This window comes from Hyperoodon ampullatus (genome assembly GCF_949752795.1).
Source record: "Hyperoodon ampullatus genome assembly, chromosome: 16".
Lineage (NCBI taxonomy): Eukaryota > Metazoa > Chordata > Mammalia > Artiodactyla > Ziphiidae > Hyperoodon > Hyperoodon ampullatus.
In genome coordinates this window covers 2,639,833-2,926,956 of record NC_136929.1, presented here as the reverse complement: position 1 = coordinate 2,926,956, position 287,124 = coordinate 2,639,833, and the positions used below count along the sequence as shown (strand labels likewise).

The following is a 287,124-nucleotide window of genomic DNA, read 5'->3' as shown; positions in this document are numbered from 1 at the left end:
TGAACCACGCTGTTCCACGTGTGGCCTGGTCTCAGACACTCTTCAAGGGAAGCCATCAGCCTTCAATGAACACGTGTTGAGTAAATAACGAATCTAAGAACTGACATAGAAAAACAAGACATTTTCTTCTCTAAGTTCTAAATGTTCTATAATCACACCTAAAATGGAATTTCAGTTGGTTTGTGTGAAGGAAGGATTTTTAGGACAAATGTATAAGCCACTAGAAATGCAATGTTTCTAAATGATTGATATTTGAGAAATTGAATTTGGTTAGATTTTGATAACTTAATGCACTGAATACTTTCTATTATAAAATTTCATAAAAACAAATGTCAATAATTGTTCATAGGGTTTATTAGCAATTTATCCATTTACAAAGATGCTTAGAAATGGTTTGCTGTCTCCCAAATTTTATTTTATTTATCAAGCAACAAATTGCTTGATAAATACTTAAATTTCCTCTGTGATTGTATTTAAGTGTCTTTTGGTTGCCAGTAGCAGTAAGTGACTATGCCTTAAGCAAAGACGGAAGAGAGAAGGGACGGCTCAGAAAATCCAGGAGCCAGAGCAGCAATGAGGGCAGGCAGCATGGCTTTCTCTCTGCAACACACATGTGACTTGAGAAACAGTTTGGCCCAGGTAGAGACAGATCCACTTGGCATCAACTATGGCCAACGGGGCAGATGGTGTGCTAGACTGGGAGCTACTGCAAGTCTGGCTCTGACATTCAGGTACTATGTTTAGAGTAAACCTTCCCTTTTTAAAATTCTTCTTGCCCTGATGGATGCCATGTTTAAAGTGGATAATTATACTGCCACCATGGCAACCAGAGTGGATCTGGCTTCATTCTTTCCCCGATAGTTGGGACATGCTCAGCGAATGGAAATTATCATTTGTATCTTAAGGTAAGTAAAAATTAGGTGGTGGTGAGGGTTATAATTATTCCATGGTCAATATACACAATTTTCAAAATATTTTTGGTTCCTTGAATCATAGATCTACTCCATAAACATGAAAAATCCAAAGTTGACTAACAGTGAAATAATTTCAGGGCACAAAGATCTGCCCTAAAATATCGGTCAGCTGAAGGTAGGGATACGCCAGGATGAACTTCACCGCTCCTCATTCAATGAGAAAGGCTAGTAATGAGCATTTCACTTTGCAAATTTTGAGGCCTTATTTCTAGACTCAAGAACATTAAGAAAAGTGAAAACTAGATTGAGCTGCACAAGGGAAGGATAAGAAAAGAATGTGTGAGGACAACTGTGAAATAGTTGGGGGGTTATTCCATATTACACTATAGTTCAAAAATGATCTTTGGGGCTTCCCTCGTGGCGCAGTGGTTGAGAGTCCGCCTGCCGATGCAGGGGACGCAGGTTCGTGCCCCAGTCCGGGAAGATCCCACATGCCGCGGAGCGGCTGGGCCCGTGAGCCATGGCCGCTGAGCCTGCGCGTCTGGAGCCTGTGCTCCGCAGCGGGGGAGGCCACAACAGTGAGAGGCCCGCGTACCGCAAAAAAAAAAAAAGATCTTTAAGGTCAATGTAAAGATAGGACACTATTGTCATTTTTTTAAGCCCTAACACGACGTATGGCTGTGAAGCAAATCTTCGGTGACGTTATCATTCCTGCCTCTGAGCTTGCAGTGCAACGTAATTTTTGGAAAATATGACAACTGAATAGACCACAGAAGAACAAACTTGATAATCCTAGCAAAAACCTAAAGTGACAGCGTTATTGTAGTTCCTGGGGCTACTGCCTTGAGGAAGCAAAACATACGGACAGATTTACTCACCTTATTTCCTCTTTTATTCCTGTGAGGTTCCTTGGTAGTCTGACTCTTAATGTCAATTTTTAAAAATATTTTCTAATATCCGGCACAGGAAAGAAGCTAGTGAAGGATACTTCTGGCCTTACTGGTAAAGTCACAGCGCTGAAGCGTGCGTGCATGGGATAGAAGACTGTTGCATCACCAAGGGTGGACGTTCCCCTCGTTGGTGGGGCGACTTGGAATTTTTGACAATTGAAGGTGTCAGGCCAACATTCCTTAAGTGCAGAAAAAGCAGAAGGTCAGCCCGAGAAATAAAAGTGTGGACGATAAAAATCAGATATCTATGGGAGCCATGAAGAGCTTCTGATCAATATGATGAAACACTAAAAAAACTGCAGGAAATGTGCAGGAGGGAAAAAGGGTTATTACATCCTTAAGAGCAAACACAAGAAAGGAAATTCCCCACGTGCCAAAGCAAAGGAAGTCAGAGTCAGAACAGTAAGCAGCTGCTGAATAGGTGGGCAGGTGACAGAGGCCTGGCCAGTTGAAATGCCCTACCTGCTGGCCGTAGTGATGGAGGTAAGAAAGGGCAGGTACCCCGAGCCTATCACTCCGCATCTTTCCTGGAACTTTCTTCTGGAGCTACCAGCACAATTACTTTTTCTCCTTCCATTGGAGCAGCTAACCTGTGAGGATTTAGGTCTGGGGCTTCCAAGGTGGCCTTGCCCATCACATGGAGAAAGTCTGCCTGGAAAATGAGAGAAATATAGTGCCCTGATGGCAGCATTTCAACCTCTGAAGCCACACAAACCCCTGGGACGGCCAGTTACGTGAGTCAATAAAATCCTTTTCTTCTTAAGCCGGTTCAAGATGGGTTTTATACTAACCAAATCTACTACGGCCTCCACTTCCCAATCTACTGACCTCCCCAGGGTAACAGCTGTCAACTGTTGGTGTACCTATCTTTACAGATCTTTTTCTTAGAAATTATACACACTCCTCTACAGTGGTTTTAACACCACAAATTTCACACTCCTCCCATCAAAGATGCGGTCTGGTTTCCCTTCCCTGGTCTCGGGATGAGCCTTCCCATCTGCCTTCACGGAGAGAGTGAAACAGACATGGTGCCGTGAGAATTTCAAGGCTGGGAGGGACCAGCAGACCAGCTTCTGACGAATCCCTCCTCTCCACGGATGCTTCACCTTGAGACAGGTGTTCCAGCTGTATCTTCAGCTGAGCCCCAGCTGGTAGCCAGTGCAACCACCAGGCGTGTGAGCGAGAACCTGCAGACAATTCCAGCCCAGCCCCCCACCCCATGCCAAGTGAGCAGAGATGAGCTGTCCCCACCAACCCTGCCCAAGTCACAGATTCCTGAGCAAATACATTTAGGGGTGGATTGTTACATAGCAGTAGGTAGGCAGAACAATGCCTAGGCAAAGGTACAGTTTTGCTTTGCTTTGTTTTTTACATAAATGGGATCATATCATATGTATTGATCTTCAAATAGCTAATTTTCTTCCTATGTAACACTTTGCCCTGGAGATCTTTCCCAGTCAACACATGGAGATTAATTCAGTATAATTAACTATTGCAAATAATGATGTCCTATGGATATGCCATAATTTAAACATTCCTCTAAAGATCAGCATTTAGATTGTTTCAACTCTTTTTTTTGAAAATCATGCTAAGATGAATGTGTTGATCTTGTCATGCACATACATGTGTATTTCTCTATGAGAGATACATAGAAATGAGATTTTTAGCAGAGAAGATTTTACACTTTATCTTTCTACTGAATTGTAAAAAAAAAAAAAAAAAAAAAAAAAGCTGTGCCCTTTTATATCTCCGCCAGCAGTGTAAGAGAATACTTACTTCCTTTTGCCTTTAGTGCCGTTGGACAGTAACCAAATAAAGGTTTCCCATTTTGAGAAAAAAAATATAGTTATACATGGTTATATCTGAAATACTTAAAATATTACATATTTTATACCTATTATATAATACATACATTTTATATACATGTATTTAAATATAATTTGCACCTTCTTGGTTTCTAGTTATTTTCTGCAACTCTTCAGGTGTATATTGGCCATTTGTACTTATTTGAAGATTATTCATTTTCCTATTGCTTTGTTATGTACAGATATTTTCTCCCATTCTGTTATTGTTGTTTTATCTTTGTTTATGTCGTCTTCTGTCGTAGGAACCTTTACATTTTGAGATCACCTCTGAACTTTCATCTTTATAGGGTTACATTTTCCTTAAGAAAGTCTTTTCCACCCTAAGATTATAAAATGTTCTCCTATATTCTTTACATTTAAAACAATGTCTGCTTTATCCATCTGGAATTTATTGTGGTGTTTAGGGTAGGGAGTTAATTGAAATTCCATATGGTGTGGGAGAATACAGGCCCTGAGGCAGAAGGACCTGACCTTGGGCTCTGGTACTTAGGAGCTGTGAGACCTGCGGGCGCTTTCTTCGTCTCTCTGAGGCTCAATTTCTTTCATTTGTAAAATGAGTAATAATACGCATCCCTCAAAGTGATAATATGAAGTTCAAATGAGATGACATATAAAAGTGCCTAGAACTTAAACTTAATGTGTATATTAACTCTCACCAAATATTTCCCCAAATGGATGGTCAATTGTCCCAACCCAATATTGGATAATCTGTTACCTTCTCACTCATATGGAATGTCAACTCTATTATATACTCATTTTTTATATATACATGGATGTCTCCATTACTTTCCACTGATTCATTTATTTATTCCTGCAAAAACAGGCAAACAAAAACTTCACTTTTTGGTATTTTTTTTATATTTAATAGGACAAACGTTCTATTTGTTTCCATTTACTATTATAGATTGATTTGGAGAATACCTATGTATTTGCTATTTGAATCTTCTTGTGCAGGTATATGGTATATTTCCATTTACTCATGAGATCTATCATAGCCTTCTGTGAAGTTTTCCCATTTTCTTCATAGTTCTTATTGGTATTTTGTATTTTAGTTTCTACCTTACATGGACCAATTTTTCATGACTTTGCTGTATTGGCCATTATTTGTGGTTAATTTTTGTATGTTGATCCTTCATCTGGCCACCTCGCCTGCTGACATTTCTCTTTCAGTGAAAGAGAAATTCATTTCTCAGGTGTCAGTTGGCTGAGATTTTCTAGCTGTGCCTGGAGCACCTCTGTGCTGGCGGCTGCATTCCTGCTCAGAGCCTGCCTTTCTTTCCTTCACCAGAGTCCTGATCTGGTTCTCGCGGAAATGCTTAGAGCGTTTCACCATTATTCTGATGTTGACAGAGATTCCCAGTGAACACCGTTTGTCAGATATTCTGACAAGTTACTCCCATGATTTCTATTTCCAGAAATTAGTGTTGAATTTTGTTAGATTTTTTTTTTTCAGTGAGGTTGGGGGTGGGAGCAGCTACATGTGGGTCTTCTCCTTTTTAAAAAATTTAGTAAATTTTCTAATTTTGAAAAATCTTGGCATTGTTGGAATAAACTCTTCATAGACATGACAGATTGATCCTTTTAATGCACTTCTGTGTTTGATTTGATAATATTTTAGTATTTTTATGTCTCTGAGATGAAGCTTTTTATTTAAGCTGTCCCATTTTGTTTTGATGTTAGGATTGCATTAGCCTTACAGAATGAGTTTAGAAGGTTTACCTCTTTTTTTATGCTCTGGAAGCATTTCTATATCACAGGAACTATTTGTTCCTTGAAGGTTTGCTAGGAATAACTGGGCAAACCATCATCTTAACGGTCCTTTCCAGTCCCTTCTAATCAGGATCTCTGCTTCTTCTTGACTCCATTTTACCATTTCATATTTTCTATATTTTATATTGCATTTTTCATTAAAATAATTATTTCATCTAGGTTTTCAAGTTTATGACATACAGTTGAAGATATTACTTGTTATCTCCTTGATGACTATGGTATGGAACCCTCTCCTTTCTAGTGTTATTTATTGTATATTGTCTCTTGTTTCTTAAATTGGGTTGTCAAATACTAGTCTATTTAATTGGTCTTTTTAAAATGCATGTGTCTGGTTTTATTGATCAAATCTGTTATTATTTTCATTTTATTGATTTCTTCCGTTATCAGTATAACTTTCTTCTTTCTTTGAGTCCATTGTGTTGTTTTTTTCACATTATTTATTTATTTTCCCTCCTGCCTTATGGAGGCTTATAAATGACAAATAAGGGCTTCCCTGGTGGCGCAGTGGTTAAGAGTCCGCCTGCCGATGCAGGGGACAAGGGTTCGTGCCCCGGTCTGGGAAGATCCCACATGCTGCAGAGCGGCTAGGCCCGTGAGCCATGGCGCTGAGCCTGCGCATCTGGAGCCTGTGCTCCGCAAGGGGAGAGGCCACAACAGTGAGAGGCCCGCCTACCGCAAAAAAAAAAAAAAAAAAAAAAAAAAGACAAATAAAATTGTATGTGTTTTAAAGTGTACAACCTGACTGTTTGGCATATTCATACCACAATCAGGCTAACTAACACCTCCATCACCTCACATTGTTTCCCTTGTGTGTGGTAAGAATGCTCAATACCTACTGTCTAAGCAAACACAACACTGTTAATCAACTATACTCCAACATAAAATAAAAATTTTAAAATAATAAAATAAAATAAAATATTAAAAAATCTGCTAAGCAATTTCAAGGATACAATACAGTATGAACTGTAATCACTGTGCTGTCATTAGATCCCCAGAACTTATTCATCTTATAACTGAAGGCTTGTACCCTTTGACCAGCATCTGCCCACCTCCCCAACTCCCAACTCCTGGTACCCATCATTCTACTCTCTGTTTCTATGAGTTCAACTTTTCTTTTCAGTTTTAGATTCCATGTGTAAGTAAGATCATACAGTATTTGTCTTTCTCTGTCTGTCTTCTTTCACTCAGCACAATGTTCTCTAGGGTCATCCCTGTTGTTGCTAATGTCAGGATCTGCTTTTTTGTCACGGCTGAATAATATTTCATTACATTACATCTGACATCTTCTTTATCCATTCATATGACGGCAGGCACTTAGGTTGTTTCCATATCTTGACTACTGTGAATAAAGCTGCAATGAACATGGAGGTGCAGATATCTTTTTGAGATACTGGCTTCATTTCCTTCACATATATGCCCAGGAGTGGAATTGCTGGATCATATGGTAGTTCTATTTTTTAATTTTCTGAGGAAACTCCATATTGTTTTCCATAAGGGCTGTACCAATTTACATTCCCACCAACAGTACACAAGGATTCCCTTTACTCCACACCCAGGCTACCATTTATCATTTGTATTTTTGAGAATAGCCATCCTAACAGGTGTGAGGTCGTATCTCATTGTGGTTTTAATTTGCATTTCCTGGATGATTAGTGATGTCGAGCACCTTTTCCCGGATGACTTCCCAGATGATTAATGATGTCAATGTACCTGTTGGACATTTCTGTGTCTTCATTGGGAAAATGCCCAGTTGAGGTCCTTTGCCCGTTTTAAAATTAGGTTATTTGTCTTTTGTTATTGAGTTGTAGGATTTCCTTACATATTTCCTTATCATATATATGGTTTGCAAATATTTTCTCCCATTCTTTAGATTGCCTTTTCATTTTGTTGTTTATTTCCTTTGCTGTGCCAGAACTTTTTAGTTTGGTGTAGTCCCATTTGTTTATTTCTACTTTTGTTTCCTGTGATTTTGGTGTCATATCTAAAAAATTATTACCCAGACCAATGTCAAGGAGTTATACACTCTCTGTGTTCTTTTAGTAGTTACTCTAGACTTTTCACCTACGTAGGTAGCAAGTCCTGAAATTAATTAACTTTTTTGCCCTCCTCCCCAACAATATAAAGACCAATTTATATACATTGTTGTCCAGTATTTCAGTATTATTTTTCCTCACAAGTCAGACATTACCATTATTGTTTTATAGAGCCAGTATTTGTTTACTGTCTTTGCTTACCACACTCCTGCATCTCAGATGTCCTCTTTGGGATTTTTTTTTTCTTCCTTAAATTCTGACTTTAGGGGTTTCCTTTAATGAAAATATGTAAGTGGTCTGCTCTTTCCAATTGAGTCTAAGAATACTGAAAGTACATTTGACTCTCAATTTTATAAGGCAGTTACTCAGGGCAAAGAGTTCTCAAGTGGCAGGTTTTGCTCTCGACTCTTGGAGAGAGGCTTCCTGACTTTTGACTTCTCTTGCTGTTACACAGACATCAACCCTGCATCTAACTGCCCTTCCTTTGTGGTGATCTAGCTTTTCCTTCTGGCAGCTTTTAAGTCTTTTTTTCTTTTGAATTCTGCAATTTTATTTTTGTCTGTCCAGTTTTGTTTTCTAATTTTTCTTAGGATCCACCTAGCTTCATTGATCTGAAGATTGGCAGCTTTGAACAGAATTAAAAATAGTTAATATCTATTATCGTTTCTAATTTATCTCATCCCCGTTCTCCTTGTTATAGCCATCTGGAACTCCAATTACATACACATCATAATTCTCATTCTATTCTTCATTCTCTTAATCTCACTGTTAAGTATATTTTCTCCCTTTGTCTCTACACGTCACACTCTTTGGCTCTATCTTCCAAGTAATGAATTCTCTCTACAGTAATATCTAATCTATTTATTCTGTACATTAATTTCTAATTTCAATAATATTTTTCACTTCTAAAACTTCTACTTGGTTATTTAAAATTTTTCCTTGTTCTTTGATCCTATTATTGAGATTCTTTTATTTTCAAATTATTTTAAACAATTATTTTATAATGTTTGTGTGATATTTCTAATTTCTGAAGTCTTTGAGGGTTTTATTTTGCTGTCTGTAATTCTCAGTTCTGGTATCTTGTTTCCTTGTCATTTTCTTTCTTTCTTTATTTACTTCCTTACTCACTTCTTTTTACTGTGGAACAGCTAATCTCTTTGGAATTTTACCTGTAGAAATTCTTGAGGCCTCAGTGGAAGGTGAGTTCCTCAATTGAGGAGTTGCTTTTTCTTCTGCCAACAGATTAACAACCCGGAAACCAAGTAAAATTAAAATCCCAGCTTGTGGGTTTTCAAACCATACAACTAGGAGAAATTCACACCACAAACACACATGACAGCTGGCTTGTGTTTTCAAATCTCCCCCCTTCACACAGCACCAAGGTGGAGAAAGACAACTTTCCCTGTTGTCCTGTTCTGCAGGGCAAATTGATTTCTCATTCTAGCTTTTTGAGAACGGACTACGCTGGCTTTCCCACTGGGCTGGGTTCTGGGCCAGAGCGAGACCTAAGAAAGGTCAGGGAGTTCTGCCCCAGAATGTGTTCCCCCTGCACCTTGATTCCCACACAGCCCTGGACTTTGCACCTTGGGTCCCACACAGTCCTCTGGGAAGAAACCAGGACTCCAGGGTTTGGCCTAAGGAGAAAGACATTTTTGTCACTAACAAGGATTTCTGCTTTCCTTTAGGTTTTGGCCTCTGTGGATTTGTTTTTTTTTCAATCTCATGCCATCTCAGCAATGCATTTAAAAATATTTTTAAAACATATGAATCACTTCAATCTGAGGGTGTTCGGGATATCTAGCCTGCCGTATTGCTGGTGATAGAAGCCTTTTATCAAATCCCTTCTGCCCAGTAAACAGTGAGTTACAGGAGACCAGGAACCTTGACTGATGCCAAAGCCAGTCATTTCAAGTTCAAGTAATTGGCTTGAAATTCTAAGTACCATCAAGGCAGTTTTTCTCCTGAAAACTTTTTTTTTTTTTTCGGCCATGGCTCGTGGCTTTTGGGATCTTAGTTCCCCGACCAGGGATCAAACCTGGGTCCCCTGCAGTGAAAGCGCCGAGTCCTAACCACTGGGCCACCAGGGAACTCCCCCTGAAAACTCTTAAGGCTGTAATTAAACACCACAATATGGATTAGAGAATTCCTTGGGAAGTTGGCTATCCACATGAATGTTCTCTTTTCATCAAATTAACTGGGAAGTTGCCCAATTGTATTTTAATTTGAGTCACATGAATTCGATACAATAGGCCAGCAGAGGTGTCTGTGTTGCAGACAAATTGCACAATTATGGGGATCAAGTTGCAAAGGTTTAGAAAAATATTTTCAGCATAAAATTGTTGCAGCTTCTGCCGCTTTCCGATGACGTTTCACATTCCCTCACTGGGATTGACGTTTGCCAAGATCCCTGGATTATCTCACTGCCCCCTCCTTCCTCACTCAGGATGCATCTCCTCAGTCAGCTTCTTGGGGTGCGTGATCCATGCACGGTGGTGAACACAGGCTGCAAAGAAGGCGTGTTCCTGCCTCTGTGTCCTCGCAGTCAGAGACTCACGCTAATCACTGCAATGGAGTAAGAGATAAACCACAACAGAAGCAGCATCGGGCAGGCAGTAGCACAGAGAGTGAGGCACTGTTTTGGAGCAGCTGGGACGGTTTTCCTGGAGAGGAGGCTGCTGGGTGGAGAACAGGATGGAGGAGAAGGTAAGGGGTGTGGGTCAGGGGCAGGAAGCAGTATGTGGCCCTGTCGCCCGGGGTCCGAGTCCCAGGCTGCCCTCCTGTTATGGGCAAAGTTTCATAAAGCCCCTGCGGGCTCAGATTTTAATGCCTCCACCTACCTCACCCAAGACTCTCAAGGTTTATTGCTCCCGGCACTGTGCTCACTGACCCTTCCAAGGTGACCCCTGACAAGATGGCCTTGCACCCTGTCCCCACTCCTCCGAGGTGACTTACACGTGTGCAAGTGCTGCTGCCCCCAATGCCCTTGCCTCACCTCTCCCTCCCTCCCTCTCTTTCTTTCTTAATATTCTGCAGGATTTTCATTTGTTCTTTACTATAGCTCTCTTCCTATAGGAACTAAATTGGAATTTAACTTTTTTTTTTGCCGTGCTGCGTAGCTTGCAGGATCTTAGTTCCCTGACCTGGGATAGAACCTGTGCCCCCTGCAGTGGAAGCATGGAGTCCTAACCACTGGACCGCCAGGGAAGTCCCTGAAATTTAACATTTTAACTAAATGCAAACTTGAAGTGCCATGGTCTCTATTTAGAAATGTGAGTGATAACATTTAATACAAACCAAGGGAAAACACAAACAAAATACTAGAACATATCCCCTGTCCCTCACGAGCACGCTTCTCATGTGGTTATTTATCCATCCTTTTTCTTCAACTGGCATTTCTTGTATTCTGAATTGAAATACAGGCTGAATATATTTTTTTATTAATTCCTTTAGTAGTTCAGTCAACTCCAAAGTGCATTGTGACCCCCAGGAGCTGCCCAAAATTGTAGCATACTTATAATTTATTTTATGTTATCCTTTAAGATTTTCTAGTTTTAGGGAATTCCCTGGCGGTCCAGTGGTCAGGACTCTGCACTTTCACTGCCGAGGGCCCAGATTCAATCCCTGGTTGGGGAACTAAGATCCCGCGAGCTGCATGGCTCAGCCACAAAAAAAAAAAAAAAAAAAAAATTCTATTTTTTGGGGCTTCCCTGGTGGCACAGTGGTTGAGAGTCCGCTTGCCGATGCAGGGGACACGGGTTCGTGCCCCAGTCCGGGAAGATCCCACATGCCGCGGAGCCGCTGGGCCCGTGAGCCATGGCCGCTGAGCCTGTGCGTCCGGAGCCTGTGCTCCGCAACGGGAGAGGCCACAACAGTGAGAGGCCCAAATACCGCAAAAAAAAAAAAATTCTCTTTTTATGTTTTATAATATATATTAGCATGTTTCCCGTAACTTATAGATATGCATAGACTGGGGTGCATGCTCCAGCATCATTTGTTAATGGGGTGAACAATGAAGACAGTTTGGAGAACAGTGGTTCGTTTAATGCTTTTCTCAAGCAAAATGCTTCTGGTTTTAAAGCATATTCTAACAGGCTTCCTAATCTACTGCCAGTTCTGCTAACATAAGATTTAAAGAGTGGAACATCTAAATCATAAACACAGTCTTATCTTGCTAATGTTTTGTTCAGTGATAAGAGTCTTGCTGTCTTTCTGAATTTGTTTTCCATCGCCAAGAACTTCTGAGCTGCTTTGTAAAGATGGAGGTTCCTGGCAGGTGGCGAGGGAGGTACCCCAAGAAAAGTATGAATTGGCAGCTCCTCCCTCAAATCACATCAGAGAAGCTCAGACTGGGGTGGGCTCCAAGGGGCCCTCCTGCCTCCCAGACCTTAGGGCTGAAGATTCTCTGTTTTGCTGCTTGGTTCTGCCTCATTTGAAAACCTCATAAATGCCTATACTATCGGTTCATAGACTCAGAGGTTTTAAAATCCCACCTCTACTTAAAAAAAAAAAAAAGAAAAAAGAAATTCTGTTCTTCTTTGCCAGTTCAGTGAGAAATACACTACCACATTTTACAAGTTTGATTTCAAGCTTGATTTCTTCTTTTGTTGTTTTTTAAAATTTAAATTAATTGTTTTCTTTTTAAAAAACTTTGTTTTGTGTCTTTTAAGCTTGATTTCTTTATTTTGCATACTTGCTTCATTATTCAAAATTAATATCATGGCCCCTGCTATTATATTCTAGGCTTGGTAATCTAGGTTTTTCATTCTATTTAAAGAGTAATGTGATTGGGTGCGATAAAGTATCTTCTCAAGTTCCGGAAAGGGTTAATGAAACTCTCCTCATCATTTTAAAATGTACTTAAAACTGAGATGTCTGCTTAAGGCCGTCTCCCTGCTGTTCCATGGGAAAGACATTTTGGAATCTAGACCCTTTGATAATTTATGGTTTAAAATTTGTATCAAATGAAGAAAATGTAGCTCCTTAGTCCAGGTGTTTTTCTAACACAAGTCATTCCTAAGTAAGTTTTTTGGTCTTTCAAACATAGCTTGAATGTTGCCAGGTTTTATCTGACAAGTAAGCAAGTGTGGCCCTGAAGGCACTGGGCATAGACCCTAAGGCACGTGTGACCCCTCGGGGCCCCTGCCTCCTTGCCCCGCCTCTCCTGGTCCCCACCCAACGCCTTGCAGACATCTAGGGGGACCAGCACGCCTCTGGGAATCTCTCCTCCTACCGTCTTGCTGGCTCCTTCTTCAGTGAAGTTGGTGCAGTTTTCAGTCAACCAACAGGTGCTCATCAGACCCAGACATAGGGGCCCAACCCTTGGGTAGGAGTGAGTTCTCTGACAGTGGGGCTCCAGCCACGGAAAAGCTGGCTCAGCAGCAGCAAAACTGGCCAGACTGTGAGTCCTCCAGCAGATCCACCAGGTGGTGGGCTTCCGGGCAGTCGCCTTTCTGCAAAGAATCGCAGCATGGTGTCTGAAACAGCCCGGCAGGGTTCCTCACCAAAGACTTGGTGTTTTCATCTGGAAGTGGGGACAGTGGATAATATCACCTGCCACGCTTAATCTAATGGGGTTATTGTGAAAACCAAATACAAAAATGGGGACGAATACCTGCACTTTGTAAGTTACAAAGCTTATCCACTCAAGTTATTGCTCGAGTCTAGGAGGACTCCTCTCCCAGCCCTTCTCTGTCAACCCAATGCTGGCTGGCTTGGGTGGCGCCTCATCTTGGGTGTTTATGAAGCCGAGCTACCCAGGGCTCCCACCTCCTTACTCTCTCCTAGCTCTTCCCGGAGCCCCGAGCAGGGACCTTCAGGTTCCTGGTCACCATGGTGGCTTCCACCCACACCTCCCACCAGTGTGCTCCCTCGACCCTCCCAGCCCTCCCCTTTCTCCCCCATGAAAAAACTCATCATTCTCAATATCTTTTCCTTATGGTCTTACTTTCAGATTTTTCATCCAAAGAGCTCATTTAGATGCAATGGATTTCTAGATCAGTGAGGAGACACCTTTGAACTTGGGGGAAAGGATCTGACCGTTCACTGACCTCCAGATGACCCGGCATCAGCTGCATTAGCCCTTGGATTTCAAGCGCTCAGTGTCCCCTGGATCCATAGTTAGCAAAATCCTATGTAGCCAGAATCCTATTTAGGATTTAGTTTGCTAAATCCTAGTTAGCTAAATCCTTTGCTAGAATTCTATGTTAACAAGCTCAGAGAAACTTCCCAGGTACTTCTCTGAAGGCACCCTCCTCTGAGGGGGGTGGGAGGTGGTAAGGGGTGTACTCGGCAGCCAGGGCAAGTGCCTTGTGAGACCTGTGGGGTGTGCTTCCGGACTGTCCCGCAGCATCACTTCCAAGCACAGTCTCAAGGAAATACTCAGACATGTCTGGAAAAATTGACATAGGAAGATACACATGGCAGTTTTAGTTATAATTTATGTTACTATTTATAATTATTTAGAGAAAAGTTATAAAGAACCGAATTATTTAGTAATAGGAAAATGAAGTAAATATGTATGCTTGGCTGGATAGTGGGAATACAGTGCAGCCACTGAGAATTTCTGTTTGGAGAACACGTAAAGGATGAAGAAGTCTATGTACTCTGGGACTTTAAAAAAATGACAAAACATTATATAAACATTTTTGTTCCAAGATGAAACTTTCTGTGTGTGTGTCTATCTCTCCCTTCTCCTGAAGACCAGTTTAAATGACCAAAGAAACATGAAAATAAAATTTTAGCTATCGTACGTACAAGTGACCCTAAAGCAAAAAACGTGTCAGGGCTTAACCTCCCCCCTCCCACCTCGAGGGTGGACAGGACTTAGACACTTGCTTCCACACAACAGAGTCTGGAAACGGGACAAAGGTAACTTCACAGTGAAGACGTCCTGTACCCCAGTATGACGTGGGGAGAAAGAAGGCACCTTCCATATTCTTCCAGAAAACCCATAACCCTTGTCTAAACACCATGAAAACAGAGAAACCCACGCTAAGGGACACTCTACAAATTCCTGAGCATCGCTCACCAAACTGTCAAGATCACAAGGGACAAAGGAAGACTGCAGACCTGCACAGACCAGAGGACACCGAGGGGCTATGGTGACCAGACGCAGCGTGGGGTCCTGGACCGGATCCTGACACAGAAAAAGGATGTTCACAGAAAAACTGGTGAGATCCAAATAAAACCTAGAACTTAGTTAACAGTAAGGTACCAATGTTAAGCTCCTAATTTTGACAAATGTACCATAGTTACGTTAGAGAAACTGGGGGAGGGGTATATAGGACTCGCCTATCTTTGCAACTCTTTCTGTGAATCTAAAATTATTCCAGGAGTTCCCTGGTGGTGCAGTGGTTAAGAATCCGTCTGCCAACGCAGGGGTCATGGGTTCGAGCCCTGGTCCGGGAAGATCCCACATGCCGCGGAGCAACTAAGCTCGTGTGCCACAGCTACTGAGCCTGCGCTCTAGAGCCTGCGAGCCACAACCACTGAGCCCATGTGCCGCAACTACTGAAGCCCGTGCATCTAGAGCCTGTGCTCCATAACAAGGAAGCCATCGCAATGAGAAGCCCACGCACCACAATGAAGAGTAGCCCCTGCTCTCCACAACTAGAGAAAGCCTGCATGCAGCAGTGAAGACCCAATGCAGCCCCCAAAATTAATTAATTAATTAATTAAAAATAAATTATTCCAAAATAATAAATTGCTTAAAAATGTAAATCTTAATTTAAGACAACATTGAATTCATTTTATTTATTTATTTATTGTTTTTAAATTTTTTTTGGCCAAACCGCAGCTTGTGGGATCTTACTTCCCCAACCACGGATCGAACCTGGGTCGCCTGCAGTGAAAGTGCTGAGTCCTAACTTCTGGACCACCAGGGCATTCCCAAACATTGAATTCAGAATAAAAAGAATTACACAAGTTAAAGTGTGGTGCATTATAATTATAATGGGAGCAATATCTGATGAAGATATAACAGTTGCCAATAAAGCAAAAACATAGCATCTCCCTTCCCCTTCTCCTGGGTCAGTGGCAAGGATCGCCTGGTGTGACTAGTGCATTTGGTGGGGCCGGGGGCTGAGAATTCAGTGGCTCAACCGGCAAGTTTGTCAGGGCTGGGCTGGGGAGGGCGTCTGTGTGGTTGGCCCAGCAGTCTTGATGCCAAATAGGTGGTCTGAATGGCCAGGAGGTTTGCCTTATAGGCAACTGAGCAAATAAGTAAATGCATGTGGATAAGCAGAGCCATGTTCCAAACACTTGGAAGATTACAGATATGGAAAGGGGGAAGCTTAAATGATCTCTGTTGTATTGAATTAGAGTTAGTCATGTCCATAGGAACTCATGGCCTTTAATATGTATAGACAGGGAAATCGATACAGATGTGCGTGTGCATGCATATATGCTTCCTAATTCTGCACACTAAAGGGCTTAGAAGCAATGGCAGTCCAGTGGCAATGAGCACACATAGCACCCAGATCTTGGTTTCTAATACCATTGTCCACTGAAAGGAACTGGGGCTTCCAGAAAAATGGCTGATTCCAGCCTGCACAGGGAAAATACAGCTGAGCCTGGAATGCCGTGGGTCAGAAAGTAAGAAAGTACCAAAGATGTTGGGAATGTGTCAGAACAACACAGGAGCCATCCTGAAGGAGCTTCTGTGGGCCAAGTCCGAGCATCAAAATAAATAAGGATCATAAGAGATTATGACCCGTTGAATAGTAAGAATCCATGGATCTCTTCTGACATAAATAAATAAATGAATAAGTATATAAATAAATGTCAACCAGTAGAAGTAGAATGAGTGGTGGAATTAGAAAATCAACATTTGGCTTCATCGTGGTGATACTTCAGGAAGATTCATCACTGACGTGGAAGATGATACATCATTTCAGAGTATCTACCGCCAAGCTGTTACCTTCACAGTGGAGCAGCCTGGCAACCTCTTAACCAAGGGATGAAAGTTAATTTCACTAGCAATGAGACAGATTGGCACAGGCAATCCTGAAGAGCAGCATTAGTGCAGTAGGTCTAATTGATGTATATCAAACTGTGCATCTTGAAACAGAATACACCTTCCTTTTTAGTGTCTACCGAAGAGTCACAAAATTTGCTTGTGTTATATATTAGTCCACAAAGAAAACCCCAGTAGAATAAGTATAGTTGATGATGGTTTATTTCTGTGAGCAGATGCAGTTTTGAGTAAATGGGCTTTAATATCAGTTCTATCAACCAATTTGGGCCCCTTAAGCTGGTGGGCTACAAGCATTTTTTAGCTTTAGAGTATTTTGTCTCTGAAATAATGCAGAGATGGGCAGCCCTGTGTTTATCCCAAAGCCACTTTATTTCAAGTGATGTTCAGAGGTCCAGGGGTGCACAGTGTCAGATTGCTCGCAGAAAATGCCTCATTACATTCTATGCCCTTGTGCTGGCTAAGTGGAGGGTCATTAGTTTTCATCTTCATTTGTGTGCTGGTGTTCCTTTTGTGAATGTCATGAGTGTTTTAAAAGTGTATTTGCTGATTCTTTCTTCTTAACATTTAAAAAATACAGTGTTTATAATATTTTTATAAAAGGAAAACGTCTACTTTGTCATTTTCTATTTTTAGTTGCCTACAAAATATTACTAATTAATATATATGTTACTTTTATCATGAGAAACAATAATTATATTTTTAAGTCATTTTCTTAACCTTCTGTAAGTTCGTCCGTTACAAGGTGAGTCTGCAGGAACCTTGGGGGATGGGGCTTGGGATGAGTTGAACAGTAAGTTCAGTGAGTGAGAGGGTTTTTCTTGTCGATGGTAGAGGGAGGAGCCGTGTTTTCGACCCTTAGAGGCCAGACTCCCCCGCAGCCGTGGTCCTCGTGGTTCCTGAGGACGTGTTGCTTGCTCTCCTCCGGGCGGGATGCTGTCAGGTGAGTCTGGGAGCCGGCGGGAGGCCTCAGATCTGTGATCGAATATGGTCTGTCCCAGGCTTTCAAAATGGGTTAAGAATCAATTGAGAGTTACTCTTATGGGAAAAGGTTAATAGAAATTTTAATGAAAAATTTGACTTTGACGGGATTGGAACTCAGTGGCTTTGAAGTTTGAAACAAAGCCTTTTCCCGTAAGACTGTGGAGTCTCAGGTCAGTTGCTGTCCAAACTGTCACGTGGGAAAGCGCCCCAGGGGGCACCAGGTTGGTCCCTGGATGCCGGCAAACATACTGAGCACGACGGGGTTGGGGGGGAGCAGGGAATTAAGGGCTGTGTGCCCTGGAACCCAGAGGACACTTCGTACACGGTCACATCCGGGGACTACCATGTGGTACATGGGCCTTCCCATAGGAGAATTTCCCAAACGCTGGACTCAGCATCTCAGCCCCGCCGGGCTCCACGCCTCTGCATCAATGTCCTTCCTTCCGGAAGTGCTCTTTTCTGCTCACATCTCCCTGCCTGGGGGCCTGGGGGCCTGGACAGCAGCCCAGAGCCCCGTGGGGACAGCACAGCCTCCTCCGGCCGCTGGGGCCTCGTCAGCCCCACGCGCCCGCCCGCCGAGCCGGGGCTCGGCCACCCCCTGGTGGGCCTCCCATTGCTGGAGAGAAGCACACAGCTGACTCCTTTTTTGCCTGACCCCAGTTTCAGCATCCCCCGGCCACTTTGCAGTTGCCTCCCTGTAGGATGTACTGGGAGACAGGAGGGCTCTCACCCCACCTGAGTCAGCACCGTCGGCCGCAGCTGCCTCTGCTGTGCCGTCCACACGCCGCGCCCCCACCCGACGGGCCCGCGCCCCCCTGCGCAGCTCACCCCGCCTCAGCATCTGGTCTCACCCTCCCCTGCGTGGGCCCTCTACCCCACACCTTGCTGACGCGTCCTGAATTACAGGCTGCAGAACTTGGGGGCTTGTCGCTTTAGAGAACCAGGCGGTGATGCCGGCGGCCGCACAGGAGGGTCCACGTCTGCTCTGGGCGGGTCAGCCTCCCGGGCTTGGCCTGTGTCAGGGAAGCAAGCTGCCTGGAGGGAACCAGGAGTCTTGGTTGACCTGAGGGCTCAGAGGGGTTCAGGGGCTTAGAGCAGGAGCAAGGAAAGGTGAGAGGCCCTAAGGACAAAGGTACAGGGGCCCAGCCGGGGCCTTCGGTGCTGGGGCCTCGGCAGAGCACAGAACACTGACGTCTGCTTGGACGGTAACTCCCCGGGGTGCACAGGAAGTGAGGTGCTGGTGAGACGGAGAGGCTCGGGGAGAGGCAGCTCGTGGAAGCCGCTTGAGCCTGGCCTGCCCACACCAGTGTGGCGGGGAAACGAGAGGTGTGGACGGTGCTATGTTGCCCCTGGACCTGCAGCCACTGCTGGGGGTGGGTCCTTTTCCCCGGGCACTGGGTTAGTTGCAGACACTTGGGGAGGAGCCACGGAGGGGATTCAGGGGGAGTGGGACTTTTTTTTTCTTTTTAACTTTTTAAAAAAAATTATTTTCATTTATTTTTGGCTGTGCTGGGTCTTCGTTGCTGCATTTTCTCTAGTTGCAGCGAGCAGGGGCTACTCTTCATTGCAGTGCGCAGGCTTCTCATTGTGGTGGTTTCTCTTGTTGCAGAGCACAGGCTCTAGGTGCGCGGGCTTCAGTAGTTGTGGCTCACGGGCTCAGTAGTTGTGGTGCACGGGCTTAGTTGCTCCGCGGCATGTGGGATCTTCCAGGACCAGGGATCGAACCCGTGTCCCCTGCATTGGCAGGCGGATTCTCAACCATTGCGCCACCAGGGAAGCCCCGAGAGGGGCTTTAGACTCTCGTTCCCGTTTGCATTTTAAGGCCAGGCAATCCTGAGTCCGTCTGGTGTCCTTTTTCTTTCCAGTTTCCGCAAACGCACCTGCCTGTGAGGCCCTGGCTTGTTCTGCGTGTGCACTGTGCCTCCTTGGGCTTCCTGCGATGGGCCTCTCGGCCTTGACCTCGAGAACGCACTTCACAGACAAGAGCGCTTTGCCAATTTACACTGTGCTTTTGGATACACCTCTAATCACCAGGGTGAGCAGTCAGTGCAGCTAGTGGACCCTGGATGTCCAGAGTGAGGCCAGAGAAGTCCTTCCAAACATTCGAACCTGTGTCTGTAGTTAAAGGCCTGCAATCTTGCATCTTTGACCAATCGGGGCTTGAGGAAGGACAGTGGGAATGGCCTGCAAGCCTCTCCCCTGTGGTTTTAGCCCGCAGGCCTCGGGGGTGTTCTGGTTTCCTGAAGGTCCTCATGAACACTGGCCCATTGGGCACTTTCAAACCACAGAGTGCGGTCTCCAGGGCCCACCAGAGGATGGACACGGTGATATAGATCACGGAGCCCAGGAGAATATGCCCTGAGGATCTTTCTGAATTGATTGTTAAATTCTTCGCTTTTCTTTTTTGTTTGTTTTTGTGGTACATGGGCCTCTCACTGCTCTGGCCTCTCCCCTTGCGGAGCACAGGCTCAGCGGCCATGGCTCACGGGCCCAGCCGCTCCATGGCACGTGGGATCTTCCCAGACTGGGGCACGAACCCGTGTCCCCTGCATTGGTAGGCGGACTCCCAACCACTGTGCCACCAGGGAAGCCCGGCAAGTTTTTAAAGATTAGAATATTCAGCACTCAGATAAAGAGGCCCTTTCCAAAAAAGGTAAGTTGGTTTAAACTTTTCCCTAGGAAAACTTAGGTATACATTTCAAAAGCCAAAAACTACCCTCATCACTTGACTCAGCAGCTCCGTATCAGACATTTACCTCAATAATAATAACAGCCAATGTTTATGGAGGCCTGTGAGCGCTGTTGTGATTGCTTTACGTGTATTTGTTAATTTAATTGAAAAGAAACATCATGAGGTAGAAATCTTTATTAACCCCATTTCCTGGTGAGGAAACGGAAGCCCGGAGCAGCGGGGCACTGGAACGAAGCAATTGGTCAGGGTGCCCGGACATGACGGAGCGGGAAAGTGGGAAACTTCTGAGGCTCCAGCGTCGCGTGTCTGTGGGTGGGACCGCGGTGAGTGGGGGGTCACTTCCTCCTGGCTGTGCGCCAGCGCCTGGCGGGTGGGCACGTGAGCAGAAGCTGTGGCCGGCCCAGCCGTGTGTCCTTGGCCTGTAATGAAATGCTGACTCCCTGTCAGACGTGGTCCATGAAGTGCTTTCTGGTCCTCGTGGTTGAATCAGAGACAACATTTATACACTGAAGATTTTCCCTAGGGGATTCGTTAATTCAGTTGTCACCGAATGGGGATGTTCTTTTGTTTTTGTTTGCTTTTCATTTAAAACCTTGCTCCGAAGTGTTCGTTTTCTGCCGCCAGCTCTAATTTTACAAAAAAGATGTACTGGTTTGCAGCAAAAGGGATCTTCTGTTAACTGACTGGCCCAAGGCCGCCAGTTCCTAGCAGAGGCTGAGGAATAGACATCTGGGATCTGATTCTGATTGTCATGCTTTATTCACTGAGGAGTGAGCTCTATCTTAAAAAGGTGTTTTCCTTTAATAACACTTTAAAGTGCATATTTGCTGTGGGGACAGCAGAGGGCTAAAGCTTAATGAGCCATTCGGCTCCAGCAAAATAACGGGGAGAATTTCAGAAAGAAACCAGCCGTCATGCATGTTCTGGGTTTGTTTCCGCCTCCTTTGTTAGACTCTGAGGATAGTGTCTGCCTTCTGCTCCCAGATTCCTCAGCTCAGGGCACCTGTCAGTGTCAAGTGGTGACACTTCAAGGTGCCCCTTGGCCCATAGAAATACCTGGCAATCCTGTTTGTTAAGTGGTAGCGTCCAAACAAGTACTTGTATCCTCACAAGCAGGTAATTGTTTGAAAAAATAATACACATGCATCAAAATGAAAAACAATATTTCAGTCATCCTTATATAAGAACAATTTCCAGCTAATGGGTGAGCACACCTAGTTGTTACCCCTCAGCTTCTCCGTCCTTGGCACTTGGGGAACCACCACCCTCATTATCGTGGGGCACTGCCACCCCCATTTCCTGGTCCACGTTGATTTTTGCCTGGTTCCTGCTTCTTAGCACAGCAGCTGAAGGAAACCCAGCTCCACAAAGGCATGGAGCTGCTATCTGATGTGAAGTTGTGGACTCCTTCAAGCTCGTCGTTCCCTGGAATATTATTGAGTATCCTTGGAAGTATAAAGCATCCCGTGGCACACTGGGGAGTGTGGTGCCCCCCAGGGTTCCTTGGCACACAGTCTGGGAACCACTGGCATAAGCTCAGTTTCAAATTTGCAGCCACTGATTTAGGAAATGTACAGGCGTGAAATCGGCCCCAGGAAGTCTCCTTGTCCGATATTCTGTGACTGTAAAAAATTTGTACATTTGTTGAAAACACTTCTCAGTGGCAACAGAGGTCAATCAAAATTCTTCACACCTTCCTTTGTATGAGCGCACATAATATGAGTTCATTGTCCAGGCCTTCCTTTTGGGTGAAGAGGGCCAAGTAAGAGTGAAAACAATGTTCTGAGCTGCTTCTTCCTTTTTCTTCTTTTTTGGCTGCACTGCACGGCTTGTGGGATCTTAGTTCCCCAACCAGGGATTGAACCTGGGCCACAGCAGTGAAAGAGCCAAGTCCTAACCACTGGACTGTGAGGGAATTCCCTATTCTGAGCTTCTTAGCTGCATTTTCCTGTGTTTGGCTGGTCCTGAAAATCGTGCTCCAGTTTTCTTCCTTTTCTGAAGGCGGCTCAGGCCCAGCGACTGGACCTGACAGCTAAACCCTGACAGTGAGAACTGGACAAGACAGGAGGAGTCTAGGACCCTAGGCTGGACAGTGAGCATGAGAGTGTCCCCTACACTAATGACAGGTCCGTCTTCACCGAGTTCTCAAGCACCATGACCAAGTTCCTATGCCTATTGACATGGCGGGAAATTATCAAGCAGTAAAGGAAATTGACTCTATGGAAAGCCTCATTCATATTTTTCTTGACTGAAAACGCAAATGGGCCCCTGACAGACTAAAGTTCCTGGAGCTGCAAAGATATGATCATGTGTAGAAGACGGTCTATGTGAAAAAAAATACCTGAATTCCTCGCCTGGGTTTTATAAAAGGAGATTCGGACAGACGAGGCTCCCTCTCTCATATTCTCACTTGGGGAAAGAATTGATATTATAATTAAGCCTCAACTGGGTATAAGTCTCTCTTAATCCACGTCCTTAATTTGAACTTTGTATCATTCACCAGTTTTTTTAGCCTTTTTCAATTTTAGAAACCCTTCCTCTAATGCCCCAGTGCTCCGTGATCTTGTATAAGTGTTTCTGCCCCCTTCCCCCGAGCTGGGAATTCAGAGCTCACCAGTGTGAGCGAGGAGGAGATGAATCTTTACGTAGATGTGTGGAACATCCCTTCTGCAAGGCACATATTCATGGTGGTGCCCAAATGTGAGATGACGAATGCATTTCCATGAAATCCCATTTAGTACGTGACCCATGATGTTGGCAAAGATGGAGAGAGAAGAAAACATCTCAAGTTAAACCCAAAGGAAATGGCCAATTATATACAAAGGGATCCTCTTTAACCTGTTCTTAAAATGAACTTTTTTTTTTTTTTTTTTTTTTTTTTGCGGTACGTGGGCCTCTCACTGCTGTGGCCTCCCCCGTTGCGGAGCACAGGCTCCGGACGCGCAGGCTCAGCGGCCATGGCTCACGGGCCCAGCCGCTCCGCGGCATATGGGATCCTCCTGGACCGGGGCACGAACCCGTGTCCCCTGCATCGGCAGGCGGACTCTCAACCACTGCGCCACCAGGGAAGCCCTGCATAGTATTTTTGTATGTAACGCACCACAACTTACTGATCCATTTACTCCTGGTGGATCGATGCCCAGCTCTTCCCTCCCACCCACAGTTGGTATTGCCTGGCTTCTAATTATGAAGTGGTAGCTCATCTGGTTTTAAATTCTCTCGATTGCTAATGAGGTTGAGACCTTCACATACGTTTATGGGCCATTTGTGATTCCATCTCTGCAAACTGTCTGATAGTGTTTTTTGAATATTTTCCTATTAGGTTATTTGTGTTTTTCTTGTGTGTGTATGTGAATTCTATGCATATTCTGGATATTAACTGTTTGTGCGTTACATGTGTCGCCAGCATCTTTTCCTAATCCTGGCTTGTTTTTTTATCTTTTTTTTTTTTGTTCAAACAAAAATTTTTTTTTATTGTGGTAAGAACTACCCTCTTAACAAATTTAAAGTGTGCAATACAGTACTGGCAACTATGGGCATAATTTTGTAGAGCAGATGTCTAGCGCTTAATCATCTTGTTTTTTAATCTCTTGATGGTATCTTTTGAGGAGTAGAAGTTTTTAATTTTAACGTAGTTCAACTTATCAGTTTTGTTCATGATTGTGTGTGTGTGTGTGCGTGTGTGTGTGTGTCTTCAGATCCAAATGCACCCCATGGTTATACAGAGAGTCTTTTTATTATCTTGTAAAAGTTTTACAGTTCTTTTTCGTATTTAAGTCTTTAATCCACGTGGAATTGATTTTTAATATGGTGTGAAATAGGGATATAACATCATTTTCCTCTGTGTTTAATGTATTGCCAGGGTACCACTCATTAAATGGTACTTACTCTTTATCAAACAGGGAGCACCTGCTCCAACACAAATCTGTTTCAGGTATAAAGGGGCTTGGTTCTTGACTCCCTGTGCTGTCCTGCTGTCTGTCTGTGTGTCCTCTTGCCCACCCCATGCTGTACTAGCCACTCAGCTCTCTGAGTTGTCCTCCTCCTGGGAGGGTACCTGCCCCAACCTTGCTTTTCTTCCACACAGTCTCAGCTACACTGGGTCCTTCATTTTTCCATATAAATTTGAGAATCAGCTTTTCAAGTTCCATAAGAAATAAAGCTCGTTGTGATTTAAGTGAAATTCTATTGAATCTACAAGTCTGTTTTTACTTTTTTTTTTTTTTTTTGCGGTACGTGGGCCTCTCACTGTTGTGGCCTCTCTCGTTGTGGAGCACAGGCTCCGGACACGCAGGCTCAGCGGCCATGGCTCACGGGCCCAGCCGCTCTGCGGCATGTGGGACCTTCCTGGACCGGGGCACGAACCTGTGTACCCTGCATCGGCAGGCGGATTCTCAACCACTGCGCCACCAGGGGAGCCCAGCACTGCTACCATTTTAATATGTCATTTTGTCATCTTTTTATATATAGTCTATTATATACAAAATACCTATTGAATACATGTATACATATACAGAACATATATAAATATAACACATATCTATATATGCAGAATATTTATATATGCAGCAGACCACATGTTATCAACCCCACATGCCCACTTTTTTCTCTTCTCTGGACTCGGGACGCTCTGTCTAGTCGCCCGGGGCCAAGCAGACATCTTGGCCCTGTGTCGTGGCCTCTCCTGCACAGGACCTTGCAGGCAGAAGCACTGCAGAGGCAGGGCTGGAATGCCTGTCATTCCACAGACGCTGCTTCCCTGCGCTGCTGCCCTGGTGGGAGTGTCCTGAGGAGCCTGACGTGTGCACCCCGGGGTGGGATGTGGTTTGGAAGATAGACTCTGAACTTGACAAAAGGCAAAGGAATCTTAACCACTTGGTTTTGCCTTATTTCCCTACTTAGGTATCCAAAGAAGTGATATTTGATAAAAACCCATGTCTAAATAAGACAAAAATAGCTCTTTTGACAAGTACAAAATGAAACTTCTAAATGTTGATACAGCATGCTTTTTCATTGAATTGTGAACACTTTTTCCCCTCTTAACTGGCCATAGAATGATGGGATGTACCATGTAGACCGTGGATGGGCTGGTGCAATCCACCGGCATTAGCGCTAGGGTCAGTTCCTGGGGGGCGTGATCCATCTGCCCAGTCGGCTGGCTCACAGCAGGTGGACAGCTGGAAACCCCGTCCTCCCTCCCACAACTGGGAATCAGCTGTGCTTCTGTTTTGACTCTGGCATGAGTTATCAGTGACTCCCCCTAATTATCACGCCCAGACTGAGGCTTGGTGTTGTGTTTTAAGTACCGTGTGTTATCAAAGATGCACCCTGAACTCCCCTTACCTTCTTTGGGATGGGAGTTCAGTGGACATCACCCGGTGGCCGGGAAGGTGATATGGAGGGTGCTGCTGCCCCCTGCTGGTGGAGATGGACATTGTCAACCATCAAAGCAAAGGCAACCAGAGTTTCCCATCCCAGGGTTATCTTTTTCCCACAAGCCACACAGCTAATTTGATGCAGAATCTGGGATTTTCCTGTAACACTGAAGTGAAAACCACCTGGGTACACAACTCCAAAGCAATGGTGGCATTGCTACTAGAGTTAAGCTAGTCTCAAGCAGAATTTATTTTTTTCCTACCGCTCACCAGGTATTAAATATTTTTGGTGAAATTTTGCTTTTCCTGGACACTGGACATTGTAACTGTTTCAAATGTATTATTTTGTTATATACTGTGTATTCACTTTTATTAGAGTATTTTTTAACATGTACTATGGCTACCTTTTTAAAGAATCATTTAAGGTTTTTTTTAGTCTGCCTTACATTTTGTACCAATTTTTAGTAGTACATTTTGCTCTGTCGATAGGAATTTTATATACATTTATTCTAATTTGTTTCACGTTGTGGCTTGCTTTTTATTTATTGGTATTTCATGAAATACAATTCCCGTGATGGCTTTTAATGGTACGTGAAGCATTTGTCAATTTACTAGTACATTTGTTGTGTTTACTTGTGCCCTATTTAACAAGATTTCCAACACAATATATTTATGTTTGGCTCTATGGCTTTCCATTTCTCTTTTTCCGGTTTAAATCACCGTGACTTAAAAGGTATCATCCCAACTGGACTCTAATGCCCAGTATAACTTTATGTAGGTTTGCTTCTGTCATAACCCTTGAAAATAGCGTTCCATACATAAATGATAAAAAAAATGCTTAAGATATTGTTTTTCAAAAATGTCCTTGTTGGGTTAGGAGCCCATATTCTGGGTATGGGTGGACGGGCCTGTGTCTCCCTCCGCCTGCTGCCCCGTGGGGTTACGATGGGGAGGTGATGCGTCGCCTGAGTATGGGGCTGTAAATGACCTTTGCGGATCAAGGGCTTTGGGGGCTGCCTCTCTGCAGCAGATGGCCACTTCCTGCCACTTTCCCTAGGGAAATCCTCAGAAATAAGGAATTATTGTCTCCAAGAGTTTGTTCAATTCAGAGATAAGTACATACTGGACTGGGAATACAGGCGTGCAAAGGGCCTGCACATCGCAGGGACCTGCTCTGGTTTCTCTGACGTGTGAGGTGTGCAGACCCGTGGGAGCGGCTTTCTGGCTCAGAGCTCCCGCTGCTGTTCTAGCCACTTCCCACCTGCAGGGGACGGCACGGGTGGACCCTGCTGGGGACTGGAACAGGGCTTGCACCTTGCCCTCCAAGCTGTGGTTGAACCGGTTCGTGTAAATCAGAGACCAGTGAAAAGCCAGTTTGGGGAGAGATGGAGAATCCAGCAAATGGGGAGAGCGGTGGAGACCGAACACTGAACTCGGAGAAACAGTTGCCTTCTCAGCAGTCTCTGGTTCCAGGCGCTTCCGAGGCTCCGGTGCGCCCCAGCGTTTGTGTCACCAGCCAGCCCTGTACGAAACGTCATTGCTGCCTCGTCTTGCTTCTGGGGGTCTGAGCTTGCTTCCAGGGGCCTGAGCTTGCTTCCAGTTCTGACAACCCAAGTACACGAATGGATACAGTGACTGATGCTTGTCTGTTTGACGCTAAAGAAACATGCCTTGTGCAAGAAATCAGGTCATTTAAACATCGTCAACTGCCATTATTAGATATCAAAGGTTATTTTCATAATGGATGATCATTTATTATAATTTGAAAAACTAAACATCAAACCCCCAATGAATTGACTCTAATATTAATGCAGTAGCATCATTGGGTGGGGAATATTCTGGAACCCTGGGCTGTTTGCTTTTTGTTTAACACAAGAGAGCCGGCTTTAAAGCAGCTGAAGGACTACGGTCTTATTCGGAAGATGGGCCGGCCAGCAAAGGGAGCAGAAACAAGGAGGTTCGGGGTCCCTCCAGTGCGTCCTGCACAGGTTCCCTCGGCGTGATCCCCCTCCTCTGGACAGGCTCCCCTGACAACCCCACCGCCCGTCCTAGGGGAGCTCATCCCCCGTGGACCCTGTACTCCCCCCTCGTGGCACAGAATCATGATTCCCTGTTTACTCGTGTGTCCCAGAAGCAGGGTGAGCGGCCGGAGGTTAGGGGACACTGTGCGCCCTTTGCCCCGCCAGCCCGCACCCGTGAGGGCTGAGAGCAGAAGGAAGCCTGGCTTTGGTGCAGCCCTCCGTCCTGGCCCAGTTTCACCCCCTCATCAGCCAGCACCGGCAATGCCCCCCACCCACTGGCTGCACTGACGCCCCCATCCGGAGCATGTCCCTCCTCCCCCGAGGGTTTGCTGCCTGGATCACCCTGGCCTTTCACTCCGCTTGGGCCGTTTCACTGCTCACGGTGACTGTACCGTCTTGTCCCCGCGGTGCCTGACTAGCCGACACCATCACCTCCATCAGAACTCTCCCCGCCACCACCGGCCTCCCCTCCTCAGCTTAAATCGCAGCCACTCCAACCGCTGCTTCGTCCAGCTGGCTCAGCTGAACCGTAACGCGGTTCAGCCCAGTCAACTCGGCCCTTCTGCCCAGGATCACCGATGGCTGCAGCCACAGGTTGGGATGCCCGTGTCTCGTGGAAACCACCTGCCCAAGCTGGGGGCTCACAATTCACCAGGAACAGGAGCCATCAGGGGACCCACCCCTTCTCACGTGCTCACCTGGGCCTCCAGCCTTCCCTCCTGTATCTTCCATCTTCAAACTCTCTCTTGATGTCACGTCGGCTTCTCCCTACAGCCTACTTCCTGGCTCCTCTTTTCAGGAAGACTCTTCAGAAAGGTTTCAACATTTCTGTCTCCAATTAGTCTTCCTCCGTTCTCTGTTGCTCTCAGTTGAAAAAATTCAATCTACAGAAAGGCCTAAAGAGCCATTCAAAGAACCCTGTCTAGATCCCAGCATTTATCCCTCAGTTGCTGAGGTCTCATCGGCCCAAACGCTAACAGCACAGTTGATCCAGCAGTTCTCAAACTGGGATGAGCAGACTCCCCGGGACCCTGGGACCATTTCAGGGACCCAAAAGGTCACGGCTATGTTATCAAGATGTGAGTTGCTTTCTCCTGTGTTGACATTTGCACTGTGGCTCAAAAGCAATGGTGAAAGCCTTAGCAACGACTGTCCTGATTACCATTATGTTCTTCACTGGTGTGCAGTTAAAAAAGGCCAATTTCACTTAAAAATGTCCTTGATGAAGCAAAAAATACATATTACATCTCAACCACTGAGTACATGTCTTGTGTGATGAAATGGAAAGCATGTGGAACCAAGTACAATATTGCCTCCAGGAAAAGCACTTGCCTGGCTGGTTGTGTTACAACGTAACCAGTTGCTTTCTTTCTAGAAACATCATTTTTATTTGAAAAATAACTGACAATGGTTATTAAGACTTTAATGACTTTTTATGTTTGGCAGATGTGATTTAAAAAAAGATTAACCAAGTGAGCCTGCCACTTCAAGGAAAATAAATGACAGTATATGTGACGAATGATGAAGTCAGCTTCTGACTTCTACAGTTAGTGATATTAATGAGTTTTTCTAAATATTAAATGAAATGTTTCAACATCTGGAAGATCTTCAGACCTCAGTTAAAGAATATTTTCCAGGAATTCCCTGGCAGTCCAGTGGTTAGGACTCCATGCTTCCACTGCAGGGGGCATGGGTTCCATCCCTGGTCGGGGAACTAAGATCCCACTAGCTGTTCAGTGCAGCCAAAAAAAAAAAAAAAAAAAAAAAGGAAGATTTTAAAAAAAGAATATTTTCCAAATAGGTAAGGCATGATGTTATAAAATCATGCATGGATTAGCTGCCATTCAAAGTACAAGATAAACAGGTTTAATGTAATTGAGTACAAGAAATTCATCCATACGGTTTCTGATTCAACATTGCAGCAAACCTTTATGAAACCATTGCTGTAGAAACCACCTCTGTAGAGTTTTGATTTTGTATCCAATACCCATGATCAACTGCAAAGGCTATTAAAATACCTCTCCTTTCTCAATTACTGCATACTTCCACACAAACATTTACAGAGACCTTTCTCTCACAAGTGTTTTATATTATAGTTTCCAGTGTAGAGGTCTAGAACACCTTTTAAGACATGCTCCTAGGTATTTTATGGTTTTGATGTTACTGTAAGTGGACCTATTTCTTTCACTTTCCAACTGCTTTGCCACTAGTATTTAATACAAGCACCTAAAAGGCTCTTCAGGCCAAATGTGAAGAACCAGTGAACTACTGTGAGAGTTCAGCACGAACTGAATTTTGGTGAGTTGAGCACAGCAAAATTTGAGTGTATTCTTGGTCAATGTGAAAATGATGTCTGCAATGTTTTAAAGTATTAGAACATCTGTTTTCTTCTTAAAGTCCTAATTTAAAAAATTATTCCCCAATTATATATGAAGTAGACAGAATAACGAACCTTCATGCACCCAATGTTGATATCAGCTCAGCCCAGATCTTGTTTGAGTTTTGTCCCATTCACTCTCCAGTCCTACATTATTCTGAAGCAAATTCCAGGCAAGGTAGAATTCCAGCATAACAATCTTCTTATGTATTTCTAAGCACTTTATGTCAGTGACTTTGAACCACAATGTATCACCCACCCACTGAAGTGTGGAGGTTGCCCAAGTATAGATTCCATGCAATATTCTTATCCCCAAGAAGCAGTCATATTCTCCCCAATTCCATGGCTAACCAAATGTTCTGATCTTTAGCGTATTTTAAGAGATTCATTTAATGTTTTCCAGCAAATATTAGTTCACCATGAAGTCTCTGAGATACTTTCAAATATAGTCCACGCAGGGAATGAGGGAACGGCATTAGGTTTCCTCTGTCTTGAAACTCGGCCACTTGGGTGGCTTCGTGATCAGTCCCTTAAAAAGGCTTCCGAGGTCACCTGTGTCCAGGCGTGATGACTGACCCTGCAGGGGAGAAGGCGGAGGTGACACGGCAGATGTTCTGACTTCTGCTCTCAGCACAGAGTAATTTTTGTGACACTTCCAAAGGCTCGTGCTCCTTCACTTGGTCTAGTAGGTTTTTCCATAATGTACAAAAAAAAAAAAAAAAACGTTTTAAATAACATACTAGGCATGACAGAATGGCTATTCTGTTGCCGTTATTAACTATAATTTATATACTTAAAAGGCTTACATTTATTAATACATACCGGCCCAAAGAAGTTTAGGAAACTATGGTTGTGGTCTTTTATGAAAATAAGCATGCAGGGACAATACTGTTAGCTGACAGCAATTTATACCTCCCCCTACCCCCAAGAGAGATCCAGTGAAACAACGTGTTCATAAAATTAGAGCATGTGAACCAAAAGCAGTGAAAAGGACTACATGGGAGGGTCAGAAGAGTAAATGGAATCTTACAAGCAAAATGAAAGGCAGCAGTAAAAGTCTACCGCTCCAGTTCCTCCCACGGACCACCCTCACGCAGGGAAGCATACCCAGAGACACATCGGGTGTGAGCTTTTTTTTATTCCATGTGTAAAGGACAATTTAAAAACAAAATGTTAGTAACACTCTGAGAACATTGGTTTTGTTCATCTGACACATCCTCTATCTTCACCAATTTTTATTACAAAAATCAGAAAAGTAAAAATTCATGACAATATTTGCACAGTGTAACCACTAGTTGCCTAAACAAAAGCTAATTTCTATAAAACCATAAACTTAATGCAGCTTTATTAAGAGAGATTCAAAATTCCCTCAGTTAACTGGATATATATAGTGGTATATATTTTAAAGCAGAAAACCCCAAAAAACAAAAACAAGGAAAAAAGAAAATATAAGTCAAAAGAGTCAGTTAAATATTTTGACCTGACACTCCCCAACAAAGAGGAACTTCCACTACATATAAGGGAAACCATTATCTGTGGTAAAAATCCTAGAGTCCAAGTAGGAAATGTGGAATAAAAACACATCAAATCAGAAGTCAGTCCCAGGCTGCAGGTGCTTTCAGTGAAATCCAGGGCAGTGAGCTACACCATTAAAGAAGGGACCACTCATGTCCCCAAACCAATACGTGTGCCTACAAGTAAGACCTTCACCACACAGCCCGTAGCAAAGTTCCAATGAAAAGACTTTGAAAAAGGCAAACGTTCTTTTCTTCATACAAATCACTGCAAGAAATCTTTGTAAGGCTGTACCTTGCATAGGGAAAGAGTTGTCTTCTGTCAAAAATTCTACTGGAGAGAGTAAAAGCAAGCTCTTCAAAATGATGCCCATGTGCAAAGGGGTAAATTACCAGGCACCTCACTTACTGTCTGCAATTTATCCTGATCAGATACAATTTGACGGAAGGAAAAATGGCAATTTATGGTGATAGTATTCAAAAGAAAATATTGAGATTGGCAGCAGAAAAATTAAATTTCAGAAGTGCATCCTGAAAGAGGCCCACTATCCCACGGAGAGACACCTGTGCGCTAAATAAGCCTACTTGTACTCAAGCTCGGACTCAACGAGAGCCTGCCAAATAAGAGTGCACTTTTTCAGAAAGCTGAAGTATAAAAACATAGTACAAGTTGTGGCATTCCTTCAGGTTGATGCTACACTAGTATTCGGAGTTGGTTAGCAGGAGGCCTGATGTGTCCAAGAGGCGGCCTCGGCCCTAAGAGCCGTGGAACAGGTGCATGGTGCCCAGGACGGCGCCGTCGTGCCCCTCCCCTGGCTTCACCGAGTTGGAGCGCTCTATCACACCGCTCAGCTCTGGGATGCTTTCGGCCGTGTCCCCAAACCCGTGGTAGTGTCCGTAGTGCAGGTTCTCCCCGATATCTTCCACCCAGGAAGGCCTGCTGGCTACGCAGCTGCTTGGACTCCCGTTCAGGTGCAGAGAGCCGCACATCTCGGGGTTAACGCTCGTGCCCTTTTCTGGCTCTTCAGTCCCATGAACACAGGGAGAACCCTGGCTACTCGGAAACGGCGGTCCTGGAACTAGTCCACCGCCAATTCCATTAAGTCCTGTTAAGCACTGGTCACTCCTGCTCTCCATCCCACTGAGCTGTGTCATGGAGGGGAAGTCCAAATGTCCATTGATGAGACATCCATTTGTCAGTGTATTCGATACGGAGCTACTGTTTTTCGTATCTGCATTAAGAAATACACCTGTCACCAAAATTCAGAACCAGAGGGGAGGAGACAGTATAAAATGCTTCATTCCTGCTACTGTTTTAAAGGATTTATTTAGTTTCCTTTCTTAAACAAACCAGTTCCTCTTGCAAGGCAAAAAACGGTGCATAAGTGATTTAAAAGTAAAACACAACAGAAGCATTTGCCTGGTAAGATAGGAAACATTTATAGATTTCATTAGTGTTGGGGAACCAAATGAAAGAGCTTCAGCTGACAAACATACTGCATGAAAAATACCAGCAGCACGGAACTGTTCTCAGTTTAAGAATACTTTGGAGAGAGCAGTTTTAAAAATCATCACCTGTGAAAAAGTCCATCAGAACTGAACGTGTTCCCACAAAGGGTTAAAATAAACCAAAAACTTCTCCAGCTTTTAAGAAATGAAAAAAAAAAAAAAAAAAAAAAGAAAGGCAGTTGATGAAGCATGTGAATTAAGGAGGCTCCCGGGACAAAGTCTGACAGCGTCACAGGAGGCTCCTCAGAGTGCTTCCTCCGAGCCAGGGACGCGCACACAGGAATAGGAACAGGGAGCGCTTTCCTCAGCAATGCTCGAATCACACGGCACTTCTGCAAAATGCCACAGAGCAGCACTGGCAGACTGCAGGAAGAACCATGAATCCTAATGATTCCATGCATACAGTCTTGGGCCAAGAGCACAGTTCTGAAGAGTTTCTTCTGAGTTCAGCAATTACAGTGGCTATGATCTCCAAGGTTCCACTTTCAAAAACCATCATCTGCACATATAGACATCTGTTAAGAGGGAGATGTCTTATGGGAAAAAAATGTCAATCACAAAACGTTTGGACACATGGGAATAGGCAATTACAAGGTACTTTCTGTATAGTGAAACTCAAGGGTTAATATTCACGTTCACAGGAATTCACAGAACAGTACAGAGAGTGATCTAAAACTATGACTTGCTTAATGATGTTAAAATTTACCTCATGTTCTGCACTATTCAGGGAAAGTGTGACACTAAACACAGAAGCACTGACTCTGGAACCTCTAGAATGAGGAACACAGCTGTGTGTCCCATGACCCTAACACCCCGCACACTATGACCCCCGACTGGCACCCAGGCATGGGTTTCTGTGTGTCCTGAAAATCTTTCCGATGACAAAAAAATCACATCTTGTTCAATGAACAAAAACATCTTCTAAACATTCTATTTATCATCAATTTTCTGGCAGTTTAAGTGACACAGTTTAACAGCCGCTATAAATTCTTCAGCAGATTATGGATTATTTCTTTTCAAATTGAACGACAGATTTTCTATTTAGTTAAACTTAAGGCTGGAGAACAAGTGTTTCAAGAACTAAACATGAGGTAAAATTAAAAGTAAAACAAGTTATTCCCAGGGAAATATTTATTTTTTTCCCCCCAAAATAAACAGCTTTTCCTGGGTAATAAAACTCATGAGTAGGATGTTGACCTTCATAGTTATTAAGACAACTATACTACTACTAACAAAGATAGAGATTATATTTTTAGGTGACTGGGCCTCAGAAATCCGAGTTAACTAGACTGATTTTTTTTTTTTTTTTTTTTTTTTTTTTTTTTGCGGTACGTGGGCCTCTCACTGCTGTGGCCTCTCCCGTTGCGGAGCACAGGCTCCGGACGCGCAGGCTCAGCGGCCATTGCTCACGGGCCCGGCCGCTCCGCGGCATGTGGGATCTTCCCGGACCGGGGCACGAACCCGTGTCCCCTGCATCGGCAGGCGGACTCTCAACCACTGCGCCACCAGGGAAGCCCATAGACTGATGTTTTTTTGTTTAATGTTCACTGCATGTGTATCATTCTTCTCTGGTGCCCAGCTAAAGTAAGTTAGCTCCATTAAGCATTCTCAAAATCAAGGCTAGTTGTAACCCCATGTCATTATGAAACATCTAGTAAAACTGAGCATGAGAGCAGCAAACCTCCCAGAGACTGGCTGAGACCTAGGGCTGCTTGGTCAGACGCGCACCTGCCGACGGTCTGCACGACGGCCCAGGGCCGCCCGTACACTCTGTCCAACGGGCCTTCCTGGACTCGCCTCTTCCACCCCAGCCCCTCGTCCACCTACTGCAAGTGACCTCTAGCAATTCCATACCTTTTGTTTATTCAGTCAGAGAGTGTTATAAACGAAGTGACGAAAAACATGGGGAATGCTTACTTGGCACCTATCGTATGGGATGAGTTGAGTTTAAATAATGGCCTTTTCAATGTTAGGTTCAAGAGCGGCATTAAATTTAACCTGAAAACCGAGGGAGTTACTGTTTGAAGATTAAAGAGTGATTACTTCTGCCTTTTTAAAAGCATGTAGCAATGCCATTTTAAAAAAAGCTGGCTTTGAGTTCTGTTATCTTTAGCCAAGATCTTTAAATGTATTATCCAATCAGAATTTCCCTTGGAAAATCTACGCATTTCATTTAAGTATTTGGCAAAATGGTGACTCCATCTGTAACAATTCTGTAGCTTCTACAAAGATGTACACATTTTCTTTTCATCTTAGTGAACAAAAATGATTTTTTTTTTTTTTTTTTTTTTGCGGTACGCGGGCCTCTCACTGCTGTGGCCTCTCCCGCTGCGAAGCACAGGCTCCGGACGCGCAGCCTCAGCGGCCATGGCTCACGGGCCCAGCCGCTCCGCGGCATGTGGGATCCTCCCAGATTGGGGCACGAACCCGTGTCCCCTGCATCGACAGGCGGACTTCTCAACCACTGTGCCACCAGGGAAGCCCTATATATAATCTTTTATCCCCAGTAAAGAATTTAGCATACAGATATAATAATAAAACTTTTTAAAAACCAGTATCTATTTCCAAATATATTAACACATTAAGAGAATGGCTAAAACGTTTTCATGGTCACCTAGATAAAAGAATGGTAGAAAAAAGCATTAGCTAAATGGCTAAATCTTTACTCTAAATAGTAACAGAAACAAAGCCCTTACCTTTTAAAAACCAAAAATGACTATCAACTGTTTTAATATACTAAAAATTTTAGTGAAAAAATGTGTTTTGTGAGACACAGTGCTCAGCATCTTAGTAGATTCAGAGTGAGCCCCACACAAACCAAAGCAACCAGGAATGCTGAGTTAGAGATTTCACAGTGGCCTGACTGGTTACAAGTCAAAACCACAACATCTACTAGTTCTCAGTGTTTACAGCCAGACATTCCTTTTGCTGTTCATCGCTTTGAAATTACTAGCAATAGATGTTTGTTTGGTATAGTCACCCCAAGGTCGTATGTCAGAAAATGAAAAATGTGAAAGAAACCTCATTAAAATTAAAGGCACATTAAGCAAAAGCCTCAAATCAAAATAGGAAGATTGCACTTATATTTTTCATATCCATAAAATGCACCAAAACACTTCTCCTTATAGCTACAAGCTTGTCCAAGATATGCAAATTATAGCATAACATTCTTTAAAACACTGGACAAAGTGCAAAGACTGCTTGAGCGAACGCATGTTAGAAATAACACGCATACTGGTTCTTGCAGCGGCAGGGGGTCTGCATTGCTGAAACAGTATAGATTTCTATTTCTTTCGGTCCAACGGAACCACCCTCCTGCTGTTTGGTGTCTTCGACCATTGGACCGCTGCTGTGGCTAACAGGAAACTGTCCACTCCCACCTGTTACAAACTCTCTATCGACGTGCATGCTGTCAGCATCGTCTTCCGCCTCGCCATTCAGGAGCGGCATGGGGTCATCCGAGCTTTGAGCTGCACAGAAAACAAAGGTAATTTTAGGTTCCCGACACCGCAGCAGAGGACTTTGACACAGACACTTCTTAGTCCTTGTCGTCAGAGCACTGGAGGCTCTCAGTCTGTCAGATAACTGTACAACCTACGGATTATTAATGGACTTGGCACGCTACCGAGAAACTGACTTTCCCCAATAGAAAACAATTCCTCAAATGTGCAGTTTCGATGAAAAGTCATGGCATTTCACATACCTACTTGAGATTTACTTGTCGGCATAAATTTTCATTTAGGGCTGTTATTTGGACAATGTAAAGCAGTTATACAACTCACAGACATTTCTAAATAGTTTTAAAGATTCAGGACACTCTATGCTATGTCCCCAAATGTACCTTCAGTTGTTTTTCATAAAGAAATGACAATTCTTGAACAACATAAAAACCACTAAAACGGTCCTCAAATTTTAAAAAAAGTTAACTTACTTCATTAACAGAAAATAAAGTAAAAGCCAAGATCCAGACAGGTTTGTCCAGTACCGCCTGAGAGCAGCTCTGGCCCTCTGCACCGAGATGCAATGCAGCTGGAAACACCCACTAAACGTCTGGGTTCCAAGACATTTGGAAAGGACGCTACGGACGCACCTTTCTTATGAGACTCCCACTCCCGCACCTTGGAGAACAGCTCATGTGCACACCTGGCCACTCCTTCAGGGGTCACATACTCTGTGCAGCAATACCTCCTGCAGCCCCGGGCAGCCTACTTCTCGGGAGCAGCCATTCTCACGCAGCGTATGGCTCACCAGTCTTAAGCAGCACGCATTTTTTACAAAATTGAATCCAAAGATCACTTTCATGCCTCGCCTTTATTCATTTACCATGGCATGAATGCATCCCATCAACTAAACTCAAAAGGATCTTTCAAGTTGAATAATAGCCCACTGTATGGCTGGATTACAGTTCACCCACCACCCAGCTCCCCACTGTGGTGTGGGTGGCTCCTTTTCTTTCCTATCATGAATATACCATAACTAACATCCCTATAAATGCACCTTTGCGTACACTTCTGGTTCTTTCCCAAGATAAACCAGAATGATTTCTGGGTCAGAGGGTATATACAACAAATAAGTAACAACTTTCAGTGTAATTTCTTTCAAATAAACATTTAAAAACAGAGAGACCTGAACTGGGCAGCTTCAATTACTTCTAATTTTAGACACACACGAGTCATTTTCAATATAGGAATGAGCATATCAGTTCCAGAGTATTCTCCAAACTGTTGAAACAGTTTTAAATGAAAAAAAGTCTGAATAAAAGAGAAACACAAATTCCCAATGATCAGTATATGGAAGAAACAGAAACAGAGCCGTGTGATTTGTGCAGTTGAGAAAAAATCTGCACAGGTATGAAGCCAAAAGCACCCTACAAATAGAGGTGATTTAAAGCCACAGGCAACAAACTGAGGACTTCAGTCTTTTGTGAAGCTTTCCTTAATCCTCCTCAGGCCCCAAATCAGTGATAGGCTAGGCTCCATCTTCGCTATGAAACAAGGTACTTTCAAAACGTCAGTGGTAAATAGGACATCTTAGAAAATGGGGGGGGGGGGGCTTGGAGAGGGACGTTCCAGGTACCAGTTGACAAAAGCCTCACAACCTTCAGGAGTTCTCGGTCAGTCACTGCAGAGATGAGGGGCCTACATTAGCAAGGCCCACGTTTGATGAGCCAGATCAGGCAGTTTACTGAGAACCAGTGCAGGTTATCGGGGCAAAGCCACAAACGTCCTATCATACAAAAGGTCAGACTTCACTGGGGATACAGTGCAGATAGCTTTATGTAGCCATACTCTTAATGTCTGGTTTTGTTCTGGAATTCAGGGCCAGCATTCCTTGGGGAAAGTGACGTCTAGGTTACAGTGGCAAAAGCAGGTTTTAAAAAGCAAGCTGACAGGTGAGGCACGAGGACCCCCCTCCTCCCCCAAAAGTGCAACAAGAAAACAGCTTCATGAAGGCAGGGAATGTGTCTCTTCACTCGCCAAGCCCAGTGCCTGGCAGTGTTCCATCGATGAATGATGCCCAGGCTCCAGCCAGAAAAGGCACACACACAGAAAGCAAGCAAAACTCTTAAGAGTAACTAGAGGAGTCATCTCAGGTCAGACTAGCTATAAAATGAAAAAGGACAGGAGGGCAGACCTGCCACTAGGGGGCCAGACGAGCTGGTGGCAAAGGGAGGGATTTTCAAAATAAAAGCGGGTATAGAGGAGAAGGCACAATACCACCTTAAAGCAGAGACTGATCCCTTAACCAGAGGCCTATGCAGTGCACTAGGGACGCTATCCTTTTACACGTGTCTTTTGTTCATGCAGGTAGTTGCTCACCAATAGAGTGGGACAACAACGCAACAGACCAAAGCTTTCAGATTCTAGTAAAGAAAACTCTTGAACTTGAACGTGGGAGGCATATGTTAATACAGACAGCCTAGAATTTACTTACTCTCTCCGTAGATAAGCAATCTTTGCAAGGCGTTTTTCCCATACAGGAGCCATCTGCCAGGATGTGCAGCCACCTGGCTGCTAACCTAGATGCCCAGAACCCTGGGTGATGTATTTTATACCGACGCCTTCATGTCTTTATTTCTAGCACCTGGAAACAGGAAGGGCTCAAGCAGCTCAATGGGAGCACTGAGGTTGTCATCATTTACCTTTTAAAACTGAACTATAAGCCATGAAACTAAAATTGGCCTTTCAGAATTTTGAAGGACACTGCATCCGGACTCGACTCCTTTCCCCACAGCCACGGAGCACGTCACCTGCGGCATTTTCTCTCAACACACGTATCGCCATTGCCAAAGGAACTACCGAAATATTCCACGCCGCATCTGAGAAAAGTGGCTTGTAGACATTTCAGAAAAAAAAAATTTCTTCCAAAAGTATCCATTTTGATTCTATTTGTTTTAGAAAAGAAGCACTTTCCCTTCCCGTCTTCCTATTCCAGTTAAAAGGAAAAATTACCGAACATTTGTAAAAAGCGTCCTTATCTTCTACGTTGACTGCCAAAGCAGGTATTTGTTGACTAGACATGACTTCAATACACGTTAGACAATGCGTATTTATGACAGAAAATCACCTAGGATTGGCTCAAAATAAACCCTCCCCGTTTTCTTCCCCCAGAGGTGGAGTCCTGACCAGGTGTGACCACTGCCTAAGAAGCCCCTCATCCTTGACCTTGGAGCCAGTAAAGATGCTCCATTCGGGAAGGTGCCCAGGGCAACACAGAAATCCGCATCTGAATTTTCATCTAAGACTTGAGAGTTGAAAAAAACTCCTAAAGCCAGATACCAGTGAGATTCTAAAACTATATAAACTATTTCTGATCAAGAAGTTTTAAAACAGAGGAAAAGCCTTCCTTAACTTTTAAAGACAGGGAGGGGTCTGCAGCATTACAGAAACTGCCATCAAGGAAGCTTATTTTCGTGCTGGCTAGGTCTCCTTAGGAAGATGTGCCTTTACTGCACAAGTGGCACCCCACTCATCCCAAGATGTAGAACATGCACACAACAGGATTTTGATTGCCAGGCACATTTACAATGCACATCTAGGGCTCATGAGAAATGCCTCATCAGACTTAACTTTTAAGGAAAGGAAATCTCTTACTAGGCAAAAACCAGTCTACACAGTCCTGTGCTTTAAAACGTGGACACTTAGTTCGGTAACAGGGCACCACTACCTAGACACAACCCACACGCTGACACCATGCGATGTGCGGACAGTCAAGCCCTTTCACTCAGTGTGTCGAGTGCAGCCTAGGGCCAGGGGACCGACTGGTGGTTCAGTCCTCTGCGCCTCTTGAGGGGGCCAGGGTGGGAAATCCTAGGTGCTGACCCACGACCAAGGTTACCTCACACCCCTCTGGCCTTCCCACTGAACTGGGAGCTCTGACCATTGGGGAACCCTATTCCCCATGAAACGAACCAGGAAGGAAATGTTCCCTTAGTGGTTTCCCCGCATTACTAATTACAACTGTTCTCTTCTACTACACAGTACATTTTACCCAAATAACTACCTTTGCAAAGAAAGGTCCTGTTAAAATCACAACGGCACATAAAGCCAGTAGGAAGGTGGTTCTACCACACGGTGACCTTTCCTGGGACTCCTGCCATGGCCCCAACTGCAGCAGACTGGGGGTGGGGAAATTCAAGAGGGCAGGTTAGTGAATATGCCAAGGACACGGAGAAGCAGTGACAGTTGTGGAAACACTAACGAGGGATCTGGGGTTCTGTTAAAAGAACACGGAAGGGAAGGTGCATGTGACACAAACCACCCGGAACAAAGCGTGCCAGGACCTGGCCCTGGCTGATTCCCGCTGCAGCTGCCACAATGTGCAGAGGAAGAGGTGCATGAGGTTTGCTGAGCTCAAGACTAAAACAGAAAATCACTTGGTTGTTAAATGTCATTCATTCAGATTGTATTTATAAAATGCTGTGTCTTTGGGGACTGAGATAAAACAATCATTTGTTATTGCAACACAATTAGGAATGTTCTCTGGTCAAATTTTTAAAAGCAAATACAGCCATTTACTGCAAGTTTGAGAACACTAAAGATACACCAGAAGTTACTAAAGTCTTTTGTGTATGTCACATACATGGAACTACATTACCAATTTGATTTCTATCATCTGAAGTTTTAAGTCATTAGCTAACCTGTTATCACTTAACAAGCTCGTTAAGCCACACCCATCCTCCTTTCTCCTTGTCTTTTTAAGCCTGGTCAAAACGAACAATTCAGAGCAGAAAGTGGAGGGAGATTCTCTATGTTAAATTCATCCTGGGGATCATCTGCTGAGCAACTTCCTACTGCTGACTTGAAGCTAATTCATGATGTATTTTTCCTAAACGGTGTTTTACATTAAATACCTAACACGTGACATATGAGATGCTAAGCTCAGTAATACATCTATTTGACTAAAACAAAACCGTGAAGTCAACTTAACACGTGAGGTCTGGTACCACCACAGCCTCCTACTGATGGCAACTGTTAACCCAAAATAAAACTGTAGGTCCCTGGGTCAGTTTGTAACTCACACTGCCTCTCCCCAGTGAACACTCTGGAGCTGCACCCCAACAATTATGGATTTCATTAACAAGATGAAAAGTTTCTCTCATGGATGAGAGTGGCATTCTTCTCTATCCTGGATCATTGATAATTTGGACAAGTTTTCCAGGAGTACATTTGTGAGTAATTGCAGTTACTCCTGAAGATTAACTAGAATGCTAACAGACCTAACACAAATTTTACTGAGCAGCTGAAGTCCCGAGGTCCACCTGTCATTCCATCCTGAGCAAATGGTTGGTAAACAGGGAGGAAAAGAAAACCCAACCAACCCAAAACCTAGTTATATACTGATACTTCCTTGCACCATCCTAAATGAACAAAATCCATACTGGGGAAAATATTACCCCGAAGTACTTTTCATTTATATCAACCACCCACATAGCTTTGGATTTTATTTCACCTTCGAGAGGTTGTGGCCACAACTATCACATCTGTGTACTGACCAGAGTGCATTCTGATACTGGTGTGAATGACCACATGAAAGGCATTTAAAGTATGAATGTCTGTAGTACAACTTGCTTCCAAGGACAGTCTGTTATTTGAGCAGAACAATTTATCACTGCATTGCGTTCTCTTACATCAATAAGGTTTCCATGGGAAAAATTACTCCGATTACCTTAAAATATCTGAAAACAGTTTATTAAGAGAGAGATCCTACTCTCTATGGAGAGGATCACATTCGTGATTCCAAACTTAAGAAAAAAGTTAGAGTCAAATTTACAGGACACATACATCTTTAAGAGTTGGCTTAGCCAGAAAAATTTCTGGAAGTGATTGCTTTTGTGAATATATATTCCACACTAAAAACATCAATATGTGTAGTTATTAAATTCTAGTAAGACAGAACAGACTAAGTTTATTGATAAGGTCCACGCTATGCATTTATGTAGCCAAGATATTATTCCAGGCATCTATTTTTAAAACGGCAAATGTAACTGCCCCCCAAAAAGATTTAAAATTTCTCTAAATACTTTTACATGTGAAGTTATTCAAAAATGTATTTTATATGCATATGTTACACAAGGGGGTAAACACATTTTTTTACTCTGGCATGAGAACTAAAAACTTACCTACAAAATGAGCAATTCAGAATGAACAAAACCTCAAGCTCATACATTTATATAGCAAATCAAAACAAGATGTCAGAAATTAAATGAAAATGAACTAAAGCAACATACAAAAAAATAAAACCCTCACACACACAAAAAAAAACCCCAGTCACAGAATGTAAATAACTATACAGCTATTGAAGCCAACTATTATTTCACTTAGAAAGTTCAGGCAGTTGGGAAGAAAAACCTTGTTTCAGTCACTGAGAATTACTGCCCCAATACCCCATTCACGGTGAGTATGTTATGGTAAAAAGAAAAAAGAGAAAAGAAAAAGGAGTGCAGGGGCAAGGGTGGGACGAAGGCCCATCTGTCCTGCATGCACATTCACACACATGCACAATCTTGAGTGACATGTGGGATGAACCTCAGGGGCCAGTAGCCAAGCGAGGGCCCGGAAACAGGAGCTGAGAAGTCAGGTGCATGTGCTGAGGGTGAGAAGACCCCGCCTCTCCACGTGCACTGGAGCAGCACTCAGGCAAACTCAAACGCCAGCCTCCAACCCCATTTTCTTCTCAACTGGCATCCTCGACCTGAGCACTAGAAATGGGCACTTTGGGAAAGCTGCACTGTTGAGTTTAATGTGCAAAACACCAATCTCTAACCCAGTCAACCAAGATGAATCCCTGTCTAGAGGAGGAAAATAAAATCTCCCAAATACCTGCATGATTATTCAAACCCAATTTGTGCACCCCCGGGGGCTAGGAAACAAGTTCTTAAGTTTTAGGGATCCTTGGAAAGGCTTGAAAGAGATACTTCAATAAGAAGATACTGGCCAATTCAACCGAACTTAAAACCTGATGAGACTAGTTTAAAACTCTTTACGTACATTTGAGTCTTCTTAGAATGTTAAGTGACATCTTTTTTAAAAAACTAAACAGAATTTAAGATTTATCCTATACACTAACATGATATGGACACCCGCCCAATTCTTGCATGAGGTCATAGAGTGAAGCTAACAATACCATCCCAAAATTATTAACCAGGCATTAAACAAAACAAGGAATATTTTTTGAAGTTTAGACATACCTTCAGGTTGTGCATGTGATTTTTATACCTTTCTAAAAACTATTAGGCCCGTAACTTACAAAAGCTATGAATTTGAGAAACTATTAAGTTCATACATTCATTTCTATAGAAAAGTCACATAATCCCAAGTTTTTATACGGACCAACATTTTAAAAGTTGTGAAGGAGATGATGCAGTTTTATTGACTCTGTAGGAAAGATGTTTTTGTTTGAACAGACTCCAGTTACACAAAAGAGGCAGCGCCCTGGAAAGAGGATAAAGCTGACACATTAAAGTCAACTGAAACCAGCCACTCAGGTTTTTCTCAGACTATACATGTACAGTTGTTTTTTTTTTTAAAGCCAAAGGGCACAACTTTGTATTTATCTTCAGCAAAACTTATCTGAGCGCATAATTTCACCATGATTACTTTTCACCATCATCTCTAAATTACCCTTTCCATGTAAGCTTGCTAAATATTCCTGCCATGCTAGTAATTCTTATTTTTTTTCCCCCTAAATGAAAGGGAGATTTTTTTCCCTCAACCGTAAAGAGTGACTAACTGACTCTGCTTATTTACAAACCCCGAAACTATCCAAAGATAAAAAGGTGGAAGAACACTTAAAACTAAAATAACTTACCTTAGAGACTTAAGTCCTCCATGTCAAAGTGGCACACCGGGCCTTGCTGTGACAAACACACACCACACTGTGTCCAATGCAAACATCTACCTTCCCAGATGTGAAATTATATTTTACTATCAGACTAACAATTGTTGTTAAGCCCAGGAAAATTCACAGGAAAAAAAAAATGAGGCACGGGGCAGATTTTTTTTTAATAGTTGTATTTCAAACAGGTACAACAAATGAGAAAAATCTAATTCATGGCAGGTAAACCTGGGTGTGCAGAAAGTTATATACACACATTTACACTTCAGCTGTCAACACTGCCCTCTCATATCCTCCCCTTTCGTTAAATGGCCAATCTTCAAAGTGGCAACACAGGAAAAACTCCTCCATCACTGCACCAGAGTCCTCCGGGCACAGTACCCCTTACGTGAAGGAGTCATCTCGAAGGCGCTTTCAGCCATAAAAAAGAAAACACGTTAAAGAAAGGAAACAAGTTTGCTCTCTCCCACCCACAAAGTGGTCTCACCTGTGGTTCGAGCTTTCTTTACTCCAAAGGGTTCCGAATCTTCCAAGCATCTCTTGCGATTTGTTCCCACACTAATGTGATTAGGAAATACATTCGGATGGCCCCCATTTAAGGGGCCACTGTTATAGAAAGGATTCAGATGACAATTCTGGAGGTTCAAGAGAAACTGGGTACACTCTTGGAAACCCTGGGTTTGAGCAATGTCTGCTGCCGTCAGGCCACTGGCATTTCTCAGGCTGTACGACACAAAAACACTGAATTACATCCCATTACCATTTTCATCGGGTCTCTGTTCCTGCTGAACTGACTAACTATCTGCAGGTGATATGAAAGAGCATACAGATTTACAGCAAGTCTGAATTAAAGAAGGAGTTACTCATCCTAGCTCTGTAACTAACTTCTCTCTTATGCACATTTGATTACTAAGCAAGATTTGGGAGATAGTAATTTAAAAATCAATATACTAAAGTTTAAAAAAAAGGCATCTTCCTATTTAACTTCTCAAAATCATTTTTTATGTAAGTCTGAAGAATGTAAATTTATGCTAACTTCAGACTTAACCTGAAACTGAATTCTATATTATCTGCACTTAATTTTAATAATCCATTCCTTTAGCTCGAGTAAAATCATAACAAACAAACATGTACTGAATTGTCCATGGCATTTATAACAGCTGGCTTCCTAAAAACAAAGGCAACTGGCTTAACAACAAGCCAGAATTTGTGCTAACATGTGACACTATAAGTGGAAGTTTAGAAGGATGTCCTGAGACTAATTTATCATCAGACTGGAGATCTGAAAAGCTGAGTTTTTTGTGTTTTGTTTTTTGGCCTTAGGAAAACTTGCAGAAGTTCAGAGCATTTGAGTGGGTGTTTCCTTCTAATACTGTCCTAGGAACTCATCTCCCTAGGCTGAGTCCTACCATCAAAAAGAATCAACAGCATCCTACGTGGCTAATAACATTAACAAGTAAAGGTCCGATGTCCTCTGCATTAGCTAAGAGTCAGACTAAATCAGAAGTGGTGGCAGAATATAAATGAAAGTTCCAAATAAGATGAATACGAAAGAACCAGTTGAAATTGTGAATCTTAACTAGGAAACAATAAAAACTGAGCGAACAAAAGCAACTCCACATTGAAGTTCCCCTGGAAGGCAAGAAAATACACTGCTCTGTGAAATAAGTCTGTAAAAAAGCAAGACAGCTTGTCAGCTGCACGCTGACCCACTGAAACTGGAGAAGCACTGAAGGGCCGAGGCAGTACCACACCTCCCAGCGAGCTCTGCCACACACAATGCAGCTGTGACCAAACACAGGCTCGTCTTGTTCCCTAAAGAACAGGGCACAACCCTGGATGCTTTTTCCCTAGATTAACGTGAATGAAAAAAAAAAGCCATTTCAGGGAGAAAACTACAGAATCAGGGACAAATAAGGATTTTTCATTTTAAAGATAATGATAACCCCGGTATTCCTATTTCCAGCCATCATACTCAGAAGGTTCCAAACTCAGAAATGAAAAATCTATATACTTTTGGACAATCACTAAATATGTTTCCACTTTTAAAAGCATGAGATAAAGAAATGTATCACACATTCTGAAGAAAGGCAAAAGCCCAAACTCAATCTGATCAAATATAAAAGAGACAAGACTTGAAAATCCCCAAAACCAACAATATTTTCTTAAAAATGTAAGGCAGCTGTGTGCAGGGCTACTGGGAACTAAAACTGACATTTTATTTGATTTATGGCTATGATTTCTGATAAACATTATTCTAAAATTTCATAATATTTTGATATATGAATTAAATAGAGAGGAAATATCAAAGTTTGGGTAGAGTGAATTACATTAGTTATGTGTACAGAAAATGATCACATACTTGATTTCTAATATCAACATATTATAGAAATTTAACATTCAAGCAAGTGTAAAACTGGATAATTTTTTTAAATGGTGTATTTCATTTTCAGAAGACATCATGAGTGAATGGTCCAAAAAGGTCTACTCTATCAAGAATGTGAACAGAATAAGTAGCCGCAATAAAATTTAAAAAAAAAATTTAACTCTACACAATTTGAAAAGACAAAGACCCAGAACATATAAGCAAAGTTTAAAAAATGATCATTTCTATAGATAAATATGAACTTGCTCTCCAAAAATTAAAGAATACAGAAATGAGAAGCTGCTGCTTAAAATCAGGACAAATAACGCTGACAATAAAGATTACTCCTCAGTGGATGAGAAAATAAAGAACAGCACACAGATTTTTTAAAAAGGCATTTACCACCCTGAATGCCAGTTCACTGAAGAAAGCTGAGATGCTCAGGGAGCACGCCAACTTTTCTAAGTCACTGAAAACAAGAACATCCAAACTACACTCAATTCCTTTACTCTCAATTCAGAAACTGAACAGCAGACTGAATCTGAGTTAGAATAGCAAGTTTACTGTTCTTCCAAGGAAATATAGCCTTAAAGAAAAAGAGCAAGTGCGTGCCAATATCCGGAGACCACGGAGACTGTAAATGTCTGAGTGGGAGCACCTGCCTGCACCTGAGAGAACAGGCAGCGTCTCCTGCCCTGTCTCCCACTACCACGAGTGGTCCCAACACTTGCACATCACTCGGCTTGGACGAAGCCAGTCAGATTTCCAGGTGGTGTGAAGTATTATCTTCAAAACTCGAAAGAACAGTCACTAGAGTCAACTCATGCTATGTACTCCTCATGTGTGGACCAAGCAAGTAAGAACAATCACAAGCCGAACTGAACTTCAACTGGTTCCTCATATAACTCTGAGGGATCTAAAGAGTGATCCAAAGGAGAGTTCAAAACATTCCAGAAAATGTAGGGACAGATATCAGAATCTGGGACGTAAGGTAACTGGAAAAATTAACTGGGAGATTATAATCTTGGCACTATCCCTACAGTAGTAGTATTAGAAACAGGGACATGCAGTATCCCTTCTCCACTTCTGGTGAAACTGCAGAAGTCTTCAACTATATTATTTCTCAGTTACTAAGGACTGAATGTAACCTTCAGTTTAATAGTGTTTACGTTCCTCTAAAGCAGAAAGATCCGTTAATACCTGACTCTGGTACAGGACAGCAGAACCTCCCACTTCCCTCTCCCACCTCCAAATGCTTTCCTTCCCATCTCCTTTCCTACGTACCCCCATTCATTCCTCCTTTCTTTACCCGAAGTTTAACATGCTAATTCTGCTCTGCTCGTATTTAAAAACTTGCAAGTGGCTCTGCAAGCGTAGGGTGCACAAAAACTGGGTGGCAAGGAATGACTGGGATCACCAATCCGGGGCAGGCACTTTTTCTGTAAAGGGCTGGACCGCAAGGACTTTAAGCTCTACAGGCCACAGTCTCCATTCTCTCGTTGTAGCCTGAAAGCAGCCTTAGATGATGTGTGAACACAGCACTGGCTATGTTCTAATAAACCTTTAGTTACTGGCACTGAAATCTGAATTTCATATATTTTTACATGTCATGAAATATTATCCTTTTGATTTTTGTTCAACCCTTTAAAAACATAAAAATCGTTCTTAGTTCATGGGCCATACAAAAACAAACAATGGGCTGGACCAACTGAGTAACATTTGACCAACAGATGATACTGGTAACTAGTCCTGTACTCTTTTACAAAATTTTATTTTATAGAAGTATGTTGATTCACAATGTTAATTTCTGCTGTACAGCAAAGTGATTCAGTTATACATATATATATACACACATACAGACACACACATTCTTTTTTATATTCTTTTCCGTTATGTTTCATCACAGGGTGTTGCATACGATTCCCTGTGCTGTACGGTAGGACCCTGTCGCTTATCCATTCTATACGTAACAGTTTCCACTGCTGACCCCGAACTCCCAGTCCTTCTCTCCCGTTCCCCCTCGCTCTTGGCAACCCCAAGTCTGATCTCTGTGTCTGTGGGTCTGTTCCTGTTCCGTACAAGTTCATTTGTGTCATACTTTAGATTCCACGTATAAGTGGTAACACATGGTGTTTGTCTTTCTTTTTCTGACTAGTCCCCTACTCTAAATAACAGATGCCTATGGGTTCCTGAAAACTGTCTCTCTGGAAATTTTATGCACTATTCAATTCAAACAAAAAAATAACTTTTTAAAAGTTGCCAAATCTGTTAAATCACAAAATGTTAAATATCAAGAGAATATTTAAAGGTAAACTTTAGAAGAATGTAAAATAAAAGACCTTGAGAGAGCATGCAGAAGAAATAATCATTCCTACTCCATCTGAGTGTTTTCTGTTAAAAGTTCTAAGTGTCTTAGGACTGAATTGGGCGACGTGCTTAATATAAATGGGGCGGAAACTGTCTTTACAGGTCTGAATTCCTCAAGTCACTTCTTAATACTTAATAAGTAGAAAGGGTTTTCAAACGTATTTCACAGAGGCTGAAAATCACGTGCGTTTCTAGGTGAAGAGCAGCATAAAGAATAACTAAGCGGTATAGTTCTTAAAACACTTTAACAAAAGAGGCTCAGGTCTTTAAATGCATTTTTTAATATATGCTCTCCTATTTGTTAAGCATATTTCAATTTTAACGTTTTAAGAGTTGAAACAGTTATCCTGGTTAAAATGTATCATCAATTTATTAAGCCTTCAGCTCTATTTAGTGTTACAAGTTTAAGCAGATATTAAACCTAAGCAACCCTCCATGATGTTCCTAAAATCCAATGGGAGCTGGGTACATGAATGTGATTTAGGATTTACAGGTTCTATGATAATTTCACATTTGAATTTGGTCTTTTCTTCTGTTACAGTACTTTTTAAAGAGTCAAGCCTTCACTCTTCAATCCCGAGATATTCACTGCGGGTGTGATATGGCCACACTGCACTCACTGCTGGCTACTCCTAGCAACCCCAAGTGAGGGGCTGCTAAAGACAAAGTTAATCTGAACTGTGGTCTTCACACACTAGTCCAAATGGAAATTTTCAGTATCTGGAAGATACTGTTCAAAATTACTCTCAAAAACTGTATTTTGCATGAAAATTGGGGTACTAATGAAAGTGTACACAATATTTTTAGACTAAATCTTTAAAAAACACACACGTGAATTTCCTGCCTTTGGTTTACTGCACTTGGGCAGATGACGCCTGATCTAAAATGTACCTCTGTCTATTTCGCACAGCAAAAAGCCCCATGGGGGACGTGCTGTGAGCTAAAAGCTCCAGTTCACCTTTCTGGTCCCCTCTGGTATCCGTTTGAAAAATCTTTGAAAATGGGCAGAGATTTTAAAAAATCAGACACCAGTCAACTGGATGTCCAAATTGGGTCTAGTCTGTTGAAGTTTTAAAGCTGACTTTCTTCAAAAGTTGACACGATCAGGTTCTTAGACTAGTAAAAATCAACTTGCTACAGTTTGTCACGGAAGCTATGACAACCTTCCCCGAGACTATGAAAAGTCACTTTGGGCAGGCTACCCATTTTCTCCCAGGAGTTCCTAGTGTTCTTTCAAAATTGCAATATGAAAACATGGGAAGACATAGATTAATATTTACTGTGAATTATTTATTCTGCTGAATAACTGGCAAAATAAACTTTTTAAAAACTTTACTAAAGTTAAAACATAAAGGCTCATATACTATATTTTCTGTAATAAAATTCTGAATAGAATGTTAAGCCTTATTATACCTAAGAATGTCTCCCCAAAGAACTTTAAAACAAAACTCCACTCTGCTGCCAGCTAATCCCCCATCTATTTTCCACTTATAGTGTCACAACATCAGAATATGAGAAGCCATTCTAATAAGTTTTTCTTTTTTTTTTTTAATTTGCAAAACCACGGATCAGGAAGTATCTGAAATATACTTTTCAGAATCTGAGTTGTCACATCACCTTCAGGATGTTTTCTTTTTTGTTAATGCCATGTGACAATAAAAGATAACCACAGTTTTTATATAAATAATATTTCTGTTAAAATTCTGATCTCAACTTAACTATTGTTAGTTTACAAGTAAATAGGTAGATATCATAAATTAGGGTAAGCAAAGCATGCAAATCTAAAGAATCTATATCTGAACTCCTAGATTAGCATTAAAACCAATCACCGCAACAAATACCTCAACAGTATGCCTCGAGTGGAGAAAGGAAGCCATACTGAACATTCAATGCCACAACTGTAAGGTTTTCGGAGAAGCACCTGTGGCAGTTTCAGCAGTTTCTATATGGAATGCTCCCCCTTTCTAGGATTACTTGAAAAAATCAAGTCAATTCGAATTACGTAGCTGTAAAACATTGACATGTGTAGTTTTTACAGATTCAGAATCTTCTGTGTGATTTAAAACGGGCAATGGTTCATAAAACAGGAAACTTAAATAATAAGGGATCACATATTTGCAGGCAACATTTTGATTAAAAATACATATACATACATGAGGTGCAGAAGCACATTTACTGAGCGTAAGCCATTGTCATGTGACCACCTTGACCAAGAGCTATTGCTCTAAAACACTGCCTTTTCAATTACTTCCAGTAATTTTTAGCATGAAGCCAATTTAATTATGTCAGTTATTTCAACAAAAGTTTAACAGTATGGACTAAAAACCATTAACTCACGATTCTGGTTACTTTAAAATTTGGTATGCTGTATCTCAAATACATTAGTAACTATTCCTAGATGGAAATAAGCAAATACATGGAATCATTAAAAAAAAAAGATAAAAAAACATTACTAAATGTCCATTTGTACAGACAAAACATTACAAACATCTAAAATTTCTTCAGTAAAAGGAAAACGTGTATTTTTAACCCTTTGGTATCCAAACTCTTTAAATACGTAATTATGAAGACTTTCTTAAATATATTCTTCAGGTAACAATAGGAAGAAACGATTTTTTAAAGTTTCTACTTGAATAAATTTGGTGCCAAGTTTTCAATTCAAGTTCAACATGACTGAGAATAGTTTTATGTTGCAACTGAACTCCAGCTATGTTTGCATACATTAAAATATAACAGCATCATTCAAAGAGTCTGATGAAATATTTAACCTGCTCCCACTATAATTTAGCAAAGGAAAAGACATCTGAATTTGGAAATCATTGGTTTTACTTGAAAGCACTATATAACAGCAGTGCTTAAACAAATATTACAACCTATATATTATTCAAGCTGTTATGAAAAACAATCAAAATTCTAAACTGAATTTGTCAACAACTCTAGAATACTGTCAGCCTGCCATCTCTCTGCTCCTTTCCAGCAGGCAGAACTTCATCAGCTATCTCAGGAAGTAATTCCTCCACCTTGCCTGCAACAGTTTAATAAAAGGAAAAAAGAGCCAGGAAATTGCAAGATCAGACAAGACTGTGTAGTGACAAGTAGGTCAGGGAGGGAACACTAGGTCAGGACTGGAATGCACACGATCCAAGATCAGAAACCACTAATTCAGAGTTACACTGCTAATAAATTTCATGGTTGGACTATTATTCTGAAGGGCAAATAGGTGAACAAATGAAAAGAAACCACAAACTTCAAACATGAATAAATGTCTAATGAAGTCTGCCAAGGGCAAAAGCTGCAAAACAACTTCCGACACTAATATTAAATATGCTCATCACACGATTTGCCCTAATGAAAATTTTGCTTCTAGACAGAGCTCTACGGGTAAGCAAATAAAGGTGGGTCATAAACATGGACCCAACTAAACCAATTCCATTTCAATTAAGAATTTTTAAAAGTTAAGCAAAATACTTTTTTCTGCAACATTCAAAAAAGTCTATTATGATCACATTTTAAGACTTCTGTTACTAAAGCCAACTGTGTCTATTTTCTAAATTAGGCAAGAAAGACTTTTTCAGAGTGAATCACTGAACTTGCTTATATAAGGTCATAGACGCTTCTCCAGCTATCTGATGATCATAGTTAAGTTCCTCTTGGGATGAAAATAGTTAAGTTAAAATATATGTAACCCATTGGAAGATCTGGTTACCACAGAATCAATGGCTTCTACAGAAATGTTCTCCTACAAAAAGCTATGGGACTTTGCCACAACATAATTAAACACTGGCACCTGGTATAATGTGGTATTAAAATGGACTAGCAAATTGGCCTTAGATGCAAGCAATTCTGAATCTCTAAATCCCACTAAATCCCTTTATTTCTACTCTGAGCCATCAAAAAAAAAAATCTACTTTTATATCTGGTTGATATGGAAACATTCTCCACTACATCTCTCAAGAAAATAAAGACAAAAATAACCAAAATCAGTCAGTGCCAAAATACTAAAAGGAAAGATAATTCAAGGCTAGAAATGTGTACTTTACAAAAGTTGTTTGTAAAAGATCTTTTTAAAAAAATTTATTTATATATATATATATATATATATATATATATATATATATATATATATAAATTTTTCTTTTGTAAAAGTAAATGCAACACATAAACATTCAGGATTGATGCCAATCTTTTGGAGTCAGGGAGGAAATGTTTGATTGAATCACCACGCAGGCTACATTCATCTTCCACTGGCATGACTAGAGCCCCCAAGTCACCTGAACAGAACAGTGCCCAGCTGGCCTGTGGGAACACAAATAGGCTCTCTTGCTTCTCTTCACTGGCCACAAAAAAGGTGGTCTTAATTATCAGCAGACAGCAAATTTTCAAGAGTCCTTCTCTGAAATCACATTAAAACTTAGTTTTATATTGTCACTTATTTGATCATCCAAAAGAAAAATAAGGCAACAACTTTTCCGTGTTACTGTATGTCCTTCTTCCAATCAAACACCCTTTGTGTGTAGCAAGTAGCATTCAAATCCTGGCTGCAATGAAGAACTGAACTGCCATATAAGCAAAGTTAAGGATGATGACAGTTTAACTTACTTAATGAAAACTCCCTACTTGAGAAAAAATGAGAGTGAGAAGCATCTGTAGAGGTTTAGATCATTTAAAGTATACAAACATTTAGTCTGGTCACAGAACTTACACTTAATCCTGTGTGTTTTTATTTTTAGATGTAAACAGTGGCAAGTAACAATGACAATCATTTAAGGAGAAACAAAACCTCACATGAAAAAGAAAACTTGGCACCAAAACTCAAGATGTAAAATAAGAGAAGAAAAAGAAACTCCATCAACATACTCACGTGTGGTGCTAGAAAATGTGCTACGATGCACAGCAGCTGACATGCGTTATCTTACGGATGCAGCCTACATTGACAAGTAGGTTATGTAACAAACGATTCTAGCCACAGATGCCTGGTACACTTGCCCTCACCATTATCTACCCCATGACCAAGAAAGCAGCAACTTCAGATTTTGGCCACTTTACGTAGCAAATATATAAAAAGCAAAGTAGGAATTAACAACAAAATTATTAATTACCACCAAGTGTGATAAAATACTGATACAAGACAGCTTTTAATCTGGTCACGGAAAAAGGAAAAATTTCCACCAACTCCTAAACACTATAGCATGTAATATTAAAATTAATAATCTGGCTCACTTTGAACTGGAAACAAAATAAGTTAACTTCAAGTAAGTAAATTAATTCTGTGCCCCTTGATGACCTTAAAAGAAAAAGGCATTTTATTTGCTAGGACTACACTTTACCATATGAGCAACATAACAGGAAACAAATAGAAGAGATCTAAGTACCATAATTTGGGGGAATCAAACTATTATTTGTTGGTAGACTAAAAGTGTTAAACTATAAAAATGTGCAGAATAGATATTAAAAAGCAATGTACAATTTAGCTTACTGGCGAAACTGACATTTTATCTAGATGTTAAAACTAAATAACCACATATACAATAGCAATAAATAATGATTACTTGTGCTCTATCTCCGGGCCAAAGACATATAATTTTAAAAATTGCTTTTGGCTAGGTGGCTCAGGCTAAATATTTCTTCTAAAAAATATCTGAAAGTTCAGTCAAGGGAAATCACCATATGCAGGGTCTTGAGGGAGTGGCTCTTATACTGAGAAGGAAAAACAAACTGGCACTCGAGGCCATGCTCAGTCACACTTGGTGGGAAAGAGACACTCGAGGGTCCTGTAACAAGGACAGAATTGTAAATAAAATGATCTCATTTTAAAAAGACACCTATTAAAAAAAGGACATAGTGCAAGAAAGATATTTATTGGTTCAAAGGATTAAGCTATCCATTAAAATGAATAAAACTAACATCTTAGTAATAAAATGCTCAGGACCAATTAGAGTACTGTTTAGAAAAATAAGTCACTGAAAAGATCAACTTCTAATTATTCATTATTTCAATAAATGACAATTAAGGAATTTAATCAATTATTTTACGACTCTGTATTTTATAATCAAAGCTTCTGTTATTAAAATTAAAGATTTAAGTTTTAAATCTAAAAAACAGCTAAGAAAACTGCATCTACAACTTTGCTTTAAAGCAATGCAATGAGAATCATCTTGATGTTTTCTAAACTGTGTAATATATATTCATATTATCAATTGTTTTTACATTACCTTAAATTATAACTACATATGAAGTCACAAGGTTCCCTGCAATGTAACAGTTAACACAGGTCATATTTGTAACACTAAATGGCTACATAGTAAATGATCCAAGCCCAAATTAATGTCTAATCTTAATAATAATACTTAATGAAACAGAAGCTAAGATACTAAGAGCCTAATGATAGCCCTTGGTGTCAGACAGGCCTTTCATTAACCTATATGGTTCTGCTGTCCAGGATCTGTTTTCAATATTTATTATAATACAGAGTCAAAACAATGAAGTGGAAACCAAAGGGTTAAACTAAGTCAGTTTTGTGGGTTTTATTTCTCCCAAAGTCTAAATTTTCACATTTCCAATCAGAATAAAGTGGTTTGTAATTAATTTTTATGAAATATTCAAGACACTCAAGGTAAAACAAAAAAGCTGATATTATCATAGTTATTTTGGTTATTACAGCTCTATAGCTTACACTCAATATTTAAGGGTGAAAACCGCATCCATTTTGTTAATGCTGTGAACTGCAGAAGAAAAATTTTTACAATGAATCTTTAAGAAAAAGTTAATACAAATGAATTAAATACTGAAATAAATGTATAATGCCATGGCTAGCTAATGATTTGCATACAAGATCACATTTTAAAATTAATACACTTAAATGTTAATACTGTTCTCTCAAGCTAGAAATAAGCCAGTTGATGTAAACTGGGCTAAAACAAGGATATTCTAAAATAATGCCATCAGTATCAAAAACTCAGAGTGAGTTTTTAAGTCTTTAATGTGTACAGTTCCATTTTACAAGGAATTATAAAATCATTAAAGAATCATAATAGGTTTTAAAACATAAGATGTTCTCATATCTGCTAAAAGGTGAGGAAACCATCTTTTTAGCAAAATTAAGAAAAGCTAGCTGTCTGCAAGAATTTTTTTGAGCCAGAGAGGCCTGAAAAGATATTCTAATCCAATTCGAGGCACTCATTCTGAAATTAAAACTTGGCAAAGTTTGTAGACTTGCCCACAGGGACACAACTAGTCAATGGTACAGTCAACAATGCCAGGCTCCAAATTTAATGAGTTAACTGTTCCTTCCACCCTAATGTGCTCTCTCTCTCACGGCAAGAACGCTGAGGCTGCTGGGATTCAGCCCCTTCTGCCAGTGGTCAACTCAACTCACACAACACCTTGCTCACTGACGCCAACTGATCTAAAAAGCAAAACTCTTGAGAACAAAGCTCAGAACTTTTGCTTGCTCTAAATCCTGTCTCTAAACACGACACCCTTGACCACATCTCTGGTTGGCAAGAATAAATGAAGATGCTTACTCGGCATGAGCCCCGTTAGCCACCAGGGCATTAATGCAGTCCAGGCTCCCAGAGCGAGCCGCCTTGTGAATAGGAGTCTCGCCCTCACAGTCCTGAAACAACAAGAAGGAAAGCATTCAGATCCATACAAGACTTCCACATTCTAAAGTAATTAACGAAGGCCACGTACCGTCTCATTCCTCTGAAATAGAATAAGGTGAGTCGAATCCGAAGCAGAACACAAAGAAGTGTAGACGTGAAGAGAAAATCAAAGCAGACCAAGGAAGGAGCACGTTCCCCTGAATTCTTAGGTCAAGAACAAAAAAATCATGGGGCCTCTCCAACCATGACAGCACGTACACTCTAGGTGGCAATTTTGAAATAATTTTTATGATGGATCACAGCACAGATGCATGTAACACCCAAAATTATTATCCTCAGACCAAAAAATAGTAATCAAGGCCTAACAGCTAACGTCTGGTCTGGTCCACCCACAGGAGAGCCTGAGTCGAGACACACCAGTGCCTCCCCTGGACTATTTTATCTCGAGCCTGAATTAGGACTACACTTTAGACAAGACAGCTAAGGTTAAAGGGTCAAGAAAAAAATGGGAAAGGAGAACATAGGGTCAAACACAGGCGGCTCTGTATACAACTCAGGCTGTCTGTGATGGGGGACTTTGTTCAAGGACTTTTAGAAAGGATGCATTAGAACCTGACTGACCCTTCAGGAAACAATGTTGAAGGAAGCATAGGAAATGAGCAGACTTGGGGAAATGACTCTGAAGACTCATACAGGAATCAGAAAAAAAAAAAAAAAAAAAAAAGAATTACTTTACACTGTATGGATGGACCAAAAAAAATTGTGAAACACCATTTCATTCACAGGCTCTCAGGTAAAAAAAAAAAAAAAAAAAGGTAAAGAAAGATACAGCGATTAAGAGAAGGAAGTCGTTTCCATCAGAAAAACTGATTTAGGACTTTCTGCCTCAGAAATGCCAACTGACTAAGCAGCAACAGTTCCTGAATCACTCACATCCCATCATCACTGAATACGAACTTGGCAGCAGAAAACTACACATAATTAAGGGATAAAGACATAAAGCAGGAGTGGGGCAATGGTGCACAGTGCATGGCACTTGGAAATATTAACTCACGGGGGGAAAACTGAGGTGAGGACTAAACTAGAAAGAAGCAGCGGTAGAGCATTTCACAGAAAAATATAGTATGAAAGACTCAACCGCTTACTGGAGGGAAAAGTTATGCATAAGCTCAAAAGTGATGTAAAGTTCCAAAGAGAATAGTCCCAATTTTGAAGAAAGAAACAAAATCATGATGCTATACGGGGAACTAGCTAGTGAAATCAGACTTAAAAAACACAAGAAAAACCTACCCTATTGTCTGAAAAGGGGAGGGAAGGGAGAGAGGAGGTACACAATGAGGACAAATAAACATTACGTACACGCATTGCCAGGGAAAGTAGAGCTAAGGTTTAGGTGAGATTTCGCCAAACACCACAAAAACTCAAGGAAACTAAAAAGGATTTTAAAAGCTATCTTTGGTACAAGAAGGAAAAGGTTTTCTATACTATTTCGAGAACAGGGTGGGATAGCAATAGATGCCAGAGAAAAAAGCACAACTACCCTGTTCCTGTTTTGTGTTATACGAGACTATTGAAGCTGGGAAGGGCAGAATAAACACGATTTAAAGAAAACTGCAACCAAGAGAATGAGAGTAAAGAGCCATTTTAAGGTTACTCACATCTCAAGTTCAGACCAGTCATCTTTCAAAAATACCAAATAGTCTGTAATATGATTCTAGAACTATTGCTGGCAAACTCTGAGTCATAAAGGACAGTGGGAGAGGTGCCAGAAATCCGAAGACGGACAAGTCACCTTGAATTTTAATTAAAAAAATCTTACTTCTAATCTAGTTACAAGAAACTAAAGGCAATATCAAATGCCAGCACCATTCTAGAAGGGGTATTAAAGAGATGACTTACAAAAAGTGACACCCATGGGTAGCCACTATGGACTTACAAAAATAAACCACTTAAAAACTAACTTCACTTCCTCTTTGGGTAAACTTAGAACACTGAGCCTCCAGACAGCACATGTGAGCTTCAGTAACCCCTCATGCCAACCTTAGATATGGCAGAGAAAGTCTCTATTAAACGTGAGGAAAAGGAACTTAGAATGGTAAGAAACTAACATGCCAAAAGGAGGAAAAGGTACGCTAAGGTTCAAAAAATTATAGGCACGCAAAGAATAAGAAAAACCTGCATCTAGCTGCATAAGTTTATGTGGGAAATGAGAAAAACTGTCTACCTTGAGATGAGCCAACAGAAAGCCTACTGGGGCCTCAGGGTCACTGGGTGCCTGTCGCAGCAGTGCAAACCGACAGCCGAGATTCGGACGGGCCGAAGCTCCGCACTTGAGCCCACAGCCAACCAAGGCCCTTCCGGGAGCGGTGCCAAGACACTTAAGAAACCCAAGCGATACCCTCGTACATGAGAGGACGCGGGGATGCCGAGCCTGGTGGGCTGTTTCAACACAAGAGGAGAGCTGTAAGGAGAAGGATCTGGGGACTCTTGCCCTGGGGGCAGAGTTGAGGAGGGATTTCCACGTGGTGCTGTCGAGAGCGGCTGGGGAAGGAGAGTCTCAAACCTGTCACCTGTGGGAAATACGAGCTGCTAGAAATCATTACATGAAAAGGGGGCTCCTGGGTTTAAAAAGATTTGAAAAGCAGCGTTAGACAATTTCTTTAGATCTCTCTAAATGTTACGTAACAATTTAATGAAAATCATCATATAGAAAATTTATACTTAAAACTCCACATGAATACTGAATATTAACTACTGCTACTCACGGGCTATCCGTACTTTACGGACAGGGAGACTGAGTTACAACCAGCAAACCACTTGTCCAAGGCCAGACAGACGAGGAAGCAGCCGTGCCCCTTCTACCAGGAGAAAAGAGGGGGCGGCGGGGAGAATCCCCGAGCAGGAAGGGGACTAGTGGGGACGGGCGACGCCTAGCACCACAGTGGTACAGAGTCGCCCACTTGTAACTCCTGAGTTCACGGACCAAAGCAACAGATCAGTGGAGGAGCACGCGTGAAAGAAGGAAGAGTGGAGGGACCCAAAGAGCCGTCCCACATCCAGCTGGCAGCTTAGTAACAGGAACAGGCCTAAAATCCAGGGTCCTCCTCCCGCGCCCTTCCCACCCAGTCTCTTAAAGAGAACAAACTGCCCCCTTATCCCTCATTCCCCGCCTTCTCACTGACCCTGGTTTTAAACCACTGCTGAAACACCTTTCCTCAATTTGGTGTCCAGGAGTCACTTCCTACAGGACACCTGGCTGCTTCTCTGCGTCTGGTCATCAATCCCAACCCGCACCTGAAGCGACAACTCGTGCTGGTCAACCTGCTGATGCTACCTGAACCACACAGATGACTGCAGATGACGAAACTGCCATTCTCTTGCTGGAACACATGTGTTCTCACAGTTATCTGTGGAAACGGAGCTAAGGCAGCTGTGAGCACAGGGGCCGGGAAACCGAGGCTCAAGGCCAGGCTCCTTCAATCGCCAGCTGTGACCTTGGGCAACTCACTGTGGGGCACAGTAAGTCACGTAACAGGCGAAGGCACTCTGAACACAAGGCATTGCTATGTGACAGGCCGATTACCCACAAAGAACTTCATAAACGTAAGTTCCAGTTGGCCCACAGGTAAAGATATCAAACTCTAATTAACGCCTCAATTGAAAACTCAACACCGTGTAATTAGAACTGGAAGAAGAAAACAAACACCAGCCCCGGCCATCACGGGCACTCCCTTACCGGTTTGTTAATGCTGGCTCCTGCTTGGATCAACCAGACGAGGCACTGAGGATGTCCCCCGAAAGCGGCGATGTGGGCTGGGGTCTGTGCGTAACGGGAGGTGGAGACATCCAGCGTGGCGCCGGCTCCCACCAACTGTACTAAGCACTCCAACTTGGAGAGCAGCGGGGGGGGAGGAAAGAGGCATGAGCGTCAGTACAGCGTCGAACGTTACACAGATGAGCGACATTCTGTGATGGAGGCCAGTGGCATCTTTTGTGAAACTGTGTTTTCTGTTTAAGAAAACAGACTTAAGTCATTCCTTCCCAGTATCATACAAAAGTTAAAAGGCTTATTTAAAAGAGCATTTTCCCTCGTCCTTGTAAAAGAAAGCTGGTACACAGGAAGAGAAAGTCGAAACAACTGACACTATACAAGTTTCAATATTTTGTTTTTCCTACAACTGAAAAAGCCCAAATCAATATAATATTGTAAATCAACTCTACCCCAGTGTTTAAAAAAGCCAAAGTCAGAAAAGACTAGATTGCACATTCACAGACTTTTGTCAGAATTAAGCTTTGCCACTTGCACGCGCTATTCTAAAGAAGAAAGGTGTTGAAGTGATGGGTCGGTAAACCCTTCTCGGTCAAAGACGACTCTCCGCAGCCTGCACTGGCCGCACTGGCTGAATACTCGATGGAGGCCCAGCTCCAGATGAGCTCCTTAGGGAAAAGATGTGTGGAGCGCGTGAGAGGGCAGCGCTTCGTCTTGTCACACTGTTTGCACAGAACCCGTCCCCTGCCCCAGCGAAGAGAAAAAGGCCTAGAGCGCAGCTGAGCTCTGCCCTAGCAGGTGACTAAACCGCGAAGGCACAGGAGTCAGGACGAGACTTTGCAGCCAGGCGTCGGTACCATACTAGCTTCTGGAAGAAGGACCAGCGCACTCAACAAATACTTAGCAAGCGCCTCCCGTGTGCCAAGCGCGGCGGGAGAAGGCCTGCTGTCCTCACAGGTGTACACTGCTCCGCCCAGCGTGTCCTCGGGTCCCAGCGTGTCCTCGGGTCCCGCCTCCCTCCCGAAGCACAGCGCAGCTAGCGAGCAAGCTCTCACTGCCAGCAGTTCTCCTCCTGAGAACAGACCTCGAGCGAAGAGCAGCTACACTCGGGTCTCACCCCACGTCTCTTATCCTCTTCCAGCCATTTAAGCCTTTCCCTGTAAAGGACGCATCGCTGCCATCAACGTTGTGAGACGAATGCTCACCGTTGGCGGCACACTGATTTTTAAAACGCGACCTGTCCTCCAGGAGTCTGAATCTGAGGGTAATGGCTGATAAAGAGGTACCACTTCGGTATATTTTTATCTATCGCCTTCATCCATGTACTGAGCGAAACGTGACGGCCCATGCTAGTGATAAGATGAGCAGGGCTCACGCCCAACAGAAACGAACCAAGGATGAAAATCGCCTGGTGCGCCAGACGCGGTTAGTCTTCACATCAGCTGAGAGCTCCCTGGACTTAACGCTCGTTACCTGTGGGCTGGATGTGGAAAACCCGGTTTGGAATTTTGTAAAGATACCGTTCAAGGCGACAGCTTGTAAAGGCATGGCGTCACCAGAGTTCCTGAATGACGTCAGTCCTCTGGGAGCGAACAAGCCTCATAAGGAGGTTAGGACCCTTGTGCACAGCTGGCACGTCTCTAGGAACGCGGCCCGAGGGCTGGGAGGGGTTCACGGCGCGCGGAACGCTCGCTCGGCTGGCTCCGCACGGGCCGAGCACAGCGAACGCGTCCAGGCCCGCAGGCGGACGGAAGCTGTGGGCAGGGCGCAGGGGCACAGGACCGGGAGCCTCCGGGCAGGAGTGCGGCCCCAACAGCCTTTTCGCACAGACTGGACGATACTTTCTGCGGCCCCTTCGGTATCCCAGACTCTGCGCTCACCGTGATTAAAGCCGACTGCACGCCCTGAAGGAAATGCCTCTGGCTGCAGCTTCCGGTCTCCGGGGTTCACCTACCGCTCGCGTCCTACGGCAGCAGAGACCCCGTGCATTCTTACCGTAAAATACGCAGGCGTGAAATCGACCGCTCTAAGCGCTCTGGGCTACTGTTACTCCCCAGAGATGCCCGAAGCAGCCTCGGCCCGGGAGACAGCCTAAGTAACCACCTGTCACGAGGCCGACGTACCGGATGGTCCTACTGGGCGTCCTTCTCAACCAGGGCTGGGAGGATCGGAATCCCGAGGGGAGCCGTCTCCCAGAAAGCGGTGCCTCTTACAAGGGCGCCTGTCCCCAAAACACAAAGGCGCAAGCGGTGCTGGGAAGCAACGCTTTGAGCGTCACCTACAGCTTCCTGTAAAAGTGCACGCGGCGCCCTCGGCGGGGAGATCACCCCTCAGCCTGGAAGCCTGCGTTCAAGGGCAGAGGGCGAAGGGCGGCAAGGAGGGCGCCTTCCGTTTTGGGCGTCGAGGCTGCTTCCCCAAGGGCGCTCGCTCTCGGCGCCGGGCCCCCGAGGGCGCAGGCGGCCGGCCTCTCACCCCTGCCGTCCCGACTCCCTCTCACTCCCTTCGCCAACGTAAACCTGGCTTCACTTTGCGAGCGCGCTCGGCCCCCGCGTCCCCGAAGTTCTCCCTGTACTGTGAACGCAGCACCTCGAGCAAAGCGAAGCGGCCGCGTCAGGTGCGAAAAGGTAACTAACCACAACACAACCATCTCACCCCAAGACGGGAACACGTTTCACCATCATCCTGCCTGGGTCTCCGCAAAAGCGGTTCCTGACTTCAACCCAACCCCACCCTGTCAGGGCGAAAACGCCGTCAGAAGGCCCCGAACGAGGGTCTCCACGTCTTCGTCACGAAAGCCACTCTGGACAACAGCACGTGCACCCCGCCTCTGCGGCCACCTCTCCCAGCGAATAACCTCCTTCACCGCACGGATGAGGAAAACGCTGCCGCAGCTCGTCAGCAATCAGGGCAGCACGGTGCCCTTCCAATCTCGTGACACTTCCAACAGCACAGGTTCGCCTAAGCCGGGCGAGCCGAGTCCCCGGCGCACGGACGACATTCCACACGGAAGCCCCCAGCAGCTCGGTCCGAGCGTCACCTTCCCCCGACCCAGCCGTCGGGGGGCGCCGACGGGCTGACCACGGAAACCCTCTAACGCGACCTTCGGGCCGCGGCGGCCTCCCGCCCGGGCGTCCCCGTCGGAGGAGCGTCAGGAGGCCCCGCGGCCTTCCTCACAGAGGTTTTCCTCAGAGAGGCTCCGGACTCTCGCGCGCCGCCCCGCAGACCGCGTCTCCGCACTTCGACCCGAGCCGGCCGCCGCGGGAGGCCCGGCCCTCAGCACCGCCGGCGGCGAGGAGCCCTCACCCGCCCGGGCGGCGCCTCCGGGAAGCCACCCGCGTTCGAAGCTTGCGCCGCCGCACATGCGCCCCGGGCCCCTCCGGGTGCCGGGGCCGCCGCCGCCGCCGCCGCCGCAGGGCCCGCTTCCGCCCGCGCTCCCGGCACTCCCCGCGCGCCCCTCGGGGCCCAGACGGTCCGCGCCGCCGCACATGCGCCCCGGCCCCTCGGGGCGCCTTGGCGGCCGACCCAGCTGGCGCCCCGCGTTCCCGACACGCCCCGCGCCCCCCACGCCTCGGCCCCCGCCTTCTCCGACACCCCAGGGCAAAACCGCGGAAGATGGCGCCTTAAAGCGCCCGCGCCCACCTTGCCGAAGTGCGCGGCCCAGTGCACGGGCGTCCAGCCGTAGAAGGAGTCCTCGGCGGCCAGGTGGGCACGCGGCGTGTGCTGCAGCAGCGAGCAGAGCGCGGCCAGGTCCCCGTCGCGGCAGGCGCGGTGCAGCGGGAAACGGAGCGACAGCAGCTCCTCGCTGGAGAAGCCCGCCTCCACGCCCGCGCCCGCTCCCGCCGCCGACATGGTCCGTCACCGGAGAGCGCGGGCTGGCGAGCAGAGAAGACGCGCCAGTCAGGACCCGAGAGGTCGCCGCCGCCGTCCGAGCACAAAGGAGCGAGGGCAGCACCACCGCCGCGTCCCGCCGGCTGCCGAGCTGAGCGCGCACAGGGGCGGGGCGGGGCGGGGCCTGCGGCTCCAGGACTGGAGCTGGCGCCGGGAGACGCCGGGCCAGGAGGCGGGGCCTGGGCCGTCGGGGGCGGAGACCGTGGGCCGTGGGGCGGGGCCTACTCCTGGAGCGGCGGGGAGGGGAGGGGGGCCGGGCCAGGAGCAGGGGGCGGGGCAGGGCGGGGTGTAGGGCAGGGGACTGTGCCAGGCCGCTCCCGGTGCCCTGCAGGCGGCGTGGGCTCTGCGCCGCGCCTCCTGTCCAGACCCCAGGCCCGACAGTGTCCCGACCCCCTTTTGATAAAAAGCTCCGGGAGGCGCAGGTTTGGGGTTTGGGCCCGGCCCTCTGAGGTTTTGGCGGCGCAGCTCTAATTCGCTCAATTAATCAGGCGGGGCGTCTGCGGGGACCTGAGGGCAGTTCCCGCGCTTTCTGTCCTGCTTGTCTGGCGAGGTGCGCTGCACGTTTTCGAGAACCCATGGCAAAAACACTGAGAAACATGACAGCATGCAAGGAAATACTAAATTCTCTTTCAATGATCGAGGATCACAGATTTTTTTAAGATATTCTTTTCTGATTATGAGTAATACGTCAAAATCATCAATAGTTTCACTGTCAAGGGATAACCACTATTAACGTTTATGGCTATTTCCTTACAGTACTTTTGTAACCTTATGGTCTGTTTCACTTGTATATATTCGTTTTCCTTGTGTATATTGCTTTCCTTTTTTCTTCTGCAAAATTCGAAATCACTGTAATTCAGCTCTAAGTAGGTAACCAGATGTCTGGGAAGATATTGATGCATACGGTAGCACATTGCAGCACTAGTTAATAAAACAAGAAATTAGAAACCTAACGCCTAGCAAAGGGAAATTGTTAATTTATGGTATAAATATGCAACACGGTCATCTACTCATCACACAACAAACGTGGGTTGAATACAATAGTGGATGAAATACTGGGAAATGCTTCAGACACAGCAAAGGAGAAAACGTAGGGGGTATCTCACCTTAGTGAGCAAGTACTCATGGATGGGAAGTGCGAAGGAGACTTAGAATCTGTCTCCCATCAGTTAGATGAGGCAAAAAAGGAAATTTCAGTAATTCGAGCAATACTTTTTTGTTTGGACCAAAAAGGTAGAAGTATGCTATAAATCCATTTCGAGCTTGGTCCACTCCAGAATTCAATTATTTTTCTTTGTAAAAACCATGATGCTTTTAATCTAATTATCTCTTTAAGAGGTATACCTGGGACGTCCCTGTTGGCGCAGTGGTTAAGAATCCGCCTGCCAATGTGGGGGACACGGGCCCGAGCCCTGGTTGGGGAAGATCCCACATGCCGCAGAGCAACTAAGCCCGTGCACCACAATTACTGATGCCTGCGCACCCTAGAGCCCGTGCGCCGCAACTACTGAGCCCGCGTACTGCAACTACTGAAGCCTGCGCACCTAGAGCCCATGCTTGGCAAGGAGAAGGCACCGCAGTGAGAAGCCTGCACACTGCAACGAAGAGTAGCCCCTGCTCGCCAAAACTATAGAGAAAGCCCATGCACAGCAACGAAGACCCAAAGCAGCCAAAAAAAATTTCTTTCAAATAATTAAAAAATAAATAAATAAAATTTAAAAATTAAAAAAAAAAGATATATACCTGGGCGATGACTTCCACCCTTCCTCGGAAAGAGGCAGCCCATTTTGCAGAAGGACATAAGCACACCTTGTCATCCATAATAATGAGAGGGGATAATATTCCTTACCCTACCTTCTGCGAATGATGAATCCGAGGCAGAGATAGGCCGAGGAACTTGCTCAGGGACAAGCTGCCTGCCTGTGGCAGAGCTTAGAATAATATCCAGACCAGTTTTCAACCCACAGTTAGACTTTTTTTAACCTTGAGATTTATTTTGCATAAAGAGTCCTAAGGCCTCGGAAAACAAAGCAGGTTACAGTGATAGGGTGCTTGGAGTTCGTCCTTCCTCAGCCAAGATGACTTTCCAGTTTCTCGGGGCTACTCGGACCATATACATATTGAAGTAGCTGTCTAGAAATAGATGAATATGATGATGGACCCCTAAAATATGCTGCATGGTAATTGTGGGTATGAGAATGATAAAGGACAGTCTAGGGAGTACTGCTAAAGTCAACAGTCCAATTGCTTGGTCCCAGGTTTTGCCCAACTCTTATAATGATTACTAATTACAGATTTTCTTTAGGACTGTTGTTTTGAAAGAGCTCTAGGGAAAAGGAGTGCCTTCATGACTCACGTCCTTTGTTTTTTATTCGATAAAGCAACCACAAATAAATGACAAAGATTCTCTCCTTGACCGAACTCTACTCAGGATCCCCTGAGTTTCAATGAGGCCTCACCTTTGGGACTTGAGTGTTCATCTCAGCATTGTCCAATTCTAGCAAGAATCCTGCCAAGTTGGTTTGGCTAGAATCCCCTGGCCCCATCTCTGCTAACCCTCCAAATCTAACTGGGTTCTTCGCCCTCCCACCACCCACCGACGACCGCTCACCCTGGCTTGCCTTCAGCAAGAGTCCTCTTAGGTCGGTTTAGCCAGAACCCCGGATGTTTAGTTGACCCTGATGGCTCCTCTTAGGAACTCTCCATCCACTGACACCCACCCTGCTCCTTGGCTCTGAGTTCCCGCTTGCCCATGTGGCATTCAGGGTTCAGACTGAGCTCTTTCCTCGACTGCAAGAAAAAAACAAGGTCTCAGCCATCCCCTTGCAGGGGTCCCTACACCCATATGAAGGCCCCCTCTTGGATCAAGTCTGCCTTTCCATGCTTTAACAAGTGTCTTTGAATAAGGTCTTCTTTAACAGCTTGAAATAATTTTTTTTCTTTAACATAAGCAAACTTGGGTATTTGAAGATATGATTCAAATACATGATGGAAAAGAGAAAGATTCAAAACTCAATATATGTATTAGAAACAAAACCTAAATCAAGCCTGCCTTTATGTATGGCATTGTGGGACTTCCCTGGTGGCGCAGTGGTTGAGAATCCGCCTGCCGATGCAGGGGACGCGGGTTCGTGCCCCGGTCCGGGAAGATCCCCCGTGCCACGGAGCGGCTGGGCCCGTGAGCCACGGCCACTGAGCCTGCGCGTCTGGAGCCTGTGCTCCGCAACGGGAGAGGCCAGGGCAGTGAGAGGCCCGCGTACCGCAAAAAAAAAAAAAAAAAAAAAAAAAAAAAAAAAAAAAAAAAAAAGATGGGCATTGTGTTTTCCAAAAAAGGATTGTGTGGTGAGGAATTGCTCACATGGGCAGCCCTCAGTGGAAGGAAGCTCCTGTGAGAAATGCACAGAGGGGTCCACACACTTGGTAGATGGCGGCGGGACTCTTCTGAGCGCTGTTGTCACCCTAGGAACTGGTCACGGTGAGCAGTGTGTCACGGGAGAAGAGAATGGAGAGCGAGGCAGGCCCGCGCTGTCCGCCACACCTGGAGCTTCCGTAATTCCGGGAAGTGCCAGCCAGTGAGGGCTGTGCTGTGCTGGGTGGGGGAGGGGCTGGGTGCAGAGGGAGAACCAGGGGGTGGGAGTGCAGCTCGCTGGGGCGGGGCGGAGGGTCCACGCTGATGGTGCCCTCAGCCTGGCCGAAAAGCGGGACCAGAGCCCAACTGCTCTGTTCTCTCTGCTGCTCCTTCTCCCCGCCCCTCCATCTCCCACCACGCTGCCGGATCCATCTGTGAAGAAGGCAAATCTGCTTCAAATTGGACGTAAGGGTCTGGGTCCACTCGGGCTACCATCAAAAGTACTGCAGACCGGATGGCTCAAACAACAGAAACGTGTTTCTCGCAGCTCTGGAGGTCCGTGATCAGGGGGCCAGCTCTGTGGGTTCTGGGGAGGCCTGTCCTCCTGTTTCACAGTTGCCTTCTCTTGTCCTCACGCTGTGGACAGGGGGCCCCGTTAAACCCTCAGTACAAATTTGCTGAGTGATGATGTGAAATGCAGGCTAGACTCAGATCCGTTGGCCAATGCTTTTCAGAAAGAGAGACACGCCCTGGACCAGGGATCTCGGCTATAACCAACTGTAAGGTTCTGGAATCTTACTGCTTGTCCTGTCTTACTTATATCTTGTTAGAAAAGTGATTAGCACAAACGTTCTTAAAATGAAATAGAAACAGAAGGTCTGCGCTCCCTTCAGAAGCAGACTGAAAGCAGAACCGTGGGGACGGAGGGTGAAGGTTTGCAGAAGGGAAAGGAAACAGCGGGCTGGCCGGCCGGCGCCCAGAGACGGGGGCAGCCGGGTTGGGCTGCTCCTGAGCAGGGTCCCGCTGGCCACTGAGGATGACCGCACGCGCCTCCTGACCCCTTGACCTTTAACTTGGCAACCACACAGTCTGTTAAAATGTTTTAGCTGATTCCTTAATTTCCCAGTGTTTTCACTGGAGAGAAAAGCCCCAGCGAGTCATGGCTAGTATTGAACGTGCCCGGCTGTCCCCGTGGGCGGGGTTGGTGGCCCCTCCGTGGAGCAGGTTGGGAAGTCCCTGCGTGGCCACCCTGAGGCCGGCCTCCCAGGCAGAACCACAGTCTTCGGGCGGAAGCTGCTGACAGCTGCTCGCTGGACCAGACCCAGGCACCTGGTGTGATGAGTGTTTGTCACGTCTTCCTCACCCACCCTGACACTCCCACTGTTGAATTTATTCTTTAAGAATGTTCCAGAAACAAGAACATGTAGCCAGACAGGAATCTCTGTTACTGAGGAGAGTATAATCCTAGCCCCCTGAGGAAACAACAGGAGTTAGGTTGTCAAATTAAAAGTACTCTGCCCAGGAGGCCAGGTGGGAGCAAAAAGCTCTGGTCACTTGGTCCCAAGGTGGTCTCTACCTGCAAGACCAACACGTGGGTGCCTCTTTCATCCCGCTTGCTTGGAGCCCTGCACCCCATTCCTGGGAGCATGGGGTGGAGGGGGAGGGAGGCCCAAGCAGCGGTGGCCCAGGGCACTGTGGCTGGTACTCCAGCCCTGCGCCCTTTCTCTGTGTCTGTGGGCAAGGATGTGTGAAGAAAGTATATTAACGGGTCTCCTTGCTGGGGGAGCATTTCTCAGCCTGTTGGCTTAATCTCCTCATTCATTAAAGAAGATAAACGTTACCCTAGCATGGCAAAAGGGTCTTTGTCGGGATCAGTGGAGGTTGTGGATGTGAAAGTGTTTTCAGATTGAGAAGATCTAGGTTACTAACTCTTCTCCAAAGTACCTTTATTATTTTCCCCACTGCCAGCAATTTATAAACATTTCAGTTACCAAGTCTTCCTGGTATGAGGTATTACCTACTGCTAGATGTTTTGTTTCTCTTGAAGACTAAATTACAGTGTCCAGGCCCCCAGGGGTCTTGTTGTCAGAAACTGGAGCCACTCAGAACGTGTGCCAGCTGCCCTGAGTGTCCCCTCAGAGCTTGCCTGGCTCCCGGGCACTGCTGTCCTAGGGCTGCTGGTGTGACAGCACACTGACCTGTGGCTGAGGGACACTGCCCTTCCCTGGCCCCTTCATCCCAAATGTAGGGTGGACCCTTGCTCTCAGATCCCCAAAGCACAGCAGAGAGCAGGCTGTCGCTGTGAGCAGCACTTGCCGAAGGTTTGGGGACACCAGCAAGTGCTTGCTGCCCTCCTGAGAACAGCTGGAGACCAAGGACTGTTGTCGCTGTTGTTCATGTGACTGGCCCCGCTCCACTGCCTGCCTGCCTCAGTGGATGAGGGGCGAGAAGAGAGGGGAATCAAAGAGCTCATACCGCGCTCAAAAATCTAGTTCCTGTGGATTAGACAGAAATGCGAAAGCAAAAGTGAAAATGGCTCAGAAGGAAACAGCAGACCATCTTTATGGCGTTAGAGTAGTGAAGGATTTCTTAACAAGACTCATGAAGCAACCCATAAAAAGAAAAGGACAGCTCTGACTATATTATAATTGCTCACTTCATTTCGACAAAAGGCACCAGAAACAAAGTGAAAGATAAGTGGCAGATGGAAGGAAATAGTTTGCAAGTCTTTCAACAAATAAAGCATTCGAATTCAGCATAAACAGTCTACAAATAAACAAGAAAAGGTGAACAACAAAGGAAAGCAGGCAAAGGGCGTGAAAAGGCAGTTCACTGAAAGGAGGTGTACATGTCCAATAAGCAAGTGATCAGGGGTTTCTCCTGCGCTGCTGCATGGATCAGACCGTCAACAGGTGAGCTGGCTCAGGAACGCTAGCGTGATGCTCTGCCTTGGGACAACAGCTCTCTTTCCCACGCGTACCTTTTCAGCCACTGCTCGTCCCTCTGTTTCCTTTCATAACCTAACTTCAAAGCATTTGCATAGTTATTGCTTCATGTTCCCTCCTCAGCCCCTTCCAGCTGGGTGTCAGCCCCCAGGACCCCCTGGAATAGCCCTGGTCAAGCTCAGCACACACCTTCCTGTTGGCCAAGCCTGTCATCAATCCTCCATCCTAATCTTACCTACTTGGACGCTCAGCGGGTTGGCCCTCAGCGCCTTTTCCAATCACCCTGATCTCCTGGCTTCCGTGACTCTCCAGATCTTCTGTTCCACCTCCAGATATTCAACAACCCCAGGCCTGGGTCCTAGACCTTTTGTTCCTCTCCATACTTCCTTCCTAGGCAATGTCGTCCCCTCCTATGCCTTCCTATACTGTTTGTGTGCTGATGATCCCTAAGTTCACATCTTCAGCCCTGACCTCTCCCTCAGCCCTGTCTTATAAATTCAGTTCCCATCTGCATTTGGATCTCTGCTAGGCGTCTCCACGGATGCCCCAGATGAGATGCCCGGGTCGCCCCAGACCTGCTACCCCCACTCACCCCCACTCACCCCCACTGGGTTCTCTGCAGCGGCTCACGTCCAGCACCCGGGTTAACACTCTCCACTCCCACACACGCCCTCACGCGGGTCCTGGTGGCCCTGCCTCCAGGGGACTCCCTTCCTTCCTCTTCCCCTCCTACCACCCAAGCCACACTCTCTCACTTAAATCAGCGTGACAGCCTCTCCGCTTTTCCTGCCCAGCAGCCAGAGGATCTTTTCAAGATGTAAATCTAACAACAGCACTGCCTTAAAACCGGCCAATACCTTTTCCTTGAATTTAAAATCCAAATGGCACAGACTTGGAATGTTAAATTGTATTTAATTTATTTAAATTTGAAATCTTAAACTTGATTCAGTTATTGGGAAAACGCTGGGTATTTTTAAACAACCTGAAAACAACTTGGTTACGGGTAGCTTCTCTTTTGACTACAACTATCCTGAAATCTAAATGCAGATCAGATATTCCCAGTGAAAATCGAATTCTACAACTGAGATGTGCTGCAAATGCAAAGTGCACCCTGAACTGTAAAAACTTAGTAAAAGAATATAAAATATCTCACTAATAACTTTTAATATTGGGTACATATTAAAGTTATACTATTTTGGATACATCAGGTTAAATAAAATAGATTATTCAAGCTGGTTTCACCTGTTTATTTTAGTGTGGCTAGTGGAAAATTTTAAACTACATATATGTACCCTGTATTTCATGTCTGTTGGTCAGCTCTGGCAGGTTGGAAGCTAATACATCATCTAGCAATAAATCAACGGAACTAGTTGAGGATATTTTTCTACTGAGGGAAGACTACCGGTTCCTTTGGTTGAGCACCAGTCTTGACCGAAGGCCCATTTTCTTCTTTGGAAAACTGTCTATTCAGAGCCTTTGCCCATTTTTACTGGGTTATTTGTCTTTCTATTATTGAGCTGTAATAGATCTTTTTATTTATTTATTTTTAAATTTTTTATTTTATATGGAGTATAGTTGATAACAATATTGTGTTAGTTTCAGGTGTACAGCAAAGTGATTCAGTTATACATATACAAGTATCTATTCTTTTTCAAATTCCTTTCCCATTTAGGTTATTACAGAATACTGAGCAGAGTTCCTTGTGCTATACAGTAGGTCCCTGTTGGTTATCTATTTTAAATATAGCAGTGTGTATGTGTTAAGCCCAATCTTCCAATTTATCCCTCCCTCCAATAGATCTTTTTATATTCTAGATACAAGTCCCTTATCAGATATATATTACAACAGATTTCTCCTATTCTGTGGGTTCTCTTATTTTCTTCATGATGTAGCTGTAGATTTACATTCTAAGGTATTCTTTTTTTTTATTGTGGTTAGAAAAACCATAACACTGAATTTACATCTTAACCGTTTTTAAGTGTACATCTCCGTAGTGTTAAGCATATTTACACTGTTGGACAGCAGATCTCCAGAGAACAGGAGCTCAGCTCTCTGCCGGGGACCCAATGCACTGACTCAGCTGTTTTGAATGCTGTCAGTTAGATTGGGGACATTTTTGTGTGGTCAAAATATTAAATCATTACACTTTCAGGATTTGGAAACTGCTGTACTTAGAGGAGTTATAAGGTTCAGAGGTGGACCAGGGGAAGGTCAAAGTCAAGCATCTCATTAACCTACAGAAGGTCATGAAAAGGACTTGTAATATCTCGTCTTACCTGGGGACAGCAATGCTGTGTAAATTGATTACATCTATACATCCTGATGGGCAACGAGCGGTGGTCATGATTTTAGAACATTTAGTGAGAAGACCCTGGCCTCTGGATTAGAAGGCCTGCCAGGGTATTGGGTCCACCACAGGCCACGTGATGGTGTGACAACGAGAAAGTCACTTAATGTCTCTAAGTGGAGGTGACACCTCCCTCTCAAGCACTGTGGTGAGGGTTCAATGGCATTGTGTGCATGGAAACAATTCACAAATCACAAAATACTCTAAAAATGTTGGCGAGGCATTCTGGGCAGAACGCTGTCCCCTTGAAATTCACATGTTGAAGCCCTACCACTCAGGAGCTCAGAATGTGGCTATATCCGAAGATGGGCTCTTAAAAGGATGAGTAAGTTAAAAATGAGGCCATTAGGGTGGGCCCTAATCCATTCTGACTGCTGTCCTCTAAGAAGAGATTTGGACACACACAGAGGAAACACCTTGTGAGGACACAGGGAGAAGACGGCTGTCTGCACGCCAAGGAGAGAGGCCTCAGGAGGAACCAACGCTGCCCTTGATCTTGGACTTCCAGACTGCAGGCTGGGAGACAATACATTTCTGCAGTTTAAGCCACCCCATCAGTGGTACATTGTTATGGCAGCCCAAGCAAACTAATACTAGAGTCAAGCAGGAAAAAAAACCGGAAGTAACGACTCTGAAACCTCCATTTATTGATAGGGAGCTGCAGAATGAAGCCGCAGAAATAGGAGAGGCTGGAAATCAGAGCTATTTGCTTCCTGCTTGGCCACCGAGTTACTTGGTGACGCGCGAGTCTTAGGACCTCTCTGTGCCTCAGCTTCCTCGTCTGGGGTCTCAGTGTTGGATTAAAGGCCTCATTCTCTGATTCCAAAACCCCAGTCCTCTATTTTACAGTCATATCGATGACATCAGGGAACGAGGGGAGAAGGGTTTTGTCTGTCCTGAGAAGAGTACACAGCTGGCAATTACAAATAAGATGGTTTAGTTTGATCCAATCTCCAGGTGCCTTTATAAGTGGGGTTTTAGAACAAACACCAATCCATTGCCAAGTCTGCACCTCAGAACAGAAGTTCTCTCTCCTTGGTTGTTTCTAAGGCAGGATTCACGACCTTCTCCAGACCCACCTCTCTGGAGGAATGGGGGCAATCTCACATTTTAACCCAAATATCACTTTCCAGCCTGCTCACCTCAATGTGCTGAGCTCATCCACAACCAGAGCCAGTTTGGATAAGAAGCTGTGGAAGACACTCTGACAGTTGCTGAACGAAATTTTTCATCTTCTCCCAGAAAACGCTGGTGGGCCAAATCCTCTGCAGCTAAAACACTGATGGTGCAAAGTCGGGGCCAGCTCCTAGAGCATGTCCATCTCTCTGTGCCGCAGCCAACGTCATTCTGATAACCCAGAATTCCAGTGCAGTGAAAATTACTTGAAAATGGGTCATTCCTGGGGATTGGAAAACTTTCTTCTCTGTAGAGATCTTGGTTTCGCTCAGGGATCAGATGCAAAATACTTAAGCACCCTCGGGGTCGGCCAGTGGCCGCGTGGCCCCGGGGAGGTAAGATGTCAGCCCCCCCTCTGTGAGGGTCAAACCACGTGGGTCCCTGGAAAGCTGGTTCAGCTCCTCAAGACAGAAACCCAGTGTGTGCTTTCTGAGCCTTCACAAAGCAATGGAACATACTCTGTGTGTCTGCAGACTTTGTACATGTGCTTGTGCACCTTGCACGAGGCTGCAGCAGGAGTGGGGCACGGAAGGGATGGCTGGCAGGACTTCATAGGCCCTGGTTCTTCACAGACAGATTGGACAGATGTGATGGTTAATTTTATGTCTCTTTAGGTCCAGCTTGACTGGACCATGGGGTCCCCAGATACTTGGTCAAACATTATTCTGGGTGTTTCTATGAGGTTGTTTCTGGATGAGATTCACATTTAAATCAGTGGACTGAGTAAAGCAGATTGCCCTCCCCAATGTAGGTGGGCCTGATCTGAGCAGTTGAAGGCCTGAACAGAACAAAAGTCTGACCCGTCCCCGAGTAAGAGGGAATTCCTCTTGCCAGATGGCCTTCCAACTGGGACATCCACCTTTTCCTGCCTTTGGACTTGAACTGAAACATCAGCTCTTTCTGGGTCTCCAGACTGTCAGGCTTCAGACTCAGACTGGAACTACACCATCTGTTCTCTTGGGTCCAGCTGGCCAACTGCAGCTCTCAAGACTGGTGAGCCTCCATAATCACGTGATGCAATTCTTCACAATTATTGTACAATCACTCTTTCTATATTTATATGCACTTCCTGTTGGTTCTGTTTCTCTAGAGGACACTGACGACTGCACAGCCTCTGAGGTTATGTTTTTTCTCAGAGCTCATCCTGGTAGACAATAGAAGCTTGGACACTTATTTTTCAGGCTCAATTAGATTTTCATTTCTTTTTTTGTTTAAGGAAAAAAAACCACACTGCCTCTAACTTAATACTTAAATAGGTTCATTTTATTTGGCACTCCTTGAATAAAATGATTCTCCTTTACACAGAATGGTTAGTAATTCTATTTTGTTTTTCTGCCTAGAGGCGGGGCGTGAGTGAGCAGTCCTGGTTTCTCAGGCTAGGTTCTGCGTCCCCTTGTGGTTTTTGCCTCCCTTGAACAAACGTTTATACTTCTTTCTTCTTTGCTGGAGAGAATTTCCTGTTTGGAAAGAGGAGATTTTCTTGAGAAATTCTAGGTGTCCCTATGAGCCTGCATTGCAGACCCTCCCACGGTTTACTCACCACTGTGAGCCCCAGTGAGGCTGGGGAGTGAGGGACCAGGGGCAGCACTGGATCCCCTTTTGTGGTCCTTGACTCAGAACAAATGCCTTCCTGGGGTCGCTTGAGGTGCGGCCCTCCCACAGGTCCGGGTGGGCGTGTATGTGTGCAGACTGAGGGCTCAGCACTCAGCAAACATCACCTTGTTCAATCCCCTGCACCCCAATGAGACGGGTGCTCTGAATACCTCACTTTGAGGACGAAGATGCTGAGCCTTAGGATGTGCTGTCACTTGCCCAAGGTTACCCCAAGGTCACACAACTCACTGGGGGCCCGATGGGGATTTGAACCCAGCTTGGGGCGCTCTAAATCCTGCACTCTCAACTGTTACCTAGCCCCACCAGCTGGGAGTCAGAACAGCACCTCAGTGAGTCTTCTCAGTTTCCCCAGAAGAGCCAGGGGACTGGAAGGACACGGGGGAGGTGAGCATCCAGTGGGGGACGGAGGCCAGCTGGGGCGTTCTGAGCTTAAGGTGCTGGGCGTCACCCCGGTAGGCTCAGAGGATGTTAAAGACACAGGACAGAGCCGCAGGCGACCCAGGCGTGTTTGCACGGAGGGAAGTGGGGAGCGTGGGCTGAGGGGAGACACTCAGTGAGCCAGGAGGGGAGAGAGCCGGCAGCTCTGGGGGAAGAAGAGTCCTCGGCCAAGGTCAGGGGGGAGCCCCGGACCAGCTCTGGCTGCAAAGTCCAAGGCGGGGAGGCCCCACTTCAGAGCAGCTGGGCCTGTGCCTGGCGACACCTTGAGCCCCTGGGAGGTCCCAGCGCCGAGCCTGGAACCCCGCCCTCAGGGGCGTTGAACCCAGGACAGGATGGAGGCCCTGCCGTCTGAGGATGATGGGGGCCTGGGGGAGCAGCCGATAGGAAGCGCCGGGACCCAGAGGCTCCCACAGGCTGGGCCGCCGAGGCCCCTGAGCCTCCCCCACGCCCTAGGACGTGAGCTCGGCGAGGGCGGGGCCCTGGGTCGGGCTTGGAGGTGGTGAATGCCGGGACCTGAGACAGTGCCTGGCGTGAGGCAGGTGCTCGTGGCTCGTCAGGTGAGGCCGGTCGTGGGTGACAGGTGCGCTCGAGGAGTGGCCTGGAGCCTTCACGCGGCTGCCAAGTCTACCTCGGAGAGGCCGGGAGGACAGGAGGCCAGCCTAGGGAAGAGGCTCAGAGGAAGGCTCCGGTGACAAGCGCGGGCCCAGGGCAGGAGGCGCGGGGCAGTGCGGGGACCGACTTCAGCGGTGAGGGGGTCGTAGCTGGAGAGGCCTGTGGGGGGAAGCGGGGTCCCAGGCGCGGTGGGGGGCGCCTGCAGAGGAGGGCGCATCCGACAGGCCACGCGGGGCCTCCCTGGGCTCGGTCACGGGGGCAGGAGACCGCCGCACGTGGCTGTGTCACGGGGCCCCGCATCGCACTTGTTCCTGGGAAAGAGGCACGGCCTCGCTCGGCTCAGCGGGAAGGGAGGCGACGCCCGCAGGTGGCCCGGGACTCCTGCAACGCGCACGTGGTGGGCCAGGAGACCCCTGCGCGCCCACGCTGGTGCCCCCCAGAGGGCGCCACCTGCTCCTCCAGAGCTGCTCTCAGGGCACGCGGGGCCCTCGAGTGGACGCCTTACGTCCCTTCTCACCAGGGAAGAGAATCCCAGCACAAGGACCCATCCTCCACACTTAATCGATCGCCGGGTGGCCCCCAGTTCCCTTTATCTAAAGCTTTCAGAAGACTTTCAGTGATTTTTTCCAGAGCTGCTAGGCTTTTAATCTGATAAAGTATTTCTTGGTCCTCTTCTGTAGGAAAGCTTAAGCACAATGATCAAGATCAAGAATGACACACAATTGTGGTGTAATTCCAAACTTGTGTTTTTCCTCTCTCCAGGCCGTCTGGTGCTCCACCCAGGTTCTCAGTCTCTGCACTGTCTCCAGAGGCCCCATGTCCCACCATAAGCCCTTCCCCCTTGCCAATGGTTCAGAAAGGTGCCAGGAGCATCAGCTGGTCTTCCTTTGTCAGCACAAACTCTGTCTGTTCATCAACAGTTCCCACCCCCTTTTCTTCTCTTCCACCCCCAGGCCATGTGACATCCATCAGAGTAAGACAGGTATCATTAAGAAACCAAATATAAAACACTATGTTAAAAAAAGATCAAATGCCAGGAAAAGGAATAATTTCACTGTAAATTCCACCACGCCCCTTAGCGGTGAGGAACCTCTTCCAGCCCCGGAAGGGGAGTGAGCGCAGCTCCCCTGCGGCGGAGCCTGGAGTCCACGTCAGAGCGTCATCCCTGGGAGCCCTCCTTTAGAACCTCTTTGCCTCGTGACTCCGAGGTCTGGCTCATGAGGACGATGTTACGAAGCCTGTACGTTTGTGTCTCTGGGGGGGTCAGTGGTGGGTTCACTACAAGATGCAAAAGCAAAACAGGTGTATTTTGATGTTAGTAATACGTGGGGCCCCCTGAAGCAGGGAGCTGGGTCTGAGGGTGCTGCTGGTCCCGGGCTGGCAGAGGGCCTTGGCTCCGCTCCTGGACCGTGAGATGGATTCTGGATGCTCAGGCTGAGCTCAAGGTGTAGCCAACGGGCCACTGGGGTTGGTTCGTTTCCTCAGAAAGCATGGGTGGCTGTGCATTGCAAAGCACCTGTGAAATGTGGGCAGAGAACCTGAGAAAGTCAGCCCCACCCAAGTCCATCTGCCCAAATGGCTGAGGTCCATTCCTTTGAAAGATTTTCCTAGTCAAGATTTCCCTGCTAGGAAGGCAATACCCACCAGCAGAACAGCACTTCAGCCGTAGCCCTCTGATGTATCAGGGGTTGATGGGCAGCGGTCCCAGGCCCAGGAAGTGGGACCCACCACTGACCTAAGGACATAGACTCGAGCCTGCTCTGTGTATCCTTCCTCCCTGGGATGAAGCCACTTGAATATTTAACTGTCTAAATGAGGTTGTTGGTTGGAAGAGAAAATGGAAAAAGGAGGAATCCAAGGAAAGGATGGAACACACATGAAAATGGACTTTAAAGCCATTGTTAAAGTTATCCTAGAGCCAAGGGTAGATTTTGGGAGGTGGGCGCGCCAGAGAGCCTGCAGCCGGAGCCTGAACAAAGGCTCTCACCAGTTCCACCTCCATCTACCCCTTAATGTCCAGGAGCCAAACTAGGTTGGGGGCGTCTAACACTTCAGCCAGCTTTTCCTAAATTAAAAAGCTGATTCGGGGGCTTCCTGGTGGCTCAGTGGTTGAGAGTCTGCCTGCTGATGCAGGGGACATGGGTTCGTGCCCAGGTCCGGGAAGATCCCACATGCTGCGGATCGGCTGGGCCCGTGAGCCATGGCCGCTGAGCCTGCGCGTCCGGAGCCTGTGCTCCGCAACGGGAGAGGCCACAACAGTGAGAGGCCCGCGTACCGCAAAAAAAAAAAAAAAAGCTGACTCGGGCTGTGGGAGGAAGTAGGAGGTGGTCAAGCAGTAACTGCAGGTAAAAGGTCCCCAGGGGAGGTCACACTATGTAGCTCAGGCTCCATTTTGTTAGCACTTTCTCATGGGTGGAAGGTCTGCATTTCATGAAACTTTAAAAAAGCCCGAGTGGGAATTAGGTGTCCTCTTGGTGCTCTAAGTCCTATGTAAGGTCTGTGTCATCTCTCCCAACGATCACAACCGAAACCTCTGCAGAGTTCACATAGGAACGACCTGAGGCTTCGGAGAAGAGAGCAGGTGTGGAAACATTACCCATGAGGGGATGAATTTCATGTGTCTGTGTTTATTTCTCTCCTGGCTTTGCCCCAAGGCTCAGCCTCAGTGGTGGTGAGATGCTGTGTCATGAGAACCAAAACTCAGATAGAAATCCATCTTCCTGGCCGTAGGAAACAGGCTAGGAGTCCCTGGGAGCAGAGAGTGCCTGAGGGAATTCAGGAGGGGAGAACTCAGGAAAAGTGGATTTCCTAATTCTATGTATGGAACCCTGCAAGTCCCAGCCTCACCCTGGAACTTGTATATACACAAGACACTCAAACCAGCAGAGCAAACACTTTGAGAAGTGAAAGATTTGTGGGACTTCCCTGGTGGTCCAATGGTTAAGACTCTGAGCTTCCACTGCAGGGAGCACGGGTTCAATCCCTGGTTGGGGAACTAAGATCCCACATGCTATGCGGCCAAAAAAATAAAAAAGTGACAGATTGAACCACCACCCACGCATGGCAAGACAAAATATACCATGTGATCCTAATCAGGCAGAATGATGGCTAAAATAACAACATCAATGGTTCTCCAGAGGATTAAATCAAAACAACATAATATTTACAATGTCTAGGATTTGATACCCAGCATATAGGGAACCAGGAAAATATCACCTTGTTATCACAAACAGCACATTGTTAGGATGGGAACAATGTTCTTGGTAGCTTCCTGTAACCTAAAAGTAAGAAACAGTTCTGAAGCATGCTCATTCCACACTGTGAAGTTGTTCCATTATCTGAGTTTCCTTCTAAACCTGCTATTTTTATTCTCCCCCGTGGTGCACTACCTCTTTACATGTTTTGTATGTGAATTATAAGCTTATCTCTGGCAGTGCTTTTGGCTGAGGAAATCATGTGGAGCTTGGTTGAGGCTGTTTCTTCAAAGTAGTTTTGCATTTGTTTCTACCAAGTGTCTCAGCAGTGTCACTGCCAGGGCTCTAAAGCTATGTTTCCCAGCTTGACCAGAACATGCTGAAAGGACCAATTCAAACCATAACCCCCCCACCCTGCCACAAGCCTGTGTTTATAAACTTTCAGGCAACATCAAAAGACAATTGACCAACTGGGAGAAAATATTTGCAACGTACATCACAGACAGAGACCAATATCCCTCACGTATAAAGAATTCTTAAAAATGAAGGTATAGAAGTATGAAAAAAAGATGTCAACGGATAATTCACAAAAATATATAAAAACGACCCATGACCACGAGGTGTTCCAACTCATTTATACGTAGAGAAATGTGAATTTAAACAACTCCGAAGTACCATTTCTCACCTGTCAGGTTGGCAAAGATGGAAATGTCTGATGATTTACTCTGCAGCCCAGGCTGTGGGGAAATAGGTTCTCGCATATGTTGCTGGTGGGGACACAAACCGGCACAGCCTCCTGTGGGCTGTTTGGTGGTTCAGACACAACCACACGCGTACTACACTCATCTTTTGACTCGGCGATCCACTGTAGCTATCTATCCTGAAGATACCATTCCAACAAAATGAAAACACACACGCTTAAGTTATCCATCTCGGCACTGTTTGCAAAATATTGGAAATAAGCTGAAAGCCCATGCATAGTGGGGTGGTTGAATAAACTATATTACGTCCCCACAGTGGAGAACTATGCAACTGTAAAAAAAAATAATGAGGACGCTTTCTACAAACTAACATGGAGTGCTTTACAGTATATATTGTTAGGTTAAAAGAAGGAAAGTACAAAGTATCTACAGTGTGCTGCTGCCTTTCGTGTGAGAACGGAGAGGTTATGAGAAAACATACACGATCACAGCGTGATAAAGTGGCTTAAAAAGCACTGGATAAGAAGATATACACTATGATGGTATTATGCTAAGTGAAATAAGTCAGACTGAGAAAGACAAGTACTGTATGATCTCATTTATATGCCGAATCTAAAAAACAAAACAAACAAACATAACAAAATGAAAATAGACTCATAGATACAGAGGACAAACGGGGGGCTGCCATAGGAGAGGGATGTGGAAGATGGCAAAATAGGGGATTAAGAGGGACAAACCTCTCGTTATAAAATAAATAAGCCACAGGGCTGTAATATACAGCATAAGGAATATGGTCAATAATACTGTAATAACTGTTTAGGGACAGATGGTTAATAGACTTAGCCTGATGATTGTTTCATAATGTATTCAAATGTCAAATCACTATGTAGTACACTTGAAACTAACGTAATATTGTGTGTCAACTATATTTCAATTAAAAAAGAAAACATACAATATAAAACAGTAAACGGAATAATCTTGTACCCAAAAAGGAGCATGTGCATGTACCTGCTCATTTGTGTCCAAGGCGATACAGGAAGGCCAAGCCAGGAAGAAGTGAGGCTGCTTAACCACAGGAGCAGGGGGTGGGGTGGAGTGAGACTTCCCAGTGTACCATGTTTTCTGTTAGAACCAGGGTCACGTTTCACACACTCCAGAATAAATAAGTGAGATCAACCATGATGGAGAGGGACCCAAAATGGAATACAACCCCCAGATGGAACATTATAGGTAAATAAGAGAACCCCATGGAAGGGGATGGGAAGAAAGGAACCAGTAAGGCACTTTGGAAAGCAGTACACGACGGTATACTGTAAGGCCGAGAACAAAAGTCTGTACACAGCTCTTGTCTGATAGCAAATTTGTTTTCCACAGGGGTGGGTATACGCTAGGAAGTCAGCACCTATTTCCCGTGATTCTAGGACTGAGCAAGGGGGCCAGCTCTTGTGACGTCTGAGAGCCAGGTTTCTCACCCTTAAAAGGAGAGGAGGAAGCTCAGAATGGCCCGGTGGTCCAGGCCTGGGGTCAGCGGGCTCATCTGAACAGACAGATGTAGAGTAGATGGATCTGTACGCACACATATCTTCCTGGCTCTGTCCGTGGGAAGGGCCTGGAAACAAGGACACGCCAGGAGCAGTGAACACTCCCAGCCCCAGATGTTGACTTCTAACTACCATTCTCCAATACAAGAGACCAGGGTTCTTTGGAGACATGGCTGGTCCCAGGGCTGGGCCAGGGAAAGTGAGGGAGGGGCCTGGAGTTTCTTGTGTTGCCAGAAAGCTAGAAAGTACTCAGAAGCGATGGCAGCATGCCAAGCCCCCAAGAACCAAATCTGAGAGTCTGAGAGACTAAGTATTAGTGGTTTGTTGCCCACTATCAGTATCAACTATGAGTAAGTTCACGCTGATGTAAACACATAATGGAATAAACAAGTAAATAAAGGGCGGAGAAAAAACAGTTCTTCCTTACAGTAGAATTCTAACCAACAAATGTAGAAGGAGAGATGGCGATAGAAAATCACCTTCTGGCAAATACTACAGTGATAATTTTTGCAGGTAAGAAGCAAAGGATGCTAAATAGGTGAAAATAGGATGAGAAATAAGATATTTTCACAGTCTGAAAGTATCTCGCCACAAGATACTAATTATTTACAAACGCAAAAAGTATTAATTTCATTATGGAGAAACGTGGTATTCGCCACCTTAAACAAGTGATGAGGTAAACATCCCTGGTAATGAGATATGTCTGCATCACATCTTTAACATTCTTGACGAAAATGCGTAACCTGGATCTAGTCATGGGGAAATTTCAGACAGACTCAAATTGAAAGAGATTCTATGAAAGAACTAGCCAGTTCTCTTCAAGGTCAGGAAGGACAAAGATAGACTGGGGAACTTCCCAGTTTGGAGGAGGCTAAAGGGACATGAGAGGTAAATGCAATGTGGAATCCTGGATGGATCCTGGAGCAGTTAAAAAAAATAAAATAAAATAAATTTAGTAAGATAATTGGCAAAATTTGAATCAGGTCTGTAGGTTATTTGATAGTATCACATTGATGGTAATGTCCTGGTTTTCGTGATTGTATTTGAGTTGCTTAAGATGTTCACAGCAGGGGAATGCCATGTAAAGGGAGCACAGGAAGCTCTTTGCACGCATTTGCAGGTTTTTTATGTCTAAAATGATTTCACAATGGAAACTGTTTTAAATGCTCACATTGTCCTTGTTCTACCCGTGCTATTGTTCCCCAGACACGCTGCTGCTCATGCCTGTACACTCGGGATTACGGGCGCACACACAGCAGCAACCCACTTCCATTTATAAATAGCCGGAGACAATCTGCCTATCGCCGAGAGCATTCTGCAAATAAATATCTTTGTTCAGATGCACCATCATAATCTCTGCTGAGGGTGACAGCCCTCCATCCTGCTCAGCAATCTCCTTCTGTTTCCGCTCCAGCCAGGGGGCTCTTCCATGAGCCTCGGAGACCTCACCTGCACCCAAGGGTCACCCACACCCCCTGCCCAGGGTCACCCCGCCCTTCTTGGAGCTCTCCAACCAGGCTTCTATTGTGACCAAACTAAAATGCTAAAAAGGCTTTTATCTCCTCTTGCAAACCTCCAACTACCTCTTTGCACCATCTCCCGTCCTGCCTGGGGGCCAGTTCCCCGTCTACCTATACCCGCTATGGATACAGGGTAATCCCTCACCGAGCAGTGCCTCCTCTTCCCCACCTGAAAAATTCAGGATACAGCTGAATAATTTTATTCTCTAGCTGGGAGAGGCACAGGCTACTTTCACCACACCCAAGCTCTTGCTAATGTAGGAGACCTTCACTAGGTGAATCGCGTTTAAAATAGCCTAAAAGATTAAGATGAAAATGACACCATGAACACAACGTCCGGGCAACCTTGGTGCTTCCTCTGATCTGCCCTCCACCAATGCAGGACTTTGCTCTCGTGACACCTTTCCTCACGTCCTGCAGCTTTGGGCAGGGGGGCAGGACATGGCTTACAAAGAGGAGGGGCGGTGGATAAGAGACGGGTCTGCCTGCATGACGGGGAATCACTGTACTGCCTGTGTGCTTCTAAATCCATCACCTGCACCTTGCAAGTGGCCACTACACGCATGCACTGTTTGCTCACTCCAAGAAAGCCCTCATGATGCAGACACGGGTCCTTTGAGGAGCACAAGCTACAAGCTTTTCCAAAGACCAAGGGATGGACCCCTTCGCCGTCCAGTCCAAGCAGAAGCATTTCCAATGTGCAAGGAGAGGCAGGCTGTTGACCCCGAGGTGCCAGGCTTGCGGTCCCCTGGCCCGAGCATTCTTTTAGGAGCCAGAACAACAGCGGTCTAGGGACCCAGCCTTGTAACATGAGGAGGCTGTTCAAAGCCAGCGTCTCAGAACCAGACACGCCACGGCAGCTCTGCTGGTGACAACCTCACTCCCTGGAACCGGGCAGAGGGACACGGTGTGGCGGGAGTGGGGCGCTGGGTCCGGCCCCCTTCCATTTGTCGTACATGGCTGTCTGTCTCACGTACACGTCACGGCTGGCCCGGGCTTGTGCCAGGGAGCAGTCCCTGACTCTCACGGGACAGTGGCCATTTGTCAAGAAGCTTGTGGACCCAACAGATCAGTGGGCCACCAGCTGCCCCTGCTCACGGGGAAACACCTGGAGGGCAGCTTCAGTGTCTTTGCGCAGCAAGCACAGTAAGCAGCCCTGAAGGCGCCACTCTCAGAGCTGCTGCTGGGATGGATGGCCGCCCCCCGTGGTGTCCCGGGCCCTGGTTCCATCGGGGGTCACATGCCAGGACACAGTGGAGCGGCTTCTTCACAGTGTCGGCCCAGGGCCCTGCTCTCTGTGCCCACATTCCCTCCTAGGCCGGCCTTTGCCTGCCCTGCCCCAAGCTCATAACTTACCTCCGTCTTCTCTCGGTCACGCTTGGCGGTTAGGAGCAAAACAATTCCATTAACAGATCCGCTGGCGGTAAAGCCTGGCACCCGCCTCAGGGTCTGGATGAATCTACTGTGGTCCCAGCAGCTCAAGGAGCTGCACAGCGGGGAGGGCCCCCCCGGCCCTCAGGTCGGTCTCAGGACTGAGGGGCGAGCAGGGACGAACACAGCGGGGGTGTGAACACAGCGGGGGTGCGGTCCCCTCCGCAGCTGTCCGCGCCGCACGACGGCTTTGGGAGCCTCATGGTCCCTCTGAGGACACCGGTGGGCCGCCGCTTCCTCCGATGCAGGCTCCCCGCACCCCGGCCTCTCTCCCCCACTCCTGAGCCCCGACTCACCCCCTCCCTGTGACTTGCTCTCAGCCTGTCCCGGGACCTTAGGGCCGTCCTCACTCCCTTCCCTTCTTCAATGAATTCGATGCGTGTGATGCAGAGACGCTGCGTCCCCAGGCCAGTCCAGCTCGCGGCCGGACCTGACTCACCCTGTAACCTCTCCCGGTGTGGGCCCACCACCAAAGACATCCAGCTACATTTAATTTATAACCATCAGGCTCTTTGCAGAAGTCACGGCGCGGGACGCATCCAGAGGTGTTAGGAATAGTAGCCGGAACTGGAACCCTATTCCTGCTCAGTCTTCCAAACACCAGAGGCTGGCTCACTGGAGAGGCTGGGGAACAGACTGAAATGCAGGCTCCCGGGCCCTGCCTACGGAGAAGCTCAGGGGGGGCCCGGGAGTGAGAATCTGAGCCAGCTCCCCTCCCCCGTGACCTGGTCTCGCCTCTAGGGCCCAGCTTGGGTCCCGGCCGGGAGCCCCGGGAGCTGTGCCGTGCCCCCTTTCCTGAGCTTGGTCTTCAGGGCAAAGGGAAGCTCCGTTATCCCGCAGGATGCTGGTTCTGCAGCCTCAGAGCCTTGGCTCCCTGGTCTTTATTCCAGCAAGTTCATTGGTTGGGGAGACGCTTTTCCCATTCCTTGGGGGCACCCCTGGGGGACACTCTGGGCTCTCCCTGTCCCGCCCGCTCCAGGGAGGAGCAATGACCTGAGTAAAAGTCTGGGGAGGAATGTTCAGAACCACAGCGCCCTCCTCGGCTGGGGCGTCCACCTGCTTGCGGGACAGTATCTCTGTCCAGTGGTCCTGGGTCAGACCCACAGGCGGCAGGTGGAGGCTTGGGTCCCTGAGCCCCGACAGAGGCGGGAAATCTGCCCGACCCGGGGGAAGCAAGCTCCCTCTCCAACCACATGTTCATCCCCAGTGAGGGAGGCGTCTCTGCCTGCATCCTCCTGTCTTCCCACCTCATCTGAGCTGGGGGTGGGGGGACCTGCCAGGCTGCATTTACCATTAAAGAAGAGTTCATTTTCTTTCCTGGCAGAGAATTGATCTTCATGTTGCATCGTCTTAGTGTCAGTCTGATAATTCATTTTAATACGGGCTTCTTTGATGAAGAGCATGGAAAAAAAATGAGGGAAAACATAAATGTACACTCCCATGAGCGTTCTGACCCGTACTGTACTTTAAAACATTAGCTTGGGATGCTAACATAGTTTTCAACTTCTACTGAAAACGTGCTCTGGCAACTTAGTAGGTAAACAGTCAGGCATCATCTGACCTCCTGAACCCAGCTGTTTGGCAGATGTTCCATGAGCTATTGGAACTTACATCTGGATGCAAAATTTCAAGAAAATGCTGAACTTCCCTGCTGCTGAATGCATTTTCACACGCTGCGTGTAGATTTCTGCCATGCTGCTTTCTCCTTAGCAAGGGTCAAATGTTCCGTCTTGGGTCTCAGGGTGCTATTTTACTTATCTGTATGCATTTGGACCACATGCAGCTGCACTTTGGGAAAGCACATGGTTTTGTTCACTACTAGCTCTGGGGCCTTGGGCCAGTCCTCCTCCAGACCTTAGTTTTATCCCCTGTCGGATGGGGTCGTAGTCACTGCCCTGCTCTCAGAAGGTTTAGGTGAGCATCAAGTGTGCTGGGTGGTCGAAAGCTCCTACTTCTGTGCGCCCCGGGTTCCTGCAGTGGCTAAACCCCACCTGCATCCCAAGCACAAGGCCCTTCTTGCACGTGCACCCAGAGACCAGCCAGGATAAAGGAACTTGTCTCTGCCTGTCTAGGTGTGACCTCCCCAATCTTGGGAAGAGTATAGGAAGTGTTTGGGACTACTGTTTCATCCACATCTCCATCTGCTTTTGCCCCACAAGTAGCTGGCCTCAAAGAATGCGACCATGATGGGATTGTGCCTATACACCACAGACCTCTAGGAACACATGCAATTAGGCTTTAAAAAATGTGTACTTGCTTTTTTTCTTTGTCGGAGTCTTTGTTGATGTTGGTGGTAGTCTTTGTGTTTCAAGAAATGATGAATTATTTGGCTCCAACATCTCTTGGACCAGAATTTCATCTTGGAAAAAGCATACAAGGACAGTTAAACCAGCAATGCAAGACCTTACATCCTTCTGCTCTATGCAGACCTAAGGCAGGCGGTGAATGCTGGACTGGACACAGGGACTCAAGGAGCTCCGTGGAGATGGACCTGGTTTCTAAAGAACCTTGTTTTGGGGGGAAGACCACCGCCTCCCTAAATAACTTCTGAAAACCTGAGATCATCCAGGTACCCTGGACAAGAAACATGGCCCCGGAGATACGATGCTGGAAACCCGGCCCGGGCGTCGTCGTAATACTCCTTCCTGCCCCGGCTGCCGTTCTGTCTGCTCTCTGAGACTTCTCCCTCTAGCTGTCCCCCGGCAGGCAGGCACAAGCACCTTTCCTGATTTCTACCTAATGCGGCAGGGTTTCCTTCCTGTACATCCTCTGACCTCTGCCAGGGAGCTTCTAACACAGGCGTCCTGGACTGTGTGTCGGGCAGCCCCGGACCACACTCTGGTTCTGCTCTCACTGGCTGTGCTCTTACACGTTTCTCTTGAAACTTGGGTTTTCACGTCTGTAAAATGGGGTCTGTGCTTATCTCATCGGGATTTTTACGAGGTTCAAATGAGGCAGGGCATGTAGGGAGCACTTGACACAGACTGGGATGGGGCTGAGGCTAAATGAATACACGGCAGCGCTGAGCCCCAGCTGTGAGCCCGGTGGTCATGTGACCGGCCATCCACGCGCTGGGTTTGTATTGACTGGAGCCCTGATTTTCCTGGTTCAGCATGAAAGTCCCAAGTCCCGGGAGCCCCTCGGTCCCAGGGAAGTTGAAGCTGTCGGCTGGTGCCCCGGTTCCAGCTCACGTAGAGACACACGGAAAGGGGAGAAGCCCGCAAGCACCACGGGCAGCAGAGACTTCGCCCCACACACGGGGCCAGGCTCTCCCAGTTCTGTGGCTCCCTCCCCCCAGAGCCTGAGCCTGGCCAGGGCCTGGCTGTGTGCACCCAGGGGCGCTCTGAGACCCCTGCAGCCGGGGTGGGGGTACAGGACGTGCGGAGCGTCTGGACCTGCAGCGCTGCTTCTTTCTGATGACCTGGCGGCGGCCCTGACGTCTAGAGCTGTGGACGCCCCCCGGGGCCCCGGGGCACAAGCTGGAGGGCCGGCCAGGGTGACCTCAGGGGCGCGGCCTCCTGGTGGGGCTGCTGGGGACACAGGACAGGACCCCGCGGGGCAGGGCTGCCCCCCCGCCGGCTCGGCTCGCGCGGCCTCTGCAGCGGCTCCGCAGCACCTCCCCCACCTCGAGCCGGCCTCGGCCCCTTTGCTGGCGGCTACTGTGCAGAAGGACCACCGCTAAGTCCCGAAAACGTCGTGGCGTCAGGCTAGACTGGGGGTCACGGGGAAGAGTGGACACTCATGGGAACCACAAGCATTTACTGAGCACCTACTGAGTACCAGACGCGGTCCGGGTGCTGAAGGGTCAGGGCCCAGCCCTGGTCCCTGGTCTCTGTCGTGAGGCATCCAGCCGTGTGTGAGGGCAGGACGAGGCGTGCACAGCCCTCCGGCTGTCACAGGGCCCCTACCCGGGGCTGGCGTGGCAGCCAGGCAGGGGATACGGCTCGGCCGACCAGCGCAGAGAAGCGAGGCCTCCTGGGGTCAGTGTGACGCGCAGGACGCTGGGGTGGCCTCCGGGGACCCCCCGCGCCATGACCCGCAGACATCCTGACAGGTCCCCGGAGCGGGTGGTGACAGCCCAGCTGCAGCAGGACACACTCCCTGCTGGCGGGCAGGGACAACCTCGGGTGAGAGGGACCGAAGTCACCCTCGGGGCTGGGGGCTGGGGACGCCCCAAAGGTGGGCAAACCAAAACCAAAAGCTGCCGGAAACTTCCACACCTCTGTATGTTGTGCGTATAATCGTGGCTGGAAAAACCCTCAGGTAAACATGAGCCGACCAGGTGTGCAAGGTGAGAAAGCTCTGTGTTTTTAAACCTTGTCCTTTTTCTACTTAAAATTTTCCTTTTTGAGAAATGAGATATTGAACGTGCAAATGGACAATGACCCACATAACATAGAAAACACTCTGACCCACTGTGTGAGCGCCCTGCAGGGCAGCGAGCTGGCCACCCAGACATCACAGGAAGCTGACGCCGGAGGCCAAACACCCGCCCGCAGGGATCGATGCCCCCCTGACGGCCGGGCCTGATCAGTGACTGGTGGCTTCCCGTGCTCCTCCCTGCTTCCAACTCAGGACGCGAGAGAGTCAGACGTGCTCCCCTAACCCATCACACGGACCCGCTTCTGGTCAGCCCCTCCCCCAGGACACCCCTGAGCTGTCCCCCCAGCACCTCCCCCAGGACACCCCTGAACCCCTTTTCCCACCATGAGCTCTCCCCTCCCCACCTGCCTGAGACTCTGCCACACGCCAGTGACGGTGGCTGACGCTGCACAGCAAGCTCTGAATCAGCACCTCTGCTGTTCTCATGTGGGTCACCTTGGCTTATTTCCAGACACAAGGATTTTTCACTTCTAAGGCTCTCCACTTTCTAGCTGGGAGGTGAGGGCAGGGCAGGGGCTGCAGTTCCCCTGCAGGGTTACCTTGTTGAGCCCAGAAAATCATCAGAAATCCCGGTGACTCCATTGTTTCTGACCTTTTCCCAAAGGTTGTCTGGGGCTCTGGGTGGTGGGCCGCCCGGACGGAGCGGGTGCTGGTGTCGGGACTATAATTCTTCTCCGCTACAGTAACTGTCACAGGCAAGTGTGAGACCTCGTCCCAGCCACTCCCTGACCTGGTGGCGCCGGATTCTCCCCGAGCGCTCAGCTGACCACCGGCCGGCCCCAGAGCGGCGCGTCCTAACCAGCAGCATCCTGAAGGGGGTCTCACTCCCCGCAGCTCAGGCCTGCGCGGGCCGTGGGAACGTGACCCTAGCCTCAGACCAAGTCACCTCCCTCCACCTTGTGCGGCTGCCCCAGCTTATCTGGGACACACCCACCCCCTCCAGGCGTGGACAAGATGTGTGATAACAGGAGGCTGCTTACCAGATACTCCGGGTATTTCCTCCTGACTTTTTGAAGTGGTTCGCACTTCAGCGGTTGGACCTGGAGGGGAGATAAAAACCCCAATAGTTTAACAACGTTCCCTGAATTTGCACCGACTTGTCCGTCGGCAGACTGGCTTTTGCGGGGCCGACCACCTGCTCGAGGGGGAGGGGCCCTGCACGGGGCTCCTGGGACTCGGGGCCCGTCGGCAGGGAGGGGTGAGGACGGGCGGCGCGCCGGGCGCTGGAGCTGACACCCGCGCTCCCGGGCAGCGCTCACTGGCGCCGCCCCTCGGGGGGGAAGGAGCGCCGGGCGGGTGAAGAGGGACCCGCACGTCTTCCGTAAAACGCCCACGCTGCTCCCGTATGGCCGGCGGGCTGAGGATGTGACGTGCAGGAAGGGACACCGTCACGGCCACCTGCCCTGTGCCTCTCTGGGTGGTGGTGGCAGAGACACTGGCCCTGCCGGCTCCTCTTCCGTAAGCGAGCGATTCCGGGTGGCCCGAGTCCCCTGGGGGAGCTGACCGCCGGAAGCCAGTCCTCCGTGGGGCCCCTGGGCTCCTGGCCGCCGGCCTCCCCGGCCTGGCCGACCTGAAGCAGCCTCGCGGGCCGGGCAGTGGGCGGGGACTCTGAGTGTCGGCCCCCCCTGGCAGCACCACCCAGGGCCCCTCCCCCTCCTCTTAGAGCTGGGTGTCCGGCTCCACGTCCTCCATTCAAGGTCAGGGTCAGCCTCTTCCTCCAGCCTCTGGGGAGAGCAGAGAGCAGAGAGCCGCCCCCAGGGGCCGGCCGGGCAGGGCCACCTTCCCCTCGGGACACACAGAGCGCTCAGGTGGCGCCTGCAGACGCTCAAGTTCCAGCACGAAAGCAGTGACGACGCTGATTTTCAAACAGTTTTAATGATGGACAATCTGCATACCAATCGGCTCATCTGCGCGCCCGCGGCTTAGAACAATACAGGAAACCGGCATAAAGCGGGCCGTGCTGTGATGACAATGGCTTCCCAGTGTGCTGACCTCCGTAAACGCAGCGAACAAAAGTACAGTCCTCTTTGGAGGCGACACTAACGAGTCATTACGAACGAGTACAGCTGCTCGTGCAAGCACTTTGTTAAAAATATTCTTCTCATTTTGTGTCTGTCCCCAATTATAATGCAGCCATTGTGCCAGCCAGCCAGTGAGCGCATGCAGAAGAATATTTACGTTCTGTGGTCTCGGCCGGTTTGCGGAGTGCACTGTCAAGTGTAGCCGCCTCGCCGTGTTTTGCCTGTTGACGCCTCCCTCCTTCTCTCCCTGACATTCTCAGTTTTCCACCCGCCCTGTGCCCGCGTTAGGATAACCGAGCTGGCAAGCCCTTGACGGTCACCTGCGGACGTCTCTGTCTGCACGAGGACACGGCCCGACTTGGGGCTGCGTCAGGAGCGCTTGGGTCAAGCCTGTGTGGGAGCAGCTCCCGGGGCACCGGGGGCCCGACAGTCGTGAAAGGAACGGGCAGCCAGGGCAACCCAGCTGTGTGGGGTGACCGCACGTCCCCACCTGTCACAGACCCTTCGACACCCCAGCACCCAGAGGATGCCGTCCTTGGTAGGCGCCTCAAAACTCAAAGCTTCTTGCAGGAAAGCAGCTGGAAACAGTAGCTTCTTCGTGACGAGGTCAGGCAGGGTGACCTCCAGAGCCAGGCTGGGCTGGGCCGACCCCCCGGTAACTCTGGGCCCGGCCTGGGCCACGTCCTGCTCTCAGGGGAGCCGCATGGGCCCTGTGCTGACTCTCCAGGGCCTGCTCGTCCGGCCTGGGAGCTGGGCCGGGAGCCTGTCGGGGCCCCTTTCCTCGAGCTCGCCCTTGGTGACCTCTGGGGGGACAGGAAGGGGAGGGGGAGCAGGGGGCCTGGGCTTGCAGCCTCCTGCCAGGAAGAGGGGGTCGGGGGGCCCCTCCCCTGTCTGCACCTTCGGCCTCCTCGGCCAGCGAGCCACATCCCAGCAAGGGGGGCGCGTCCACTGTCCCCTTCCTCAACTCAGAGGTCAGGACACAACAGCCGGAGCCAAGTGGGGCCTGCTTGGGTGGGATTCGAACCAGCCGCCTGTAAAGGACATTCTGAGACCTGGGGGGAGGCTGGAGTGTGGGCCGGTACTAGCCCTGCACGGGATTTTTGTTAATTTTGTTAGTGTTTCAACGACACTGTAGGTGTGTACGAGAAAAATGCCTTTATCTTAGCAAGAAGGCGTTTGCGACATCTTGGACGATGCTGAAATGCTCCAGTACCAACTAAAGTGTGTGTGTGTGTGTGTGTGTGTGTGTGTGTGTGTAAAACAAGATGGCAAAACGTATACTATTGAAACCGGGTGATGGAGTTTCCATGATTCCCCCACTTTTGGGTAAGCTAGAAATTTTCCATAATTAAAAGTTAAAATATATAATGTATACTACTCTCCCATGGAGTATTGGATCTGAAAAAACTTCAAATATAGAACAAGGCTTCAACCTGCTCCATTCACCCGGGAATAAGTGGTAAATCTGGGGAGGCATGAAGGAGAGGGAGCTCTAGGAGAAGGCCACGGCCCGCCTGACCCAGCCCGGGGAGGCGCCCGTTTTCTCCCGGCCACAGCAATGCCCCGTGACCGTACCTGTAAACATCCTTATCGGCCAGAGCTCAGCTCCCTGACTGCAGTAAAGCAGCAGGACGAAGACGGCCACTCCGGTATTAGCTGCCATGTCCCTCCAGCTGCGGAAGGAGGACTCTCTCCTGGGGTCCCCTCAGATTCTCCCGCCTTGGTCTCCAGGACACTGGAATGTCCAGGGTGTGTGACATCACGGCAGGAAGCAGCCTGGTCCTGCCCTGTGTGTATGGGGTGACAGAGAGTTGTGCTCAGGGTCTGTAACTGGGAAGGAGATAGAAGGCCGGCTGGGGCCTTGATCTAGTGGGTATCGCCTCTACTCACGCCTGTTTCCTGTTCTGGTTCCTTCTTCAGTCCTGGAGATCCTTTGGCTATTTCCACAGCTCACCTAGAAGCTTGTTAGAAATGCAGAGCCTGGGACCCAGCTCAGATCTCCTGAATCAGAACCTGCATCTTCACCAGAGCCCTGGAAGATACATGTGCACAGTGAAATTCTGACTACAGGGCATCTTTTTTAGTGGCTACTATGGCTCTTGTGGGCGAGGAAAAAGGTTTCTTCCACCCCCTTAAGTCTGAAAGTTAAACTGACAAAGAGATTAATGAGACAAGCATACACATTTATTAAATATATTTTACATGAAATGGAAACCTTCGTAAGGAAATGAAAACCTTCGTAAGGAAATGAAGATCCGAAGAAACAGCTGGACCTGAGTGTTTTCATGCTGTGATTGATGAAGGATGGAGAGTGGTGGAGGAATGTGGAAGGTCAAGGGCTAGGAGGTGGGTGTCATGAACAGGGAAACTCAGCAACGCCTGTCCGTTGGGATTCTTCTTGGGATCCATTTGTCTTCCTAGATGAGGATGCTCCTTTCTTCTAGGTATGGGGGGGGGCCCTGTTTCAGGGAGGGGGGGTAGAGAGAAGCTCTGAAGACCTCCCCGCTTCTGCCTTTTCCTCAAATTCCTCAGCTTAAGACATGCAAAACGCCATGGTGCCATGTTTTAGAGTAGCATGTCCTGAACCCCATCATTCTCCCATCTGAAACTTTCCCAAGAAGACTCATAGTCCAGAACAGATTGTCCCCTACACAATGACCCAGTCTCTCAGCCCTGCGCATGTCTGTGGAAACAAAACAAACCGAGAAAGGCTAACGGTTAGAACAAGCTTTAAATTCGGGTCCAGAGGACAGTCACTGGAGAAGATTTCTAGATGTCGGGCTCCAAGCAGCTTCAGATGGAGGGAAGGCAGGCAGCCCTGACAGGTTTTCCTGGTTTGCGGTGTGAATGTCTCTGATGATGTCATCAGATACTCTGGCGAACTTGAACTGAGTGGCCCACACAGAAACAGGCATGGAGGTTGTCCACACATGAGCTGCTGTGGTGAATTCTCTGAAGTTTTTATTAAATTGTCCAGCTTCAGCCGGCAGAGCTTTAGGAAAAGGGCCGTTTTTATTTTAGTGATTCAAGTTTGAGGGATGGGAAAAAATTGGAAACATTAGTTTGGAAAGTTGTAGCCAGATATTGGAGGAAATGAGAGGAATTTGGGATTCAGTCCAGTTTTTATTTTTTCCAGCTCTGTTGAGATATAACTGACATAAAGCGTTGTATAAGTTTAAGGTGTACAGCATAGTGATTGTATATATGTGTTTAGTCCAGTTTATAGGTAGGTAACAAAACCTTAAAGACAGTAAAGGAATACCCACAGGGGTGTGCTATAGTTTTCCATTGAAACATAATTTTTCTTTCTATAATCACCCCCGTTTCTATCAAAGAAAATCAAAGTAAGACTAATTTGTTTGCAAGATAAGACTAGTCTCATTAAAATTGGCCTGATTACTTGCAGAAATGCAGCAAGAATAGGGATTTTGAGTTTACTTCACTGGAACTTTTCACAAGGGATCTCCGATTGGACTGTTAAAAGCCTCTTGAGGCTAGTAAGCCAAGCCCAGGGTCGCCATCCGATTTTGCCTGCAATACCTATAATTTGGGTGAATCCTTTCTTCTAGATGTCCTCCAAACCTTCTAAGTTTCCTGGGCCTGTGAGGAAGTGACTCACCTGGTAAAGTTGCTGGAAACCCAGTAAGAAACTCACAAGGCTTGTTTTCCAAGGATCTGTATTGGCTCCATAAAATAAGCCTTAGTTCCTTAGAGCCGTCTGGCTATATCTGATTGCATGTATATTTTGCATCAGTCTCAGTTTACTGAAAGTGATGCTCTTGGCTAGAAGTGCCTGGGGCACTCACCTGAGCCCATATTACCTGTGGCAAGGCCCCACAGATGGTTCCCCGACTGGAACCAATGTTGTAGCTGGACCGGCCCTGTGGTTCTTATTATGATTGCAAGATGCACTTCAGCAAAATCCATCAAGGAAAAGACGAAGTTTATTACTCGCAGGTCCTGGTGGGTACATGGCCACACGTGGTTCCCCTAGGATCACGCAGTGAGGTTGTGGGTAGAAAGGGAGAGAGATTGAGCACATGTGAACCTGGGGCTCTGCCTTTATTAGGGTCCAGGGGTGGAGTGCTTGGGGTTTCATGAGTTCACTCTTTTTTGGTGAATTGAAACATAAGAGTGGGAATCAGGGCACGGGACGAGAGAAGCAGGTCACTCAAATGGTCAGCTATCCAGGTTACCCAGGACTTTTTAGTAGGGAAACTTGATGGGCGGGATGGCCTGGCCCCTTATCTAGTTGTTTAGCTAGTGACTGTGTCATATGGCTGGTAATATGTTTATTTGAGATGAATGTCTTTGAAGTGGATGCCTTGGCAATCAAAATCTCAGTGTCATGCACTTACATTACAACCAAAAAAGCTTAATATCTGTCACTTACACTACAGTGTACATTCTCAAATACCACATCCAGTCAACGCTTTGTAATATAACCAGTAATTCCTATTGTGTCTTGTTACAAGGAGAACAGATTCTTTCTTTCTTAATTAAAAAAAAATTTTTGGCCACGCCATGCAGCATGTGGGATCTTAGTTTCCCCAACCAGGGATGGAACCCGTACCCCCTGCATTGGAAGCTCAGAGTCTTAACCACTGGACCGCCAGGGAAGTCCCAGGAGAACACATTCTTACTGACCTTATGCAAATAACCAGATTGCCATGAAAATAAGAGCACCCATGAAGAGTTTCAAATTCTGGAGAGATCAGGTAGAAAGAAAAGATAAATGATTCAACTCTCTTTACAAAGGTATACTTCATCAAATTGCTGTAAGTTATAGATAGCTTAAGAGAAAAGAGGAAAAGCTTTCCTTAAATCTGGAAAAACAAAACATTAAAGAACCTGCAGTTTCAAACAAAAAAAGCCATAACAATCATAACCACTGTTCATCAATTCATTTAGTCCCATGTAATTGATTCTTGTTCTGCTTGATCTTGGGTTAGCAGTTTTATGAATCTATCAGATTCTCCATTAATTCTGAAAATTTTTACCCAGTCCAATGGTATGATCTTAAAGTTATTTAAGCAAAGGTCACTAGGAGCCTGTACTCCCAGAGAACCTGTCCTTTCCACAAGTCTAAAGGATGGTGCTTTTTTGTTCAAGATGAAGAACTTTGGCCTGTAGTTGATTGCAAGAGCATTTGGGAAAATATCAGAGTAAAAAATAGCTGTCTGTGAATGACAAATGGCTTAAAATGACCATAGTTAAAGATCTGATGAGAGTTTGCAATTGACAAGGCAATTTGGTTGTTCCTGTGGCATACAACATGTTAAGATAACTGGAATGATTGATAACATTATATTAGGACATACCATGGAAAGCAAGGATATTGACAAATTTCTAGGAACTTCACACAATTTCTGAAAAAAACTTTTATCCATATAAATATAACCGAAAGAAGATTAAGCATCATTTTTTTTTTCCTTTTTTGCGGTACGCGGGCCTCTCACTGTTGTGGCCTCTCTCGTTGCGGAGCACAGGCTCCGGACGCGCAGGCTCAGCGGCCATGGCTCACGGGCCCAGCCGCTCTGCGGCATGTGGGATCTTCCCGGACTGGGGCACGAACCCGTGTCCCCTGCATCGGCAGGCGGACTCTCAACCACTGCGCCACCAGGGAATCCCCAAATAATTCCATTTTAATAGACCTTGTCATTAATGTCTGCTCATAAAAGTAGCTTCATTACATTAGTGGCCTGAAGCGGGAATGCAGAGTTGTCCCGCAGTCTCCAAGTGGTCCAGAGGGTCAATGCAAAGTTGCTTTGCACAAAGCGAGCTGCAAAAATAATTCTGGACTTTTAGTTTTGATTTCCTTTCTATTGATTTGCACTCGGTACATCTAATTCCAAATCTTATTGATGGCCGAGTCATTCAGCTGAAGTTTTGCAGTGAAGGAGCCATTAAGAAAGTGGAGAGGGAAGGTCATACAATTTCCACCTGGATGAGGAATCGAGGGATAATTTTATTCTGAGATCAAATTCATGCCGAACGCTTAGCAGAGCATTGGTCAATGCCATCGTTTAAGTATAAAGAAACTGAAGTATTAAGCAGGAGAAGAAAGATGCTGAAAGGGTCCAGAATTTGCCACCCCCAAATATGCCACTTTGGCATAACAATTATTTCAATTAGAGGCAATTGAGAATCCTCATACACAGGAAAATTTCTCTGCCCTCCCGTTCTCTGCCTAAAAGCAGGGCATAAGTCTCCCTTTGTGAAGGTGGCATAACTCCCCTCCCCATCGTGAACCAGGACAGAGGGAAGCAGCCCTGTCACCAGAGACAGAGAGCCACCGTGAGACGAGTCTGCACAAACAGGTCTTGCTAAAGTAACCCCTGTCTTCCATTAGTTCCCCATATACCTCCTGGTCACTTTTTCACAATTTATCACTCTTTGTTCAAAAGATATAGAAGCTCCCAACTCTAACCACTTCTGTGATTTTTTTTAACTTCCTTTTTGCAAAGCCCTCGTGCATGTTAACTTAAAAATATTAGTAGAATTTGTATGTCTTTTCTCTGGTTAACCTGTCTTTTGTCAGTTTTATCTGCCGGCCCCAAGCCCTGAACCTGAGAGAGTTCCTAGAGACGCAAACCATCAAACTGACTCATGGGAAATAGAAAATCTAAATAGACCTATAACAAGTAAAGAGAATAAATGAGTGCTCTGAAAACCTTTCCAGTAAAGAAAAGCCTGGGCCAGATGGCTTCACTGGCGGATGTGACCGGAGTGGGGCCGGGGCCGTGTCTGCCCCTGTCTGCCCGGCGGGGCTCCTGGACCTGCTTCTCTGGCCTGCCGTCCACTCCTCCCCAGTGACTTCCCTGCGTGCAGCTCCTGTTGGTCTTTGTCGGCGGCTCTGCAGAGCTCACTTCCTGTGTAACGTGGCTTCATCCTGTGCTCCTTCCGGGAAGCTCTTTCAAACGCCATGTTTACCTGGTTCCCGGGAGGCTTTTCTCTTCCCCCCCCCTGCTGCAGAGCGACGCTCAGTGTCCCACCTTGGCTGCCTCTGGGTTTGACTGACTTGCAACCCAAGGATGAGTTTTCAGTCCTTTTATCTGAAAGAAAAACTTCCAGGTGGCCTCTGAGCTTTGCTATTTCTGTGGCGTCATTAAAACTGCCTCTGGGTCCATCAGTTGGGATTTTACTTTTAATTGTTAAAAAGATATGATCCTTTAGTCCAGTGGTGCCGGGACTGGCGTGCAGCTTTTACTTTATCTTGTATTGGGATGAAATGCAAAGGCAGGCAAGAAGAGACCCCTGTAAGAATTCACAGATGTCCTGAACGACTAGTGTAGAAAGTGCTTGCAATGTTTGGGAAGAAGTTTCCAGATATTTTAGGAAGGAAAAGCAATATTATATAAGAAAGCTATATTTTCTATCAGTTGTTATTAAATACCCAGAGAAGCCATATCCTAATGCTTCTTTGTGGCTAACAGGGCTTCTAGCCCCATAAACTGACGGAGGTAAACAAGTCTGCGTATTGTGGGTGAGAACAGGTGGTCTCAGTGTTAAGTGGATGGGAGGGTGGAGAGGTTTTTGGATAAACTTGCGTGAGCTATAAAGGATCTGAGCTTCACACAGGGGCAAAGAGAAGGGCAAAGTTAGGATAAGCATGCCTGCTTTCCAATTAGAAAATTCTCACTTGCTTCAAATGTTTACTGAAATGCTCTAATGATGCTCTCAAATCTGCGTCCTTGGATCGGAAGGTCAGTGCACTAACTAGAGAGAATGCAGGGGCTGCTTTTTGGACTATCTCTGTGGATGCCTTCAGCACTCTCCTTATTTTGTTCCTCTTACACTTTTGCTAGGAATTATTGGATTTAAAGGTTGACCATGTACCTATCTTACACTTTGGCACTTTCACGCCCACCCCTGAAAGCTGTCGTCTGCCAGTCTGCCTGGTCAGCTCCCTCTGGCCTTCCCCTGGTCCAGAGCCTCCAGCTTCTCTCCGCTTGGCCAGAGGTGGGTCTCTTGGTGGCGGCCTGCCTGTTGACCCGTTGAAGTTGGGGTCCTTTGTGATCTGAATGAATGGATCTGGTCTTAGAAAATAAGTCGCTTGCTGAGGAAATTACCCTCTTCATTTCTGTTCTTAGCAGGAAGGCCTTGGTGTTTGTCCAGCACTTCATGAGAAATCATGGTTCAATTATGCTTTATATTTTCCCTCACTTCTTTCTGTGTTTGACATAGTGGTGAAAATTAAAGAACCTTAAGTGGAAAGTGCATCAGTAAAATAAAAGCATAGGGCTTCCCTGGTGACGCAGTGGTTGAGAGTCCCCCTGCCGATGCAGGGGACACGGGTTCGTGCCCCGGTCCAGGAAGATCCCACATGGCGTGGAGCGGCTGGGCCCGTGAGCCATGGCCGCTGAGGCTACGCGTCCGGAGCCTGTGCTCCGCAACGGGAGAGGCCACAACAGTGAGAGGCCCACATACCGCAAAAAAAAAAAAAAAAAAAAAATTAAAATAGGATGTTTTCCCACCAGTTGCTTTGCTGTTTTGCTAATTCTTATAGAACTTAAGAGCAAAAAGGAAAAATCTGTTGGTTAGTTCTTTTCCATGAAATTACTGTTGTGAATTTGCATTTGTGGTAATGGGCATCTCTTCCCCATGGGGCTGCCCTTGACTGGGTGAACTCTGGTTCCAGGAACAACCGCTAGGGTGGGTGTTGGTGGAAATAACCCCGGAGGGGGTTAAAGGCGGGGCGGTTGTGTGGGCAGTTCCTTCCTGGACCTGAGATGGGCGTGTGTCCCCTGCGTCTCTCCAGGGCATCGTGCAGCAGTTCCTGGTGTTGCTGACGACCAGCCCCGATGAGAGCCTGCGCTTCCTGAGCTTCAGGCTGGATTTCAACGAGCATTACCGTGCCCGGGAGCCGCGGCTCCGCGTGTCCCTGGGCGCCAGGGGCCGGCGCAGCTCCCACACGTGAGGCCCCGGCTGCAGGGCGGCAGGTAACGCTGGAGGCGTCGTCATGGAAACGCTGGCATAGCATCCTCGGGGACCGCCTGCTGCCCTCGATCCCGGCAACCTCGACAGCCCGGCGTCGGGCGGCAGGGTCGTGCTTTCCTAGGTTGGAGTTGAATATATTTGTAATTTCACTACGTTAAAGAGGCTGGCTTGCACTATTCAAATTTATTTTTCAAAGTCTTCATATTTAAAAGATACCACATTTTGTTGAGGCTTTTAAGCTCTCCGTGATATAGTTCATATTTGTCACTTTTTGAAAAAACCCCCAGTTTCTTTTAGAGAAAATTAGGGTGATGGATATTCATCAGTTAGGATGGTAACATCGTTGCTGTTTTCTTGGCATCCTCTTCAGAAGGCTTTTTTGGTAATATAAAATTAAACTGAAATACATAGAAAAATAGAGAGCATTTTATCATCTTGGTAGTCAATTTTATCAACTGTTACCTGTGTGAGAACCTTGTAGCTTAATGCACCAACTTTACATAATTTATTCTTTTTTCTCTTCTTTCAAGGTCTACACTTTCACAATTAACTGTTTTAGATAACTTCAAAACTGGTGTAGAAAAAGAGCAGGAGTGATACAGAACAAAACATCCTTAAGCCTAAATTTCTTGAACCATCAGCTGAATCAACATGTAAATACGGATGACTAAGAAAGGTAATGAAGTATTTTATTTTCAAGATTCTGATAAGCATTGGAAAGAAATTGTCTTGAACAATGAAGAGTTCATTTTTCCTTGCCTGTTTTTTCATTGTAAATATTTATATACTACTGCCCAGATGCTGGGGGGACATTTTTTGTAAAAATGTCATATCGAGTCACATCTGCCTTTATCATGTTGCGTAAGTGAAAACTTAGAAAATTAAAAGCAATTATCTTTCAGATGTGTTGGTTCTTTCTTGATTGTCTATGAAGAGACATAGTTCACTTGCCAGGTTCGGGGGCTGGGGGTTGGCAGAGTTTGTGCTTCAGTATATGAATTATTGAATCAGTGAAACCAAGAAATCAGACCGTGTGCAACTTCCAGTGCCGATCCAGAGGGAACGCCCCCCTTGCTGCTTGCGTGATGCATCCTTTCAGTTTTTACCCACATGCGATTTCTTTGGGTGCAGAGTCCCTTTAGAAGAAAAGGGGCATCAGGGGTGCTGGCTGTGCAGAGATGGACCCAGGGCGAAGGTCAGAACTTCTTAGGATATACGTTTAATTTCAGTTTAAAAATTCATACAGTCAGAAATTTGAAGCAGGTTTCTCTACTGCAGAGCTTCCCAGAAATGATGATGTATTGTGTATCTCCCGGAGAATCTGCCCGAAGCTTTTTGACCTTGGACACTGCTTTTAATTTATCTGAAGCATTTCTCCAGAGATGACTCCTCAGTAGAAGCCACTCTAGAAAACGCCACTCTAGATTTGGGGACAGAAATGCCCTCTGACTTAGGAGCCGTCAGGTAATCAGGCTGAGTCGTGGGTTGTGGAGTCGCTCCGACAGGAGCCCGGGCCGGGCCGGGTCCAGGGGCTCACTCAGGAGGGGCTGCGGGCCTGGAAGACGGAGGCGCTGACTGCAGAGGGTCAGGCAGCCTGTCAGCCCCGAGCAGGGTCTCACCAACCAGAGTCGGCAGCGGCTTTGGGGAGCGGGGGGCTCCGTGCTGGGGTGGGGAGGGGAGAGCCCACTGCAGGCTGAGCCATCTCTGGAGGCAGGTGCCCCGCGCAGCCCTGGGAGGACAGGGCCGTCGTTTCACCCAGAAGATGAAGATAATACAACACATGACTCCATATTTGCCAGTGAATGGATGGATGGCTTAGCCAGGATGACAGTTCATGTGTAGGAAGATAGTCTCTGTTTCCCTTGCCTTGACGAATGGGGTTGTTAACTGTCCGGACGTAGGGCTGACACTGGGACCAGGACCATTCTGGAAATCACTGTCTGTCTCTGCCCTGAAGTGAGCTTCCAGGGGAGGCTGGAGAGATGGGGCCCAGGTGTGGAGGCCCAGGGGCTTCAGGGCAGTCCCCTCACTGCTCCTCTCTCTTTTCTTGTAAAGGTGCTTGATCTGCACTGAAGGCACCTTCTTCCTTTTCCATAGCGATGGGCAGCTAACCCGAGCCCTGGCCTCCTCCTGACCAACTGGGGCCTTTATTAGGGTTCTCAGCAAGGACCCACCTGGAACAGAGCGTCAGACCATCTTAGAAGGAAAGCCAGGGAGTGGTCCCTGCCCCAGGGGAGAAATGACACAGCTCTGTGAGAGAGCGGAGAGGCGGGGACACGCCCCGAGCACCTGGGACCAGGGTCCAGCCACCCATCAGCCTGCCCTGCCCATGGAATCACAGGGGAGCCCAGTGTTCCCCCAGGAACCCCTTTCTGCTTCTGCTGGTTGGGGATGGCTGGACATCACGAGCAGGATGTCTGGCAGATACGGCTCTGGCGTCACTGAGATTTTGGGAAGGAGCAGCGCCTCACGTAAGCGAACGGGCTCATTGTGGACCCCCGGGAAGACCCATCGGTGTCGCAGCGGGAGCCTGCGCTCAGGCTCTCCCGGGCATTTCACCACTAAAGCTGAGGCAGAGGAGAGCTGGGTGGCAGTCTGGGGTTAAAGGATTGGACGGGGCCATGAGCTGCCCCCTGCTTTGGAGAGGTCACTGCGGCCGGGAGCAGGGTCAGGACGAGGCCGTCACTCCTGCGCTCCCTGGGGACCCCGAGGGGAGTTACGCCAGTGACCCTCTGGGGGAGTCAGTTTCCATCACAGATCTGCACGTGGTGCTGGCCTCTTTTCCCTTCCTATAGAAAACAGATACAATATAAAAATATAGGGAAAGTTCAAAGGTAAACATTTCCAGGTAAAAGTCCCATAATATGGAATGGATTCCAAAGTCCATCTCTGGCCTGGATTTTTTTTTTTTTTTTTTTTTTTTTTTTGCAGTACGCGGGCCTCTCACTGTTGTGGCCTCTCCCGTTGTGGAGCACAGGCTCCGGATGCGCAGGCTCAGCGGCCATGGCTCATGGGCCCAGCCGCTCTGCCGCATGTGGGATCTTCCCAGACCGGGGCATCGGCAGGCGGACTCTCAACCACTGCGCCACCAGGGAAGCCCTGGCCTGGATTTTTGACTCTCTTGTACCTTTCCAAATATGATCCTCTGCACATGTACACACACACACACACACAGAGGCTTCCCCACTGTGGGTGACTTCAGAGTTTCATAGGAAGGGAGCACACCTATTCATGTCAGAAGAATTCAGGTGACATTCATTTTCTTTCTGTTGTGTTGGTGTCTGAGGTCTGGTCTCTACCCCGTCAATCTGTTGGTTTCCAATCTTCTTCCCTTCAAGGCGTGTCATTGTCCACCCTTGGACCACAGATGCTGCTTACAAGAGAAAAACGCAAACACCGGTTCTGCTGCATTAAATATGAGACCGGGGGATAATAATCCCAGACGTTCCCCGCGTAGTTGCTTCCTGATAGCTGGACTTGACCGTGGATCTGGACACATCCTCAGCTGCCCCATCTCTACACTGAACTTCCAGTGTTTCAGACTCTGAAGAACTTGCCAGATATTAAAACTTATTGCTAGATATAAATTTTCTTTGGCTTTCCTCGAAAGTCAAACAGAATTAGACGATAACTTTCATTTTCAGAAGCAACTTTAATCGGCCCCCATCCATCCCTTTGGGTTCTTTTGTTGCTACTTTCAATTTCTCCTCATCTTTCTTGGTGTCATATTTCTTTGGGGGCATAATTCTTCACAATGAATGTATTAAATCCAAGTTTTATTTGTACAGATTTTGACTAATTCAGGGACCAGTAGGTTGTATTTACAAGGATAATTCCTGTCTCGTATTCCAATGCCGTAACTACCGAGTTAGACTGGATTCCTTACACAGAAAGCGTTCCTTCTAATTCATGACAATTTGCTTAACTAATGTTTGAATAATCTGTTTATATTAGAGCCCCATTGAGAATAATCAGTTTATTTTGCACGTGTGACATTGTGACTCTGGAATTCATTAAACAAGCATTGATTCACTCAGCGGCACATGTTGGTGGAAGGCCTACCACGCCCCACACGTTGGTTTAGGCACTTAGTGCAAATGCACACAGTTCCATTTAGAAGTCAGTAGGCTAGACACCAGCTCACTGTGGTTTCCTGCCTTGCTCTTCCTTTCAGTTACTTTGTGCATTTCTCGAGCAGTTATAATCATTCAAATTAGGTGGCAGTGGATTTTCTTTAGCTCCGGGGGGCCAGGGCCTGTATCTGTCCTGTCTGTAATGATTTCCACGGACCACATGACCCTCATAGACACGCCCGCCTCCCTCCTGCCCATCCTCTCCTTAATCCCCAGCAGTCATTCATCGTTCTCCACTTCTGTACTTTTGTTGTTTCAGGAACACTTGATACATGGAATCATGCAGTGTATAACCTTTGGGGGCTGGGTTTCTTCACTAAGCATCACTCTCTGAACATCTCACCCAGCTAGTTGCATGCACTGGTAGTTCGTTCCTGTTGATGGCTGATGACCCTTCCGTGATGCGGATCAGCGTGGTATTTAACGTTTGGAGGATACCTGGGTTGATTGCAGTTTAGGGCTATTCTGAATAAAGTTGTTATAAGCATTGGTGTACAGGTTTTCTTGTAGACACACATTTTCATTTCTCTGTGGCAACTGCCCAGGAGTGAAATTTATGGGTCACATGGTAGTTGCATGTTTAGGTTTTAAAGAAACTGCCAAGCCATTTTCCAGAGTGGCTCTATCTAGCATCTATGTACCTATGTATCTATCTATCTTTATTAAAATATAATTCATATGCTGTAAAGTTCACTCTTGTAAAGTTTATTATTCAGTGTTCTTAGTATATTCATAAAGTTGTGCAGCCATCACCACTATCTAATTTCAGAAGATTTTCATCGCCCCAAAAAGAAGCTTCACACTCACTAGCAGTCACTCTCCACTCCCCACTGCCCCCAGCTCCTAGCTACCACTAACCTGCTCTCCGTCTCCATGACAAGGTCTCTATTCTGTCCATTTCATGTAAATGAAATCATGCAGCAGGTGACCGTCTGGGCCTGACTTCCTTCACTTAGCATCATGTTGTCAAGGTTCATCTGTGATGCAGCAGGTGTCAGTACGTCACTCCTTTTTATGGCTGAACAACATTCCTTTGTATGGATGGACCATACAAAGGATGGATGTCTATCCATCCATAAGTTGATGACATTTGGGTTATTTGCATTTTTTGGTCTGTTATGAATAATGCTGCTGTGAACATTAGTGTACACATTTTGTGTATGTGTGTGTGTATGTGTTTTCAGTTCTCCTGGGTCTGTACCTAGGAGTGGAATTGCTGATCATATAGCTAAGTTTAACATTTTGAGGAACTGCCAAACTGTTCTCCAAAGCAGCTGCACTATCTTACATTCCCACTAGCAGTGCACAAGGGTTCCAATTTCTCCACATCCTCACCAATGCCTGTTATTATTTATCTTTTTGGTGATAGCCATCCCAGTGGGTGTAAAGCGGTACAGTATCTCACTGTGGCTTCGATCTGCATTTCCAAAATGACTAAAGATGTTGAACATCTTTTCAGGTGCTTACTGGCCATTTGTGTATCTTCTTTGGAGAAATGTCTATTCAAATACTTTGCCCATTTTTAGAGGAGTTATTTGCCTCTTTACTTTTGAGTTGTATGAGTTCTTTAGTTTTTTGGATACATGTCCTTTATCAGGTATATGATTTGCAAATATTTTCTCTGGCTGTACCTTTTAAAATTCCCAGCAGCAATGTATGTCTGAGTGGTCCAGTTTTTCTGCTTCCTCACCAGCATTTAGTAATGTCACTATTTTTTATCTTAGCTATTCTAACAGGTGTGTTGTAATATCTCATGTGGTTTTAATTTGCATCTTCTACAGTGACTGATGATGTTTGAACATCTTTCCACGTGTTTATTTGCCATCTTTTGCTCATTTTTAAACTGGATTTGCTCTTTTACTGTTGAGTTTTGAGGGTCCTTTATATGTTCTACTTAATCCTTTGCTAGATATGTGCTTTGCAAATATTTTCTTCTTTCACTCTGTAGCTTATCTCTATCCTTTGAACAGGGTTTTTCGTAAAACAAAAATGTTTAATTTTGGTGAAGTCCAATTTGTCAATTTTTCATTTTGTAGATTGTGCATTTGATGTCAGGTCTAAGAACTCTTTGCCTATCTTTTGATCCCAAATATTTTCTATGTGCTCTTTTCCCTGAAAGTTTTATAGTTTTCTGTTTTATACTTTGAGTGAATTTTCATACAAGGTTTGGGACTTAGGCTTAGTTTTTGTTGTTGGTTTTGTTTTTTTGCCTCTGGATGTTTGGTTGCCTACCGATGTTTCGGGGGGCTATTAACGTGGGAGTATTCCTCGACTCTCCGTTGTGCTTGCTCTGCTACATATGTCCGTCCCCTGCCAGAGGGGGCTGTCCTGATCACTATCCCTACCTAAGAAGTCTAGAAGTTGAATAGGCTGAGTTGTTTAGTCACTTATTTAGTTCCTTGTCCTTTCCACATACCTTTTAGAATAATCTTGTCTGTATCTACAGAAAAGCTTGCTGGGACTGTGATTTACGTTTAAAGTTACTCCAAGTGTGCTTTATCACAAAAGACACCTCTTCCCAAAGGAGGGAGGCCCTGCGCAGTGTCCGAGACTCACCCACTGGTTCTGGCCCTGCGATGCCACACTTAACACTGTCGTGATTCCAATCGCTTAAAAAATTTGCGTCCTAGTTAACTGTCTGCCTGTGTGACTAAAATGAAAACTCAAGGCAACGCCCAGCAGAATGCCTGTGTTACTTTTGGTTTAAGGAAGGTGGGAAGGAGTGAATAAATGAATGAACTCTGGGTAATTAGCTAGGATGACAAGCCAGTCTTTGAAATAGATTCATGAGAAGTAATATTCTCTTTCTTTCTTGCCTGTGATGAATTGAGTTTTTATTTTTTAATAGAAAAATTCATAACTGTATTTAACTTTTAGACTATTAACTGGAATAAGAAAAAGGATAGAAATTTTAAAAAGAGCCATTAAGTAGATGATTATATAACATTTGAATTAAAATTGCCTCTTAAAAACTCTACTCCTAGGCTTTAAAAAGCCCTGTTACCATAGTTTCTTTTTTCAACCTGTACTTTGAAGGGAGAAGAATGAATAAATATTAAAAGATATGTTTTTTACACACCAGTTTGTTAAAATTAAACTTAGAATCCCTACTTCTATATGCTTTCTATGTCACCTGCTCCACACCTATTAGTAATTCCAAATACCTAGTAACATTTGGGAGAAAAACAATATTGCACTTTAACCCTGGCCTAATCCCTGTGACTGCCAGTTGTCTGTAGGGGGCAGATGGTGCCAGCCCCCTGGCTCGTGTTCTGCTGCGGGTCTTTGCTCGGGCCTCTGAGGGTGAGCTCTCTTGAGGCTGGAGTCACAGCAAGAGCGTTTGGGAGGAAGGAGGAGCTGAACTCCGTCCCTCGCCCCGCACCCGCTCACCTGCGAGCACAGGTGCACAGGTAGCTGTGGAGCCCGCAGGCCTCGGGCCCTGCTTCTCGCCTTGTTCTCTCCTTTGGCTTCCCGGCCGTGTGAGCGGAGGGCCCTGGGCGTCGGCCTCTGGTCCAGCAGATACAACTGTCCCTTCTGATGGGGGCCCCGATTTCTGGCTGAGCCCTGGTGGTGGGTGAGTGGCACAGGCTGGGAGCTCAGGCCACAAAGGTGTGATGGGGGGACGCGCCCCAGGGTGGCCGAAGCGCCGGCGCTGCAGCTTCTCCCCTTCTCCCGCCTCTTCTCCCCACCGACTGGGATGACTTAACTCCCTTTCGCCTCAGTTTTCCTGCCTGTAAAGTGATGACGAGTGCTGTCTTGTAGAGCCGTTGGGAGATTTAAGCGGGGTGACAGGTGTCAGTGCCTGGCACAGGGTGTCCTTCCGGGGTAACTCCTACACCCCGCCTCGCTTTCCTCAGCTCTCCCCGGGCCTTTTAGGACAGGAAGCTGGGGTGGACCTCACAGCTGCTCCTTCACCAATACCCTGGAAGAAGCTCTAGGGGACTGTCACACAGATGGTCATGCCCACGCCCTTGGAGGGCACCCGAGAGCTCAGGGAGCTCATTTGAGGTGGGAGAGATGCTGGGTTACAAGAGCAGCTTCAGTAGCCTCCAATTGGTCCTACGTTTCCAGCAGGAGCAACAGTGAGGGAAGCTGTCACTTATTGATCAAGTCCTGGCCGCTGGGGGCTGATTGTCCCAGAGTTTAGCGCCCTGGTGTCACAGGACGTAGTTGTCCGGCTCCGGCGAGTCTGCTGCACAGCAGGCTGGCTTCCTGGCTGGTCGTTTGTAGACAAGGTGTTGGTGTCCTGGGCCACTGCTGCACGTTACGGGCCAAGGTTCTGTTTTTGTGTCTGTTCTGGTCATTGTCCACCTGTCTATTCAGTTTCTCAGTGTGTGTGAATGACATAAACTTCTGAATGTGTGACTAAACTGCTTTAGGAGACTAACGCTTGCTATTTCTTAGTAGAGTCGTCCTAAAGAAAATCTCAAAATGTGACCTGAACCAAGCAGACGTGTTCCCAGAAACTGCCCTGAGAAAGCAACAGCTGCTGCTATTTAAAGGTTTCCTTTAAACCCACTGCCCGGAAAGCTGAGTCGGTTGAAGCGTGGGGCTCTCTCCCCGGCTCCTGGCTCAGAGCAGGTGGAGGGGGCAGGGCGGGCAGCTGACCAGCACGATGTCCCCGGGCGCTCCCTGCTCATTGCCTAGTTTTTAGGTCCAGAATCACAGAATTGGAAGGGGCTCCAAAAGTGACTTGTCCAGCCCCTGCCCTGGAAGAACATTTGTAAACGGTTTTTTCAAAAGTTTAGCTGAGACCGAGACACGATAATCTTACCTGGCAGCAGCTGAGCCAGGATTAAAACCTCCAAAACGTCGAAGGAAAAAGCAGCCACGAAAGGAGATGGGAGGCCGGGACGTTACGGGGAGGAGCACGCAGCTGCCTGAGGCCGACAGCCTTGTGTGGACAGCGGTGCTGTGTAGGCGGTTTTGGGTAGGTGGAGGGAAGTCAGTGAGCCATTCCTTGCCGGCCGCCGGAGCCACTTTTCTGACTTGGCCACCATTGCAGCCACATTCAGAACCTCTTGGCTACACACTTTCATTCCTAGCCTCTGTTTGAGTTTTCACTCTCTTGGCATCAGGCATCTCCAATTATTCTTTTTTTTTTTTTTTTTTTTTGTGGTACGCGGGCCTCTCACTGTTGTGGCCTCTCCCGTTGCGGAGCACAGGCTCCGGATGCGCAGGCTCAGCAGCCATGGCTCACGGGCCCAGCCGCTCCGCGGCATATGGGATCCTCCCAGACCGGGGCACGAACCCGTATCCCCTGCATCGGCAGGCGGACTCTCAACCACTGCGCCACCAGGGAGGCCCTCCAATTATTCTTTAAAATAAAAGAAATCTTAAACCTACATAAAGATTGCAAGGAAGAGCACAGTAAGCATTTTTCCTGTGCCACCTGAGAGTAACTCGAGGCCACTATACTCCAGCACCCCCGAAGCGCTTCATTATGTATTTTTTACAAACAATACCTACACAACTATAAAATACCTATCAAAATCAGGAAAGTAGCATTGATGCATTATATGTTGTGCAATAATACATTCCTTAAAATTACCACTATCTAATCCTCAAGCCCCATTTAGCATTAACCCTTAAACTTCAAGTTTACAACAGTAATACAATCAAATAAATAGCTTTTCTGTATCTTAGTAATAACCAACTATAAGATGTGATAAAAATATTCTTCTTGTTAGAGCAAAAACTATAGTAGATGAGGGCTGTAACCCTAACACACTCAAAATATACAGACTATTTTGTATATACAAAAGATGTCTGGTGTGGGGAAAATGTAATAAAGTTAGGTATTTCCTTTCAGTCATCCAGAAATGGTCTCAAAGTTGAAAGGAGAATAAGAAACAGAAATGCAAACTCCATCACATAAAATATGAAGACATTTAAAACCCTAACGCTTTAAACAGGAGAAAGTGCTACTAAAAGTAGTAAAGGTCTCAGGGGGTGTAAGGATTAGAGTGTGCCGTTAAAAAATAGAATACAAAGGGACATTGCAGAACCTTTTTTATCATACCATTAAGTTTATGTGTTAAAAAAAACCCACACAAAACAACACTACATAGTTTAACCATACTATGTATTTTCTCTGAGGATGCATGCATGTAAATACATAAAAGATCTGGAAAAAAAAAACCCATATCACTTTGATAAGACAGTTACTTTCAGGGGCAAGTGGTTGAGAGTCTGTCTGCCGATGCAGGGGACACGGGTTCGTGCCCCGGTCCAGGAAGATTCCACGTCCCGCGGAGCGGCTGGACCCGTGAGCCATGGCTGAGCCCGGGCGTCCGGAACCTGTGCTCCGCAACGGGAGAGGCCACAGCAGTGAGAGGCCCGTGTACCGCAGAAAAAAATAAAAATAAAAAATAAGAGAGTTACTTTCAGGATCAAGAAATAGGAAAGGTCTGGGTGTTGATCTATTATGTTTTACTTTTTTGGAATTGTTTAAAATACCCTTGCATCGCTTATATAATTAACATTTGATTAGAAAGATAATTTTAAAAATTACTGATTCTTTCTCCTGTTATCAAGCAATAGAGATCAGACCAGGCCAAATTCTTTTCCTTTCATGTGTCTCCTGCTGGCTAAAGCTTGCAGAAATGTAGTTGAAGATGGTCTGAAGCTATTAAATGACTCTGGGAGAAATAGAAAGTAGCTATTCTCTTGTTACTGGAGGAATAGTTACTACAGCTACATCCATGTACAAAGAAGTTCACGGCTCAAATCACCGTGAGACACAGGCTGGATTCCAAGGAACTTTGGTAAGGATTTAAAGCACGGGGGGGGGGCCAGTCTGGGCTTCCTCACACCATGGTGGCTGAGTTCCCAGAGCGAGCGCCTCAAAAAAGCCAGGTCAAAATGCCGGGTGTTTTTACAGCATCATCTAGCCTCAGAGGTCACCTCACATCAAACCAGACACACTCTGTTGGTCAAGACTGTTACAAAGTCTGCCCAGATTCAAGTGGAGGAAACTACTGACTTGACAGAAGAATTGTTGAGGTCGCATTTTTTGGGAAAAAAGAAAAAGGCCGTGGAATGGGAGATATGTGGCTATTCTTGGAAATGACAACCTGCAGCTGAACCATATGCAAAAGAGCGTTTGCAAAACATTCCAGATATCTGTGCTTCCCAGAGAGCGGAAAACTCTAGATTATCCTTGTGAAGCGAGTTAATAAACCGCAAGACATTTCAATGTATGTTCAGTAGTTGGCTAACTTAATAGGCAATTAGAAATCTAGAACAGTGTTTACCTATCTGGGGCCCTCCCCCCACTAGAGGTCCTCTATGTCAGTAATAAGGGTCCTCCAGATATTTTTAATATTTCAAAATACCAAAGAAAAATTGTACAGTGATTGGACATCAGTGCAACTGAAGTGTAACTAAAAGGTTCATTCCCTTTTTTTAAAAAATTTGAGCTAACTTGAAGTTGTGCTTCTCAGTTATATATGTTTTTATTAAATAGGAAAACAAATTATCACTTAATGAATTAATTTTATTTGGTAGGTAAATATCCCAAAACACAGTAGCCCATTAAAGAAGGGCAGGAACTGGAAAGAGAAGTAATAAAGGGAACTTTGTGATGGAAAATGTGCTGAGATTTTCTTTGGTTATTTGAGGTGACTGAGCCCAGGAAGGAAGATAGATTTAAGAGTTGTCTACATAGTGAGGGTAGTTGTGAGGTGTCAGAACAAGAAGGAAAGATGGAGTGAGGACCTTGGGGGAAAGTCTAGTTTGAGCCAGATGGCTTTATTTGCCTGGAGATATTGAAATAAAAACAAGAGAAAACAAAACGAAGTCATCAATTATAGTTCAGTGACTTTTTCAGATTTTACAAAATGGGTAAAAAAGTTGTGGGGTGGTAAATAAAATATTGTTGTGTTTCTGCAGTTAGGACTCCTCGGGGCTCTGCTCGCCGGCTCTTTTCCCTCTGCCGCCGGAGCGAGAGGGCAGCCCCCAGCCTGGGTCATCTCTCTGAGGTTCTCAAGGGCTCCAGGGAGGGCTGACCTCAATTTAACAACAACATAGGAAAAGCTACAAAAACGTACAGGCTCCCATGTTTAGAATCTGGCTCCGGTGGCATGAAGAATAAAGAAAATACCACGTTCTGAAACAGATACCAGTATTGTGCCCGTTGCTACATTATTCAGTATGTAACCGCATGCAAAAGAGTTTCTCTGAATACAGAGACCTGGGTGTGGGAAAGACTGGGGTGTGGTCTCCTTTCAGATTTGTAGCATGTTAACGCTACTGATTTCCTGCTATTTGCCTCTTTGCATTGGTCCAGTGTACACCGTCCGTCCCTCCGCTGTCTCTGTGTGTCCAGCTGATTCTCATCATGGGTCTGGCTCTTCCTTTTCTTTGACAAAATGCTTACTGGCTCCTGCCTCCCTGACCTAGAAGTTGCTTTCCCATTCTGTGCCCCACAGACCAGCTCTGCAGGCTGTAGTTTTGTAGATGAAATTTGGGCTAGAGTCCTCTGGTGGCATTGAGCTCACACGCCTAGACGCGCACTTTGTGCCTTTGCCTCCCAGCGTGGCTGCCTTCAGCTGCCGGGATGGTGGCTCTGTGTCCCGCTCACTGTCATGGTAGATGCTTGCCCCCCACCCCTCCCTCTAGGACCTCCATGTGTCCTCGGCCAGGGGCTCCACGGGCCCCCAGTTTGTGAAATCAGATCGCAAGGGTGTGACTGGGGGCAGAGAGCATCCTCTGGCCAGTGTGCGGGGGAAGCCAGGTACCCAGCTGATCAGATGCCATCTCCGGGGCTTCCTCCTTGCCTGGCTCCCAGGCCACAGGGGTGACCAAGATTTCTGTGGGCACCGTGCCCTCTCTACAGAGCCCAGGCCGCCCAGAGGACGCTTACGGGCCAGTGGCATTTGGGACAGACACTCTTGCTAGGCATGGTTGTTAACCTCTTCTCTTCTCTGTGTGGGGTGGAAAAATGATCTGATCTACCCCCTGTCCGGACCACCTTCAGAGCTCACCTCTAGCCTCAAAAGCATTTCTAAAGCGCCCTCAAATGATGCTGGTGCAAAAACTGAGACCGTTAGGCACACGCTGCTTTGAAATCCTTTGCATCTTGCCCCCCAACCCCTTTACACTAATGACAACTATGGCCCCAAGACAAAGTCCTGCTCTTAATAAAGCAACTGATTTTGGCTTCTGAAAACTAACAGAAATTAGAACTATGGAATGAATCACTGATTAGAGCAAATGCATTTACACCGATCGCCTTTGACGGTGGGTGTGATTTTTAGAGAGGGTTTAACTTTACATCTGTAGTCTTCTCTTGATTATTCAGTTTTTCAAGTTCTGTGCATTAAAGCTTTAATCCCAGAACGAGCACAAACTGCTCTGAGCCTTCTCCCCAGATGACCATCCCGTGCCCAGAATGCAGGTGACATTTCCAGTAGGGCCGGCTGTGAAATCGTCACTCTCACCAAAGCCCTTCCCCTCCACTCACAGCTGTCCTCTGACGAGAGTCCGCTCGCTGAATGACAGACCCCGCAGCTGTGCCACTCATGCTGGATAACGCCAGGCGCTGGCCCCGCTGGAAAGGAGGCGGAGCTTGCTCCCAGAGGCCCGCTCCGGCTCTGGCCTTCCTGGGTGACCAGGGTGTTGGGATGGACGCAGCTGTCCCACAGGACATGGCAGAAATCCCAGCTCACTCATGTCCTAACTCGGGTCCTCGGCATCACAGGCCCAGCTGTCCCCGGTCCTGATCTGAACCAGTGACCTCAAAACCAGAGTCTTGTTCCTAGCAGCTGGAATGTCCTGTCACATGGTCCTTTTATTTTAAACTTTGGCTTCCCTTGCAGAGTCCTGCACGCTCAGACGCCCCCGCCATGGTCAGAAGGCGGAAAGCACCCGATTGCCCAAGGGCCTTGATGTCATGCCGCTGTCACTGTTCATCCAAGCCAGCGGGCGAGCACCTGCTTTGCCTGGGAGAACGACCCCCCAGCAGTCTCGACTTGGGACTGGCTGCACCGCACAGGCCTTGGCCTGGAGATTGTCGGGGCTCAAGGAGAGTTGCCCTTTCCCCCAGCCTCCACCCAAAGCTGCTCCTCAGCTGGGCCCACCTGACCCCGACCCAACCCACCCTTCTCCCACACCCCCAGTGGGACTTGGGTGAGAACCGTCAGGACAGCAGTGACAGGAGGGGCTTCTGGCTCGGTTCCCTCACATGCTGTTCCTTCCACCTCTGGTTGGGCCCCCAGGAACCTGTTAAGATGGTAATCCCTGGCCCTGGAAACCGGTCCCATCCTTAGGGCCCCGCTCCCAGGGGAGATGGTCCAAGGGCAAGGGCAGGCCTGCTGGGCTTCTGGAATTCTCTCTGTGCTGTCACATGCTTCCCCTTCTGGGCCCCAAATCTGAGGGATGTGCGCAGGAGTCGGATAGATTATGTTACTGGCCAAGCTGGACTTGAGGCCAGGGCTTGGACCTGAGCCCCAATCTGGGCTTCCTACACCACCCCGCACCCTCACCCCGGCTGAGTCACAGGCAGGACAATGGCAGGGTCCGCCTGTGGGTGTCCTGGTGAGGGAGGGGCCGGCACGTGTCTGAGATGGCAGATCCCTCAGGCCAAGAGCCTCTAGAGCATCCATGGTCTGGGATTTCTTTTTTTCCCAATGTTACTCTTCCTCTCTCAAGAAAGAAGGACCAAGATGGGAGAGAAAGCAGAGGTTTTTTTCCCCTAGACACCTCAAGAAGGCAGAACGTCCTACGTCACAAGCTGTAGTGGGTTGAATAGTGTCGCCCCATTTCATGTCCACCCAGGTCCTCTGGATGTGCCCTTATTTGGAAATAAGTTCTGCAAAGGATCAAGAGATGAAATCTCTGTGGAGAAGGGTGGGCCTAAATCCAATGACAGCTGCCCCTATAAGAAGAGGAGGACACACAGACACAGAGGGGAGACGGCCGTATGAAGATGGAGGCAAAGATGGAGGGATGCGGCCACAGCCTAGGGACGCCTGGGGCCCCGGGAGCTGGAAGAGGCAGGAGGGCCCTTCCCGGAGCCTCGGGACAGAGCACAGCCCCGCCGATACCTGGATCTCAGACTCCTGTGCTCCACACCTGTCGGAGAATAACCTCTTCTGTTAAGCCACCTAGTGTGTGGTTCCTTATTATGGCGGCCTTGGGAAACTAATATACAAGCCAAGACAGACATAAGGACAGGAGAGAGAGACACAGAGACAGAGAGAGACAGAGACAGAGAGAGAGAGAGAGGAACTGTGTTCCCTGTAAAACCTCAAGGACCCGCAGCCTTGGTCGTCAGGCCAAACACCTCCAGCTACGTGGACGCACACAGGTCATGTGACCCTAGGTGGGCTTTTGGGTCTAGTGCCCACGCCTGCCTCTCCTGGAAAACTTGTCTTGCAATGTGTCCCACAGGGTGGCTCAGCAGAGGGCGCCGGGCTGGTCACTGCAGCCTGAGGCCCCCTCCTCAGGGAACAGGAAGAGGGAGGTGAGGTGTGCCCCTCCCCGCCCTGCCCCGCCAGTGAGGTCCTCATTCACGGATCCACGGGGCCTGCCAAGCCCTCAGAATTACTTCCAACAAGCAACCTAAATGCCCATCGACAGATGGATGGATAAAGAAGATGTGGCACATGTCTACAATGGAATATTACTCAGCCATAGAAAGGAACGAAATTGGGCCATTTGTTGAGACATGGATGGATCTAGAGACTGTCATACAGAGTGAAGTAAGTCAGAAAGAGAGAAACAAATATCACATATTAACGCATATATGTGGAATCAAGAAAACTGGTACAGATGAACCTGCTTGCAAGGCAGAAATAGAAACACAGATGTAGAGAACAAATGTACGGACACCAAGGGGGAAAGCAGGGGGTGGGTGGGATGAATTGGGAGATTGGGGTTGACATATATACACTAATATATATAAAATAGATAACTAATAAGAACCTGCTGTATAGCACAGGGAACTCCACTTCGCTGTACAGTAGAAACTAACACAACATTTTAAAACAACTATACCCCAATAAAAAAAATTTTAAAAAGAAAAAAAAAATACCATATGATATCACTTACATGTGGAATCTAAAATATGGCACAAATGGACCCATCTACGAAACAGAAACAGACTCACAGACACAGAGAACAGACTTGTGGCTGCCAAGGAGAAGGGGGATGGGCGAGGGATGGACTGGGATTTGGGGGTTTGGTAGATGCAAACTATTACATATAGAATGGATAAACAACAAGGTCCTACTGTAGAGCACAGGGAACTATATTCAATATCTTGGGATAAACCGTCATAGAATAGAATATAAAAAAGAATGCATTTATATGTATGACTGAGTCACTTTGCTGTACAGCAGAAATTAACACAACACTGTAAATCAACTGACTTCCATAAAAAAAATTAAAAAAAGAATTACTTCCAACAATCTGTTCCATGAAACTGTTTTCCCTGTCAATCGTGAGTCATGATACTGAGTCACAATTTTTATTAAAGTTATGATTTCTGATTCCAAAATACTTGAAAGTTTAGAAATCCACCCTTAGAGTTGATTTAAGGTTTTTTCCCCTGTAAGCATCTAGCTCCAAACGATGTGATTGGCATCTTGGAGGCGATTTATTTTGGTAGGAAAAGAAAGAAGAAAAACTCAGGCAGAACAACTTTTTCAGGGAAGCGTTTTCTGGTTCCCATCAGATCTGCCCCTTGTCCTGGGCTGGTAGGAAGCGAGAGGCCCCCCTGCTGGTCCAGGGGGACAGGGACACTTTGTCGTGAGAGGTGCCGGGGAAGGGAGAGGAGCCCATGGATAAAGGGAGGCGCCAGCGTCCTGGAAAGGGGGGGCGGTGGGGGAGTGTCACGCGTTTTAAACAAACTTAAAACTGTGAGCGTTGCTCGTATCAAACAGCGTTTTCCCTGTGACTGACACTGTTCATGTTTACGTTTGATCACAAGGCCACTTGTGTGGGTGGGTCTGTGTCGTGTCTGACTTCTTGCCATGAATGAGCTTGTATTTATCTGTTTACTGCTGTGCCTCTCCCGTCCTCTCTCCTGCAGGTCCTAGAACATAGTAGGAGGGGTGCAGAAGATACTTGTTATCCAAACGTCACTCGTGATTTTATTTTATTTATTTATTTATTTATTTATTTTTTTAAATTTATTTATTTATTTATTTATTGTAGGCTGTGTTGGGTCTTCATTTCTGTGCAAGGGCTTTCTCTAGTTGTGGCAAGCGGGGGCCACTCATCATCGCGCTGCACGGGCCTCTCACTGTCGCGGCCTCTCGTTGCGGAACACAGGCTCCAGACGCGCAGGCTCAGTAGTTGTGGCTCACGGGCCCAGCTGCTCCGCGGCATGTGGGATCTTCCCAGACCAGGGCTCGAACCCGTGTCCCCTGCATTGGCAGGCAGATTCTCAACCACTGTGCCACCAGGGAAGCCCCCACTCGTGATTTTAAAAAAGCTATGTAATCGAGTCCTGAGGAATTGATTGAGGGAATATGAAAGCATTATGAGAGGAATTATTAAAGATGCTAAGTTGTGCTAGTCACACGTGAAGGTAGACTCCATGAGGGGCGAGACAGGCTTAGATTTAAGAAAGAATTTATTGCATAAATTATACTTAAAACCAAACAAAAGATAGGAAGGAAAATTACAAGGACAATATAATTAATACCTAAAGATCAATAAAAAAGACAAATGTACCAGTAAAAAAAGAGCAAAGGACGTGAATAGACAATACACACAAAAAATACAGAAAATTAATATCCAATGAGCCTATGGAAAAAAGTTTGTTCTCACAAATAATCAAATGAATGAAATTAAAATATTAAGTCTCTCCAAATCAAATTAGCAAATATCAGGTAATTACTAACACACGTTGTTTGCAAGGGTGGGATTTACACACCAGTGAGAATATATACCCGGGTACTCTTTGGAAAGCAATTTGGCAATACTGTAATCGTCTTGGATCCATAATTTCCACTTCCAGGAATTCATCCTAAGGAGTTATCATGGATGTCTACATAGATTTACCTATTATTACTTTAATATGTATATTTAAATTAGTAAAAAGATGAAAATTACCTGTATATCCTACAGGTTTTTAAAATAAATGATGGTGTATCCAGAAGATGGAACACTGTGTACCAATTTCAGAAAATAAATATTTTAATCATCCCAAGAATGTATTTACTGATATGGGAAAATATTTACTACGTATCATTGAATAATAAAAGGCAGATTATAAATCTGTATTTATAGCATGATCCTATTTTTATATTAAAAAATTCTGTACGTCAAAGGTAAAGTTTCAACATATATACCTCAAATATTTGAATAGATAGGCTTATGAATGTTTTTAGTTTATACTTGGGCTTTTCTGTGCTCTTAAACTTGTAAACAGAGAAGCACTATTACTTATTAACAGATCAAAACTATGATTAAAAAATTAATCTATGATAGTGTAATAGTAAAGGAAATAGGAAATAGAGTTATTATTTAGTGATATTTAGGGAGGTGACTGAGCTAATAGTGAGAATGTTCAAGAACATTCTTTCGTTCCCGCGCTAATCAGTGCATATTCTTTCCAAAGCAGTTTCACAAGGTGTCCAGTCTGAGTCCTGTATTCCCCTAACTGGACAATAGCACGGCTCTAGGAAACTTCCACCTTCGTTCCTTAAACTCTCTGGAAGATGTACAATTATTGGGTGAGTTAGAGCTTTGTAATTTTGGACAATTTTGAACAAGGATGATTGCCTTTGCTTAAGTTATGCAGATGAATTGTTTGCTTCAAGTTCTGACATAATTATCTCTCAGCCACTTAACTTTCTAAAACAGGGTCTCTCGACTATTTTCTGCCAGGTCATTCTCCGTCCTGGGGTCGTCCTGTGCGCCGTGAGGTGTGGAGCAGCATCCCTGGTCGCTACCCACTAGAGTGGTCCAGATCCACTGCTCTAAAAGATGCATTGTTGGGCTTCCCTGGTGGCGCAGTGGTTGAGAGTCCGCCTGCCGATGCAGGGAACACAGGTTCGTGCCCCGGTCCGGGAAGATCCCACATGCCGCGGAGCGGCTGGGCCCGTGAGCCATGGCCGCTGAGCCTGCGCTTCCGGAGCCTGTGCTCCGCAACGGGAGAGGCCACAACAGTGAGAGGCCCGCGTACCACAAAAAAAAAAAAAAAAAAAAAGATGCATTGTTTTTGCTAAATAGAGAAGCAGAATTATCCATCTTTACCTAATTTGCATTCCATTTTTGAAATTGCCCCTAATTTTGTTATACTTTTACCCATAGACATTCGACACATGAAACATTACATGTGTAGAATCAGATGGAGAGTTATATAACCTCACTGAACATATATGAGTAAGTAGTTCCATCCCATAATGATAAAATGAGGTTAAGATTATTTATTGTACTTAAGGTACCCCAAATGCAAGTCTTTTGACAAAAACTTTTCTAGCATATTTTAGAACTCAGTAACATTCTACCACCAGTGTTTTTATAAAGCCCAGACGAATGTCTCCTACTCTGGGTCTTAACTTGAAATGCAGCCAAAATAGAGTGATTCTTTCTCCCCATCTGAAAAGAATGACCAAACGAAGGACCTGCGGCCATTAGGAAGGCCTGCTGCACATCTGCAGGTGTTACTCGTGTGTAAACACCCAGGTGGAAGAGGACAAGGGACCCTCGTTACCCCCTGTAAAGGGAAGCACCTCTCTTTTTTCTTTCTTATTCACCCAATAAACCCCCTTACATGGACATGTAAGTAAAGGGCTTTACAGAAGCAACCGTCCACCGGAAAGGCTCGCTCCATGCTTGGTTTCCACCTGGGAATACACTTCTTTGCAGGACTGTCATTTGCTCTTTCAGGCTTGTAGGTTTTGATGTTGTCAGTTTAAAAGAAGGTGACGAAGGCGTGTAGGCCAGGGGTTGCCAGTGGCACTTGGGAGCCGGGGTGGGGTGCTCCTAGGCTGCGCTAGGTGATGGGGGAGTTTTCACACAGGTGCTAGCCCAGTATTGCCAGATGGCTCCGTGTTTTCAAGACAAACAGAAATCCATACCATCCGTGAACTCTTCCTGTTTTAAAACATGACCAACCAATTTAAAAGAGCTTAAAAACACTCTGTAGTTGAAACAAAACCTTTCCTCAGGCCTGACTTAGCCCGCTTGGAGGGCGGCGCCATCTGTTCCATAGGAGACCTACCTGCCCTTTGTCTACACCAGTTAACACGCTTCGGATGGAAGGGCCCAGCATTTGGATATGTGAGCATCTTGCCAACGTGACTTCTGAGAACTCTGCAAACTCAGCCTGTGTAGAGGTGCTGATGTAGACCCACCTTCCTACTGTGCAGGTGTAGCTCTCTGCTCAGGTCCCACCTCCATAGCTCACCTGGGGCTCTGCCGGCTCTACCTTGACCAGCCCAATGAGGCGAGCCTCCCAGATCCACCCTTGGTGAAAGTCCAGGGCTCTCTGCCAACCCAGGAAGCTGGGCTCATTTCCTGCCATCGAGAAGAAATGCTGCAGCCGGACGGGGCGGCCACAGGCTTGGCCCATCTCCATGCTTGTTTGCTTCCAGAATTCCTCGGAGACACCTTGCAGGGAAAGCTACAGCTTATTAGCTGGTGTGGACATAACTGATGATTAACATTCACATTTGAACCTTGAGCTCTTCAGAGAAGGACAAAAGTATATGAAACAATCAGCTACCTGGAGTTTAGATTCCTGGCCTCGGCTGGGACTCAGGTGTGTTCAGATCTTGTTGGCTGGTGAAGTGCCCCTGTCTTCTGGCAAAAATCTGCTTCATTCTTTACCCCGAGATAATTTTTGACTGAAATATGTAGTCCTAACCACTCTATTTTGTTTTATGCATCTTATCCTTGTCCACGAATGGCTGTAGAAAAGCTTCCAAAGACAACTGAATTTATAAAAGCTGCTGAACTTCTGGTCAAAAGTGACACGTTATAGGGAATGTGAACTCTAAGCCAGACAGGAGCAATGGGTTCTGAACAAAAATCCAAAATTTCTGGATGTTTTGTGAATGTTTTCATGACAGCATATGCATGATACACTATCTCAAAGAAATACGCTTGCTGCTTGTTAAATGCTAGTCTAATGGGTTTTTCAATTTTTAGATATTAACTATGCCATCCAGTGGAAAAAGAAACCACGCTCAGTAAATTCTACAGCTTTAAATATTGTATTCCCCAAAGGGATTATGGTAAGACCCTCCTACCTCCTTAACTCTGGTTTGAAACGTTCACAAGTGTGACATTATCTTGCTCATATTTTTATTTCTACACCACCAGTAATTTGAACTAGATAATCAGAAAGGGTGGGGTGACAGTGAAGCTAGTGAGAGACGGAGATACATGAAATCAACGACACTTTAGGCCAGGCTTTCGCGGATGAAATTTTGTAGGGAAACTGGTTGATTCTAGTCAAACAACTAGACATTTAAAAATAACCAATTAATAATTCATTCCATTTTCAAACTTGTTCAATATATTTTAACATTAAAAAAATTAGTTTGAATGATATAAACAAATGAATAAACATATCTCTGGGGAAACTCTTAAAGTAGCAGGAATCGTGGAGTGAAAAGTTCATTTACAGCCATCACCGTAACCAGGCCGGTGGGTCAGCTCGAGAAGTTGTGGGATATTTACCTGCTCTCAAAGTACATCCCCACAAAATAGTTATCGATTACAGAGGAAGAAAAGAATCTGGCAGACACCCTCCTGACCAGGTGACCAGTGTTCATGCCACGGCAACAGGACAGACAGACACCATGTGCCACCTGAAGGAACACAGGGACGCAGCACTTCTGTGAGTTACCTGCCCAAGAAGCCTAACCTAGTGTCAGGTCATGAGGAGTGGGGGACGTCCTACAAAATGACCCGCCCATAATCTCCCAAAATGTCAAGGTCATGGGAGTCAAAGACGATGAAAGAGGTTCCAGGCTGAAGAGATTAAAGAGGCGTAAACCTGGGTGTGACACTACTATATATAAGATAGATAACCAACAAGGACCTACTGTATAGCACAGGGAACTCTACTCAATATCTTGTAATAACCTATAATGGAAAAGAATCTGAAAAAGAACATATATATATATATATATATATATATATATATATGAATCACTGTGCTGTGCACCTGAAACTAACACGATATTGTAAATCAACTATAAGTCTGGGTCCTAGATTGGGTCCTTTGTCATAAAAAGCCATGAGGCAACGGAAAGAAATCTGGGCAAGGGTCTTGGGTGAAGAGTCAGCAGGAACTCTTGTACTATTTGTGCAACATTTCTATAAACTTGAAACTGCTTCAGGATAAAATTTAAAATAGCACCAAAACAGCAACGACAACAATGCTTGGAGCTGTGGCAGCAGCGTCGTGCAGAGCCCCAGCCTGGCCGACCAGGACTCACGTCTTGGTCCGCGACGCGCTAGCAGTGTGACTTAGGGCAGTCTCCTTAGCGCCCCCGAGACCCCTTCTTACCCCTCATCTGGAAAGTAGGGATGACACTAGTACCTCCCCATAGGGCTTCAGGAGGATTGAGTGTGATGACCTACATAACAGCTCAGCTCGAGGTTAACACAGAAAGCACTCAGTAAACAATGGCCACAATAAGCAGCATATTGGTTTCCCAGGGCTGCTGTAGCAAAGTACCCGCCACATGCTGGGCGGCTTAAACAACAGACATTTAGTGTCTCACAGTCTGATATCAAGGTGTGGGCACGGGGGGGTTCCTTGGGAGGCCACGAGGGAGGATGTGCCCAGGCCTCTCCCAGCATCTGGTCGTTTGCCGGCAACCTTTGGCCGCCTTGGCAACATCACCTGCTGCATCCCCTGGACGTCCGCCTTCATCCTCACGTGGTGTTCTCCCTGTGGGAATATCTCCTTTGTGTAAGGACACCAGTCACATTGGACGAGGGCGCAGCCTGACCCACTGTGACCTCATTTTAACTAGTTACATCTGCAACCATCCCACTTCCAAATAAGGCCACAGTCTGAGGTGCTGTGGGTCAGGGCTTCAGCACACGGATTTGGGGGCAGGATTCAGTGCATAACAGATGGTGTGATCGTTAGCAGCGCGTAAGAGAGATCCAGTCCTTCCTCCCTGGATCGGTAACTGCAAGAAGTGTCTGGAGGGGTGACAGTTTGTCACTCTTTGTTTGATTTCGTAACACTTTACAAAACACTCTAGCAGGCCAGTCTGACCTTTCGACAAAAGTAAAATTATCTGTGTTTCAGAGAAATCTGCAATAGTCATTTGAGGTACCATGGAAACACCATGAAAATCCCACCAGAAACAGGTTTGTACTCCTGAGCAAGAGGGTCAATTGGGCTCTTCCAGGCTCTCTCCTTGGAGAGGTTTGCTTCTATCTCGGTCCAGAGTGAGAATCTAATCAAGGAGTCGGGGCCGCCTCCGGTCCTTGCGGTCTGGACGGTGAGTGGTCCTGGTGCAGGCGGCCCTGGGTCGCTGCATCCACACGGAGGTAGAACAGAGGCCCCAGTTCTCCAGGAGTTCTTGGGTGTCTCATTTGGCCAAGAGCCGGAAGCACTGCTTCATCTAAACAATGCTCTGGCCTAGGCACACTGGTCTGTCTGCACATCCTGCAGCTGGACACAGGTTCAGCCTCCAAAAATGAAGCCACAGGACTGCCATGGAGGAGACTCAGGTCAGTTCCCCAGACGCATTTACCCACAAGTGGGAGGTGTAAGCCGGTGGTTCTCAGCCCTGCCTGGGAGCGTGTGCGCGTGTGTGTGGGGGTGTGCTTGAGCACTTGTGTGCTTCCTATGACCTTTTAGTTCAAGGTCACCAAAAAAAGACTATTCCCTATCTATTTCTCTTCACTAGCCTGTTGACAATCCCTGACCGTTTTGCCCAGAGCAATTTCTTCTCTGGGATAAGCTCTCCCTCTGAGCCCGGGAAGGACGGCCCATCTACTTGCTCATCAGGCATTACTTGAGGTCTCTTCCTATCCTTCTCAGCTCCCCGTCTGGACGCCGTCCTCCACTGAGATTCTGAGGCCAGAATCGTCAGGCAGTTGACCTGCCGCCTCAATTTCCTCATCTGGAAAATGGGTCTGACTGATTTACAGCACGAACAAGAACCTTCAGGGGTTTTGTGAGGGAACATGAGTTAATATGAGTGTGTTCGATTTATAATGCTGTTTGGCATCTCACGGAGGCTCAATTAGTGACCAGTACAGTCTCAGGATTTCTTGCCTCATAATTTAAGCCTTAGCAACAATAGAGACACTTGTCTGCTCCTGCACACACGTGTGCACACACGCGTGCACACACACGCGTGCACACATATGCACACGCTCAGCTCTGCCTTTTCTGGCTTTTCCCTCTGTCCAGCTGCTCGGCCCCTATATCTCCCTCAGCCCAGTCATACACTACGACCCAGCTCAGGACTCTCTTCCCTACAAGGAACCTCCCTCTGAACTGGGCCAGGACCCCGTCTGGGCTCCAGAAACTACCGTGTCTGGTCTGCTGGGGCCTTGCTCACACTTGTTAAGATTATCCATCCTGGGCTTCCCTGGTGGCGCAGTGGTTGAGAGTCCGCCTGTCGATGCAGGGGACACGGGTTCGTGCCCCGGTCCAGGAGGATCCCACATGCCGCGGAGCGGCTGGGCCCGTGAGCCATGGCCGCTGAGCCTGCGCGTCCGGAGCCTGTGCTCCGCAAAGGGAGAGGCCACAGCAGTGAGAGGCCCACGTACCGCCAAAAAAAAAAAAAAAAGATTATCCATCCTCTTGGAATCCTGAGAATTGGAGAGGGATGGGATGGCAGGGTCCTGACGAAGCTGGGGTCCCACCCCCACCGGCCCTCTTTGCTTCTAGACGTGTAACTGGACTCAGGTCCCCGCAGGCCCCGAAGGGCGAGGTGCCACGTGACCCTAGGGGAGGTGCCACGTGCTCCCACGGAAGGGCCAGCTTTCCTGATTTGTACAGACAGAGGGCAGGAATGTGTGCGGGCATGGGATGGTGGCAGAAGGAACAGACCCTTGGGTCGGGCTGGATTTAAGGGCGTGGCTCACGCAGCGGAGGTGGCGGGCTGGGCGTTTCATTAGTCTCAGAGGTCAGGCAGGGCGTTTGGTTAGTTAGTTTGGCTAAAATGTGGCCCTGACGTGGTGTGTATTAAATGAAGCAAAACGCCTGGGTGCCCTAGAGGAAGGGACCCGAGGCCGAGGGAGCCTGGGTGTTAGGGTGGGTTTCCGGGTAAGACCTGCTCACCTGGGGGGTCCAGAGGACACACCTCTCACCGCGAGTGCGGGAAGCGAATCCGTGGGGGGAGCCCTGCGTCCTGGGAGAGCTGGGACCACCCCTCCCTGAAGGCAGACCTCACATGGCAAACCGAAATGCAGCGGGAGTAGCTGGGTCCTGAGGGGCTGGGGCCAAGGGAGCAGAGCTGCGCCAGGTGAGGCGGGTGTGGTGACCGTGGGCGCAGGAGGGCCAAGCAGGCGCGGGAGGGTCTGCCCGCAGAGACCGGGGCGTCGGCTAGCCGGTCCTGGAGTTCCTAGAGGTGAAACGGGGGACACCACTGCATTCTTACTTGATCTGTATGGGCAGAAAAGTTTGAGGTCGAGGGAACAGAAGTCTAACCTGAATTATAAAAAGAGTCACGGCCCCTCAGTCAGTTCCCAGGCTCAGCCAGTTCTCAGACCCGGATCCCCTTGAATGGAGGGGAGGCCAGGTCCCTGTAAGGAAGGACCCTGGTCCACTGCAGACAATGTACAGTTCACCTCTCTCCCAGCTCTCCGAGGAGGAGATGGCCTTTTACCAGGGTGACTGTGCGCTGGGGAAGGGGGAAGAATCAGACATCTGGGGACTCCTGGACACTGGCTCTGAACTGACGCTGATTCCAGGAGACCCCAGATTCACCGCGGCCACCAGTCAGAGTAGGGGCTTCCGGAGGGCAGGTGGTCAATGAGCTTTAGCTCAGGTCCCTCTCACAGTGGGCACCGGGTCCCCAGACCCGTCCTGTGGTTATCAGCCCAGGTCTGGGATGCGTCACTGGAATAGACACTCTCAGCCACCAGCAGAGTCCGCAGCTGGGCTCACCCAGCACAATGCCGTGCACGTCACGGGTTCTCAAAAAATTGGGGGACAGAAGAGGATCAACAGGGCTATGATGTTTTTGAGATGATTGAGAGCGCAGGGGCCTGTCGCCCCTGCGTTTTGTTTGCGGCTGGTGGTTCAGCACTGAGTGTCTGTCCTGGCTGCGGTCCTGCCTTGTCTCGCCTGATCTGGGCGCCACCCTCGGCGAGGCGTCCGTGGGGCCTCAGCGGCTCGGGTCCACGGCGAGGTGGGCTTCCTTCCAGAAGCTGCAGTTGCCACAGCTGCTGCCCTACTCTCACGTCTAACCCTCTCATTCATGTTTTTTGGATGCTTCACCGTGTCCCCAAACCACCCCTGTTAAATTAGGTCATCTTAGAACACTTGCTGTTTCTCAACTACTTGGGAAGAAGAGATTCTGAGGCTGTGACTTCACTTGGGTTCCATTTCCTCTGTTTATTGCTCCCTCTATCTCGATGCGGGGATGTCACCCCATATTTTTAGGACACAGTCTACACAACAATGACACGTCATTTTGAACTCCTCCACGGTGGCACGGGGCTGAGACTGAATTCTCCTGTTTCATCTTAAGGCCTTGCAAAGAGTAAACAGAAACTTTAAACTGAAAGATGGCAGGTTAGCAGTTTACTTGATATTTCTTGTTCCATAAAATGGAAACCATCACATTTTATCTCTTTACTTATTATATACGTACTTTTCCAATCTCCTTTAAATACGTAAGCAACTTCATTATAAATCAAACATGAACTTCATGTTTAGGAAGAAAAGGCTCCAAGATGCTCTGCATTCTGCCGTCAGAATCAGAGAGTCTGAGGCCAACTCTTATATTTCAACAAACTGAAAACCAGAGAAGTAGGAATTTGCCCAAGATTCCATGAAATGTGATGTAACGTCATTGATTTTAAAGCACTCAGTTTACATAGGAAATATGTAATGAGAACTGAAAAAGGTAAGCATGAACAACAGTGTGGGTAAAACACGAGCACTCTGAGGGCACAGACCACATCCCACTGGCCCTCAGGATGTGCCCAGCCCTGGCACCATGCCTGACACGTAGCAGGTGCTCAACAAAGATTTGTTAGATTGTTACTTAATAAATAGACACGAGAGAATAGCCCAGTCACCACCTCAGCTGTTATTGCTCATCCAAGTGTTGACTCTGCAAAATGGGAAATCATATTTCTTGTCCACAAGAAAATGCTGATTTATTGCCATGATCGGTTGTAAAATAGAAATATGAGCTGAGAAAATGCAAAGCATGGCAAGATGAACCTGGAGCTCTTTGTATATACCTTCTGTATTTTGCTGTTTAAAATATGTTTTAAAAAGCCTTTAGCTTTCTCTCTTTGTTGGGAATAGAATTTAGACCTCAAGATATGTACAAGGTGGGGAAACTCACCTTCCACGCCAGTCACATTGGACGAAGGGCCCACACTGCTCGGATATGAGCTCATCTTAACTCATGACATCTGCGGAGACCCTCTTTCCAGGTAAGGCCATATTCCCAGGTATTGGGGTTTGCGACGTGAACACATCCTTTTAGGGACAGAGTTCAGCCCATAATGTGCATCACTAGGGCCCCTTACCCCTCCCTTCAGTTGTGTGGGGACCTCAGAGGTTCCCAGCTCAGGGCAGCCCCTGCCCTCCCTCAGGACCAAACTGGCCTCAGGTCCCTCAGTGCCCGCTTCTCCCCCATCCTCCAGAATCTGCCGCTCCCCATCCGCCAAGGGTTGACCTGGGACCCCTTCCTTCTTCACACCCCAGAGGGTCCCCTGGGACCTGGTTGCATTTGTCTTGTCTCCTTGGAAAATAAAAGATGTAGTGGCCTCGGTGAGGTGTCTACACTTTCTTCAAGGCATCTCCTCCCCCTCCCCTCATGCTTTTTTGTGGAGACATGAAAGGTGACTGCCCCCTGGGGGTCAGGGGGCGCTGGCGAGTGAGCCCTACAGTGAGAGCTGGCACTGACCACCAGGGCGCCCGAGGATGACCACCCCGGTTCCCCATGAGTCCTCGCTACACGTGGCTCCTTAGAGTCCCCTCCCCGTGATGTCGTGGAAAATGGGAATGAGGGGAAACCAGGAAAGGGAGAATAAAATGCAGTGAGAACAAGAGGTAGGAAGAAGTAGCAGAATAAAGGATTTAAGCCGAGAGGAAGAGAAGAAATATCGCAAAGAGACAGGACAGGGGAAGCGTTCATGAAACTAATTATACGGGAATAGGCAGCGTTTATTACAAATTCCTCAAGGCTTTCTCATTAAAAATGAACGTAAAACAACAAGCCAGTCACAAAAAGACAAATCCTGTATGACTCCACTGTTATGAGGTCCTGGCGTCGTTAAATTGAGCAACTGACGCAGGAGCGGGCGGCAGAACAGAGAAGGATGTGGCCACGGGCTCCCCTCTGGGGTGACTGCATCGCGGCCAGCGTGGGGACTGAGGGGTTTGGACCATGACCACCCAGACGGTGAAATGAGGGAGATAGATGTTCTGAAACGAAGGTGCAGTCAGTACAGCTCTGTCCACTTATCAGATATCATTTTTACAACTCTGACCTCTTTTCCACCTTTTCTACTTAAACTCTAATACTGATTTATAACTCCTGTGAGCAAAGATGAGTGTCAGAGCTGCCAACCATTGATCTATTCTCCTGTATTGATTCTACCTGCACTTACTGCTGACGGCCAATAGGGGGTGTTAATCAACAGCTTTATTTCTGTTCTGCTTATTGATATCTTAATTAAAAAACATACTCACAGGGAGCTTCCCTTCCTTGGTGGCGCAGTGGTTGAGAGTCCGCCTGCCGATGCAGGGGACACGGGTTCGTGCCCCGGTCCGGGAGGATCCCACATGCCGCGGAGCGGCTGGGCCCGTGAGCCATGGCCGCTGAGCCTGCGCGTCCGGAGCCTGTGCTCCGCAACGGGAGAGGCCACAGCAGTGAGAGGCCCACGTACAGCAAAAACAAACAAACAAACAAAAAAACCCATAGGTATGTGTCAAATTTCAACACATTTATTAAAACATAAATATTTAACTCCTTGAATCGCATAGGACTTTTATCACTCTCATTAAATTCACTTATGTATTCTTTAGTCTCAAAACTAATTTTCACGGCAGAGCCACATCTCCCTCGCGCAAGGAGGCGTCCGTCCCAAAGCTCAGCATCATTCCTGTCACACGTCGCCAGTCCAGAGATGGCCTGCGTGTTACTGACCCCAGCGTCTTCTCAGTGCTGTCTGAAGATGAAGTCAGAAGGTAAATGAGCTGCGGGAGGCGTGCATGTCCAGGTTACCAGCATGTAAGCAAGTGGGGCTCGTTTTGCCTTTTCTCTGGATCTTTACACTGACGTGTGAACACGGAGGAAAACACAGATGTGGACGCTGCGTGTCCTGCTCAGGCCAGGTCACTCCCTGAGCATGGACAAGTTAGGGAAGCTTCCAGAGTGAGCAGAAGCATGATATTCACTCCACTTAGTACGAACGAGCGATGCCTCTCCTGGACTTCAGCAGACAATGTTTCTTACGCATTCCATTTCTTCGAGCATTCTGGATGTTCTCTGAGCAGAGGCCAACACATCTGCCCCATCTTCCGAACAGGCCCGCCATTTCTGGGTCAAGGCCACCCCTGCCTTCTCATCTCCATCTGCCCTGCCCTGCCCTGCCCTTCCGGCTTGGGAACGTGGACCCTGACGAACGGGCCCAGCAGCACTGCTGACTCACCAGGGGCTCAGGGCTGATTTTCCAGGATAAGCCATTCCTCAGATGCTCCTCCCCGGACATCCGTCCTGTGGTCACGTTGCAGACTTCCCAGCTCAGGTGTCAGGAGGTGATCTGTCGCCACGCGGCCCAGCTGCTGCTCCCACAGAAATCCAACTTATTAGGACCGGGTTGTACCAGATTCCATCTAAATGAGCTGATTAGACATAAAACCTGCTTTTTGGAACCAAAATAAGGGTTTTTTCCCTGTGTTTAAAAAGTTAGTTGTAATGAAGTCTTTTTTTTTTTTAATTAATTAATTAATTTATTTATGGCTGTGTTGGGTCTTTGTTGCTGTGCACGGGCTTTCTCTAGTTGCGGCGAGCGGGGGCTACTCTTCGTTTTGGTGCGCGGGCTTCTCATTGCCGTGGCTTCTCTTTGTTTCAGAGCACAGGCTCTAGGCTCACAGGCTTCAGTAGTTATGGCTCGTGGGCTCAGTAGTTGTGGCTCGCAGGCTCTAGAACGCAGGCTCAGTCAGTAGTTGTGGCACACGGGCTTAGTTGCTCCGCGGCATGTGGGATCTTCCCGGACTAGGGCTCGAACCCGTGTCCCCTGCATTGGCCGGCGGACTCTTAACCGCTGCGCCACCAGGGAAGTCCATAATGAAGTCTTTTTTTTTATTGTAGTAAAATGTACAAAACATAAAATTTACCATTTTAACCATTTTAGGTGTATAGTTCAATGGCACTAAGTACACTCACATTGTTGTGTAACCATCACCAGCATCATCTCCAGAACTTTTTCATCTTCCCAAACTGAACCTCTGTCCCCATTAAACACCAGCTCTGCCTTCCTCTCCCCCAGCTGGCCCGCACCATCTACTTTCTTCTCCATGAATGTGACTCCTCTAGGGACCTTATATTAGTGGAATCAGACAGTATTTGTCCTTTTCTGTCTGGCTTATTTCACTCAGCATAATGTCTTCTGGGTTCACCCGTGTTGTAGTGTGTGTGTCAGAATCTCCTTCCTTTTTAAGGCTGAATAATATGCCACTGTATAGATGGATTACATTTTGTTTATTCGTTCATCTGTTGATGGACACTTGGGTTTTCTCCGTCTTTTGGCTGTTGTGAATAGTGCTGCCATGAACATGGGTGGACAAGTATCTGTCTGAGTTCCATCTTTAAATTCTTTTGGATACGTACCCTCAGAAGTAGAATTGCTATGGTAATTCTGTTTAATTTTTTGAGGCACCACCATACTATTTGCCACAGTGGCTGCACCATTTCACATTCCCGTGTTAAGTATCCTAATTTTGGGGCTTCCCTGGTGGCGCAGTGGTTAAGAATCCACCTGCCAGTGCAGGGGACACGGGTTCGAGCCCTGGTCTGGGAAGATCCCACCTGCTGTGGAGCAGCTAAGCCCGTGCACCACAACTACTGACTGAGCCTGCATTCTAGAGCCTGCGAGCCACAATTACTGAAGCCCACGTGCCACAACTACTGAAGCCCACATGCCTAGAGCCTGTGCTCTGCAACAAGAGAAGCCACCGCAATGAGAAGCCCACGCACCGCAACGAAGAGTAGCTCCCGCTCGCTGCAACTAGAGAAAGCCTGTGCACAGCAACAAAGACCCAACGCAGCCAAAAATAAAAAAAAATAAAATAAATAAATTAAAAAACAAAAGAATCCTAATTGTGTTCCCAGGGCCTTTCTTTTCTTTGTTTGAAGGTTTTTAATTATAAATTCAATTTATTTGATATAAGGCTGTTCAGATGATTTCTTGAATGAGTTTTGTTAGTTTTAGTCTTTCATGTAATTTGTCCTTTTAACATACATTATCTTTGCATATAACTCATTGTTGTTTCTTTTTGAGAACAAGGTTCTTCAGTCCTTACACGGATAAAATTAGTGCTTGCGATGCCCACTAGGGGGTCTTGGGCTCCACAGATATTTAGACTCGTGAGGGTACCCGGGGCCTCGCGCAGAGGACGCGGGCAGGAACGCATCGACACCGGTGCCAAGAGCAGAGTCCGGCACTTTCCCTCGGGAGGCGTCCTCGCAGTGGCCCACGCAGCCGTCTGGGGACTGTCCTCTGCCCCGCCCCACCCCACAAGGCTCAGTTCAAGTGCGAGGAAAGAAGACTTAGGCAGGCGGGGCGTAGAGCGACGCAGATCCTGCATAGGTACTGCTGTCTCTGTACAGCTTAGGGGTAGTTTCCAGGGCATTCTGATCACCCCCGGGTCACCTTGTTGGTGAAGAGAAGACACCTGCCCTAAACCCTGGGCAGCGGCTCACGAGTCAGCGATGCTCCCAGCAGCGGCGGGGGTGGGAGTGGGGGGAGAGCACACAGCTGGCAGGGCCCCATGGGGGCTTCACGAGGGAGCAGAACGAACCAGGGGGCTGAGAGAGGCAGACCGCGCAGTAACAAGAGGCTGGCGACCCCTGGTTCCTGAGGGGGATGCGACTGACTTGTTTGAATAATCCCACGGGCGGGCAGGGAGGTTGAGGACCGGGGGGTGCAGCTGCTCCAGCTGGTGGGGGAACTAGCCGAGAGGGGGGCCTTCCCTGCTGGGTGGGGCGCAGGGGGCACGGCTGGCGAGAACAGGGCAGCTCACGGTCAGACCTTTGGGGCCCCGTGAGGCTCAGAGGCATCAAGGCAGCACGTGGAATTTTAGGTCTTGTAATACACAGGGCGCCGACATGCCCAGTTAGGTGTTACCATGCTGGGGCCCCCAGTCCAGAGGCAAGGCAGTGATTTCCATCATAAGCGATGTTACCTGGTGACACAGGTGACACCTGGATAAAGCTTTCAGGGGAGCACAGCTAGGAAGTTAACCCAAGGTCACATTTCCACAGCAAGGGAGAAACCTTTAACAAAAATGACCTTTGTCTCAGGCTGGCGATAGGAACTATTTCTACACGGATACGTAAATTAATCGAAAAGTAAAATGGCCCCAACCATCTCCATCATTTCCACAAGTATTTTTTATACTTAATACTCAGTTATAAAAATTGGTATGCTGCATTGTTTTCATCAGTTGTGAACTAAAAAAGTTATAATGATACAATCTAGAATAAATATTTTTGACACCTACTGCTTTTGATCACATTTAATAATATGTATTTCTATTTATATCTTATTTTGTATGCAGAGAAGTCTACTTGAGTGATTAGTAAAAGTCTTTCTAATATACAAGTATATTACATTAAGATTAAAAGTGTATTACATTAGACAAATAGCAACAGCAGCACACATTACACTTTGTTGTACAATCTGCCTGTTTCTCTTATTTTTGGATATCGTATCCAGGCATTTAGTGTCTCTCTCTCTCTCTCTTTTATTTTCTTTTTAGGGCTCCAAAGCCCTAATGGTATTCTACTGAATACCATTAAAGGAGTGACCTGATTTTATTTTTAAGCCAGTGCTTATGACACACTGAACATTACACCCTTTGCAACAATTTTAACTTACAAATAAACTTTTAGAAATCAAATTAAAAATTTGCAAGGCTATAATAATTTTTCATGAGTAAAAGTATATGAAAACCACTGCTCTGAACCCCAGCTTATACCTGGTTTGGTGGCTGGGTTTTGGGGTGTGACAGGGCCAGTACCAAACACTTCAGCCACCAGCCGTTGTCTGGATACCAGTGCTCCACCTTTTCTCGAGTAGCTGACCCGAGGGTCTCCCGGCCTCAGGACGGCTGTAAGTGCACCTGTGTTGGACGCATCTGTTATTTTGTAACAGTAAACCTTAGCTTCAGGACAGAATATTAAAAACTATTAAGTTGTAAGATATATAGGCACATGGAGAATAATTTACTCTGCCAATGAGAATCAATTTCAAGTCTTATGCCGTGAGTCTGGGTTTTGGACATCCGGGTTACCAGTAAATTCCTTATGTAAAAATGGGTGCACACATCTTAGCTTTGGCATGTCCTCATTATGAAGACTGGCCACAAAGCTTGAGTTTTCTTCTACATAACAGAAAAGTCACTGAGCTGACCAGTAGGTCAATCCAATACGTTTACCCATCCTATCAGCTTGTTCAGAAGCTGCAGTCACTGCCTCGTATGGAGTAAGGTAAGGTGCTGCTATGACTGAAAACAGGTCCTCTTGCTCCTGGGTCTGTGTTGAAACATGCGCCCCGGCCTCTTTCCCCGACACCCTCATACCCACCAGCCACCCTGCCCTCGAGGTGAAGAGCGTGGATGGACAGGTTCCGTGGTGCCCAGGACAGGCGTGCTACCCCTGGTTAATGACAAAGAGCCGAGAGAGGCCAGGCCCAGGGCGTGCGCCCCTCGTCACCACTGGCTGCAAGCCCACCGTGGGGTCCCAGTCGCCCCCACCCCAGGCCGGTGTTGAACTCTTCGCAGGAGAAACGGGAGGACGGGGCTTGTTTTTAGCCCAGGGCGGGGCAGAGCCGTCTTGCCAGCACGTGGTTACTTACCTGCAGAAACTCTGTCTGGAGTGTGGACCCAAACTTCCAGGACCAGAAACCGGACCTTGGCCGTGGGCAGAAAGGGTGGCTCCAGCTGGCCACACCTGCCAGGCGCACACTCGGAACGCCAGCTTGTTCGCTAAGCTAGAAGGTGGCGCGTGGCGCGTGGGGACCAGCCCTCAGGTCTCCTCGCCGCACAGGAGTCCCCTCTTGGGAGCACGACCATTGCGCCCTGTGCCCCCTCGGTCCCCTGTCCCTGGCCACGCCCACCCCCTCTGGTGCCGAGCCCAGGACAGCTTCCTGCTCATGCGCCCACGTTCCAGCTTCGTGCCGACCACCCCATGTTGTCAGAACGTTCTCGTTCACGGAAGAGTGTCTGCAGTTTATTAATAAGTTGGCTTCAGCAGGATGAAAAAGGAAAGCGCCTTTATTCCTCCTCTCCGGCCCCTGTAAGCCGCTCCGTCTGCCCTCTCTTTGCGGGCAGCCCAGAAACACGCTGCAGGAGATCTGGGGCAGAGGGCGTCGCTTTTCTGGTCCTTGTCAGGTGTTAACAAAGAATCACATTTTTGGGGCATAAAAAATTCCCAGTCCGCTCTACTATGAAGGCTTCCTCTTCTCATTCAGCTAGAAGCCGCTCTCCTCCCCCAGCCTGGTCCCAACCGTGACCCAGGATGCGCAGGGGCAGGGCCGCTGTGCTTCTAGCAGGTTCCCACCTGGATCCCCTCCCCTCCCCTGCCACCCGCTTGCAGGGGGATTGGTGTCTCCTGCCAACGGAAGGGCCCGGGTGGGTCCTTCGAGATGGCCCCGAGGGAACCTCCTGCCTACAGGTCCCTGGCGTGCACCTGGCCTGTTCCTGAGCCTCAGAAGGACCCCCTCCTCCCGCCGAGACCCCACTTTTGCTGTCACCTCACCTCTCCAGAGGTCTGCTTCAGAGGGGAGCCTCTCCGAGGCACCAAGTCTGGACACAGGGTCCTGGTCCAGCGCCGGTCTCACCACTCAGATGAGTCAGCTTGGGTGCCTGTCGCTGCACCCCCCAACCCGGGGAGCGGATGAAGCTCTGAGCGGCCCCAGGTGCCCTCTCTTGCCTTCGGGCAGAGCCTCGGCCCCTCCTTCCAGAGGAGGCTCCCCGGCGCTCTCTGACCCCACCCCCGATTCCCGGCCTCCCCTTTTCAGCCGGGATGAGGGGGGCTGGCAGGACTGGCTCCGGGCGCCCCCAGCACCTTACTTTAGAATGCGGGATCCCTACCAGGCGTTTCTCTGCAGCGGTACAGCCGCTCTTTTGTTTCTTCCGTTGCTTGACGACGTTTCCGGTGGGCTCTCGTCCCGCCCCACACAGCCCAGCTCCTTAGCTCCTGTGAAACCGTCCTCAGCTCCTTGCGTCTACACCACGCCAGGCCTGACTCGGACTGGATCTCTCTCTCCAGGATCCTGTGTCAGCCCGGGCGCCGCAGGAGGATGAAGCCACACAGGCTGTCCGAACGGACAGAATGAGCCGACGGGACGGGCTGCTGAGCAGCAGGTGTGGGAGGATGGCCGAGGCGCGGGGGTGCTGAGGGGAAGGGGCGGGGGGGCTGTGAGGGGGACGTGGGCCTCGCCTGCGCGGGAGGGACGCGGGGCTGCGGTGGGCGGCCCAGGGGCTCAGCCCTCTAGCCGGGGTCTGCCCAGCGGGGTGGTGCCCGGACAGCTGGGAGTGCGGGCACAACTGAAGATGCGCAGCAGCCCACGCCTGGTGCAGGGGTGGCGGGGGCAGCGAGCGCCACGTCCCACCTGCCAGCCCTGCTGGGCCAGCCGACCGCAGTGCACCGCAGGTGCAGCAGCCCCGGGGCAGGGAGGATCCCTTCCTAGGGAATCGGGCAGTTCCGCTCGGTATCCGCGTGTCCCCAGGCACCATCCCACGGTGGCAACACCCGGGCTGTCTCCCGACCTTGGGAATGATTACACGCTCATGTACAGCGTCCCAGCTCCTCGGGGGCGGTCCCTGCTGCCCTGCGCCGCTGGTCAGCAGTCACGGGGGCCACAGTCTGGCTTCATTTCACACACACCTAGTCCCCACTCTTCACATTTCCTCTCATCGATGTTGTTTGCCGAGCTCTTTCCCGATGATGTGAACATTTTCCTGCTTCTTACATTAATAGGCGCTGCCGCTATGAAAGCACGTGTGTGTGTGTGTTACGTTCCCCTCACTGGACGTCTGTCCTTACCCTCACCCTTTACTCGGAGGCCATGTCCACCTTCCAGTGAGGCCACCTGGTACCCACACCCTCGTGTCCCTGCAACATCCCTGCCAGCCTGTGCTCTGGGCCTCTCCATCTGCCCCGCCACCATTCTTTTTTTTTTCTTTTTTTCGGTACGCGGGCCTCTCACTGCTGTGGCCTCTCCCGTTGCGGAGCACAGGCTCCGGACGCGCAGGCTCAGCGGCCATGGCTCACGGGCCCAGCCGCTCCACGGCGTGTGGGATCTTCCCGGACCGGGGCACGAACCCGTGTCCCCTGCATCGGCAGGCGGACTCTCAACCACTGCGCCACCAGGGAAGCCCCATTCTTTTTTTTTTTTTTTTTAATAAATTTATTTATTTATTTACTTATAGCTGTGTTGGGTCTTCGTTTCTGTGTGAGGGCTTTCTCTAGTTGTGGCAAGCGGGGGCCATTCTTCATTGCAGCGCGTGGGCCTCTCACTATTGCGGCCTCTCTTGTTGCGGAGCACAGGCTCCAGACGCGCAGGCTCAGTAGTTGTGCCTCACGGGCCCAGTTGCTCCGCGGCATGTGGGATCTTCCCAGACCAGGGCTCGAACCTGTGTCCCCTGCATTGGCAGGCAGATTCTCAACCACTGCACCACCAGGGAAGCCCGGAAGCCCCATTCTTGATCCTTGTGGTTGATTCCTGTTCTACTGGACTCGTAATTCCAGCCGTATTTTCTCAACTCTGCTGTGAATCCACATATTACTTCCTCACCTTCCTCTCTGCTCGGTTTCCTTGAGCTAAGAGGACCTTCTCCATCAGAAATTGCTCTGTGGGGATGGAGGCTTTTCCACACCAGGCTGATTTGCTCACTGTCCAGGCAGCATCTTAATGAAATTTAGTAACTGGATAAGCACTCAAGGCCCTGTTCCCTAAGGGACTTCTCCATTTTCAATCTTCAATAATTTGTGGCTTCTAAAAATTGGGCTCCAATTAATCAAGCCCATGATTCATTTGAGGTGCTTTTTTCTGCAATAAGTCAAAAGGACAGAAAATGGGGCAATTAAAAACGTTTCCTTTTGGAAGTAGACTTTACATCCAAATGGATGAAACCATTTATAAAGCAAAAAATGTCCATGTAAGATGGATTTCGTTGCCCTCGTATAAAATATGACAGCAGCTAATTACGCCACCAAATATTTACTTGTTGGCATCTGCTTCTGTTCTTTTTCAAAAAGTACTTCTCCAACAGAAAAATATTTTTAGATTTTGCGGGAAATATAGGTAAAAAAAAATCAATGGGTATTTTAAAATAAAAATCAAAGCACCGCCTACTTTTAGGGTCACTGTTTATTTCAGGCTTATAGCAGATCCACAGGGCCCTGGCACCCAGACCTACTCCTGTCTCTGGTGTTTTGTATATATTTTATATTTTTACATAATATCCAGGCGGGGGAACTGAGAACGATACTCACTGGTATCCCCAAAGTAACTTCACATGAGGGAAGAAACAGATTTGTAAAACATTCTGTTTTCTAAAATCCTGGTCTATTACAACCTCATTACAATTTACACAAACAAAAATGATTGGAAGAGTTTAATCTTACTGCCTGCTGCTGTTGTTTAAGTAGGTTGGCTCAGCCACAGAAGGTGTGGGGCGTGTGTGTCTTCACATTTGCTCTCGAGCCAGCGAGGTCTTGACCTGAGGCCCGTGGACACACTCCAGGGAATCCCACAGCCCTCTGACATTCCCTGACTCCGAGGAGGGTTTCTTAGTTTCGCATCAGATCTCAAACGGCTTCTTAACCCCAAGACCTTACAGAGCCAGTGTGAAAAGCCTGCCTGAGCACCTCGGATTCATTCTCCTCCTGGAGATAAGAAAGGTGTGGAAGCGTTTCAGCCCCGATGAGGTTCTGAGACCAGCCAGAGAGTTAACTCTGTGCCCAACATAAACTGTGCTTTGTTTCCATGAACCAGTGACAGAGACTCACTCAGTGCAGGGTGACGGGGGGTGAGGGATTGGTGCAGGGAAGGAGATCACAGGACAGTGAGGGGAGGGGAGGACGGGGTGCTGGAGGGATCCCTAAAGGCTGGGAGTGCGGTGGGGGTGAGGGCCGAGAGGGTGGGGAGAACCGAGGATGTGTTAGCGGAGGACCGGAAGGGACCAGTGGAGGAGAGAGGAGACAGCACAGGGGGGAGGTGAGCAGGACACCGTCCAGAGGACGGGCAAGAGCCCAGCGTGACAAACAGACTGCAAATCTGAGTTAGTACGACACGCACGTTCCAGAAAGAAGGGAATGCAGAATCAGAGTGAAGCGTCTGAACAGGGCGGAAGTACTGAGAGTGGCTGTGAAATGAGAAGAGAGGGCTGCCAATCCCCAGGAACCTCCTGAATCTCCCTTTAGCTCTCTGCTTGGGCCACAAAATCATGGAACAATCATTTTAGCCACCATAGATCCCCTTATTGTGAAGGGGAGTATGTTTCCTCTCAAAATATACTTTCTTTCCTAAAATTATAAACATGAGACAAAAACAGGCTTAAGGAGTTTCAAGTACAACACAAAAATGACTTCCTGAATCTAAAAGAAAAATTTAATTGCTGAATCGGAGGAGAAGAACACGCACATTGTTGGACTAGAATATAAAATGGAAGACATACCTCAAAGCACAGAGGAAAAATATAGAATAGAAATCACGAGGGGAAAAAAGCAACATTGAAAATACGTAAAGAAGGGTTAACAGGAAAATAAGAGAGGCTCCAGGATGTTTAAAAAAAAAAAGAGGAGATGAAGGAAAGGTATTAAATATAAGTAATTTAAGAAGATTTCCCTAAGCTGCAGAGAGATGGGAGTCAGGAGTCTGAAAAGGCCATCAAGGGCCAGGCAAGAATGAGGATAAATACATGTGCGCGGACACACACACACAGACACAGACACACACACACACACAGACACACACACGGGGAGTACACACACACACGGAGTACACACACACACGGGGAGTACACACACACACACGGGGAGTACACACACACACGGGAAGTACACACACACACGGGGAGTACACACACGGGGAGTATACACATACACATGGGAAGTACACACACGGGGAGTACACACACACACGGGGAGTACACACACACACACACGGGGAGTACACACACACATGGGAAGTACACACACGGGGAGTACACACACACACACGGGGAGTACACACACACACACAGGGAGTACACACACACACAGATACACACACGTGGGGAGTACACACACACACAGATACACACACAGGGAGTACACACACACACGGGGAGTACACACACACACGGGAAGTACACACATGGGGAGTACACACACACATGGGGAGTACACACACACACACACACCTTGATCATATTCTGATAAAAATCCTAATCTCTAACAATAAAGAGGAAAATCCTACAAGTTTCTAGACCAAAAGAAAAAGTCACCTACAGAGAATAAAAGGATCAGACTAGCAGACTCCCTCTCTGCAACACTAGAAGCTGCGAGACAATGGAAGAGCACCTGGATGGAATACTTCCACCCTAGTATTCCCTCCAGATACTAGGATGAAAAGGGGACTCATCCTAGTAATTCTCTTCCCAGCCAAGATACCATTCACCGTTGGGGGATAGAGGTATTTTTACACGCATGGGTGAAATAAAATAGTCCATCACCTGTGCCCCGTTAGAGGTAGATATATCTGAGACACGACACCAACAGCACACAAACCTTAGGATGCATGAAGGGAGGGGAAAAAAAGTGGTGATGAGCAGTGACATATAGACACACACGCACACATGCCCATGTGTGTAATACAAGTGCTCAATAAAGACTCCTGGAAAAGAAGGTATATCCTACAATAGACAGCTAAGCTGATTGAAAAATACGGGCATTTGGGGTAAAGAAAGGGGAGCAGGCAAAGCTCTCCAGTGGGCTCTCTGAAAGCGCGGGGTTGAGGCAGATGAAGAGGAGGTGGCACAAGCATTCTCCGAGTCTCATCTTTAAAAAAAAAAATTTATTTATCTGGCTGCGCTAGGTCTTAGTTGTGGCACGCAGAATCTTCATTGCAGTATGCAGGATCATCAGTTGTGGCATTCGGGATCTAGTTCCCCAACCAGGGATTGAACCGGGCCCCCTGCACTGGGAGCACACAGTCTTAACTGCTGGACCACCAGGGAAGTCCCCCAAGTCTCATCTTATGGGGTGGGTGGTGAGCAGGTAGAAAACAGAGCGTGTTGGTGGGGAAATAGTGTGTCATGGCATCTCACTGTAAAAAGTAAGGGTATACGAGTCTGACTACAAGCCAAGATAGGAAAGATAACCATTTGTTAAATGGAAAACTATGATGCCATTTTTAATTTGAAAACAATGGACAAAAAATGGAATGAAGAGCCATTTGAACACACCGGTAAACACATAGAAGAGGAAAATATCAATAGAAAACAGCAATGTAAAGTAAAAAATAATTTATTTAAAATAACAGGGACAAAATAAAGTCTATCAGTCAGTACACTAAACATGAATGGACTTATTTTCTTATTTAAAAAACCAGACACTGTCAATGAGGCACAAAAAATAAACCCATTTATGCTCTTTACACAATCTAACTTAAAGTGATAAAGAAAGGTTGAAAATGAGGATATAGGTAAAGAGTCATCAGGTAAGTCCAAGTAAAAAGAAAACAGGAATGGAAAAATATCATCAGATCCAGGGAAAATAAGGATAAAAGAAATAATCAAGAGAAAGATGAACATTATGAATTGATTTAAGGCATAATTTGTAAAAAAAAAAGATAAAAGTTTTCCATTAACCTGTGCTTTGAACATCTCAAATGTGTGATTTGAGATTCAGGGAAAACTTGATCTTAACATTTATGTCTTTGACAATTAGATGTATCTCATAGGAAAGGGGGAACAAGACTCAAAGGTTCAGCGGGGGAGGGTGTGACTCCAAAGGGACAGCAACAGGGACTTTTGCTGCGGTGACGGATCAGTTCTGCAGCCCGATTGTGGTGCTGATGACACCACCCACACAGGCGGTGGAGTTGATAGAAGTACATACAAAAAATACATATAAAACCTGGTGAAATCCAATAATGTCTGTAGGTTAGCTGATAGTCTTATACCAATGTCAACTCCCTTGCTTTGAACTGTTCTCTGGTTGTGTGAGATGTTATCTTTGAAGGAAGCTGGGTGAAGCTACCTGGGAGCCTTCTGTACTATTTTTGCAACCTATTGTGGGTCTAAAATTATTTTGGAATAAAAAGTTCTTTTTAAAAAAGCACAAAAACCTTACATAATACATATAAGTATATAATCTCTTGAACAGAGCATATGCATCCTTTTAAGTTCATGGGACATTTAAAATCTTAGCAAATTTTGAAAAGCAGAGATTCATAGGCTCAGTTGACTAATCACAGTCAATGGCTAACAAACTCCCAATTTCTTGGTAATTAAGAACCATATTCCTAGAAAAGATTTGCTCAAAGAGGAACTCAAAAGGGAAATTGCAAATCCTCTTGGGAGCAATGAAGAAGAAAGTACTTTCTAATAAAACTCACGGGACACAGTGAAAGCCATATTCAGAAAAAAAAAAGCATAATTGATAACTAATCTTGGGAAATGAGTAAAAGCACCATAAAGAACTATAACGGATCTGGGATTTTTAACCTACTCAAAAGCTAACACAGTTAAGCCAGAGTTTCGTGGCGCTGGCAGAAGACACAAGACTCCCGGGTCAGAGATAAAGGATACGTGACTTGGCAGGGCAGACAGCATAGGCCTCAGGTTCTCACCAGGGCCCCCTGCTCCCAAGTCCAAGGCAATGCAGGCTGGGCTCAGGTGGGTACCACACACACGGTGGGCTTGTGTCACAGCAGAGGAACCCCAGCTTAGCAAACCCCGATCTTATAGGGACTGCAAGTGAACCTGCCTGAACTTCATCCTAGAGGAGACCTTACCTTTAATCTACTGGTCAGCAAGCAGATTTGTCCTCTGCCCAGGAGGGGACCGTATCTCTATCTTCAAAGGGCTTGGTGCTTGGTCTAAAACACTCTCGAAAAGATAGAACAAAACCTATCGCTACTTCTGCTCAGATATTCAGAAACGTGAGAGACTCACGGAGAAGCATCTCCCAACAAATACAAAAAAGAGAAACTAGGAAGAGGGAAATAAGCTGAAAGGCATCAAATATGTTTTTCAAGATCCATAATTCATAATGAAACTTAGAAAAATCATCGGTCTCCTTGGCAGGATGCTACAGCACCAACCCATGACACTGAAAGCTGGTAAACGCAGAAAATGAGCATTTATCTTCTCTGTCCTGTGGAACTATCGGTATGATAACAGGGCCTCTTTACAGAATTCCAGCTGATAAGTATCGGAAGGATGTCAAGCCATGGCAATTCCAAGTGAAATAGGGAATCTGGGAAGGAATTATTGACAGCTACTGAAACGAATGACAGTGACGGGGAGATTCATCATGGACGGATCGGGATGACACCACCAGAATCTCCCATGGATCCAAGCATCATGTAAAGAGAGATTCTGAGATTTCGTACTTGCTTTGATGTCACGTGATAGGAAGCTCGGCCTGCCCTTCCTCTGGTGGGATATGTCTGGGGCAGGCATGGTCCTGGTTTCTCCAAGGGTACTATTGTGGGTTGAATTTTCTCTCCCAAAAGATGTGATCAAGTCCTAACTCTCAGTACTTCTGGATGTGATCTTATTTGGAAATAGATGTAATCAAGTTAAGATGAGAATGGGCCCTAATCTGGTGACTGGTATCCTTATAAAATGAGGGAAATTTGGACACTGACACAGAAAAAGAGAGAATGTCATGTGAAGACAGAGGCAGAGAAGCCAAGAAGGAAGGTCAGGGATGGCCAGCCACCACCAGGAGCTGGGAGAGGCCTGGAGCAGGACCTCCCTCACGGCCTCAGAAAGAGCCCACCCTGCCCACACCTTGATCTCAGACTTCCAGCCTCCAGACTGTGAGAGAATCCATTTCTGTTGTTTTGAGCCCCCAGGTTTGTGGTGCTTTGTTATGGTCACGGCAGGAGTCTAATACAGGGCCCCAGAGGGACCCACATGCCGCCAGCGGTAGCCAGCTTGTTAACACACCCCTGGCACCACAGCTGGGTGGGATTAACATTTGAATTGGTAGACTACGTAAAGCAGATTGCCATCTCCAATATGGGTGGGCCTCACCCCATCAGTTGAAGGCCTGAATAGAACAAAACCACCAGTCCTCCTCCAGGTAAGGGAAGATTCTCCAACAGATGTCTTCAAGCTGGAACGTCAGCTTCCCGCATGTCTCCAGCCTGCAGGTCCACCTGCAGATTCGACTTGCCAGCTTCTGTAATCACGTGAGCCGATTCCTTGTAATAAATGTCTTTATACATATCCTACTGGTTCTGTTTCTCTGGAGAACCCTGACTGATACAGCATCCACTTTGCTTCTCAAGGCTCCCGGGGGAGCTGAGCCCCGCCGCTGACTGCACACCTTTGGGTCACTTTCTCCTTTTCTTCACTTGTCCTCCCTGGGATCACTCCCCAAGTGAACTATGTTCACCCAAGGTGGCGCGGGATCTGCTCCAGGACCCAAACCAGGATACGCGTCTTGTTGACATTACGTGTCATGATTACTATATCTGTAAATGTCTTCCTGTCCTGAGTAACTTCTCAGCTATATATGTTCAGAAAATATTTTTTCCTGCCTTGCATCTTTAATTTTTAGCATTTGACCATATATATGCCAAATAGATAGTACACTGCTTGACAAAATGAGCGCCTTTGGTAATACTTACATTAGATACAGTGAGCTTCATAGAACTGCTTCTCGCTGCATTTTTCAATCTAGGTGATGGTCCAATTCAATAAAAGCGACTCTACAGGGTGTGATGGCCAGGTAAACGGCCATCTGTCCGTCTGGCTTCAGGCTGGGGTAGATTTTAACATTTTTGTAACACCGTCCTCCAATTGAGTTAGCACAGTTCAGCTGAGCTTTGGGTAGTTCCTGGTTTGGGGCTATTTGTGGGTAAACCCCTAACAATGGCCTGCGTGTGGCCCTCAGGCATTAACAGCCGGCCAGGCTGGGCATGAGGCTGAAGTTATCTCGTGAGAAATGAGGGAACCGAAGGACACACACCTGACTTGAGAGCCCTTCCATGATCTTTAGGTGCGCCAAAGCACCTCCAGAGGCAAGGCCAGAATCCTCCGCCGACAAAACCTTAACTGGTGCCAGCCCACTAGAACAAGGAGTTCTCCTCCACAGCACGTGTCCTCTGTAATAGGAGCTTGGAAAAATGTTAAGTTTAACCAAATGCTCACCTTGGATACTCAGCTCAATTAAACCCTTAAAAACATCTAGGTATTTTTAAGATTTTTTTTTTTGATGTGGACCATTCTTAAAGTCTCTCATTGAATTTGTTACAATATGGCTTCTGTTTTGTGTTTTGGTCTTTTGGCCATGGGGCATGTGGGATCTTAGCTCCCCGAACAGGGATCGAACCCTCACCCCCTGCACTGGAAGGTGAAGTCTTAATCACCGGACCACCAGAGACGTCCCCAAAACGCCTAGCTTTGAACAATGTTACTTTCTAGAATACCTTCCAAATAAGCTTTTTTGAAATAAATGTACATCCAAGGTAAAAGAATGCCACTAGTTGCTATAAAACATTAAAACGTTCAGGGACTTCCAAGATCAGTTATAGTAGGTGGCCTCTGGGTTCCCCTTCTGACAATGACTGGCTGCCAGGTTCACTGGCCACCTAAGGCCACTCCCTAGAGCTGCCTTTCTGCAGGACCATTTCCTTGAGTCAAGTTGAATCTTACTACTGTTTACCAGATTATAAGCGCCAGACCTAACTTCATGGAATCTGGAATTGTAATGGCTGTATTCTAAGTCATGTGTCCAATTCAGCAGTAAGGAGAGTAAACAGGAATCTCAGTGAACAGCTACTCTTGGGTTAATACCCTTCTGTTGATAGAGTGTCCTTGGGCACAAAACTTGACAGAGCTGTGAATCGTCCCGTTTCCCAGAAAGTGTATAGGGAAGCGGTCTGGACAGTGGGTGAGGCGGGCTGGTCCTGGAGTTGCAGAGCCCAGGCTTGAGTCCATCTTCACCCCTTGTGGGATGTGCAACCAGTAAAATGGGGACGATGAGAGAAACTTCCTAAGGCTGTCGTCGTGACTATGCCACACAAAGCAGGGAGCAAGCGCTGGGCAGACACTGGGAGCTCAGGAAGTGGGAGCTGTGACCACATGGCCCTTATAATCCAGAATTCATACCACTCTTCAAATCACTTTGTGTTCTCATGTGGAAAGAAAACTTGACCGCTTAACTCGAAGCTGGAAATAAATGCAATTCATGATTGCAAAAGCAAGCAGAGGAAGGGGAGAGTTAAGCTTCTGTTTTTTTAAATCTTCACGTTTTCTAGCTTTTGTCACTAATGAGATTAATATATGTGCCTGGCTCATAGTAAACTCTCTGTGGGTGACTGCAAATGCTGTTTTAAATTGCCAGGGCAGTCACAGCAAGCAAACAGGAAAAGCACTCAGGTACAGGGTAGAGTAAATGGACACACGTGTACACCTTCACGGTCCTTCTTTAAGGAGAGTCTCTCTCCCTTCCTTAGCATGTACATGTGTCAGGGTCATTCCTGGTTTGAAGAAGCTTCTTCTTGGCCTGGCGGCGGGATGTCTGAGCTCTTTAGGTCTGGCCCTCGTGTGGGTTCACAGCCGGGTCTCCAACTGCGCATCTCTTGCCCACCGTGTGATGTGGCCAAGCGGCCTGTTAGGACTGGGCTGTTCTCACAGCCCTTCCTTCCCCATCATCACCCAGTTCGGGCTCTGCTGTTTTCTTGACCTTCCTCTGACAGTGTTTGAAAAACATCGGCATCAATTTAAAGTGGAGCCGCTCCAAGGCTTCTGGTCTTGCAGAGTGGGCCCGCAGCCCTCCCGGCCAGGGAGGTCACACGCGCTGCGGACCGGCCTCCCGGCAGGGGGCACACGTGACACTGGCCACGCCGCGCTCCGGGGCGTCCACGTCCCCACGGATCGCAGCAGCATCAGGAAAATCAATTCCTCCCCGAATTAGACCCATCTGGTTACAGACTTAATTATCACCGTGTTCTGTAATTATCGGCTTGCAAGGTAGCGGAGAGAAGCAAGCGTCTCGTTTGCAGCTCCGCTCACCCCCTACCTCTTGAAATAAAACCGGCAAAAATAAAAAGAGCATTCTGGGAAGCACTTAATAATTTAAACACTCATGAATTAAGAATACAAGGAAAGGATTCCAAGTCTTCCAAGGAGGGAAGAAGGAAGCAGAAGGGACAGGACAACGAGAAGAGCCTGGCCGGGCGCTCGCGTCCCAGGGGGCTGCGCTTGGGCCCAGCCAGGCGCCATCCGTTAAGGGCGCGCGGCCCGCGGGTTGGGAGGCCCGCAGAGCCCTCCCGGCCGGCGGGCTGTCGCCTGCTGGAGGTCATCGGGCCCTTGGGGCGGGGGCCCGGCACCCGGCGGCGCAGGTGGGGACGCGCGCGCACAGCCGGCCGGGGCGCGGAGGGCGCACGGCGGCGGGCCCGAGCGCGGGGGCGCGTGTGCGGCCGCCGGGTGCCGGGGCGGCCGGGGGTCGGGGTCCGGGAGGCCCGGGGCCGCTCCAGCGCGGCGTCTTTCTTCTCCTCTCGGTGATGTCATCGGCGGCAGCGGCTGGGAGCCGGGAGGCGGCGGCGGGGGCGGCGCCGGGCGGCCGCCGCAGGTTCATGTGCATCTAATGAAAAGGCACTTGACAGTCGGCCAGGACGCACGCGAGGGAGCGCGAGCCGGCCGGACCGCGGCGCCGCCCGAGCCAATCGCCGTCGCCGGCCTCTCCATGGGCGAGCAGGAGGAGGGGGCGGTGGGCGCAGCCGGCCGGGCCGCGGCCGCTCCGAGGTGAACGGCGCCGAGACGGGCTCGCGGCGCGGGGAGGCCGGGCGCGCCGCCGCTATGAATTCCGCCGAGCAGACCGTTACGTGGCTCATTACCTTGGGGGTGCTGGAGTCGCCCAAGAAAACCATCTCGGACCCGGAGGGCTTCCTGCAGGCGTCTCTGAAGGATGGGGTGGTCCTCTGCAGGCTGCTGGAGCGCCTGCTGCCCGGGACCATCGAGAAAGTGAGTGCCCCCGGCCCGCGCCCCCGCGGCAGCCAGGCCCGGAGCGGTGGGAGGCCCGGCGGCGGGCGCCGCGGGCGGCGGGAGGCCCCGCGCCCCACCTTGCCCCCACCGCGGCCCGGGATGCGCGGAGGCGCTCGGGCGCGGGGTCGCTGGCGCCGACACCTGGTGGCCGCGCGGGCCGGGAGAGCGCGGGGCGCGGAGGAGCCCACGCGCCTCCTTTGTGCGCGGACCCGGGAACGCGGCCCGCGCGGGGGGCGCGCTGTTGGCGCGAGGACCCGGTGGCGGGATCCCGCTCGGGGCGCCATTGTGTGCGGGGCCGGCTGGGGAGGGGTCCGGGCCGCGTTCAAGGGGAACGGCCCCGGGGAGGCCGGGAGGGACGGGGAGCTCCGCTCTGCCCCGCCCGAAGGAGGAGTCGCCCCTCTCCGTGACCTGAGCAGAAAACCGCCGTGCAAAGCGTCCTCCCAGGCTTTGTTTGAACAGCTTTTGTTGGTGGTATCGTACGAGAGTTTCGCCCTCTGTTTAATTGACCAATTGCTATGCATTTTTAAAGGATGCATGTATCAGTAGCTGAGGGCTGGGTTGTGAAACGATTTACTGCCCTCCCCACGAAAGAATGCTCATGTCTCCAAGCCCAGAGGATGGCAGACACAGGGTTGGAAAGCCCTGGCATACTTCAAGGCTGGCTTCAAGTCCTAGATTTCAGTTTCAGGTTCATACCTGATTTTGAACAGAATCCCTAGTCCTACAGACCCTGCTTCTCCTCTTCGTGACTTGTGGTTTCCTTGGGGCTGGAGGGTGAACCTTGACCGCAACTCTGAGTGATTAAAGTTTGCTTTTCTGTGGCTCAGCTGACAAAGCAGGGGCGAGCGGAGAGAGCGCTTTTTAAAACGGTGGATCCCTGTATCTCAAAGACACTACAATCTTATCCCAGTTTTTTTGCCAGTACATAATCTTAGGATCAACAATCACTTAAATGGTGTTAAATGTAGAAATTAAAGTGCACCATAATTAGGAAAAACTATTTAATTTTTTAAATGGGGTGTATTGGCCCGAAACGCACAGTATCACTTTGCCAATAATAAAATGTTAATTAGGTGACTTTAAAAAGTAAACTGTTTAAACTTTTAAGTTGCTCATGTTCTGGCACTACATTTAAAAGGTCAGAAAAGATTTTATTTAATATGAATTGTGTACGCCTACTAGTTTTAGGAACATATTTATGAAAACAGAACCTGCATTTTAGAGTGAATAGCTGCCTGTCTGTCCAGGAAATAAAAATGTTGCTTCTAAATGAACCTGATGTCACAATCAAATTATGATTTAAGACAGGAATAAGGAGCAGGCTCTGTCTTTCCAGGCGCTCAAAATACTTCGCTGTCATCTGGATATCAGGACCTCTGGTAATAAAAGACAGATGTTGAAAGGCATTGAAAATGCATGCTAAGTTTACCAAAATAGGCTTATGTAAAAGACTTCCATTTCTAAAAGTGAAGCTTTAAGAAACTTCAGAGGCTGTTTGATAAAAACATGTCATTATCAATGCATATATTATTTGGCATATTAATTGCATTCATATTGACTGGCAGACTTCAATAATCACTTTCTTTTAAATGGAGAAAGATTTTCTTAGAAAACTGTAGCATTCCTTTCATCTCGGAAACAACAAAGAGAGGAATGAATAACATGTTTAATTTGCAGAAGCCAAACTGAAACAACCCAACATGTTCTAAAACTGTGGTCATTTGAAACTTCTTATAGCGTAGCTACCCTTTTATTTCCCCTGGGCCCCAACTGGTTTGTTTAGAGGGACACAGTCACAGTGAAAGTTCAACGTCAAAGTAGCACGTTATAGACAGAGCTACCGATTCTCTGTGGTGTGACGGTAGGTTTGGGCAGTAAAATGTTAGCCATTCCCCACCTCTGGAAACCCTGGGTTTTAGAAATGTCACTAGCGTTTTCCGTTTCCCAAGAAGGGTTATTTAGCTGAACTTTCCGATGTTTGCGTGCACACCGAATAACGTCTGCCAGGAAGCACACACGCCGAACAGCTTTCACCGAATGTGGGAATGTTAGTCTGAGGACGTTTTTCCTTAAAAAGGAACATTTGGAAACTTCACCGAGTATTCACATGGAACTGAAAGGCTCTTAACTTGACCCCAGTTTGCTACGTGAACACACAGAAGACTGATTAATGAGATGTAAGCAGCCTGCAGCTTAACTTTTGCAAATTCACAAAATGTAACACGAACCATTCGGCCGGGGATAGCGTAGTGCAGAATGGAGAAACGTGTGGAGGTGGCTGGGGTTTCCCATGTGCCTTTTATTAAGAAAGCATGTCGTAGTATGTTTCATGCGTTCTGTTGGTTTGTTCTGTTTTAGGGCCGGCGAAGAGGGTGAGGAACTAAGTGGAAGTTCATTTCAGTTCAGATTGTTCTGCTCATTTAAAAAAGCGTTCTGTTGAGGTTCCCCTCATGCAGCCTGCTTTTCTTTAGGTGGAAGGTCAGCCAGGGACAGGAGGGGCTTATGAAAAGAGACACGTTTAGTTATTGCCAACGCTGTGTTCTGATATGTTCTCTGCCGTAGGGGAGAGAAAAATGGGCGTTCCAAGGTCTCCTGAATCTTCGCGCGTGAGGCTCTGCCGCTTTGGTTTTGTCTAGTAGTGGCCAGGCTGCTTTGCTGACCTGCCCACACTGTTTGCTTCCGTCCTTCCTCCTGTGATGAGAAACACACGAAGACTGGAGACTCCAGGGAGGCTTGTGAGCGCTGAGCTCGTGAGTTAACACTTTAAACATCCCTGGACTACTTAGTCAAAGGGGGTGAGATTGAGAGGCAGTCGTGTTCCATCCTCTGAAACTTCCATAAGACTAGGAAGCCACATTCAAATAATGGAAGTCGTGAAAGGCTGCTTTATTTATTTATTTAGTCAGTCAGTTATTGGCCACACCATGTGGCTTGCGGGATCTTAGTTCCCCGACCAGGGATTGAACCCGGGCCCATGGCAGTGAAAGAGCCGAGTCCTAACCACTGGACTGCCAGGGAATTCCCAAGGCTGCTTTAATTTTACTTGTAACTGCAGCAGATGAAGTTTCTTGGTTCACCACGAAACCCTCAAGGAACCTGGTCCTCTCTCTCTTTGCCCAGGATAACAGAGCACACCATAACCCATAAAATGCTGCCCAGGAGACACTCCATCTGTCAGTATTTGTGTAATGCACAAATCAGGTGCTGCCCTCTGGCCCTGCTAGATGCCCTGGGTGTGCGTGTGTGTTCAGACTGGTTTAAGCTGTTGGCTGTGTATTAGCTTCCTAGGGCTGCTGTAACAGAGTACCACAGACCAGGCACTTAAACACAGAACTTCATTCTCTCACACCCTGGGGGCCGAAGTCCCGGATGGCAGTGTGGGCAGGGCCGCCCCTTCTGCAGGGGTGGGGAGGGTCTGTCCCGGCCTCCCCGAGGCCTCTCGAGGTTCCTGGCTTGGGGCAGCTCAAGTCCAGTCTTCCCACGGCGTCTCCTGGGGTCTCTTCTGTGTCCAAAGTTCTGTTTTATAAGGACACCAGTCATTGGATTAGGGCCTCCCTCCCCCAGTATGACCTCAACTCATTACATGGGCAATGACCTTGGTTCTAAATAAGGTCACATTCAGCAGCCCTGGGGCTTAGGGCTTGAACGTATGAGTTTCAGGGGTCACAATCCAACCCATAACAGGTCGGATGAAACGTTGGAACCAAACCAACGTATTAAGTGTTTACCTGTCTGCAGGGTGCAAAGCGCTGTTGGAGATAAAAAGACTGAATAACAAGTTCTTAAGCGTTTTAGTCCAGGAGAAAACATAACTATAAAAACGAGCAGGAGAAACAGAGACACAGATGTAGGGGAAAAACGTATGGACACCAAGGGGGGAAAGTGGTCGGGGGGGTGGTGGTGGCATGAATTGGGAGATTGAGATCGACATGTATTCACTGATATGTGTAAAATAGATAACTAAGAAGAACCTGCTGTATACAAAATAAATAAAATTCAAAAAAACCAAAAAAACAAAAACCCCAAGAGCAGTGTGGGGCAGGAGGAAGTCAGAAGTCAGGGTGTCGGGGTGTCAGGCGAGAGGAACCGGCGCTGAGGAACGGAGGCGTTGGGGGGACCTGCGTCTGAGCTGCCCAGCCTCCGCCGACTTTTCTGACACGTGGATTAGAATATGGTTTGTATTTCCCCAAACTGTGATCTGGCAGTCCTCGCTGGTCTTCCGCAGGCTTGCAGAAAATCAGTGCATTCTGATGCAGCACGGGAAGGAGAAACTGCTTTTTCCTAATTGGTTCCTGACTTGCTTTCTGCTCCGTCCTAGGATTCTGGGGCCGGGCGGGGTGGGGTGGAAGAGGAGTCCCAGTCGGACAGCAGCTCTGAGTGCCCGCGGAGAGCAGTTTGCCTTTTCTAGGCCCTTCGGCCCTGAGAAGGACGTGGTCAGCAATGGCAGTGTGGTGTGTGAGGCCTCACTCAGGACCAGCCAGTTTGGAAGCCGGCGCCCTGCCCTGTAGCTGCTGTAAATACCTGCTCAGCAGCGCGGGTGAAGCCCGCAGGGGGAAAAGTTATAGAACACGTGACCTCCTGTGTTTTTTAAGGAGGCTTCTTTAAAGTTTGCAAACTGAATTATTGGCTGTATTAAGTTGCTTCTAATGAAACTGCTTAAGGTTTCAGAATAGCTCATTTTGTCATGAGAAACATCCGCCTTTGAAGCATGTGACTTTCAAGTACCATCTTGACCCTGCACCAGGGTGATTCTTGTTTGGGTTTTAGGCCCCTTGTAACTGCATTTGCGGGCTCATTCAGAATAACCCCACCTAAAATCAGTTTAAATCGGGACTACCTCCAGAGACCTCCCGAGACCCACGCTGGAAGTGCTATGGTGTGGACGCTGGCACGCACGCACCCCCCCCCACGCACGCACACACACACAGACGCACACGCGCACACAGACGCGCACACGCACGCGCCCAGGGTGACTTGGGCTTGCAGGGCGCTGGGGGAAGGGCTGCAGGATGGCCTTTCATCAGGGGCAGCTGCCTCTGGGAGCTCTCGGGTGGGAGGACTCAGCGTCTGTGCTCTCCCAGGACCGCATTCTATTAATAGAAGTGACACCCGTCGTGGCCTTCTTCCCTCATTTCTTTGAGCACTGCCCGCCTTTAGTTCTCTTTTAAAGAAACAACTGTGGGCGCCCTGAGTTGCAGACACGGTGCTAAACTGCTGTCCCGCTGTCCTCCCATGTCTCCCCGTTTCACAGGTGAGGACACTGAGGCCCGGCAGTTTGCTGAGCCCCGGTCCCCAGCTGGCTCAAGGTGGAAGGTTCCACCCCAGGTGTGCCTGCTGCCCTGGTTGGGGACCTTTTGGGCTGCCTTAGTGAGCACCTGCTGGGCACCCACCTGCGCTAAGTCAGGGCTGGTTCCTGCTTCAGGGATTACTCTGCATTTACTGGGAATCTATCTAAACCAAGATCTGAAACAACACTGTGTGTGTGTGTGTATAATAAACTTTTTTGGTAGGGCTGTCTCTAGACTTTTGGACTGGAATCACGTGGGAGCCGGAGTCGCCCATGAGTCTGTCACTGCTGGTAGAAGGTGGCAAAAGGCACACCCTCCCTCTGGGCACTGACCTCCGCCACGGGCAGCACGGGGGGCGGGAGGTTTAGGGTCCCTCAGACCCACCGGTCGCCCCCCCAGGGCCACTGTAAAATGGGGTGGTCCCAGTATGTGCTCCAGAGTCATCCACTTGCTGTGTGACCTTGGGCACCTGCCTAACTTCTCTCAATTGCCTCCCCTCCTAAAAACAAGATTAACGATTCCTGTCTGGAGGGAACGGCCTGTTGGGGCAGTAGGGTCGTTAGGAGGGTGGACAAGTAGATGCGAGGGGTTTTGTGCAGTGCTGGGCACAGAGCAGGTCCTCGTAGATGGACGTTATTATTATTTTATGGATCAACACTGAAAACTTCTCCTGCTATGTCCAGGAAAACTCTAAGCCAGGATCTGAACCATAAGGCTACTCAAATCCTAGAATATTTCCTTATTCTCACAACTGGGCAGATTCTTGCAACCTTAGCGGGCTGGTGGCCCCTCCCTTCCCACCCTCCCAGACTACCATCGTCTGGGGTGGTGGGAACACGGAATGTGGCTTCCTGAGCCCTCTGCTGAGCGCATGCAGCTGCTGGCTCGCGGGGCCAGAGGGCCAAGCTGCGGGCTCAGGTTTCGTGTAGATAGAGTTTCACACATGGGAAGGGCCAGGAGTCACAGATGGGCAGTGAGGGCCCACCAGCCCGCCCTGTGTCTGCAGAGGGAGGGCGTTGGGGCCATCCCTGGGCCCTGTGTATCCTGGGTTCCACTTCTGACTTTTCTCCTCCTTCTTCAATTCTACCAAGTTAGGTTAGGAGAATTTGTTTCCTGATGTTTTTGTACTTCTAACTTTAGCTCTGAATTTTTGAAGTTTTATGAACCAGTCTGGTAGTTCTCAGCCTTGCTTCTGTGGGATAGTGCTGTGTCTGCTGTAGTACAAAGGCAGGGAGATAGGGTGGGGATGTTTACACATTTCCAACACAGTTTTTCAAAATAGTTAAATCTAACTGATGTATTTATCACCTACTGTGTGCATGCTAGTGTACGCATCGTATACACGGAAACACATGCACACACATACATGTGTTCTGTACTGACTTTTCAGTCAAGTCATAAGAGAAACCGTCGGGTCTGAAGTGTAAAGCATTTATGAATTCTCAGTGGAAGGAATACTCAAGATGTCACGCAGCCCAAACTCATCATTGTACAGACGGGTTCACTGAGGGCAGCACCGTATGGCTGTGTAAGTTGTGCACTGCACAGTCTGGGGAGAGTCATTCACACTGTAGTCTAAGTGCATGGTGTCTCCAGGACAGTGCTGGGGGAAGGCTCTGGGGCAGTGGTGCATAAAGGTGAGCCTCTATGGAGGTGAGCCTCCTAGGGTACACAGCAGATTAGAGGAGGGTTGTGGTAGTTTATGGAGGTGGCCCCAATTCTCCATCCTCCCTGTAGCCATGCCCTTGTAGCGTGACACTGCAGCTCTTCCCATTGAGAGGTGAAGCCTGTTTCCTCACTTCTTGCATCTGAGCTGACCTTGACTTGTTCTGGCCAATGGAGCGTGGCAGAAATGACAGGTGTGGGACTCCCCTGGTGGCACAGTGGGTAAGACTCCGTGCTCCCAATGCAGGGGGCCCAGATTCGATCCCTGGTCAGGGAACTAGATCCCACATGCATGCTGCAACTAAGGAGCCCTGGAGCCACAACTAAGGAGCCCACCTACCACAACTAAGACCTGGCACAACCAAATAAAAAAATTAATTAAAAAAAAAAGAAGTGACAAGTGCTACTTCCTAGCCCAGGCCTGAAGAGGCCTTGTGTGTTTCCACAGTCTCTCAGACCCTGCTTCCACCCTGAGGACCAGGCCGGGCCCCGGATGCTGAGGGGTGCAAGACCACAGGGCAGAGAGCTCAACTGTCCCTGCCGAGGCCTCCTGGACCCACCTGCAGCCCACCAACCCCAATTGTGGGAGAGCCTAGCCAAGGTCGGCAGAGCTGCTGCCCGGATCAGCTGCGTGATCCGAGCTCAGGCGAGCCCAGCGCTGCCCGGTGGACCTGCAGCCCCACGGACAAAAACACAAGCTCACTTCAGCTGCCACTGAGCTTTCGTGGCTGCTTGTCCTGCAGCCTCACCATGGCAGTAGACACGGTACAAGTCTGGAGAATGGAAGTGGTGTTTTGTGCGTAACTTTAATTATTATTACACTTAGAGCAGCTTTTTTTAAAGCGACTGATAAAGTTCCTATCTTTTCTTTAAAGAAGGTGAATGTAATTCAGCACCAAAAAAAGTGTAGCACTTGAAACCTCTTCCAGTTTATATCTAGTTTTAGTTTAAAATGGGAATCCTCAGTTCCAAGTTTGCTTTGAAGTCGCAGTTTCTGGCAGTGAAGTCATGCTCTGGCAGCATGATTTTTTAGCAGTCTAACAAAAATCCTTACAACAGTCTAGTTTGGGTTATTTGTAAACACCCTGGCCTGTGGTGGCCTTTCTCCCTCATTTCTGAGTGTCTCACTGCTATGCTTCTGCCAGGAAGACACTTTCCCACCAATTTCCTGTGCTTGAGACGGTTTAAGTTCATAAGAGACTTTTAAGTTCCATCTGAAGTTAGCAAATTTGTTCAGAAGTCTTTTGTCAGGAATACAGATTTTCTGAAAAAGCCTGTTACTTTCTGAACGCATGCCAAAAGGTTATCACTTTGTCATTCACTTTACGAAAGAAAGTTAAAGGGGTTTTGACAGAAAATTAGGAGTTTCAGATGGATCACCCTGGCCCATAGCCTCTGTTGCTTGCTCTCAGGAGGTGTAAGAGGCGTGGGAACACATGGAATCTTCTTCAGGCTCGATTTCTTGAGCAACCGCAGGGCGATCTTTCTGCGGTGCCGGAGAAATTGGCTTGTTCAACGATGCTCACGTGACATTGGTGCTGGTAACAGATTTCTTCTCACGGAAACATGACATTTTCTGGTCGCAGTTCTCTTATTTGTTAAGGCATTTTTGTTTCTTTTGAAAACAAGCTCCATAAATAGAATGGGGTTAAATTCTCGACAGTCTTGTGGCAAAGGTTAAGCTTCCAGAAAGTACCACACTTTTAAGCCTTGCTTTTTTTTTTTTTGCGCTACGCGGGCCTCTCACTGTTGTGGCCTCTCCCGTTGCGGAGCACAGGCTCCGGACGCGCAGGCTCGGCGGCCATGGCTCACGGGCCCGGCCGCTCCGCGGCATGTGGGATCTTCCCGGACCGGGGCACGAACCCGTGTCCCCTGCATCGGCAGGCGGACTCTCAACCACTGCGCCACCAGGGAAGCCCTAAGCCTTGCTTTTAAGTGATGAGAGACTGGAACTGAGTGTCTCTCAGACTTAATCAGCGGATGAGAAATGGAGAAGAAGAGTTTGTCTCTCCTTCCTCTGACCTCTGACCTCCGACCAAGCACATTTACTTAGATTGAATTCAAGTAACTGCCATGTCAGTGAGCCAAGGCTGGTTCTTCAAATAACTAACAGTAACTATATTTTGTTGGGTGTGAGTCTTAAGCACCCTGATTATAAATTGTTAAAACGATATTCTGGGAGTGAGAGAGAACTCACCCTGCATATGATTTAAGTCTTTTGTTGGCTGTAATAGAGCTTCTACCTTAGGAAGATAGAAAAATAAGGGCAAAATTAAACCCACAGCAACTAATAGACAAAAGAGAACAATAAAGGACAGTATGGGAATGGGTGACGTGGAAAACAGAAAATTACTAGAGGAAACCAACAAAGCCAAGAGCTGGTTCTCTGAGAAAAATCAATAAAGTTGATGGGCCTCTTAAACTGGCCAGGAAAAACAGAAGACACCAATGACCAATGTGAAGAATCACTATAGATTCTACAGTTGTTTAAAGGGTAATAACGGGATCTTATGAACGTTTTTATGCCGATACATTCTATATCTTAGATGAAAAGTACAATTTCCATGGAAGACACAGACTACCAAAGCTCATTCAAGAAGAAACGGATCACTTCAGTAACCCTGTATCTATTACAAAATTTAAACTCGTAGTTTAAAAGCTTCTCATAAAGAAAATTCCAGGCCAGATGGCCTAACTGGTGAATTCTACCAAGTAAGACTTATATCCAGAATGTATAAGGAACTCTCAAGACTCAGTAATAAGGAAACAGTCAATTTAAAAAATGGGCAAACGTTTTGAGCAGATACTTCACCAAAGAAGGTATACAGATGACAGGCACATGAAAAGATGCTCGACATTATTAGTCACTAGGGAAATGTAAATTAAAACCACAGTGAGATACCACTACACACACCTATTGGAACAGCTAAAACTGAAAAGACTGATCCTACCACGTGTCGGCAAGGATGTGGATGGGCTGGAACTCTCATCCACTGCTGATGTGAATGAAAATTGTACAGCCGCTTTAGAAAATGGTGTTTCTTGAAATATTAAACACACATCAACCAAATGATTTAGCAATTCCATTTCTAGGTGTTTAACCAAGGAAATGGGACTTTATTTTTAAATAGCCACAAACTAGACACAACCCAGATATTTTCAACTGGTATCTGGATAAACAAAGTATTTTATTTCCATAGAACACTACTCAGCAATAAAAGGGAATATGCTATAGTGTGGGTAAAAATTATGCTGAGTAAAGAAGCTAGGAAAAAAGTTCATACTGTATGATTCCCCTTATATAAAATTCTACAAAAAAGCCATCATAATCTGTAGTGACAGAAAGTAGACCAGTGCTTGCGTAGAGACACTCTGAGGGCACAAGGAGTCCTCTGGGGGGTAGGGGTGTACATTACCTTGATTCTGGTGATGGTTTCACAAGTGCACATGTGTTGCAACTGCTCCAACTGTACACTTTAAGTATGAGCAATTTAGTGTATGTCAATCCCATCTCAGTGTGTGTTACCTGACAGTTTCACCCTGCGAGTTGCGCCTAGTGGAGCTTTAATTCATTTTACTGCCAGCCCTCTACTTCTGAACCTGATTGTTCAGAAAACGTGTACGGAATTTTAAAGTGCAAGTAGACTTAGCCTCCTTGCCCAAGAGCTCACTTATTTATCTGTTTCTCATCAAATCTGTATCAGGTGTCTACTGTGGTTCAAGGATTGTGCTGGGGCACTTAATGATTAACAAAAATAGACTCGCATACCATCTAGTGAGGGAGAAGCACGTTAAAGATACTGTTTGAATTTGCTTTACAAATTGAGATACATGCTCTGAAGGTGAGGAACAGATTTCTCAAAGTGTGTAGCTGAGGAAGCTGATTTACACCTGGCAGAGGGGACAGGTGGTGTCTCAGGGAAGGTCTCCTCCAGAAGCAGTACATGAGTGGGCTCTGGTGTGAGTAGAGGGGCTGTGTAGTTAGAGGAGCAGTGGGGGACGTCTGGGTAGCCACAGTGCTGAGACCGAGGGAGAGCTCAAGTGCTCCTGGAGAGAGAGCCACGCGCCAGGCCCCACGGGACGTTGAGTGACTTTGGGTTGTAAAGGTTTTTCAGAGTTTTAAAGGGAAGGATGATGTGATCAGTTGCAGATTTTGAAAACAATACTCCAAACTTTCCAGTGCGGGAAATGGATTAGATGGGGCCCAGAACGGATGCGGAGAAGAGCGTTATTAAGTTCTTAGTGTGGTCCATTGAGAGCCAGTGGGAGCTGGGATTGGGATGGACACCATGCTGCCCAAACCACGAAGGTGGCGGGGGAGAGGGTGAGGGAAGGCAGGTAGTGGGGCTCCATGGTGGGTCCACGTAACTCCCGGGATTCTGGCTGTGCACCGGGATGGCTGGCGGAGTCACCTGTGTGAGTGGGAGCCTGGCCTGGGGCCTAGGCTTGGATCAAGAAGGCCATGAATGGATTCAGTGCCGAGGGTGCTGAACTGGAGCTCAGAGAGGACATTTGGGCTGGGTATAAATTTGGGAGTGACACCATAGAGATGTGAATGCAAGTGTGGGGTGGTGAGTTTTCCCAAGGGGAAATTACAGAGTGAGAACTCCAGAAGGCCTTGGGGACTCAGACGTGGCTGGCCAGGCAATGCGGACGAGCCTGAGGGGCTAAGGAAGGTGGTGGTTAAGTCCGGGGGGTAGTGTGGTGACCTGAAGTCAGTGGAGGAGGATGTCCAGTAGACTGCAAGAGGCCAAGGGAGTGGGCTTCAAAACCCCAAACCCAAAAAGCATTGGCAGTGTGCTTGAAGGGAAGAGGGCTCTGTCACTGATCATCCTGGGACAGCGGGCACGCCTGGACTGTGCTGGGCAGGCCTGGCTGAGCGGTCAACCCAGTCATTTGTGATCTTAGCAAGGGCGCCTGTGCTCAGGTAAAGGGGGGAGTGTGAGCTCAGGACAGACAGAGGAGCTGGGGAGGGGGTGTTGGAACGGGGGCAGCTGCGGACACGGAGGTTGGGGAGCAGAGAATGTTGGAGTGTGGAGCTTGAGTGGGGGACAGCTGGGCACCCACAGAGGGCCCGCTGGACGCAGAGATGTATGAATTTACAGCAAGTTTTCACATTATGATGCTCAGGAACTCGGAAATTTTGTTAAGAGGAAGTTGACCTTCAGCTGTTTTTTTCTTGATAAAGGAGACTCTAGAAAACTATTTCTTTCAGTGGCTTCAGGGAAGTATATCTATGGTGTTTTTCCCCTCATTTCCTACCTGTTTTAACATGTGTTCAAGTCCAGAGAGTGTGTTGAGACTAAACAATGGTAACTCTGAGCCATCTGAGGTTTCCGTCTTGTCTTAAACGAATTAACGTCAGGTGTTTAATCTTCCCCCTTTGATTCATTTTACATTTACGAATGGCTTTAAAGATAAAGATGGGGACATGGCTGAGAACTTACTGCTCTAGGCTGTCTCTGTGTTTTGCCGCTGACATTTGAAAGCCCAGATCTGATGGAGGTAAGACCTTTTAGGGATGTCAACGTATAATTTTTAGAAAGTTCAGGTTCAAGTTGAGGACTATTTGTTTTATAATTTTATGAGTATACACACATCTCTCCTGGGATTTGCTTTCTCTTTCTCATTTAGAAAATGCTCACAATCAGTTACATATCATAATAAAAGAAGGGAGATAAAGGTAAATCAAGCAGTGTTTATCGGGAATATTGTCCCTAAATAACCACAGTAAATGTAAGCAGTGTTTAGCTTTTGGGTATTATTTTTCCCAATCAAAGCAATAAAACCCGCACTATTCAGCCTGTCTCCACGTGTGGGGAATGGAAGCTCACCAGTTATTTTTTCTCCTTAATCCTTTTTCTTTGAGAGGATGGTGGGGAGAGTATTATTGGGAGCGGGGGTAGGGAAGGAAGAAGTCTCTCTCTCTCTCTCTTTCTCTCTCATTGAGGAGCTTATGGCTTGAAAAGTTCTGGGTTGGGATGGTTTTCTTTTTCTTACAGCTGGAAGTGGCATAGCTGCCCAACAATTAATTTTTTGTATAAAAATTTTTACAATTTTATGTAAAAATGTTAGTGAAATTACTGATATCAGAGTTAGCAGTACCTGCATTTCAAGTTGTTTTCAAGTAATGATGGGCTTTTCATTGCTTTGTACCTTTGGCTTAGATGACTATGTGGTTCTTACACTTGAGCGTGCCCAAATGCGCCTGGATGGCTTGTGAAAATACAGACTGCCAGACTCCACCCCAGAGTTTCTGATTCTGTAGGTCTGGGTGGGGCTGAGGATCAGCGTTTCTCATAGGTGTGCAGGTCATGCTGATGCTGCTGTTCCAGGGGACACATTTCAGGACCACTGACGGCCCACTGAGCTCCTCAGCTCAGGAGTACCATAACCTGGGACCAGCCAGATTGCATGCACGGCGCTTTAAGAAGACGGGAGACCGAGGTGTGGTCACCTGGGGGCTTTTCCACAGGTGAGCACAGGCTGCTCACCTACCTGGATGTGGCCCCCACCGCCATGCTTGGGAAATTTCCTAACCTAGTGCCTTTTAGTTCAGGACAGAGCAGACCCCATGCTGCTTCTCTGTGGGCTTTTGGGGCATTGAAACATGGAGGTAGAGAGCCTGGAACGAAATCCTGCCTTGGATTGGAAGGGGCACTTGGAGTTTATCTGGAAAATGGGATTCCTCATGTTTCTTTACATCTAGAAAATTGTTGCATAAAACAGAAGAGAGGGACTTCCCTGGTGGTCCAGTGGCTAAGACTCCACACTCCCAATGCTGGGGGCCCGGGTTCGATCCCTGGTCAGGGATCTAGATCCCACAGCTGCAACTCAAGAGATCCCACACGCTGCAACTAAAGATCCCGCGTGCTGCCACTAAGACCCGGAGCAGCCAAATAAATAAATATTTAAAAAAATACACAGAAGAGAAACACCATCTGTATTGAGGCCAAGCTCAGGAAGCTTGTATGAGATTTGATGAATGTATTATTTAAGTTGAGGCACTTAAGGAGGAATCCTTGAAATACTCATATTAGGGTTGGGAGAAACCATAGCTAAGTAAGATGACGAGTCGCTAAAAGCGACCGAAAGATATGGAGACACCTGTGGGTAAGGGTCCTCTTTGAAACTACAGCTTTCGGGGGAGGGGCAAATCACCCGCACTGCTGAGCTGTGGGTGGGGGGCATCTGGGTCCAGCGAGTAGGTCCGCTGAGCTGTGCCTCCGTCCCGTGCTGCTCCCAGGGGCCGTGGGCCTATAGGGTCCTTAAACTGGGGCCCTGCTTCTCTGCAGGTCTGCAGGGTCTGCGGCGCATGCTGGCCTTCCACCGCCACCGAGGACGTGCGTCTTGAGTTCATTGCAGTCTATGCTTTTCAATTCAGTAGCCAACTAAGAATTCACTTTGTCACTGAATATGGAGAAAACAGAGATGGTTTCTGGCAACCTCCCCGACCCCTACCCATGTCTGGTCACAGGACCTGCTTTTCTAGGTGTCGTGGTGGAGATGAGCTTCAGCGACCGTCTCCTCGCAGTGAATGAGTCTGGAATCACCTGACAAGGGTTTTCAAGCCACCATCATAAAAAGGCTTCAAAAACAATGACAGATTCTCTTGAGACAAGTGGAAGAATAGGAGACCACAGCAAAGAAAGAGGGCTTATGCAAAAGAAACATACGGAAATTACAGAGCTGAGATACAGAATAACTGAAGTAAAGCTTACCGGCTGGCTCAGAAGTCGAGTGCAGAGGACAGAGGACGGAACCTGTGGACCTGGGGACGGAGGGGAAGCAGGCTGAAGGAGCGGGATGCGGTGAGGGCTGCGCCTGGCCCCCGAGGCCGCCGGGAGCCGAGCTAGCGGACCAAGGACAAGCTGCAGCTCTGGTGACGCCCTTCCTCACCGCTTTCCCTGTCCCGCTCTCACCGTGTGTCTCTCAGCTCTGAAATGTCAGAATCACGGGAGGGCCTCATCAGCTTGTTCTGGCCCCTTTGTGAAACTTAGGACCCAGGCATAAGGCAAGCCTGTCCCCACACAGGTCTCGTGGGCGGCTGTACAACGTGCCAGCGCCGACAGGAGCTGAGGCCTGGGGGCGCCAGCCAGCTGGTTCCGGGAGCCCCGCTTCGAGGCAGCGATCTTCCTCAGTGACAGGAGACGGCGCTGAAACCAGAGTGCTGGCTCTCCGCGGCGCCCGGCTGACCGACGCCTGATACACACAGAGCGAAAACGGAGCCCTGGACGCCGAGCTGGCGGTCCTTGGAGAGCTGGGCAGCAGCCGGGCGGCCAGCCTCAGACGGAGCCGGTGGTAATAGGATGCATCCGTCAGCCGTGACAGACAGGGCTTAGGGTTTATGGTAAAACCCAAGAGCGTCTTTTATGTCTCTGTACTGTTTTGTCTATGGTGATTATATTTCCAAGTGTTTTTCAGCACAGCTCCTGTCTCAAATATTCAATTCTCATATGAGACCAATTATATTACTTTTTGGTTCTAGGTGCTGTCAGCATCACTCACCTTCACTTCAGGTGGCTATAACCAAGTGATTCTGGTACTGAATTAGTGTCATAGGCAAAGGTTAATTAAACCATTAATTAATTAAATTAATTAAACCATTAATTCACTGAACCAATAATATACTAAGTGCTTGTATATGCCAGGTGTTGAGATGTAACACTCATCAAACAGACTGCCTGTGCAGCATATATTTCACCGCACAGGGAGGTATTCTGGACGTGTACATAGTACACAAGTAGACTGCACAGCATGTTAGACAGTGATAGGGCTATGGAGAAAAATGGCGGGGATGCCAGCAATTAGGGTGACATTGCCGTTTTACTTCTGGTAGGTAGGGTAGGCGTTACAGAAAAGTGACATTTGAACAAAGACTTGATGTATATGAGCAAGGCATGACGTGAACATCGGGGAGAAGGGAATTTCAGGTGGAGGGACTAGGCTGTGCAAAGGTCCTGAGGTAGGAGCCTGCCTGGCAAATTCTGGGAACAGCAGAGGCCACTGTGAGTTGGGGGAGAGTAGCAGCTGGCTGATGATGAGGTCAAGGAGGGAACGAGGGAACAGACCGTGCAGGGCCTGCTCAGCCATCGTAAGGACTTTGACTTAAAAAAAAAATGAGTAGACTTTATTTGCAGTTTTAGGTTTCCAGAAAATTTAGCAGAAAGTACACAGAATTTCCATCCACCCCTCTCCACTTTCCCCTATTATTAACGTCTTGTGCTAGTGTGGGACACCTGTTACAGTTGATGAAGCAGGACCAATACATTATTAAGTAAAGTCCATAATGTACGTTAGGGTTCACTCTGTGCTGTGCAGTCCGTGGGTTTGGAGATGACACATATCCATCATCACAGTGTCACACAGGATGGTTTCATTGCCCTAAAAATTCTCTGTGCTCTGCCTGTTCATCCCGTCCTCTCCCCTAGTCCCTGGCAACCATTGATCTTTTTACTGTTGCCATAGTTTTACTTTTTCCAGGATGTCATATTGTTGGAATCATACAGTGCGTAGCCTTTTCAGATTGGCTTCTTTCACTTAGTAACATGCACTGAAGTCTCCTCCTCCATGCCTTTTCATGGCTCATTTTCTTTTATTGCTGAATGATCTTCCATCTTCTGAATCGACCACAGTCTATTTATTCATTCGCCTACTGAAGGGCATCTTGATTACTTCCAGCTTTTTGCAATTATGAATAAAGCTGCTATAAACATTTGTATTCAGGTTTTTGCGTGGACATGTTTTCAACTCATTTGGGTAAAGCAAATTTACCCAAGAAGCAAGATTTTTGGACCTTATGATAAGAGGATGTTTAGTTTTATAAGTAAGTCTCTTCCACCGTGTGGACCAGTGTGTATTCCCATCAGCAGCAGATGAGAGTTCCTGTTGCTCCACGTCCTCGCCAGCATTGGGTGCTGTCAGTGTTGGATTTGTGTCATTCTTTTTTTTTTTTTTTAAAGATTTTTTTTTGATGTGAACCATTTTTAAAGTCTTTATTGAATTTGTTACAATATTGCTTCTGTTTTATGTTTTGTTTTTTTGGCCACGGGGCATGTGGGCTCTTAGCTCCCTGACCAGGGATTAAACCCACACCCCTTGCACTGGAAGGTGAAGCGTTAACTGCTGGACTGCCAGGGAAGTCCAGATTTGTGTCATTCTAATGGGTGTGCGGCAGTGTCTCACTGTTCTTTTAATTTGCATTTCCCTGATGACATATGATGTGGATCATCTTTTCATATGTTTAGTTGCCTTGCCATCTGTATATCTTCTTTGGTAAGGAGACTGTTCAGGTCTTTTGCCCATTTTTACATTGGGCTGTCTATTTTCTTATTGTTGAGTTTTAGTAGTTCTTTGTATGTTTTAGATATAAATCCGTGATTGGATGTGTGTTTCGCAAATACAGTACTTTCGTCCAATCTGTGTCTTACCTTTTATTCTCTTAAAGGATTTTGGCTTTTACTCTGAGTGAAATGGGGGGCTTTGGAGGGTTTTGAGCAGAGGAGTGATGTGACAGGCAAATTATAAATGTGCAGGGAGATGTTCCAGCTATAGTAATATGGAAGAAATAGAATTCCTGAGTATGCATTGGCCGCCTTATCTTTAACTAATGAAGGTCAGTTTTTCTAAGTGATCGTGTGAAAACGTAGTTTTGAACTACATACTGCTCCACATCTTACACACAGCTACAGCCCTATTTCAGCGGGTACTCTGCAGGTACTTAAGAGCTCCCGAGCTTTTTATCACCTTTTTATTACTCACACTTAATATGAAGTCTCGACTGGCTTCTTTCATGCAAGAGGCTTTTACAGCACGAATGTTCCAAGCTGTGGTCGCCTGCTTCCCCTGCCGTTCCCTCTGGGCTGCTAGTTATAGAGAGGCACACTTGCCAGTGAGCGTCCTCAGCTTTTTCCTCTCCCCTTATTCACGTTCCTTCCTCTGGTGAAGGCTCCCTTTCGCTTCCCAGCCTCTCTCCAAAGTCAGCCAGCCCTCTCTGCACGCCTTCAAACCTCCCACATGCTAACGTGTGGGTGAAAACAGAACTTTCTCCAAGGTGGTCAGTGTCCCATCTTCTGGCCCAGAGGCTTTAACTTGCCTTAAATGCAGCTTCTCGGGCTGTTTAGAAATGAAAGACGGGTTCTTTCACCAGGAGGGCTGGTCGGGCACGAGGCAGGGCGCTGCTCCGAAGCTCCCACTGCTGCCCCTGGCTTCACTGTGTGGGAAAGGAGGGAGCGTGCACAGCGAGGTAAACCAATGGGGTGGCAGGCCACACAGGCCCCGCGCAGACACCTGAGGACACAGGTTTCATCGGTGCAATCCCAGCAGTGGCTGCGGGGACAGGACTTGACATTCTACCTTGAGGTGTCTTGGTCAAAGGTAGGGGGTTGGGTTGTCCGTGAGGCAAACAGCAGACCCATGAGGCCTGCGGCCACCAGTGTCCCATGGTCCTGGGGGGTGGGGCTCCTCTCCTGGGGGTATTCTCGCCCCTACCTGCTGCACTGACACTGCAGAGGTACATGGCACCCTCCCATCGGAGACCACGAGCCTCTCTACAGGCTTTTCCACCAATGGACACAGGCAAGGACATTGGTAGCCATTCTGAAATGTGCTCAGTAGGAGAGGAGATGGATGTCAAAGGACCAGAAACACTGCAGAAATTGAGCTTAAGAGGAAAGTAAGCAGTGGCTCAGATTTACAAAATACATGTTTCCGTTGGGTTGAAAGCAGGAGAATGAGAAGTAAAAAGGGATGATTATTCCATATGAACAGGCGAAACTTCAGTTAAGAAAAATCTCTGATTACAAGGCCCAGTCTGAGTTGTCTTAGGAATTTGTACTCCTGTTTCCCTATATCAAGATCCTTCAAAGGTGTAAGAAATGGCGTCTGCTTAAGGAAGGCACGAGACATTAATGACGGCCTGGCCCGTGCACCTCTGCATCCCAGGTGTCTGGATCACAGCCACCACAGGGCATGTGCTATTTTCAAGATTGCTCTCATTTGACGATTACTACTCACCTGCCTGTTTTGATCTAACATTACTGGCAGAGCAAAACACAAATGCAGTGGAGAAATTTAACCTAGGTAGTTTGGTGAAAGTTTATGCCCACATTTAAAAAAATCCATTTTTGGCACTGGTATCGATTTGGGACTGTCACCACCGTCTCTGAAGGACTTAAAATGTGCTTTTAGAGCTTGTGGGAACCGGGCCTCGGGGGACACCCGAGCTAATTTAAGCCACGCAGTCTTGCTGGTCTGCCTGCCCCTGACATCCCCCATGTCTGGGATGGCTGAACTTAGTGCATTCATATTTCTGATCACCCTTTATGGCTTGCCTAGCTCCACACTAATGGATGACATCTTTATTTTTCCCCAGATGACCGTAGCATCCATACAGGAGCTGGGCTTTGGGATATATTGAAGAAGGGAAGCCAAAGAAAAATGTACTTTATTAAAAGCTTAAGTGTCTTCCAGTAACTACTTGTAATCCCAGGCCACACACTTTGGGAGCTAATTTACTATCTGGTATTTAGCTGCCAAGTCCTTGAGCTCTCTGCTGGATGCTTCACTGTTTTCCATGGACTTGGAGGAGGAGCCCCGTAGCCTCCAAGTGAGCTCTGTAGACCTCTGCTTTCACTCCCCTGAAACTCTCTGGCTGCAGAGTGAGCGGAGAGCTATGGACAAGTGTGGTCCCTGATCAGGAGACAGCTGCACTCTAGTTAGAATAAAGCAATGGCTACCAGGTCATTATATTCAGTGCTAATTAGACTTTTAGGTGGTGAATTTAGGATTTTAAGCATAGCATTGCATATTGGCATGGCGTGGTGGAGATCTGCCTCACGAGGACCCCAACACACTGACAGCCGGGCTCTCCAAAAAGGACTGTTTTCTAATGGGGAGGCACCTTGACCTGCGAGAACATTAGATTGGAGTATTCTTTTAAAAAATGTATTTATTTAATAATACTTTCATGTGGTACAAAATTCAAAGGGTACCAAAAAGTACAGAGTGCAAAGGAAGTTTCCCTTCTCCCCCTCTGTCCTCTGAGCCCCGGGTTCTCTCCCTGGAGGCAGCCCCTGTTATCTGGCATGTGCTTCCAGAGACAGGGCATGCATTTCTTTTATTATTTTTAGATTTCTTTTATTATATTTTATTTTTGGGTGCGTTGGGTCTTTGTTGTTGCACGCGGGCTTTCTCTAGTTGCGGCGAGCGGGGTCTACTCTTCGTTGCGGTGCGGTGCGCAGGCTTCTCATTGTGGTGGCTTCTCCTGTTACAGAGCATGGGCTCTAGGCGTGCGGGCTTCAGTAGTTGTGGCACGTGGGCTCAGTAGTTGTGGCTCACGGGCTCTAGAGCGCAGGCTCAGTAGTTGTGGTGTACAGGCTTAGTTGCTCCACGGCATGTGGGATCTTCCCTGACCAGGAATCGAACCCGTGTCCCCTGAATTGGCAGGCGGATTCTTAACCACTGCGCCACCAGGGAAGTCCCAGGCCATGCATTTCTGAACACCCAGGCACATCTTCTTGCTTTTTTTTCTTTAAACACTAAGGCAGCATGTCCTGCATACTGTTCACCATGTTCCTTGTCCCACACCTACTGTAACCAGGAGGTTGTGACATATCAGTATATAAAGCTGACTATTTTTAAGTGCTGTGTGGTAGGCTGGTGGTCTGTTCTGTGGCAGGACTGTAACTGACCTAACCCTTTCCCTAAATTGTTTCTCATCTTTTGCTGTGACACTGTTTTCTATTTTTAACCATACCACCAGGAAGCTCACTGGGTTAGGGTCCCAGCAGAAAACAGACGGCATGCTAAACAGAAATGGTTGAAGAGAGTTTAACAAAGAGACTATTTACACAATGAGGGCAGGGATAAGGACATGGAGGCACCCTGGGAGGTCACCAGTTCAGCCCACCACTTCTGGGAACTAGGCTCCTGAGCAGCTGAGTGTTTCCCAGCTGTTACAAGCTGCAGTGGTTTTCTGTACTCTCCATCTTAAGTGTTGCAGTAACACTGAACCTGTGTAATTCTTTGCTTGCTAGAACTGCCTATTCTTCTTCCTCAAGCAGTTTTGGAAACTAAAACTCTAAACTCCTTCAGACTTGGAGAGAAGGCAGCTCCTCTAGTTGGCACTTTATTTGGACTGGGGGTAGAGCTGGCTGTCCCCGGTGTGGAGTGGGTGGTAGAAAGGAGTTGAGAAGGCGGGAGCTGGGCAGCTGCGGAGGTCTCTGAAGTCTGGCCTTAACATTGCCTTGTGATTTAGTTTGTAGCAAATTCTCAGAGTGTCAGACACACTCCTTGTCAAATATTGCATACAAAAGCCATATTTCAAAGGAAAATCACAATGGTTTGGGGGCTGTCTATGCCTCTGCCTGATTAGAATTTTTGGCGGGAAAGCCTGGAGTTTATTATCGTGGCAAGTTTGGGAGAGGATTTCTGGAAAGCACATGGAGCAGCTGTTGGTCATTTGAGGCCAGAGCTCCTCTCTGAACACATCTGGAGATGCACTGAGCAGAGCTCGCCTTCAGGTTATGAAGGCTCTGGTGACTGTAAATAAAGCTGCTGTGAACATTCTTGAGCATGGCTTTTTGTGGCCATGTTTTCATCCCTCTTGGGTAAACACCTAGGGGAGGAATTGCTGGGGCTTAGGTATGTTTAACTTTGCAAGGAGCTGCCGGTTTCCCAAGCGCACCACCTGACACTCCCACCGGTCACGCGTGGGAGCTCCAGTTGCTTCCCATCCTTGCCAACGCTCGATACTGTCAGCCTTTTCCATCTTACCCCTCTGGTGGGTGGGTAGTGTTATCTGTGCTTTTAATTTGCATTTCCCTGATGACTAATGATGCTCAACACTTTTTCATGTGCTCACTTACCATTCATACAGCTTCTTCAGCAAAATACGGCGGGGGGAGGGAGCTTTTAAATATCTCCTTTTGTATCATCATCGCTCCAATGCATTTTTTTCCATTGCAGCTTCACCCATGCTCTCAGTTGCCCTGATTATTCACCACCCTTGAAGACATGATGGACTTTTCAAGTGTCACACCCTTGACAATGCAGTCCCATTGGCCTCTTCACCCTTTCGTCCCCAACTCGGTTGTCACCGTTTGGGGTGGCTAAGCCTCTGGCCTGCCCTGTCTGTGCCTCCAGGGTCCTGAGCATACACCTGTGTGGCTGCACTTGCCACACTGTGAGCAGTTCTTCCTCACTGAGGGCAGGGGCTGTGCCCGCCTCTTCTTTATAGTCACAGTGCTCATCACACGATCTGGCAGGAGTCTAGGTCCAATATTGTTGAACCAATTTATTATGCATCTGATCCTCCCAACAGCCCTGTTGACCAACGCTGAATGTGTCAGCCTTAAACTGGGGATACAGGTGTAGACATAGAGGGGTCAAGTGGCTTGTTCGAGGTCAGTATGTGTATTACAGTTAGGAACTACTTACTGTAAAGTTTTGAGTCTTTTACGTTATAGTTCTCCAAACAGGTATGTTGCTTTAGGTAGAGTTCAGGATAGTTTTAAGGGAATCCATTTCCATTTCTATGTCCTCAGCTTGCATCCATGCTCAACTAAAACCAAGGAGCCAGAGCAGCTGTCTCTGAGCAAGGAGAGCATCACGCTGGTCTGACTGTCCCACATCCCCTTTCACAATGGCCTTCTCCCACTTCACCCTTTGTTGTCTTCCGAGGTGCACGCTGCCAGGTGGAAGGCCTCCCAGCTGTCACAAAGGGTCCCGGTGCTGGGAGGGGAGTGATTCTGATGACTGCATGTTGCAGCTCAGGGTTGTACTTCTTAGCTTTCACAGAAATTGAAGGGGACCCCAATCAAGCTGTTGCCTGATGATTTTAAGTTTTTATTTATGACATATCATATCTGGACTTTGGCTATGTAACTCAGAAGGCTTCAAAGAATCATCCTAACAAAACTCCTTCCATTTCCATGTGCTTATTTTTATGAACAAGGTTTCTCAGTTTTTGCATTAAAAAAACCCCAAGATAGTAATAGAATTGGTGCTGGTCCCTATCTCTTTCCAGCAGTAAGTGATGATTATCCATGGGTAAATGAACTAATTAAAAAAAAAACCCTATACATCTCATGAAGATATATATTTCCAAATAAAATTCGCATTTTATACTTAATAATTTTTATCAAGAACTGTAACATATGTTTCCATTATTTGTGAACTCGCAATAGCTGTGTTGACTCAATTCAGAAGAGAAGTCATAACAATTAGATCCTTATGGATCAATAATTTTAAACATAGAGTCAATTCCATTATTTGTAGTAGTTACATTCTACAAGGGCACCATGACCACTGAATTAGCAACTACTGAACCATTGTTCATGGAGAAATACAGGGTTAGTTTCCTTTGAACTTCTGGTCACAATATCTGGTCAACCAATCAATATGTAATCTTGTTTTTAGGTGTATTTCTGTTTAAAGATAGCTTATTTAACATATATATATATATTTACAAATAATTACACGCAGTATATCTTTATAATAAAACACCATCTCAATTACAGCATTACGTAACGTAGTCTACCATAGTGTGACTGTTCTAATTTAGCTCTTCCATTCAGTCACATACACAGTACACATGTTCACTGCTCACATACACATGCAAATACACACTGTATATTGGATACTACAGCATAATGCAAGAAAGAAAGCCCTCCCCCCAAAAAAGCATTAACCAAAGATTAAACATTTAAAATTTATGGAAACCACCTTACTGTTGATGGAGCCATGGGACACGTGATGGGGCAGTGCACAGTGGGGTTAAACCTCGTAACCTCGGCTTGCCGTACGGGAACGGAGGGAGAGTCAGGAAGGAAGATGTCAGGGAGGGTGGCCTGTGAGATCTGGCAGCTCTACCTCAGGAGTCTGGCTTTCCCAGTTTGGTGACGGTGTCAGCAACTTGCCCTCCCAATCTGGCTTGAAAAACTGCTTCAGCTTCACCCGCTTGGCTTTTTGCCTTAAATCTTTAAGCATTTCAGCATAAGGGATGAACGCGGTGGAGGTAAGGCGCTTAAACGTGAGGCTGCGTTCGGGCACAGGGTCACACTTTTCCATGTCATTGAAAATTTTTTCCAAGGCAGAATTCCATTCTGCTATTTTGGCTGCTGTGAGAGGGACAATTCTTGGAGTCTCAGGCTGACTTTCACCATCCTCGTCATCACTATCTCCATTGCCTTGTTTTGCCATCTCGTCCAGGTCTTTGTTGGTGGGTTCTACTGCCGCTTCTGCCAAAATTTCCTCCACATCGCCTTCCTTCATGTCACTGAAACCTTCTCCACTTATCTGTTGTGCAATATACATTATGTTTTTGACACTGCTTGTTATATTTTCTGTAACACCTTCAAAACCTTCAAAAATTTTCACACAGTCTGGCCAAACATTTCCCCAACAATTGTTGATAGTAGCCTGCTTGACGCTGTCCCAGGCTGTGCTGATATAATCAATAACATTGCGTATGGTGACTGACTTCCAGTAGTCCATCATGGTGGTCTCCTCATTGGCATTGAGAGCCTCAAAAGCCTTGCTATAAAGCTCCCTGGTGTAGTGTGCCTTGAAAGCTTTTATCACACCCTGATTGAGGGGTTGGATAAGAGATGCTGTGTTTGGGGGTATGAAGAGAACTTCTATGTCAGGGTGGGCATTTTCGAGTTCTTCACGGCAATGAACTGGGGCATTATCCAAAATTAATAAAACCCTGAAGGCAAGGTTTTTGCCATGGAGATAACGTTCAGCTTCTGGGATGAAGCAGTTGTGGAACCAATCCCAGAATATTTTGGACGCCATCCATGCTTTTTTGTTCCATCTCCAGTGGACTGGCATACGGTTCAAGTTTTTCCCTCTAAGTGCTTGTGGGTTTTGTGCTCTGTGTATCATGAGGGGTTTGCACTTAAAGTCACCCTTGGCGTTTGCACAGAACAGCAAGGTTGCACAGTCCTTGAATGATTTAAAGCCAGGAGTTTTGGAGGCCGTTTGCATTACATAGGTTCGTTTGCCAACATTTTTGTAAAATAAGCCAGTTTCATCAGCATTGAAAACCTGCTCTTCCATATAACCCTTTTCATGTATAATGCTTAGCAGGTATTTTTTAAATTCTTCTGCAGCCTCCTGATCCGTAGAACCTACCTTGCCTGCAAGTTTGACATTTTTCATGTGGTATCGCCTTTTGAATCGTGCAAGCCAGCCTGCACTAGCTGAGAAGGGTTTAACATTTTCTTGACCCTGGGTAACATGACCGTAAATTTCTTTGGCTTTCAGCCTCACAACAACGCTATCCACTACACTCTTTTTATTGCTTGTCATCTCATGAATCCACAAATTTAGTTGCTTTTCCATCTTTTCCATAGCTCCATCACGCACTATAGAGGTTACTTTAGCACTTTCCGGAGCGGCTTCACGTACAGATCTGCGAATATCCTCTTCCTTTTTCTGGATGTACCGTATTGTTGACTCATTAACATTGAATTCTCGGCCAACAGCGCTATAACTCAGGCCTGAGTGAAGCTTATCTAACACACGTATTTTCTCTGTAAGGCACATTACAACCTTCTTGCGCTTAGGAATGCCAGATAGTGCTTTAGCATTACGTTTGGGGGCCATTTAAAACAGTGAAATCACCGAGAAAAAGCAAAAAAAAAAAAAAAAAAAAGTGAAAAATGTGGCACCAGTGGAGTGAAAAGGACATTTGCTTACATTATGAGCTACAAGAAGATGGCAGAGCATGGCCTTGTTCAAATTCAGCTGGGAACATGTGCATAAGGCAATTCAAATTTTTTGCTGCTTTGCACATGTCTATAAATGACTGAGAAAGTGCCACAAATACGGATTTTGGGGTTACACATAAATTTTATCGAGTAGGCGAATTTGCAAATATAGAATCCGTGAATGAGGATTGACTGTATTTGTATGCAAAAACAGTGTGAGGGAGGAGTAAAATGGACTAGAAGGCAGCTTTGGTTTTGCTGTTCCACTCTCAAGTTCCACTGAAAAAAACGAATCTGTTCAATATTTGGAGGGAAATATGCTGGCACTTCTAAGAATTTTTAAACTGTAGAGGAAAAAAAAGTGTCATTTTCTCCCTCTTGGCACTGCTCAACACCCTGGTTTTCTTTCGTAGTTTTAGAAGACCTGACCACTTTGAAATGAAACCGCAGTATTCTTGAGAAAGGCCTGATGGAATGTCGTGATTTCCCCCTAGAGGACAGAAGGACAAAATGTCTTGAACGTCCCCAAATGCTAGAATTCTGGATGATACTTTAGTGTAAAAAGTCTTCACATGCCGTTCAGAACAACAAAAAAAAGCTCTTCTGAGATCTCAGGCTTCTCCCTTGATTGTTCTGTGTAACTGGTGCCGTTCTTGGTTTCCTTTGTTTCTTGCCCTGGGAGGCTGTCAGAAACTTCTTACACGTGTGGCCGTGGCCTTTACAGTTCTGCCTCAGACCAAGCACCAGTTTGCAGGAGCCCTCGCTGGTCTTCACCTGTGATGGAGGCTGCATTCGCCACAATCTCTCCCCAGCTGACTTTTCGCTGACGAGTGACCAGCTATTTTGGCTAATCACTGATGAAGCACATGGTCAATATGTAGTAAAAGAAAACACTGCACTTTAATCCCAACCGGCATAATTTACGTTGCTAATTGTTTTAAGTCATCGTATTAGAATTCCAGCTCCACTCTCCCCAAGCCGGGGGCGGGGAAGAACTGAGAAAACAACAGGTTCTCAACAGCCCCTTCGTGGTTGCTTCAAGTAGCGGAGGCCAAGCTTTCCCGGGTCCCTCTGGGCGGGGCGGGCTCCGCCTGCGAGGCCGCGTCGGAGGGCGAGCGCCGGGGGTGCGGGGATGGGGAGTCCGCGCGTGAGCCGGGCCAGGTGGGCCGCGTCCGAGGGCGAGCGCCACGGGCGGGGAGGAGAAGTCCGTGCGTGGGCCAGGCCAGGGGGGCCACGTCGGATAGCCAGTGCCAGCTGCCGAGAGAGGAGGCCGCGCCCTGACGGCGGGGAACCGGAAGAGGTCGTGGGCGGGGCCTGCCGGGGCGCGGTCTGAAGACGTCACTTCCGACGCCGCTCCACTTCCTGGTGAGGGAAGGGGGCTGAGATTGGTGCATCCCGGAGGAAGGAAAAAGGGTGAGGAGAGGCGGTGGCCGAGCGGGCGGGCGTCGGGGGCGGCCGGGCTAGCTCCGGGCCGCCGGGGCAGCCCGCCCTGGTCGCTCGCGCGGCCGGCACGCCCGCCGGGGCCGCGTCGCGTTCCCCTCGGGGCGCATTCGCGGCCCGCGGCGCTCAGCGCCTGTGCTCTGTGTTGCAGGTCTACCCGGAGCCCCGGAGCGAGGGCGAGTGCCTGAGCAACATCCGCGAGTTCCTGCGAGGCTGCGGGGTGTCCCTGCGCCTGGAGGTGAGTGGCGGGGGCGCCGGGGCCGGCGGGGCGCTGGGACGCGAGGCGGGCGGGCGTGGTAACGGCCTGCAGCGGCGGCTACCGGGCCCGGCTCGCGGGTCCCCCAGGGGCGACTGCGGGCTCAGGGCAGGGAGGAGCCCCACATTTTGCACGCTGCGATGGGGACAGGTGGTTACAGTAGCTCGTGGTGCAGGTGACAACACGTTTTCGACAGCCGTTTGTTGGGCAGGGACGCTTTCTGACTCCTTGGTACTTGCCTTAGCTTTAACTCCGCCCTAGGGATTCTCGGGGGACGCGCATCCAGGTCTGGGTCCACCGTCAGAACCCTAAGCAGGTGATCAGGCGGAGCCGGGAGAAATAAAATGGGCCCCCAGTCCTCCAAGTGTCACTCCCTTTAGGTGGTTTTTACTCTGATAATTGATGTTTAGGTTAGGGACATGTTAATCTATGTCTTGGGGCGTGGGTGTCATTTCCATGTTGTTTAGAATTTTGTCACTGTGCTAAATACAGTCAGTAACAGCTCTCTGGAAATTTCTTTTTCATCTTATGTTACCATGTGTGATTTTTCTTAATCCTGGGGTAGGGCTTTAGATCAGAAATCTAGCTGCTTTTTTATTTGGAAATTACAGACTAATTGGTTATAGTCAGTTGGGGGTTTAAATCTTGCCTTTTCTACCTGCGGCTTTACCACTCTCTGCCTTTGTTTCCTTATCTGAGTACTGAGATGAATTATACCAGGCTCCTAGGTAACAGTATATGAAAGCATCTCCAACTTTGTCGTTTTATCATTGAGTTTCTCTGTTAGGCTGTGATAATAAATGCTTGTAGCAGTTTTTGCTTTTTCTGACCTTTGTTGGGGAATTTTATAATTCCCTTCAAACTATTGAGTTTTGTTTCTCATTAGACTAAATTTGAAACTCACTTTGCAAGAAGGTATTGTTTTAAAGAAAGTTGAACGTAAAAAAACCCCAAACATCTCATCCTTAGTTTTCCAAAGGTTGCTGTTGAAATTTTATATAGCTACTATTTTTAAAAATTGAGTTTATTTAGAGATGTTCTAGAAGAGACTTTGTTCACTAACACATCCTAAGTATCTAGAACAGTGCTTGGCATATAGTAGGCCTTCAGTAAATATTTGTGCTTGACTGATGACCTGGCAGTTGTAGTTGGTAGTAAAGGTTTCCTTTTATAGAAAAAAAATCAAATATGACTTATTTTGTGCTATTTAAATATCTCTTCCAGTAAATTTACAATAGAGGCAAGTTTAGTTAACATTCTTTCAAGCTCAGTTATAAGTTAAACTTTAAAACTTTCAACTAAATAAGAGGTAATAATTTTAAAAAGCACATCAGAAAGCTCATACATTTGTTGGTCACTCTGAAAAAGGAGCTCTGTACGGTATGGACTCAACTTGGGCTTCCAGACTTGTTGTAATCTGTGATGTGAAGGGACAGGCCTGTTCGCTGAAAGACAGCCTCACACATGGAACACAGTGTGGCGGGCGGTTTTCCAGTGTTTTTAAAGAAAAATACATGGAAAGGGAGTGAGGAGGGAAGGACTTTGCTCTTTTGAAACACTTTGTAGCTCTACACACTTCATTTTCACAAAATGCTGGAAGACAAGAGACTGACAGGAAAGCTTTTGAAATTACAAACATGAAACTCAAGATTGATAGCTTGAATTCTAGATTAGCTTTTGTTCCATGTAAGTGTCAAGGTAGGTTTTTCCAGGGATTAGTTTAGACTGCATTGTGTTTGTAACAGACTGCCTGTCTTTGGTATATGTATTTTCTTGTCTACCACCATTATAAACTGTCTTAAGGGGACTTCCCTGGTGGCTCAGTGGTTAAGAATCTGCCTGCCAGTGCAGGGGACACGGGTTCAAGCCCTGGTCCGGGAAGATCCCACATGCCACGGAGCAGCTAAGCCTGTGCGCCACAACTACTGAGCCTGTGCTTTAGAGCCCGTGCTCCGCAACAAGAGAAGCCACGGCAATGAGAAGCCCGTGCACTGGAAGAGTAGCCCCCGCTCTCTGCAACTAGAGAAACCCCGCGCACAGCAACAAAGACCCAATGCAGCTGAAAATAAATAAATAAATAAATTTATTTAAAAAAAACAACTGTCTTAAGATTTCTTAAAGGAAGAGAGGAACCGAACGTCATAATTACTTTATCAGTTATTTTAATGCATACACACCTTAACTCGCTGTGGAAAATCAAGTATTATTCCCCTAATGAGTTGTTCTGATTATGAAAGGAGTTTTAATTTTAAAGGAATATTGTACAATTTGCATTTATTGTTAAATTTTGAGAAGCAATTTAAGTTGGAAAACATTTTTAAATTTTGAAAATTTAAAAAAACTTAAAAATTGGAAAACTGTTTAGGAAAAAAGCACATATATCTTGGATGATCTTTTCATCTTTCATATAATGTCTGCTTCCTAGCAAGCATCTAGTTTGACTTTTTTGTTTCCTTAAGTAGTATGGAATTTGATAAGAATTTAGGTTTTTTCTCATGTTCCTAATGGTGTAATAAGGATGTAAGATGACCCTGTTTAGAACTATTATGTCTTGATAAATAAAGTTGGAACTTTTCTGGAAAGTTAAGTTTACTGATACAAGGAGCCAGGCACCGTGATTCTCTCCAGCTTGGGAATATTGTGTTTGGAAACCCTCGTTTGCCTAGGACAGAACTTGTCCTGGACGTGCAGGCAACGTTGTGTGTGAGAGAGAAGGTTGCTCATGCTGACCAGGTCCTGTCTTTGGTTTTCCAGAGGTTCCATCTGACCCCTGATTTCAGTTCTCAGTAGCTGTTTTTGGTTATTTGTAACACTTTCTAAAGGACTTCCACCTGTTGTCTTAGTTTGCTCCTTCGTCTTTTGAGTTATTACAGCCCTTGTTTTACGGGAAGGAGACGCAGCCTAACTCATCAGTTCTCATTATTAACTGTGTGAACGTTAGCCACAGGGCTGCTGTTGGGCTTTTTAAGGAATACTGATGTGTGGACCCATCTCCAGAGTTTGTGCGCTCATCAGGTCCTGGGGAGCGGGGGTGGATGTGAGAGCCTCCATGCTGGAAGTAAGCAGAAAGGCCAGCCGGGGCTGTGCAGCCCGCTGAGGGGACTGGTGGTGCGGAGCTGGGGCACGGAGCTGGTGTTTGGCCCTGAGTGAGGGGCTTTTCCACTGCTGCAGGCAGCCTTGCTTCTGGACCCTTCCTGGAGAAGCAGGTGGTGTCCGGTTTGGGATGCAGCATTACTCACTTTATACTAATCTGTGTGATTAGGTAAATCGTCAACAGTTGCAAACTAATGTATGTCTGTAATGACCACAGGTAAGCTGGAACAGGCAGATCTGTGTAAGGGAAATAATGCCGTAGTCGTTTATTAGTGCTGAAAACTGTGAAAGAAAACTCTTCCCTTGACCGTGAGACTGTTGAGGAGGAAATGTTCTGACTTTCGCTCTATGAGACTGTTTTGGTGGCACTTTGGTGTTTGTTTTGCAGGGTGAATGGTGGACTTGTTCACATCACAGATGTGAGTCTTTGCTGACTTGGATACCGTCTTATTTTTTACCTGTTTTAAACAACTTTATATGTTAGCTGAGTCATTACTTTCTTAGGCCTCTCCACCTGTATCACCATCAGTGGCAGTTGGTCACTTTTCAGAGTAATTTTTCACCAAAAACCCAGTTTGTCTCACTTCCCAGGAATTGTGTATGTGGTGCTGAGCAGCCCCGAGCAGGTCGTGCTGGGGTGGGTGCTGACCAGTCAGCTGGGCGTGCTCTCCCGCTGCGATTTGGGCCTTTAATAAAAGCGTCCTGTGTACCTGCAGGGCCTCGCTCACCTCCTGGTGGTTGCCCATGAATATCAGGTTTCTGCTTCGGAGGGAGGGCCGGTGAGCACATTGGCCTGAAGCCCGCTGGGTTTCTGTCCCACTCTGCCTCTTGCCAGCTCTACCATCTGGATAAGGGGCATCACCACGGTGCAGGCCCTTCGTATCTGTTGTAGGATTAAATGAATTAGCATATAGCACTTAGAACAGTGCCTCACGTGTTTTCGGTGCTAAGTAGACAGTGGCTGTTACTGTTATCGTTTTCTTGTAGTTTGAACGACGTTGGTATGTATTTTTTAAAAACTTTACCCCATAATCCATATTCAGTTATACAAACTTCAGGAAATGGAGAAATGTAAGAAGGAAATAATTATATAATGATGCCATCTAGAGATAACCAACGTGAAAATTAGTGTATATTTTTCAGTCTTTTCCCCCCTTTGCACATACGTAAATATGCTTATAAAATATCCATGACATCATAGTATAAATGTTTTATAATAAATATGCTTTAACTTAACATAGTGACTGTTTTCTTGTGTTAAATATTTGTCTAGTTATTTTTAATGGCTTCTTCATAGTTTGTGGTGCTAATCCCCATTTTTGGATGTAGAGGTTGTTTCTAAGTTTTCATTGTGGTAAACAGTGATCTGTGTGATGGTCATTTCTGTACAGAATCCTTCATCTTTGATTATCTCTGAAGGAGAAATTCCCTGATAGGGCAGTGCATAGGTCAAAGGTAGGGCTTTTAAACATTTAAAGCACTATTGCCAAATTGTCTCCAGAGACATTTTTATCCTTTTGCCTTGCCCGTAGCGATGTGTGAGAGCACGCCTTTGCAGTCCTGTGACTGCCTGGATCAGTTGCTTCTCTTTCCCTTGGGAAAATGGAAACCTCTTGGGGTAAACATTTTGGCTTTTCTTTCTTGTATCGTCTGCAGTGCCCGCATTTCTGCGTAAATGGTAAACGAAAGCAGATATGACACACTCAAGGTTTCCTCCATTGGACTCGCAAAGGAGGATGTGAAAGGAAAGCTACTAGACTAGGAAATCAAAGTTGAAAACTGTAGACGTTTGCAGTGCTCCTTCCAGCTTTCTGACAAGTAACCTCTGGCTGTTCCGGGGTCGCTCTATAGAGGGGGAACTCTGGCTGGAAGCACGGCTTGAGACTGTGTGCAGAGGTGCCGATTTCCCTCTGCGTGAGTGACGAAGTTTTCATTTTCTGTCTTTAAAGTCGGGAGAGAAGGGAAAGGTATTAGGTGGGCTGTCCAGTGTTGTAATCAGCTAGGCTGATGGGCTGGTGAGTTAGGGAAAGAAATCGCCTTACATCTTTCTAAGATGTTCGTCTTCTTTGTGTGTTTCCGACGGACAAATTCTTTTGTTAAACTTCTTTGTCCTCATGCTCAATTCTCTTCTAGATTTTTAACAAGGTTATGATTGAGATTTTGTCCAAAAGAATATTTAAAAATACTATTGGAATAACTAAGACATGCTCATGTGAAAACTTGAAACTTGTTGATGTAGGCTTCAGGATTAATTGAAACAAAGACAAAAGTATATAGTCCTTTCCCTGGGAATGAGGTGCCCCACCCAGGTGTTACCTTCGCTTCGACCTAGATTCAGGTAAAGTTGTTTGCTACAACTTTGCACTGAAGGTGTGTTTGAGGTCACACAGCAGGCTGTCGTCTTAGCTGGTCACCTGTGCTCCTGACTCCATGGTGAGCTGGAAGTGATAGGTAATGACGTAGTATTTATTGACCGACTCAATCAATTCTTGAAGTCAGTTTATTCATGTTTTTGCCAGAACTTGCCGTTTAAAGAAGTTGAGAGACAGTAAGTAATAAAAAAGTCGTTTAGGAGATGAATAACTATTCTCTGAATATCTTGTAGGTACTTATAAGCAGAGAAGGTCAAATTCTACTCTGATATTATGATTCTATTTAATTTTTCCTGGCAGACAGTGTCCGCGTTCACCCTCTGTGTTCCATTGTAGAGCCTGGCCAGCTGTCCTGTGGGCAAGTGGTTAGTCCCTTCTGCATCCAGGCTGCTTTCCACTGTGGAGAACTAGACTTCCCTTCAGGTCTTTGGGTGTCCCATTGTCTAGATCAGCACCATCCAATAGAAATATAATGTGAGCCACATTTGTTTTTTAAAATTTCCTAGTAACTACATTAAAAAAAGTGAAAAGAAACATGAAGTTAATTTTAACAATACATTGTCTTTAACCCAGTGTACCTATAATGTTCTTATTTCAACGTGTAGTTAACATAAAAATATTATTGACATTACTTTGTGTTTTCACATGAAGTCTTTAAAATCTGGTGTGTGTTTCTCACACTCGCAGCACCTCTCACTCTGAATCAGCTACACTGGAAGCACTCAGCAGCTCACAAGGCAAGCGGCCCCGCATTGGACCGCGCGAGTTTAGATCACTGGAGAGGCTGGGGGAGGACAGTCAGCTTGGAATTAAATGGGGTTAGCATTTGTCAGGTACGAAGTAGGTGCCTAGGCGTTTCATATGTGCCGTATCGTCTAATCCTCCCAGATGTCCTGCAGAGGAGGTGGTGCTTTCCCCATTTTGCAGCCGAGGAGATGGAGACTTGAGGTGATGAGGAGGTCTCGGGTCACAGCCCAGCGCCTGCGAACCAGGGTTTGTGTTCCTCCGGGCATGCTGTGCTCGGGCTGGACTAGGTGAACTGAGGATCGCAGGGCAGTCCTGTTAGCCTGACTCCTAGCGGGGGTTCTCAGGGGAGCTTGGTTGGTGGCAGGGCTGGCCTCGCGGGCATGCCACCGAGTCGTCACGCCGGGGCCCCGTGCTTGGTTTAATGCTCTGCTGTCCCCCTCTGAAGTTCTCAAGAATCTTTGCACGACGAGCTCTGCAGTTTCAGTTTGCGCTGGGCCTCCCCTGGTGGCGGTGCTCTGAGAGGTGGCGAGAAGGAGCGGCGGCCCCTGAGTGCCCGCTGCATCCTGGGCCCTGCCCTGTAGACGCGGGTCAGCTCGCTCAGTCTTCAGGCAGCCCTCTCGGGTTGGGTCGTTCTGCCTGCGCTGTGACTAGGAAACTAAGGCGCTGGCGTGTAGGGTGCCTGCCCACGTCCGCAGCTAGTGAAGGTGGGGCAGCCCGCCGTCCCGCTCATCAGAGGCCTCCTGAGCAGTGACGCCCCTTAGGAAGCTTCCGGAAGAGGTTCAGGAACAGAGCAAGGTGGAATTAAGGGTGAAATGGGAAAAGCGGAGGTGGCTCGGATGTTTTAAGCTCCTGTCACTTGTCGTATTGATGAGGCTAAAGCCCCAGGCTGGTCCCAGGCAGGCTGGGTAAGGCCAGTGAACTGTGTCCCTGACCCGGGCTGGAGGAGACGGAGGAACAAGGCTGAGATGGGGTACGGCAGCTCGGCCCGCGTCCGTCCCCGCCGCGAGGGCACCTCCTCGTCTCTCGTGCACTGAGGTTCAGCGCAGCTTCCAAGGCAGCCGCCATTCCTCCTGCCTGTCAGTAGTCATGACAGGAAGCAACACACGGACCTGGGGCTGCTTTTCCAAAGGGTCCTTTTGAGAAAGCCCCCTCCACTGTTGGGTGGTGGAGGGTGGGAGGCAGGAGAACTGTGGGGTGAAAGGGGAGGACGGCTCTCTTGGAGGAATTGGAAGCATGTCTCTTCACGTCATGTCTGACTCTTCAGAGCCTCCAGGAAGGGGCTTGGCTAGAGGCTGGGTGTTGGGCTGGGCACGCGTCCGTGTCCTGCAAAGCCAGGGTTGTAGTCTTCAGTGAAGCTTCTTCCTCCTCACCCAGCCCACTGGCCTGGGAACCTCGAGGGCACTGTGAATACACGTGGGTCCCAGTGCTGGCATGCATAGGCACTCAGGTCAGATCTGTGTTGAATGCGTGAGACCAAGGATGAACAAGATGGACGGGACAGCAGTAAGGTTTAATCCGTTAATGTTCACTTCATCCATGTGAACGATTGTGCCTCCATCTTTTTAGCTCACGTTGCAGGGTTCTGATGTGTTGTGCAGACGTGCTTCATGGGAACGGACTGTCCTTTTGCAGGAAGGATGGTCTCAGCTGTGGCCAGCTGCTGAGGAGGTGCCAGCATATAGGACAGGTGCATTCAGGACGCTCTGTAGGGCTTTGAAGGTAGACACCCTGCTGGTCTCCACTCTTGGGTCAGACCTCAATTTGGATGTCCATGAATTGGGTTTGTATGAGGGCAGATCCCCAGAAGATGTCTGGAAACGTTCGGGGCAGATAAGGACCCATAGCCCCTTTGGGACTCAGTTTCTTCTTCTGTAAAATGCGACTTTGAAAAGGATAATCTGTAGACCTTGGAATCGGTCTGTGTGATCAACTGAGAGGCAGAAGATGAGACACTGCGACATCTTTACTTCAGTTTATTGTGTTGATAATGGTTAGCTTGTCGCTTTCGAGGGGCATTTATTAGTAAAATTCAAGTTGTTTCATCTTTCCACAGCTGCTCGGTTTGTCAGAGCTCCCTCTTGGAACTCCTTCACGCAAGGTGCTCATTTAAGAAGGAGGCTACCTGGCTAATGACCGGCCTGTGCCAAAGATGGCGCTTTAAAATGAGGACATGCTTAGCTGAGCAGTAGCTGCAGCATCGTGGCATGCCAGTGGGTCTGTTAGTTTCACCTTGTGACCTGAATTGAGCCTGAAGACAGCTTCTGATCCTGTGGAGTCATGTGTCGGTTACTCTGAGTCATTTGGAAGAGTATCTGGAACAGCTCTTGTGTATCCCAGGGAGTGATGTCCGGCTGCCAGTGCGGTTCTGAGGCTAGGAGCCCACTGCCCACTTCGCTAAGCCGAGAGGGGAGAATTGATCCTGGAAGTGCTTTCTTTAGTACTGCAGGGTAGCAAAAATGTCTCCTGACTTGTTTTTTTAAAAAAAAAAACAAAAAACTTACATTTTTCTAAGATTGATAAAAGTACTTTCATTCCATTCACTATGTTTCCAGTGTTGCACCAAGTCTACTATCAACTGGAATGAGAAAGGTGCCTCAGTTTCTGCCAAAGGGAGAACTGAGTTGAGAGTCTAGATCTCTTACAGAAGTTTTGGTTTCAGTGGGTTTATAGCTACTCTGTGGTAAAATTGATCTCAGTTCTTGCATTTTATTTGTGAGACAGCTGGTGTAGTGTGTTGGTTTTCTGTAGCTGCCTAACAAATGACCCCAAATGTAGTGGCAGAAACACTGCCATTTCCTGCCTCTCAGCTCTGCAGTGAGGCCGGCGGTCCGGTGAGCTCGGCTGGGCTCTGTGCTCGGGGTCTCACAGGCCCTGGATGGGGTGTCCGCTGGGTGGGCTCTTGGCGGGAGCCTCGGGGGGACATTTGTTTCCACGTGCCGAGGTGGCGCGCAGGGCTGCGTTCTTGGTCCCCACCGTGTCCTCTGGCCCACCGTGGAAGGCCGTAGGAGGACCTGGAGCAGGGTGGGCAGCTGTGTGTTGGAGAAGCCCCGTGCCGCTCTGCCGTGTGCCCTTGTGCCTCTACATGCTCTTTCTCCTGTTGCGAACTGGTCACGGCCCCGTGGCCTTTCGGAAGCGACTCAGGTAGAGCAGCTGCTGTTGGACGCTGCGTTCTGCCTGCACATGGGGAGAGTCCTGAGCTGGTGTGACCGCCTGTTTCTCTGGCCATAGGAAATTCTAGTCACTTGGGGTCCTGCCTTCTGACCTCACTCCCCTTTTTTACTTCCTATTTCCCACCTGTTTTAAGTCTAGTAAAGCAGACTTCTTTGAATATCTTTCAGCTGTCACTTTTCTATTGATATTTTCCTTTTAAAACAAATCAAGAAAATCCCCATTGGTCTTGCAGGAAGGCTTAGCCCCTTCCCCCTTTGCCCTAAAGCAGTTTGTGTCCCTGAGGAGTTCCCTGAAGTCCTGGGAACCAGCGAGCGGAGAGATTCCCAGTGAATAATTACAGAGCAAAAGAAATCTCGAGGCCTTTCAGACCATGTTTAGATGTGAAGATCTGCATTTTGTATGTTTTAAAAAACGAACTTCCTAGCCAGAATATGCATTTCTGACCTAATTTGTCCCAAATGTTGGGCCAGTTTATCTGGTGTGTATTGGGTGTTTTCCCTGGTAGTTTAGGGACAGTGCCTGGTCCTTGAGCTGAGAAGTGAAGGGCCTCCCTCCGTCCGACCACTAGTACCTTCCACCGTGCCCTGGGGTTAGTGACGTGCATGCACGTGCTCTTCAGGAAGACTAATAGGTAGATCGTGGTGCCCGCTTGGGCTGTAGACGGTGGAGCTTTTAAAGTAGTGATTCCAGCCTCCCCTTGGAGAGTATCTGATTTAATTAGTTCGTGTTTAAAGCTGACCTGGCGGGCCCTTGAAATGAGGGTTTGGTGACATCAGGAGCCATCTCCCGGGAGAGGGAGCCGTGGGTTTTCCCCAAGCTTGCCGAGGGGCCGAGGGGCCTGGCCCGCTGAGGAGACAGAGAGGGGAGTCTGTTTCCTCCGGACTTCTCGTGGCAGAATCAGGCCAGCCTGGCTGTGCCGGGCATTTGAGGGAAGTTGGTGTGGCAGCGATTGAAGTGACGGGGGCCTATCAGGATCGCTGGTTTGGGTCCTTGTTCCATGAGATCTTTACAGGAAAACTGTGGATGCTGAGTGAAGTCTTCCCCATCTACTTAAAAGTGAAGGCAGAGCGGTGAGGGCATGCGAGAGAGAGCCTCATAATCTGCCCCCCTTTTCTTTCTTTTTTTTTTTTTTCTTTCTGTACACGGGCCCCTCACTGTTGTGGCCTCTCCCGTTGTGGAGCACAGGCTCCGGACGCGCAGGCTCAGTGGCCACGGCTCACGGGCCCAGCCGCTCCGCGGCATGTGGGATCTCCCCGGACTGGGACACGAACCCGTGTCCCCTGCATCGGCAAGCGGACTCTCAACCACTGCGCCACCAGGGAAGCCCTGTTGGTGCTATTTTTCCAACAACATTTGCTCATTTCATGCTCACTTCATATCTCTGTGTCGCATTTGGGTCGTTCTCAACGTATTTCATACTTTTCCATTATTATATTTGTTATAGTGATCTGTGATTAGTGGTCTTTGTTACTATTGTAATTGTTTTGGGTTGTCACAAACCACACCCATGTATGACGGCAGAACTTAATAAATGTTGTGTGTGTTCTCACCACCCCACCAACCAGCCGTTCCCCCATCTCTCCCTCTCCTCCAGCCTCCCTGTCCCCTGAGGCACGACAATATTGAAATAAGGCCAGTTAATAACCCTACAGTGGCCTCTTGAGTGTTCAAGTGAAAGGAAGAGTTGCACGTCTCTCGCTTTAATTAAAAAGCTAGACATGCTTAAGCTTAGTGAGGAAGCTGTGTCAAAAGCTGAGACGGGCTGAAAGCTGGGCCTCTCACACCAAACAGTCAGCCCAGTTGTAACTGCAAAGGAAAGGTTCTTGAAGGAAATTAAAAGTGCTCCTCCAGTGAACACACAAATAAGAAAGCAAAACAGCCTCATTGGTAATATGGAGAAAATTTTAGTGAGCTGGATAGAAGATGAAACCAGCCACAACGTTCCCTTATGCCAAAGCCTAATCTAGAGCAACTCCCTCTCTTTAATTCTATGAAGGCTGAGAGAGGTGAAGCTACGGAAGAAAAGTTTGAAGCTGGCAGAGGTTGTTGCTTCATGAGGTTGAAGGAGAGAAGCCATCACCGTAACATAAAAGTACAGGGTGAAGCAGCAAGTGCCGATATGGAAGCTGCAGCAAGTTATCCAGAAGATCTAGCTAAGATGATCAGTGAAGGCGGCTACACTACACAACAGATTTTTAATGTAGATGAAACAGCCTTCTATTGGAAAAAGATGCTATCTAGGACTCTCATAGCTAGAGAGGAGAAGTCAGTACCTGGCTTCAAGGGTCAGACTGACTCTTTCATTAGGGGCTAATGCAGCAGGTGACATTAAGTTGAAGCCAGTGCTCATTACCATTCTGAAAATCCTAGGGCCCTTAAGAATTATGCTAAACTACTCTGCCTGTGCTCTGTAAATGGGACAACAAAGCCTGAATGACAGTACGTTTGTGTATACCATGGTTTACTGAATATTTTAAGGCTACTCTTGAGACCTACTGCTCAGAAAGATTCCTTTCAAAATGTTACTGCTCACTGACAATGTACCTGGTCACCCAAGAGCTCTGATGGAGATATACAATGAGATTAATGTTGTTTCCATGTTGCTAACACTATATCCTTTCTGCAGCCCATGGATCAAGGAGAAATTCCAACTTTTAAGTCTTATTATTTAAAGAGTGCATTTTGTAAGGCTACAGCTGCCACAGATGGTGATTCCTCTGATGGATCAGGGCAGAGTCAATTGAAAACCTACTGGAAAGGATTTACCGTTCCGGATGCCATATAAGAACATTTGTGATTCATAGGAAATGGTCAAAATATCAACATTAACAGAGTTTGAAAGAAGTTGATTCCAACCCTCATGGATGACTTCAAGGGGTTCAAGACCTCAGTAGAGGAAGGAACTGCATATGTGGTGGAAACAGCAGGAGAACTAGAACTAGAAGTGGAGCCTGAAGATGGGGCTGAATTGCTGCCATCTTACAATAAAACATTAACGGACAAGGAGCTGCTTCTTATGGATGAGCAAAGGAAGTGGTTTCTTGAGATGGAATCTCCTCCTGGTGAAGAGGCTGTGAAGATGGTTGAAATGACACCAAAGGATTTAGAATATGATGTAAACTTAGTTGATACAGCAGCGGCAGGGTGTGTGAGGACGGACTCCGATTTTGAAACAAGTTCCACTGTGAGTAAAATGGTATCAGACAGCACCGCATCCTGCAGAGAAATCGTGAAATGAAGAGTCAGTCGACGTGGCAGACTTCATTGTTGTCTTATTTTAAGAAATTGCAGCAGCCACCCCAGCCTTCAGCAACCACGAACCACCCTGAAAAGTCAGCAGCCATCAATGTCGAGGCCAGACCCTCCACCAGCAAAAGATTACGACTAGCTGAAGGCTCAGATGATGGTTGGCGTTTTTTAGCTATAAAGTATTTTAAAATTAAGATATGCACCTTTTTTTCTTAGACATAATGCTGTTGCATGCTCAACAGACTGCAATATAAACATAACTTATTCGCTCTGGGAAACCAAAAAATTCATGGAACTCTATCGTGATATTCGCTTTATTGCGGTGGTCTGGAACCGAACCTGCGATATCTCCAAGGTGTGCCTGTCAAGGCTTTTAAAACCGCATAGCAGCTTGCTGACTGGCTCCTAAGTACCGAAGCAGCCACAAGGCAGTGTTGCCAGGTAGATGCAGTGAGCCCCAGTACACAGAGGAGAAATGAGATGTGGGGAGGTGAGGGAATGTGCCTGATCTCTGATAGCCACTAAGGGGCAGAGTTGGTACTTGAATCCAGGTTTACAGAGATTCCAGAACTTATACATTTAGGACTAAAGGTCGGCTGGAAGAAGGGGACGGCGGCCCTCCAGTTGGTGGAAGCTCCGTTAAGAGGGAAGACGGTGGGCACCTGGGCATGTGGTCTTCTCCGGGGAACCACTGAATGTAGTGTCTATAATGCATGCAATTTGAATTTGTAATAAATGTGTTAATGTAGGTATAAATAATCTGCACCATGCAACTGAAGAGGGAATTTACTTAAGATTTAGGAGGTTTAGTTGCAGAATGTTAATTTTCTACATATCCCTCCATCATTTTGGGTGTAATACGTAACTCAGTTAAAGCCATTCAGCGTAGTGAAAGATTTATAACTGGAGAATAAAGAAATTGGACCCCATGGCTCACTAGCAACTTTATTTAAAGCCTGAATAAATTCCATCCTTGTTGCATTTGTTAACCGCTTATCTCTTTCTTAGTGGTGAATTTATTAAAAATTCAGATTGCACAACAACTGTCTGGATTTTGTGTGTGTGTACTGGTTGTGATGTAAAATGCATTCTTCATTGAGGATCACGGTCAGGAGTTTGAAGCACATCAGTCACATGGCGATGTTTGAAGGACCAGGCAGGACAAGGCAGCTCAGGGGATGGGATGTATGTATAGTGAGAGTCTCATGTTGTTCCAGCTTCAGATTTGACATCTCTTTGCCAAGAGAAGACCTGGAAACTTCCCTTCTCGTTTCCCAGCATCTTGTTGGAATCTTACTTTAGCACCGGCCCTGGGAGAGGAGGGTTTGACTTCTCATGTGACTGGAGCGTTCCTAGGATGACTGGTGCACAGCTCAGGTAGGATGAGGTGGTGGATCCTTCAACCAGAGCGTTTATTGGGTAGAGTGTGTTATAGGAGACTGAAGAGTCAGTTTCTATTTCATTGTGAGTATAGAACAAGGGAGTGTTTCTCCAGGTGCTGTTAGTCAGCCTGCACAGGGTTTATGAGGACATTCCCTGAGCCTTGTTCAGGAGACACACAGAGACACAACATGTGTCTGCCAGAAGCATCGTGGAGCGTTGTATGGCTCATGAAATGAATATACGTAACTGGGATACAGGGCAGTGACTGTAAGTCCTGCAGGAGGGACGGTGACATGGGGTTGGGATTTAGAGAGAGAAGGAGACCCTCTGGTTGGCCAGGCTGGGCACCCCTGGGTGGGTGGGGCCTGCCACTGCTTCCTGCTTCCCCCAGGCTTCTCAAGTTGATTTGCTGAGTTGAACCAACAAAACGTCCTAAAATTGATGAACTGTCCTAAAGAGGAATTAAAGGGGAATTGTGGCGTTCCGGGTCCTAACTGCTTGGGGGTATGTGATAACCTTGAACTTTGATGGGAAAATTTTAGCGTTCTCTTGGAGATCATAATAGGCTTGGAAGGGAGTGCTCAGACTAGATAGACCAGTGCCCAAACGTTTGAGAAAACTTTTTATTAAGAGAAATTGGGCCCAGCACTGGGGACTCAAATATAGCCCTAGAAGGTAGAATTAAGACCAGTAAGTGGCGAAGAATTCTAGGGAGACAGCGTGCCAGTGGCCACGTTGTCCTCATATTATGGCATCGTGTTTGTGCTGGCAAGCTTTAGTAAACAGTACTTACTTTGAAATCAGTGCACAGTGTACACGTACTGGAAACAGGAAGTTAAATAGAGAAAGGCAGAGAGATGTAGCATTTTACAGCATTTAGGTAGAAGTACTGGCGCCTAATTTTTAGCAAAAAAACAAAGATGTTCTGAATGAAAATATTTGGTCACGGCTGAATTTTTCTTGGCTTTATTTCTCTATGAAATGGTCTGAACACCTCCATCTGGATGTTTTGGTCTCGCATCTTACCCTCAAGTCTCATGTCAAGCACCACGTACGATTCTGACTTTTCTGGTCACTCAAGCTTCCTTTGAACGTCTCGTGTGTGGTGAAAGTTAAACTTGCGTAGCATTGAACGGTTGATGACGTCCTTGTACTTTCTCATTTTCTCACTGTAATCGCGAATTCTTTCACAGCTCTTTGGAGTTTTACCCGTGAAGTCCTCTTCTAACCCGGCTCCTCCTCTCTGTCCTGCTCTGGCTTCCTTTAGATCCGCATGAAAGGACAGGACTTGGCACACGTGCCCTGAGGCCTCACAATCCCTCTGTGTCCCACATTTTACTAATTGCACTGTTTGATGATTCTTAATTTTTCTGTAGTTACCTTTATAAATAATGAGCCAGAAGCCTCTATCTCTTGATGTATCGTCTTAGACTTTACTGCTGTCTGAAAGCTGAGGAACTCACTGTGACTCTGTGGGCCCCTGTAGGCAGGGCCGAGGGAGGGCACTTTGTTAAGGCCTTGGTAGGGTGGGCCGCGTTTCCTGTGGGCTTTGGTGGGGGGTTGGTTACTGTCTAGAAGTTTCCTGTCTGCCGGGCTGCTCCTTTCCTGGTGCTCTGGCCAGAGAGGGCAGGCTTCTCTGGCGCTTTGTTAGTCTGCACCTTTTGGTGTGTCTGGATTGCAGGCTTCTCCAGCACCCAGTCTGGGGGAGCAAAAAGAAGATCCAGAGAACCCACTGCCATGTTGTTTCTCAGGTCTTGAAGCCCGTGGGCAGTTGGCCTGCTGTGTCCAGTACTGTCTGCCTTACGTTTGTTTTATGTGGACGCCCAGGGCTTTTCGTCGCACTGAGGTGGAGGAATAGGAGAGTGTGTCTGCTGCATCTTGTTCGGAGCCGGAAGTCACCTGTCCTCCTCTTTACTCTTCTGTCAAATGTGGCCTTGGTTCCTCTTCCTATTTGTGAAGACGGGCCCAGTAGCTGATGCGAGTGTAAAGCCACGTAGGTGGTGGGATGCCTTCACCGTAGGGGCGTGGCTGGGAGCAGGCAGGGGAACTGTGGGTGATGCCCATGAGCAGGGTGGAGGGGTGGACTGTCCCTGCATCCCGTTTCCTTGCCCCCCTCCAGCTCTGGGACAGTTCAGGCTTTACTGTGGTTAGAGCTCCTAGGGCATTTCATTTTTGTTGCCTCCTATCAGTGCCTGTTACGTGGGTCTAGCAGCACCTCAAGTTTGTCACTTACGTTGGGAAGCCAGTGCAGGTGGTGGGCTCTCCTGGTGGGGTCTGGGAGCTTGGCCTCTCCTCAAGGAAGGGGGTGCTGCTGTGCTGCGGTTTAGTGGGCGCTGCTCTCCTGCCCTGGAGCTGGAGGCCTCTCCGCACTGCCCCCCAGGCTCCGCACAGGTGCTGGGTAGAGCGCTTCTTGATCCTGCAGAGCCCGTCTGGTTCCTGTCCTCAGGATTCTCTAAGCCTCACTGCGACTGCTCATGGCCTCTCCGGTCCCCCCGTTAGCACTTCAGTGGAGTCTTTATTACTGTTTGTTTTTTTAAAATACTTAATCATGCCAACTCGTCTCACGTTAAATTCCTGCCCTCCAACCTCAAGTGCTGTTGGGCATTCATACTATATCAGACCACACTCCTTAACGCACTCACGTTCCACTCTCCCAGATACTTTTTTTTTTTAATAAAGTATGTTTGGTTATATGCTGGATATATTTTTTTAAATTTTCTTTTTATTTGTTTATTTATTTATTTGGCTGTGTCGGGTCTTAGTCATGGCACTCAGGATCTTCAGTGCAGCACGCGGGATTTTCTGCTGCAGCATGCAGGCTCGCGGGCTCCAGAGTGCGCAGGCTCAGTAGTTGTGGCTCACGGGCTTAGTTGCCCCATGGCACATGGGATCTTAGCTCCCCGACCAGGGATTGAACCCATGTTCCTGGCATTGGAATGCAAATTCTTAACCACTGGACCACCAGGGAAGTCCCATTTATTACTATTTTTTTTAAAGCCTGCCTTTTCTGTTATTTCAGTGGAACCTTGGGAGGGATGGGAGGTTATGTATGTGTGCAGTTTACTGTCTTGACATGTTTCTCAAAGTTTGGGTTTTATAACTACTTGTTTTGAGTATTAAAGTTAATGCAAGGGACTCACTGCCCTTTTGGCTCTCTGGGTTAGCACCTAAGCTAATTGTCAGCCTAAGTGGTGGTTGTGACCTGCCCAGACCCTCTCTGTCTGGCGACTGTGTGGCTGTTCTCTGCAGGCTTGCCTCACTGTCCCTAGGGGTCGGACTAGGAGCCCACGGTGGGCTGATGGGGTGCTGTGCCTGTGCCAGCTGGCTCTGGGACCCATGGGCCCATGGGTGCTGCCCCACTGACCCATGTGTGTGGCAGGGGGAGCAGCAGTGACTGATCAGGTTCAATTCTTTGCTCTCCTGTGGAACCTGTCATACCGTGTTTTGGAGCCTCATTTTTCCCCTTTATAAAATAAGATTGACATGAAATCTGCAGCATAGCACCCAGGGGATGCTTCAGTGGATGCTTCATCCTCTTCTTCCCCACCTGGTGATGTCTGTTTGGGATGATTGCTCCTTTACGGTGGACGGAGACGTAGCAGCCCTTTCATTGCATCAGTCATCTTGCCTCACTTCTCAGGACTTTGTTCTCCCTCCCGACCCAACCCTTCCTGGAAACTACCTAAAATATTTGGTATCTCTTTTCTTGTATAAGTGGTCCCTGTCCTAATGTTTTGGTGTTGATACAGTGGAATCCACAAAATTGAATATGATTTAATTGTCATTTTAAACTAAAAGAAATGGGGGGCACATTGGGTGAAAGTGCTGTGTATTGATAGAATCCGTCCTCAAACTTTAATTTTATCCCTAGGGCGTAGGAGTAGGTGGAATTAAGTACAAAATCTGCAGAAGCCAAGGAGGCGAGAATTCCCTGCTGGATCCCTGTTTTCCACATGTCTATCCCCAACAATGTGGACCATTTGCATTAAACTTAAATAGCACAACTTACTTAAGATTCGTCTTTACTCATCTTGTTCTAAAATCACAGATTCCATCTGACAATGTGATAGGACAAGATTATATTTTTAAACTTCGAGAACCACACTCCAGAACTGTGCCCAAAGTAACAATTTCTTGTGTCAGAAATAGCTTCCTCATGAACTCTTCTGAGGAGCTGACCTGGCTGCTTGCATTTCAAATATTGAGGCTGCCTGAGCTGAGAAAGTGCTTGGTTGGTCTGCCTTGTGTTGGTGAGGGGTCTCTCCATTAGTACTGGGGTGGGGGAAGGAAGACTTCTCCACATTGCCTGGTATATTCTCTCTGGGTACACACAGGGGTGTCATCAGCTGGTGGTGACATCATTTAGGGGTGAGTCATCTACTTTTGCGTCTGTATCAGTGTGGCCAGCTGGGTCAGAGTCCGTTGTGGTTGTGATGTCTGGGTTCTGTGAAGGCCAGGTCGCTGTGATTGCTGATGAGACTCTGGCGTGCTGGTGGTAACAGCGCATTACTACTGTGTCGTCCTTTATTGGATCCGTTGGTCCGTCCTGGTGCTGCACAGGGTTGCCTTACCTGCCTGCACCACGTCGCACACGTGTGCAGGTTGCCCGGAGGCTTTTGCACGTTATCGCCTGGGCCTTGCCCAGCTCGCCTTGCCGCTCTGCCTCTGGCCATGTGGCTGTGACGCAGGCAGGGCCAGCCAGGTGCAGCGGAGGTGGTGGACTTGTTGGCTGTGGCCTGGAGCTGCTGGCAGCCATGTTACCTCATGAACCAGGACGTTCCTGAAACTGCAGCCCACGCAGAGGCAAGCCGAGTCAGGAGATGGCCTGAAGCTTCCGACTTCGGTGCCTGTGGTTCTTGCCATTCTTCACTTGTTAGTTATGAGAACCAGTAAGTTCTTCTTTTGTTGAAGCCAGTTTGAGTTGGGTTTCACTTGCTGACAGTTGGAAGGTTCCTGACTAACAGGATCTTTGTTATGTGAAGTATAACACACTCTATTTTGTGAAGTGAAGTTTGCTTTTCTGTTTTATTATGTGGAAGGTAATGCTGATTTCCAGTACCGTCTGTGCACTTGGACTCCAAGGTGAAGCAGCTCACTGACGCTGGGGTTAGGGGAGCCTTCGGACGGAGGTGTTCGTCATCCTCCTGTTGCCCTGCCGGGGCGGGGTCTGCCCCACTTCTTTGTCAGGGATGGCAGTGCTCTGCCGAGTGGCTGTGACATCTGATGGGCCCAGTTAGAGGGGGTGGCAGCTGGATTTGGGGAGAAGGGTGTGGCGCAGGGAGCAGGACTCCCGTCGGGGGTGGGCTGGCGGCTGGCTTCCCAGCAGGGCCACCCCTCCCTCCTGAAGGTGGGGCGTGGCCCCTTCCCTCGAGTGGAGCCGTCTGGAGCGCTGGTCGCGCCATTCCTGCGGTGCAGCCCCGGGGCTCCCTTCCCGCTCCTGCTCTCGCTCCCCCGTCACTGTCTCTGGGGCCTTGTCCGTGCCATGAGGACACAGCCGTGCGGTGAGCCGTCGTTCCAGAGCCTCAGCCCTGGGAGCTGTCAGGCTGGCAGTGGACACCTGGGGCCTCCCCGTGGGAGACTGAGCCACGTCCCCGCCAGGTGGCTCTGGGCTCCTGACACCCAGACCACCTGTGGTTAGGCCTCTGAGTGCTAGGGTGACTTGTGACATGGACGGGATGACCTGGAGGTTACAGGTGGCGCCGTGCTCTTATCTCCCTCCATCTCCTGAGCCCGCCTGCCTTCCTGGCTCTCATGGCACCTGCTCAAGGTTGCTGATAAACGGGGAGGGGAGAGGAAGTCCTCTGAGCGAGAATGAGCTCTTTCAGGGCGCGCGCCGAGGCATGTGTGTCTCTCCTTGGAGACCCCTGTAGAGCAGCAGCCTTTAGCAGTTACGCGATGACCGTCTTTAGTATTTGGGAAGGAGGGGAGACCTTGGTTTGCTCTGGAGTGATGGGTCCTTTCTGCGGAGCAGGGCCTTATTTTGAATAACGGGGAGTCTGTGACTCAGCCTAAGAGGTTGTAACTCTTACCATTTAGTGTTAAAGTGGTCCAGCTTTACGTGAGCTGACTGCTTCACTTTAATACCGTCTTTTTCCTGCTTGTTGTTTGGAGATGTCCTCTCCCCTTCAACAGCCAGTTCAGTTAGGGAGAATGTGGGATGTGGACGTATCGCCCGCTCTTGCCAGGTGGTGCTGTGTTAGCCAGCAGCCCCCTCGTCTCCGCGGCTGACAGCACTGAAGGTGTACCCGCCCGTCTCGTTGGCTGCGGAGATGGGGCTGCTGTGCTCCGAGTGTCTTCTTTATTCTCGGGTCCAGGCTGGTGGGGCAGCTCCAGTTTGGGCCTTGCCATGCTCACTTAAAGGAAAAGACCGGGGCGGCTGGCTGAAACGCCTGAAGGCTCCTAAAGCTTCGCTTGGGGCCTGGCACGCGTTGTCCTGCTCAGAGCGGGTACGTGTGCTCAGAGCTCGTTGGCTGGAACCCATGGGAAGGCGTGGCAGTGGGTGGGGACGCACACCCTCTTTAGGGGTGACCTGGAGTTAGAGGAAGTTGGGGGACTTCCCTGGTGGCGTAGTGGTTAAGAATCCACCTGCCAATGCAGGGGACACGGGTTCGAACCCTGGCCTGGGAAGATCCCACATGCCGCAGAGCAACTAAGCCCGTGCGCCACAACTACTGAGCCTGCGCTCTAGAGCCCACGTGCCACAACTACTGAGCCCGAGAGCCACAACTACTGAGCCCATGAGCCACACTACTGAAGCCCGCGTGCCTAGAACCCGTGCTCTGCAACAAGAGAAGCCACCGCAATGAGAAGCCTACGTACCGCAATAAACAGTAGCCCCTGCTCACCACAGCTAGAGAAAGCCCCTGCGCGGCAACGAAGACCCAATGCAGCCACAAATAGATAAATAAATAAATTTTAAAAGAATAAAAAAAGGAAGTTGGAAAATAGTGTGATGAACGTGAACTTTCCGGATTGATCAGCATCAGTTCTTAGCTTGTGCCTTGGAACCCTCTTTATTTTACCACATTACTGGTGATGCTTCCCTGAAAACCACGGTGGCTCTTTCTGCCAAAGCACAGTCGTCCTCTTTCTGGCTAGAGGTTTGCACGTTTGAGAGCTCTAGCCCACGCATGTGGGTCACCCTGATGGCCTCGCCCTGCCAGGTTGGTGCTGGTGACGGTCGACGTATGTGCAGCCTCATCTTCCTCAGGTGCAGGTGAGTCCTCCTTATTTCAGGTGTTAGTTCTGGAACTAAACCTGAACATCTGGAAATGTGATATTAAGTAGAAATAAGGAATATGTCAAAAGAGGATAATTTAGAGGGCTAGCACAAGTGAAGGCTGGGAACTTGTGTTTGGGCCAGGTGATTGACGTTCAGACGAAGCCCTTTTGGTGTGGTGGCACCGACAGTGTTTTCTGAGGGTCAGTGGTCAGAGCGTTGGGTGCTCTGAGGACCTGGGCCGCTGCTGGGCAGACGCGGAGCGATGCCGGTGGTGGAGCTGCCGCCGCCTCTGGTGTGCACGGAGCTCTGCAGGGAGCCTCGGCGTCCGGCGAGTGACGTGGCCACCCGCTCGAGTGCGAGCTGGGGCGCTGCTGGGGGCCCGCGGAGGGCAGCGCCTGCCGCTGTGCGGAGCCGTGCGGTCTGTTCTCCGCACAGGCTCTCGAGTGTTCTCCTCGGTTGCTGAGCACCCACCTTGCGGAAGCTTTCTTTGTTTTGTTCTGTAGTTGTTTGTGTTTTACAGAAAAAGGGAGTTTTCCTTGCTAGAACGTAGTTATCAATGGGTCAGTTTTTTCAGGAGACCTTGAGGCTTGGTGTACAAGATGGAGTGTTTGTAATTTCACTCATTTTTGAACTTGTGGGGCATTGGCACGGTGCTGCCTCCCGTCATTGGCATCCTCATCCTCATCCTCAGGCCTTTGTCTGTTCCTCGTTCCCGTCTCAAGGATGCAAAGCCGAGGCCCAGAGGGCTTCAGTACACCGAGTAGGGCCGTAACCGGGGGTGGGGGGGCAGCCTTCAAGCTCGGAAGGACTGCCTCCCTCCTCCCCAGCTCATCCCAGCCTCGCTTGCCTTTGCGGGTGACGACAGACACTTCTCAGAAACTATCTTTATGTCCCACTTTAAATACTCTGGGTCCCTTCTAGCCTGGTTTCCACATGGTTTGGTATTTGTTGTATATCATTACGTAGTAGTGTTTCTTTTGAAAGTAAGATATTAAAAATGAACTATAACTAATACATTTAATATTATGAGGTTTTTTGGTAGAAAACTGGTAGGATAAGTTTGAGAATATTGGCTTAGTCTACTGTACCTTTAATTCACTTAAATGTAAAAGTGAGGGTGAGTTTTTGGAAATACACGTTCCCAGTTGGGTAGATTCCAAGGTCTCTGGGGTATGTGTTCCCTCTTCTCTGTGTTTATAAGGGATGGTCGTGGGTGCGAAGGGGTGAGCCTGCCTGGGGACAGGGTTCCTGACACCTTCCCTCTCTCTCCAGGGAGGTGCTTCTCACCCTTGGCTGCATGGAGTCACCTGACGGGTGTTAACATTCTGATTCGGGGTCCCTTTCTTGGAGATTCTAATTTGTTGATAATTAGTCTGGGATGTGGCTTGAGTGTCTTGGTTTTCTAAGGTCCTGGGAGATCCTAACGTGCGGCCTCTCCTGAGAACCCTCTGAGGAAAGGCGTGGGAGCGTGGACCCGAGGGGCGTGGAGGGTGGGCATGTGTGCCCTCAGCCCGCGTGGCAGGTCCACGGGAGGGGAAGGCTTATCTCCTAAGCATGCGCGCCCCGGGGTGACTGTGTGCCCTGTTAATGACATCTTCCTCTATTCCCACAGTACAGACTTTCTCTGTACCCTAAGATTTTTCTGTTTTTGCTTTTTGTTGAATAGATTTCTATTTCAGGAAGTAGTCAGTTTTCTTTCTCTAGAGAAGCACCTTAGTCAAAACATTTTATTGACTCAGAATGTGCATTTTTTCCCCTCTCAGTGGCAAGCGTTTGTCTCATCTCATTGTGTAGCTTCCTGTTAAGAAATGTGGTGTGTGTGTGAATCCACTTAAGTTCTGATGTCACTTTGGAGCCCATTGGTGGGCCGTTTCAGCCAACCAGACGCTTCCTGGTATCCAAGTAAGAAAGATATATAGTTCTGGAATAACAGGAAATTTCAGTTTTCAACATCCTGTTTTTCTGGGTTTTGTGACTCTCTGCCTCCCCACGATGAAGGTTAGTACATGTTTTTATATACATTTCTTTTTTTGCAGAATACCACAATTTGAATTTTCCAAGCTCTAGAGTTAGAACTTGAGAGCTGAGGTCATCTGCGCCCACCATTTATGAAAGAGGGCACTTTTATGTCCAGCACAGAAGGCAGCTGAGGCCTACTGAGGGTCATACTTTTGATAAAAAATGCAACCAGCCCATTACAAAATGTAGCTGGCTATATCAGCCCAGATCATGCTCTCCTTTGACTTGGAAATTTCTTTTTAAATAATAGATGTCAGAACAAATGAGTTCAAGTCTGTACTATAAGGTGATTTCTAAAGGCTGTTCTAAGGGGATACTCTTTTTTACAGGCAGGACCTGGCATCATGAATTGTTTTATTTTTTGCTCCATCAGATGAGAATGCGTGAGTGACATGCACAGAGGGCTTGGGTGCCTGTGTTTACGGCTCCCTCTCCCCAGCTCTGTGTTTGCAGCTCCTCTATTTACTTGGATTTGATGGCCTCCTTCCTGGAGGTGGTTTTTCAACTTCTGGATTTGTCTCTCTCTTGTTCGTGTTTAAATAAACGAACCTCATGATGATTTTTCCTCATCTCAGAAATTAAGACTGAAGACTTTTGTGGGAGACAGCAGTGGTTATTTAGATTTGGAACGGCTCTTCTCAGCTGCTCTTTATGTGTCTGCCCCACGGTGACATTCAGTGCCACGGGGTGGATTGGTGCCTTGTTACCCATTCAGCAAACATTCGCGTTTTTACTGTGTGCTGGCCATTTTCTGGATGTTGTGAGGTCTGCTTGTGTAGATTTCACGGTCTGGAGAACGTGCACACATAGACCGTAAGGTTGTGGCAATGAGTGTGCTGGGAGCCTGGCTGGGCCCTGCTGAGTCTAGTGGGGGGGGTGAGGCTGGCGGGAGCCGGATGAGTGAGAGTTAGCTGTGCAGGGGGAGGGAGAAGCAGGAAGGGGGGAAGCCGGGCTCCTGGCAGGGTGTGAGATAGAGTCGGGGGAGGGGTGCCAGGCGGCCTGCAGGGGAAGTCACTCCTGGGATGACTGGTCACCATAGTTCATTTTTGCCCCAGTGAGAGAACCTTTGAAGAACGTTAACACAGTTTTCAATTGGGCATCTGAACACATCTTTCTGTTAACTGCATCTCAAAGAATTTTTTTCATAATTTCTCTGGCGCAGAGTTGTGGATGATTTGACTATTAAATTTTCGGGGGGAGGGAAGGAGTTATTCAGTGATGAGAAGGTATATGTGGTCTTCAGACAGTGTTTGGGGATGAGATGTGTTTATTTTAGCGCGTGTTTGCGCACACATCGTGGATCAGCCGTGCTGTGTCTAGGCAGCCTGACGCGCAGCATCTTTCAGCCCCTGGGTGTTGGAGGGTGGGCGGGGAGGGGACTAGCTTGGGTGCGTCCCCAGTCTCTAGGCAGCCGAGATCGCAGCGATGCGGACTAGACGGTCCCGGTCTGGCCTCGTGCTCTGCCCCGAGGGTGGCGGTGTCCCCGCCCCCCCTCTTCTGGACTCGGCCTCTCCTGCCTTCCCTTCCTTCCCTCTCGTATCCTCTCTGATGTCGGCGTTTCCCTTTTGCTGCTGTTGGTTTTGGCATCGGCTGTGGCCAGGAGAGGAAGTCTGTAGTAGGCCTGCCCTGAGGCCTCAGCCTCAGTCTAAGGAGAGGAGCCTTCACGGAGTGCCAGCAGCGCCGCAGGTTATGAAGGAGGGTGCGGCAGGGTGGGGACGTGGTGGTTAGGAAGCTGGACTCAGGCCCTAAGCGGCCCCAGTGAGGGCACCTGGCCTGGCCTCCTGCTCCGACCGGAAGCCGAGCTCGCAGGTGTGCCGCCTCCCTGGGGTCTCGCCTGCGAAGCCGACTGTCTTCCTCTTACTGCGCAGAACTGCCCAGCACCGGACTCTGCTAATTCTGCTTGTTCACTTTTCCCTTTCAGACATTTGATGCAAACGATTTGTATCAGGGGCAGAATTTCAACAAGGTCCTCAGCTCCTTAGTGACTCTAAATAAAGTAACAGCAGGTAAGTCTCTTTTTTACCGAACTTGAGGGGAGGGGAAGGAAAAGGGGCAAGAACCTTGTTGCTTTCGTGTCAGTGAGGCGGAGTGAACGTTACTGAGTTTATTAAAAAGGGATTCTGCATTAAACTTTGGGTTGTTGCTTTTGCTGCGAGCAGAGCCTTCCTCTGTAGGTCCTGGTAGACACCAGTGCTTTCCTTCCTGTGGGCAGAGAGAAAAGTACAGCGGAGGGGGAGTGCCTCGTTGGCAGGGCAACTCGTGGGCTGGCCTGGAGCTTGAAGCACCTCGCTCTGCAGTTTTATTCAGTTCATGCTGATGAAAGCTCAGATCTAGTGAGCAGATCTAGTGCCTGTTTTTGAGGTGCAGCCAGTGAGCTGGCCTCTACAGTAAACACCTACCTGGGCCGGGTTTCCTGAGGATGACGAGGGCACCTGGGCTCTGTGGGCTGCGGGTTCGAGCCCCAGTCGCACCTCTAGGGAGAGGTGGGCTCCCCAGCCGCGGAGAGGACAGTGGGGTCTGTATGCGCTCCTGTGGGACTAGCTCGGGCCTGGAGGCTGCCTGAGGCACCCGAAGGGCTTAGAGGCTCTTTTGTTTTAAAGTCATGTTTGTTTTCAACTTACCTTTACGGACTGTAGTTTCAGATCCCTGGGAGGGGCAGTTAGCCCTTGATACGCCTCTTTTGATCAGAAAAAGTAAGTTTCTCTTGTCAGGGTCTCCTCTCATTTCACCCCGACCCTTCCTCACCGTGTGGGGACGGGATGGGGTCGGGACGCTCGGGGCTGCAGGCACCGCTGCCGGGGCCCCTCGTGCCACTCGTTTGCTGGGAGGGCTGTCTGGGTGCCGCCCCGCTGCCCGCGCTTGGGGACGTGTGCCCAGAGCAGCCTGTGTTGCCCGCCGTCCCGGGCAGGGTTTCCCTTTTCATAGCTTGACTTCGGGCTTGAAGTTGAGCATGTCTTGGGCTGTTGGGGTGACAGCACCTGGGGACACGCTAAATTAGGACCCAGGTGAGCGAGTGTAGGAAAGCGTGAGGGTCCAGGTCCAGGGGGAGGGCGAGAGGAGGCGGAGAAGCGGGGGGCATGAAGGCGGACCGAAGGACATGCAGCCATCGCGCCCTCCAGACAGGAGGCTTGTGGCGTTTGTCAAGCTTGTGCTGCCTCCTCGGGCCCTCTGTGGAGAAGCGATAGACCCAACATGAGCAGACAGATAACAAAGGAGCCAGCCCGCCACGGTCAAAGCGTGGGCAGTCGATGACGGGGCTTCACGGGAGGGGCGCGTGCAGGCGGCGGGTGCAGCGCGGGTACCTCCCCGGCCCCGGCCCGCCTGCAGCACTTTGCCGGCGTCTGGGCCGCAGTTGGACGCGCACTGCCCTCCGCTGAGCTCGCTCTCTGGCAGCTGCGGTGAGAGTGGCTTTGGTAGACACGGTCCCCACGTGTGAGGCCGCGGGCGGGAGACGGCAGGTTTGCTCTCGCCCTGGGTGTGTAAGTTCGGGTGGGTCGGAAGGAGACGGGGAGCGACGAGGGCGGCTGCGCTCCGTCCACTGGGCCGCGAGGCCCTCGGTGACCGAGGCGGAGCCCCGCGGGCCGCGGAAGGCGTGGACACAGGCCGGGAGCTGTATCTTCCCACCCCCATCTGATGCAGAAGTGTTTTTCACATGTTCTTGACATCATTGGATGTACCCTGGACACAGAGCACCTAGCGCTGTTCTTTACAAAGACCTGTTTGGAAGTTCTGAAATAAACCTGGTACTTTTCTCCTCAGCTTTTAAACAAGAGGACTGAGCCTTCTCAGATGAAGAGAACTTTTTGCTTCTGTGTTTGTTGGCTACTGCTCTTCATTTGTGTTTCTGAAGTCAGCGTGAAGGAGGTGACGGTGCCTTTTCAGCCGTCGGCTGTAGGGGCTGACGCAAGTGTAAGACAGGTGCACCTGCTGACTCCACGGTCGTTGTTGGGGAGGCCCGTCACCGTCTTTGCTCTGCGTCCGGCACGTCAGGGAGACCCTTTGTGTCCTCCAGGCGTGTGGAGGAATGCTTCCCTTTTACTTGGACAGAGGAGAGACTGGAGTTGGTGAAGGAAGGGATCCTAAACACTCCCTGGGTACGGCAGGCAGCCACTGGGGCAGCTTCTTCACGCCTGTCCTCTGGGCGCTGTTTGTGCTCGCAGTTGCCAGGCCTCTGCCACACGGCGGGAGCAAACACTGGCCCTTACTGCCAGCACTGAGCAGGGCCTGAGAATTGGAGGGGCTTCCACACTGAGACGGCAAGGTGGTTTTAGGGCAGGGGTCCCGGACGCCGGGTCCGTGGAGCCTGGCAGGCAGCGTGGAGGAGCGAGGTGGGCAGAGGGCAGCGGTTGCTCTGCCCGCCTGGGCCCTGCTCGGCTCTGGGTCAGTCAGGGAGCACAGAGCCAGAGGCACCAGAGCCCCGGTGCTTCAAGAACAGCTGGAAATGCCGGTTTCCCTGGGGAGTCCCCAGACTTTCAGTTGTTGGTACCTAATTCAGAATTTCATAAGATACTGTGTAAGCCAATCCAAAGAGATCTGCCAGAGAAAGAGGACCTGGAGACCCCCAGTTTCAGGACATTTTTATAGAAGGCCCCCCACGTAGCTTTAGGAAATTGCTAGGCGCGTGCATGTCAAAACAGTGATTTCCCTAGAAAACTCTCTCGTGGCCTCATTTAAAAAAAATCACATCGCCTCTGCGAAGTGGGCTGCTGACATTTACGTGCTGGTGGCCTGAGTGGGGTGTGTGATCCTGCAGCGACTCCAGAGGGAGATCTGAGCCTTTAGTGCTGTGTGGTCTCTGGTCCTTTCACAGCCTGTGAGGTGAGTGAAGCGTGCCTGCCGTCGTGCCGAGGGCATCATCCTCACAAGGGCCTTTCTGGATGGAAAGTGCCGGGGGTTCTGTTTGTTTCAGTAAGAGAGTCTTTTCCGTCTCTGGCACGATCACGCTTGCGGCTCGCTCACCGCGCCAAGGGTGATCCTGGAGGAGGGGGCGTGCGGGGGGGATGCGGGGGGTCTGGGTGGCGCTCTGCCCAGGAGTCGAGTGGGAGAGGCTTCTTGTTTCCAGGTGAGGGGAAAGTCCTGAAAACAGTTACGGAACACGTCGTAAACTCGGAACTTAGCTAGAGAAGGACCGCTAAGTAGTCACGTTCAGTGAATTCCCGGGAAGGCGCCTGGGGCGCGTGCGGTCGCTCGGTCCCGTGGCAGGGACTCTGCTCCTGGTCTCCTGCGCGGGTGGCCCCCCGACCCTCGGAGCCCGGTGCGGGGTGTGGGCGCGGTGTCAGGGGACTCAGCTCGCTCTCTCCCCTGTGACGACCTTGCAGACATCGGCCTGGGAAGTGACTCTGTGTGTGCCCGGCCCTCCTCTCACCGGATCAAGTCTTTCGACTCCCTGGGACCCCAGCCTTCGCACGGTCGGACTTCAAAATTGTTCCAGGGCCAGTATCGGAGTTTGGTAAGTGTGAGAGTTGGTCCCTGAGAATGGGAGTGTGTTGGGGAGCCGGGTGTGCGCAGCGTGTCTGGGAGGACACACGGGCCTCCGGGGAGTTGCTCAGCCAGAGGGGGGTTTGCCCTTGCTGCCGTGGCTCCTGTTCTCGGGTCTGGCGTTTGCCCATCACCAGATTATCCGCGTGTCGTGCTTCATGACAGCTTCTAAGAAATCTGCGTATTTGGGGCACTCTGTTTTAAGATATATATCTGTTTATCTGGAGGGATGTGAGCTTTAAAATGTTTTCCTGGTCACTTGCATCATATTTTCTTACCTACCCTGCACAAAGGTACAGAAGTTGGGGAATAAGAAATCCATACCTAGTACTTAGATGATGAAGAAATGGTTGGAAGCCGAAGAACCTAGAGGGTTTTTTTCTCTTTATGAAAGCGTGACAGCGCCCTACTGAGTCAGGATGCAGCTTGTGAAGGAGGGGCTGCCTTATAACGGTGCTGGTGAGGTGGGGAAGCCACCTGAGATGAACAGTCCTCCTGGAAAGTGAGGAAAACCCATTTGTAAATCGTCAGGAGACAGGCTGCGAGCACAGGCATGGAAATGAGGACCTGGGAAGGTGAAGGACAGGGCCGAGCAGAGACCGTGAGGAGAGGCCGCCCCATCCACCAGCTGGGGTGCGTGTCTGCCTGCCGGACAGCCGAGCCTGCTCTGGACCGAATGGCGGCCTGGTCCTCAGCTCGATCAGCCGGTGCTGTGACTTCACTTCATGAGACACTTTAGTAAATTATTGTATGTTAGAGAATCAGTGATCTCGCCTTGTGAGTCTGAGGAGAACCGACCCTCCTGGAGTCTTCAGAGACCACTGCTCTCTACTTTACCGCAAGGGAGTATTGCCCAGTAAGCTGCTGTGGTCCTCGGAAACGGAAGCTAACCTCGTTGGAGCTGTGTGTTGTAGAGAGAAGTGAATTTGAGTTTGGTCCTGAAGCAGCAGTTAAAAACGGAGAGCTGTAGAAGGGGTATAATTTTTGTGTGTTCTGGAACTTTCTGAACTCGAACTAACTCTCCCTGCTGTGTGTCTGTGACGGTTCTTCCTCTCTGAGAAGTCCCATTGCCCTGTTGCAGGCCTTGTGAACCACACAACACACCTGGAGCGTTTCTTTTCTGTGCCAGCTCTGGCTGGTTCGGTGTCTCACCTGGACTGACTCGTGTGACCCTCACGGCCACCCCGTGAGGCTGGACGAACTTAGAGGGTCCCATTGCGAGCTCTGTGATCCAAAGCAAGGGAAGATGCCCAGACCACTTGAAAAATAGTTTCAGTTAACTTTATGAAATACGCAAGGAAAATGCAAGAAAAATCAGCAAGCTTTGGACAAAGAAACATTTGCTGTCTCACCCATTCACTTGTGGCAGTTGTCGTCGGTTTTTCTGTTTGTTTTGTTTTTGAGTAAATGAGGACTGGATTACAAAGGAATAATTTTAGTAAAATAAAGTTAGATGTTCTGTTGTGATGAATGTTGCCGAGATCACGGTAGGTATAGCATTGGTGTTTCATTAGCGAGAGAAAGTTTAAGTTACACCAGAACTAAAAAGCCCCAGCTACCTTGCCTGTGCCGTGGACCCGGTGAGCCGCTCATGAGGCGAACGCGGTGAGACTCCTCTTGACCTGCTAGGTAAGAATAACGATTTCGGACTTCCCTGGCGGTACAGTGGTTAGGAATCCGCCTGCCACTGCAGGGGACACGGGTTCGAGCCCTGGTCCGGGAAGATCCCACATGCCGCGGAGCGACTAAGCCCGTGTGCCACAACTACTGAGCCTGCACTCTAGAGCCCACGAGCCACAACTACTGAGCCTGCGAGCCACAACTACTGAAGCCCATGCGCCTAGAGCCCGTGCTCCACAGCAATAGAAGCCACTGCAATGAGAAGCCTGCGCACCACAACGAAGAGCAGCCCCCGCTTGCCGCAACTAGAGAAAGCCCGCATGCAGCAACGAAGACCCAACGCAGCCAAGAATAAAATAAATAAATTTATTTTTTAAAAAAAAAGGGAATAACGATTTCTCCGCCCCTCGTTTCAGGGGAGCTTTTAGAAAAGCGGAGGAAAAGAGCTGAAGCGGTAAGCTAGTGACTGAATACACCCTTTCCAGCCTCCCGGGGCGGCAGCAGCGGTGGTGGCAGCCCCCCGTGCGGAGGGCTGGGCTGTCTGCCTGGTGCGTGGTCCTCACCCCGCCTGGGCCTGCGCCCGCTCACAGTGCTCCTAGAGCCCATCCTTGAGTGTAGGCCACGGCTGAGAACCTGTGGCGTCAGAAGTGAAGGGGTCCAGACTGGCCGCCTAGCCCTGTGCAGACGTCGCCCTGTCCTGTGCTTAGTGGAGTGTCCTTTTCTGAAGTGGGGAAGACGTCCCTGGTGTTTGCCTGGCCTGCAACTGTAGGGAGAGTGTAGGTCACCGCCTCGGCAGCATCCTGATGAGAGCCCCACGTGCCACTTGCATGTCAGCCGGCGTGCGCCCAGCAGTGGGGGGGACAGACAGGCTGGCAGCAGGGCTCCCAGGGCAGTTTGACCTCCTTAGGGGCCTGCTCTGCGTCTGTGTTGGTTACGTGTCATGTTCCGTTATTGGAATTTGTCACCCGAATCGGCTCTGCAAAGCCGGGGAAGTCACAGAAAGGAGAATGTCATGGAGATCAGAGTAGACGGCTGATGAGTGATGACAGTGGTCTGCAGAGAGAACCTGGCACGGTGTATGAGCGGGTCGTGTTTCTCTGACCAGAGCGAGGACAGCGTGTGCCGTGTCCGGCCCTCACCGCTCAGGTGCCCCTGCCACCCCGCGTTTGAGGGGACAGTGGTCAGCCGGAGGGTTCCTGCCAAATGTGAATGAGAGATTGCTTTATCGAATAAGTATTAAATGTGAAGTATGCATTAAATGTTTAATTCATTAGATAAATGTTTAATGTATTAATTTGAATCATTAAATAAACACGATTTATAGCAGTTAACGTATAAACACATAAATAGATAAATACACACGAACTATTTTAGGCATTATATCAGCTCCTCTTCTCAAAGCTCTGCCTGAGCACTGTGTTTGTGCTTTATCTTTTTCATCTTGTTTAGTGATACATGAACCTTGTTGAAAGACTCAGGTAATTCTCCAAGGCTCACTATTAGGAAAAAATCAGTAGAGACAACCACTTCCCATTTTTTCTGTTGGTTCTTCAGGCATTTGCCTGTGTCTCTCTAAATAAAATGCCTTACATAAAGGTTGGTTTTTGGTTTTTTTTAACTAACACAGTGTTGCCACTGTGGACGTCCCACAGTGGCAGGGGGCATCGGGGCTCTTCCACTTCCCCTGGGCCTTAGCTTCACGGTGCTTCTGGGCCCCCTTCCCCGTGGCTGAGTCCTGTAGTGGCTTCGTTGCGTGGGTGTTAGCGCAACAGCATCATGACCCAGACTCACAGCGGGGCCACCGTGTGCTGGGACTGTTCTTTCCTGATGACTTTCTGTCGACCTCTTTAGTTCTTTTCCTGACGACCTCTTTAGTTTTCTGTGCACCTTGTGCAGATTGTAGTCTGGTCTTTTGCCTTTATTGAAAGAATCTCGTCTTTGCGCATTCAGACGTGTTAGGGTTTTTTCAGTTTCCTCTTCCTGGGGGACGCTGGTGAACTCTTCTGGCCGCTGGAGGGTCTCCTGGTTGCAGCCAGGATGTGCCAGCTGCCGCCTCTGTGCTTCCTTCATCACCTGCAGACTCCTTTGACCCGAGTCGACTTCCTCCATGTCTGTCTCTGTCTTCATTTTTCTCGTGGTTAATTCCCTGTTCTGGAGGAGTGCATCTTATACTAACTTTTTGAGCAAGGGTGCAGATCTTGCATATCCACAGATGTCTTTTTTATCCTAACACGGAAGTTTTTTTGTCTTTAGTTTTCTGAAGTTTAGTTACGGTGTGACTTGGTCCAGATTTCTTTAGGTGTTTCCTGTTTGGGGTTCACTCAGCTTCTTGACTCCGTGTGTTTGTGTCTTCTGTCACATTTGGGACATTTTTAGCCGTATTTCTTAGACTCCTTTTTCAACTCTGTCCTTTCTCCTCCAAGACTTCGATGGTTCCAATCTCAGATCTGTGTCATTTCCCCCAAGTCCCTGGGGCTCTCTTAATTTTTTTTCGCTCTGTCAGTTTGAGTAGATTTTGTAAGTTCTGTTTCATTTCTGGGATTTTCTATTTTGTCTGTTTTGAGAGAGCTTCATCTTAGTGTTGGGATCCATGTCTTTTCTCAGTCAGGCTCCGATTTTCCTTGTTCTTGGAATAAGGGGTGTCTTCAGTTCTATCCTAGACACTTTGGAGAGTGTGTTGGAAGATGCTGGATCCTGCTGAGATCTTGCGTCTTAGGCTGCAGCCCTGGCTGATGGGGTTTTTTGTGGCGGTCCTGGCCGAGGGTGGTAGGCCGTGGTTCTGGGGACAGCTTGGTTTCCTTGCAGTGGTGTCGGGTCAGACTCATTGACCTGGTGTCACTGGGGTTTCTCTTGGACCCTTGACAGTGCTGCTGGAGGGGGGTCGGGGAGATGCTGGGCCTGGCTCCCCCCACGAGGCCGGGTGGAGGGCAGGGGACACCTGTGTGGGCAGATGGGGCTTCCTCCTGCCACCTGGGGGGACTGGATGCTGGGCTCTCAGCCTCATCTTGGCTGATGTCACTGGTGCTGGCGGAGCTCTGGGGCTTGGTGGGCCACGGGACGTCCTGCCTGGTCTCCTTGGACACCCAGGTGCTGGCTGAGTGGCCCATGTGCTGTCCCTTTCCCGCCCCTTTGGCCAGGAGAGCAGACTCTGCTTGGGGATTTTTGTTTGTCAACTTCCGTTGGCAGTTCCAGGTTGCAAGCCTCTCCAGCACCCGGCCTGGGATAGATGGAGACAGAAAGACATTGTAGCCAGTCTGCCTTCCTCTGCCCACTTTTCAGAGATCTGCAGTGAGGCTTAACCTCTGAGAAGGATGCAAGTTAAAATGAGGTACCCTTTCTTCCTGTCGGTTTGGCAGTAGCCAGTGTTGGCGAGTGTTCGAAGCAGTCAGACGTCTTCGACGCTGCTGGCGGGAATGTCGCTTGGCGCTGGTCTGTGGGACCTTTTTGGAGGGCAACTTAGAAATGGGAGTTAAGATTTAAAATGTGTCATCCGTGTTCTCTGACCTGCATTTAACGTATCGGCTCATTTACGGGCGTGTGCAAAGACATGTGCAGACAGTTCTGATGCAGCCTTGTTTAGCAGTAGAAAACAACTAGACACGGTCTCAAGTCTAGTAGTGGAGACTTGGTTACGTAACTAACGGCGCTGCCATACAGTGTAATATTAAGCAGTTAAGACTGAAGTAATTAAGGACTGCTGGGAAAATGATCACAGTGTATTAACTTGTTGCACACTGTAGAGAAGTGTGTAGTGTGTAAGTGTATGTGAAAGTGCGTCTCTGTTCATGTAGGCACCACGCTGGCAGGCATAAGACCTTGGCAGCCACTGAGGGTTTCCTCCGGGACGGGACCTGGGGCAGTGGACAGGGCCGTGGGGACTTCGGTGTGTCCAGCGTTCCTCTGCCGCGTGAACGGGGTGGCTATGCTCCGTCTGTCCAAGCGAAACCTGTTCATGTCATCACGATGTAGAACGTGTGTCCTTCATGACGTCTCCTCCCTTCTCCCCTTCTTAGGACATGACGGATAATAGCAACAATCAGCTGGTCGTAAGAGCCAAGTTTAACTTCCAGCAGACGAATGAAGACGAGCTGTCCTTCGCGAAAGGCGACGTCATCCACGTCACGCGGGTGGAGGAAGGGGGCTGGTGGGAGGGCACGCACAGCGGCCGGACCGGCTGGTTCCCCAGCAACTACGTGCGTGAGATCAAGCCCAGCGGTGAGTAGCCGGCGGGGGGAGCAGGAGGCGGGGCACGTGCCCCCCTGTCCTGGGCGGGGCCAGTCTCCCGTGTCCTTTCTGCGAGTGGGAGTGGTGTTTGCCCCCGCGCTGGGGAAAGGGCTGCACGGTCACAGGCTCACTCTTCATTCCGTTGCGACATCAGCACTTTAAGATAGAGACTTACTCTGTTATTTTCCATTTGTAAGGAGAAACATCTCAAATCTGTTGGTTTTTATTTTTGTGGTTACACTTTTACGTAAGGTAAAATTTATCGCCCTTTGTAGGGCTAGTGTCAGGACTGGGAGCTGGCTCTATCACGCAGGCTGTGTTGGGTTTCTTGCTGTGGTGAGTTCTTTGCTGTGGGTGCTTTTGCCCGTCATGTACAGTTAAGTAATTTCTGTCCTTTTCTTTGTGCTAATAATAGCATTTTAAAATGCATTGCTTTCCTTGGGTTTTCTGCAATTGCTTAACATTACTGAATTTAAAAAATTACTCAGAGGCTTATCTTACTTTGAAAGGGAATAGTGGTACTGGCACTTTTTTCATTTCTGCCTAGATTCACATCGTGGAATCGCAGGTTCTCCCTGCGGCCTGGGATCTGTGATTTATGTCACTCCGGTATGGGTGTGGGAGTTCTGGCACACGGCCTCTGCGTGTGTGTGCGTGGTGCCGTCCTGCGTGGCGTCACGGGGGGGTAATGGCAGGCCTTCCGGGCACGTCTGCCCGGTAGTGCCTCGTTCCCTGGAGCAGCATTAATTTATGGACAGAGACTGCTGGTTCTATCAGTGCAGTCACGAAGTCCTTGCCTTATGGGTTCCTGTGTGTATGTGTATATGTTTGTGTTCATGTGGAACTGGGGTGTGGGCGCTCTGATGAGTGAGGTTTCAGAACCAGCGTCTTGAAGGGAAGAGTGGGTGGCCAGAGACGCAGAGGCGGGGAGATTTGCAAGCCGAGTCTGCTGGGACTTGACTTGCGTGTCGTCCGTTGACTGGAAAGGCCTTGCTGTGTGCTGCGCTGTTCTGGTTCTGCCTGGGGAGAGTGGTGCTGGTCCGCGGTGCAGGCAGGGCCGCATGGAAGGAGTGTGATGGGAGCGGCTCCGCGCGGGGAGGAGCCCCGGGGCCCGCGGGCAGTTCAGGTTAGGCTGCGGGGACGGCGCTCCCTCATGGGGTCAGCAGGGCTCGCTCGTTCGGGCTGGTCCAGCCAGTGCTGCGGGCCTCGGGAAGCGGTAATTGCTGCTCTTTGGTTTTTTGAGGTGGCAGGAAGAAAAGCTGTCTAAAAGTGAACGTGACAGTTTTGATAAAACAAGTATTTTCCTAGCAGTGACGTCAAACCATAAGTATTTTAATAAGGCAGCCTGCAGCCCTGATTGGTAAAGGTTTCTGGTGTTGGATTTGGGGAGGGAATAACACGTGCTTCTTCTGTCTTTTTTAGATTGTAGTCAAATTTACCATAATGTAAAATTGACCATTTTAACCGTTTAAAAAAATTTTTTCTGTGTACAGTGTAGCGGCACTAAGTACGTCCACGTTGCTGTGCAGCCGTCACCACCGTCCGTCTCAGAGCTTTTCCATCTTCCCAGCTTCTCAACCCACTAAACAATTCCTGTCTCTCCTGAGCCCCTGGCAGTCCCCATGCGACTTTTTGTCTTGACTGACGTTTGACTCCTAAGAGCCTCATATTAGGGGAATCATACAAAATTTGTTCTTTTGTGACTGGCCTATTTCACTCAGCATGTCTTCTGGGTTCACCTGTGTTGTAGTGTGCGTGTCAGAATGTCACTCCTTTTTAAGGCCGAATAATATGCCCTTGTATGGTTTTGCCACTGATAAACCCTCACACCTCTGTGTTTCTCCTTTGTTCGCACGCTGCTGCCACACTTGGAGCACTTCTTATACCAGTGTGTGGGCTTTCCACACGTCAGACCACTGGATCACACCCGCTGGGTGTCCTGCAGTTCAGTTCAGTTCTGATAACCATCTGCCTGGGGTTAGTGTCACAGAGGTTGATGACTCAGGCCCACAAGACTGACCCCACTTCATACGCCACAAGCCCCAGGTTGTCACCTGGGCTTCTGACCAACTGGCTGTAAATCGGGGTTCCTGTGACCCTCTCCTAGAGTTCGATAGTTTGCTGGACGGGCTCACAGAACTGGGGGGAGCACTCCTCAGGTTTACTGGTTTATCCCATAGGAAAGGATATGGTTCAGGACACAGATGAACAGCCGGATGAAGAGGCGCACGGGCCGAGGCCCAGAAGGGTCCTACACGCAGGAGATTCTGTCCCCGTGGAGTTGGGGTGCCACCTTCCTGGCACGTAGGTGTGTTCCCCAACCTGGAAGCTCTCTGAACCCCATGCTGTTGGGATTTTACGGAGGTTTCATCACAGAGGCCTGAGTGACGGTTGACTCAATCTCCAGCCCTCTTCCCTTCCCGAGAATGGGGTGGGGCTGGAAGCTCCGAGCTTCTAATCATGGCTCGGTCTTTGTGGTGAACCAGGAGCCATCCAGAAGCCCACCCGGAGTCGCCTCATGAGAACAAGGGACGCTCCTATCACCCAGGAAACTCCAGGGGGTTTAGGGACTGTGTGTCAGGAACAGGGTCAGAGACCTAGTGTTAGAACAGAAGATGCTCCCGGTGGCCTTGTCAGGACGTTCCGAGGGCTTCAGGAGCCTCGTGCCGGGAACCGGGGGCTGAGACCAGTACATATGTATGTGTATGTGTTTTATTTCACACCCGAATTTTGTTTATCCATTCTTCTGTTCCTAGACTTGGGGCTGTTGCTAGCTTTTGGCTCTTGTGAATAATGTTGCTGTGAACATGGGTGTACAGATGTCTGTCCTGAGTCCTTTCAGTTCTCCTGGGTATATTCCTAGGAGTGGAACTGCCGGCTCATACAGTGATTGTGTTCACTGTTTGAGGAACGGCTGTGCTGCTTCCACAGCAGCTGCACCATTTCACATTCCCCGCAGCAATGCACAGGGGTTCCTGTTTCTCCACATCGTTGCTGACACTTCTTGTTTTCTGTTTTGTTTTGTTTTTGATAATAGCCATCCTAATGGGTGTCAAGTGGTATCTCATTGTTGCTCTTTTGCTATAGTTGATATTGTTGATAATAAAAGCAGTATATTTTCATTATCATAATAATACAGTTAAGCAATACTAGCCACGCTTTTACGTTCTGGTTCCTGTAGAAAGTGCTTTTTATCTGTGACTTCCGTCCTCACCACAGCTCCAGAGGATAAGTACTATTGGCATATTCAGGGCACAGGGTACACATAATACCCTCCTTTTAATGTGTCCATGTGTAGAACCAGCTGAGAGCCCGGCACCACTGTCAGGCTGATTGGGAAGTGTTGCCTTGGCTTTACGGACATGGCTGCTGGAAAATGTGGCTTAGTCTGCAGCTTGGTTGGATTTGCCAGTCTTCACCAGTCAGTCCTGGGGCAGCGGGGCAGCCCCAGTGCCGGCCCTAGAGCCTGAGGGCTGGGGCAGGCCGAGTATTTGTTCTTCTTCGAGGGATGAGAGAGAGCAGCTCTGGACCCTTTCCAGGAGGGTGCTGGGTCACGGACGGAGGGTGAGGGTGACGTGGTCTTCCTCTTTACCAGTGAGATCCAAGGGGTCACAGAGCTGGTGGTGGGCACGTCCTCAGGGGTCACAGAGCTGGTGGTGGGCACGTCCTCAGGGGTCACAGAGCTGGTGGTGGGGCACGTCCTCAGGGGGTCACAGAGCTGGTGGTGGGCACGTCCTCAGGGGTCACAGAGCTGGTGGTGGGCACGTCCTCAGGGGTCACAGAGCTGGTGGTGGGCACGTCCTCAGGGGTCACAGAGCTGGTGGTGGGCACGTCCTCAAGGGGTCACAGAGCTGGTGGTGGGCACGTCCTCGGGTCACAGAGCTGGTGGTGGGCACGTCCTCAGGGGTCACAGAGCTGGTGGTGGGCACGTCCTCAGGGGTCACAGAGCTGGTGGTGGGGCAAGCCATAAAGAGTGGAACTTGCTGATTGTGCAGACGTCTGTTGAATCTGGGCTTCTTGAATTTTGCTGTGCACAACTCATTTAAATGGGAATTCTGGTCTGATATTGAGTCACCATAGTAAGAGTGCAAATGAGTGCAAATGAATTTTTCCTTTTCAGGTATTTCTCCAAAGTTAATCTTTGAAAATTACACTGAAAAGATAGTCCCAGAGGGTTGTTTTCAGGTGGATGAGAGTATGGTCAGTGTTGCCTGTTGTTTTCAGGTGGATGTGTGAGTGTGGTCAGTGTCCTCTGTGGTGGCGGGTTGCTCACAGCTGTTGGCCTCTGAGCGTCTGTCTAGCAGCCTGGCATGAGTGTTCGGCTCTCAGCCCCACGTTTGGAGGGGGTTTGGGGGCTGAGAGCCGGGGGTGGCAGGGGGGCAGATGTGGCTCTAAGAAGAACCAGCCATTGCATGTTTATGAGTGTTTACCTGCTTCAGGAGTGACTGCATCACTTTGTTCTGCCTAAAATTCCTATTTCTGTGTCTTCATCCTGTGTTTCCGTGTGTGCGTATGTGTGTGTGTGTGAGAGAGAGAGAGAGGGATAGAGACCCCCATTCATCGTATGTGTGTAACTGCATTGTTGTCCAAGGGCTGTTTGCAGGGGTCACATGGAATCCCTCGTTTTTTCATACCAAACTGAGACCCAAGTAACTTTGAAAACTTTCCTTTTTTGTCTTGTTTCTTTTTTAAAATATAGGGAATAACATATTTGCTTAAATTGGTGATCTGTTATGCTAAGTATTCTTTATTTGACTGTTGAACCAAAGGAATAACCTCTTTTGGTAAGTTTCTATCCCGGGTGTCCCTCAGGTTACTTCAGTATATTCTAAGGAAAGCTGTCCCCGTCTGATTTTAGACGTGGGCATTTGAGAAGGAAAGATGTGAAGCCATGTTTTTACCGTGTCACTCTGTAACAGTTGAGAGTGAAACTCTAGGATCACAATAACATTTCTGTATTGCATTTTTTTTAGTAATTAATGTGGCTTTTTGATTTTGGAATAGGTTTCCTTTTTGAAAGACCAAGTTTAGCATAAGTGTTGTAATTCACAGTGTCATTAATGCTTAATTTTCTGTAAAGAAAATGTGCCAGGTCCCAACATACAGACTCCTCTAACTGGCCATCATGTCAGGGTCATTTCCTTACCAAAGACAAACACCGACTTCCTTTAAACAGTGAGTTTCTCTTCTGCGTTAAATTTTGATTTGATTTACTGATATTTTTATCGAATAAACAAAGCTGAGATTCCTTCTGCGTGATGTCCGCTGGGCTGCGTGTCTCCGGGTGAGTTCTCCAGTGTCCAGCTTCTGTCCCGCTTCTCGGGCGGGGCGTGTGCGGGGCCGCGGTCGCCTGCCCCCTTGTGGCGGGAGGTGGCAGTGCTCTGGTCAGGCTTCACCCCGCATGTTTGTGTCTTTGGCCTGTGTGTGGTTTCTTGTTTGAAATACTCCCTCCTTGAAGACAGATCTCTTCCAAGAGTCTGCCTGAGGATATTTCACATTTTGCTGCAAACGCACTGGATATTCTTCCTGAATATGTGAAACTCGTTTTATTCACACAGATGTATATGTGTATTTTACACACGCACGCAGTAGTCTCTTAAATTCGAGGGAGATGGAAGGAAAGCACCCAGGAGGCCGGTTCTGTAGGGAGCGGCGCCGGGGCTGCCCTCCTTCAGGGAACGCGGAGGCGCTGGGTCTCCTGTGGGCTAGAACGTGAGCACCGCTGTGGCTGGGCTGCTGCTGGGGGCACCCGTGGGCTCGGGATGCTCACAAGTCCCGGTTCATGTGTGCACCTCGTGCACCAGGTTTCTTTTAAGTGGTTATTTCTGATGCGCTGAGTTTACTTTCTCCCATTTCTCATCGGTGAACAGTGAAGGCACTTCTTGTAAATGTTCCTTTAGGATCGGGTGGGCTTGGGCTGCTGAGTCATGAGCCGTGCTTGGCAGTGATGTGGGAACTTAAATGACTCTCACTTGCTACTCTCACTTGCAGTGTGATGTTTAATGAGCATTCACACTGCCATTTCCTAGGTTTCTCATTTTCCAGTATTTTCTGTTTATTTTTGGCATACTAAAGTGACGTGAAATGCAAGCTGGATTTTGGACGCAGTTATTACTCTGGCTGTGAAAGAACAGTGTTTGATAGAAATATAACCTGTGCAGGGAGAGGGACAGGGTGACACAGAGCCTTGTTTCATCAGTGTGGCAGGGAAAAGCCTCCGCCCTCACCCCCTTCTTTGGCATGGAATGGGTTTGGGCGTGTGCGTGTGCATGCACACGTGTGCATGGGTGCGCGTGATGCTCCGTTTCTGAAGGCACCCGGGATGGGGCTGTGCGTCTCCGTGCCCTCTCTTCCTGATGCACATTTTTTGGGTGGGGAGAGTATAACATGTAAGCCTGGCCCCTCGGGGGCTTGTGGGGAACCTCACATATGTACAGAGCGGCCTGCGGTTAGGTGGTTGGTAATTAGTTCTGGAATGTGGAAGCGAGTGTCCCTCTAGAGTAACATAAGAAACGCACGCTCACACGGACACCGATGTTACTGGGCGCTGTAGGGCGTGTTCTGTGAGCGCGGCCACGTCCCAGTGGCCGTGATGAACACCCCCTGGTTCAAGGACACGCCCATGGGTCAGCTGTGCTGTAGCAGTTTGGGGTCAGGGTCCGTGGTCTTCAGTAATAGAGATGCTGTTTTTTAAAGACGTGTTATTTGGGACGTATTATGTTAACAGTACCCAGGCACGTGCACGCAGAGCGCGCGGGGCAGAAGAGCCGACGTGGGGACGCGCAGAGGTCGCTTGCTCACCCTCCCACCTCCCGGCCCCCGCCACGGGCTGCCTTCTCCGCGCAGCCCCTTCCTGGGTGGGGACTTGCCTGCCTATGTGTGTCCGGCAGCCGTTCCCTCTGACTTCTTGTCCTCCCTGGCCCTCTCCTGGTGGCTCCCTTTTTCAGGGATGCTAACTAATGTCCTTTATTCCGCGTCCGTGGACACTGACAGGCATCCCTTGGTGCCTCACTTTGTAACACGAGGACTTACCCTTGACCTTTTCCACCTTTGCATTCTGTTTTTCATTCTCCAAGGTTGTTCACGATTGCACTCGGTTCTGAAATCACAGCCAACGTCCATTCAACAGATATTTACTTGAGTGGCCACTGTTGTGGGAACTGGGGGAAAAACAGTGAAAAAACAACAAAATGTCTACCCATAAATCAGGAAGCCTACCTGAGGTCCCCTGAATAGAAAATTGGGTAGCATGGGTGCTGGGGAAGGGGACGGTGCCCTGTGCTCCGTGCTGGCGTTAAGTAGAGAGAGGAGGGGCTTTGAGAGGCTAAAGAAGGCTTAGGGTAGAGCAGCCCCCACGCACGGTGTCGTCTTGTTTGCTTCCTAATTCAGATAAGCCAACGACAAAAGTCATGTTGTGACCGACCGGGAGATTTGAATATGGACTTGCATCAGATAACATTAATGAATTATCACGGATTTGTCAGGTGTGGTAAGTGCCTGACGTTAGGATTTTAATTAAAGAGGAGATCCCTCCGACTAGGGTGGACACGGAAGTGTTGATGGGCTTTGCTGTGAGGCTTCCAGGAGGGAAGGGGGTGTGAGAGCAGCCGGGGGCTGGTACCTGTGCCGGCTCGGCAGGGGCACACGTGTGTGGGCTTCTCCCCACTCCTGTGCACACTTGGAGATCTCTGTAACAGAGGCTCAGACCGAGGTTCAGGAGAGTCCACAAGGACAGATTATCGCTAACTGAACCAGGAAGACGCTCAGCAGTTGAAAGCCAAGAGGAAGGAGTACAGGGTTGAGGAAACTGGCAGCACAGAAGCCAGTGACCGTGGGGCTTAACCCCTGGGGAGCGAGTGCCTGGCCGGGGGTGGGAGAATGGTTTCCGGGCCGCGTGACAAACAGTGGGGACTCAGAAGCGGGAGCCAGAGTTGGAGTTGTCCTCAGGGCCGAGCGTCGCCCGTGGGCTCCGAGGGGTCAGTGCGCACAGCCTGGCGGGAGGGCCGCCACCAGCGCAGAAGGCAGGGCTGTGAAACCTTCAGACAGGAGGCAGAGGGAAATGAGGGAGCCCTTACTCTTCCAGAAAGAGGCGGAAGAAAAGCCCACGAGAGCTGGGTCCTGAGGTGGCCGGCGTTTGACTGCCTTTGCCTCTGGAAGCATCGCCAGCGCCAGGGCCGCGCCCCGGGGGTGGAGGGGTGACTGCATAGGGCTGCCGTGCTGCCCTGGCCCAGGATGCGAGAACTTGCCGTTTCTGGAAAGTAACGCTGCCTGCTCATTTGCTCTGTTGTCTCCTGAATATCTGGTTAGATTTTACCCTCCGTGGCTTTTAATCCGCCTTTCATACTTCCGTTTCTTTGCTTCACTGGACCACACTCACCTGGAGTCCGTTCCTCAGATCTTTCCCTTCCCAGTTCCCTCCTCACTGCCCTGTTTACCTGTCCACCAAGATTTTCGTTTTAGTGACCATCGTATTCATTTCTAGAAGTTGTTTCATTCTTTTCCGGATGTTCTTCATTTTCATGGTGGCTTTTTAATTCATTATGGTCCCAATTTCTTTCCAGGCATTTTAAGCACATTTGCTGCACAGCCTCCTAGATTATCCTGTTAATTTCTACATCTCGGGGACTGGTTCCCTCGTATGTTTTCTGTTTACACTCTCTTGGTGGTTCATTCTTCATGAGCTTGTGCTTTATTTTATGGATTGCTCTTTGATGGATCGTTGTTCATTGGGTACCTCTGTACCCTGGGTTGCAGAAGTACCTACAGAGATGGCTGACGTTGGCTTCCTCAGGGCTCCCAGAGAGCTTTCTTGCCCTTGGCAAATCCTGGTGGTCCTGCAGGAGATGGTGTGGCCTTGGATTGCACGCCTGGCGGGGTCAGGCTTGGTTTGGTTTCTCACAGGCTGTCCCCCATCCCTGAGTGGCCAGCACACTTCCTAGCTGCTCCTCTGGCCGGCGGACAGAAGTCTCTAGGCTTTCTTTGGTTAGCCGTGCGGGTCACCAGAGCTCCACCCGGTGGGACGGCCGTCCTGTAGCAGCGCTGGCGGCAGCCCAGCCCCGGGGCAGCCCCCACCACTGCCAGTGCTTTGTGGCCTCCTTTACTTCTGGCACCTGGTGGGGGTGGTCCCCATCCCCCTCTTCTTTTAGCACATCTGTGTTTAGCTTTTGTTGTTATCGGCGTTTTTTAACATTTATTGCGAGAAAGGAGGGCACGTGCTGCATCCGTCGGCCCTGGAAGGTGGCGCTGTGCTGTCTTCCTGGCTCCCCCACCTCGTCCCAGCGAGTGGAATCTATTTTAGCCGTTGGATGGGCCAGAACAATGTCTTGTTTTTCTTAGGATACTGGGAAGGCTGAGTGTTTTCTAATATGTTTCCTGTGCATTTTCCTCTGTTACGCGTGGCCATGACTCGGCCTCTGTTATGTTGCACTGACACTTCAAAGTTTTCTCTGGTGGAGGCGCTACAGGCCACCCAAGGCTCGCAGGGGTCCTGCGCTTCTGCTCGCCCTGCCACCACGGACGACTGTCCCTGGAGCCTGGGCCTGGAGTGTTGGCCAGCGCTGCCCTCCCGGGTCTCCCGCAGGTGGCACACAGGTGGCATGCAGGTGGCACGGCGGCAGTTGCACCTTCTGCAGAGGGCGTGTTGGCGGCTCCTTCGTGTGACAGCTCATTGAATGTCCGAACCCAAGGCTTTGGGCGTGTGTTCATGACGCCTCCCAGCCCAGAAGTTTCCACTTAGCGACCAGCACATTGTGTGCTTTCTTTTTCTGAGGGAGAGAAGACAACCTCTTTGGACTTAAACCTTGATTTCTCTGGGTCTCTTCTGCCTGTCCCTTATTTTTACAGAATGTTAGTAGATTGAAGCTTGCTTCTGAAAAAGCTTCTTCCTTGTTGTTCTCATAGTAAATCGACTGAATTTTATTAGCCGTGATGTTGTGAGGTATGTCTTAAGTTTAAGTAAAATGAGGCAGTTGGCAAGTTATTTGCTTTAAAAAAATTTCAAGCAGATGCAAGTCATTCTTATGAACTAACCTTGCGTGTGCCTGTGTTGCTGTGTGTCTTCCTCCATGTGCTGTTTATGACCCCCGGGCGGTAATTTAGGCTTCAGCCACCTCCCTTTGCTGTTGTTGCATACGCTTCCCCCAAATTGCAGATTTTAAAGATGAAAAGGCATTTTTTTCTTTGGATGGAAACGTTGTAGTTTTTTCTTCCGCAGTTAAATGCTTAGCTGCAGATACAATATTGGGAAGCAAAGTGTATTAGCTAGACTAGATTGGTTTTCCCCCTTGTATTTCTCATGGTTTAGAAGTAGTTTATTTTCTGTGGAGTTCTGCTTCCATCCCATGGGCGGAGAGAATTCTTTCAACTAGGAATAACACCTCTGTTTTGTTCGTTATTTTCAGCTGTTTGGAAAGCCCTTACAGTGAGGCATTGAAAGAAGATTTAGGTAAACAGCTCCATAGGAGGAGGGGGACCCACAGCTAAAGACAGTGCGCTTTGCTTTGGGCATTTTTGGGGTTTCTTTTGCTGAGAAGATAATGGAGATATTGAGCAGTTGGAATTAGGGACCCGGAGCTCAGGAGTGTTTGGGGTGGGAGGGAAATGCTGCCTAAAGAGAGAGATTCTGGACAGGTGTGCTCAGCATCCTTTTACCTAACACGCCGGAGGGGCCCCGGCAGCCATGTGTACAGCTGGACCCTGCAGAGGAGGCGAGGGAGGAAGGGGGTTGAACAGACCGAGGCCCCCAGGCAGTGCTCATCACAGTTTCTCCTTTCCTCCCCACCAGCCCCACTCTGATGTCCAGCCTCAGTAGCCTTGGAGAACCAGTGATAGACGCACCCCACAGAACCTCAGTGACAGACAGACAGACAGACACACACACACACACACACACACAGAGTGCCAAGGAATCAGTTGGCAAGCGCTTCTTCAGTACCTATTCTGAATAAATCTCTCTTGAATGGAGTTGGATGAAAGCCATGTAACATTCAGTACTTGAATCCTTGCAGTCACCGTGACCGCTTTCCTTGTTGTCCCTGGTGTGGAGGCTCCTAAGGCAGTGTGGTTTTCTCTTGTTGCCCTGCGTGGGTGGCTTTCCTTCTTTGTCTGTGGCCCTTGTTGAGAGGGACGTCTGCGTCCTGAGGGACCTGGATACCTCCAAATACAGTCCAGCCTGTGGGTCTTGATGTCTTAATATTGTTACGCGCCTGCCAACGTTGTCTCTGATGCTGTGGGTCTAGTAATTCACCCGTACTGCACGCCTGAGCTGCATGTGTAGCTTATAGATTAGTTCTTTTTTGTTTGTTGACAGCAATGGTGCATAATCTGTCAGATTTTCAGCCTGGGTTGGGAGGACGGGCTGGAGGCACGGGTGTGGAGGCCTCTGAGCTCAGGGAGCCGACCGTGCGGCCGAGGTGGGGCTGGGAGCCTGCTGGCTGCACAGGCTTCTGTCCTGCCGCCCATTGGGCTGGGGTTCAGTTGGGCCCGGAAGCTGGGGCCGTGCGGGGCTGCCGCGCGTGGTCCTCTCTAGGGTGGAGCTGTAAACCTGCCCTATGTCTTTATTTCAGAAAAGCCCGTGTCACCCAAGTCTGGAGCCTTGAAGAGCCCTCCCAAAGGATTTGATACGACTGCCATTAACAAAAGCTACTATAATGTGGTGAGTAATCGCAAAACATTTTTGAAGAATAACTTGTTTTTTTGAATGTCTCTAAAACTGAGCAGTGTAGAATGTAGGTAAACTCTGCCTAGAGAAGGCGGAAGGATATAAAAATCATGTGTCGTCCGCCACACAGATACCACCACCGTTAATGTTCTGCTCTCTTTCCTTCTGACCTCTGTGTATTTCTATAATATTCTTATATTTTTGTATTAACGTGTGGAATAGTACCGTGTTCTTATTGCATAACTGGCTATTGTGATTATTTCCCCATACGGTTACAGATCTTCAACAATGGGGTTTTAAAAAGGTGCATAATGGGATTTACAGGTTTTATGTGCATCAAATGCCATTATACTCATATTTGGAGTAGATCGTCAGTTTTCCAGATCAATACAGTTTCTAGTTTATTTTATATGTTAACGTAGTCTTTCCTGGGATTGATATGTGTATATATATCAAATAGCATGAAATTAGAGGAGAGTGTCTAGACGTTGTACATAGTGAAGACAAGGGTTTCAGAATCCTAAAATTTGCCGCATTTTGAAACTTGAGCAGTTTGTGAGCTTAAAAAGTACCTGTGACATTAAATCTAATACCTAATCCAAACCTCCTTTTTCCTGAACCGTTCCATCTGCTGGAAATGGGAAATGATAGTCTCGATTTGGGTAAATTTTACATTGCCGGTGTATATCTACCTGGTGTGATAGGCCAGCGAGGTAAACTTTCTAAGCACTGCTATGTTTTGAATTATGTGGGCAGTGTTACACTTGTTTAGTTATTTCTTTCCCCACTCCCAATCTTTTTTATTTTCTTGATCGGGGATATAAATCTGAGTCACGAGACCTTTGAGGATTTGAAGTAAAATAGCAGCCGCTGAGTGTTTCCTGGCAGCAGCCCTTTCACCGTGAGCATTTCATCTCCGGTGCTTTTATGAAGAGATGATGCAGAGTCGTGCACACCTGAACCAGTGACCTGGGGCTGCGCGCTCAGCTCTCTCCGACGCGTTTGCCCCCAAACCTTGCAGCGCAAGTTGGCCTTGGGGACCCTCGTTCATTTCTTAAGGATTTGTCAGGGGTCGCTCTGCCAGGCCCTGCTAAAGGCGTTGCTGACGCAGCGGGGAAGAGAACGGCAGGAGCCCCTCCCCGTCGGTGTTTCCTCTCACCTCCTGCCCCCGATACGTGGCTTCCTCTTTGCAGGACTTCCCTTCTGTACCTCTTCTGCTGCCCGGTCTCCGTGCGCCAGGCCGCTGAGCGCACCCCTGGTGGCCCGTGGCCTCCCCTCTCCTCGTGCTGGTCACCTCCTTCCCTTGAATCTCTCCACCGTCTCGCTGGTCTGTCCCCGTTCTCGTTAGCGCTCTTCACCGGCCTCACCTGGACTCCGACCCCCGCTGGCAGAGCCCACCTGCGTCCCGAGGGCTCAGGGCACCTGCCTTGCCTGGCCGAGCTCGGCTCTCCAAACCCTCCTCATTCGACTCTTTGTCTGTTCGGGGTTTGTTCCTGGGACGTGGCTCTGCCCACATATCTGCTCTTTAGTCCGTGGAATGTGTTACGTGTGGTGTCCTGTGCTGCCTCAGGGTTTGTTAGGAGGAAAACTTTCAGCTTACGGAGCTGCCTTTTCTTCGTGCGTTCTTATGTGAGATGTTGCTTTCTTTTCTGGGGGAGGCTGCAGCGAGCCGCGCACTCTTAATCCACAGTGACGTTCCAGAGAGGGAGATCCTCATCTTGCACTAGTGTCTGTCCAGATAAGTGTATCAGAGGAAAACGGTCGGTGCCGTGCGAACTGGTGCCAGCGGCACTGCGCTGGTTTCCGGGAACGCTGCTTCCACTGGGTGTTTTGTAAAACTAGGCAGCCGTGCTTTTCTGGAAACCCTGGTGGGTTGTTTTCTTCGGCATCGTGTATCCAGACTGAAACGTAACCAGTGCTGTTTTAGATTTCCTTCTTTAACTGCGCTTATACAGGGAGAAGAGCCCTTGTGTCACATGTGCTGTTGTCTTTGAGTCAGCCAACTCTTTCATTCTGGATGATGGGGAAACGCCTTGGCTTCAGAATCACATCCAAACGGTTGTTTACATAAAGCTATATGAGTGAACGGCGCATGTTAAAATTGCGGTCGTGACGGACATCGACATATAGAGCTCGCGGGAATCATCTTTCGGCATTTAGCACTCTCACTTTGCAGTGAACAGGACTGGTTAGTGAGGAAGCCAGGAGTCAGTGTCAGCTCTCCTGAATTCCATATTTATAAATTATACAGAAAAGTAAAATGTGGGACACAGTATGACACGCAGAGCAAATAGAACAGATAATGTGTTAAACTTTTCACACTTCCTTGTGTAGTTTTGTTCTCACAGAAAACTGCAGAAGTCCAGATATTTTTAACCCACTGAGAGATAAGAACGCTCTCTAGGAGGTGAGACCAGTGTGGGCTGATGATCTGTGAAGGATTTAGGTCTCCACTTGGGGTCAGTGGGGAGCACAGGAGAGCGTTCCAGGTGGAGACACAAACACGCGGAGGTCAGGAGGCCGCGAGGAAGCTCCGCTGTCATGTGATGGTCAAGACTGGGGAGCAGGAAGTGGCTCCTGGTGACTTACGGCTGTCCTGACGGGCCGTCCGTCACCTCTCTCTCCTCCCCTTCCGGGACGCCCCCCTGCCGCCCGCACCCCGTGCACGTGTTGGCAGACACACTGGCCTTCTGCAGGTCTCTGAGGTGCTGTTCAATTTTTCTTCATTCTTCCCTTCTGTTCTAGGGAGTTTTTTGTGTTTGCTAATTACTGCTTTTGCTAGCTCAGATCTGATCTTGAGCCCCTACCTTTCAATTCGTAATTTCCATTTGACTATTTTTATAGTTCAATACAGACTGTATTTGAGTCATTGTTCTCATACTTTAAAAAAATTCTTTAAGCATAGTTTTCTTTGGACACTTTGTTAAACAGGACTTTTATTATTTTAGGGCAGTTTTAAATTGACGGTAGACTTGAGAGGGAGCTAGACTACCCACGTACCCTCTTCCTCCCACCCCGCCACACGCGCACACGCACACATGCACACACACACACACGCACAGCCTGCCTCATTACCAGCGTCACTCACCAGGTGGGACATTGTTCGCCGAGGATGGACGTGCACTGACACACACGCTCATCCGGACTCCCCAGTTTACTGTAACGTTCACTCTCTGTGCATGCGTGTATTCATCATTATAATGCCGAGTATGTCACTGCCCTAAAAATCCTCTGTGCTTTGCAGCTTCTTTCCTCCCCACCCTAACCCCTACCCCTGGCAACCACCGATCTTCTTACTGCCTTATAGTTGGAATCATCCAGATTGTCGACTTTTCTCTGATATTTACTTTGGGCACCTGGTTGAGCTCCTAGAGGTAAATTTCCCGATACTGGGGGCGGGGGTCCCCCGTGACTGTGTCCCCCCAGGGTTTATAACTCAGGCTGGTCTGCACTGAGCCTCTAGCACGTCATCAACTACAGCCCAGGTCTTCCCACCGCAGCGTCTCTGCTCCAGGCAGTGCGACATCTTGGGGGCAGTAGCCTTGTGTCCCCTCCCCTTACGGACTCGAGAAGAGTTGTCGATTTTCAGTCTGTTCAGCTTTTTACTTGTTGTTAGCGTGGAGGGACGGCTTCCACGTTCCTCACGTGCAGACCAGGAGCTGTTTCTCAAAAGTAATATGGCAGCTGTTTGTGGAATTCTGAAAACACTGAAGCCCTTTAATGTGGTAATTCTACTTCTTGAAATCCACCCCAGAAAAATTACCTGAAAGGTATTCAGAGATGCTCGTGCAAGCGTGTTTTCATAGGATGCTTTGTTACAACAATAAGTTGCAAGCACCCTAAATATGTAGCACTACCAGAATGGTTAAGACACCAGCAGTACATCCATTCATAATTCTTAAAAATGCACATGAAGCTTTAAAAAATGTCAAATATTCATTTTAGGCGCAATAAACAGAATATAAAATTACATAGGTAATGTGATTTAATTATGTAAAAATGTTGTCACTGAAAGTAGAAGGAAGTGTGCCAGAGAATGTGGCAGAATTTCATTACCTGATAATGCAAGTAATAGAGATGTTTGGAGGATTACTTTGGCACCAGAGTCCAGACTGTGCTGGAAATGTCAGCAGGGCGTTAGAGACCTCAGATGGGGGAGTCCGGGCCTCAGACATGGAGAGTCACGATGGAAGAAAAAACCCATAGCTTTGCTTTAAGTAAAGAGTTGATTAGTTTTTGTGACAAAGCCAGCCAGCACTGTTGACTTTGTTTTCTAATGTGAAAGTGTTTGAGGTCAGTCTGTCTTCAGGCTTAGGTCACTGAATGGTCCGGAGAGCCCTTCTTTAGGTTCTGGGGGGAGGGGTGCTCCAGCTTTGTGTGTAGTGTTTGGGCGCCCTCTCGGGGGGCTGGCCTGGCAGAAGCCCCCCAGCTGTTCGCACAGTCATGTGTTTGTAAAAAGACGTTGGAAATGCTGGCCTTGGCCTTGTAGTGTTGTTGTGAGGATTAGCGGTTGGCCTTAAGGTGCCGGGTGAAATGTTGGCCCTTAAGAGGTTTTCATGGTTATTAGGAAGAGTGTTTAGAAGCATTTGGGGCATTAGGCCTCATTGAGGCCACCGATCCATTTGCCAACAAGCATCCCATTTGAGGATTAATTACCTGGGAGAGCTGTAGTCAAGGGTGACAGGACCGTATAATTAAAGGGAACGTGTTTGTGACCTGCCTGAGCTTGATGGATTTGACAATGAAAGAAATTAACTGCACCTACGGCCGGGTAGCAGACACCTTTCCTGGTGGAGATCAGAGAAAGTCCTTCTCTTGTAGAAGCTGGGTGTCCACCCCCAGAGGGAGTGAACGGTCTTTCGACACCTCTTTCAGGGGATGAGGAGTTTCCTCAGTCACCAGTAGAGAACGAGGTTCCTTCAATATGTCCGTCTGGGAAGATATGGGTCCTTATGGCCTTCCGTGTCCAGTGATGCACTGTGGCTTTATCTTCCGGGGTTATATCAGTGCTCCTTAGCTATGGACAGCAAATGAGGCATTGTTTGCTTCTGCTCCCCGGAGTACAATGAAAAGGCAAAAGGTAGCTTTGTCTTTGAAAGATTGCAGATATGATAGGTAGCAATCAATAGTTTCAATAAATGTTCAGAATAGGCGTGCATCTTTCATAAAATGCTGTAGGAAACCTCCACGGACCTTTCTGGTGCTCCAGAGCGAATCTGCGCCCATCCGTCCCCTTGGCTCCTGGAGTTGCCTGGAGCCTCTGCCTGGTGGCCGGAGGTTGGCCTAGAGCCACACTGACCCCAAGCACTGCTTTGGCTTCTTTTATCCTTTATGGTCCCTTTACCTCGCCCACCTTAGCCAAGACTGCTTCTCAGTCCTGACGTCTGCTGTCTCCGCCCGGGGCCCGTACGAGGCTCCGGCCCGTTATGGCTCTCACCCGGGACAGGGCAGCTCAGCTCCCTGCGCCCTCCTCTCCCGTATCCCACCCACATTCATACCGACGGCGAGGGGCCTGCTGGCATCTTTGACAAATTCTGCTCCCACTGTTTTTATGTAATTTCCTTGTTTTACATAGATGGGGATTTCCCGCTGGTAGCAGGAGCTGGGTAGGGTAGCAGCTGAGGCTTGGCCTGTGAATGAGGGAAGAGCTGAGCTGTTCAGTCGTGGGAAAGGCCGTCTTGCGAACTAGTCACTTTCTGAAGGATGGAGTCACGTGACGGAGCTCCCGGGAGGACTTCCGCGGGTTTGGGTTGGAAGGCAGTCTGAGGAGGCTTGTAAGACGCCTCCTGCCTGAAGTCAGGGAGTGGACTCTGAGTATCTGTCACAGACCAGGAAGAGCCCTTTGGTGAAGACATGGCGGAGCTGGGACTCACGCCCGGGTCTGCTGGCTCCCAGGGCCAGCCCCTGGCTGACACAGGCCAGAGTGGCGGCCCTGCAGCTTCTGCTGGAGCTGTTGCGTAGTAAACCTTCAGCATTCGGAAGAAATACATCCCAAGACCTCATGAATTCCCAAGTTTAGAAATACTGAAATAACGTAACTCCTTCTAAAAGGCACAGGAACATACACATTTCGCGTGCCCCGCCCCCCAGACTCTTTCTGTGAGTTAAGGTTGTGAAGTGCTAAGACCACGGAGAAAGCAGCACGTGGCTGCCAGTGGGGGTGGGGAGGGGGCTCCCGCCTGTCCTCACGCCTCTGGCTCTGCGGGGCTGCAGGCACCGCTTCCTCCCCTGCCTCTCCCTCCTCCCTCTCCTTCCCCCGGGGCGGGTAGCTGTGAGCGGCTCAAGTCCTCTCGTACTTTCTGAAACTTTAACCCCTAACATACAGTGTAAATAGGCCAGGCTGAAAGGAAACGTGCGATGGTTATTTCTCCTTGTGGTTCAGCGGGCTAGTTCGGGGGGCTGAGAGGGGTAGGAATAGCTGTGCCGTCCTTGAGCGTTTCCTACTGTGTTTCTGGGCCAGGCTCATGGTTTTGAAATTGGGTTTTAGTTTGTGATGATAATCTTTTATTGTATCTGGATCAGATGACTTAATGTTACTGTTTTTTCTCTTACACATAAATCAGTTATTTATTTATTTATTTATTTATTTATTTATTTATTTATTTATTTATTTATTTATTTATTTATTTATTTATTTATTTATTTATTTATTTATTTATTGATTTATTGATTTATTGATTTATTGATTTATTGATTTATTGATTTATTTATTTTGCGGTACGTGGGCCTCTCACTGCTGTGGCCTCTCCCGTTGCGGAGCACAGGCTCCGGACGCACAGGCCCAGCAGCCATGGCTCACGGGCCCAGCCGCTCCGCGGCATGTGGGATCTTCCCAGACCGGGGCACGAACCCGTGTCCCCTGCATCGGCAGGCGGACTCTCAACCACTGCGCCACCAGGGAAGCCCCAGTTATTTATTTTTAAAGGACTATCAATGACACATAAAATAGAACACATGGCAGCTACCAAAATTTGCAGTGGAAGTTGTGACTCATTTGTAAAATGAGCGCTGCTCTATGCTCCTTCGCTGGCAATAATGAAGTGAGTTTCTGTGGTCTGCGGGGTAATGAGTCGGTCCTTTGTTTTGCTTTGCTGCAACAGCTGACAGTTCAGGGATTGTCTGTGTGGCTTGCCCAATGTCGTCCTCCTGTGTGGCACCATTGTTTGACCCGACTGGGCTCTCCGCGCCTCCCGCCTCGGGGAGAGCTTGTGTCGGCTGGGCTCAGCCCGGCTCTTCCTCACGGTGCCGGTGCCGAGCAAAGGTTGCTCTTCCTGTGAAAGCTGCTCGCGTTCTCTGGACCAGCCTTTGTGTGATGGAGCTGTGGCAGCCGGGCTGTGAGGTCTCATGGGGTCCTGCAGCAGCCAGAGCATGCAGAAGTCAAGAAAGGGGAGACAGGTGATGGCTGGAGCACACAGACGTGCCGCTGACCTCGGGGAGGGACATGTGGCCTTCTGGCAGGGTGGATGGTCAGCGCCAGCATGACTCACTTAGCAAGTCTTGGTCGAGTGTTTGTGAAAAGCTAAGTGTAACTTGGATGGCATGGGTGGGATTACTATAGAGCTTGACTGGAGCACTTATTTGAAGATCGTGTTTACAACTAGTAGTTGAAATTTACCAACGTACCTGTCATAGTCGATGCAGTCTTTTCTTTGGCATTGCTTCTGGTGCGTTCTGTGGGAAGCTTTTGTGTCCGCTTGCTCTGCTGAATGCTGCGATTGGAGAAATGCCGTTTCCTTCTCCTCGTGCCCGTGCTCCTGATGTTGTCATGCAGGGCTTTTCCTCTTCCGTCGCACAGGAGCTGTTCTTCTGTTTCAGAAAACAGGTGTAGAGGTTTCCGAGCAGGTCCTAAGCGGTGGTGCTAATAGTTCCTTACAGTTGTAATTGAGACACGAAATCATAGTTTAGTGTTCATTTTCACATTTAAAAAGGGCTTTTTGTCTTAGGCACCTGTGACAGATTTAAATTTTAGTTTGTTTTTTTTTTTAGCTCAGGGACTCATTATGCTTGGCTTGCTTCACGTCATTTTGCAGGATAAGATGTGGATTAAAGTGTATGCTCTGGTGATGCAGTGGCAGGGCCACACTGTTCTCTCTGTTCTCCAGTCTTTTGACCCTTGGGTCCACTGAGTATTTCTTTGAGGGGAGGCGTTGTAACTGTAAGATCAGCACCCACATTTCCCCACAAAGGGAGGGTCTCCTGGAGAAACCCCTCCCCCTCCGCCCGCTCCACCAGGCATCTGTGAATAGGTCCATTCAGGGGCGAAACCAGAGCTGAGAGTCACAGTGAAAGAGCCTGATTCTCTTCATCTTACGTAGTGTAGTATGTGAGTTATCTAATCAGGGTTGCATTGACTCATGAATGACCGTCCTCTCCTCGAGAATGCAGAAAACAGCAGTGAGCAGAATAATAATCCGTGATGCTTGTATTAATGTTGAAATCTAAATCTAGCTTAATGATTACTTTTTTCTTAAACGTTTAGACTTACATTTTGATTATCAAAAATCGTGGGAGAAAACCGAGCGTGTTTGATATCTTTATTCTGTATAATTTCTTTTGCAGGATTAATTTAGGATGATGTATCAGTTTTGGAAGATGGACAGCACTTTTTGACGCATACAATAGATCCTCAGAAGATATACATAGTATGATTTTCTGATTGAAGAAGATGCTGGCTCTCTAACAGAGTGGGATGGAAACCATAGCTGAGGAAGGGATCTTACTTGCTTCCACTGGAGCCCTTAGCCTGTGGCTGGAGAAGGCAGCGCGGGGCAGTGCAGGGTCAGCTGAAGGCTCACATTCTGGCTCTGGATAAGTTCCTTAACCTCTCTCTGCTTTTACTCTTTTCCTCTGTAAAAGGAAGGTTTTTGCGAGGATTGGAGATACTATGGGTAGGGCACCTTGCTCTGTGCCCAGAGTGTAGTGTGCATTGGGAATTAGTAGAAGGCCACCTTCACACCTGGGCTCCCATCAGGCTCCACCTGCAGACCCGGAGCCATCCCGCCCTGCCCAGGGAGGAGATTTGCTCTTGGCGATTGCTGATGGAAAGGGGCACGTGTTTTAGTTCACCTGTTTTGTACTTGTGTTTATGTTTTTAGGAGTTGTTAACTGATTTTGGCTATATTTGCTATAGGGTATCAGGAAACATTTTTATGTTAAGGTTGATTTATAATTATCCTCCTATCTTTAAATACAATAGTGGCTATATAAAGGTTGCTTTACACTGATAGACCTTTAATTTTGAATGTGTATAGGATGATCTGAGATGATCATCTTCTCTAATGAAGGTCTGAGGTTCCCAGAAATGGACTGAGATTTACTAGACGCCGTCTAAAGGGTAAACTTCATGTTTTTTTAAGTTGATATACTTTCCATAGGTCAAAATGCATAGATTTTCAGGATACAGGTCAGTGAGCTTTGATAGGTATATGTATCTGCGTCACAGCTACCCAAACCATGATGTAGAACTTGTCCTTTACTCCAGAAACTTATCTCACGCCCCTTTCCCCTTTGTCACCTCCACCCACCCCCGCCTTTTGATTTCTGCCATCATAGGTTAGTTTTGCCTGTTCTTGGACTTACTGTAGATGGACTGTGCAGAGTGTCCTTGTTGTGAATGGCTTCTTTTGCACAACACAGTGTTGTAGAGATTCATCCATGCATCTACGCTGTTGCGATTATCAGTGGTTCCTTCTTTTTTTCTAAACAGACTCGGCATTACTTATCTGATGATGAATTCACTCTGGCCTCATTCTAGATATACCTGTGTCAGATGTGCTTGGCGGTGAGATGAAGTCAGTTGTGTAGCCTTGGTAACAGTTCATTACATGGATTTAGTAGTTAATCACAGGGAGTGACTGATGGTATTAAACAGATTAGTATTACATAGAAGCAACAATGTGAATTGAACAATGGTGATGAACTTGCCAAAGCTTATACATCTTAATGTCAAAAAATACTTATTCATCATTTGTTGTAGGTGCTACAGAATATTTTGGAAACAGAAAATGAATATTCTAAAGAACTTCAGACTGTGCTTTCAACCTATCTACGGCCACTGCAGACCACTGAGAAGTAAGTTAGATGATAATTGTCGAGTGTGAAAGAGTCGTCACCTTGGCTGTTCCTTCGTATTTTCAGAGAAGAGAGGCTGAGCTACTGGAACAAAATTAGCAGCAGTTTCCTATAGACATGAGCAATTTGTTTATTAGACTTTTAATAGGGTGCTGGGCTGGGAGAGGAGAGGAATGTAAGTACAACTGCTCACTTATTTCTCCTGTTGTTTTCTCGGCTCCAGGTTAAGTTCAGCAAACACTTCATATTTAATGGGAAATCTAGAAGAAATATGTTCTTTCCAGCAAATGCTTGTACAGTCTTTAGAAGAATGTACCAAGTAAGTAAGATGCTAAAAATTGCAAAATTCAGATTGATTGATATAAATGGTATTTAAAGGATCAGGTTTAGCATAATTGTAGAATTCACATTTCTAAGGGTGGAAACTAGGTTATTTTATTTTATTTTATTTTATTTTTGATGTGGACCATTTTTAATGTCTTTATTGAATTTGTTACAATATTGCTTCTGTTTTATGTTTTGGGTTGTTTTTTTTTTTTTTTGGCCACGAGGCATGTGGGATCTTAGCTCCCTGACCAGGGATTGAACCTGCACCCCCTGCATTGGAAGGCAAAGTCTTAACCACTGACTGCGCCAGGGAAGTTGCTGGAAACTAGGTTATTTTGAATCTTTGGGGTATATCAACTTTTCTAGTAAAAGCTGTGTTTTAGACTATTTTCACAGGAGGGGTCTACTGACTATTCAGGAAAAGAAGAAAGGCTTCCCCTGGGTGGTGATTCTTTGGCTTGGGGCCAGCGGGGTCGGGGAAGCAGGGGTGAAGAACCCCGAAGAGGGAGAGAGCACGGTGTGTAGCAGGGCCTGGGGTGCGCACGGCTTCGTGCCTTACGTGCCACCCTGTGGGCGGCCACATTGCTCCCATGCCCTCCCTGGGGACCACCCTCCCAGCCCCTTCATGTGTCCAGCAGCCCGGAAGCCCCGGGGCCCCGGCGTTTGGGGGTTTTCCGGCAGTCTCGTTGCAGAGCCAAGATTGATTAAATACATCATTGGCCGCTGGCGATCCTCCCAGTCTCAGACCCCTCTCCCCTCCGTGGAGGTCTGGGGTGGGCTGAAGTCCCCACCCTCCAATCACGTGGTGGGTTCCCCAGGCAGGCCCCCCCCAATCCTGAAGCCGTCTGGGGGATCAGCCCAAGCCCCGGTGTGGTTAAAGGGGCGCGGTATGGGTAACAGAAGATGCTCCTGTCACTCAGGAAATGACAGGGGTTTTAGGAGCTCTGTGCCAGGAATGGGAGCCAAGCCCAAATGTGGGGTTAGGATTCTGGAGGGGGAGGGAGCCCCGAGGTGGGGGTGGGCTGCCCGAGAGGCAGGAGGGGAGCCTCAGGGCAGGGCTGGGCCGCCCCGCCCTCGGGCACCTCGTAGGGTGATTTCCAAAGAGTGGTTAGAAACCCTTCCTGTTAGTAAGATTGACTTCCCTCTTGTAAAAGTGACTTTAGACGGAATGTCGCCGTGGTTGGGTTTTCTAGGATCGAGCGTGTCCCGAGGTCCCTGCAGCTCGTGCCAGCCGCCCTTGTCCGGGGGTGGTCCAGCCTGTCTCATCACTTAGCTGTGTGCTCATTCATTCGTTCGTTCATGGTTTGCTAGTTGTCCTGTTCCCCCTCCCTCACGGATCACCCCACGCCCAGAGCTCTTGTAGCTGGTATTGTCTTTCCAAGCGTTCTTCTGGCCTGAAAGGAGTTCCCTTTCTTGTGGGAGCGTCTGCCCTGCCCTTGTGCTGACACTGCCCTGGCTCAGGCCGGCCTCGTCCTCCCTGCGTCCTGCATGGACTCCCGACCAGGCCTCAACCTCCAGGGGTCCCCCTGCCTGTCCATTTCTCCACCAGCCTCTGGTCCGAGCTCTGCTCAGGAGCTTCGGGTGGCGCCCGGTTACTCACGTGTTGCTTCACAGCTGTGTTTTACAGACTGGCCTTCAAGGTGCTTGTACAGTCCGCCTCGTCGCGGGGAGCTCAGTGAGGAGATGAGTTCCCGAGCGGTGGCATCTGACGGGGTCCGTCCCCGATGGGCTCCCGCCCGTCTCTCCCGCTCCTTCCCTGCCTTGTGCCGCCGCCCAGAAAGCCGGCCTCTGTCCCTGCCCGCCACCCCCTGGGCGGGGAGAAGGGGTGCCGAGAGGTGACCCCCCACCCGGCCCTGCCTGCCGTGCCCTCCGTTTGGACCCACTTCCTCCTGCTGCTCCTCTGACGGAAACCCCGCTGGTTCCTTCCGCCCCGTGGGCACAGTCAGTCCCGGCCACAGCCTGCCCCTCTGCCCGCGTCTCTTTACACGCACATCTGCGCTTTGTTTACTTGCAGACTCTTTTTTAGTGTATTGTAGACTGAGTTCCCGTCAGTTCTCATATGTTGTAGGGCTTCAGCTTATAGAAGAAAATATTTAATAAATAAGCATTTAGTGTAATTGCTGTTGGTTAAATACACATTGTGTATTGATTTTGTTCAAAAGTTAATTGTAAAGCGTATCTTAAGATATAAATAAATTCATTTTTATAACGGACCATTACTGTAACATTTTCACAGTAAAATAGTATTTGTTTTAGATTATTATCAAAGTACAAGGTTGAACTAGAGGATGTAGTTCATTTTGTTTGAAAGTTGTTTTCTTGAACCATCCACATAATAGCAAGCATGGGTGATCCAGAGATAATATTCAACTTTGCAGAACAGACTGGCTCAGCTGCAGAGCACACTTCTGGTTTTGCCTGGGCCATCCTTATTAAAGAGAAGAGCGCAGGACTTGAGCTTCTGTGGAGGTGATTTGGGGTTGATGGCGCACTGACCCAGGTGATTCCGGTCGTGGGACTCGCCTCTGACCTCAGTGGCGGAGTCTCCACGGTGGACTCAGCGCCAGAAACTGACCTTCCGCCCCTGGCCTGCCATGCTGTCACCTGGGAGGCCCCTGAGGAGCTCTTGCCATAATTTCCTTACTTGTTGAGACTGCAAGATTCCACAGAAACGTGATTTGAAAGCACATGTCCAGCACTAGAACCTTAAGAGTCTAGGGAGTTTAGAAAGTGAGGCAGACCAGTGGCGTGTGCGGGGACTCGGGCAGATGGCCCGGGGCGGGGAGCCTGAGAGAGCTGCTGGCCGGTGGGAAGGGACTCCTCCCGCCAGAGCCTCAGATGCTGCTCCTTCCCGGGGCTCTGGCACCCTTAAGAGGGTCGTCCACGTTTAGGGTTTGGGGTTCAGCAGGAGAGGACTTGCCGGGGGCTGCCGGCGGCCCCTGAGGCTCCTACGAGTGGGCACTGGTGGCCGCTCGTGTAGATATCTCTCTCGATGCTGTCTGCCGAACCGCATGCTGAGGTTCACCTAGCGCGTAGCCGTGCCCTCGTGCTCGTCTTCGTCTCCCCTTGGAAATCGGTGGTTACCGGACTGTGAACCCCCTCTCTGTCCAGCTAGCATTACCAGCAGGAATAAATGTGCTCTGGGGGAAAATGGTGTAGCAGTTCTGATTTCTCAGGTTTTTCCTGGGATTCATTCCTTTTCACTCTAGGGAAGGAGAAAGGCCCTTGGCTGTCCCCTCCTGCTACAGAGACTATTGGCTGGACTGTTGGTGTCACCCGCCTGTTATTATCAGACCATTGATAACGCCTCACCTGTTATCAGATCCTCGGTTGATAGCACCCCCCTTATCAGACCACTGATTGGTAACAACCACCTGTTATCAGGCCATTAGTAACATCCCTCCTGTCATCATATCAGTGATAAAACCATACTTATCAGACCACTGCTGACCCCGTACCCATTGTCAGAGCTGGCGTTGGGCCACCAGGAGGCTGCAGGTAGATGTGGCTGACAAGCAGCCCTGTGGCCTCCACACCCCAATGGGGGCCCTGCCTACACGTTGTCACGCTCTAAAAACCACCTCTAGAAGCACAAGAGAGAACCACAGTGAAAATCCTGTGTTTCAGTTCTTAAGTCATATTCCGTGTTGATGATCTTTGTGAATTCTGCAGGCCCCGTTATTTCAGTGCTCTAGACGGTGTCACGTGTGAGGCGTGTTGGCGCAAGACCTGGGCTCCGTGTTAGGACCGCTCATGTAACCTTTCTGAGCTCCGTCTGCTGGTGCCTTCCGGCGAGTTGATGGATTATGAGGGCTTTATAAACTGACGGGGGGCACGTGTAGTGAATTCCTGCAGAACTGGTCTGAGAGAGGTCATAAAACTCTAGGGCCAAGGCTCCACAGGTCAAAAGAAAGAAAGAAGAAGGAAGGAAGGAAAGAAAAGAAAAAGAGAAAAAACCTTGTATAGTGAAGTCACTGTCCATATATAATCCATGGACATGTAAGAAATGAACATCCCTAGACCTAGATTTTAACTACATTCTCCTTTGAGTGCATCGGGGCTGTGGTGTTGGACCAGGTGGGAAATGACGTCGTGACAGTGTATAGCCCAGCACTGAGCAGTGTGTATGCAGTTGCAGTAACTTCATCATTTAGATAGTGCATCTCTCGTCTTCCTGTGCCCTGTCTCCGGCAGTGTTCTGTTTTTGTTGCCCAAATTCTGACATCCCATCATTGCCGTTGCTTTCAGTCCCCTCAGCTGGGCAGTCGGGGTTCCCTGCTGGATTTCTTGTTGTAGAAGCCAGCCTCCTCCTGTTCCACTGTGTCTGAGTATGACCATCACCTGCTCAAATGTCAGTGTGTAATAGTCTCAATAGATGTGTCTTAGGTGTCTGGATCCTGGTAGCAAGCAGGTAGTCTCAGTGTGTCTTTGAGGAAGGCATTCTTGGCTGTGTGTGATGCCTGGTCCTTGGTGACTTGGAAAGGATGCTGGTCTTTATCCCTCTCCTGGAGGTGTGTGCTGTCCTCCTCTGAGGGCTGCTGCAGTTTGTGTCTCAGAAAATTGAGACGTCATCTCTGTCTTATAGTCAGTTTAATTTTGAACTTGTTTTGTATTCCCCTAAAAGACTGCAGTCACTTTTTAGGTAGAGATCATTTCTTTCTCTGTTTTTAATCTGTTTGCAGTGCCTGAATGAATGGTTGAAGTTAATTTGTTGAGTCAGTGACTATTTCTCCTGCAGATACAGGGAACTGTGACTAATCCCTGAAGGCTATTAAAAACCCGCTTAGGGCTAAGTTCACACCGGAGAAGAGTCTGCTGAAAGTGCAGATGCTCCACTTACTTTGGCTTCAGATCTGAATCAATGAACTGAGCGGGGAAACTCGCAATAAGAAGCACACGCCTGGTCAGGGTTAGGCCACTGAGTCATGGAAATGCTGTTGACAGCTGGCCCGTCCTGCCCCAGGATTAAGGTGCCTTTCCTGCTCTGGACGAGTCTCTTTCCCACGTCAGTGATGATGATGATGATGGTGATGACTGCTGTAGGTTCCGTCGGTGTGCTTGTGTCTCTGCCTACCACTGACTCTCTCCAGCCTTTGCCCCAAGGGAAAGAGGGCTGTTGTGTTTTCTCATCTGCCTGTCTTGATGCTACTTCAGTAGAAAACCTTACCGACCAAGTAGCCACATGTTATACTTCTCCTTATTTTACACACAATTGAAGGCTTCATGACATTATTTTTCTCACTGCCCAAGGAATCCTGGACTTGTGCACAGGTCCTGGCATCTGGACGCTGGAGAAAAGGACGGGCTTGGTTGGCTGCTTTATGGCAGAGCGGCTTCCGAGGCAGGTCTCTCCCCCCGCTGGCTCGTGGTCGGAGCACATACAGTCCGGGACTTGTGTGTGTCGTCTCTGTGGGGCGGTGCACAGGCCCTCCTCCCGCATGGTTCCCGCGTTCACCGCTGCCTGTGGCACTCAGGGTGGTCCCCTGTGCCTTTCCTCTCCAGGATGCCGGAAGCTCAGCAGAGAGTCGGGGGCTGCTTTCTGAACCTGATGCCGCAGATGAAGACCTTGTACCTTGCGTATTGTGCCAACCACCCGTCTGCAGTGAGCGTCCTCACGGAGCACAGGTGCGTCTCCGGGATTTGCCTTCCCGAGCGGGGAGGGGCGTCACGGGGTCCCCCCTGGAGCAGCTTGTTTCTGTCAGATATTACGTGCAATGCAGTGTGAACATTCATGCGTTTATTCAAAGATGATAATTTTAATTACCCTCGAAATTAGTGCCTGAGAAATACTGGTTGGAAGTCTTTGAAATGCTGCTTAGTGCTTTTGTAATAGAAAAGGATGGGTTTTGAAGTCTCCCCTTCAGCTCGGACCCTTTGGACAGTGGGTAGAAGGAGCTGGTAAGTGTTCTGGAATGTGGCTGCATGCTGAGTCCGGGCTGCTGGAATCACGTTTCTCAGCGCGTAAACACCAGACCACGTGAGACAGAAGTACATTTGCTGTAGGACTAAATGTCCATTTACAGTGAGGCCTGGATTTCTTAGGAAAACATTAAGTTGGAGACCGTTAGCTTTAGCTTTTCACCCCGAAGCAGCGGTGAAACAAGTGGAACAATGGACAGATTGATTTCCTGCTTGTTTGGTAAGACAAGGCCGTGCCTGTGTCCTGGAGCGGGGCTGGGTGCCCTGGGCAGCGGCGAGGACCACGGGCTCGGCCTGCAGACAGAGTGGGCGGTGAGGCTCTGCTTCTGCTCCCAGAAGGGCACACGTTTGTATTAATAAGTGTTTTAGAATAGATTTATGGTTTCTTCTGAAAACAGCAGTTCGGCCGTAAATAGCAGTTCAATCATTGTTTAACCCATAAATGAAGAAATTGTGTTAGTCGCATCAGGGTAAACGCCACTGTGCTTGTGATTTAAATATTTAACCTCAACTTACTCCTAAGTATTTCGGCTTAAAGCTTAGAAACTGTGCTGGGAAGCAGGCATTGCTGAGACTGAGCTGAGGTTGCAGCATAGCATCCCTGTGAGTGCGCCTGGGTTGTGTGGGCCTGGTGGCAGGGCCTCTGGGTCCGTCAGACCTGGTTTGAGCCCTGACTGCCTCTCTGAAGCAGATGGGTCTTAGGAGGTCACCCCTCTTCTCTGAGAGCGCTGGCCGTAGGGTACTGTAGGCGTGAAGCAGAACATGTGAACTGTCAGGACTGAGTGAGCACGATGAAGGCTCAGTAAGCGCGAGTTGCTTTAGTATCTTATCTGGACGCTGGGCGTTTACTGCTTCTCTGTGTGCTGAAATACCGCACCTCCATTTGTAGTAAAGCATTTCCAGTCCTGCAGCGAAGCAAGCAGTCTTTGACACGGTGGTGGAAAGAAGAGAGATTAGGATACACGGTGACCACCGAGATGAAAAACCCCTCGGGGCTTCTTCTTCCTCACGCTTCTGGGAGTGTGGGCACTGTTAGCATGTACCTTCCTCGTTAAACCGTGAAGCATGGATGCAGTTACATGCTCCGGCATCCACTCCTGGGAATGACAAGTTAAATGGAATTTCCACACCGGTGAAATGCAGAGATTACATTTGTGTCTCTGAAAATTCCTCAGGAATTGCTGACACAGCCATGGGGGAGATAAGCAGCAAACAGAATGTTAGGGTAAAATTGCACACCTTTTTAATTTTGCTCTCTCCTTCCCTCTTTTTGGTCAGGGGTTGATCCCCTAGGGGTGGGTTGAAAGTATGAAAAGAGGGTGGATGTGAGGCTCTGTGCCGAAGGCGACATTTAAAGCAGTTCAGACTGTTGAAGTTTCCTGAAATGTTTAGACGTTCAAGGGGCATGCTCGCAAGCGTGTGCTGTTTTCCTCTCTTCTGTACTATTACTTTAATGACTGCTTGTGTCGTAGCTGAAACCTCAGTGGAGCTTTTTCCCAGAATAGCAGGGAGAGAATACAGTGCGGTTCCGAGTGGGGACCTCTGCCCTCCTCCACGTGGCGAGTCCTGGAGCGGGAGGCGGGTGGACCGAGGTCAGGCTCTGGGACTGTGAGCCCGGAGACGGCGGGAGAGCGTGGCGGCCGCAGGATGCGCTGCCTGTGTGCCCTCCTGAGGTCCCGGGGTGGCGAGGGTGCCCGCTCCGCCCGCAGGTCAGGCCCCGCTTCTGAAGCGTAAGTCGGGGGATTGAGAGGAAGCTCGCGGGGGGCTGGTGGCCTCTGTTGGCCTTCACTTTCCATTCTGGGACCCTAGCTTGTAGCCTCTTTCCCGCTTCCCTACGTTTTCTGTAGTCTTAAAAGCCGCCACACTTAGGGGTAGATAAATCTCTTTTTTTGCTTGAATATACTTTTTTCTTTTTTAATTTAATTTAATCTATTTTTTTATACAGCAGGTTCTTATTATCTATTTTATACATGTTAGTGTATATATGTCAATATACTTTTTCAGCATTGATTTAAACGTAGTGTTTTGCAGTTTTAAAGTCTTATTTGCAGTCTTATGATCCTTACATTGTGTTAGTTTGAATTCTGAGTATGAATCTTGAAAATGTATATACAGAACCATCAGTTCTACTCTGTGACATAAATCACAGCAAGGTCCTTTTTTTTTTTTAAGATAAAACACAAGTCAAAGTTATTACTAGATTTGTCCACAGTCAGCAGCGGTGATCTTCTCGCTGGCCTTGCCATTCCTGGACCCAAAGCGCCCCATGGCTTCCACAGTATTCATGCCCCCTTTCACCTTGCCAGAGACCACATGCTTGCCATCCAACCACTCAGTCTTGGCAGTGCAGATGAAAAACTGGGAACCGTTTGTGTTGGGGCCAGCATTTGCCATGGACAAGATGCCAGGACCCGTATGCTTCAGGAGGAAATTCTCATCATCAAATTTCTCCCCGTAGATGGACTTGCCACCAGTGCCATTATGGCGTGTGAAGTCACCACCCTGGCACATAAATTCCGGAATTATTCTGTGAAAGCAGGAAACTTTATAACCAAAGCCTTTCTCCCCAGTGCTCAGAGCACGAAAGTTTTCTGCTGTCTTTGGAACTTTGTCTGCAAACAGCTCCAGTCTGTTAACATAGCTTTATGGATTGGACAAGCAGTCACTTCTTGGTTTCCAGGTCCCTTACCTCGAAGGAGACGCGGCCCAAGGGCTCGCCGTTGACAGCGATGTCAAAGAACACGGTAGGGTTGACCATGGTTGGGCAGCGCGGAAGGTTCTGGGGTGGCGGCGTCTGCAAAGCCAGCAAGATCCTTTTTGACCCACCTCCTGGGGTAACGGAAATAAAAACAAAAATAAACAAATGGGACCTAATGAAACTTAAAAGCTTTTTGCACAGCAAAGGAAACCATAAAAAAGATGAAAAGACAACCCTCAGGATGGGAGGAAATATTTGCAAATGAAACAACGGACAAAGGATTAATCTCCAAAATATATGAACAGCTCATGGAGCTCAATATCAAAAAAACAAACAATCCAATTGAAAAATGGGCAGGAGACCTAAATAGACATTTCACCAAAGAAGACATACAGATGGCCAAGAGGCACATGAAGAGATGCTCAACATCCCTAAGTATTAGAGAAATGCAAATCAAAACTACAATGAAGTATCACCTCACACCAGTCAGAATGGCCGTCATCAAAAAATCTAGAAACAATAAATGCTGGAGAGGGTGTGGAGAAAAGGGAACCCTCTTGCACTGTTGGTGGGAATGTAAATTGATACAGCCACTGTGGATAACAGTATGGAGGTTCCTTAAAAAACTAAAAATAGAACTACCATACGACCCAGCAATCCCACTACTGGGCATATACCCTGAGAAAACTGTAATTCATAAGGGTCATGTACCACAATGTTCACTGCAGCACTATTTACAGTAGCCAGGACATGGAAGCAACCTAAGTGCCCATTGACAGATGAATGGGTAAAGAAGGTGTGGCACATATATACAATGGACTGTTACTCAGCCATAAAAAGAAATGAAATTGAGTTTTTTGTAGTGAGGTGGATGGACCTAGAGTCTGTCCTACAGAGTGAAGTAAGTCAGAAAGAGAAAAATACCGTATGCTCACACATATATATGGAATCTAAAAAGTGGTACTGATGAACCTAGTTGGCAGGGGAGGAATAAAGACTCAGACGTTGAGAATGGACTGGGCGACACGGGGTGAAGGGGAGGCTGGGGTGAAGTGAGAGGCTTGGACATCTATACACTCCCAAATGCAAAATAGATGGCTAGTGGGAAGCAGCCGCATAGCACAGGGAGATCAGCTTGGTGCTCTGTGACCACCTAGAGGGGTGGGGTAGGGAGGGTGGGAGGGAGGTTCAAGAGGGAGGGGATATGGGCATATATGTATACATATAGCTGATTCACTTTGTTACACAGCAGAAACTCGCACACCATTTGTAACGCAATTATACTCCAATAAAGATGTTAAAAAAAAAAAGTTCAGCTGCCCTTGGATGGCAAAAAAAAGAAGCACCAGTTCTGTTGAATTATAACTGATGTGTACCTTTTGCATTATCATATGATAGTAGCCTCATAGGCTCATGGCTGCCTGCTTTGAGTGAATTACGGGTTTCGTTTTTTCCAGCACTTTAATTGTGGCTTTTTGCTGGGCTACTTGATGGCTCTCTGTGTGTTCCCCTGGTTGCCGTGTTGCCGGCAATGGTGTCATTTCAGTAAATACGGGGGAGGTATGCTGTGTAAGGATCGCCGGCATCAGTAGAAATTAAGCTGAAAGAGCCTTATTTTGTCAGAAAAGCTGTAACCAGCCCTTTTTTTGTCTTGTTTGATTGTAGTACTAAATTTGTTTATAAAACTAAAAAAAAAACTATTACAGTGATCTATAAAGATATATAAAAAGTTCTGTTTCCTTTCTTAACTGTGCACGTATCTGGCATTGCAAGGCTGTCATGTGAATATTCAGTTACTTTTGCTTTTGCAAAAATTCCACATAAAATTTTAGTTGTAGGGGGGAATTTTAGGGGGTGGGTGGGTGATGAGGATAATTTGCTTAGTTTTATTCATTATTGTCTGCCATAACTATGGTTATGAAATTGCATGTATAATACTGAAATATCAAAAATGGCCTGAAGAGACTTTTTGACGATTTTTCTTGTGGTAGAAAAGGCCCCAACTGGATTATATTTAAAGGAGTCGAAATGTACTGTTAGTACCATTAAGCTTCATTTTTATGGGACTGTGCTCGATCATTTGTTCAACACTCAGAGAAATGCTGGTAAAATATAAATTTCTCCTCCATAAAGCCATCATTTCTCTCTGCTCACACGTTAGGGATGGGTGTGCTGATCTGAAGAGGCGAACGTTTCCGAGTGAAAATGTGTGAGGGCTAGGGCGGGCGTGGTGGGCGCGAGACGTGGAGTGGCCGAGCGTGGGTAGGGGGGCCCCGCCTGGACTCGGCCACTGTTGGCAGTGGCTCCCGTCTGCAGACGTGCACGATGACCCCTGTCTCAGGCCCAGGGTGGCGTGGGCAGGGATGATGCACAGTGCGTGTCCGGTGCCGTCGCCTTTCTCTGTCCCTCTCCCTGACGCGCGTTCCTGCCTGTGCATCTCCTCTGCCCGAGCTTGGGGAGGTGGGCCAGGAGGCAGCCCTGAGGGTCAGGCTTGGAAGAGCCAGCCCTGCAAGGAGGGGAAGACAGGGTGACGGCAGAGCATGGAACCGTGCACAGCAGTGCCAGTGCCAGGCTCCCCCGCAGCAGGGTCCCGGAGCATCACCTGCCTGGCTTCGGAAGCCGAGCCCTGTGGTTTTCCGGGAAAGTCGTTCTTTGAAAGCACAGAGTTCTGTGCACAGAGGTGTTGGGTCGTGTTGCCTGTGAAAGCGCGTGTGCACATAGAGCCGTAGATGTAGTTGGGCCGCTTCTGTGCCTAGTATTTTAAATTGCACCACCGTGGCAGGCTGTCTCGCAGGAAGGAAGTCGTCATGAAGCCTTCCTTCTGATAGAAGTGGGAAAAATGTGTCTTGTATATGCTGAGTTGTTATAACGGGGACTTTGTGAAAATTTTCCCGTTTTATAATTTGCTTTGATTTTGATAATAGCTCCTAAATGTGTATGTATATTTATTTAAAAGGTTGATTTTTGAAAAAAAACTATGTGTAGGTAGGTAGGTAGATGGCAGGTGCTGTTAACTATGCTGTCACCCTTCTTACGTAGCCCAGGACGGTGCTCCGACTTCAGGTCACCACGTCGTCACGAGCCCCAGTGTAGATAGGAGCTGTCTTCGAGAGAGGTCTTACTGCTTAAGAGACATAAGGCTGATTTCCCAGTGATTGATTAATTTGTTTTCAGCCTGATATTTGGAAGCCTTTATTTCTGAGTTGGTTTAGTCGAGTCAGATACCTTCCCCTTTGGATGTGTCAGCAGAATCGATGTGCAGGGTTGAGAGTAAGAGGTGGGCAGTGCCAGCGCCAGCTCTGCCGTCACGCCTCCCACAGAAAGTCACTCTAGGTTGTACCGTAGGAGCCTCTCGTATTCACCGCTTTTGAACTAGCAGTTTCAGACGGTTTAGCCTGAATACCGCGCATTTTTCGCCAGGAGCCCTCAGTGGGACTGCTGGTCTTAGGAAGCTTGGGCGGGTGGCCACGTACAGCTGGGGGTGGAGGTGAGGCGTGAGGCGGGTTCAGCTGACCCGCCCCCGGGGGGGATGGGCTCAGTGATTCTTCAGGACCCCGAGGTCGTCCCGCCCTCCCAGTGGGTGGGTGCCGCCTCTTCTCACAGCCTGCAGTCCAGGTGTCCTCCGTCCCCGGCGTCCGGAGGGACACGTCTCGGCAGCAGTGAGGGGCACAGACTGGCTTCCTCCCACCCTTTATAAACGTCATCTGTCCCTCAGCGCAGAGTTTCAGTCACAGACGTGAGCCACAAATGTGTGGGTGACAGAGCTTGACCCACAGCTGCGCCCCTGGCCTTCCTGGGGTCCTTCCTGAACTGGAGCCCCCAGGGCGGCACAGGGCACGGTGCGGGGCAGCTCAGGGGGGCGTTGCCACTGGAGCGTCAGCTGGAAGGCGGTGAGGGTGGCAGAGGAGGAGCACGACGTTAAGGACGTGCGTTTAGAGCTAGTTTAGTTGCGTTTAGAGCTAGTTTAGTTGCGTTTAGAGCTAGTTTAGTTGCGTTTAGAGCTAGTTTAGTTCCTGAGTGTATGCTCGGTGTCCTCACCTACAAATGCGGAGAACTTTCTTCACACACATTGGGAGGGTTCAATGAACTGATGATGCGAAAATGCTTTTAAAAGTTTAAAGCCTGAGTCTGTGTGAGTTACTTTATCGTGCTGCATCGTGCAGCCGCCTTCAGGGACTAAAGCACCTGGAGGGGCAGCGCCATGATTCAGCTCGTTGTAGTCGGGACGCGTCTCCTGATGCGTTTTACCGTCTTGAAGTTCCCGGTAACTGGGCCCTGTTCTTGCTCTCAGAAGGCCACTCACATTCACACTCTTCCACAGGAAGTTGCCTCGCGGAGGTGGCCTTCCGTGATGGGGGTTGCTGGGAAACCACAGGTGCTCTGTGTTATGCACACGTGGTTTTGCTCAGGCTGAGGGCGAGACCATGCACCGTGTGGGGGTCTCCCCTCTGGTGTTTGGAGATAACCGGCACGTGTTGGGCTGTGACAGCGGTAGCCTCTGAACCGTCAGGGACACCGCGTGGTACTTCTTAGTCCTGGTGGGACTGGGGCAGGAGCGCGGCCCTTCTGAGCGCTAACGGTGGCCTCTTTTCCTCTCCCCGCGTGGCTGCGCGTGGTCAGTGAAGAGCTGGGCGAGTTCATGGAGATGAAAGGCGCCAGCAGCCCAGGCATCCTCGTGCTGACCACTGGCCTCAGCAAGCCGTTCATGCGCCTGGACAAGTACCCTGCGCTGCTCAAGGAGCTGGAGAGACACATGGAGGTACCGCCCGCCCCGCCCGCCCCGCCTGCAGAGGGGGTTTACCCAGCGGCCCGTAACTCGGGGTTTTCAGAATGACGTTGTTAAACGTGAACTTGCTTTCCCTTATCCCAGCTGTAGAGAAGTGTCTGCTCCCTCAGTTCCTCTCCCACCCGCTGCTGCTGACGGGGGATTTTCCTGTCGCTAGAAGACGCTCATAGCATTGAGGTGTTGTATCAGGAACGTGCACTTACAGTGTGTGAAGTGCATAAGTCATAGAGTAATAACAGTAGAAGAATCAGCTAATGATACGTATTTATCCTGTATTCAGACACGAGCCTGTGGGCCTGGGAGAAATTTGGGTTCAGGTTACTGGCTTGGTTAGGCCGTAGGGAACCATTTCCCAAAGGGCAGGCCGTCCAGTCTGCTTCACAGCTGTCCCCCTCTGTCTTCTGGTGCCAGAGCAGCAGAGGTCTGTAAGGGCTGGGCGTGGCCGTGTGCCAGCCTCCCTCCCCAGGGCAGAGTCCACATCACTCTGCTCCATGATCCCCTCAAGGACTGAGAAATGGCACTTTAATGCTGTGAAGAATAGGACAGGTTACAGGTTGAAAAGTATAGGGAAGGTCCGAGCCAGTCTACAGAGTGCCTTTCTAAGAAAAAACTTTTCATTATGAAAGCTAATAGTGTGCTTCTTTTATTCAAAGGATTATCATCCAGATAGACAAGATATTCAAAAATCCATGACTGCCTTCAAAAACCTTTCAGTAAGTGATGAAGCATATTACGTTGTTTTTCCCCGTCAGACATTATTATGGCAAACGAATGCAGAAAATTACTTATGAAGTATAATTTGGATTTACTCTGATGAAATAAAAATAAATATATAGTAGTTATGCCATGGCTGGTAAACTCTCAGGCTTTACTGGACTGTGGACACCAGGAAAATGAAATGATAGTTGTTTAAATTTTAAAAAGGCACCACATAATGCTATAGCTACTTACAGTGATTCAGAACATGTTTTTAACCTCATCCCACAGTGTCTTTAGTGACTGAGTGTGAAATGGAATGCTGTTGGGGTTTTTTTTATCTGTTGTCATGCTGTCTTACTGACTTGAGTTTCTGGAATACGTGTCTTATTTACAGCACAAGTGGAACTTACTCTTTCTTGCCCTCTTCTCAGTCTTCTCTGTTGCATTCACTAGTAAAAGCAGAAAATACTTTTCTTGCCCAGTCCACGTATTTTCTTCTAAAAGTGGCAGGAATGGCTGTATTTTTCTAAAACAGTGTCTCTCGTTCTAGAGCTGTTGCGTGTTTTGTCTCTCTTGACTTGATTCCATCCTTGTGAAGTAAGCAAATTGTTCACCAGGTGATCTGTCTTAAGAAGTAAGATGCAAAGCAGTATGGCCAAAACCTAAGGTCCCGGGAGTCCCGTTTCTCCTAACAGTGTTCTGTGCTTCCCAGGCGCAGTGCCAGGAAGTACGGAAAAGGAAGGAGCTGGAGCTGCAGATCCTGACGGAAGCCATCCGGAGCTGGGAGGGGGACGACATCAAGACCCTGGGCAGCGTCATTTACATGTCCCAGGTCCTGATTCAGTGCGCTGGGAGCGAGGTACCGCAGCGCGCCAGCGCCATTCCCAGCACGGCTTTCCTAGGGCCCCTGCACGTGGCCGGTTTGGGAGGCGCCTGCCTGGGACACGGCTTCCTGGCGTTCCTTCACTTTTGTGAGCGGTGTGTCGATGGCGGCGCGTGGAGGTGCTGCCTGCGTTTCTCTTTCTGTGTCTCCTTTTAGATTCTTGGGAATGTTTGTCCTTCACTGTGGTCTTTGTGGGGCTTTTCTTACCTATTAAGCAAATGAGTTTTAATACATAAACAGTGCTTTTAGGTCTTTCATGTAGATTGGGTAAAGTTTATGGGGTGGGTGGACACATTGAGTTGACGTGTTGGATTTTAGGTTAGTGCCAGCGTCTACCAGTGGACTAAATCCATCTCCGCATTTTATCCCACCCTCCTTCAGCCTGAAGGGCCCACCTGGTCACCCACTGCCCCTAAAAGCTTACAGGTTCTTTTCCTCCATTTTCTTTCAACCACAGAAAGAAGATTTTACTAATTAAGAGTTAATGGCAGAGCTAAACTCCTTAATCAAATTTTATAAGCAGATGTTAACGTGGGCTACTTGTGAGTCTAAGAATTTATCATAATTTTGTTTCCATTTAATGTAGCTCATTAAATTTGGTAGAGAGAAATATGTAAACAGGAAGTATGATATAATATTTCATAAGGCCTACTATAAATATTCTCACAACTGTAAAATATGTGTTTTTAAAACAATTATTTGAATTTGCTCTTTTACATTTAGGAAAAGAATGAACGCTATCTTCTGCTGTTCCCAAATATTTTGCTAATGTTGTCCGCCAGTCCTAGGATGAGTGGTTTTATATACCAGGTAAAACACATTTTACATTTATATTTAATTGTTTATTGTGGATCTGAGAATCATTTCCAGGCTTGTTTTGAGTTTTGTGTTCAGTACTACATGCATCTGTTTGTGGGCTGCGTGTAGTGTTGTATGCATAGTGTTACATTCAAATACATACACACAAGTCCTGTCTGTGCGTTTCGATGTGACTGTGCAAATTAGGATGCTTGTGTTAATCCAAAGCAAAAAAAGGAGGAGACTAAAATTTGTGGAGCTGCCCCCCAGGACACAGACTGCTGAGGTGCGGTGCCAGCCCGTCGCCACCAAGTCGTGTCCCGCTTCTTTCCTGGTGGCTGGTACACGGTGGGCACAGCAGCGGGCTAGCTGGAGGGGGACCCGCGGCCGAGGTGGGTCATGGGCACACGTCGGGTGGTGTACGTGGTAGTGGACGATCGTTTAGCCTTTCTATTGTTGATCATTTTTCTGATTTTCTTTGAGACAATATGAGAGCTGATTTAAGAAGAACACGCAAGGGGAAATGTTTTCTTTTTTGTGTGCTGATTTCAAATGTGGTATTAAGTGCTTTATGCTTTTTCTGTCTGTCTCGTGGGAGCTTCTAGCAAGGTTTACTGCCTTCTCTCTGTGTAGTTACAGAAGCTTCTGCCTTTCCCATCAATTTTTCAAGGCCTGGCTAGTCACCAGATGCTGTTTCAACAGAAGTCGTCCTTTGTTTTCTCTGAGCTGCGTTTCTGCATACGTAGCACATTGTTTGTTTTGTCCCTGACGAGAGCTCTAGTGGGTCCTGAGTCCAGAGTGTCCATGGCTTGTTTGTACCTGTACAGAAAGCTTTGCCACCCAAAGAGGAGTGTCATCACACACTCCATAAGGAGCACTTTAAAATTGAGAAAGCAGCTATACGTGGGCAAGCCTAGAAAAATAGTACCTCTTAATTTGTAAGCCTGCCGCTGACTGATGTCTGGCTGGGGGAGCACCTACTCAGGTTCCCCCAAACTGGCGGCTCCCGCTTTAAGCGACCTTGGTCCTTTTCCATCAGTGTTCTCCAGCTTCGTGCTTTACACCCAAGAGGCTGAGTCAGGGCCCTGCTCTGATCTGCGGGAGCTGAGGTTGCCGTCTGGGGCAGGCTTAGGCCCCTAGGGTGTTGGCATTGACATGCCACCAGCAGAGCACTGTTCTCCCGCCCTGTGCACAGGTTCCTGGGGGGTTTCTCTCCAAGTGCTGTGACCCACGGTCCACGTACTGTCAGTGTTCATTTCTGGCTTTGAGGGATGTTAAAAAGCGCTACATCCAGCAACAGTGAGCACGTCCTGTCCTCCGGGGTTGCTGCTGCGTCGAGTGCAGCCCTGCAGCTCTGTTTCCTGGAGAGTTCTCAGAGCTGTTGGTCACCCCTGTGCCTTAGGACTCTTGGAAGGGCGTCTGCAGTGTCTGCATCTAACCGCGGCTGTGCCAGTGCTACCTGCTGTCCCGCCTGCTGAGCCCTGGTGGCCCGTGGACTGGATGATACCTGTCTCGGGAGGGGAGGGCTGGGAAAACCGCCTCGTGCCCTGTGGGATGCTCGGCGTCACCCCTGGCCTCCGCCCTGTAGATGTCAGGAGCCCTGTGGGCTGTGGCACTGCCGGCGCCCCCTGCAGGGCAGGACTCCCGCTGCCACCCCACTGAGAGTCCTGCTTCTCGGGAGCGGCTTGGCCCCAGTCCTCAGGGAGAGACTTTCCCTGAGGACTTGCTTGGCCACCGCATTCCGTGGTGTGTCTGTTATTTGTGCTGGTCCCTTCCGGCCCATTTCTGGCCTCTCTCCGTGGACGTTCCCGCTCCCCTCCCCAAGCCCTCTGTTGTCAGAGCGGATGGGCTGGCTGCTGTTTTCTGCATTTTGTGCAGCGCTCAGCACAGCTCTTGACTTCCTGTCTGGTGACGACCGCGCACAACTACCGTACAGTTCCTCTTGCTCCAATTTCCTTCTTACTTTGCCTTCAGATGTGGAACTTCCTCTGCATTTCTTTAAGGCAAATCTGTGCTTCCTTTGCATAAAGAACATCATTTAAAATAGCCACTGTAGACTCTAGTTTTTTTTATCATGATGTGTAATGTTTTTGTGTCCTGCTGTTTATGTTTAGAGTAACCCATCAGGTGAAATTTATTTTTTTTCTAGTTTACTGCCCTGTACCTTTTTGCTGGCTCATTTCTCGATTATAGTATTACGATTTCTTGTTTGAGATAGAGGTTCGTATTATACATGCATTTGGTACAAACAGAAGAGCATTTTTGCTTTACAGAGACAGTTCCTCTGCCACTTCTAAAATCATTTAATATTTACTTTATTAATGGTATCTTCTTTACTAGAAAAGCACTAATTGTTTTTTTTGGGGGGGGTCTTTTTTAGGGAAAGCTACCAACGACAGGAATGACAATCACAAAGCTTGAGGACAGTGAAAATCATAGAAATGCATTTGAAATATCAGGTGATAGGCACAGACTCTGTGGATGCCCTCTGTCCGGGTGACCAGGCAGCTGGCCCTCTGTGTGCAGGCCCTTGCCGACCCTTCCAGGGGGCTGACACCTCAGCGCTGTTGGCCCTCCTCGGGGGTGCGCGTGTGCATGTGTGTGTGTTCCACCTGCTCTCCGTTTCAGCTGTGTTTCTCTCTTCCAGGGAGCATGATTGAGCGGATCTTAGTGTCCTGCAGCAACCAGCAGGACCTCCACGAGTGGGTGGACCATCTGCAGAAGCAGACGAAGGTCACCTCTGCGGGAAACCCCACCATTAAGCCTCACTCTGTGCCGTCTCACACCGTAAGGGCCCCCGTCCCTCTCCTGCCTCCAGACTCCGGGGTCAGCCTTGGGTTCAGTTGCCAGCAAGTGATCAAGTGCTTTAAGGCATAGTCAGCCTCTGGGTCAGGAAAGCACAACACGTGCGTTGTGTTTCTCTGCAAAGCACTTGCTCATTGCCAGTGGACAGTGAAGTGCTACACGCGCGTGCGCGCGCACACACACACACACACACACACAGTTCATGGCCCCTGGCTAGGAAGCTGCGCGTGCACACACACGCACACACACGCGCGTGCACACACAGAGTTCATGGCTCCTGGCTAGGAAGCTGCGTGCGCGCGCGCACACACACACACACACACACGCACACACACAGAGTTCATGGCCCCTGGCTAGGAAGCTGCCTTGCTCAGAGTGGGTCGTGTAACCTAAGTTGGTTTCAGCCAAAAGCCTGAGAGCCACTGGTCCATAGAGGGCTTTTCTGAGCATTTTAATTGTATTTATTATATTTCATCAAAAAAACAAACAGTGAATACTTAGGATGACGAAAAGGACCAGATTCATGTTGAAGGCATTAAAGTGTAATTTTTGACTCATTGTTTTGATTGTAAGAAATCTGTATCTTCTACTTTTAGAAAAGCTCGGTAGCTCTTTAAGTTTTTAGATGCTTAAACATTTCAAAATATATCAGCACCAAAGTGTCAGTGTTTAAAACTTCTCTTTACTGGTGTTTCATGCTTAAGATACTGGTATTGAATCATCTGAACATTCATCATCTTTACCAGGTAATACTGAAGAACCAGGCACCCTTCTTACAGATGACTAGGGTCTCACAGCATTTCTGGCTGGTGGGTTCTTCTTGCCGTCCTTGCCAGACTGTGACCATCTTTCCTGGGAGTTTTCTACCACCTGTGGTCGCCATCCTTGGGGTTAAGTTTTAGCTCAGGGACGGTGGCCATGGCGCAGCGTGCTGGTCACAGGTGCAATGTCTTAGGCCATTTCTCAACAGTTTGGGGGTTAAAACTGCTCGTTTGCTTCAGCTAATGTTTCATTTTGAATGGCTCCACCATTTATAACTTTTCCATACTTTTAAAAAATACTAAAGATGCTTAGCTTTCACGGGACTAAATTTATCCCAAGGACATAGGTGCGTCCACGTGTGTGTTTATAAGGAAAAGGGAAGTGCCTTCTCGCTCAGATTGTCTGTAACAGCCTGAAACTAACCTTTATAAAGTCACATCAAGTAATACTGTGCTGTGTATCGGGACACTGGCCGCTCTCGTTCCTTTTCTTGTCACATAGTGGAGAGCGCTGTGCCCCACACGCAGGGTTGTCAAGTGTTGTGTGCTCTTCTTACGGAGGTTCTCTCTGGGGCTGTCTGTGTTTTCCCTGGGATTGCTGTGTCCAGCTTGAATAATACTCTAACTTTAGCATAAAGCTACCTCTCTTGACTTTTACAAGCAAGGAGAAATAAAACCAAATGTTACTTACCGTGACATTGCTAGAAGGGATGTTTTGCATAATTTTCTCCTTTTGTGAATTATTTAGTTTGAAAAAATTATTTTGTAGTGGTTGTATAACGCATACAACACACGCACACACCCAGGACAGGTGTGTGGTCACTGCAGAGTCCACTGCTTCTGTCCTTGGACACGCAGCCTCAGCTACAGCCTGGGCTTCCCTTTAAGCCTGTTTTTCAGCTATTGTTCAGTTCTTTCGAATGATGGTCTCACTCAGGTTTGCAGCTCACAGAACCACTCAGCTCTTTCTCCTGTTAAGCATATACTGTATTGTTTTCAGCTAATTTGCGATCATTAGCTAATTTTTGAATGTTATTTATTTTATTTAACATTTTCTTATTTACTTGTCAGTGTGATGGAATACTTTTGGGTTTTCTAGGAATATAAACTGCATTAATAAGGCCCTTCTGAGAAATTAGATTTATATAACTTTGTTTTGATTAAAGCTGATTTTTCTGAGAAAATGTTTTATCCCAGGGATTGGCAAAATTTTTCTAATACAAGACAGACAGTAAATATTTGGGGGATTTTTAGGCAATATGGTCTCTGTTACAATTATAGTTTGCTTTTGTAATACAAAAGCAGCCACTTATAGGAATAGGCCTGACTGCGTCCCAGGAGCATTTTTTTTTTTTTTTTAAACAAAAACAGGGATCAGGCCCTAGTTTTGGCCACCCCTGAATCACCAGGCAGTGAGTAATACAGCTGGGGAGGTAATCATTACCCTCCCCATAATCACATTCCCAGTGCAGGGAATGCCCGTTCTGTCATACAGTTCTGGTATCTGTACTAAATGAAATACCTTTTTGCAAACGTGACTCCATGGCAGTTAAAGGTGGTGGGTGGAATTTCTGGGTCTGATCCCCCAGCGCCCCGCTGCTTCCTGACCCCTGCTCAGCCGCGGCCTGGAGCAGCACGCGGGACGGCGGCTCCCCGCTCACCCGAGTGGCCCAGAGACTGAGCATCTGGAGAGCCCAGGGCACCGCGCACAAGCTGGGGCTGCCGCAGCGGGGGCGTCTTGGCGGGCCGGCTGTGTTTGCTCAGGGCCCCCTGACACTGAACGGTGTCTCTGCTCTCTCCCGCCCTGTTCCCCGCGCAGCTCCCCTCCCACTCGGTCACCCCGTCCAGCAAGCATGCGGACAGCAAGCCCGTGCCGCTGACGCCTGCCTACCACACGCTGCCTCACCCCTCGCACCACGGCACTCCACACACCACCATCAACTGGGGGCCCCTGGAGCCTCCGAAGACCCCCAAGCCCTGGAGCCTGAGCTGCCTGCGACCCGCGCCCCCTCTCCGGCCCTCAGCTGCTCTCTGCTACAAGGAGGTGAGCCCCGACTTGATGGCTGGGCGTGTTACTTCGGCCGTTCCCTGCTTCAGTCCAGGGAGTTCAGAAATGTGGACCATCCCTTGTTTCTGTCTGTGACATAAAGCAGATCGGCTTCTTCAGAACTGTGAAGGGTCCGCCTTTGTTCTCCTGTTCCTCCTTCCTGTGGTCCTGGGAGCCCTGGGGAGACCCTCGTGGCGGGGCCCTCTCTGTGCCCGTCACGGAGGAGTTGTTTCTGTGCCCACGTGGCCTCCGTTCCCTTTGCCTGGAGGCCACGGAGCTGGGAGGCTTCACGTGGGTCTCCCGGCCTCTCGCTGAAAGAACTTTGAACTTGGTTGTGATGGGTCTCACTGTGTGCGTGCCACTTTGCCACACCGTGTGACCCTTGTCAGGCGTGAGCTCTTGCCCGGGAACCCTGCGTCTGGTCACCTGTGTAAGGCGGAGGGAACGTTTACGGGGAAGGGCGGGTGGGGGCAGCGCTCCTGGTGGCGTGGTCACAGCGCACCCGCTCTCCTCCACTCGGACAGTGTTTGCATGTGTCTGCTGTTGCCTCCCTGCCCTGATGAGAAAGGGAAGGGACTCGAGAAGTAGGGTCCAGGAATATCTGCCCTTGAGGAAGCTGGTGATTGTGTGAAATGATGAGTGTGAGTGGAGTTTGGTTACCGTAGGCGTGGCTGTGAGTGTGGCGGGCGTGGCCTGGCTGTGAGCGTGGTGTGAGCCTTTGCGTGTCCACGAGGCTGCATTTGCAGAGGCCCTGGAGCAGACACCCCCTCCGTGCTTGCTGGCAGCCCTAGGTGTTCTAAGATCTATAGAGGAGTACAACGTAATTATAATTAATCCTTTATGTTTCTGTTAATGAATTCTGGTTTTTGTGACCTGTACCTTGCGGGTGTCCCTGTGCCCAGGTCGGAGCGTTCTTTGCCCTGGCAACTCCTGGAAGAGTGCTGATGTCTGTGTTGCAGGCGTGTGGGCAAGCCCTGCTGATCTCATTGCTGGGGAGGGAGGGTGGGGCGGAGGAGGGAGAGGACGGCGTGGAGGGGTGTGGCCGTGAGCACGTCCGTGTGCTGAGCGTCCGTGTGCTGAGCACGCAGACCGCCCGGTGGGCAGTGGTCACAGACGGAAGCCGCACAGAGCACTGCCGAGCGGGCGCTCTGCCCGGCTCCACCTCCGTTCCCCAGGACTCAGGGAAGCCACAGGGCACGTGCTGGAGTCACTTCTTTAGGGACTGATTTCTGCTGCATTTTCAGGAGCTTTTAAATTTTCATTTTCACGGGGAAGATTTTGAAGAGACACCTTTAAAACTCAGGCTCTGTTCTCTCTGCTTTTCAGTCTGATCCATCCCATAGCACGAGTCACGTTCCGAGTCTTGGATTCTCATCGTAAGGTTCACCAGTGGTTTACATAATTTAAATGATGCCGAAGTGAGCCTTTTCTGACATGAAAATTCAGTATACGCTTGACAGTCGAAACCTTGCCCACCGCGTTGGGCGTGGGCCTGCTCTGTCTTCCACGTTCCCCTTCGCGGGGGGTTTTGGGCGCGGTGTTGCAGGGAGGGGTAGACCCTGAGGCGGTGAACGTAGCTCCGGGCGGTGGGAACGCTCCGCAGCCGGGGCCCTGTCTTCTGCACACCTCTGCCCTCGAGCCCGTGGGCTGCTCTTAGACCCTTTTCTTCTCCCTTGAGGCTTCAGATGCTTTGCTGAGGGAGTTGTGTTTACTTGCCTTTCTTTTAACAGTAGCCTTAGTTCCCCGTCTCTTGCTGGTTGGCTGCAGCGGGGGGGCTGCCCCAGAATTAGCAGCGCGCAGCTCCCTGGGCAGGCCTCGGCCAGCTGGCCCTTCCGAGCCAGGCCTGGCTGTTGTCCCGGTGCCACTGGATCCAGGTGACACGAGGGTTCTTACCAGAGTCTGCGCCCTGTTGACTGTAGACGATGCTCAGCAGCTGGCAAAGAACGATCAGAGTTCAAGGGGAGCAGGGGGCCCCCGCGGCGCCGGAGTGTTGACTGCTTCACACCTTCACAGTGGCCGTCCTCGCGGACCGGCCGAAGTTCCTCCCTTTGGGGTTTGTCAGCCTTTCCCCCTTTGCTTCCCCAGGATCTCAGCAAGAGTCCCAAGACCATGAAAAAGCTGCTCCCCAAGCGCAAGCCTGAGCGGAAGCCTTCGGACGAGGAGTTTGCACTGAGGAAAAGTGAGTACCTGCGAGGACGCGGGGCTCTCGGCGGGCAGGCGGGGAGGCGCCGGGCTTTCCAGGGCCGCACGCGGAAGCCAGGGCCCAGCCGAGGGTCCCCTCTAAAGGACGTAGCTGGAGCGGGGGAGTGACAGGCCCCACGAGCCGGGGAGGTGCGGGTCCATGGGACCCGCCCGGCCTCCCCTGGGTGGGCCTCTTTGCGGGGCCCCTCGACCCGGGGTCACCCTGCCTTGGGCGGCGGCTGCGGGTTTCCGCTGTGGGACCGACCCTGTGCTCGGAGGCCCCCATGCTCCGTGAGGATTCCTGAGATGCCGTGAGCGGTGTGGACGGCAGCTCCAGGTCCTCGGCCTCCCGCGTGGATGCGTGGCGAGAGCGACCCAGCGCGGCAGGTGGGAGGGGCTCTGTGGGGCCGCCTCTGCAGCTCCCCCCGCGCCGAGAACTGCCACGGGGCTCGGTGACTTTCCGGACCTTTGCTCCTTTTGCCCACACCCATTTGGGAGCCTTTGGGGATTCACTTCCAGAAGAAGGCTTTTAGACTGGAGCCGAGTAGCCGGCGTCACCCCAAGGAGGCGGCGGCTTGGTGCAGTGGCTGCAAGTGGGCCTCCCCCGTCCTTGGCGAGGGTCATGGTGACCCCTGGGGAAGTGGGCGCAGGGATGGCCTGGAGGCTGCTCCCGGGTGAGCTCCCTCCGCCCGGGCCACCTGACATTCCCTGCCGCAGCCCCGCTCGTCCTGCTGTCCTATGGTCACTTGGTCACTTCCCTCAGGTGGTGAGCGCACCTGCGGAACTCCTGATGGAGTGGGGGAGGCCGAGCGGCCCCGTGCGGAGGGTCCACCTGTGCACGGGGTCCAGCCGGGGCTGGACACCAGCTCCGCATGTGCAGCTCTGACCCAGACCTGGTGGGCTTTCACCCCCAGCGCTTGCCGGGCGCCTTCTTCTGTGCGTGGGCGCTGCGCTCTGCGTGCCGCGAGCGTGCTGACCCATGTCTGAAGATGGCGGTCTGCTTGCATCAGCGGGACAGGCAGCATCGCCCGTGCGGTCGCCCTCCTGTTGGCAGAGGGGAGTGGCCTGGCCTGCCTGTGGGCGTTACCTCGCGCGAGACTAGGTAAACGTTGTTCTTACGGAAACCTGTTAACGACCGGTCCCAGTTTGTGGAATTTAAGTCGGCTTTTCACCTGCCCTTCAGCTCTCTGTGCTGACGCTGACTCTTAGCAGCGAGCGTGCGGCCCGCCTTGTGTGTGTCTATATCACACGATGGCATGCAGGCTTTTTGATGCAGCTTATGAATAGTTCAGTCTTCCATTCTTCCCACATTTTTTTGTTAGAGTAGTTGAGCCTTTTAAAACATATTCTAAATAATATCTTAGAAGATGCAGAAAAACCTAGAAAAGCAGAAAGCAGAGTTGAGCCACACGATGGTATGAATTATGCTGGGTGCGAGGGTCTGTGCCTGGTACCAGGACCTTTAGGTGCTCTTGCTCTGCTGGCTGCATGCTCCACGCATGTGGCCTCTGAGTGCAGAGGAAGCCGGGTCTGGAGCCCAGTTTACGGGAGAGCTCTGGAGCGTCCTAGATTAACTCTGTAGTAGGAACTTGTGGGTCGGAGGAGATGCTCCCTTTACAGCCTTTGATAAGTAGGGTCAAATGGCCTTGCCAGGGGGTCATACCTGTCTTCACTCCCCCCTCCCAGATGAGGATGGAGGGGACTTGTCCTTTCTGCTGTCCGCATCCACACTGAGAATTCTCGGGCATTCTGATTTTTGTCAGGCTGACATGTGAAAACATGATATTTAGTTTTAATTTTCACTTCTTTTCTTGGTGAGAAGGAACATTTTTTCTTTCTGACTCTTCTCTTGTGAATTGTTTGTTCCTATTGCCTTTTTTCATTTTCAGGATGGGAGATACTATCTTCCTTGTGGGTTAGTAAGACCACTTATATGTATATTTAGGATATTAGCCCTTTGCCAGATATGTTGCAGGTAAAAAAATACTTAGGAAAAAATAAAAATCCTTCTGAACATAACTGTCTTGTAAATATCAGAGAACATTTATCTGGCGAGAAAAGAAAAGGAGGGATTGTTAGTTGTCACCACCGTTGGTTGGGTTGATGATTTGTGCTCCTCCGGTTAACTGTACTTGTTACTTCTGGGTTGTGACGGGTCGTGTGTCCCTTGCAGGCACGGCTGCGCTGGAGGAGGATGCCCAGATCCTGAAGGTCATCGAGGCTTACTGCACCAGTGCCAAGACGCGGCAGACGCTCAACTCAAGTAAGTGTCGTGGGAACCCGCCGGGGCTCTGGTGGTTTGTGTTGCTTTTTAAAATCACGACCTGAAGGACACAGCTGTGGGCCCTGGGCAGGCTCGTGGGCATGGTCCCCGGTGAGGGCGCTTCTGGGGCCTGGCCCGGCGTCCCTCAGTCAAGGGAAGGCATCTGAGCTGTCAGTAAAACAACTGGTTTCTAGAGAAGATTCCGCTGGGAAACCTGGAAGTGTAGGGCGCTGCCAGAGTTTATAAAGCTCTCTCGGGTTGGAAGACAGCGGGGGACTCGCTCAGCTCAGTTGTTTAAGCTGTTTAAACTACGGGTGTGGTAGTGGAATTTGGGGGGGTGCTTCTTAGAATTGTTGTCAAAAATATAAGCCTAGAGCAAGAGTTCCTTTAGCCCTCCCCCCTTTTAAAAAATGATTGCACTTAAAATTTTTTTGAAGTAGACACCAGTGAGTTTATCGGGTAGATTTCAGTACCACTGAGTTTACCTGCATCTTATGCATAATGTCTGATGTGAAAAAAATCTTAATCTGTTGTGTGAACACTGAAAAGATGGGCTCTGTTTTTTTTTGAAGCTTCCCCAGCATTTGAGAGTGGAGTGCAGGGTGGTTGCAGCAGATGTAGTCGCGATGTGGTTTGTCCAGGAGAAAAGGGGCTGAGCTTTCCTCCCCCTCCCTCCCTATCTTTCGAACTGGATGACGTATATTACTTCTGGCGTGAAAACTGGTTTCTGTTAGATTTTGTGTTTTTGGTTTCCTTTCCACCTTGACTTTTGGCCAATTGCTCAACTCACTTCATTGGCACCACCTGCAATGTGGTGGTTCAACTCAGTGTCACGTCTGGTGTAAACCAATGATGGGGAGAAAAAGAAAAGGTGGACAGAGGAATTTTCAACTGCTTGAGCTTTTGTTAAAGATCACTACAGGTATGAGGACAGGGCCAACGGGATTAACCCCGGCTAAATCTGCAGATGATCTAGAAACTTCTTTATGGCTAGTATTTTACGTGTCCCACCTATGACGTTAGGACTTCTGGTCCGTCCTCCGTCTGGTGAGGACGCCTGTTTGTAGTGACTAGTCAGCAGAGCAGGAGAGGAATGGAAGGGCCTGCAGGTGACGGAGCAGGGATTTGTCATTTACGATATTACAGTTTCCTATATTTGATAAGAGATTGTATTTTTAGGTAATAGGCTATATGTGGCCATTGTTTTTTGGGTTTTGAATTTGAGATTTTAAAAAAATTATTCATCTCCACTTCAACTATTTGAAATAAAATTTTAACCGGGCCATCTCAGGTGAACGGACCAGGTGATGTGAGTTTTGTGTGAGCTTTTGTGTGAGCTGCGTTGCCTCATCCAGGAGACAGGGCCCTGCTCTGCTGTGGCCCTGGTGTGTGCAGGTCTCATCACGTTGCCTCTGTTATGTGTTTCCACTTCTGCTATGCAAGAAAAGCACTGGACAATACAGTGGTTTTTGTTTTTCACTGATACTATGCGCTAACCACTCTGGGGCCTCAGAGGTCTTACAGTCATAGATGACCTTAAACTGAACGTTCTCAGGAACAGGTAGGATGGGGAAATGGATCCTTTGTGCTGGACAGGTAGTGTACCTAGGAATCTAGAGATGGGGTCAGGTGCATCTGACCCCAGAGCAGCTCTGTCCATGTTAAATGCATAGTAAGAACAGTTGGGACGACATCTCTCACCTGAAGCTCAGTTCTGTTCAGTAAACGTTTGGATGCCAAGAAGCCTTCATCATCCAGTCATCTTTAGTATTGATTTCCTCCCCAAGGACCACGGGGATGTAGTCGAAGAAAACCACCCGAGCCCGCTGCTCGCTCTCGTTTTGGTCTGGGAATGGGTTTAACTTTGCCCAGAGCAGGAACAGGACGGAGCCATCAAGCGTGTGTGTCCTCCGGCCCCTCCGCGGGCCCGTTCCAGCCTGCGCGTCCCACTCGCGGCCGCCTGGCCAGCGTCACCGCTCACATCGCCAGCCACTCACGCACGGGCCCACTTCTCTTCTCCCGTTTTGTGCCCACTTCCTTCTGCCGTCCTGCTTCTGACACAGGGCGTTCCCTGTTCACGGCTCCCTTCATGGCAGTGGGAAGGTCTGTGTCCGCGTTGATGGCGCTTGAGCAGACGTGTCTCCCCGCCATGTCCATTCCCCTGGCTGAGTGGGGGTGAGCGCCCTGGGGTGGGAGCGAGGGGGAAGGGGCCTGTGTAACCCTGTCCTCCGTCTGAAGTTTTCTCAGTCACTGCAGTGTGACAAGGTAAGTTTCAACCCCCATTGTTAAGATGGCTTCTGGTGATTTAGAGTCTGGCGAAGAGATAGCGGAAGAAGTCCATCAGAAATCCTTGGAAAGTATTTTGCATTCAGTGTATCCGCATTAAACACATAAACGGTTCCTTTCACAAGTGTCCCAAATGAGACCGTTTGTTAATCGAATGTGTAGCAGAATTGGTTACTTGTCAGATGTCTTTAGAATTTTCTTGTGAACATGGGCTTAACTTGTAAAAGATTTCGTGAGGGCTTTATAGCAGTAGCTTTAAAAAGGAACAATTTGGAAACAGACTTGTGACCTAGGTTTGTTTAAATAATAGTTGGTCTGGTTTTATTCTAAGGGTTGTGCTAATTAATAAGTTCGTAAATAAAACCCAGCCATAAATAAGGAGAAATGAACATTGTTGCCGTTTTTTAACAGTATTTTCTCTTTCCCTTCTCTTCCCGTCACCTTTTGCTTTTGTCTCCATGTTTTTGGTTGTGGCTCTTCCTGCCGTCCTCCTGCTCACCCACCTCTGCTGTCCCCCCACCCCCTGTCGTCCCACTCCCACCCCGCCCCGTCTTAGCATGGCAAGGCACTGACCTGATGCATAATCACGTCTTGGCTGATGACGACCAGTCAAGTCTAGACTCCCTGGGTCGTCGCAGCAGCCTTTCTCGTTTGGAGCCTTCAGACCTCTCGGAAGACTCTGACTATGACAGTGTATGGACAGCCCATAGTTACAGGATGGGTTCTACATCTCGTAAGAGCTGTTGCTCATATATCTCTCACCAGAACTAATGCACTTCTGAGCTTTTCTTAACAATGCTTGTTGTACCGCAGCCTGCTTTTCTTAGATGTTTTCTTGCTGTTTCTTGTCTCTTTTATGTGATATTTTAACAACTTTTGGGAGCGTTTCTGATATTTCCCGTTGTACTTTGTGGCGGTTTAATTGCCATTTGGAGTATCCACGCAAGTTACTGACTGTTGAAGGAGACGGTGCCCACACAGCCGCAACCGAGGGTCCTTTCTCAGCGGGCAGTGGTGGCTTTATGTCTCCAGACGGTTTGGTTTTTTATTCTCAGTGTAGCAACTGTCTCATTTCTTTTTAGATACAGCCGTACGAACACTTTTGTATTTTATACTGAAACCACACAGGTTTGTGATCTAAGTGCCAGCGACACGGAGGAGACTCTGGCCTTCCGTACAGGGATGTAATTTTGTGTGTGTACTGGACACGGCGACCCAGTAGCTGTGGAGAGATAAGAAGAAGACCCGTGCCTCGAGAGCGCCGAGTCCAGATCAGACGGCCGAGTGCCAGGCTGCCCCGGGGCCCCGGGCGCCGCGAGGAGCCTCTGTCGGCGTGGCGGCGCGCGGGGGCCCGGCCGGGCGGGAGTGCGAGCGGCGAGTCCGCACACCATAGGCGGCCGGCTCCGCAGCCCCGCTTCTCCGCGGGCCGGGCCCCCACGCGCCGCCACGCCAGACTTCCCTTAGTTGGAGGAGTTTCTCCTGAGAGGCACGTGGCGAGCCTGTGCCGCCGCAGCGAAGGGTTAAAGCCCAGCCCCCGAGCGCGTGGGTCAGGCTGTGTCGGGCCGGTCGGCGTGCCGACCCAAGCAGGCGGTGCTCCCGGCATCCACGTCTGAGCTCACTGCCCGTGACGGGCGCGTGGCTTCTTTTCAGCAACAGCTGCCGTGAGACTCCCGTGACGGCACCCGGTGGAACGTCACCCTCACTCTTGATCCTAACGGGGTTATGAGTCGCCCGAAAACATGCTGAGTTGCCACGTAACTCACTTGCAAGAACGTCTCAGATTTGGAGGGGCCCCCCGCGTCCCTGGGATTCGTTGTAAGGAGACCTCACTGCCCTCCCTCAGGCTGATTTCTGCTTCAGAAAGAACCGAATGCGCCCCGTTGCGTTCGGTGGCCGCACTCGGTCCACACCCGGTCCACACCCGGTCCACACCGGAGAGGAGAGCGGGTCCCTCCCGCGCACGCCTGGCTTGGTGTTCAAGTGGGACCGGAGGTGGTATGTTAAGGACTCCTTGAAACCAGCTTCAGCAAACGAGATGCCGTAATAAGTGGGAGGAACATTCTCTCCCCTTCAGGGTGGCCGGGACCCTCTGCGCCCGCCACGCCTCCCCCGCCAAAACCGTGTGCTCCGTGTTCTGACCTTGTCTGCACAGCGCGGCTCCGCTGTGCTCCGCCCTGTGTCGGGGGGCTGGTCCCGCTGCCCACAGCCCGAGGTGCCCTCCATCCCTCCCGGCAGGAGGGCCCCCCCACAATTGTTCAGGGAGCCGGCACCCTCAGAATTGCGTGCAGGGAGGTGGTTAGGAAAACCAGGACATCCAGACGTCTGTCTGTTCCCAGGTAGCTACTGAACTCCTTACGCCATCTGGAGGTTTCATGTTTTTGTATCAATTAGTATGAATAAGAAAGTTGAGGAGCAGTCTTTACTATTAGTCGGAGCCCAGTACTCACCCGTGGTAGAGACGGGTTTATGTACATTCAGCCAGATAGCAGATGGGATTGTGGGAGAAATAGGATAACTCCAAGGTTCACATACTTAATGTCATGCAATGAATTTAGAAGCGTTTTGTTTTACTTTATATCACATCAAGTAATACATTGCAGCTTTTCTGATACTCACAGTAGAGGGTCTTTTGTTTGCTTGGAGACTGTGATAACGAGTGTTGGCCTACACGCCTCGACCATGCCTTAGTGAGTTTGGGTTGTCGTGTCATGTGCTGTGTGCACCACCGCTGCTGCACTTGGGTTTCTCTGTAACACCAGGTGTCATCTGGGTTGTCCTGATGAGACATTTTCGTTGATGTTCTGTACACCAGAGTTCTGACATTTTCTCCTCAGTCCTTTTTGTGCCAGTTAAAGCCATTTTGATGATGACTTTTTGTTGATGCTAAGACCACTGCAGAATAACAGCCTGGCTGTTTGTTTGTTTGGACTTGTTCTGATGTCTGGCACCATTAGCTCTTGTGACCCGGTTGGAAGTATTAGTGCCACTGGCTTGAGAACAGTTCTCACGTGGCAGTAGTGATGTGGCATCCCAAGGCCAGTGCTTCTACTTTTGTGGAACTTCAGTCACGCTGAAATAGTACCTTACATTTATGCAATTCTGTAATATCTATGTGTACAGTTAGTATTATAACAAAAGGGTGAAGAATCTGAACTAGAGGTAGGTTTAAGCCATTACAAGGCGCTTTTGCAAATGGCCTAAACGGTGTTCCCATTGAATTGACACTTGCCACAAGTATATAAGCTATATTAATTATGTGTTTTGCATAAAATTGCGAAAACACAGTGATTTGTATATAGTGGTATAAGACCTTGAAAAAAATCTATATATTGTGCTTCTTATTTGTGAACGGGAAAGCCATTTTCATTGGGTGACTGCCGTTTGAGACTCAGTGGGATGTATACCTGAATGTTGCATTGTACTGTACAGTATGCCTATTGTTTGTGGTTGCATATGGCAATGAAGTGTTTGTTTTATATATATAAAAAAAGACATCTGTTATGTACAGTTGAAATAAATTTTGCATTTGCTAGCCTGTGGCTTTTAATATTTGTTACGTGGGGCGGAGGGAGTAGCAGAGTTTGCAGTTTGACGCTCGCCGTTTTGAATGTAACCTCTTCCACAGGAAGGCCGGGCGGTAGAACACCTGTTATCTGCCTTGATGGCAAAGCTTGCACTTTCTTAGGTTAAGTGTGTTCTGGACGATGCAAGGTGACTCTTTGTATATTTTTATTTCATCTGTTCCCCTTGGATTTTTTTTTAAAACAAGTTTTCAATTACTGGGACGTTTGTCTTCAGAAAAAGAGTTCTCTCTTTTTTGATGGGGGTGGGGACGTATGCATAAATGGAAAAAAGCCCCGACTTGAATGTTTCTTAGCGACACTGAGGTCAGTTTTTAATTTTTGTTTGGTAAAGTGCATGTCCAGCTGACCAGGAAAAGCAGAATGAAAGGAAAACAAGTACCTGTGGCAGGTATGGGGCCAGGACAAGGTGCAAACGATAAACAAATGCACATCCCTCTCTAAAGAGGGTCCTCGTGTTTTTGTTTTTGTTTTTTAAGAAAAATGAATTAGAAGCTTATCATAGCCATAAATAACAAAGTGGCCTTTCAGAGAGATTTTACTAAGTAGATTTTTTTGAAAACGTAACATTTTGTTTCATTCTGAAAGTTACTTCAGTTCCTGTTGAGTATAATTAGATGCAGATTTTAGAAAGATTACGAGTTTAAGAAGTCAGTGAATTTTGCTACAGATGTGCTGGGCCGCTGGCTAGATAAGCAGATGTTCTCTTCTGGCAGACCTACCCTGTTTTTAGACTCTCAGTGCAGACCAACCCCCTCGCAGGGGCAGACGCACCACGTGCGCCCTGGGTTGAGAGCTGCAGGCCATCTGATGAGGCACCAGGTGGCAGTCTGACCACCATGACGGCACCTTGGGTTGAGGCCCTCTCCTTGCTGCCTGGGCAGGTCCTCTGTCCAGGAGGTGGGAGTGCTGCATGCATCTGTGTTTCTCAACCTAAGGTCCACAGTTCTCTGGCGACCTGTGACTGTTTTAGGGGACAGGGTTCTGAGCGTGTCTCCAGCTTCTGGATCACACATCTGAGTGAGTTCATGGCCCCCAGCACCTGCTCCGTCTCCAGCTGAGGGCACAGAGCGGCCCCTTCTGGTGGCAGTGCGGAACTGCCGCATCCTTGTCAGCGGGCGTTGGCAGCTGGATTGGCGCTAATGATGATTATTTCATTGTATTCATCCCCATCCTGAACAACAACAAAGCCACCCAGCACTCGTGTGTGTGTGTGTGTGTGTGTGTATGTGTATTCACTGACACAGCGGGATTATAGGCCAGTCCAGCACTCCTCTAACTGTTAACCAGAAAACTGCAAAATGTTAATATTGATGATAGTGGGGTAAAAAGTTCAGCACTCAGACAAGTTTAGGAAATGCTGAATTCAAGTTAAATGGGTATTTTTACTGAAAATCTTAAGCATGCTAAATGTGCACTGTGAATCTCCAGCAAGTGGCTACAGCATTCAGAATTTTCCAAAATTACGTGTTGCAGAATTCCAATTATCTCTTGGAAGCACAAAACTTTGTGTTTAGTACAGAGTTTGGGAAACACAGATCTTGAGTGTGCTGGAACATCCGTGAACACACTCATCTGTGTCTCGGCCCCTTTTAGAGGATTTTAAATAAAGTGAGAGAGCAGTCTCTGGTAGTTCTGCTGTTAAACGGTTTTTGCAGCCTAACCAATTCAGAGAAAATGTGCTGTGGTACCTTTAAAAATACTAAAATGATGTTTGAGAGAGCTTGTTAAATCTATCTACTCTCTAGAACTTTGTTCTTATAGAAATAGGCAACTTATTTATAAACCTGGCTGGAGAATATTCCTTTGTTGTTTTACTGAAAGACTATCAGTTTTTTTCAGTTGTTTTACAAAAATATGTTATGTTGAAACTAGGAGGCCCATGGATTTCTATTTAGGCTGATAAATAATCTTCCTTTACAAGCCTCCTGGCTCACCATCAAATCCATAAATGACATTTTTCACCGTGGCACGTTTCAGGAACCCAGCAGTTAGTACATCCTGTCTATAGCGTAACATTCTCATACTTACAGTTGTCGCCTCCTTGTGTGCTTTAAGTGTATTGGCAAAAATGAGAACAACATCTCTCTTGCTTTTGCAGCTCTTGAACCAGTTCCCACACGTTTATTAGTTCCCCTGATTCAGTCACATCGCATAGTGGAGTGTAAGGGCTTTTATATTTATGAATTCATCTGGTAAAAGATTTCTATAAGATGCAACTTTTAAATTAATCCCCAGAACAGCTCTGCAGAGGTGGTTGGTTTTGTTGTTCTCTCTTACGGGTGGTGGAATCGAGGCTCCGTGGATCGGTGACAGGCCCGAGTTTATCGAGACCCACAGACCCGTGAGAGTGAGTCCCTGCAGCCCCGGCCCCTGCACGACAGCCCGCTGCGCTCCGACCCGCGCTTCACAGGGCGGACAACCCTCGTGGTTCTATTTTATGTGTTATTTGAAGAATGTACTGCTGCAAACACGTAATGTAAATAGGTTGCCTAGGAAGCGAGAAGATGCAAAAGTAATTGAAATACATGGAATTTAGTCTTCCCTAAAGCACTGTTACGTAAGAAAACATTTCCAACCTGTTGTCTCATTAGCTAGTTCACGTGAAGAAATGTTGTATTAGAAACTGAACGTGACAGATACACCACAGGTAGCTCTTGATCTGGCTGTAACACAGCAACGTCTGGGCGCAAAGCAGGTAACAGCGGGAACCCTCAGGCACTAAGTGGTCTGATGTCACCTGCCTCCTTCTCTTTACAGGGAAAACTAAGTGGGCCCCTTCACTGTCCGTCCGTGTGCTACACACCTCTGAATCTTTAGGAATCCTTGTCTGTTTTTAAGGAAAATAACCTGAGTTCACTTTTCCTGATAAAAACACGGGTAGCATTTGCGTTTGTGTTGGAGGCACAGGAATTTCTCGACCTTCAGAATTCTTAACCTGGCAGCGTCCCTGTGCTTCCTCCGTCGTGTGTTTCATGTGCGCGTTTCCTTCTTAAGCAGCACTTTCCCACATGGCCCAGATGTCCCAGAAGCACTTCCCGTTTACTGAGAAAGGCCTGGGAGATGCCGTGCCCGCAGCCCCGCACGGAGGCCCCGGAGCAGCCGACGGCTGTCAGCGTGATGAAGCCTTTCAGAGTGTGTCCCTTTGTGGGCCCATGTCGTGAGGGACGTCGCCTTCTGTCTGAGAAGTCACCCCCTGGCCGTGCAGGTCACTGTGCTGCGTGGGGTGTGAGCCGGGCACCACCCTTCCCCCGACAGCCAGAGCTGCAGCTACAGGGCCCGCACCTCGGTGTGAACACGAAGGCACTAGCGGAGGGTCGTCACTGAAATAGTAATCGACAAACTTAAGTACAGATACGCTCCGATACGCCAGCTCGTTACGGCTTGTGACAGAGTTCTAAGTACTGCCTATGATTATAACGGAAGTTCTGCTCAGGACGCATAAAGCCCTTCCTTTACTGGTGTCAGGTACCTACTTATCTGTCCGGAAGTTCGTGCTGTGTAACATGGAATTGTCCTTACCCACCCAGAGCTGAAGCTTCCTCTGCCTGAGACAGCAAAGGAGGAGGAGGTCGGCGTCCAAGCAGCCTTTCCAGCCTGTGGGGCGGGGATGGAGGCGGGCCCTGCAGACGGAGGGGGCATGTGGGAAGGCTCCCGGGGCCAGTAAACGGCGGTCCTCCTCTCCATGTCATGAGCTGCTCTGGGGGTGACGGACGTACTCTCTGGATGTCAGGAGCATCGAATGAGTCTCTTGTCATCAGGCTTTGACAGTAACCATCAGCCCTGTTCTGTTCAGAGGAGTGTAAGCTTGCAGTAAAACGCTGGTGAAACCATTAAGTCCTGTCCTGAAAACGTGTGTTATACGCAAGGTCCCCATGACGTGAGGATGCACAAGTGCCATCTTACAAAGTGACAGATCTTTGGGAAGGAAAACTAAGGGTAAAGCAGAAGAAAAACAAGATCAAGCAAGCTGAACCTCCATCTCCGTGATTAATGAGCATGTATCCAACGTCACGTGTATTTTAATGGAGAGAAGCTGCGTTTATCACACCAGTCGCAGTGGGTCTGTGGTGGGTTCTGTCCTTCCTCGAATGTGCATCTGATGTAATTTTACAAAAATATAAATGATACATATTAGTGCTGTATAATATAACCTTTTAAAAAGTTTATTTTCTTCCTTGCACCCTTAAATAAGATTGGATTCTCGTTTTTCACCTTTTAAAACGTTTGGGTTTCCCAGTTAATATCTGAAGTACTTATTTTGCAGTAAATGTTTATCAGGCCACTGTCCTGGGTAAGCTTTTGTGCTGGATCTTGGTTAAATGACATAAACATTCCTCTGATATTGTAAACAGTTTACTTCCTTCCTTTTGGGAAAATGTTTATATGCCAGGGAATGTAAAGTTTTCATAAGAGGACCAAGTAATAAACTGCACTTTTCTTAACCATGTGCTGTAACATCGTTAGCCGTTGCTGTGGAGTTGCGTGTCATAAGGGCCAGTTCATTGACTTGATAAACAGTTGGTATATGTCTACTGCATGACCCGATGGGTCTTTGTAAAATTCCTGGAATAAAATGGCACAAAATTTGGTTGATACGAATATCCCTAAAAAGTTCGAGTATTTCCTCCAAAATATCCAGGGCAATATGGTCAGAACCTTCTGTTGAAAGTTTCAGGGTTTGAAAGATCCATAGTCCAGATTAAGAAACTGAACCTTAATAAATTGCAAGAAAAGCTAACGTTTCCTTTCCTCTGTCATGCTTTAGGCATGAAGAAGACTGGGTTCAGTGCACAGAGGCAGAGGGAGCTTTTAAAAGTTGCCCTTTGCTGTTTTACCTAGAAAATATGTTTTTTAACATACTGGAATTAACACTTGGAATTTAATATTAATAATTACGTAGTGTTGTATAGTCAAGTTCTTTTTTTAGTTCTGCCATGGTATTTACCTGAGGGTGTTTTGTTTTGTTTTGTTTTAAATGATGATAGGTTCACGCAAAGAATCTGCGCCACAAGTTTTGCTTCCAGAAGAAGAGAAAATTATAGTTGAAGAAACTAAAAGTAACGGTCAGACAGTGATAGAAGAAAAGTAAGCTGTATTCCAGTGCTTTAAAGCGGGCGGGGGAACGGGGTTGTCGGGGGAGGGGCAGCACCGGCCTCAGGATGGTTCCAGGAGGGCCAGGGTGTGAACTTTCTGGCTGGGGTCCGCGCCCCTGTGCGCAGAAGTGGGCCTCCCCGGACCGAGGGCCTGGGCGTGCAGGGCAGGTGGGCAGCGTGTGCGTCTGGGGAGGCTCCAGGCGTCCCCTCTGACCCGGTCCTTGTTCAGGGCGCCTTCTCTTCTGTCTAGGAGTCTCGTCGACACCGTGTATGCACTGAAGGATGAAGTCCAGGAGTTACGACAGGTGGGTCGCCGTCCATCATTAATCTTCCTTTTAACGGGGAAAGAGAGGAAAACATGGCGTTACAAGTGAATCCAGCTGTCTGTAAGCGCAGTCATGCGGAAGAGAGAACCTGACTCTCAGTGTTCAGATTTCAGAAGCAGGACAACAGCTGGTCTTCTGTAAATGTGATAGACCAGGAGGTGAATCTTTAAAGTGGCTTTCTTTTCACTGCACTGTTTTTGACATCATAAACCATCCCATATTCTGCTGGAATAATCAGGCAAGAGATCTAAAATTCCATCTAGTTAAACAGTTTGGTAGGTCCCCACTGTGACCGTTCTCTTCCACTTTCTGGTGCAAGAAACACATGGTCCTTGTTCTTGAGAAGCCACATCAGGAAGTCAGTTAAACCTGGCTCACTAGCCAAGCGTACTTTGTGCATTATTCGTTTGTATCAGTGGCTTTGGTGTCCGAGGAGGGGAGGCCGTGTAGGAGCCTGAGGACAGCGTGGCCTGGGCTGGGCAGACGGCGGGCGCACCAGCCACGTGCTCAGAGCTGCCCTTGGCCGTCCACATGCCTCCTCTTCCCCGTTCGGGGGCTTCCTGGTTCTCAGCAGCGGCATACGTCTGTGTGTGCGGGGAGCGACGGGTCCTCACTCACTCAGTCTCTGTTGCCCCCCTTCTTATAGAACTCTGTAGATGGGCCGTCGCAGACGTGGAAGGAAGTAGAAGGGACGTGAGGTGTGCCTTTTGTGATTTTCAGCCGTTCGCTTATTCTCTTGTTCACAGTTACAAGTGGGGGCCCTAGGCCTGCTCCGTCTGTGATTTGCCTTGGTGCCCAGGAGCAGCTGTGCGTCCATCAGACTCGGGGGGGTTCTGGTCACCGCACCTCTGGCTGCGGCGCAGGGCAGTCCCAGCCCAGGATTTCTTCCAGTGAGGCCCCAAGTCTCCTGGGGGAGGGGGTCCGCTTCAGCACCGAAGGCGGTTAATACCCGGTGGTCTCCTTCACTTACAGGATAACAAGAAGATGAAGAAATCTCTGGAGGAGGAGCAGAGAGCCCGCAAAGACCTGGAAAAGCTGGTGAGGAAGGTTCTAAAGAACATGAACGATCCCGCTTGGGATGAGACCAACCTCTAAGGAACGTCCTGGGTTCTTTCTCGAAGACCGGTTACGAGACCAAGCTGGAGCCCCGTGACCACCACCGAGTGACTCTCAGGACCGCAGAGCAGGGCTGCACGGGAGTCCTCTTGCCTTCTGTGCATAGAAGAGCTGCAGCTGATCACGGCCGTGGCATTCCTGAAGAGCCAGCGTGAGGTGTAGACGCCGAGGCCGGACTGCGCTGCCTTCCTCTCAACATCTCAGTACCTCATTTTGCAATAAGTGCAGTGACTGCGTCTGGCCTTTCAGGCTTTGATTGAATATATATAAATGTTATATATACGTTGCCTGTAAATGCTCCATTTTGAATGCGTATCCGTGGTTGTTGTGTCTGGGCTGATGCCTGTGCTGCGGTCTCCCTCCACTAACCTCTCTGGTCCCGTGCGCTGGGACGCGTGCTCACGCCCTCGTGGGAAGCAGAGTCTGGAGAGCGCACAGGTGTTTCTGGGAGATTCCTGCTCTGTTCTCCGCCACCGCGGTGCTCCGAAAACGCCTCCCACTGCAGTCTGCCTAAACAGCTCACCTTGTTCGCACCTGCGGAGACACCTTCATCCCGCTGGAGGGTCTCCTGGGAAAGCAGTATCGCAGTCACTGGCGTGCGGCACTCTGGCTGAACTTGGGGGTCTGGGCCTCAGCCCCGAACCCGAGGAATCGCATCTGCTGCCACTGTGTCCAGCGACAGGTGTGCACGCATCCGCTTCTTGTGAACACCTGAGCGTCGGAGGGTATCCGGCCCGCTGAGGGCACTGACGTGTAGGCTGGTTTAATAACTTGGCCAGGTGCACTGTTTTGTCCTCCCCCGAGAGAGCAAGCTCACTAGAGCCTGTAAATAAAGTGTGTTATTTATTACACGTCGCCGCAGCCCGTGAGGGTGAGCTGTCCTGCAGGTGGGATTTCTGTGTGAGGCTGGTCTAACCCCGAGACCTGCTCTCCCGTTGGGTGCAGCAGGCAGGCCTTCCGTGCTCGCTGGAAAGACAGTGTTTCCACTGTTTGAGCAAAAATGAAGCAATATACACCTGAGATTCTCCTAAGGGGTGGGAGCTGAAACGTGCCCCTCCCCCCGTCCCACCTCCACCCCGGCGTCCAGACAGCAGGGGGCAGAGGAGGAAGCCTGTGCTCTCCGCAGCCCCGGGCGGGAGGCCCGGCCTCGGGTCCAGCTGATTCCTGTGCTCTGCCCGCTGCTCTTATGAAGAGGCCGTTTTTAAAGTGAGATAATCTTTTACAGAGAACAAGTGTCGTGTCTTTAAAAACCAGAATCCCGGCACCTTGCGTCAGAGACATCTCAGAAATGCCCACGTGGCACCAGATGTGGCTCTGCGAGCTGTGCCCTTTCACTGCATCGGACCGTCCGATGTCCCCGAGCTGGGCGGCTCGGTCCTCGTGGCCCCCATGGTCCTCGGCCCACGGCCTCACTCTCAGGCTCCCCAGCTCGGCCGTTACCTGCTCAGCGGGTGTGCCTGGGGCCCGACGTTGACCTGCCCACACTCGACCTTGTTACGAGAATTGCCAACTTCTTGTACTTAGCGTTGTGTTCATTAGTGCTAGGGCCAGAAAAGATTGTCTCTAGGGTTTTTTGGTAAGCCCTGTTTTTACAGTAGTATCTTTCGATGATGCGTAAGACATTGCAGTGGGAAGCAGTCCAGTTCGAGTGTACTGAAGTTTGCTGTCTCGAGCAAATTCTAACTCAGGAACCATTCATCACCTGATCTCTCCAGCACTTTGTGGCGGCAGTGTTGCCACCAGCATCCTGGGACAGGGCTCTTGCAGACCTGCCTTATCTATTGATTTGAGCACCCCTTCTCCTGAAGGGGTGACCGTTGACATGCTTGTGTAATGCATTACCTTTTCTTCCCATAGATCCAAGGTTTGACTAAGCTTTTGAGGGAGCAGAGAGGATGCGTCTGAGCAGCTCTCTCTAAAAACCTGTCCTGTCGTAAATGGGCTGCACCCGTTTCTCCTTGTGACCTTCTGAGGGGCTGGGGGGTGGATGGGGACGTCAGGAAGGGGCCACCTGCCTGCCGGAGTCACCTCTGCTCCCACCTTTTGTGGATGAGGAGACAAAGCCATTGCCTCGCCTGGGACGGGAAGCACTTGGAGGCGTGTGCGGCCCTGGGACGCGCTCTGCGGTGGGACGTTGCGGCCCGCGTGCGCCTCCGCTGTGGACTCCCCATCCCCCCCCACCCCGCCCCGACACGCGGAGCCCCCGTTCACAACTGTGGGGACACGTCACGAAATGCCACAGGCGGTGTCCTGGCCTTGACTACTCATGCTACGTTGTTGTAATTATTAAACTATTTTTCTTATGTTACAGACATGTCACTTTATCTGTGATGTGTTTTTTTCGTGTGTGTGTTACCTTTACACTTTTAATTTTTTTTTATATCTTAAAATTCTGGTGTGAATTTTTGACGCTGGAAAATACCACATTTGCCTTTAAAATCTAGGGTTTGGGAACACTGGCAGATAAATAAAAATTAAAAAGTTTGGGGGCAGGAAGTGGGAGGAAAGGCTGCCAGGCGCGGCCTCCACTTTGCCTGCCGTCCGTGGACCGCCGGCTCCTGTCCCGGGAGCTCCCGGTAAACCGAGCGAGGGGCTCGATGGCTGAGCGCCGCTCTCTGGGTTCTGTGGGTCCTTCTAGGAGTGTCGCGTGGCAAACGAAGTGGCCTCTGTGATGCAGGCTTGCCCTTCTCCCACACGGCACCCGGTTTAAGGAGGCCAGAAACCCGTGTTCAGGGGAGAAGCCAGGCGGGCGAGGCAGGGCAGAGGGTTCCCGGCGCGCCTCCTTCCCCAGCGCTTCCACCCTCGACCTGAGGACGGAGCTGGTGGCACGGTTGTCACAGTCACCGTGGCTTAAGGGAACTTTCGGATAACTCGGGAGCCAGGGTTTGTCACGTTTCGGTCGGATCTCAGGGAGACGAGCGGTGGACGTGTGTCTTGGCAGACAACCCAGTCTGTCTGTCTGTCCCTGTGTGTGCGCGGTCCTCAGGGTCCTCTGGTCAGGCCCCGGCCCTCCAGACGGCTGGCCCGCAGGGTGGCGAGAACAGACCGCAGGCCCCTGCAGCTGCGAGCTGGAGCCTCCCCCCGAAGGCCTGCAGCCCCGTGTCGGGGGCCTAGAAACCTCCTGTGAGTTCTAACGTTTCCATAGAACTGGCCAAGTTCCTAGGGGGAGTGTTAGACGTGATGTCCTTCCCAGCTTTACGGTTCCAGTTCCTCAGGAAAGGGAGGGAGGGAGGTTTAAACGCCACCTGAGATGTCCTGACACGTTCACATCGACGCCACGGGCTCCACGATGAACTCGCCACCGGGGGTGGGGGGTGGGGGTGGGGGAGCCAGTGGCGACGTTTCCCCACCTGCCCCCGTGATGCTCGTTTTGTCCCCAGTCTACCCGTCACCGAATTTCTCCTTTATCTGGCAGTACTTAGAAAGCAAGTGAAGGGCTTCCCTGGTGGCGCAGTGGTTGAGAGTCCGCCTGCCGATGCAGGGGACACGGGTTCGTGCCCCGGTCTGGGAGGATCCCACATGCTGCGGAGCAGCTGGGCCCGTGAGCCATGGCCGCTGAGCCTGCACGTCTGGAGCCTGTGCTCCGCAACGGGAGAGGCCACAGCAGTGAGAGGCCCGCATACCAAAAAAAAAAAAAAAAAAAAAAGAAAGCAAGTGAACCCGGCCCGCAGCCTGCCGTCCCTACCCGCCAAGGTTCCTCTCCGGCAGAGGTTCCCAGGGTGCAGTGGATGGGACTGTCCCCCGCCCTGCTCCCCGGGGCCCAGCGAGCCACCGCGCTGGCTGGGGGAGGACGGGGGGCAGGGCAGCGGGCACGCGGGCCGCTCGCCTTCCATCCCGGGAGGAGCCGCGCCAGCCCGCCGGCGCCCCGGGCCCCTGGCCTCCCGGTCCTGGACGAGGCCCTTCGCCTGGCCGCTGCTGCTTGCGTGGCGTCTGACTTTTTATTGCGGAAAATTGAAGCCCATGTAGAAGTAACAGGTGACCGTTACTCCCCGAGATTCAGGTGTGTGGTCACCACCCGCCGCTCCGCGGGTCACACGCCAGCAGTTTGCCGGGTGCTTCCTGTGAAGGGGCTGCGTGATACATCACTGTAGGATGGGCCTCTCTCATTTCTGGGTTGGAAGGTGCCAGGAGTTTCCAGTGTTTTCTGCAAATCCACCAGAGGGAGGGGCAGGCGCTGGACCCTCTGAAAACTGCCCCGCAGGACAGGATGGGGACAGTGCTGCTCTTCTGAAGGTTTCCTTGCGTGCAGGTCACGCGAGGCTGCCCTTTCCTAACACATGGCTGGATGCTGATCACCTGGGCTGCGCGGGGGCTGAAGTTGCGCCGTTTTAATTTCTCCCTTAGATGCGGTATTTAACGAACTCGATTTTACTTGTAATCAGAAGTGGTTGGCGCTTAACTGGAAGGAGGCGTGAAGTGGCGCCACCCCTGCACACGGCACCCCTGCAGGAGTGAGCGCTGAGGAACCCGGTCAGATGCTGTCCTGGCCGTGAGGGCCAAGCACGTGGCGGGGACCTGGGGCTCCAGCCCTGGGCGGCGTGGCCCGCGGTGCCCGACCCAGGCCCACCCACCTGTAAGCCACTGCCCTGGGTTTGTTTTGTCCCCTAAGAGCCACGTTAGGTGCGTGTTAGGGTCTGGAGGCTTCCTTCTCTGGTTATTGTCCCAGCAAAATTGACGACACAGGTGCTGCTTTCCCAAGGCTGCTGTGACAGGTACAGTGAACTGGCTGGGTCCTGACAGCAGAGGCTGATTCTCTCACGGTCCTGAGGCCCAAAGTCTGGAGCCTGCCCATCGGCGGGCCCGGGTCTCTCTGGAGGCACTGGGGGAGGCCCCTTCCAGCCCCCGTGGCGCCCGTCCCAGAGGTGCCCGGTTCTGCCTCTGTTGGCACGTGGCCGTCTGTGTCTTCTCGGCGCCCTCCTCCCCGTGTGTCTGTTTTCTCTCCTTGGTGGGACACCAGTCATTTTGGATTAGGGCCATGGCAATGACCTCATCTTAGCCCAGTGACATCTGCAAAGACCCAGCTTCAAACAGCCTCACGTTCACAGGTACTCGGGTCAGGACTTGAACGCATCTCCTGGTGGGGGCACGACTCAGCCCGTCACAGGCGCTGGCCGGTCCCCGCCTCCCTCTGCACAGAGTCCTGTCCTAACGCCCGATTTCCCTCAGCGTGAAGGCCAAAGCCCCCCACGCCACCCACACGCGTGCTCGTGCTTTGGCCTCCGTCGCCTCTCCTCTGCTTGCCTTCCCTCGAGCCACGCCGGGTCCTTCCGGTTCTCAGATTCACCAGGCAGGCCTGCCTCACCCCAGGGCCTGGGTACTTACTGCTGCCTCAGCCTCGCTGGACCCGGTTCTGAGGATGAGCCTGGCCGGCCGATGGGGTGGGTGTCGCTAAGGAAGGGCTGCGATGCGGGGTCTGGAGGCTGCAGGCCTCCACCGCGGGGCCTGTGTGACATCACAGCCGGCGGGGCGGGCCTTCCACTGGCCAGGAGCTGTGGGAGGGAGGCGGCGGCCCGTCTCTTGTTTGATCCGAGAGCTGCTGTCCACGTGGAGCGTGACCGTGAGCTGTGTGGCTGGAGCTCAGCCGGGGACGTGCCCGCCCAGCCTCCTCCCTTCTTGGCGCAAACTGCCCTGCGGCCTGGCCTCCAGGTCCCCCGTGCCGACTGCTCTCTCCGCAGGTTCCCGTGACCCCCTGGCTGTCCTTCAGCTGCTGCCATGAGATACGCTCCACAGTTCAAGAAGTCCCCCTCACACCTCCTGAAGACATTTGCCGATAACAGGCCGGGCCGCGCGGGGCTCTGGGGAGGCTGTGGTTCCCGAGCCACGAGGCCCGGCACAGGGGCGGCAGGAAGCGGGCAGGGCCAGCCCGGAGGGGGGGGGTGGGGAGGGCCGTGTGCGTCCCCGTGGGAACATCTGTGCGGAGGGGACGGGGCGGGGCCTCGGGGGGCGGGGCCTCGGGGACCGGGGCCTTGAAGCCCTTGAGGGATCTCCTGCGTGTCGAGTTCTGCCTGGCAGTCCTGCAGCTTCGCACCCACACTGCCCCACCGCTGCCCTCTCTCTCCGACAAGTCACCCGTCCAGGGACCCCTCGGAGGGCCGTGTCCCCGAGTGACCCAGGGATCCGGGGCCTCGGACACCAGGCCAGGCGGAGGGCAGCGGGGTGGAGCCGCTCCCTGGAGAGGGCAGCGTGGTCATGGGGCCGAGATGGGGTCACACAGAGGTTCCCAGGAAGGAGGGCCCAGCTGGGAGTGGGTGCCACCGCGCAGACGCGGCCCAGGGAGCCTCCCCAGGCACTCACTTCACGGAAGAAACGCTCCGCGGACACCTGACATAAAGAAAAATGCCTAAAAGCACACGTGGTTTCCCAGCAATGTCCCGAGGGAATTTTCCCCAGTGGGAGGCTCTCTCCTGGGGACCCGGGCACCCTGACACCCTCCGGTGCCCTGACCCTACGCCCTGGTCTGTCTGGGGACCCCTGATGCAGCCACGCGGGACATGTGCCCCTCTCACATCTGAGACCCGCGTCACGTGCTGGGCTCAGTTCCAAACCCATGTGTCAGTTGTCTGGGCACAAGGGTCCAGGCCTCCTGAACCGCAGAAGCGAAACCAGGGGAAGGAGGTGGGGAGGGGACCCATGGGGCCGTCGCAGCCGGGCCAGGCCATGTAGGGGCTCTGAGGGGCCGTCCGGGCGCCGGGGGTCCCTTCCACCTGGAAGCTCGGGTCTGGGAAGCGCCGTGGATTCGGGAACCCAAGAGGACTCCAACGAGGGTATAATGGGTGTGGGATGCCCCGCGGCACAGGGGTACAGGGCCGGCTGCCGTGCTGCTTCTCCAGACCCCCTTTTCCTTATGAGCCACTCTGCAGAAATAACCCAAATGGTCTGTGCGGCGCTTTACAGTTTATAGGGCGCTTTCGCGGAAACGATTTCAATTTTCACGGCCCCTCTGTGAGGGAATCAACGTTGGCTTTAGACCGACAGGCAGAGCGGACAGAGGTGCACGGTAGATCAACAGCCGAGACCACAGGCCGCGCGGGCAGGTCCCCGGGTCAAGCCCTTCCTCCCCACGCTGGCGTGACCTTCCCTCCCTCACCTCTAACACGGGCGGGCGTGAGGAGGGTCTCTGCAGAGGGGCTGCTGGAACGATGGAAGGAGATAGAACTTGGAGAAATCCCTGAGGGGGCTCCTTGCAGCCCTGACACACTTGAGGAAAACCCAGCACAGCTCACGTCCCCTCAAAGTCTGCAGGGACCGAGCCCTCGCCAGAGACCTCAGCGACCACGGCGACAACGGCCCGGGAGCCAGCATAGCCCTGCCCCCCCGGGTCAGCGGGCCAACTCTGGCTCCCAGACTCCGGCTGCAGGGGTCCCTGACTCTGTCCAGCCTTCCGTCTGCAACGGTGGCCTCCGCAGCACAGGCCCCACGACGGGGAGGCCGAGGACACGGGATGGGGCACACCTGGAGTCGGGGTGTCCTGGGACACGGAGGAAAGGGCATGGGAGGGCGGTGGGTTTCCCTGGAATCCCTTAGTCTGAGAGACCAAACTCCCCCGCCAACCCGAGGAAGACGGTGTTCCTTGGAGACTCAGGAAAGGGCGGGCCCTGCTCTGTGCCCGCCGGGGAGACCGTGTTTACTGCTGATGGGGCGCCTGCTCAGAGCTGAGCCCCTGCGGTCCTTTGCCCTCCGCTGCAAGGCACGTGCCTTCCTGGCACTAAACTTTCTGTCCTTTCGATGCGACTTTTAAATTCTGAAATAATCCTCATGTCGGTCATTTTAACTCAGTCTGCGCTTAAATGTGGATTAAGAACATGTTACTGCCCGAACTCCCCAACACCCATTGTATTAGGTCTGTGTTTCCCAATTGCTTTGTGGAGCGCTGAGCCCAGCTCGCCGGGATGCGTTATCTCCTTAATCCCTGGGGGACCCCGCATTATTCTGTGTGCGTCATCAACTTGACATTGTCGTGTTCAGAAATCTAATTCATTCCAGATCTGAGTTTCAAAGTGCGATGTGTATGATGCATAACGAAAACTGTAACAGAACCCACCACGCACACCCGTGAGCTCCCGTCCCTGCTCCGCGTTCCTTCGAGTCAGAGGGCGCTGCGTATCGGGGTAACGTCCGTGTGTGTCTGCTTTGCAGTGTGCGACATCCCTCTGTATGACATATGTGACTACAGTGTCACCAGATATCGGTGCAAGGAACTCGGGTGCTGCTTTTATAAAGGCATCTGCTATGAGAAGGCCGTTCCCAGTAAGTATCCGGCCAGGCCCGCCCTGGCGGACAAAGCCACGCGGGCCAAGAACGGCCTGCTTCCCTCTCCCGGGTCTCCGTTGCTGTTCGGGCCTCTTTCTTTGTTTCCTGGTCACATCGCCCTGCTCGGTGCAGCCGCAGGGGAGACGGCTCTGAGGGTCTGGGCCCGGGACTTCAGCCACCGGAGAGAGTCCACTCCCGGGTGGGACAGACGTGCTGTTGAAGAGGCTTATTTGAGATCCCTCCATCCTGGGGGGATGAGAGGGTGTAGAAGCCTGCGTTGGAGGAGACGGCTCTGCAAAAGCAGCTGGCTCGGGGCAGGGCCCCCGCGGCTGTGCACGAGGGGAGGCCTGACCCAGGCGGGAGCTGGAGCCCTGAGGACCCAGGACAGACCCCCGACTGGGGTCAGGATGAAACTTAGACCTGACACTGAGCTCTGCGGCCGGTCCCTGGAGCCCAGGATGCGCCTGGGGAGGTGGAACTAGTAGGGGGGCCTGGGATGGGGAGGGGCCCCGAGCTGGAGGGGAGGCCGGACCCTCCCAGTCAGACAGCAAGGGAGGCACCCGGGACTCAGAGGGCAGCAGGAGGGGCGAGCGGGGAGGAGGAGGTGAGCTGGGTCTCCTGGCCCAGAAGGGATGCCCTAACGGTGCTTTTCCTGGATACTTCCCCACACTTCTGCCTCTGGAATTGTCTAAATTAGTATTTCCAAACACTCAAATTCTACTCGATGGTTGATGCTTTTCCTTGCCCTGTGTGCGTCCCTTTTAGAAACGGGGGTGAGGGCTCTAGGACTTTTGGGAAGGGGTAAACACGTCCCTGGAACAGGGCAGCCTGCAGGAGACCTCACCGGGGAGGAGGAACGTGTCCCCAGATACAGAAAGCTGGCCGTGGACCCTCAGCTCTGATGCTCTGGGAAATGTGTCCTGTTCCCTCCTCCGCCCTCACCCCCCAGGGGTCAAGGGCGCAGCTGTGTCCTGTGACTTTCCGGGATTTCTTCTTCCCTTGTTTCTCCTCTGCGGTCCCAGCTGGGCTCAGCCACCCATCCCCAAGGCCTACCTTCTCCTTCCTGGACATGGGAAGTCAGAAACATTACTCTCGGGGCAGCCCCATTCCACAGGCTCAAAACCTTCCACCAGCTCCTTCAAGAAGTGATATTCTGAGCAAAACAAGAAGCTAAAGCATCGACAAGATCCGCGTTCAGCCAAAGGGAGAGCATTGTCTTCCTTTATGGTGAAGATTCGGTGGGTAGGGCCAAAGCGGAGGCAGTTTAGCTCAAAAAGAGGCAGATAAGAGGCCACAACGAGCACTCCTCATAGCTGGGAGGATTTTCTGGTGACAGTTTCTCCTTCAGATCTTGAGTTAGAAGACTTGGGACCAGATCTCCTTACTCATCCCACCTGCCACCTTCAGGGACCCCAGCACCCCGAGGATCCCACACCCCTTCCCCTGTACCTGAAGATAGAAGCAATTGGAAGTTACCTCCTTTGGTTGTTATTTTTACTGAGATAGAATTCTCATGCCGTAAAATTCACCCTTTTGAAGTGTACAATTCAGTGACTTTTAGTATATTCACAAAGTTCTACACTATAAATTCCAGAACATTTTCATTATCCCCAAAAGAAACCTGCACCCATTAAACCGTCACCCCGTTCCCCTCCCCTCCAGTCCCTGGTAACCACCAATCCGTGTCTATGGATCTACCTGTTCTGGACAGTTCATATAAATGGAGTCATACCATATGGCGTGGCCTTTTGTGTCTGGCTTCTTTCACTTACATAATGTTGTCAAGGTTCATCTATGATGTACCATGTGTCAGTATTTCACTCCTTTTTATGGCTGAATAATATTCCATTGCCTGGATGGACCACATTTTGTTTCTCATTTGTCTGTTGATGGGCATTTGGGTTGTTTCCACTTTTTAGCTATTATGAATGAAGCTACTATGGACAAATGCACACACAGATTTTGCATGAACATGTTCTCAATTCTGGACCATATATTAACTCTATTTTAAAATTCTGAGGAAGTGTCAAACTAGTTTCTTTCTTTTGCCTACTCAAATCTACCATTGAGGTCCTCTGGTGAGATTTTCATTTCCATTATTATACTTTCAACTTCAGAATTTCCATTTGGTTCTTTTTTTTTAATTAAATAATTTCTATCTTTTTGTTGATATTCTCCATTTGGTGAGATATCATTCTCATACTCCAGTTCTTTAGACATGGCTTCCTTTAGTTCTTTGAACATATTTAAAATAAAGTCTTTGCCTAGTAAGTCTAACATCTGGGCTTCCTGGGGGACCATTTCTATGGATGGCCTTTTTTCATGTACATGGCCATATTTTCTTATTTCTTTGCATGTCTTGTATTTTTTGTTGACAGTAGACATTTAAAATAATATAATGTGGCAACTCTGAAAATCAGGTTCTCCTGCCTCCCCAGATCTCTTGCTGTTGCTATTGTCATTGTTTCATAACTTTTCTGGATGAATTCTGTAACATCTATATTCTTTGTGGTGTGTGCTCATTGAAGACTCTGCTTGGTCAGCCTAGTGGTCAGACTAATGGCTGGACAGAAATCTCTGTAGACACCTGGAAACAATTATCTCTCAGTCTCTGCTGAGGGCCCTGTGTGTGTGTTGGGACCCACCTTCTACAGGCAGCCAGATAGTTCCCAACTCTACCTTAACCTTCACTTCCTGCTTGCACAGAACCTCAAGGTCAGCCACCAGTGCAAACTTGGAGCCTTCTCAGGTCTTTCCTAGGTATGTGCACAGCTCTGGACATGCCCACTGCCTTCTAGGTTCCAAGGAGTATGTCACAGCTTTCCAAACCTCCCTGTAGACAGATCATCCCCTGGTTTTCCCTCTAAGCTTTTTGGTCAGCCTGTTGTTTGCCTCCAACTGCTTTCAACCACCTCAGCCATCGTGATTCTCAACAATCACGATGCCTCTGATTATTTCCAGCCAATGGCTGAGAGAAAGGCTGTTCAGACTACATGAGCTCCAAGTCAAGTCACATAAAGACAACCTTGCGAGTGGGGTCTTCCAGTGAAGCACCAGATGGAACAAATTGTGACCATTTTCTGGGAATAGGACTTTGAAGGAGTTTCAGTCCTGTTCCTTACTCTCCGGTGGTACCAAGCTGCTGGTTGTCACCAGGACTGTGGGCTGTAGGTTTTCATGACTACCATGAAACTGGAGAGAGGGCAGGAGAGGTGGGAACAGGCATGTTAAAATGTCCAAATATCACTGTTGTTACTGAGATTCATCTGTTCATCTTGCATAAAGAGACTGCTGCAAGATTTTGGTTAATTTCCAAAGTTTTGAAAAAGTTTATTACCTCAATTTTGGCCCTGTTCTCATTACTTTTCTGAAGGAGGGTATTTTGGGGCAGGAGCTTCTGCTCTGCCATTTTTTCTGATGTCACCCTGAAAGTTAATTTTGGGCTTTAATGAACCTCTAGTCCAGTTGTACACAGTGGGGTAGTGAGAGAGGTACCACAAGACATAGTGCTTTTTTTTTTTTTCTTAAAGGAGTTCATTCTCCTCCATCTATCTCATTGTAAAACCCATGGCCTCTTACTTGAGAGAGCTGGATGAGTCTCAGGTCTTACACTGTTGAATGACCCATCACATTGCTGCATCCCAGCCGCTCGTTCACTGGGGGATGTGACAGGTACTCCTGAAGCTGACTTCATGGCACTGGGTGGTGGTTTGGCCATAATTTGCTGCTTTTTGCACTTGTCATCCTTTTGTTGCTTTGTGGTTTTAGCAGTTGGACGCACACACATGTCACTATTTGGAGAGCAGCTGACGATTACAATCTGGCTCACTTCATTTCCATCACGGAGTTTTGCTTCTTAGAGGACGCTGGTGTCCTAGGCACGTATGCAACTTAGTTTTTCTGAGACGTTTACCACGTGGGGCTCCTAAAAGCAGGAAACTTTAACATCCAAAGGGTATGTGAGTTTGTTCCTTCGATCTTCTACCTATACAGAGGCAAAAGGCATTCAATTCCCAGGTCAAGTTACAGGGCAGGGCATGGTCTTTGGCCATTAATTATCCCAATTTACTCACATCCTAATGAATTGGAGCCCTAACGGCATAAAGCAGTGAAATGGATCATTCAAGGAAGAATGCAGCCAGCAAAGGAACAGAAATCCAAGCTGCTGCTGCTGCTGCTTTTTCTTTATTTTTCATCTGTCCCATCCCCTGAGGGTCTTCTCATCAGAGTTTTATTGTGGGAGTTGGCCATTTTGTAAATGTTAGTATTTCAGGCATCGTTTAAATTAGAGCAATCACCTGATGCCTGTCACTTATTTGAAAAATGAACCTTATTCTTTACAGCACCTTAATGATTAGTGTCCTTAAGGAACCCAGAAAAGAACACGCACTGAAGAATTTTTGTCCTTGCAGAGGGCTCACTGTTCTGCAAGTGGGTGTGTCATGTTTGCATGGAGGCGAGTATTAGTCCTTTTTCCACTCTTTCAATGATAATCAATGAGTTGTGTGAGCTAGGCTTTTTCTTCAGGCTTCTTTCGAGCTCAGGAGGTTGGGCCACCTGTGGGAAGCGTCTGGGCAGTGAGCCCTGCACTCGGGTCCTCGCTTGCCCTCAAATTAGTTTTCATTTCTTCGACATCCTTCTCATTGAAGACGGCGAGCGAACCTTTGTACTGTGTAAGTAGTGGTGTTCGGTGACAGGGTGTTATGAGTTCTTTGTGCACGTAATTCCATGTTATGAAAACCTTTCACCAACTTCTTAAATTGGCTGGTTAGCAGTGCACGTTGTGTTGTGGCATAATCTGTATTATTAGGAACATGAACTTGGGGAATTAACATTAGATCTTTGAGAAAGAATTGGGAATTCAAAGAGGATGACTTGCTTTCATTCCTCAGTCTTGATTGTAGGGTACAGTATTTAACCTGTCATTTCTTCTAAGTGTTTGACTGCAGTTTCTTCATGGGACTTGCTGAGACGATTTCAAAACTTTTGTTTAACTGTATTTGGGGGAGGACTTGCCAAGATATTCCTTCAGTTGCTGTTTTTTCTGAGTGATCAATCATAGTATGTGTTTTAGAATAAATCACACATATTGCTTGTAACAAATAGCGTGCTGGCCAGAGACTGTGCAGAGAGAATCATTGAGATTCAGTCTCTGCCTTCAGGAGCTTGACCTCGAGAACAAAAAGTACTCACACATGTAAAGGTGTAAAAGACATGCTGACAATAGAAAACTAAATCATTGACTAAATATGTGTGTCTCACTAACAGGGATTCACTTACGTACAGATTCTGAATTTCTTTCACGAACCAGGACACAAAACCACACTAAGGAATATACACTCCTTGGAATTCAAGAATTCGTGGGTTGCCTTCTTGTCCCTTAAAAGCTCCTAATTCGCACTTTGTTTCAATTCCATTCATTCGACATCGTTTAAAGCGTACTTTGTGTCAAGGCCTAGGACCCCCTATATTAGTTATCTATCCCCATGTGACAGATGACCCAAAACTCAGTGGCCTCAGGCAACAACTTAGGGGCTTAGCTGGGTGGTTTGGGCTCCGGTGACTCATGGGAATTGTAGTCAAGATTTCAGGAGGCTGTGCCAGTCGTCCGAGGCCAGCCTGGGGCTGCACCACCTGCCCCGTGGGTCTCACCTTGTCACAAGTCTGCCTGCATGTCCTTATACATGAGACGGTCTTCCCCAGAGCCAGCAAGCGGCGAAAGAGCAGGGTAGGAGCCACGGTGATTCTGACCTCGCCTTGGGGGTTCAGAGGTCAGCTCCATATACCGCAGAAGCGTCTCCACCACGGTGTAAATTCCAGGAGGTGAGAATCACTGGAGGCATCTCGGAGGCCCTGGAGATTCGGGGGTGAACCTAGGTGCACGCATTTCCACGGGAAAGGCATCGTGGAAAGAAGCCAACCGATCAGAAGGATCCTCCAACAGGAATTTTCCTAATTCGGTCACCGTTGAGGGGAGGCAGAGTGTATCCAGCACCACACAGCCCCAGGTCTCCCCCCAACCCCGCGCTCTCCCTGTGAACGCCCGAGCGTGAGCGCCTGCTGTATACTAGCCTCTGCTCGCTGAGCGCCAGCAGCTCCAGGAAGCTGAGCATCTGCGTTTCCATCGCTGAGCTATTTGGCTTCAACCCCTTTCAGTTTTCTGACTTTAGCCCCACATCCAGGACCCCCGTGCCCCGCACGACTGCCAGAGCCCCTGCAGATTAGCCAGTGCGGGTCCCACTGGAGTCATCCTCGCATCCTGGGAGGCAGCTTCCTCTACAACCATCGCTTACCTTCTGTTCTGGTTTGGACTGTGTCCCCCGAGGAGAGATGCTGAAGCCCTAGCCTCCAGTACCTGTTGTGTGACCTGGTTTGGATGGGATGAGTTAAGATGGGGTCATCCTGGAGGAGGCGGGCCCTTGTTCCAACATGACTGGTGTCTTATAAGAGGAGACACAGAGACACAGACTCGGGAGACACAGACTCGGGGAGAATGCTCCGTGAAGGCAGACACACAGGGACGGCGGCCGTGTTATGACGGAGCCAGAGGTGGGGTGATGCGCCCACATGCCCGGGGGTGCCGGGAGCCACAGGAGCTGGAAGAAGCAGTAAGGATTCCCCACCTCCACCCCCCAGAACCTTCAGAGGGAGCACGGCTCTGCCGTCACCTTGGCCTTGGGCTTCTGGCCTCCAGGCTGTGAGCCGATAGTCTCTGCGGTTTTGAGCTGCCCAGTGGTGGCGCCCCTCCGTCCTCACAGCCCCAGGGCAGCACCGCCCAAGCGGGGACACTGTGTCTGATAATGTTATTACTGGTGAAGGTGAAACGGCTGAGAGGGAGGAGGAAGTAAGGGAATTGAAGCAAATCACGTCACTCGAGGTCGGCGTTTGCAAGCCAGCCAGTCCGCTTCCCCTGAGGGGCGGGAGGGCGGTCGGAGAGAGGCCAGCAGTGCCGGCGGCCCCGCAAGTGCCCCCGTGCGCGAGCCCCTCCCGGCGCTGTACTGGCAGGCGTGCTCGCTTCGCAGCTTTCAAGTCCTGACGTGAGCGCCCGATGAAGACAGCGCGGAGGACAGACCCGGGGCGGAAGAGCGTGTGGTTACCGAGCGGAGCCGCGCGCACGCAGAGCTGCCCGACCCGAGGGTGCCGGCCTTCAGTCGCCCGAGTGCTGAGCCGGCCGGCGGGGCCCTCGTGGGAGGCTGGTCCCCAGGCCCGCCTGTGAGCCTGGGCGCCGCGAGGCCCCTGCGGCGGAGGAGCCCTGGAGAAGGCTTGGGGGGCTCGTCCAGCTCCGCCTTCCCCCTCCTTCCCCGGGCGCGCAGAGGGGCCCGGGATTCACACCAGCGGATGCTCCCGCACCGGGAAGCGCCAGGGGAGCGGTCGCCCCTGGGGCACCTTGAAAGGCTCAGGTTCTTCTGTCGGGGGTGGAGGAGACGTGAGCAGTTTGGGGCAGTGCACACCCCTCGTTAACGGAGAGCTCAGTCCGTGAAATTTGAACTCAGACCCGAGGGATCGGCCACCCAAAAACATCGCCTAATGTTTTGGGACAATTGACCTGAGTATTGAGGGACCGTTTCCAGGGAGCCGGGGGCAGGGTGCGGGCCCCGGTCACAGGAGGCGAGGTGGCCGGGTGCTGCTCTTTCTGGAGGACAGACAGACAAGGGAGCCTCTCCCCACAGCCGTCCTCAGGGGTCCTCTGGGGGCCACGGGCCGCCCTGGGGGCCTGCAGGTGGAGCCTTCTTCCCTCTGCGAGTGGCTTGGATCCTGCACGTGTTTCCAGGGGGAGAAGGTGGAGAGGCGGGTGCTCAGGGCGGAGCTGGGCCTCAGGGGCAGGCGGAGGGCGTGGCCAGCTCCGGGGAGCATCCCTTTGGGGACGGACCTGGGTCCAAGTGATGAACTGAAATTGTTTTCCAGCTTATGTGCAAGTGTTTTCCGCCTTGATCGTGATCATTGCCGGGGCCTTTATCATCACCATTATTTACAGGTCAGTGCTTTGCGTTCTCTGAACCTCACCTGCAGACCCGAGAGGGAGAGGAACAGGATGGTGTGGGCGGGCGGCTCCCCAGCCTTGCCATGGGGGACGAGGAGGGCCCTCTGTGGACGCGAGCCTGCTGGGGGGACCAGCCTCTGTCCCCGGCGCTCTTGATAGCAATGCCAGTGGCATCGAAGGACACCTGACATCTCCACGTTGGCTCGTCCCGCCTCAGCCTCGTGGCCAGTGAGTGCTGGGTCTGCAGAGCCCCGGCCGCTGGTCCACACCCGGGCAGCCCTGTCCTTCAGCCTGTGATGGTCGTGATGCAGCCGTGTGCTCAGACCCGAGTCCCCGGGTGGTGTCAATGGTGAGGACTCACCTCACCAGGCCCTGGCTGTCACCTGTGGTCCACGGGCAGGACTGGACTTCAGCCTTCATGCGGG

At 48.6% G+C, this 287,124-nt stretch overlaps 3 protein-coding genes across 8 annotated transcripts; 1 reads left to right on the top strand and 2 right to left on the bottom strand.

Moving 5' to 3' along the window:
- Positions 1 to 32,222: 32,222 nt before the first annotated feature.
- On the bottom strand, positions 32,223 to 64,266 carry ANKRD10 (ankyrin repeat domain 10; the record flags this gene model as incomplete). Of its 2 annotated transcripts, none has more annotated exons than XM_079721815.1 (6): positions 32,223 to 32,698; positions 36,350 to 36,445; positions 44,800 to 45,035; positions 56,568 to 56,659; positions 60,385 to 60,537; positions 64,057 to 64,266. In XM_079721815.1, 6 exons carry the CDS (start codon positions 64,264 to 64,266, stop codon positions 32,223 to 32,225), a joined length of 1,263 nt encoding a protein of 420 aa, XP_079577941.1. The 2 variants fall into 2 exon arrangements, with proteins under 2 accessions (XP_079577941.1, XP_079577942.1); XM_079721816.1 differs by having other exon boundaries at positions 36,356 to 36,445.
- Positions 64,267 to 148,037: 83,771 nt separating this feature from the next.
- Positions 148,038 to 270,781, top strand: ARHGEF7 (Rho guanine nucleotide exchange factor 7; the record flags this gene model as incomplete). 5 transcript variants are annotated; one of them, XM_079721880.1, is made up of 22 exons in its annotated part: positions 148,038 to 148,202; positions 175,484 to 175,570; positions 200,766 to 200,850; positions 204,163 to 204,293; positions 209,956 to 210,157; positions 221,731 to 221,819; positions 231,802 to 231,896; positions 232,120 to 232,215; positions 237,726 to 237,848; positions 245,461 to 245,599; positions 246,280 to 246,339; positions 247,038 to 247,184; positions 247,932 to 248,018; positions 250,387 to 250,465; positions 250,654 to 250,793; positions 253,392 to 253,616; positions 255,705 to 255,798; positions 257,974 to 258,063; positions 260,906 to 261,082; positions 268,919 to 269,018; positions 269,277 to 269,331; positions 270,325 to 270,781. In XM_079721880.1, 22 exons carry the CDS (start codon positions 148,038 to 148,040, stop codon positions 270,445 to 270,447), a joined length of 2,589 nt encoding a protein of 862 aa, XP_079578006.1. The 5 variants fall into 5 exon arrangements, with proteins under 5 accessions (XP_079578006.1, XP_079578007.1, XP_079578008.1 ...); XM_079721881.1 differs by lacking the exon at positions 260,906 to 261,082; XM_079721882.1 differs by lacking the exons at positions 175,484 to 175,570; positions 268,919 to 269,018; positions 269,277 to 269,331; positions 270,325 to 270,781 and having other exon boundaries at positions 260,906 to 261,120.
- On the bottom strand, positions 240,339 to 240,971 carry LOC307065096 (peptidyl-prolyl cis-trans isomerase A-like; the record flags this gene model as incomplete). The annotated part of the gene is made up of 2 exons (XM_079721885.1): positions 240,832 to 240,971; positions 240,339 to 240,764 (listed from the first exon to the last, which is right to left on the bottom strand). The coding sequence occupies exons 1-2, from the start codon at positions 240,898 to 240,900 to the stop codon at positions 240,339 to 240,341; spliced, it is 495 nt and encodes a 164-aa protein (XP_079578011.1). The 5' UTR covers positions 240,901 to 240,971.
- Positions 270,782 to 287,124: the final 16,343 nt, after the last annotated feature.